The sequence below is a fragment of the Colias philodice genome, chromosome 24, assembly GCF_061535455.1.
Source record: "Colias philodice isolate Cphi_HAF_F1 chromosome 24, ilColPhil1 Martin Lab GWU primary, whole genome shotgun sequence".
In the NCBI taxonomy this organism is placed as follows: Eukaryota; Metazoa; Arthropoda; class Insecta; order Lepidoptera; family Pieridae; genus Colias; species Colias philodice.
Window position 1 is genome coordinate 1,904,548 of NC_143109.1, and position 257,505 is coordinate 2,162,052.

At 31.9% G+C, this 257,505-nt stretch overlaps 2 protein-coding genes and 1 long non-coding RNA gene across 10 annotated transcripts; 2 read left to right on the forward strand and 1 right to left on the reverse strand.

The window, feature by feature from the left end:
* Window positions 1-2,685: 2,685 nt before the first annotated feature.
* On the forward strand, window positions 2,686-71,962 carry cher (filamin A protein cher). 5 transcript variants are annotated; one of them, XM_089710094.1, is made up of 20 exons: window positions 2,686-2,848; window positions 23,312-23,424; window positions 41,961-42,101; window positions 42,578-42,747; window positions 43,013-43,138; window positions 43,593-43,706; window positions 46,439-46,627; window positions 48,331-48,433; window positions 48,875-49,017; window positions 49,661-49,769; window positions 50,865-51,029; window positions 53,448-53,687; window positions 59,422-59,612; window positions 65,526-65,681; window positions 67,079-67,148; window positions 67,586-67,704; window positions 68,237-68,333; window positions 68,788-68,852; window positions 69,848-69,989; window positions 70,494-71,962. In XM_089710094.1, the coding sequence occupies exons 3-20, from the start codon at window positions 41,972-41,974 to the stop codon at window positions 70,676-70,678; spliced, it is 2,514 nt and encodes an 837-aa protein (XP_089566220.1). In that variant the 5' UTR covers window positions 2,686-2,848; window positions 23,312-23,424; window positions 41,961-41,971; the 3' UTR covers window positions 70,679-71,962. The 5 variants fall into 5 exon arrangements, with proteins under 5 accessions (XP_089566220.1, XP_089566219.1, XP_089566218.1 ...); XM_089710093.1 differs by lacking the exon at window positions 2,686-2,848 and adding an exon at window positions 22,247-22,328; XM_089710092.1 differs by lacking the exons at window positions 2,686-2,848; window positions 23,312-23,424 and adding exons at window positions 29,329-29,417; window positions 41,358-41,615.
* Window positions 71,963-73,612: 1,650 nt separating this feature from the next.
* On the reverse strand, window positions 73,613-225,694 carry rn (rotund). 4 transcript variants are annotated; one of them, XM_089710258.1, is made up of 8 exons: window positions 225,484-225,694; window positions 212,869-213,277; window positions 169,820-169,913; window positions 168,438-168,559; window positions 150,336-150,416; window positions 145,918-146,029; window positions 145,364-145,503; window positions 73,613-75,830 (listed from the first exon to the last, which is right to left on the reverse strand). In XM_089710258.1, exons 2-8 carry the CDS (start codon window positions 213,040-213,042, stop codon window positions 74,817-74,819), a joined length of 1,737 nt encoding a protein of 578 aa, XP_089566384.1. In that variant the 5' UTR covers window positions 213,043-213,277; window positions 225,484-225,694; the 3' UTR covers window positions 73,613-74,816. The 4 variants fall into 4 exon arrangements, with proteins under 4 accessions (XP_089566384.1, XP_089566383.1, XP_089566386.1 ...); XM_089710257.1 differs by having other exon boundaries at window positions 169,820-169,916; XM_089710260.1 differs by lacking the exon at window positions 150,336-150,416 and having other exon boundaries at window positions 169,820-169,916.
* On the forward strand, window positions 134,968-136,150 carry LOC149477634 (uncharacterized). The gene is made up of 3 exons (XR_016317548.1): window positions 134,968-135,424; window positions 135,552-135,613; window positions 135,688-136,150. It is a non-coding gene; the product is annotated as an uncharacterized LOC149477634 (long non-coding RNA).
* Window positions 225,695-257,505: the final 31,811 nt, after the last annotated feature.

Genomic DNA, 257,505 nt, shown 5'->3' on the forward strand with positions numbered 1-257,505 from the left:
CTGATCAGTGGCTACTGGCTACACCATAGATTATTAAAAACATCCGTTTAAGAAAGGAAGGAAATAGAATTTGCTCCTCTCCCCCCCCCTGGTTCCTAAAAAATAATATGACATAATTTAAAAGAAATTTTACGTAGAATTAGTTAGGCATTTCTTTTTTGATTTTCGATATTATATACTAATCATAATTTTTAATTACAATAATATGTAGTAACTATTTTGGTTAGGCATTTCATTTCTTGATTTTTTTTAATAATTTGGTACGTAAGTTTTTTAGCTCAGTTTAGTAAGAAATTTTAATAACAATTCTTTTAATTATTTATGGTAGTACAACAGTACAGTATGGTTGTACGACGTACGTATTTACTCAATAATTGTATGTTAAGTAGTAATTCAGCATGGGCGTAGCCACGGTGGGGCTGGGTGGGGCGCTTACCCTGGCTTTGATATGGTAGGTACTAATTGTGAAGGGGAGTGGGCGTGGGCGTGGGATTAGGACTGAACGTGGCATATGGCGTGGGAGTGCGAGTGGGCGCGGGAGTGGGAGCATGAAAATAAAAATGATTTTTTATTGTTGCCCCACCCTGAGCCCATGGTCATAGGTCCCATAGTCACTATTCCACGCGAACGAAGTCGCGGGGACAGCTAGTAGACAAATATAATCAGAAAGCTTTGAACTCCTAAGCTCAACCATATTAAAAGATAGACATCATAGATGTCGGGAGATATTTTTTATATAATATGGAGAACATTTCTTTCATACTTGATTTCTGTGTAGCTTTAACCATTAAGATACACGCATTAAGAACGCACACGCGACGAAAGCTTAAAAATGGAGTTGCTGCTCTGCTCACGAATATGAAAAATAATTGTACCAAGTTTCGTTTAAATCCGTCGAGTAGTTTTTGTTTCTATAACGGTTATACAGACAGACAGACGGACAAACATTTTTGACGTCGATGTCGATCTCTAATCACCTCGTGATAGTTATTTAGGAAATATATTTCATGTGCAGAATTGACCTCTACAGATTTAATATAAGTAGGTATACATATATTTAGATTCCAATTTCCATGTAACGTTAAATTCGACTATACAATAACTAACAGACAATGCAGGTTACTCTCGTTTCCGTAAGTTGAGGCGGCTACATATTCGGTCCTAATAACATGACTTTTTGTGAACGAAACGACAGCGCGGTTTAATTCGATGGCAACACCATCAGAAAAAAGGAAATATTTTTAACTTTGAAAAAATATTATGATTTACACTATTAATACTATTTTAACATTAACACAAAATATAAGACTGTGAGTGTGTAAAAATAAATCCAGCTAGTTTCACATCACACTTATGTTTATAATTAGGTATACGACATGAAAATATATTAATTACCAAGCAATAATCATACAGATAAATACTGAACAAAAGTATTAACAGTCAAAGTATATTTTTACTAACAACATGTAAATGATGAAGGAATAATAATTATCAACGAACTAACCTTTTTGTATTAGAGTCCCGCCTCGTGATCGAATTATTAAAACACGAAGATTTTTAAAAATGTAACCAATGAACACAATCAATATTAGATTAACTGTAATGGTGTCTAGTTTGACTTAAAATAATATACATCTACCCTCACTTTTAAAAATGTAGTATATTCACACGAATTATATAAGCGCACCTTATAGGGAAGGGAAGATTTATTATGGGTTAAAGAGTTAAATAAATAAATAACATAATTATTATATTTAAATTATTAATTTTTAACATTGTGTTCAGTAGTGATAACATGTAAATTGATTTGATTTTTACGAAATCTCATAGATGGCGCTGAATCAAATTTGTCTTTATAGTACTAAGATTCTTTAAACAGTTTCTCTGCCCAAATTACGTAAATGACGTAGTTTTTATAGTGTAAAGCTAGATAATAGCATGGCTTACTCAAAAACAACATTTAAACATGAGTCTTTAGATTGTACGCTGTCGTAGTACACGGAATACGTAAGAAAAGTAAAGGTTCACAGCTCCTCCCCCGGAGGTGATAGCATGATAATATGTTTAAAAAAACCTCACACGACCTGTTAGTAATATTCATGCAAAATTTGAAGTCAATCTATGCAGTACTTTTCGAGATTAGCTCGGACAAACATACAGACAAACAGACAAACAGACAAACAGACAAACAGACAAAAATTCTAAAAACTATATTTTTGGCTTCTATATCGATTATAGATCATGGATTATGTATTCTTTTAAAAAAATATTCAATGTACAGTTTTGACTTTCCTACGATTTTATTATATGTATAGATAAATGATAATATTAGGCTGCTTGATTAGAAATTGCTGTACATGAGCACTGATTTTACGGAAAAAGAAGAAAAGCTTATTAAAAATTTAGCATTCAAATTTCAAATTCATTAACATTGGCTATCAAATTACAGAGGCGTTCCTACTTCATTTTCTTGTTTGTTATACTTTCATTATCATATTTTAGTGAATAGGTAGATTTTGATGGCTTTTCCTAATAAGGCCGTGTAAAGTTATAAAGGATACGCTAACCCCACTAATAAATTCCCACACAAAAGCATGTGAGAACTGACCCTTAACGGTATGACGCGATCAAAAATACATCACACATTTCCGACCGGCACCTAAATTTTACATTACGTGAAACAACTTTAGTCACGTATATCCTCTGGCTCAGTACAGACTCCGTGGACAATAAACTTAAAATTCGAAATTTTAAACTCTCAGTGGAAACAATCAACTATAGCTGGCAACATTTCGCGAGTTCTGTTTCCCGTCATTTAAAATTTCGGCGGTTTTTCAACTTATCGGAAGTAAGTGCAATCTTTTTAAAAAGCCAGCATTCGTGCTAAAATTTGTGTTGTGTGAGTGTTCAAATGTGACTCGGGTAATGTATAATTTATTTTAAATGCACACGGAGATTAATCGGGTTAAGTTTGTTGATTTTCACCAAATGCTTTATTATATTTCTTGGAATCTAGGCGTCAGCCTGACAAATCGTTCGAGTGTGTTTGAGTCGATTATAACGTAGAAATACATTAAATTGGGCTTGGCAGGACAGCTAGATTTTGTAAATATAGTTTTAGGCCCAACCTCAGGCGGGAATGTCAACATAATATGATGTAATCGGGAGCGAAATCTGCTATTTTCGGGATTGGAATCCGTTTTATAAAAGTATGTAAGACTCGTGATTCCTGAACGTAGGTTGACATCTATTTATAATCTGTGACCCTTGTGAAATCGTTGAGTCATGATAAAACATTTCGAAATCACAGATACTGGCAAAAATGATGTAGAAATATAAGTGTTCGTAATTCGATGCCTGGAATAACACGCATATGCCTGGATACATTTTCTGTGTCATTTAGCCAATACAAAGCCTATAAATTGCGTCAAACATGATTACCGACGAATCAACAAATGCTATATTTATGACATAAAGAATGTGGTGATTTCGCCAATATATTTAGTGTAAACAATTTAAACATGATTCCAATTCTAATTGTGTGAAAATTTGAAATAAGATATCATTCAAGTACATTTTCTCGCATTTTCTGTAGCTGTAATATATAATATGGATTAGTGGTCTTCTACGAAGCGTTTGAATTACCGCCAGATTTTATTTTGAAATTCCCGTTAGCATTATTTTAATCGTCAGGAATATAACTGTGGAATTTTATACATTTCAGTTTCACGATGAGCCTCATAAAAGATGATTGAATGATTTTAAATATGTTTAAACACATTTATGTCTACAACATAAAATTAAATGTATCTACTTAAATCATTGTAGAAATTATAAATCTGTTGAATTTTTTGTTGTTACAAATCTAAGAATCGTAAATTACCTACTGATTGTACCTACTTAGGTACTTATATATGTATATTTTGCTGTAAACTTGTAAAGCATAATTAAAATTGTTGAAAATTCATATCAACAAGAATTATTTATTCAGCCTAAAAACTATAGAGTATCTAACTAAGAACGTAAACTAAAAAAAATTTAAGCAAATTTCTACGTAAAACAGTAGGTATATTATATTACCTGTGGTAAATTATCATAAAATGCAATCAGTTCAACGGGAAAAGGATCAAATTACTCTTTAACAAACTGCACTAATGTCCAGCTGTAATAGTGTTGTGCAAAAATAAATCGGTTTATCGTTAGTTGATTCAAGCCATCTGTATTTGAGCATTACGAAAATATTTTGAATTGTTTTATAGAGCAGGCTCCAAGGAGATGTTCGTTTGCATAAATAGCGGACCTAAATCTGACTTCTGATATATATTGTATAGATCCCAGACATCCTATAAAAAGATGTTGCCAACCAGTTTTGTGGTCCCCTTCCCCGCACCCCGGTAAATATGGCATACAAAGAAAAAAATAAACATTTCCAAAACATGCCGCGTGGGGTATCAAATGAAAGAGCTTATTGAGTAGATCACGAATATATAGCATACTATAACATTTCTTACCCTTGCTCTAAGATTTTTTAGAAAATTTACGAAAATGGTCCATTTTTGAGTTAACTTTAAACCACTATAGATTGAAAACTCATGAATATATTTTTTAAATTATTATTTTAAATAATTAACAATAGTCCATTGTTGACGATTCAATAGTTCGTACAGTGAAATATTTGCATGGGGGAGTAGGGGAAGCATTCAAAGATGGCGAGTATATTTTCAAGTTTATGCCAGAAATAAAGGCCTAATACAAAAATATCGGTGTCAGGGCTTAGAATAATTATCTCTGCACTGTCGTTGTGTTTGACAGAATGAAAAATATGGCAGAACATTCTTGAATCAGCCTCTTAACTTCATCAGCCTCTTCTAAACTTGAAAATATACTCGCCATCTTTGAATGCTCCCCCCACTCCCCCATGCAACTATTTCACTGTACGAACTATTGAATCGTAAACAATGGACTATTGTTAATTATTTAAAATAATAATTTAAAAAATATATTCATGAGTTTTCAATCTATAGTGGTTTAACACGTTCGCTGCGGCACAGATATATCTGTACTTTCCATTACTGCGTTACGGGTCGTTTTAAACCTTGTCCTATACCAGAGATTGTGGCGGCACGAGGCATATTAAACCCCACCGCCCGTAGGAGACCAAAATCCTTTTTTTGGCGCCAAATAAGACAAAGTGTGCGGCTTTTGTCGTGATTATTATTAACAATGAGTTCATTAACCTAAATCTACCGCCGCCCGTGGTTAGATTAGTTAGTTTAGATTCTATGGGTAAAATAAAATGTGGGGTCTGATGTACCCCATACCGCACTGAACAATAGCAGTTTTTCATATAATTTAGTGATGGAAAAAGAAATATCGATTTTATTTAATTGTATTTATTTATCAAACTTATGGATGTTTTTTATTAAAACAGGCCAAACCAGAATATTGTTTGCAACCAGTGCATTCTGTGAGAATTTCCTTTACTTTTTTTGTCGGCCTCACGACTTGTTAAGAAGATGCGGAGTTTTTCGTAACATCCTACACATCTCCTCTTCTTTGATCCCTTTAAGAGATGATGTGCCTTGTTTGTTGGCTTGTTGACTTGGGCAAGAGTTAAATTTTGATGAGCCATACACCGATTGCCGGGTGTTTTGGATTTGCCGCTAGTTGATTCAATGAACAAACACACTAATAGTAATCATGATTATCAACCTATTTGAAGAAAGTTACTCAACATGTCACATTCACGTTTCTATTAACGATATTTATTATAACGAGTAGTTTGAAAATTAGGTACCTGTATCCACATTCAAGTCCTTAATTCTTTGTAAAAGCTTCAATAAGTTGTTCCACAAATAGTCTCGAATGCGTTGCACAACACTAACCGCGTGAAGCTAGCTTAGGGTGCGGTACGAGGTGCGCGGTAGTACGAGGTGTTCGCAACCTCGTTCCGCACTGTGTTAGAATTTTTATTTGTTCAGTGCGGCACGAGGTCTAAGAAACCCGGTATTAAGGTCGGTATACCATTGAACTAGGAATCAATAGCACATCTCAGATATATAGATATCACTTTCCTACACTGAACCAGATGGAAGTTATGCCTCCCGCACGACAGAGAAGTTTAAGTTTTTTCCTACCGCTATAACGACGAGACACGGACAGGGTGTTTCAAGCCCTGTTTCGCAGCGAACGTGTTAAAGTTAACTCAAAAATGGACCATTTTCGTAAATTTTCTAAAAAATCTTAGAGAAAGTGTAAGAAATGTTATAGTATGCTATATATTCGTGATCTACTCAATAAGCTCTTTCATTTGATACCCCACGCGGCATGTTTTGGAAATTTTTATTTTTTCTTTGTATGCCATATTTAATTACCGTTGTGGGGAGAGGGGGACCACAAAACTGGTTGGCAACATCTGTCTATAGGATGTCTGGGATCTATACAATATATATCAGAAGTCAGATTTAGGTCCGGTATTTTTGCAAACGAAACTCCACTGAGAGTCCGGTCTATTAAACGATTTATCGATTTTCATTCTTGCTAATATTGTCAGACAAAATATTTCATCGATTGTTTTTACTTGCTATGTGTCTAATTTATCGTATTATAATATTTTTAAAATAACGTTTTAAATTATTTTGCTTTGAATTTATTTTGTGACTGATAATAAAAAGCTTTCAAATAATTTTTAAAAATATGTTGCTGAAACATGAAACGAAAGGTAAATTGAAATGTAAATAAACACAATAAACTTCATAACTAACTTACATAACTCTATTCAAAAATGAAATCCCATCAAAAACATCCTGTAAAAAACCCAAGTCTCGCAGCTCAGTCTTTCTACCGTCAAAAGTTGTGAGATCCATGTAATACCAAGTCGGTTAATCTATTTAGTGTCTACTTGAAGGACCTGTCTTAAGTTATTACATAAGTTATTATCATGCCAATATTAAAAATATTTAACGTTTTAAACAAATAGATCGACTTGGACATCGCTTGATTTGATTATTAGTATGTATCACACTACACAGCACGACGGGCCAGCGACCAACAGGAACGAGAGTTTCAATCGCGTGAGGCGCGAGAGACTAAAGAATCTAATATAATATTGTAATATTCATTTTGTTTTCATGCGATGTCCAAGTCGATCTATTTGTTTAAAACGTTAAATATTTTTAATATTGGCATGATAATAACTTATGTAATAACTTAAGACAGAAGGTCCTTCAAGTAGACACTAAATAGATTAACCGACTTGGTATTACATGGATCTCACAACTTTTGACGGTAGAAAGACTGAGCTGCGAGACTTGGGTTTTTTACAGGATGTTTTTGATGGGATCTCACTTCTTTTTGTAGAGCCTTTCTTTTTGATACCACCACCAACCACCAACTGCATAAATAACTTTGTAATCCCATATATTTATATGGGATTACAAAGTTATTGATGCAGTTGGTGTATTTGGAAAACTGGACGGAAATTACAAAATATTTAAGTTTTCCCATGATTAAGACACTAAACTCTATATGTATTCCAAATATGAAGCTTCTAAGTCTGCTAGAAGTGCCTTGGACTTTTGATGATCGGTGAGTCAGTGAGTGACAAAATTTAGAAACTTTAACAAGTTGTCATTCTTAAACTACTGGTTCAAATTGACTGAAATTTTAAATATTCCGTGTTTATACAATGCCGGATTAGTTACTGAAGATTCAGGTTTCTTGCTTTATCCACAACCGAATTATAGGGGGTCGAAAAAGGCCCGAATTGCTTCGAGAAAAGGATGGTACGGCCGTGCCGCTTTTTTTTTGCTCGACTTGGCGGGGGCACTGCCGTGCCCCCAGATATCCAATTTACTTGAAGGATTTGAAGTTGATTTGAAGTCAATGCGCCAGAAAAAAAAAGAATATTCAAAATCGTTCCAATTTTGAACTACTTTTTCTTCTTGTGACGTGAGCATTTTCGTTGTCAGTATCAATAAGTGCGTTAAAAGTATTTATTTATTAAAAAAAGATACAAGCCTATATACCTAGAAGTACCTAACTATAAAACAATAAAATAACAAACACGAGGACAGAGGCACATGACCAACCGCTCTGTCTGCTGCAAATGGACCGCGAAAATACGCCATGTGCAATTGGTAGGAGCGTTCCAACGACGTGCATATTATTTATGACTATATCTATTATTCTGAAAAGGTCAGGAAATTATAATCAAGCAGCTGGTAGTTGAAATAATGGTGTGATAGAAGTTGCTAGAAGAAATGGGCAGGCAAATAAGTTTTATTCAAAGTTCAATGGATTGCATTCATGCATTTTTAAAATGTGTAAAAGTAAACATGGAAAAAGGCTGTGACAATCGCAACTTCTTGAACCAACGATTTTGATATCATGGGATAACGGAGATGAGAGAAGGTAAGACGATTCGTAACAAGTTTATCGCCCCGGCATCACCCGGTATAAAAATGTAAAAACGAATAACAACTGGCATGAGTTACTTATCACTAAAGAATAATGTAGCTTTCTACTGGTAGAAGAATAAAATTTGAACCATACTGATAGATTTATAAAATTTGAAGGCTAAGAGCCCGTAAATAAAATTAGTCATCATTTTCTTAGTAAGATAATAATCGTTATCCACGTGAATTTCTTGAGCCAACTCTGACTAATTTGAGTGAAAGAAATGACAATGCGTCTTATGTATATTTTAGTTGTATGAAATAGATAAATTAAACTATATTTTAATGCTTACAAAATATAATATAATAATATGTAGGTATGTAATCTATTAGACAAAAATCCACACAGAACAATCGCGCATTTACTAAATGTTATATATGTAATATTATATGTATATGTAATATACATATAATATATGTAATATACATATAATATATGTAATTACATATAATATATGTAACATTCACATTTCACATGAAATTTATTCCACTTATAAAAAGACAAATTAATTTTCACGGACTGACGAAAAAGTAGATAATCCTACTTCAGTAAAAACAAATATATATATTAAGCCAATTTATGTCTTCTAATGAACATAGGCCTTCCCCAAAAAATGCCAAAGTATGCGGTCATTGTATTCTGAATATATTCGTAGTAAGCTAATTAGCTGTTACGTACTCTCACATTGAAATATATGAAACAATTTTAAAACACGCTACATAGTATTACGTGTACGTTGAAAACTGTGGTTGAAGTTCAACAGTTTGAAAGTGACTTCTGTCTCAATTGTTTTGTCAACAACATCAAATAAACCTTTCGATATTGGCTGAAATATTTTCTTAAACGTTTATAGTTTTAGCTGGTTATATTAACACTATTATAACACTATTACACTATTATATACTAACACTATTATAACATTCGCAATGGCACATAAAAAGTGCAGATAAATAAAACAATAGCTACAGTATTTATTGTCTGTGGCTACAAGTAACCAAAGAAAAGTGCTATTTAAATTCAAAATGCATTCATTTAAAGATACTCAGTACTTAAAAGCACCAATAAAATGTACACGTAAGATCTTGCACATCTTGGTCAATGTCCTTACAGTGAAATAATAAAATTAAGAGAGAAGAATAATTTACCACAATTACACAATTCCGACATTTTGGCACGTTCAGTCAGCTAAACAAGTCCACATGATGATTATTGTATTTCTTATTCGATGAGAATTTAATACACATTCGTTGTAAATGCTAAACAAATGTTTTTGTTTTTTACGCTAAGATAAATGACAGTTTTAAACGAGCGACAATGAATCGAGCAATGATGCTTTTTAACATTTTCAAATGTACTTTTAACTGGTTTCATTATGTCAAAACAATTTAATGTTTTCGTGGATTGTTAGTTTCTTGTAGGTAGCCAAATGAGCAGACAAAGTAGGTGACACATATTCGTGCTGTAGGTATACACGTCATCAACAATATTTGAAAGATTATAGTTCGTGAGTGGTATTTAGGAATTAGAGACCCTTCTAAGGCCCTGCGCAGACGGCACACTTTTTGTGCGATCGAGTCTGCGGCGCACAAAAAGTCTGCATGGCGCGCAAAAAGTCGGTCGCGGATTTTTCACAGACTCAACGCACACGACGCACATCTTCGATCATTTTGTCGGCAGAGCTGTAGGGACGTAGACGCTATGGAAATCGTGTAAAGTGTGCGCCGTCTGCGTTAGCGCGCGTTGAAGCAAACGTTCAATTCTTTTCACACACTTTTGTGCGGAGCGGCGCGGTGCGGTCTGCCCGAATTACACGGATTTTTTGTGCGCCGGACTTTTTGCGCGTCGTGTGGGTTACTGCATATAATTTCATAGGTTCTATTTTCACAGACTAAAAAGTGCGTCACGGATAGTCTGTCGTCTGCGCATGGCCTAAGAGTAAACTTCGTTCATTTCTCTTTTCTCTATCATAATTATTATATAGATCATGTTATGTATAGATTTTGAATTTCTATCCTGATAAAGCCGTTTGTCAAGATACGCTCGTGGTAGCAAGACAAAGGTTTCTAGCTTGTTCTTCTGTTTTGTTTTCTTTTCCCGAAACAAATGAATAACGTGATGTAGGCAATCTTTTTAAAATAGAGATAGATAAGTCAATGAAGTAGGATACTGGATAAAGGATACTTACTCTTTGTCGCAAAACCAGTAAAACTGGAAAATGTTTTTTGCTTTACAAAAGCTTAGATAATTTGGATGATAGTTGAAGCCCGAAAGCTTACTAGCTTATAAATATAAGATTTATGAATACGGAGAGAACCGATGAAGAACATTGTTTTCGATACAGACCATAAAAATTGATTGCAAGTCTGACCTCACAAGTAGGTATCTTGTTCAAGCTTAAAATAAACCTTCGTCAAGTCGAATTGAAGTCTTGATAATTTAAACACGTATCATTATTCAGTATCTAAGAATCTAGATATCGTTTATTTTTTATTGAATATAGCTACCTATTATAGTTAACATTCTCTTCAACTTTTGTATATGTGTAGATATTATTTAGCTTATCTATCTGCGGAAATTTATATCAAAAAGAGTATAGAAAACTTTCAGTAACTTTATCAGCAAGTCGTACTGGCCCTTATGCTTTTTATTATCATCCAATCTTCATAATAGAGTTATAACATACCTAACTACTCAAGTTTTTTTTATATAATAGCGGGAGTTTACCCTAATCCCGGGACTTGACCCATATTCTAGTTCTCAGAAGCACGGTGCATGACAGAATATCTACTGAAATCCTTGTCCTACATAGATGCTAATTAATTGAGAAAGCGGACTGAACTCTACATAAATAACTGTTTATAAATACCACAATTAACTGATAATTTATATTTAAGTTACACGTATAGTTAGTTAGTTTCGTCTAACGAAATTTTTATAGGAATTAGGAATTCAAAATTAGTGATCTTAAAGAAAATAATCTCAGGAACGATTGCGTCGAATTGAAGATTTGTATTTCTGTATTTAATCGAGGTAGGCTAAAGTTATATTATTACATCTTGCAACGATTAAAAGGATCAGATCATCGAGGCAGTGTTGTCTAGAGTTCTTTGAATCGAAATTTGTAATTTTGAAGATAGGATACTGGCTGTTTTGAAGATATCATTGTAAGAAAGAAATTTCTTGGCTCTACATGTGGTAGAAAATATGAAATAATTTCGTTGAAGTAACATATGATAATTCAGAATAATACAAACATTTACAAGATCTCGTAAAATCAACGAAACTACTAGCAAAAGTTATCTTCATATCTCGTACATTATGGTGTATTTATAGACCACGCATGCGCGGTAATCTGACACTAGTAAAACATGAATCATTGACGTGAACTGTCAATTTTTGTCTCTAGCAAGTCTAGACTATAATTTTTGTTTCAGTGAGTTTCTTTTATTGAAATGAATGAAATTATTTTACTCAAATGATTTAAGCTATTTCTTAGACGTCGCAAGAGTGGTACATTGTTAGAAAAAGTTAAAGGAATAATGAAGAAAATCTACGTTTTCTAAATTTTAATTTTAAGTGTTCGCCTTGCGTCAGTAATATAATAAATATATGAAAGAAAATGCTTATAAACTCTAAGCAAAAACTTTATAATTTATGTAGGTAAATTTTTTAAGGATTAATATTGAGGGTCATTTTAGAACTACGTGCTTTTTATAAGCTATAATATATGAGAAAGATAAAAGATTTATCTTTCTCATTGGATAATGGCTACTGATCTAGCTTTAAACGTAACATATATTTTAGTGATTACATTACCTAACGAAGTCCATCTAATTGCTAATTAAAATTCAATTTTAACTAAACTGAAAAATGTTCAAATACAATGATTTGTACATTTTTATAGTTTAACTCTGTAACAGTCGAGTCGTTGTCTGAACGCCTGTCTTGACGCTACAGCTTATAAAATGACAAGGCGTGGCCCAATACGTAATGCCTAATCGCAGTAATACGCCTTCTAGTTTGTAGTAAACTTTGTAAAGATCCTGGGTTTATAATTAGTTACATTTCTTCAACACTGCTGATCCAGTGTAGATTTGTGAACTTATATCTCATAGAATAGCTTTGTGCAACAAGAGGTGCACTACCTACTTAGTTCTTTACATTACGTGTAGAACAAGTTGCATAACATCACTATTAGACGCATTAGTGCAGGTCCACACTGCGAGCCTAGCGCGGTTGCGACGGCGGGCGCGAAATATCAAACGTATGAAACGCGCCTTTGCGTCCACATTGAAATGACTATGGCGGAAGCCTAGTGCGACGGTAATGAGCGAGCCAGCGCGCGTAGTTTTCAAACTCTCCTATCCGCGCGTTCTGGCCACACTACGGGCCTAGTCAGCAAGCGACCCAATGCGCGGACGGCGGGGGTATCAAACCAGTTCGGTCTTGTCGCTCGACTTCTTAGTGTGCGTCCACACTGAATGCGCGGTGGCGGCGGCCTAGGCGGGCGCGACGAGCGGGCGCTCGCGGTGGCCACACCGACGCGCGAGCTCAAGTAGCGGTTCGACGTTTTTCGGGTGTTGCAAACTTTGGACGATTTGCTATTTTTAATGGACAGTCCGATTTTGAGATGAGATCATTATAGAAGTTGTACACGAAATAAATAAAACAGAGGAATAACGGGTGAATCTTATATGAAGAATTGAGATTATACCCTACAAAATTACTGTGGTGTATATAAGTGTTTTAGATTGAATCGCACTTATAAATAAAGAAGTTTCACTTCAACAATTAAGTATTTACCGCTATTTTACGAAAAACAATAAAGGATATAATATAAGAAGTCGAGCGACAAGACCGAACTGGTTTGATACCCCCGCCGTCCGCGCATTGGGTCGCTTGCTGACTAGGCCCGTAGTGTGGCCAGAACGCGCGGATAGGAGAGTTTGAAAACTACGCGCGCTGGCTCGCTCATTACCGTCGCACTAGGCTTCCGCCATAGTCATTTCAATGTGGACGCAAAGGCGCGTTTCATACGTTTGATATATCGCGCCCGCCGTCGCAACCGCGCTAGGCTCGCAGTGTGGACTTGCACTTATATTATATCCTTTATTGTTTTTCGTAAAATAGCGGTAAATACTTAATTGTTGAAGTGAAACTTCTTTATTTATAAGTGCGATTCAATCTAAAACACTTATATACACCACAGTAATTTTGTAGGGTATAATCTCAATTCTTCATATAAGATTCACCCGTTATTCCTCTGTTTTATTTATTTCGTGTACAACTTCTATAATGATCTCATCTCAAAATCGGACTGTCCAGTAAAAATAGCAAATCGTCCAAAGTTTGCAACACCCGAAAAACGTCGAACCGCTACTTGAGCTCGCGCATCGGTGTGGCCACCGCGAGCGCCCGCTCGTCGCGCCCGCCTAGGCCGCCGCCACCGCGCATTCAGTGTGGACGCACACTTAGGATTAGAATCTTATTTTACTCAAATTAAAGTGATATTTTTTGTACTGAAACACTTTTTCCATCATACGTTGCAAGTTTTAACTAGCCTCCGTGAATATAAGCCCTAACTCAAATTCGGTTAGTAGGACATGCACCATTAGGTAATACCACCACTTAGCAGAACGAATAAAGCAGTGTCATAAATGATTTGTGCATATGATTTAACGTCACTGTAATACACTTTGTAACAAGCTAAATTATAATAGTAAATATCAACATTGGGATTTAGTGCCAAGTTTGATGTACTATTAATATGTCATGTTCAGGAATCTGTTGATTTAACAGTGAGGATCTTAACTTGGCTGTGGATCGAAATTGGTTCTTGACTGCAAACTTATGAAAATTTTCTTTATAATATATTAATGCCATGTAAAATTAAGCTTGATTTCAAATCAAATTTGATATTGCCAGGGAGGATCAGGAGTATTTTTTGTTGTTGGACATGTTTCTTTTAATTTTTTAATGGTCACAAATCGAGAGTCGAGTGTAGTAATTATGCATAATCATCAGCATGAGCTTATTTAAAAGTCTTCTTCTGTATGGCAATTCATGTTCCTATTGAGGATCCTGTGGGATCCTGCTTATGTTAAGGTCACTTACAGTCATTATCTGTCTGTTATCTCTTATTATGATTTGTTATCCGACACCTATCAACATGTGGTCAATTCATATCTTAATTGATTAATTATATAACGCTCTACTTTGTAATTGATTGGTTTCTATTAAAATTCCCGCATACATTGTATTAACACGTACCAGTCAATTTAACAACGCAAAAATCTCTGGCACTAATTGCTCCGTGTAATTTTGTATGGTGTTAGAGTATTATTTTGACAAACCAGAATATTATGCTTATAGGTATGAAGGCTATAAGAATTTTAAGTTAAAAAGTCTGAAAGCGTTGGTTAATTTTCTCGAGTTTTGGACACCAATAGCTAAGTTTCCGCCTTTTGTTCTATACATTAATTATCTAACAAAATGTTATATGTATAAGTTTTAATTAAAATTAATATCTCAATATTGTGCCTCATTAGAACTGTTGCTTATTGAAGTTCCATTATAATAGGTTTTTAAATACACAAAATGAGATATTTAAATAGATATTACTTACTGCGGTATTGCTGTGGTTTACTTTCATTATTGTATTCTATTAAATACTATTTACGTTACTTAAATTCATAATGTAATAAGTACCTTACCCAAATCGATTTCAATCACAAAGTCTCGTAACAATGCTCGCAAACATATTTTTAACTTACCTACTATGTTTAATGCGATATACACGTGTCCGCTATTATTTTTAACATCTGCACAGATGAAAATCAACATGTTCTTTAAATCGTCTTCAAAACCTCGCATTGATACTCATTAACATATTTATCATTGAAATGATTAAAAATATTCAGTATATTTTCGTAGCATCTTCGTCCTCTGGCGTCGTGGGGCTGAAAATAACATTTTTTACAACAGAATCGGGAGTCGGGACTAACACCATTAATTAGATTTAGTGTGAACGTTTGGATTACGTGTAAGCGATCGCTCGTAAAATACGGATATAGATTGTGACGTCATCAATTATGGCGCGAAAAACTGAATTTATGCTCTTATTGAGCTCTTATTGCACTCAATTTTATAATTTTTACATAGTGATTGAAGCGCTTAGGCTGAAATTTCGGTTGAAAGTGGTTATTATCGATTTTTATATGTGTTAATTGTAAATTAAAATTTATTTTTTTCTATAAACATTGATTGCATGCCTAAAGTTTAATGTAATGGTAAAAAACCATGGTAATCAAAAAATGTATTGATCGGTTGATGACATACCAGGAAGGCATAAACAGTGAGGTGACCTTGTCTAAAATAACTGCAACGATACATTTTACCGAATTTCGTTATTCCACTCGAATATTTCAAACTAGAGTGATGGTTGTTTACATTTCAATGCCTTACATCAAACGCATTACGTATTACAAATATTTACTTGCTGTAATTACCTACATTTTGATTACTTCTAAAAAGGTTTATTACAATTTTTAACTTTAAATTGTTTTACTTAAGTGGTAACACATAGGTAGTTTTTGTTCTGATATTATGTCATATACCTACTTATACATTGTACTTTTATATATATAATACTTTACTGCGAAATACTGTTAAAATTCAACGAGTGTTAATTATAGAGTCACCTAGCTTCTACGCTTACTTCTACGTGATAATATGTATATCATACGTAGAATATTAATATTATTTTATATTGTAGGTATATAGCAGCACAGTTTCCCGCGCACATGAACGGATAAAAAGAAAAAAATTGACGTTAGATTGTCTGTGGTTAAAATATAGAACGTAAAATTTTAAATGTTATTTCTTTCATTTTAATATTACAGAAAAAAATGCACAAAAAGCAAAATAAAATCGCTAGGTTTTCTACTTTAAAATAAATATACCTAAATAGTTTTAGAACTGTTTAATGTTTAAATTTGAAAACGAACAACTGTTGTAGTTAACACTTTAAACACTTTTATGTTAAGACCTGTGGTTATAAGACCTAGAAGTTGTAATATTGTTTTATTCTATACCTATCTGCTTCGTTTATTTTAAGTTATTATGAAATTTAATTCCTCAAAAATTTAACGATTGTTTACCATGGTAGTATAGATAGTTACCTACAGTGTAATATCAACCGGGTTAAAGAATAAACAATTAAATTTATACAATGGTTTTCACATAAAATACATTGCATTTTCAACTGGTAATCAATCTTCTGAAAATACCTATAATAGAGACTATAAATTAATCAACACATTTTTTCCATTAAAAACTTATCAAAGAACCTGAGTGGTCGTTTAAATTCTAAATTTAAATTATTTGAATAGCTGTCGTTCAGAAAACAAATTAGGCGGGAAAACAAAAGAATCACAATGGCTGACATTTCAGCACCTGTCAAACTCTGTCTGCGCGTTAATAGCGGATGTTGATAAATTTGTCTGAAAACTCACTTAACATTTAAAATGTAAATCTTTGTACTGATATTATCTGACATTATTAATTCTATCAAGAATTTTTTATATATCTGGATCTATATTTTAATAGTAGGTAGGTATTCAATGCTCTATCGAAGTAAATTACACAAAATATAAAAATATGAAAAGCATAAAAAAGTACGAGCGCACGCAGAAAAAGTATGCTGTCGTCAAAATATCCAATTTTAAATTTAAGAATATATTCCAGGCCTCTAGTTCAAATATCATATCACGCGGACGGAAAAGTATTTCATCGTGATTTCATCTAATTATTATCATTTGACGTCTACGAAGTGGGAACCAACTGACAGATGACAAGTCGAATAATTTGTCATACCGGCTGCAAAAGTGGTGTCAAATAAAAAAAAAAGTAACGCGTCCCTCTGGAGAAATGTAAAAATTACATTTTAATTTTATTTTATTGGCAACATTAAGAATTTTTTGAAGATGTACAACAAAAAATATTAATGATAGTACAACGTTCTTATGCTTATTACCATTATCATGATTACCTCCCTGTGTGCTTTTCACAGCTCATTTTTGTTAGACTCAGGTGTGACATCACACATTTTTCTTTCACTAAATTTACTGGTAAATGAATTAACATAATTTTAAATGTCATATTCTCGCTAAGATACTATTTTATTTGTGTTATTATAAGTAAAGACGCTAATAAAATAACAGTGCTCTACAATTATTTTTCTAATTTCCAATCCTTATAAAAACCGTTATCGGAACTGTGCCACAGATAAACTACAGTATACCGACACACAGCATCAATATTTCCCAGTTCAGGTACAAGGACGCTCGCTTGTCCTCGACACGGCCCCGGGACTCGGGCAATGAAGGACGTCCCGGCCTGACCTCTAGCGAGGCCTCCGGGGACCTCGTCCTTGAGGTCGAGGCCAAGCCTTGGATTTAGGGCCGTAACCTTGGGTCAAGGTTCGCTTGTGACGTAGGAAATGCTTTCAGGGATATTGTTTTGTTAAGTTTATGGTGTGTGGATATAATATTATTATATTATTGATTTTATGTATTTTACTGACGAACTCTTTTCTGTTCGGTTTGTAGTTAGATTTACTTTTCAGGTAATTTGGTAGATTTTGTACCTCTAATACGTTTTTATGTTGTATTTTTTCGTTGACTTCACCTTTTCTCGATATTAGGTATAAGCGCTGGATGAGATTAAGACAAAAAGTATTTACAACAAAGGTGCTTATTCATAGACCTAATTAATATAACTAATCAAAGGAATTTAATCAAAGAACAATACTAATTATTGCAAGCTGGCCAGTAATTGCCTACGATTGTCAATCATAGCGGGCGGCGTGCCAGGCCACCTGCCTCCACCAATCAGAGTATAAACTCGCTTTTTAACATTCCCTCTTATTTTAATTAAATTATTTCTTGAGCAATGTGACGTCAGATTGATAGGTAGGTATTTTTATGCTGGCAACACTCGATTTATGAGGCTTGATAGACGAGGTGTGATTCGAATTGGTTCAAAGTAATTTAAGCATTTGTCTTATTGGTGAATTAATAAAATAACCAAAGAACTCGATAAATTGGTGAGCTTTTTTAGTTCTAGTGTCAGTGTTAAGCTGGTTAGTCTAGCTGATTATTTTATGGGCATTTTAAATACTTGTTCAAAAAGATATATAGAGTATCTTACGTATGTATGTATGTATATATGAGTTTGAATGAAAAGTAATTTATCAAGATTTACATGAATCTACAATATAAACTAAGTTCGTCATTAGATCTGCGTCTTTAGTTGCGCCAAAATATTTTATTTAGATACCTAGTGCCACAGACATAGAGATCAATTATTTTAATGACCCAATTATTTAAACACTAATTACAATAAATATGTTGATTACAATAAATGTATTTGTACCTGTGAGTAAGAAAAAATAAATAAATGATGAGCAAGTAAAAAATGGGAACTATGCGGGTTTTTCTTTCACTACGCGCGCTACGAAACCGTAGAGTGCCGTAGGCGGGAATAGAGCCTTAGAGAATTTATGAATTTATTTATTAATATTTTATTGTCTCTTTGCATAATTTTATTCGAAACTTACTTTTACGTATGTATTATTATTTTATTGAGTAGAAAAGAAAAGTAGAATTTTTCAAAATACGGTAGGGATTGTGAACAGTAGGTACTTACCTAGTTTTTGGGAACATCTAACTATAAAAATATACCTGGCTAGACAGTACGTACTGTAACTTTTAAGTTTTACTTTTACATAAATATTTTGACACAAAAATAACAATGAAGTTGGTAAGCCACTAGATAAAAGAGGTTATAAGGAAATAAGTTTCTTATTTGTATTAGAACGAGTGTTGCTGCTTTTTTCCCTATTTCGCATATTGGGTGCTTATATCTGGTCAGGAAAAAAGGGTTACCTTCAAAAAATAATCAATATTATACTAGTTCAATAGTTCGTAAGAGTATTATTATCCTTAGTGCATTAGTGTCTTTATATTGTCGGACATGTTGTATTGTATTTATTCTGTTTGTTATGCTTCGTCGTTATTAATTACGATGTAAAATAGAGCGAGAGTGATTTAGTGAGCATATGTATATTGTAATAACGTATGCATTATTACTTTCTATTTGTGTGGTAGATACCAGTCATAGGTACCTAGTTAATTAAATAATGAATTTTAACAATGCTTGCAAATATTAAAATTAGGAATAGAAATAAAAATATAATTATTATAAGAATATAATTTTTTGTATTGTGAATGTTTCAATAAAAAAAAAATCATTTTTTAATTTATAACTTATTTAATTGAACCTGATTCATTTTAAACAATTAAAATTAAATAATTAAAGCAGAGATCGTTATCAGACTTTTTAAATACCTAGTGTATTATTTGTTTAAAATATTCAAAAATGTAATCCCATGTGATTGTAATAGGAATTATCAAAATTTCTACGTACAGAAAAAAGCGGGAATTCGTTTTCAAATAAAAAAAGCGATACCATCCCGTCAAAGCCGTACCATCTGGCAACACACATCGGAAATTACGTTGTTTTTAATTAAACTAGATACCGACTGCGAACCACAAAAACCGAATCGTAAAGTATAGGAAGCATTAAATCAATTATTATACTGTTAAATAATTACAAAAGTTGTTTATTGAAACCTACGCGTTTATCTAGTCATCCTGAGAATATTTGCAAATATTTGCGTGGGTCAGGGTAATCTTTTGATGTATAATGTTTAGCCGTTTATTTATCGTTTTGTACAGTATAAGTGTTGTTTTACAGTTACGAATATAATCTATTGCCAAATTATTAGAGTTATGTAATAAGTACCTCATTGGAATTAGGTTTTTAGACCACACATGATAATAATATGTAAAATATACGTCATCTTCTTTCGTTTTATAGAATTTTGTTTTCAAAGTCTGTGAAATTGCCGGCATCACGTCATATCGTTACGAATTTAATCCACGGATTTTATCTTAATCTTAACCGAACTAAGAGATATTTCGATGCTCGTTTAGTTATATAGTTAGTTATTTAGTTATATAGTACGTTATAAACCTTAATAAGTTTTAGTTTTTCATATGCAAAGTACGATTTACGATTCTTTAGATAGAAATGAATATCGGATGACGAGCGCGAACTAGGAACGTGGTAAAACCATGTAAAACTAAGTATATTTCTGCATGTCATGCACAATGCAATCTAAAAATTCAGAAATGTGTGGGAGAGCATTTCCGATATCTTTCAGTTATTTTAATAGTAGAAGCTGTGGTAGAAGTCTATTTCTTTTTAACATCCTTACATTCTGTTCGCTGCCAACTGTGACAATATAATCCTACATTACAAAGGTCTTATGTCAGCAATCTTCATTCATACAATTTCATAATTAATTGATGTGTTAATTGCTAACAAATGAATGTAGTAATATAATCAATTACTGGGCAAATTGCCACCATGCTGACAATGTGAGATGATGGGAGATTATATATTATTAGTGGTATTAACAATGAAGTATTGGAAGTGATTTTATTATATGTAGCTGGTAAAACTAATTAATGAATGAAACTACTGATCTTTGAATGAAATAGAAAGGGAAAGCTTTGGTGGGAACATAAAATCACTTTTCTTGAACCTAGCTTGATAAAAAGAGATATCAAATCAGAAAATAAATAAAATGCAATTAAGCTTCATTAAAAATTGTATGGTGTATGTATGGATTGAAAAAGAGATACATAGTTATGAATATTAATATGTATATGTACCTAAGTATAGATAAAATTCTATTACAATACAGAACTAATCTGATATTGCGATTCTTTCATGCAGGTTTTACCTCTGTGTAAGACCAAATAGGAGTAAAGTTTATTCGATTGTACATTCTAACTTATTTCAACTCTTAGTAACAGTATTACAATAAGGGATTGTAATACTGTATCTAGTAGAGTAAATAAAGAGAAAAATAGAGTTATTTTTTTACGAGGGGATTAAAAAGTCAAAACTGATTCATGAATGAGGAAACACCTGTACCAACACTTATACGTGGATGCAGTTATTTCACCAACATGGATTATTTGTGGGTAATTTACAATTCATTATCTGCTAATCCCTAGCCAAGTGACTAATCCAGAAACATAAAATATGTAAATTATTACTAGATTTTACTACGAACGTGTGGTATTTGATTACCTACAACTAGGTACTACTATTAACCTTTCTAATCATTAATCAACATAGGTGTTTATGAAATGAAGCGCTTATCATGTTATTATTGCAATTACGTATTATAAACGTGAAAGTTTATTAGGATGGATGGAGGTATGAAGGTTTGTTCCTCTTACATGGGAAAACCATTGAGCGGATTTTGAAAATTCTTTTGATTGTATGGAGAATTTTTTCTCTTATAGAGTCAGTAGTTTTTATGTACTTGACGTTGACCATAAATATACAATTAGTGTAACAGAAAAAAGTAATCCTTTTCGTTTTTAGTTTTCTTAATTTTTTTTAAATACTAGTCTTCAAAAGATGCAGTACTAACACCATCTAGCGGAAATTCGCAGAAACTCTTGATCATAAACAGCGCCATCTATTATCGTGACACGATTGCATCTGAACTTATACTCCAACCGTCTGAAAAGATCCACATAAACGCCTGAAACGATATTCAGAGATATTTATGCTCAGCAACATGAACTTGGTAGTCCGAAAATAGTTCAGTTTGACATATGAACGGTCGCAACATGTAGTTTTTTATTTTTCATGGCTTTCTTTCGCGAATTATCGCTATAAAACTCTTTTTACGTGTTACTATAGATGAAATTCAATATGGATTCAGGGTAAATATGAGGTTTTGAGCTTGCACGACCGTTATGTCTAACTTTTGAGCCCGTACTGTTTTGTTTTGACATTCATAACCTGTATGCGTTTGGTGTTTTGTTGCTAATACGATGAAAGTTATGACAATAAAACATGTTTAAATATTATATGTATCTGCCAATTTGTTAAATGACCACTGGAAATATGAATTAAAGATTGCTTATAAAATAAATAAATCTTATTATTATAAAAGAACAAAACGCTATATACAAAGTTTGTAGAAATTATATTTAGACTCAAAAATAACAAAGAGGAATAAATAGCAAAGTTAGACAAAATAGCGGTAGATGCGTAATTCCGAAAATAAATTTATCTTATTAAATTCGAGCGGATATTATACAAAACTCGACACGTAATATAATGAAGCTAATGAAAATAAAAAGAGTGTAGTAACAAGTGTATTTATGATATCTGAATCGCTGCCATGATAATACTTCGAATGAAAGTGCCATTAATTTTTTTGGATGACGTAAAAGCCTTTCCAGACAGATAAGAATTCTTTTAGCATGATTATTCACTATTTGCTGATATAAATCATGAATTATGTGGAACAAAGAACGTAGTATTTTTATTTGGTGATTTAAACAATGGGACAATTTGTTAAATAATGAATTACAGGCATATAAAGTTTGCTTTTAATTTTGTTACCGTCAATTTATACAGCTGTTTCACACATGTTTGAAAGCTCTAAAGGCAGCTGTAGGTTAAGCTTTGATTTCATGAATGTAAGGGTAATCAATCGAGAGATCGCTCTTAAAAATAAAGATTGTTTTATAACTACTTATAATTATTATGTCTACCAAAAAATATTTAAAGATATGAAATCGTACGTATGTGACAGTTTTATGGGTCTTAGTGGTTTTTTGATTGTTCAATAGAATAAGATCGGTATTAGAATTAAAAGACTATGAAAAGACACCTAATTTCTTTTAAATTATTTCAGAGGAAGCGGAAAGAGACTGGGCGATTCCAGCGACCCCTGTTGGTACATCGACTCGGCCTACGCTTCGTCGTTAAAAGTTTCTCTACGACTACCTACAAGACAGTTTTTAGAAGGTAAGTTCGTCTACTTATTAATTAAAATGACAACGTTCTTAAACTAATACCTATTATATTCAATATATTTGATATAGGAATAAATAACAGCGGTATCAATTAAATATTTTCAGAGCTATATCAGCCACGGTTTCAACAGAGTGATCTTAAAAGATTCGTTATGGGTATGTTTGTATAATGAACCCATGATCAAAGGAATGCTTTGATAAAACCCTGTTGTTGATCCTTGTGGTTAACCGTTTAATTCGTGTTGAATATCATGTAATTGCATTTCCTTTATATGTTTTATTATTATGCATTATTAATTTAATATTTCACGCATGATCCCCCTGTGAAGTTATTTTTATAATCAGCGCCATCTATGAATAGTTTGAAGAATCACTATTATGCACAACATGGCATTAAGTGTTTTGTGATTGACAACATAGATGGCGTGGAATACGTTTCATAGCTTATGAAAAATGAAAGCTTCCTCATACGATTTTTTGTTAGATTTTCATATCATCTCTTGTTTTATTGTAGCTTTTTCGGATGTTTTTTTATGTCATAATCGGCAAAGACGATCGAGGGTCGCCTGCAGATAGTAAACTCTACTACCGTCCATCAATAATAAATAATAATTCATATTCGTAAAAGGTGAATAATTATAATAGGGTTAATTTAGTTTTAGTACTTATTTGTTTTATATTTTGAACTATTTTGGATCCGTATATTGACTATATATAACTACTCTTGCTCTACCTACATAGGTATTTCATCATAAAATTTTTATACTTCATAAATTATATTGAACAATTAGGTATCCTTGAACAAAATGAATTACCCTATAAATATAATTTGAAATTAAACCAATTTAAAAACTTATATTTTGACGCTCAATAATATAAAGTGTATTTTTAGCGAGCTGACGTCATCATCTAAATGTTTTATGAGGACAGGTGTAGGAATTTTGTTATTTATAAATGTCATAATATTCCTATTTTATTTTATTTTCTTGGTATTATAAATGGTTAATATTTGAACTGATGCAAGGATTAAGTTCAAGGCAGCGATTTCATTTTATATATATATATATTTTTTTATAACATTAGATGCTGTTTTTAGTGGAAAAGTACATGAATATTATTGGATCTTCAAACTTTGTTATAGTTATACTAGTTAAAGTTTTATTACTGGGATTTGTAACAGGCAAATAAAACAAAATGTAGATAATAATATTAATAGGAGATTCCTCTAGCCTGGTAACAGAACATAAAATATAAACTACAATGAAGATAATCATTACCTACTTCACACACCTTATGAATATATAAAAATAAAAAAAATAAAATAAAATTATATTTATTTGTCAAAAGAAGGTTATTAAAGTATATACAGATTATGACAGCGGACCCCGCACTAGGCACAGCCTGTCTCGCGGGGTCATAAAACGATTTGGTATACAATAAAAATGGATGTTCATATAGGGTCCAACACGTCCAACATATTATTTTTATTTGAATATACCTATAAATACTACAATTCTTTTTCTGTTGATGATACCCAAATGATACCACATGATACCTACCTAGTCGAAAAACAAATTAAAACAACAACATAACAACTTGTCAGTTGTCACATATTTGTTATTTGCATGACGTTTTGACAAACAGCTGGTGCATATTCAGATCAAATGCACCTACTCTCATTCGTTTAGAATTACTAAATACCTAGGACATTTAGAATATAAATGTAGATTTTAGTTTCCGGTAGGAAAAGAGGTGGCAACAGCAGACTTTAGGATGAATGACCGATGAATTACGATGACATATTTGGGCAGAATTTGTGCTTTTCGTCTCTTTAATTTTCCGTTTATTTTATAAAATATTATTTATTATACTTCTGGCTCAGAAATTGAAATTCCAGAAACCGTGATTCTTGATAATATTAAACTTTTAAAATAAATATCTGTCGAATACATTCCTATTTCATACTAACAGATTCTTTTCATCCACCCGAAGGTACAGGCTGAAGTTAGCAACATAAAATTTAAAATATCAATTTCAACCTTGTCAAATATAAAACAATATAGCAGTTAGCAACGATTGAACTTATATATTATAACACACGTTATAATAATATCGTTTTAATATAAAAGTAACACATGTCCGCGATTCATCCACATCCACAATTAGCAATGAATAAAAAAATGTGATAGGAGCATTCAAATAAAATTCTTAACATAATGTATTTTATTTAGAGAGGGTTGAGCTGAGCATGTATAATGTAAAATAATGTTTAGTGTTGTGTGGGCGACGTTATATTCCTATACGTGAGTCACGGGTCGTTTGCAATAAATATATATTTGTTGATGGATCTTTGGGTGGTATTTATCAAATGACTTTTATAAACTACTAGCTTACCCGCGGCTTCGCCCGCTCTGTCTAAAACCTAATAAATTATAAACTAAAACATCACTCTATTTATAAAACCTCTTAATGAAACCGTATCAAAATCCGTTGCTTAATTTTAAAGATTTAAGCATAATAGGGACAGAGAAAGCGACTTTGTTATATACTATTTATTGATTCAAAACACATTACGATACTTTTTCTTTATTGACTTTGTCGTGACCACATCGATCCGTAGCACAAATCAACAATTATATTATTTAAAAACAAAACAGATTACACTGTGAATTAACCTATATTTAGTAGTTAAGGTTTATCGGTAGAAAGGCTTATGACAAACTTAGCTGACCGTGAAAAATCGATCTTTGAAACGGATGTGAAAAGCATCCGCCCTATGATCCCATCATAGGAGGACATTGATATTTATATTCTGGTTACGTTTGAAATGGGTTTATTACTTTTTAATAATAGATCAAGGTTATCAAGGGCTCGTGTATAAACACAAATTAATGTTTTCGTTATCTATATCACATAGGCGTAATAGTACATAATATTTTTACACGATGGTGTATCAAGGACCAAATGAAAAACATTATGTAGGTACCTATATTCTTATTTCTTTATTTATATTTAGAACTAACTTATGTGACTTATTTTAATAAAGTCGTCATAAACTATTAGGAAACAGCATAAGCTACTAATAGCAGTCCATTAATTTTATGCAAAGGAAAAAGGCTGCAGTGTCTGAAAAAGGCTCAAATGGTCATAAGTATATTTCAAACCGCAAGGTGATTAGAGTGTGCTGGCCGAACAACATTTGCCGTGCAGTGTGCTAGGAAATACATACAACTTTTAAAAGAATAACATACCTTTGAAAACCAAATATATTACGCCTACGACCTTACCTACGACCAATCATCCAGCCGCAATTTAAATTTTACGCGCCATCAACGTGGCACCTGTCAAACGCCTCATAACCAGTAAAAAGTCGATTTTCCGTTTTTATTGCTTCAATAAATTCTCATTGAAGCATATTGTACAAGGTCAAGTACCCCATTTCAGCAGATCGTTGTATTTATATGAAATACAGAGAAAATAGCATGGAAGTAAGTAATTTACGAGTGTAAAGGTTTGAAGGTTTGGGTGTCATCCAGGAATAGTTTAGCACGTTTTAATAGATTATTATGTTAGTTTTAATGAAGATGTATTAATTTCTGTCATTTTATAGAATATGTTTTGTAACGTTATAAATATGAATTTAGCGCAGATTGTGTTCAGGTTTTGCTAAATATTAAAATAGAAGAAGGATATCAAAGAATATTATTTTATTGTATCTGTAGCACAGATGCAAAATAGCATGTGTGTGGAACCTATGTTATGGTTTTAAAGTATTCAAGATTCTGAAATTGTACATAGAAATGGGTAAACACATAAAAATAATGGAAGGATTCTTGAGAGTGATCCATTAACGTTAAAGAAGTAGAATTTAATAGTTTAATGACATCTCAATAAAAATATATTTAGATTCACGAATTTTTTAAAGTTTTTCTTTTTATTTGAAACTGAAAGTTTAAGGATGGGGAAATTGCCGTTTGGAAAATTTCATATTGAGTTGAAATAACTTATGCTTTACCTATTTACTTAAATTTCCTATGGTTTTCCTTTTTATTCAAGATCCTACACACTACAGGCTTCGTAACATAGGCATATAGGGTAATGTCGTAGCTATCATTTCGAATCACACGAAAAATTTATTTTTCTTGTAATAACGATCTAGTTAACATACCCACAAGATACCCAACAGCTGTTCATAGCGCCATGTCACTTGGCATCGCTTCAATATGAAAAAATATTAAAAATTGGTCAAGTACGAGTCGGACTCGACACTAAGGGTTCCGTACTGCGTACACATAAGCTAAAGAGCAGCTGCAAAAAATGGTCACTCATCCAATTTATGACAGCGCGAACCATTACTCTATCTCGAGTTTTTATTATATAAATACATTATATCTGAAAAATTTAACCGTCTATCAAGCACGCTTCATGAAATATAGCCTGTTGACTGACGGACAGACAAGAAGACAGAGAGCGTATTCTGTGTTATTTATAGGGTCCAGTTTATACCCTTTCGATACTGAACTCTAAAAATTACGTCGCAAGTGACTCACAGGCGCCATTTCTATCAATTTCCCCGATCCAAATTGCAAATTGCATATGCAAATAGAATCTTGTATTGCGTCACATTTTATAAAGATTGTTTTAAATAAAATGTAGAAAGTTAAATGTGTGCGATATATTTAAATTTATATTTATGATTTAAGGACATAGTTTATCATGCCTCCACTTCAAGTAAAGTTGATTGCACGAATAAAGAAGTGAAATTGTGTAGGTATTTCAAATTAATTGGATATATTTTACAATAGAGCGTGATATTTTGCAGTACCTACTTTTACGTTTCTTCTCAGATAAATTAAAATTAAATTTTCAATAGTTGTTTTCATCGACTTCAAGAAATGTTGTGGTTAAGATTTTATATTCGGCTACATATGTTTTTTCTCTAAAGAAAATGGAAACTCTAAACTATAATTTTCACATGCTAATATACCTAGAACAAAAAAAACATTCTTTTAGAACCACATGGATATCCACATTTTTACAGGAAAGCGAAATGAAGTAGGATAATGGCCACGTTTTGTATGGTTCAAAAGAGATTTTTATATGCATGAAAATATGCTCTTAAATATGTTCCATTTGAAGCTCGGTAAAATGCCTATATTAAAAAAAAAATCTTGATACTATTAACATTATTTAATAATGTACAGTATAGGTACGTAATTAGCTAATTTACTTTATTAAATCGCGTTTTCGCTACACGTAGAACTGAGAGGTTCTAGGTTCGATTCCCATAATGATTATTTGTGTGAAAAATAGTAAGTATTTCTTCTAAAATACAACAAGATAGTCTTTTAAGTTCACATCCTGGGTTCATTCCTATGTAAGGAAAACCTAAAGGAACGAACCTATACTAGTGGTCCGCCCCAGCTTCGCCCGTGGTACATATTTCGCATTAAAAGGTAGCCTATGTCCTTTCTCGGGTATCAAAATATCTCCATACCAAATTTCATGCCAATTGGTTCAGTAGTTTAGGCGTGATTGAGTAACAGACAGACAGACAGAGTTACTTTCGCATTTATAATATTAGTATGGATTACCCAATTATTCAATTAACACAGTATCCAACATCTCATTTAGAATGTCACTTCTATTATTATAACACAAAATATGCTACATCTAATGAAATACGTTAATTTAATGATAAAACATCAGGAAACACTGACCACTAACTATTTATACAAAAACCTTAAGAAAGGGCAAGCGCGACATAATTCAACGAGCAACACACTTGTCGAAATCCGGAAAATATATTATGGGTATATAATTATAATAAAATATATAAATAAATACTAAGGTGCATGTTACTACGCAGGACGGATTCAACCGTCTAGTTGGTTTTCGCGCGTACCGGAGAGCGGTCCTCTGGAATTCGAATTTTAAAAAAAGAAGAAAAAAAATTGTTTGTGGCCAGTGTAGTGCTAGTGCTCGGTAATTAAATTTGGTGTTTGAAATTCAAAATGGCGGGAGTACGACATTCCATATTCTATCCATAGATAACACTATACATGTAGATAATTAATTGTCATTATATTGCTATTGTATTGGTGAGTAAAACGATGCTACGAAGTGCTACGCGTTAGCTACGGATCGTTCGATATTGGAGCGCTACAGACAATGCCATTGTTTCGTAGGCGAACTTATTTAGCTGTCTAAACTTTTATAACTTGTATGAGAATAAACTTTTAAATACTTAAATGATATTTAAAATGAAAGTGAAGAATAAAACTATTAATTTATTTGAAGAAATAAAACTCACAAGGTTTTAAACTTGGAAAGCGGATGTGTTATAAAACCTTCATGGTTATGAAAGCTTCTATGATTTATGACACCGTTCGCAAATAATATTTTTTTCTAGAATATTCGCGTTCAAAATTTAAATTCAACCTTAAACACAATTAATTAGGAGAGTTTGTTTCCAATACACCAACTTTTTTATAGATTGTATATGCGCAATTGTGCAAATTAATTGCGCGTGAAGAGAAAAATATAAACTAATAAAATCCTTGGTTAATTTTCTTTCATATTTAAGCAAACGTCTGCAGTTTCTTTTGCTTTATATAGTCAGAAATCACCGTAAAATACACATTATTTGCTATAGTTAGAGCAATTATCACGCTAGTCTAACACGGTTTCAATTACATAACGTGTCACGACAACTCCGTCGTGTCGTGTCGTCCCGTTCGACAGTGGACACAGCTAAGCCAGCTCTATTTATTACGGCACCGCATAAGTAGCAAGCAGTTGTGATCATTATGAAATTTATTGATGTTTTTCATTTTAGATGTCCGAGCCAAATTTCTGTGAATATATTTAATATTATGAACACTTCATGAGTTTGTTCGCACGTATTCTGGATATTTGGCTTCTATTACAGATATTCATGTTACATAGAATATGCAGTTTTTATGCAGTGTCTATTACGTATGTAAATGTGCTAAAATTTAAATCGTCGTTTTTAAACATGTACTAAAAATTGCAAATTTGAAGTCCTTGCAGATTTTATACAATGTATGTACATTTTATAATTTAGGTGATCGAATCGTAAGGATTTGCATAGATACTCGACAAAATAGTTTCTTTATCTTGAGTAAAATGACTACAAAAATACATAAAATACGATTTATGAACAAAATGAACATTACATAGAATATAAGTAGTTAAAAACGTAATATTTTCAATAAATTATATTGTATCTATTTTATATTCAAGGACAATATTCGTACATACAAGTAAATCATGTTAAAAGCCACGTGGCATGATATCAAATGCGTATTTAATATTCAGCGCCTAGACCTAAAATTAGACCTAATACACAGAGATATTGGTCTTTTCAATAACTTTTACTTGAAAGTACTGATTTCAAGGCTAATAATTATATAGATGTAACGCTTATGTTGATGGAACTATTAATTTCAATAAGAAGTCATTGAAATTTCAACCAAATGCCATGAATTTTAGAAGAATGTGATACAAAAGAGAGAAACTGAAAAACTTTAAATACGGATTGATAAGACGTACTTGACTTGACAAATGATTCACTAAAGATTTCTACATAATATACCGAAGGTTTATTCAATACTACATGCGATTAATGCAAAATTAAATACAGAATCCCTAAAATCTATATTCTCTCTAGTTAAAAATATCCCCTTAACACGCAACAAATAGTCAAGTCTAGACAATTTCACAATTTCTTTACTTTCAAACAATTTAATATCGTATTAATCAAATATAAACTTCTGTATATCAGTCAGTCCCACGGCAGCTGTAGAACGGATGTATAATTTTGATGTGACATTCTTGGCCGCTTTACTATGACATGTCCCAGATTATTTCTGCGCCTCCATATTTTGGAACTGGAGTGAAATATACTATATATCTGACTTAGACGCAAGCTTACGTTTCTTATGAAGGTCTATTGTATCAACTATGTGTTTTACAATTAGCTGCTCGTCGCGGTTCCACTTTGGAAAAACAATAAAATATAGCATACCTGCTAGGTTTCCGCCCGCGGCTTCACCCGCGCAGTCAAAGAAAAACCCGCGTAGTTCCCGTTCCCGTGGGTCATTTCGGGTAAATCCGGGATTGCGTCATTTTCCCGGGATAAAAAGTAGCCTATGTCCTTTCTCGGGTATCAAAATATATCCATACCAAATTTCATGAAAATTGGTTCAGTAGTTTAGGCGTGATTGAGTAATAGACAGACAGACAGAGTTACTTTCGCATTTATAATATTAGTATGGATTATATTCGAAGCTGAAAATAAGGACAGAACAATATTTCATTTCTAGATAAAATTATTTGATGCTAAATCGTTATATATACAGGGTGTAATCGTTAAGTGTGCACAAGCGATTATTCCGTAACTATTGCAGATATCAAAAAACTTTAAACTGATATCGAAAGTACTTAACCTAATGAGTAAAATGGCCATAATAAATTTTTAAAAATAAAACGAGAAATAACCAAAAATGTTACATTAAACGCTCCCATACAATTTATTTCCCATACATTTTGTATTCATAGTAGATTTTCGAAGTGACGTCCTTATTGTGCAATACAATGAGGAGGTCTATTTACAGTTTCTAAATGAACTTCCCTACAAATTTGCGAAGTAATTAAAGCAGAAAACCAAAAAAACAAAAAAAAAGCTAAAATCTTTCATATTAAATGTATAGGTTGATCCAAAAGTAATGATAATTGGGTATTTCCTGTGCACATAAAAATATAAAATAAATGTTTTATGCTTGCTCATGTAATCACTAAGTTATCACAAAAAAATTATATCTACAGGCCACGTTTCCAAGTATTAACATTAATTTTAATGTGAACAGTGCGAGCCAGAATGTTTCCCGACAAAAGAAGAAACAACGATTCGACATTTAGAGGGTGAATTTCTAAATTTTTAATGAGATCAGGATAATTTTTTGTCACGATTTGTGACCATGGGCGTTACCTGGGTTCACCATGTTTATGCTGAAACCAAGAAACAATCAATGGCCTGGATGCGAGCTTCCAAAGTGACGGTGAAGATTTTCAAAGTGAAAATTAGTGGGATAGATTAAAGCCGTAGTTTTTTGGGACGCTGAAGAAATGTGGAATATTTTAAGAAGGTAGCCACTACTACACAGGGCTCTTACTACACAGACCAAATTAAAAGATTGCGGGTAGGTTAGTAAGAAAAAGAGACATGGCAAACTTCGGTCTTGAATGTTGGTTCACCAAGACAACGCACCAGATCACAAAGCGTCAGTTGCGATGGCTGCCAATCAAAAATCGGCATTGAAAATGCTTGAACACCCACCCTGTTTGTAAGATCTAGCTCCTAGTTAATTATATCTCTTACCTCGGCACAAGAAACACCGTCGATACAAGAAATTTTAAGACGACAGCGAAGTGATGGCCGATTTTGAGGGGTTTTTGTAGATGAAGTCAAAGTTTTTTTTTTCTAAGTTAAGGAAAAAAAATATCGAAGTATATTATCTAGTTAGAAGACTATCTAGAGAAATACATAATTATTTTAACTGTAATGACCTTGTTTAATATTGATTATCATTACTTTTGGATCAACCCATGTACATGGGATATTCATATCTCATACTAAATGTATGGGAGGGTTTAAAGTTAATTTTTTAGATATTTCTCGTATTATTTTTAAAAATTTATTATGGCCATTTTACTCATTAGGTTAAGTACTTTCGATATCAGTTTAAAGTTTTTTGATATCTGTAATAGTTACGGAATAATCGCCTGTGCACACTTAACGATTACACCCTGTATAATCGTTATATTATAAACGATAAATTAGATAGGTACTCGTTGTCATACCTAACAGGAGTTGTTTGTATCTGTTTAGCAATCACACCGAACATTAAAAAGTACTTAGAATGAAATTATGGAATTTTTTTACAATCATAAAGGATGTACTCAATGAACATTTTTATCCTAAGATCTTGGAAACTAAATGACAGCTTTGAAAGTCGTATGCCAAGTGGGTCGGGTAAGGAATGCGAATTTTCAGTTTATCTCTATGAAAATTATTTTAACTTGTGAATTTACTATGGTTATGAGGACATGACGATTGTAGGGTTCTGTATATGATATTTCACGAAGAAATTTATCTGGCTTCATTGTCTGTATAGGGTTTTTATATAAAACTGTTGATTTCCCAGTCAAAAAAGCCTTCTGAATAAATTATCTTGGGTCTAGCTTGAAACTTTTCATAAAGTAGATATGTGTTAACGAACTGTTATACCATTAATTAATTAATAATTACCTATATAGAAAGCAGGATACTACGGAAAAGTGAATCCTGAAAAATATATCGAATAACATTATTATTTCCTCAAATTTAATTCAATGAAAAAACAAAATAATTCACTTAAAGATCTCAATACATACCTATATATCTACGGCCTACGAGACAGTAGTTGAACTTGTTAGTCTGTTATATATTTTATCCAGTACTCCAATATCTATTAAATCTAACAGCCAATAATGTAAACCAAAATACAAATAATAAAAAGCATCAATAATTTAAATAGAGACGTTAATGTGACTATTTAATGGTGGTACTTAAACGCATCTCCATCACCTTGTCACGTACAATTTGGCTCCAGATGTTGCTGGAATCATATTGTTGGCTGCCATGAAGGTTAGAGTACCTTGGTTAATTAGTTTGACGTTTCAATACCTGTGAAATGATTAATTTAATGTCTGTAATATGTAAGTATATCTGTGGTACCTATAACATTTGTTGCGAAGAAGCGAGGAATTCAAAAAGAATTGGATGGTTAGAATCATTCCAATTCAAATTATATTTATTTTCAAGAATATACCAAATTTAAGTGATATCATAAATATGGTACATAATATATTCTGGCAAAAATGTAGTTATAAATATTTATAGGTTTTATTATTAACTAGCTTTCCGCCCGCGGCTTCGCCCGCTTTATCAAAAACGGCATAAATTATATACTAAAACCTTCCTCTTGAATCACTCTATCAATTAAAAAAAAACCGAATCAAAATCCGTTGCGAAGTTTTAAAGATTTAAGCATACAAAGGGACATATAGGGAGTAGGGACAGAGAAAGCGACTTTGTTTTATACTATGTAGTGATATTTTAACGTGTAAAGACAATCTACGCGTTATTTGGGTTAGTAATATTTAAATAGAAAATAATTTAATTTACACTAATCCTAATATATAGGTGGTAAATGAAAAACTATGTTATGACGATTCAAAAGTGCGTCTAGGAGAAATCTAAATAAATAAATGTTTGAATTTTGTTTGAGTTTCTGTTACAGTGTTATAAATTCTTCACCAACTTGGTGTTGAAAATTTGTTTGTTTAATCTATAAAAATAAAATGGAGTATAAATAAAAACGTTGGCCTTAATTATGTTTACAAAACATGAAATATTATTGTAGGACAGTTAAAATAACAAATTTTGTCAACCAAAGAACTCGTTTACTTAAAAATTCATTTATTAAAGAAGATTTGTATTTTCTGGAAAATTTCGAAATACTTTTTGAAAACAAACAGTGTTACATTGAATAACATCTTTTGTAAATAACTCTAATGTGTTTTTGCTTTACTACCCACTCAAAGAAACATTTGTATAACCTTTTAACGAAAAAATATCTAAGCTAAATCAATTGAGAAACGAATCAATCAAATTACGACAAAATTATAAACACGCTTGATCGTATTTTTGTGTTGTTTGTTTAATAAATCGGTAATCGACAGATGTGATATTCTGAATCACATAGGATTGGCCCAGTTTCATAGATTTATAGGTTATTACTCATTGGAATTATATTTGATGTAATAGATATTAATATTAGTTTCATCTACTTGAATTTATTGGGGTTTCCCTATGAAGCAAGATGGATGTTATTTTCACGTTCTGGTTAGCGTAGATTTTCTTATACCTCAAGTTTCATTCTATACTGATAATTTATTGACTAATTCAAAAACTTACTGTAAAATAGTTAAGAGACACGTACAAAATATTGTTTAGAGTCGGCATTTTTCATACGTAAATTTTGCTATTTACCCATTATTTTCAACAATTTCTTGACCAAACACTAAATTCCAAACTGATATCTAAATGTAAAACAAGTCGCGTACAAATTCAACATTTTCTTATTTGTGACACAAGGAGACAGGCCGCTAATTTGTCGAAATAAAATGAAAATATTCGAATTGCTAACAGAATGACTAATTCGTATTGAAGTTTAGCCAACGTACCAAGGAAACCGTGTAAACATTAATATCCTGCGGAAATGTGATCGTTAGTAAGTACTAATTGATTATTTGTGAGATATTATTATTTGTGGCAGATGTTTAGTCCTAGACGTCTAGATATGGTTGTTATAATAACACACAAGGCTTCATTGAATAATACGAATGTTATATAAAACATATTTTCATCTCGAGTTAAACTTCTTTTATTAAGGATTTTTTGAAAGCCTAGGTTATCATTTGCTGTTTTTCTAAGTTTATTATTTTTCTTTGTGTTCTAAAGTTCAGTTACAAGTAAATTATCGTGTCGATCTATGAAACATTCTGTATTTATTTTTCACTTACGTAATTCTATTGTTTAATTAAACTAAACACTAGAGTATTAGACGATAATTACTTATTATGTATACTCGATACAAAGGGTTGTTTAGTATCCTTTATTCGTTGCTTTGTATCGTTAGATCGAAGTGGTCCTTGTTTAAGCATTTAGACATTTTTGCTCAATTATTACTGATTGAAAATATTTTATTGTTACCTTTTAACGAATTAAAATGGATTTATTCATTGTAGAAAATAGATAGAGTATTGTATAATAATTTCTAAGTCACTACATATGCTTTGTGTTTTTGTTGTCTATCTACAGGATTTAAACTAAATAGGCACGTCTACAAGGGCCTATTTGCGACGCTTTATAGCACCTACACCTGTATTAAGAACTAGGCATTTAAATAAATAAATAAATGTTTCAGGACAATTTTCACACACGGCACGATCAAATCCCATACTAAGCTTTCGCTTGTGTTATGGAAACCAGATGGCTGATAAACATACGTATATATAATTTTATGTAACACCCAGACACAGAGCAAACATCTATGTTCATCACACAAATATTTGCCCCGGGTGGGAATCGAACCTACGACCTCTGGCTTGGAAGGCAGGGCCACTACCAACCGGTCAGTCAAATGTTAGAAAGTTACAAATAAAACAGACAAAACTTATAATATTACAGGGATTCATACGTTCATGAATAGATTCCGACCTATATGTTGACGTCAGAATATAATCTCTTAAAATGTCGGTCATGTAAATATCCCAGAAATTAATTTGTTTGTAGGCGTTTGGACATTTTCTGGTTGTAGGTCGGTAACCACGTTTTTCATGTTTCCCTGTGTTGTATTTTACAAAAATATAATAGATTTATGAATACTTAAATATAATATTTTATGTTACTAATGATGATGTTTCTGAAACATTTTTTGGGTACTGTTGGAATTCGTTACACTATTAATTATTATATTATACAACTTTTGTATTATAAGTGTATTCGAGTGAATTAAGGGTTATTTACTTAAGCCTCACTTAAGTATACCTATATAATTTTTGTGAACATACGTTGTAGGCATTCCTAGAGAATAATTAGGCAGAAAATTACGTAGTGGATACGCAAAATGAGTAAATTCCAGAAAAATTAACGATTTAAAATTTCACGTTTGACAGATCCGTGAAGGCATGTCACATGTGCTGACACGATTTTCTCTCACTTACTCTATCACTTTCAAGGTTTTCGAGACATAAATATTCCTTTCCAAATATATAACAAGACACACAGACAGAACTACTTCAATAATTATGCAAGATTACCCGTACTCACATTAAAGACATCACAATTCTTTGAACATTCCAAAAGCTATTTGTTCAATCAAAGAGAATGATTTAAAACCATATTTTTTAATATTTATGTGTCTATTAACATGGATAAGCGTTATCTAGAGCAAATTCATTCATCACTTTGAGGAATTTTTCAGTTTAAAAAGATGTCTACGTTTGATGTATGGCTGGAACATAAAAATTTTGTTTTACAAAGCAAAATGTTGGTATTTAGAGTGAAGTACTGATGGATGTTAGGGATTAAGATGTGTATTTTTGATTCCAGTTGTAGGTATATTTTGAAGTTATCTGAATAGTTTTGACTAGGTGTTAAATATCTTCGTGTTTGTTGACTATTGAAATTTTGATAAGAAAATTATGTGAATAACTCGAATTACGCATGTAAAAAGCTAATATATTTGGGTATTTCGATGCTTTTACTACGCAACGAAACTTATACCAAGGTAAAAATATAATTTACTGCATATAAAAAAAACGTCAACACCTAGCTTCCATAGTAAACAGATAATTTATAATTTCATTATATTTAAATTTTAAACTGACCAAGAAACAAAAATATATTCACGAATACATTAAATCGTAACAAAATGAACAAATGAAAACTCTTGATCCCTTATATTTTGTTACAAATAAATCAATACAAAAATAAAACACTTAACAGAATATTCCCGCATATTCAAAGGGCCATTAGTAAGACTACAATAACAAAAGCGCGAATTCAAAACAAAACCGCAATAACATGTATAAATAAACCCATCACAATTAAAAAATCTTTCACATCTCATATAATATCGTCTTTATAGCCTACTTCAGCTACAACTACAGCTTTGCCCTCCGACTTCGCCTGTATATTTCGAAGATTAGTCGTACTAACGCAGAAAGCTTCGTGGGCTTACCTATACACAAAACTTTGCTGAAGATTATTATGATCAAATGCATTGTTAACGATTATTTACAGGACATACAGACAAATATGCACTCTTATAAAATATACTAGCTGTTCGCCGCAGCTCCGCCCGGGTCGTTTTTTTTGTTATTCAATATTTTAGCAGTTATTAAAACCATCCGAGGACCTTAAGGAACATACAATAAATTAGTCGAATCGGTCCAGCCATGCTTGAGTTATTCCTTTACCATTATTTATTTTTACTTGTATAGATAGATGATATTATTACGGTACATTTAGACCAAACGACCATATAGCTAGAGCTAGAGCAAGAGCATTCTTTCGTGATCTTTTAGTGTAAACGAAAACTCGTATTCAGTGTTGTTCAGTATTAGAACATTGCATAGACTCTTTTCGAACAACGAAAGAATGCTCTACGCATGTTAACACTAAAAGAATTTGACAAACAAAGTGGGGTTAGAATGAGCATTCGCTCGTTTGATGTAAATGGACCGTTATAGGAGCGACTCCAGAAGGAATATTTATTAATGTCAATCATATTTGCCAAATGTATTTCTTAGCAGTCTAATTCAGTAATGGCTATTTTAAAATTGTTTACATACTTGCAAGGTTGAATGTGTACATAGTTTTTGCGTTGTGATTAATTATACATAGTGGGCTTTAGAATAATTAGGTGTTTGGAATATACGTTTTAATGTAAAGATGAGTCATTTGTGTATCAAATATGTTGGGAAATATGCGTAAAATACTTTAAAGTTCGGGAACACCTGCTCCTTGTATGTGATTTATGTTTTAAATGATTTATTTGTATTTTTATTGTCAGTAATAGATACCTACATCTTTCTATGTAGTGCTTAAGATACTAAATGAACCTAGAGCTTCTAGGTTTTGATTTACTTAGTCCTTTTTGACTTTGCATACACATTTTATGTTTTATATTATATACTCTAAAACAGTTTGCTGTACACCACAGAGAAGGTTGGGTACAAAATATGTCACCTAAAAATATTTGCAAGGTCTATATAATAAGGAATACTGTAACACAAAGCAAATTTAAGTGATCCATTGTATGTAAAAATTGATTTTGGTCTACGTCTTACGCCGATTATAAGAAGGCCTGTGTCCTTGAAGTAGTCACTGATACGAGCTGATATAAGTAAATTAACTATCATCGTATTAACAGCATCTAGCTTTCACAATAAACCTGTCAAACGCAGTCTTCGCAATAATGAACCAGTCACATAAAAAACTATAAAATTCCAAAGACAATCCGATGGTCGTTAATTAGATAAATGAATAGATTATATGATAGCGATCGTAAAATAGCAGTATCTCGTTCGAAACGTCACCGTCGTCATATAGCATGGATCTAATTCGAGAGACGGCTGATGCCAAGTATTTTTATGTTTTTTCTAAATATTCAAAGTATAATAAACAAGTGGATTTATATTATACGCGACAATCGGTTGCTGAAATGTTGTGTCAAGCGTCGATTCGCGTTACTCATCGTATAGCTGCTATATTTAATTTTTAGATTATTCAGCTTTTTGTAAGCTACGAATATTTGTAGATAATTTTAAATGAATGTAATTTAAGTAGATACATAATTCGACTTATCTGTACCTATGTTTATTTGTGCTCCTCTTTGTGAATTTCTGAACTGAAAAGAGTTCAAAAAGTGATTTTATCATTTGTACACAATATCATCAGGATAAACAACTATATCAGCCTATTTTCCTATATTTCCAAACCTTTTGTCATATGCAAGAAAAAAAATACGGATTATGTTTTGAAAATATAGAGTCTCATAATATCCACTGCATTTTCTTACGTATTTTCGATAAAAGAAATAAAAAAAACTGAAACACACTTTCCAAAATAAAAAAAAATATCCACAGAATGAAAAAGGTACAAGTTACTTCTAAATCTAAACAGAAAATGAAATACGCTAAATCTATAATCCGCAGATAAAAAAGAGCGTGTGTGCCGAGCAAACGTGTCAGAAATGAAACTTCTTTGGCAAGATTACCAAAATCGTCGCCTTATTCCATGACGTGGCAGTATTGCCATGACACGACCTTGAAATTTTACCCTCATCAACTTAAATTCTAAAGCTCGAAACAATAGTCTATTATTATCCTAAACACAATAACTATAAACATGATTGTTTAAAGCCGTTATATTTTATTTTTCTCAAATCCCACGGTGGGGTTAACATTTAAACTGGTATAACTATTAAATAAATCTGCCAACGCACAAGCTATGTATATTTTAGACAACATTTTAGATAATTTGGTGACGCAAATTGTGTTATGTCTTTAATGACGGGAAATATAAAAGATAGATCGAATATGAATGCTTCAGCTGGTTGAATTGTTTCGTAAACGGTTAATGAATTTGGGTTATGAGTTTCATAATAGATAATATCTTGTTCAATATTTCTGGAAAGACTGCTTTCCGAATTTTTATTTAATAGTTTTATTTTATATAGCAAAGTTTGATTTTTATCATGTAAATAATGTTACAATAATGTAATTCAATGTATTAAATGATTAAATTAGTAATCCCTTTGGTACAATAATCGTTTCAAACTCAAACATTTCTTTATTCAATTAGACTCTTCTAAAAGAACTTTTGAATCGTTATAACAGCTTTAACATTTCCATTTCCATAACAATTAACAACTGATACGGAAAGCAGCATATCTATGGAGAAGAACCGGCATGAAACTCCATTTTAACGAAATTATAGTGCATCTGTCCCTTATCTTGCAAGGAGGCATAGGATTTAACTTTTCATTGTGTTTTGATAGTAGAACAGGGGTAGAGCAGCCTTATTGTAATTATCGGAATACGCAATTGGCATTTGATTATCTAAAAATCTAATCAATTTACAATAGAACAGTTGATATCCTAAAATTTCACTACATTAGAAACGTATAGCAAGGCAAAAACGCTCCAAGATCCGTAACGTAGCACAACTCATTCAACACACACACACACACACACTCAATGACACATACTAATCTTACAAATTTCAAGTGGTGATTTAATTGAAATCAATGGCTTTAATGGGACTGTGGAATTCTCTCGTTGGTATCAACGAAAAGGAATATAACTGGAACGAAGTAGCCACATTGTATTTAGACACACACAAGAAATATTTCTCTGTGTCTGAGATAGATCAAGAAGCAGTGCCTATCGTGTTCTCTGAGTCGCATAAAATTGGGTTCAACAAAGCCGGCCTGGGATATACTCCGATTAATTTCCTCACCATTTACCATATTGACAGTAGAAAAGGTTTGTTATAGTGTATTGTGTTTATTGATTTAAATTTGAAAATAATACACAACTTACCACTATTTATTTAAACTTAAAATCGAGGTTACCTAATTGTTCGATTTATTCTATCTATGTGGAGATGTGATACTTGTTTATACCTAGGTATAAAACTGATCAAATCGATGTTCCTTTTATCAAAATACCTATTATTTATAGATAGAAGGAATATCATTTAGTCCTTTTAAAACTTAGTAAAAAAGGTGTAAATACTCCATCCGTTTTTACTAATATAATCCTATCCCAAGTCCTATAAATTTTAAACTCAGGAATACCTTTGAAATTGAATTAAAATTTCAATTCTAGCGGAAGTCAAGATGCCTAGCGGTAACATCGACCAGCCCACGATAGAGGACAACAGGGATGGCACCGTCAGTATCAAGTACGAGCCGCGGGAGGAGGGGGTCCATGAGCTCTATGTGAAGTACAATGGGGAGCATGTGCAAGGTAATGTACACTTAAAATATTTTACCAATTAACTTATGTAATTTATTGGCTATTTACAGAAGGTATGTATTACGAAGACCAAAGTGGAAAAAATACATAATATGCAGGTTTTAAAATAATATCAGCTGTTTAATTTAGTGAAGAGATGGATATATCGATTTTAGGATGATTATTATGTTTAATTTTAAATGATATTTACTATGGAAATAAAAAGTACATACCATGTAAACGTTGGTTTAAAGTCTGTGCTCCAGACATTATTACGATTTTAAATCTTTTCCTACTTTTACCTACATTGTAGAGAACAATTTAATTTTCTTTTTTGTTGAATGCATTAGCAAAAATTTTTTACGCTCCCAATATTATAATTATGTACAACGTCTCTGTATAAATATGAAGTTCTTCAATTTCTCACTATTTGCTCTGTTTTATGTAACGAAAAAGATCCTAATTTATTATTTATCGATCTTCCCCAGGTTCCCCCTACAAGTTCCACGTGGACTCGATCTCCTCAGGATACGTGACGGCATACGGGCCAGGTCTGATCAGCGGAGTGAGCGGGGAGCCGAGCCAGTTCACCATCAGCACCAAGGGAGCGGGGGCTGGGGGTCTGTCCCTGGCTGTGGAAGGGCCTAGTAAGGCTGAGGTAAATCATTGTGGAAATATAAGATGAAATGATGAATTGCCTTTTGTTGATGATGATTTAATTGACTTGCTATTCAAGGAAAAAGACAATAAAGTTTATATACGTCCAATTGATATAAGACTATTTAATTCGGTGTTGTTTTATTAATTTTTATATTGTGTAATATCAATTGCATAGTATTTGTTCCAAATTGTATAATATTTTGACTAATTTGATGATAAATTTTTTGAAATGCATTATTTAAATTAATTTTATTTCGTTCCAGATCACTTGCCACGACAACAAAGATGGTACAGTGTCTGTGTCGTTCCTCCCGACTGCGCCCGGCGAGTACAAGGTGTCAGTTCGATTCGGGGACAAGCATATCAAGGGATCGCCGTTTATGGCTAAGGTAGGGTTTTCTTTTTTGTATGTTTGTATGTGTGTAGAAAGAATGATAAGATGTGTGGTTGTTTGTGTGTTATATGCAAGTGTTAACGAATGCAAGTAATAAATAGGTAAGAAAGTATCAGTAGGATAATCTTCGTGTACTTTAGCGAAATTCCTTCAAATTATAACATAGGTAGGTACATTTGTTCGTTTTATAAAAATTCGATTGTATGTTTTATTCTATTTGCATCTGACTTATAATTTAACTGGAAGATGAACTTCTACACAGGGCAGCATAAATAGCTTAGACGCTAACTTAGTAGTAAAAATTTATTAAATACTTTATAAGAGTCATATAAGAGTATCATTTGTTTTTACATTCCTGAATTTAAGCAAGAAGAACTGGCTAACACTATATCCAGTGACTAACTTGAATATTATAATATTTATTTTATTTTCATTTTTTTATATTTCAGGTGACAGGCGAAGGTCGTAAGAGGAACCAGATCTCCGTGGGCAGCTGTAGCGAAGTCACTTTGCCTGGAAAGATCACTGACAATGATATTAGGAGCCTTAACGCTTCTATCCAGGTAAGAATGGCCCTTTGAATGTATGGGGCAAATGCATTTGAACACGACCTGTAATAAAAAAAAAGATTGAAATAAGTAAATTAAATTATTATTGAATGAACTCCATGGTGTAGTGGTGAATGTATGATCATTGAATCGTGGTGACCCATGTTCGATTCCCGGTGAGGATTAACGAAAAAGACATGGTCTCATTGTGGTGGGATAAATTGTAATATTTTATTCGAAAATGTAGAAAAAAAATATCTTGTAGAAAATCTCTCACATACTTACTAAGTGGTATGAAATAAGTTATGAAAATGGAAAGAAGGTCTGCGTTGTCTTGGGTCCGATTTCCTGTTTTGATCAACAAAAACATATTATTATAACATGCTTGCATGCATATAAATGTAAAAAAATATTGATTTGTGGAATAATGAAAAATGAAGTAAGTTACAAACACTATCACCACAACTGAAAAAACTATTCATAATAACACTAACATACTTAGAAAAATTTTTAAAGAATAGAAAAAAATCGTCCCAAAATAAATTTGAATCCCGCGTCGTAATCGAATTTTTTATATTCTTAAAAAAATATATCGTGGTTGTCTGGCAGAAATCATTGCATAGTGATAAGGCTTTGTGCTTTTGTTTATTGTAAATTGTTATTTTATGTGTTATGTACCTACATATAACACGCCTTAACTATTAGAGGATGCATGGGGCCACCCAAGAAGGACTTGCACCTGTTAGCAATTGCGACATCGCGCACACCTGCGATTCCAGAGAGTGTTGCGGCAATCATCGCCACCGCGACGCTGTAGCTGCTCCGCCGAGGACGACGAGCACTCTTTGTTCCAACATTGAACGGGAGGGACATAGTTTAAGTTAGGAATAATTTATCATGTAATTTTTTTTACAATAAATTATTAATAAGTAAATTTCGGTTTTTTTTGCGCCTTCGCGGGCCGGTCGATATAATTGGCGCAGTCGGTAGGATAATCCTTGAGAGCCGTCTCTCGGAACGCGAAACTACAAGCATCGAGTATCGCTATTCCATCGGAGGGACGACGACGGGGATCCAGAACCTAAACCATTGGCCACCGCAACGCGAAGGGTATCCGAACATTGATACTGCAAGAAAGGCCGAAATTTAAATCCTGTAAGTACACTAATTCTCTTAGTGACTTGCCATTCCTAGATTTGTAAGTTTTCCTAGATTACCCATTCACGGGAACCGAGGAACTGTAGTGCGTAGGTTTAAATATTAATTCATCGCGAATTAATTTTCGAATTTTACAAAATCAATTGTAAAATTCAAATATAGATTAATAAGTTTAAATATTAATTCATCACGAATTAATTTTCGAATTTTATAAAATCAATTTGTAAAATTCAAATATAGATTAATAAGTTGAAATATTAATTCATCACGAATTAATTTTCGAATTTTATAAAATCAATTGTAAAATTCAAATATAAATCTATATTACGTTGATAAAAGATTAATAAGTTCAAATATTAATTAATTATGAATTGAATTTTGAATTTTACCATTCAATTCATTTTATAATTTAAATTTAAATATATTAAGTAAAGATTATTAAGTATTTTTTTTTTAATCTAACGAAGTTAATAAATTTAATTAGGAATATAGGCAACAGATATTTTAAAATGTCAGATTTGGATACATTTTTTTAATGCACTTAGACTTTTGCCAGAATTTGATAGTAATGTTAAATAAATTACACAAATTTTATGGCAAAGAGCAAATCCTTCAAGTTAATTATAGAGAATATATAGAAATATAGTTATAGTTTTCACGTTCCCGGTTGTCCTTCCTACTACCTTTGAATTATTTAAATTATCCATAGTTCCTAATAAAGATAGTAAAGTCCTAATTCCACCCTATCCTTTTGTGGCAATTCACGACGAGGATTTTATGTACATGGAGGCAGAATGCCCGAAGTCTGGCCTAGGGTATCTATGTGAGGACAAGCTGAACCATCATAGATCCAAAAATGAGTGCCTACATCAAAGCCTGTTACTACGAGTGTTCAAGATAATCAAAAAGAAGAAATAGAACACCAATCGGCGGAGTGTGAAATTTCAGCGATATTAACGAGCCTTGCCCGCCAATAGTCGCTGAACTTCAGGAGGGAGGTGTTATGTACCTACATATAACACGCCTTAACTATTAGAGGATGCATGGGGCCACCCAAGAAGGACTTGCACCTGTTAGCAATTGCGACATCGCGCACACCTGCGATTCCAGAGAGTGTTGCGGCAATCATCGCCACCGCGACGCTGTAGCTGCTCCGCCGAGGACGACGAGCACTCTTTGTTCCAACATTGAACGGGAGGGACATAGTTTAAGTTAGGAATAATTTATCATGTAATTTTTTTTACAATAAATTATTAATAAGTAAATTTCGGTTTTTTTTGCGCCTTCGCGGGCCGGTCGATATAATTTATGTATCTGATTTATTGCACAATGTCAAATAAATAAATAAATTTATAAAGCACTAGAGGTCCGCCCCGGCTTCGCCCATGGTACATATTTCGCAATAAAAGGTAGCCTATGTCCTTTCTCGGGTATCAAAATATCTCCATACCAAATTTCATGCAAATTGGTTCAGTAGCTTAGGCGTGATTGAGTAACAGACAGACAGACAGAGTTACTTTCGCATTTATAATATTAGTATGGATAGTATGGATTTAAATGCTATAAAAAACAATTTATACAATTTCCAGGCACCATCAGGCCTCGAAGAGCCCTGTTTCCTGAAACAGCTGCCATCAGGCAACATTGGCATCAGCTTCACCCCCCGGGAGGCCGGTCAGCACATCGTCTCCGTCAAGAAGATGGGGGTTCACATACAGAACTCGCCCTTCACCATCACTGTCATGGAACAGGAAGTTGGGGATGCTAAGAAAGTCAAGGTAAGAATATGTGATAGGAACTCCCCCCCATCAGTTCCAAGCCTTGTCGTGGCCGGGGGGGCTCAGTAGCTCGGAGTACACTGTGTACTCTGGGTGAAGCTAATTGGACGCGGAGGGGCTGAACGGCCGGTCTGTCGTCTGACGACTCGATTGGCTCGACGGCCAGGGATCCATATAGCTGGCTGGCTGGCTTGAAGGCCGGCTGGCCGGGCTGGCTGGAACCGGCTGGTCACACCGGCTGCCTCGCAGGCTGGCTGAAACCGGCTGCTCCACCGGTTGGCTGGCCGGCTGCCTTGGGCGGCGGCTGGCTGGCTTGCTGTCACCGGCTGGTTGTCCGGCTGGCTGGCTGGCTGGATGGATGGCCGGCTAGCTAGCTAGGGTCCTCTGGGGGGCCAGGTTTGGCTCAGGTGCCGTTGCGGTACGGCGATGGATGGCGGCCAGCGGTCGCGGCCTGGCGATTTGGCTGGGAAAAAATGAGGTTGGAAGGTCGATCGGGGCTCGTTTGGGACTCGTTCCGACTGACTGGCAGGGGGCCGCGCTTTTGCGGCGGCGGATGGCGGCCAGAGGCCGCGCGTGTTGTGTTGACTACCAACAAAGCAGGGGGCGGGATCCCGACACGTCACTTTGGTGACATGCGGTGACTCCTGTAGGTGGGTGTGGGGCGGCGGCTGTCCTGCGACAGCCGTCTGCCAACTCGTAATCCGGTCCGTGGGGCCGGACCGAGGGCCGCCATCTCTGGTGTGAGGTGGGGGCTGCGAGGGAAACCTCTATAAAAGTGCGCCGGAGGGTCCTTCGACGCGTGAAACACGTTTCGTGGGGCCTTTCGGCGCGCGCCCTCCGGCCGGTCGGTGCTGGGGTCGGGGGTTTGGGGAACGCCGATGATGGAACGGGGAACAATCCATCGTCGGCGAGTGGGTGGCGTGAGCTCGTGTTCCAGCTTGCGCCGCCTCGTGGTGGGTAATTTGGTGGAGGGCCTGGAAAGAGGCAATTCGCGGAGGGCCTGGAAACGGGCAACTGCTGGGCGGGACATGCGGAAGATTGCGATAGTGTCCCCGCATCCCGTCTAAAGCAGCGCGTTGGTACACAGTGGGGTTTTAGTCGGTAGGAATCCGACATAACCCACGGCTCCTTCCCCGGGAGCCGTGGGTATCTTAGGTAAGATTTCCCCACTTAAAAAAAAAAAAAAAAAAAAAAAAAAAAAATGTGATAGGAACTGAATGTTTCTCAACATTATGTTTTGGTTTATTTTTGCATCATCACTGCATAGTAGGTATAAAACAAAGTCGCTTTCTCTGTCCCTATGTCCCTATGTATGCTTAAATCCTTAAAACTACGCAACGGATTTTGATGCGGTTTTTTTAATAGATAGAGTGATTCAACAGGAAGGTTTTAGTAAACAATGGTTATACAATATATACATATTTATTATTTATCAAGCAAATACCTATAACCAAATACTCACCTGAAAAAACATAAGACAGACAAGATTTGAAATACATATATTTTTATGAATATTCAGGTATGAAATATACCTGAATATTTTATACCTGAATACAAAAATTTTCATATATTAAACAGTTAGAATTTTTAATAGTCGCAACTCGCATTCTCGACCTTCCACATTGCCATTGTCACTCGCAACAAAAATATATCTATTGTTTATGTAAATATTTTTATATACTAAAATATAAAAAAAATATCAGGTATCTGGCAGTGCCCTAAAGGAGGGTAAGACCCAGGGGGAGAATACGTTCACGGTGGACACCAGGAACGCGGGGTATGGAGGTCTTTCCTTGTCTATTGAAGGTAAATATTGTTTATAATTATAAATAATTTTGGTATAATGTTTGTGTTTGTATTATAAGTGCAGATATGTAGGTACCTACTTAGTTTTGTAATCTAATTTGAATATAAATAGTCACTATTGATACGATCACGTATAAAAATTTGCATCATATATCTATTAATTATAACATTATGAAAAAATTAAAGTTAATAAAATGTTTCTTGGTTAACTACTTTGTTTTAAATAAGTATTTTATCCATAAGTGATATACATAGAATACAGTAAAACAAAGCATTATTGCTATGTATTATAACGATTAAAAGGCGCTTCTAAAAACTAGCCTAATTGGAAAAATGTTTTAGTTTATATGCTTACCCAACTCATAATACATTATAGCTATTCATAACTTTACAAGAAGTTTAATTGAATACAGAATGTTTGATTCATACACACTAACTCAGGTCCCAGCAAAGCTGAGATTCAGTGCGCGGACAGCAAAGATGGCGTGCTGGCTATCAGCTACAAGCCGACTGAACCCGGGTATTACATCGTGAATCTTAAGTTCGCTGACCATCATGTTGAAGGATCACCTTTTACTGTTAAGGTAAATTTTTGCTAAAAATGTCGATGAAACTAATAACTTCTTATAATTTTATTTAAAGCTTGTGAAAGTTTCATTATACTCGGGTTATCCGTTTTGAAGGTAAGCGGTAAGACAAATAGTCTGATAGATTTGTTTTTTTTTATAGTATGAGATTAATTTTTTGTATGTTATGTTGCAAACATTCAATTTTTGTTTGATTAGCTCAAAGTTAAATAAACATCTGAATTAAAAACACAGATTAATAGTTACAACGTAAGTTAAAGTATGACATAATATTATAATTAATTTTCGAGACATCGACACGAACATAACAAATATATCAACCCTAACGCATTTTTAAATAATTATAGTATCTACTTATGTGCCGTGCCTACTGTTGGATATTTTTGAAGTGAAACTTCTTTTCGGGGTTACATTTTTTCGTTACGAGTGACATTATTCCGTTACGCGCTATCTTTTTCTTATCCCTACCACGCGTGATTCGACGTATTTCTGTCAAGTTGCATAAATATAGTAAATTATTTTTTGAAAAATAAGGTCATAAAAAAGTTTCACTTCTTACTTGTGTACACTAATACACGCACACATTTATTAAATTATACATATTATTAGGTATTTATCCAAACATTATTTAATTAAATAGGTGACAGGCGAAGGCAGTAACCGCCAACGCGAAAAGATCCAACGACAACGCGACCCGGCGCCGCTCACTGAAGTCGGCACTAACTGCAAACTTACCTTTAAAATGCCTGGTAAGCAATATAAATAAATAAATATTTCAGGACAATTTTCACACACGGCACGATCTGATCCCATAATAAGCTTTCGCTTGTGTTATGGAAACCAGATGGCTGATAAACATACATATAATTGTAAATAAATACTTAAGATAATTAACACCCAGACACAGAGCAAACATCTATGTTCATCACACAAATATTTGCCCCGGGTGGGGATCGAACCCACGACCTCTGGCTTGGAAGGCAGGGTCACTACCAAAGTACCACCCAAGCCAACCGGTCAGTCAATATATTTGTATATTAAAATAAATAAAAAATAAAAATCATTTATTGATCAATTTGTGGGTTAGGTACAAACATGTAACATTTGGACCCCAAACTAGGACAGCCTGTATTTTGGGGTCCACCTTCCTTAATGACACAATAATAACAGAACTATAGCATAATATTAACTTAAATAATAATAATAATATAATAATAATAATATTATATTAACGTTATCGAAATATCTTGTCTAATATTAATGTTGTTTGCTTTTGAAAATGAATTTTGGTTACTCATTTCATGCACATGTCGTTAATAAGCCTTTTAAACAACATTAAGCTACATAATTTATGCATATGAAATGGTAAAAACGAGAAATTAACATGTTCAATAGGTGTGATACAGAAACTATTCATTTTGTAAAGGTTCTGCCTATGAAATATCCGCACGAGTTTTAAAAAACAACAAACATAGAGATATCGTACAACATATTTTTAAAATTATTCTATTTTCGAATTTAAATTTTAGAAAAGGCCTTGTTTTTATCACTACAACTAATTTAACGATTCTTGATTCTTTGAATTAAAACTACTGCTAAAATCAGCACTATACTATTAATTGGGTAGTTACTAAATAGTTACTGGCTATAAGGTAATTCATGCATAATCATTTATTCAAGCAAATCCATGAGGAATGACGAAAGACGCGGGTTCGAATCCCGCATCGTTACCATTATTTTTATATTATTAAAAAATAATATTTAAAAAGCATTGCAACTAAAACAAAATATATCAAATCTAAAGAATGAAACTAATTAATCGAGCAAATATATTTTTCCTCCAGGAATCACCTCCTTCGACCTGGCAGCAACGGTCACCAGCCCGGGGGGTGTCTCCGAAGACGCGGAGATCCAGGAGGTGGAGGATGGTCTGTACTCCGTGCACTTCGTGCCCAAGGAGCTGGGGGTCCATACGGTCTCTGTGAAGTACAGGGAGATTCATATTCCTGGTGAGTAAATATATAGACAATTTGGTTATGAATGAATGAATAAACACTTAGTAAAAAGTTTGGTTAACCGATTTTGAAACAAAAACAAATACATAATATCTATATGTATCTTGCTTTAAAGAACCTTGCATTTTGTCAATTTGAATAAATTAGTAATTTTATCTCTGACTGAAAAATAAAAAATAAAATCATTTTTGATAAATATTACGTTAGATACTTACAGCTGAACGTAGGGTATAAAGTCAAGGAAATATTTTTTAATTAAAATTAAAAATACCAATTTTTTGCAATTATCTACTATTCGTAGCACACTATTTAGTAGAAATTTAAAATAAAAAAATTGCATTCGTATATTTTTAATTCATTCGCAGTATTCATCACACATTATATAATAAAACTAACTGTAAAAAAACTGTCACTAATTACCTTAAGTCCCAAACATACGAAGAAACTGAAAATCTGCTATCTCCACCGACGTAATGTTTTATATACTTTTGTCCCAGACTTTAACTTTGTACATTTGCACCCAAAATGTTTCCAACTTCAATTTCACCCACATACATTCAGATTCAACACATCACAAATACAAGCACATTAAGACACACACACACACACACATTAAGGCACATCTATAAGATTTGGTAGGAATTTAAAATAGGTTATTCTTCCTTGTATTATATAGTATTATTTATTTTTTTTCTTTCTTTTACAGTAAAATTGTCTACTGGTAAAATTTGTATACTTTTATCCATTATTTAGGTGCGTAAACTTTAATTAACCTACTTTGTATGATATCCGCGAGGGGGGCTGGTGACCTGTACCTCAGACTTCTATTTAGTCTATTTCAGGCACCAGTTTCTCACAACGTTATCCTCTCTTTGTGTAGTATAATTGAGTTTTGTAACCTTTTAATGTTGTGAGAACCAAATAAAGATGATTTTATTTTTATTATTTATTATTTCAGATACTATTTCATTACAAATTATTTACATTTTATTACAATTTATTACATTTGCAAATCTATTAAATAAATAATTATTATCCATAATAATTCGTATTAATTTATATAATTAGTATAAATTAATTCTGTCTGACTCATTGCCTGTTATATTTTAACCGCTGATCAAATATTTTTATATTCAACTTGTAGACTGAATAGGATTTTAATATTACCACTTGTACCTATAGTTTTATAATACAGTGGTATTCCTAAAGAGAAAATAGGGAAGGAATTAAAAAAAAGGAGCATGAGTCTTGCCAAGTCTGGCCAATGTCATGAGCGAAGCAACGGGCAAAAAGCTAGTTGTCAAAACGTAAAATATGTTATAAATAATTGTTCCTCACTTGATATTGTAGGTGCAGATGTGAACTGTCAACTTTTTTAATATAAGTAATTTCTTATAATCGAGGTCGTTGTTATTTAAAATTGCAATTATTAAAGAAATAAAATTGTACATATGTTACTGCTGTATTATGGCTAAATTAAAGAATATCATGAGATATTGTTTTTTTGTATAATTATTCAAACTCTTAAGATATCGTTAGCGCTCAAAAAACTTACCTACAAGTTATGTTACAGTAGTTTTCCGCCTGCGGCATCGCCCGCGTTTTCAATTAATAACCCGCATAGTTCCCATTCCCGTGGGATTTCCGGGATAAAACCTATACTATGTGTTAATCCAAGTTACACTCTATAAGTGTGCTAAATTTCATTGTAATCGGTTCTGTAATATTTGCGTGAAAGAATAACAAACATACATACACATACATCCATCCTCCCAACCTTTCGCATTTATAATTAGGATTCGTAATTAGACACCACCTGTGGACACCACACTGGAATTAGATAAATAAATGATATTTTTAAATACTTTTTAGTTGGTATAAAGTCAACTTTTTGATATAGGTAAATAAACCTACAGGTTTTTCTTGTAATAAAATAATAAATATTTTTAGAATGTTCTCAAAATATTTAAACATTCATTACTAGCACGAACATAGTAGGAAAACTCCCATGACATTTTGTTGTCTTGACAAAAAATAAAGGCAAATAAGCAGACTTTCACGTTTATGTTATTGTTGTGGATTTATATGTACCTATATTTTTATTATAGTAATCAGTAGTTATATGTGCTTATAAAAAAAAACATAAATACTTACCTCAACTAGATAAGCAAATCAACGAAAGCGTATTTTGAAATAAAATAAAAAGAAAGATAGAAAAAAGCGTTGATTTAGCGAGACAGTATGACGCAGAAAATTGGCATCAATAGAATAACACCACAAAAAAGAAGTACATGAATAAAATATACAACCAAAAATAAAGCAATGTTATAATGAATGATGTTGAATTGACTGAATCGATCTTTCTCCGGTTTTTAACAAGACAGATTTAAAATCAATTACTATATATTATAGGATCCCCCTTCCAATTCACCGTTGGGCCTCTCCGGGACTCCGGGGCCCATTTAGTCAAGGCTGGAGGCACCGGCCTCGAGCGGGGTGAAGCCGGGCGCTTCAACGAGTTCAACGTGTGGACCAGGGAGGCTGGGGCCGGACAACTGGCCATCTCACTTGAGGGGCCGAGCAAAGCAGAGATTGACTTTAAGGACAGGAAGGATGGATCCTGCGACGTTTCGTACAAGGTTGATGAGCCTGGTAAGTACTTCTATGCTATGCTTTTTAAATATAATTTTGTTTAAAATTGGTTTAACTATATTTCAAATGATAGCTTGGTGTTCTGCTTAGGTGTTCGATAATTTTACCTGGTATCAGAATTTATTGGACGCTGTGTCAATGAACTTTACATTATTCAGCAGATTGAAAGATGCTGTACCACGGTTGTTTCGATACTTAGACACATAGGTTCTCTCTGTAGAATGATTCGCCAATAAGCGCGTATGACGCAATCCAGTGCACATCACTTGCACGAAATGTGAACAAAAAATCCAACGTATTTAGGACAATTCACACGTGGCCTATAAATATATTTTACCCTTTAAGTCTCTATAAGAACGCGACGAAAAACTGACGAATTATCACAAACATTAGTAAAAACTATATCGTAAATTCAAGTAATCACTGGCTGAAATCGCGACAGCATCGCTAAAAAAGTTAGCGGAAAAAAGAAAAAAAAAAATTAAAAAATCGATCTGTCAAAATGGCCCGCGGTATTTTGCCGCGTTCGTGGTCAAGGCAATGCTATTGGCCGGTCGGTGGAGGGGCGTGGTTAGCATGGAACAAGTCAGTTTATTTATGAAGTGCATATGAGTGTTTATATGTTTTTTACCGCCGAGTTCTGTATGGAACCGCGGGGTGGATGCCATTTGACTTGCTAAGTCCGATGTGGACACGATAAGGCTGCGTGAATTATACGGTTATTTTGCATTTATGTTGACATGATTAATTATTAAAATATACCATTAAATTTTCCGTTTAACTGTCACGGTGGATGGATAGTGCACACGACTGTCGCTTCGACAACAACAACTATTTTACATAGAGCACATTTTATAGCAGGCAACCTAAGTAGGCAACTATATAATTACCTAAATCTTTTGGGTTGTTTAACCTAAGTCTAAGTAATATCATTTTCATTTAAATAAAAATAGGCTAATTTGTAGGTACATATATGGTTGAATGACAAAAGGGTACGTACCATATTACGTTAAATCAGATTCATGCTGTAAACACAGCATCAGATCGATGCTGTAAAAAAAGAGATTGATGATACAAATTTTTTTCATATTATTTACTATTTTCGAGTTCAGAATCACTTTACCATAAGATTCTATATAGTACACTTTTTAAATTTCATAGTATATTTAAACCAGTGACCAATGCGGACAAAAACTAGAGCAAAAATAGGTAGAGATCAGTAAAATTCCACACTATAAATTAAAAATGAACACTAAACAAAAAGTACTAATGTCCCATGTAAACAAAATGTAAACGACTTTTAAATTCCTACTTTAAATAACTCGCAAAAGCTATAAACAATATAACTTGTAGATTATGCAAATTCGATTCAATTATGGCGTCATTTGTTAACGTCATCTGTACGCAATAGCAATTTAATGTTGGCAGATAAACAATTCTCTGGTTAGATCTATTAACATATTTTGTTTCATAATTACCTACTCCAGTAGGGGTAGTACTCTAGTTATGAACTAGATGTGACTTTGTTTGTTTGATTTTTTGATTGATGATTGATGATTGTTTGATTGATTAGAAATTCTATACAATTTTCAATTCTAATCAGAGGTCTTTATACTGTACGTACATAGTAATGTACGATTAAAAAGAGGAGTCTTATACATATTATGTATTGCCAAATAATGTTTTAATCAAAAGTGGTAAATCAAATGTGAATAAAAAGTGGTGGTTTAAAAAAAAGTGGCAAATACAGTTCACCTTAAGCCTGTCTACGAAATTCGTTTGAAAGACAAAGTTATTGTCTTTTGTAATATTGTAAAATATAAAAGAAAAAATGTTCATCAGTAAAGAGAACAAAACAAATATACGAATAGAAAAACGATTTACATTTACTGCGTTGTTGTAGCAACTTTTATAATTAACATTGCCTTACGTAAATTCTATAGAAATACTTTTATTGATCAAGAGACTGTCATAAACTTATTTTTTACAAGTTTATGCAACAATATCCCATAGCCTGATAGAATAAAAAAATCATAATAGACTTCCAGATAAATCGTTTTTATTTTTATGTAGAGTAAGTCAGAACAAATAGTCACAAAAATATTATAGCATATTCACATAAATATGACATTATTACTATAACTATATGACTCGTTTAGAAAGGTTAGCAGGAAAACAGTTTAGAAGGATAGAGACAAAAATGTAAGTTAACGAGAAAATGCTTTAGAATAGGTACAAATCATTTACAACTTATTATATAAATTGGTAGAGCAACATCTCTGGTTAATAAATAAATAAGTAGAGCAACATAATCAAACCTCAATATTGTTAGCTAAATCAATAAAACCAACCAAGCCACGATTGACCAACGCACCGCTCAACTACCTACATAACTTTCATTATTTTACGTCCATTACCGGCAAAAACGTTGCCAAAACGTAGAATTACAAATAGTGCAACAATATCAGTCGTCGAATCGATAAAAAACGGCGCAGACGAAACAAGTTTAACGACCCTTTGTCCCACAAACAAACAACGCAACTTAAGTCATTATTCACTTAGATAACTCGGAAATTTTTCTAATACACTTATGAAGATCCGACATCAGCAAAAAGGCGCGCTTTCTTTGTCGGATGCTCGGCGAATTTTTTCAGAGTCCCCCAACAATGGGCCCGGACAAATTCTGTTTAGAGCCGGAATTCCTTTCCTTTGGTGTTTAAAAGTCATTTTAATTGACTGGCACGGTGTATATGGAAAAAAATAACTGTTTAGGAAGCAGACGACGCGCTATGATGGAATGCTGCATCGGATATTTGGGTAGTAAATATTTACGGGTATAGTAAGATGGTATAAAAAGGAATGAAGTATGTTTAGGGTATTGATGGCGGTTATGCGTGGCTATTAGAATGCGAAAGTTGATTACGTTTATTGTGATGATACGCTTACAATGATCAACGAATGGTACAGCGATTTAGTTTAGATAGATAGGTAGAGATTTGAAATGTAGCTGGGTTATATTTTCATGTTTAACTTGTTGTCTTTATACTTATAATTAATGTAAATTAAACGCTGCAAGATACTATACCAGTGAATTTGTAATTAATATAAAAAATATTTTATTTGTTCACTTGATGTACATACTTTGAATAGGTACATATTGTTTTAAAATATGTTACTAGCGAAATAAACAATATTTTTATAGAGTGACACTCGGAATGATATGTGGTGTCAATCCAAATGTATTCACTCATTTAGAAGTTATGTTCGAATAAATAAACATACATGCATAATGCATAAATAATAACACTGAAAACACAGCTTTTTGTCATTCTCATACGTATATTTAATTTTGAAAATAAAATGGATAATAATAGAAGATAATTTATGACTTCATACAGTGTTAAGAAAAACAAGGAAAATTAACATAGTTAAACATATGTTGGTGAGATATAAACACCTGCGAAATGCTAAAAATATCTCTATTACGTTTTTACTTGCACGGGTCATCAAACCCGCAACCTGTCAGTACTGCTGCATACTGTCTACATCATTATTTTATTTAAAGGTTTATTGATACAAAATATACTAATCTTGGTTTAAACGTCTGTTAAACCCTTAATAACTGCCGTGATTTCGTAATTGTAGAGCTAATTAAACTAACTCTACATACATTTTTCTATTCTTTATAAATTTAAATTTTTAACTCTACATAACCAAAGAGTGTAAAAAATTATTATCGACAGCTCTATTTTCTATTTATATACGATAACTGTCAATTTTATTATACACCTCAAAAGTCGTCTTCTATTCGAATATTAGTTTTTGCTGAGCTCTCACTGTGCAATTTGTATCAGTCTTAGTTTATAAATTCGGTTAGTTAGACTACACGTTGGTAGGGTTGATATTTTAAACTTATATCTTCTATAAGTGAGGAAAATATCACACATTGGTAACATTTCTGCGATACATACTGCACGGAATACCAATAGGTCGGTAATGCAGTCACATATCCATATCTTTTGTGAAGAATCGTGCTATACAACTTATTTGCGTGAATTCTTAACATAATATGTTTGAATAGTAAAAAGAGTTTAAACTGATCAATAACACAACTTATAATCAAGCCAATGCGATAGTTTTTACCTAAATTCTACATAAACTTTGTTCATAATATATTTACTTATAGAGGCTTCTCTGTCTTTAATCTTTATCACTACATAGTATAAAACAAAGTCGCTTTTTCTGTCCCTATGTCTCTATGTATGCTTAAATCTTTAAAACTACGCAACGGAATTTGATGCGGTTTTTTGTAATAGATAGAGTGATTCAAGAGGAAGGTTTTAGTATATAATGTATTAGGTTTTAGACAAAGCGGGCGAAGCCGCGGGCGGAAAGCTAGTATTCCGATAAAATAATTAAAGGAACGAAACGTGCTTTTATCAATTCTTACAAAATTTGAATAAAAGAAGCTAGAGAATCTGCAATGTAAAATTAGTTCTGTATTGGTATGTATAATTAAAAAGGTATAGAATAAGCAAACTAATCCCTATTTAAACAACCGTTTAACCACCAGTTATTCTTACTGTGTTACTCTCCCCACTATTAAAGAAAAAAGCCAAAACGCATTTTTTGCACAATCAGTAAAAACATGTTGAAAAAAGGACACTCGAAATGTAAATCCACAACAACAATATGCCTACCGCGTTGTTTGTTGCAAATAGTGAAGCGTGAATCAGCTATAATTTTATGGGGTTCCGTATCTACTTGAAATAAATATTTGATATTACAAAAAAGTTTTTCTTGTTTTATGCTTTACTCTGTGTGTAGGCGATTACATATATATATTTTTTAATTTTTCTGTATGACAATGATTGAAAGAAATTCGTTGTAAACAATAGCTGCTCTATGATAAATCTGTGTAAGCAATGAGCAATAAAATATAATATTTAGTTACATTTTTTAATTGTCTATTTTTAACCCCTCCTTTAAAGTAGAAATCAAATCTAGCTGTCTTAAATACATTAGAAAGCAGGGGGGATATCTTAGAATACCTGTAGTAGGTATACGAGGGATCTCTAAAAATAACGCAAAATTTAAATTTCTCTGCGAGTCGAAGAAGAATTATTATCCATCGTTAGTGGCTCATTTCGATTGACAGCTTCTCCCCGAAAAACAGTTTTTATATTCTAATGAAGTTTTTGTTGAGCTTTTTTCGCATTTTCAACGGGTTTTTAGATCAATGCAAATAATGTCGGTACTTTAGAGGATTAGTAAATTATGTCGTTTCATTTGTTATTGATGTGCCAACTACCAGGTGTGCGAGGTTTGGGAAATTTATGAAAGAGACTGTTTCCGTGTATTTTGTCTTTGGATAAATTAAGTCTGATTTCTAAATAAAACTAAAGAAAAGCTGGATCTGCATGAAATATAATCAGTACAATGATAGATTATGGATAAAGCTTATTTTTTCTGGGTACCACCGGGATAAAGCTAATGATAAATTATATTTAGTTTCATGTTTTATATCCTGTTTTTATTTTCATACCTACGTCCACTAAAGACTTGAATAAAACCCAGCAAGTTGATAAACGTATGTGTTGCTTTATATTTTGACAGACTATTCCTATTTTAATTTAATTTAGTTTTTATTATAAAAAGATCCATAAAACTTTCCATACAATTAAATATTTCTCCAGAACTATTTTCCATCAAACTTTATATAACACTTCTCCAGGTGAATACCGTATCGGCTTGAAGTTCAACGAGCAGCACATACCAGACTCTCCCTTCAAGGTGTACATCAGCCCAGCGGTGGGAGACGCTCATCTGCTTGAGGTCGCGCAGTTCCCGGACTCCGCTCAAGTGGACAAACCAACACAATTCTATATCAGGCTGAATGGTGCTAAGGGACAGCTTAGTGGAACTGTAAGTAGTTTTATCTTGAGACTATATCTATTTAAATTAGTTTTTTCATCAACTTCAGCCCATATACGTTCCCACTGCTATATAGCAATTAGAGGAACAAGGACGATATCTTTGCTGGGTTACCTATGTTACTATAAATCGTATTTCAAACAAACAATTGAGTTAACAAACTTTGTACTTTTTTAGCCCTTTAAAAATTGATGAAATGTCATGTACCATATATGTATACCATATATATACCTTGAATACAGATCATACATAAGAAGTTTCTAACACATCTTAAGAAAAGCAAATGTTGCAACATAGGTATCACATCTTAGGTCCAAATAAACAGAGCTTTTAAAAAAATCCATTACTATGTTTTTCGATAAAGATGTAGCTGTTTAAAGGTTTAAGCTGTGTTTAAGCTTTTTCAAAATGAATCCTGTAGTTTTCGAATGAAGGATGATAAGATTGATTTTTTCAGAAATCTCAGTAGTCATATATCACTTTTTTATTTGGTTCCATAACTAAAGGAGCTTTTCTAAAAAACTACGTAAGTATAAGTTTCTAATTTCTCCTGGTATTTTATTCTAATTTTATTTACATCACTACATAGTATAAAACAAAGTCGCTTTCTCTGTCCCTATGTCCCTTTGTATGCTATGCCCTATCTTTAAAACTACGCAACGGGTTTTGATGAAGTTTTTATTAATAGAAAGAGTGATTCAAGAGGAAGATTTTAGTATATTATTAATTATAAGGTTTAAGACCTAGCGGGCGAAGCCGCGTGCGGAAAGCTAGTAGTACTCTATAAAAAGACGTTAGGTAAATTAATCGTGTACTAAATATACCACATACGTCAATAACTTTCACGGTGAAAACATTGATGTACTATCTAAATGACAATATATTTTTAACATTGGCTGAAATGAACTTGAAAATGTTATTAATTCAACAAGAACATGAATTTTCAAATTGTTTTATGTAAATTATTATTGATAACTTTTATAAATAATTCTATTTTCAACCATAAATAAATAACGTAATAATGGTTGCTTGAAAAAGTGGTGAACGTTCTTTCTTATAGTTTTTAATTAATGACTACTTTTAACTTAAAGATAAATATAGTATTTCCCGGGGCTTCCATCTTTCATATATGCCTATCCATTTAAATAATATACTACTAATAGTATAATAGCCCCGGGAAGTACTATATTTATCTTTAAGTTAAAAGTAGGCATTAATTAAAAACTATAAGAAAAATTGGTACTTTCTTCATTATTAATTTAGATGTAAAATCATCTACTATATATGCAAATACTTACACGAAAGTCGATTTAAAATTCACACCAATAAATTATTTCCTATACCATCACGCCATCAATCAATATATCGAATTGCCTTAAATTCACAAAGGTTTACCCCAAATATTAAATATGAATCGAACCCCAGACCAATGCCCGATGGACAACTGCCATTGCACAATGGGGTCAGTGATTTATTGTGTGAACATGATATTTTTCCTTATCTTTGCGCTGAGATAAAAATCCCATCTAATATTATAAATGCGAAAGTAACTCTGTCTGTCTGTCTGTCTGTCTGTTACGCTTTCCCGCTTAAACCTCTCAACCGATTTTGATAAAATTTGGCACAGACAATCTTAAGACCCTGAGAAAGAACATAGGCTACCTTTTATTGCGAAATATGTAGGTACCACGGGCGAAGCCGGGGCGGGCTGCTAGTAACATATAAATATGGGTTTTATGGTTATTTTTTGATAGAAATATACTGTTTAGCTTTGCGTTCTTGAAATTATTTAGTTGTAAGAGCATTTTTACTCTCTTTTTTTTTTAATTGAAAAAATGGAATTTTCACGACAAAACGGCTGAATTTATTTTCATGAGTAGAGATAGATTAGCAATTGGGGCTAATATAAGGTAATTATTTCACTCTTGCAGGTGGAAATGTTTTTTTCATAATTTGTTTTAACATTACAATGATAGGTATTTCATTGATTTCTATATTTTTTTTTATTGTATATTTCGTAGAAATTAAACATAAACAACACAAATACAATCTGAATGACAGATTCTTCCGCATTTATTTATGTTTAAGTGTTAAATAATAGATGCCACTAAATAGTGGTATTATATAAAATTGAATTCTGCATATCGACCAACGTCCCCTCAGAGATTGTGTCATTCAAAGAACATAGATATATGTATAATCTTTGTGAAAAGAAATTGTTGGATAATATAACAACATACCGTGACTTCTTTCGCCCTTTACCTGCTTACTTGTAGAAGTTTATCTAAACTAGTACATCTGTAGGTACTTGTTACTAATTTATAAGGATCAGATGTCATCAAAATCTGTTTATTCGTTCTAACGTGATGGAGTGACAAACATGCATCCAACTAGCATCTATTTCATTAGTAGAGTACTTAGTAGGATGATGCTAAGATTAGTTTAAAATATTTATGTAAAAGTTTGTGTAGTGAATTTATGCAATTTGTAAATAATAATCGCTTTGGCAACATTTCAAATATCACAATATTAATACCAGTGTGCCAAAAATTATTTAATTTTAGTAGTTACATTTTCACTATTTCGTTGAATATTAAGAGGTTTTATTCAAATTGAAAATTATTCAAGTAAAAATTATTATGTTTTTAAAACCGACAATATTATTTACGTAAAGAAGGCTTTTATATTGATGAATCATGTTATTATTACACGACCTACATTTGTATGTATTGTTATTTGTTACATCTACATTTTAAAGTTATTTTGGGTATATTGAATAACTAAATTATTTATTGGATTAAAAATCGATGCGATGACACCAATTGATGACCTTTAATTACTTAAGAAAAACAAGACAATACAAATAATATAAAATTATATAACCCATGCGAATCAAAGCAAGGAACAAAAAAATCTCGCCTATACGAAAACTCAATACTTAATATTCCAAAGGCGATATTCCCTAGTTATTTCCCCATCAGTCCACTTCTGGCCAGTTGCCGATGCGGGTATTTGTAAAAAGAAATCGGTCAAGCGCGACTCGGACTCGCGAAAGTAAAGGTTCCGTACAAATAATATAAACTGCCAAATGCCCAATATATGACCGCACCAACCGTTGCTTAGCTTCGATTTTTATTCTTTGTTGATAGAGCAGCAATAGAGGAAAGTCACCAAATATGGAATAGTATCCTAATATGGAATTCCTTCATTTCTCTAAGACTATAAGTATGAATCGCAACATTCGACCATCTTCTGTTTCATTTGGTGTACTAATTATCGCACTAACACCATCGAGTTAGTTGCGTGAACGGTTTACGTGTGGCAGGGGTGTTTTGTTTTGTTGCCATGCAGAAATTTTTTAAGGTAAGTAATAAATTAGTATTTACCGGCTATTATGGTTGTTTACATAAGTGTTATACTATTTAGTATATCGGTATTATGTTTATTTCACCATTTTGTGATCTTTTGTCTTTAAAATATTGTGAATTGAAAAAATATTTAGAAGAGTTTGAACGAGTATAAAAATCCAAATATGGACAGTCGTCGGTGTCTAATTATGGAATACTATAAACTTGCTATTATTTTTTTAAAAACTGTATGTAATGTTTGTTTTTAGACTGTCCAGTTCACAATCAACCTAACGAAAAATCTGGGATGAAGAAAAAACGGCACAATCTATAAAATTCGTCCGGGAAAAGAAAATGGGGTATTTGAAAGCGGCACAGGATTTCCAAGTCCCTAGGACAACTTTATTTCATCATTATATTTCTATTTCTTCTTTCAACGTTATTAACTTTATTAAGAGAAACAAACAAACGAAGAAAAACAAGGATGATAGTGAAGAAGAAAGACTCTGAGGAACTAGACGTTATCCAGTTTGATGAAGGTAGTGGACATGATGAGTTGATGGACCAAGTGCCTCCTGACTTTGCAGATGCAGAATGTAACATACATGCATCAGCAGAGTCAGGAGGTCCTGTTCAAGACTTTTTTCCATGCATGAAAGTGGAGAAAGTTGAATTAAATGCTTGATGTATGGGCTCTGAACACAATATTATGATGTGCTGGTCCAGATGGATCTGGATTTGTGACTTTTGCAAGTAATTACGTAACTTTTTTCATTTATCACAATATGTTATATTCATTTATTTGATCTCAAAGATATTCATTACATTTTTTTATTGTTATGTTGATTTATGCTTATATTCCATATATGGGTACCTATTCCATATTTGGTTACTCATTTGGAATTTTGTTTTTTGTGTAAGATTTTAATTTGATTACTGATATATTTCGTTAAAGGCTGTTAATTACTACTTATAGATGTATGACTGACCAGTAAAAACAATAAACTGATTTAATTTATGTAAAGTTTTATTTTTATATCCCAAAAACAAAATGGTATTCCATATTTGGTTACTTTCCTCTATAAATATATATATTATCTCTGAATATTTCTATCTCTATCTATCACGGTTCAAAAAAGGTGATAGACGGAAGAACATAAAGACAAGCGAAGTCTCAGTGATAGGGTTCCGTTTTATCCCTTGTGTTCGGAACCCCAAAAAAAGGCAATAAAACATGACCACGTGACGGCCGTTACTCACATTTTCATGAGATGCGGTATTAAAATTAATATGGCAACACTTGGTCAGTGTTGTTTATGTGGGATACGAATCATGGACGGATAGGGCAAGGCTGTAGAATTTATTGCCTTTTATCTAGTGTGAAAGAAGTGTTTCTTTTTTTAATTTGTGATTCATTTATTTTCAACTTCGAAATCAATTTATTTAGTCTGAAATGATGTATTGATTGTAAATATAATATTAGAAACTATCAATTTTTGCTGCATTTAAATTTTAACGAGATTATTTTAAATTAATTAAATTAAGAGATTTTTATTATTTTTTAATTAATCAAATGAAACAATTTATATTTTATTTACTTAAATGAAATATAAAAACATTGTTATGTAAGTATATATACTGCAGACTTATTTTTTAATAAGTACTCAACACTTGAATTAAAATAATTTCGTATGATTACCGAAATCCACATATATTTTTAATTCCAACCCAAAAGCGAATATAAAAGAACTTTCATTAAATTTGACCTTTATTTAAACGTATTATTGTAATGAATTATAATAATAATTAGTAGAAGCCATCTTAACTATATTATACTCAAATTTAAGGTCGTTTTCAAGGCGACTGTAACGCATTTAATAATTGAGTGTAGTTAATTAACCTGTCTCTAATTGCTATATTATTTCAACTTTGTTTATTAAACCTTTAGCTTAAGTACATAGGTACTTAATACGGATGAAAAAGATATCCCAAAGGGCTCTGGAAATTTGGGGAATAGAGACCTGCATGTATCTATACCTAATACATATCAGCAATAGAATTATGTGATCAAATCATATAATATTTTATGGATAAGAAATAGATACATTGAATCCATTAACAATGTAAATTGATCACTAAGTTTTTTCTACTTTCTCCCACTCCAAAATCAAACTCAAGCATTTATTTATCTAATTAGACTCCTAAATACACCTTTATCACAGAATAACATAGATAATATTGTTATACTGTGCCTTTATAGTACATAATATTACGTACTAGCTGTGCTCCGCAGTTTTACTCGCATTGCTCCGCTCCTGTTGGTCTCAGCGTGATGATTTGTAGCCTATAGCCGTCCTCGATAAATGGGCTATCTAACACCGAAATAATTTTTCAAATCGCACGAGTAGTTCCTGAGATTAGCGCGTTCAAACAAACAAAATCTTCAGCTTTATAATATTAGTATAGATATTACGTATTACTTGTATACGTAGTATATTATTATTAGTCTGTGGTATTACCTATATAGATACTTTAACATAGTTTTACCATTTCCCAGGTGGTATCCCCAACAGGCAAGACAGACGACTGCTTCATCCAGAACATAGATGGAGACCAGTACTCCATCAGGTTCATGCCACGAGAGAATGGAGTCCACAACATCAATGTTAAGTTCAACGGAGTGCATATACCCGCGTCGCCGCTGAGGATCAAGGTATGTATTCACCATTGAATAAACAACATAACTTAAAACAAACAAAAAAAAAACTACAAAACACAAACAAAAAAAATGGCGAAGGAAAACTCTATGTTTGATACTTTGTCTTAATGTTATAAACAAAAAATAGGATTTTGTTGTTATGGACAGTTTGATCACTTGATGATTGATAATGCTCAAAATGTGCGATTTTCAATATGTTCAGAAGTTGTGAATCCGAGAAATGTGAACATCGATTTCAAAAGTATAATTTCAGCTTAATTCAAGTGTGGAATTTTGTATGAAATTCGCCAATTGGTATGCTAAAAGGGATAAGATTTTTTTCTAATCAGAATGTACTCGAAATATATCAATCTTATATGAATCGCAAAATGTGTTGGTAAGCGCATAACTCGAGAACGGCTGAACCGATTTCGATAATTCTTTTTTTATTATATTCCTTGAAGTACGAGGATGGTTTTTATGTAGAGAAAACGTAAATATGTACCACGGGCGAAGCCGGGGCGGACCGCTAGTTTTTAATAAAAACTATCAGCTTTACATTGCGCTTCAAAACAATGGCCGCTAGATGGCGTTACATCTATTAAACTACGCGAAAATTCATACATTTTATTTAAACCAAGTTACAGTTACATTAAAATTCAAGTATATTATCAAACATTTTAATTTTATTCCAATTAATCCATCTGCTATTCCTACCGACATTAATTAAGTTGAAGCCTAATTAGACTTGCTAGACATTCATTAGCCTAATTAGACTGAATAAGGATTTCAAAAGGTCAGTTATATTTTAAATACACCTTAAACGTCAGTTGCATATTAATTATTATTAGTGACGTCTTTATGCAAAAAGAAAATTAGGTCAAAGTAAAAGTACGTAAATCTTTTCGTCCATTTTATTAAATGCAAACGCGTTGGCATTATGCAAACATTATTATTATCCAATATGAAAACTTTAAAACTATTGTTTAAATAGTTATAAAACTCTTTTTACTTTTAGTATAGCTGTAAGAAAGTAAAGTAAATGATTGATAATTGAGGTATTCTATTCATAAATAACTTGTTGTACCCAGCTATGACTGGCACGTTAAGATCGAAATATGGTGTCCAAATTGGCACTTAATCAATGCAGAACTTTTTGAGCTTTTAAGCATTCGCTATCCAAGTGTACATATTTTACATATAAGACGTACATTTGTAAGTGAAGTCCCGTGTCCCCAAGTGGGGTAAGGGGCAGCATTATCCATGCATGTATGTTTCACTGATCGATTATCTTTAGGGACAAGAAGGCCAGCCTTCTGTGTCCTGCCAGACCGAGACATTTTTTTTCTTCGTCTCCGCTGGGAATCGAACCCAGGACCCCAGGATGTTAATTCTTAATGATTGTTTCCCAGGTCGGTAAGGATGATGCTGATCCAGCTGCTGTGCACGCGCATGGAGCTGGTCTGGGAACTGTTAAGACTGGTGAGATAATAGCTTATTATAAGATAATAATTATCCATACTAATATTATAAATGCGAAAGTAACTCTGTCTGTCTGTCTGTTACGCAATCACGCCTAAACTACTGAACCAATTTGCATGAAATTTGGTATGGAGATATTTTGATACTCGAGAAAGGACATAGGATAGGTTTTATCCTGGAAATCCTACGGAAACGGGTTTTTCTTTGAAATCTCTATTACGATTTTTTTTCGGTTTATTGATATGAATGAGTTTCCAAATATATGGATATTTGGAAACTCATTCATATCAATAAAACAAAGCTTCTAATTATCATGTACTTACCTATACTATCTATCTCTGTACCAAATACCATGCAAACTCAGTTCTTGGTTTTTTTTTCTGTTCGTTTAAAAACAATTGAATTTATAATACGAATAAAAAAAATCTTTTATTTAGGCGCCAAAACGGACCTAATAATCGACACATGTAACGCCGGAGCGGGAATCCTGGCGGTGACAATGGACGGCCCCTCACGAGTGGCCATGGACTGTACTGAGGTGGAGGAGGGGTATAAGGTGAGGGTTTATATCGGGATTATTTGGGTTTTAATTGAGATTTAATAATAATATTTGTTAGAGGATGTTCGCTGGAAGTTTTATAAAACCCTTTTATTGAATTTGTCGTGAATTTGTCGTGATAATTTTACTGAATTAAGTTTTGTTTTTCTTTATGCTGACTTGCACAGGGAATTAAGATAACTTGGTAAGAAAGTTTTTCGTTGCATTATCTCATTATTCTTAGTCATTCTTAATTATATAAAATATATTACTTAGAAAATTTTCAAAACAATGTAAACTATAAGGCGAAAGTAGAGTCACTACTTCCACGCTCCGCTTATGAGGCACATTATTATTGGAAATTGAAACTAATTAGAATTCATTTAGAATTGTAGTTCTAGTTCGCTATTATCTACTTAAAATTTTCTTTCAAATTATTCCTGTAATTGAAATTAGGTGTGCTACTACACAGTTTTGTCTCTAAAAATTCTTTATAAAATCAGTCAGATTTAAATAAGTATATTTCCATTGATTCTAATTATATTTTCAGGTGCGATACACGCCTCTGGCCCCCGGCTTCTACTACATGAGCATTAAGTACAACGGTCACCACATTGTTGGTTCACCCTTCAAGATTGAAGCCGCAGGTTTGTAGATTTTCGTAATAATAAAATAATAATTAATAATTATTTAATTCATTAAAATTTTCAAATTGAAAGATTAATGATTCAGAAAATGATCTTACACTACGCAATGTTTTGTTGACAATAAACGTTTATTTATTTATTGATATGTTCATATAGCTTATACTTAAAATATTTTATAATAATAATAAATATTATAAAGAGGGGTTTGTAATTATGTATGTAGGTTTTCACGCATAAACTACTGGACCGATTTCTAAAGTTCTTTCACCATTGCTGCATCTTCACTGAGCAACATAGGCTAGGTTTTATCCAGGAAATCCCACGGGAACGGGAACTATGTGGGTTTTTCTTTGAAAACGCGGGCGAAGCCGCAGGCGGAAAGCTAGTATTGAATAAACTTTTTCCTTTTACATTCACCATTTATTTGGTCTCTAAACCAAAAATTTCCTTACAGGAGAGAACTTAGCAGAAATCGGAGCGCAAGAAACCAGCTCAGTGACAGTGGAAACTGTACAAAAGGTACTTATTTAATTCACCATATTTACAATTAATACAATTTATTTTAACATTTATAATACCTATACCTATAAATATTCTCACAGTTTATATCTACATACACATAAAATTCTTGTGTCACAATGTTAGTATTCTCCTCCGAAAGGGCTGGACCGATTTTCATGAAATATTGTGCGTTGGTTAGATTTGTGAGTCAGCCAATATCTATTTTTCATACCCATAACTGATAAGAGTAGTGCTGAACAACTAGTTTTAGGCGCGGGTCAAACACAAGCGGCGCGGGCGCGGGCGTGCCATAAGCGCACCTCTTCAATCTGTTTTGCACCACGTCCTTCTTATACATTTTGTATGAAAGAATTTTGGACAGGCGTCGAGACGGCACGCCACGGTTGTGCCAAGGTTGCGCCGCCCCAAAATTATTTCATACAAAATGCCAATAGCGCACCCGATGCACGCCGGCAGCGCGCCCGCGCCGCTTGTATATGTCCCGCGCCTTAGTATTTCGACTGACCGGTTGGCTTGGTTGGTAGTGGCCCTGCCTTCCAAGCCAGAGGTCGTGGGTTCGATTCCCACCCGGGGCAAATATTTGTGTGATGAACATAGATGTTTGCTCTGTGTCTAAGTGTTAATTATCTATATAAGTATTAATTTAAAAATTATATATAATATGTATGTTTATCAGTAATATGGTTTTCATAACACAAGCGAAAGCTTAGTATGGGATCAGATTGTGCCGTGTGTGAAAATTGTCCTGAAGTATTTATTTATTGAAGTGAAACTTCTTTATCGGGGTTAGACAAAAATTTAGTGTAACATTTTTGCGTTACGCCGTACGCGTGACATTTTTGCGTTACGCCATACTCGTGACATTTTTGCGTTACGCCATACTCGTGACATTTTTAAGGTCATAAAGAAGTTTCACTTCTTACGTGTGTACTCTAGTACACGCATACATTTTATTTATTATTTATTTATTTATTAATGTTAAAATGTATAAGGTATCGAAAGCTGCGCAGAAGCAAGGGCCAGTACTTCCCCACTTCAAGTCGGACGCCACGAAGGTCACGAGCAAGGGCATGGGCCTGAAGAAGGCGTATCTGAACAAACACAACCAGTTCACTGTACATGCTGGGGATGCGGGTAAATATTGAAAACTTATAAATTTATAAAGAATAGAAAAAAACTTGTTTAGAATAGAAAAAAAATTGAAAACTTGTTTTTCCATAATTTTCCCAAGTTTTTTTTGGTAAAAGTCCACTTGGTTCCTAGGAGATTGACTCAGTTCTCATGATAACTTTGTATGCTCTCAAAAGAGTTCCCCATTTTTGCAAAATTTTTCATGGAAATCGTAATAATTATATAACTACTCTAAATAGGAATATTTTCTTATTTTTTTGTAACAATTTTCATTCATAGTTTGTTCTTATAAGTCATATGTATTGCCTACTCTTCCTCGATAAATGGAGTAGCCAACACAAAGATAGTCAGATGTCTTTTCTGTTATTCAATACGAACCAGAGATTGGTAATTATTTTAGCGTTTAATAGTTAAAGGCGTTAAAAGTTAGATAGTTTTTTTTAAATTCATGCCTCATTTCATATCTGATGACTATCACATGTTTTATTAATTTTCCTTATTCCCCAGGTAACAACATTCTCTACGTCGGTATCTACGGACCCAAAGGTCCGTGTGACGAGGTCCAACTGAAACACAAAGGTAAAAACAACTACGAGTGTTGGTATGTAGTGCGTGACAGGGGGGAGTACATTGTGATCGTCAAGTGGGGGGAGGAACATATCCCCGGATCGCCTTATAAGGTCGAGGTCTAGATCATCTAGATCATCTAGATCAAAATGTAGATGTAGATTTACTTCGATTTTGTTAGGTTAATTTGTAATGTTTTCTTTCAGCCATGTTTTTGTAATATCGTATTTAGTTCGTCTGGTGTTTCAAAAATTGTTATGGCATTTTTGATTCTATTAGATTATTACTCTTTTTGGTGATAAATATTTCGTGTAATGATTGTATTAATTGGTTAATTTTTATATAAAGTTAAAAATTTAAAATCATTTTGTTCATTGCCAGATATATTATATTGATTTGTAGAAGAATGATTGTCTACTGTTTCGGAATTGTTACTTGTATTTCTCATTTCTTTAGTTTTTTTTAAAGATTATTAAATTCTATTATTAAAAATTTTGGATAAACGAAATTAGTCTTTAAGTGTCTGAAGATTGTATTTTAGAACTTAATCTTAAATTGTTAAAGTTCATTTTTTTAAGGATTTGATTGAATTAAAAGAACCAGGTGTATAAATAATAATAGTTTAAAATCAAGCTGCAGAATTACGCATAGAATTAACATAGTAACGACAAATTGATGCGCGTTTTATTTTTCTTGTTACTAATATAGTGCATTTAATTGCACTATATTTAAATTTTTCTTGCACAAAAGGAAGTAAATCTACATAATATGTTGTTTTACAAGTCAAGTGACTGCTAGTCAAACAAATATATCCTTTACGGATATTCTAGTCATCTTAAAGCTCTTTATTAATTAGGATTTTGGAAGTGCCATACTTATCAGTTTATTCGCTTTTCAATTTAAATTTATTATCAACTTTTTTACTTTTTTTATTATCATCATTATTTATATGATTTTCGTTTAGTATTAGGGCGACTAAATGACAATACATATAAAATAAAAATATTCCTCTATACGTAAGGTGTAAGATGCGATATCTTTACAAAATCTCTGCACGAATTTGTTTCTTTATACATTTTTCTACAACTTTTTCTTAAAAAAGGTGATTCGGAAAAATATTCTTGGATTCGAGCACAGTTTTTGCTTTAAGGCCATTTCAGACGTGATTTTCTTTTTCCGTTTTAATTCTACTAACTCGACCCCAAAAAATCTGTATCTGTTAATGGCCTTATTTCTAAGCTATTGTATCTTATTTAATCTAAGTGTATTGTAATTTGCTTTCTAATTTGAATGGTTTGTGCTGTATGAGTTTTACCTACGTAGGTAGAATGACCCCATATATTGTAAATACCTACTTTAAGTATATGTATTATTTGCGACTGTTAACTAAATAAATAGATAAAGTTCAATTTTTCTTTTATTTTTACCCTTATTCTTATACTTACTTGCTCCTAGTACTTACGATAGAATAGAAACCTCTTCTTTGTGTAGAGCTGCTCTCATAAAAAATACGCCATAAATCAGTATCCTATGAATAAATAATATGTTGCCAAGAAATGGATGGGATTCTACTATTATTTTTAAGCATTGAGTGTTGATTCTGTCTTGTAACTTCTTACTTTTAACTAAACTGTCAAGAAGGCCTGAACTGATTTTGAATATTGAATGAAGAGAATGAAATTCATTTAGTGAAAATTGCTTCTGCAATTTAATAGGTATCGATTTTATGAACTATATCTGTATTCGAGTATCTGTGTACATTACAATAAGTTATATTGTGTAATTATGTAACTTTAATAATAAAGTTTGTGATTAAATAAAATAGAATCGAAATTAATTTCAAATATTAATCAATATCTAGAGATTTCTTGGAGAAATGCTTTTGGATTGTAATGTTTACATTTAAACAATTTGAATAAAAGTATCTACAGACTCCTCTTGTAGTTTTCGACTTTTTATATCGAAAAAAAAACATACATATTTCAATAATAGCTATTATATAAAAAGGGCTTAATGTAAAGGTTGGGGTGTAAATAAAAGTACAGTTTCTTGGCATAATTGTAATTAATTTTTATTTGATTTTAAGTAACAAAAGATTTCGTCCACTTTCTAAAATCTTAAACGGGAACGCTAGACAAAGCGAAATAATCATAAAACGAAATTACTTACAAAAATATGTAATTTAATCATAATAATAAGTTTACACTTAACTAAAAAAATCAATTACAATATCACATTTCTACTTACAATAGATAGATATTGGCGATCTTTAAACCCTTAAACCAATTATAAACGAAAAATTTGGGATAAAACTCTCGGTTTAATGTCATGTCGTTGAATACTATACATAAGAAGTGCAATCACTTATTAATAACAATTCGGAAGAGATAATATTGCCGTAGTTTACAATAAAAACAATGTTTCATTTGTACAAGAACTAAATTAGCATTTGGCTAACTTTGTGACGCGACAGACAGCTTCGGGACAGCGGCACAATCACAAATAACCACAACCTAACAATTCGTAACCTAAAAGATCAATAGCAAACAAATTTAGACAAATTATTCTCAAAAATATTCCTCACCCTTTCATTTCCTATCACATTTTCATTTACCTACTAGAATTGATTCACAATTTCGAAATAAAAAAAATCAACAATGTTCGTATACTTTAAATTATTCTAATTCGACCACGATCATTAGACAATTTTATTACAAGATCAAATAATCAGATTGAATACGTATTGTCTAATATTCTTCGTCGGTATTCATAAAAAATAACGAAAAATACCAACATTAAGTACGATCCACAGTTGAAAATAATCTAGACGTCAATAAATCCCAAACAGAAGTAATTGACGACAAAGTAATTCCTTTAAAGCAATCAGACATCTTAATATATCGTCTAATATAATTGAGCATAAGCATTTTAGACTTAAACAAAATGTAATAAATTTAAGTTTCAAAAAATTGCCTCATATTTACAAAATATATACAAATAGCGATTGATTACAAAGATGTGAAAATCAAAGATTTTGGCAACCCGTCAGTAGTTTATAAAATTATCATACAACGCCATCAGAAAATGTATTCAGCCTTCAGAACCATTGAAACGTGCATTAATATTCATATTGCTTGCTTTAAAATAAAAGAAAATATTTGAGTTAATATCCTTGACCAAGTTAACCTTGAGCACAATATTAATATCACAAAAACAATGTACTTAATTTAATAATGATAAATAATTTTTATGTAACCATCGTAAACATTCGGCATTGTATGCTAACATTGACTTTGAAAGTACACCGTTTGAATTCATCATAAGGGAGCTGAAGGAAGAGCACATTTTCCAAACAAGGTAAATACTTAAAGTGCAAAAGAAGAAAAATAAAGCTAAATAAGATAATAATCGATCTAAGTAGGAACTGAGTGCAAAAGTGTTCACAGAGATCCGTATGGTCCTAAACCAGGCCATAAAAATGCAAAAGAAATATACGCTCCAGTTAGGTATCTATTAGATAAAAATCGTTCTATCGATATTGTTGCTATTTCTTATCAGGAACTCTGAGATTTTGTTAACATTATTTAACATTAAGTCCTCAATATAGAACTTGCAGAAATTTTTAAAACTCTTAAAATGTGCATTAAAATTATTCATTGTACATATAATATGTAAAATAATATTTGTATAACATTCAGTACGTTGAGTCATAACTACAAGACAAAATGTGATTAAAATTCACAGGACATCTAAGACGAGAATAATATTATGCTTGTTAAGCAATTTTATTATGCATTTATATTGTGTACTCTGTTCCTATCATTATGCTTGCTTGTTACATTATTGCTGACTACTCCTCCGTGCTAAAGATTAGTTTTCTTGAAAGCATCAGTGCATCTCCTCCGAGCTCACGAACCATCCTATATTACATCACAATACCAAGTACAACCTTAGAATTGGGGGTAACTGTGCTTTGACGAGAACTAATCATTAAGCTTCAACTTGTTAGATTTCTTGAAATCACATTTCGTACTCAGTAAATTTGTTATCTACTCGTATTCCGGAGTATTTATACACAATATCGATATAAGTCTAAAAATGTGAATTTCGCCTCACTAACGACAAAACATTTCCGTATTTTATACATAATACAACTGTCATGGAGAGCGAGATTCTAAATACTTTTTTAATATTCGTTATTTTATAGTCTAATAATACCATCGAAAGTATTAAATAGGCGTACCTACTAAGAAACGGCAAGATTTACTGCTTGTCTTTGTGAGAGAGGGAGTGAGGAAGAATGTGCTCAGCGGGCAAGAGGGCCGAAGGTTGATGCGCATAATTTCGGATCTGGTGAAGAGATATCAATTGGTTGGGGAAAGAGTTCGGCTGCTGCTTGCCCTGCTGGAAGTGGAGGGGGTCGTACAAGTAGGGTCGCGTGGGCAGGGCGCTGTGGTGCGAGAGCCCATTCAAATGAGGCGCCATGGAGTTGATCGGTGTAAACGCTGAATTCGCGGCCGACGAAACCGGGGGCTGAATGCGATCATCCTGGCTCTCGTGCTGAGCAAACAGTGCTCTCTGTTGTTGCAACTGTTGCTCATGGTGATCATCGCTCTCTCTTTGTTGATGATAACCGCCTTCATCGGACATGTGCGCCGCAGAGTCGGGGCTTACTTTTGGCCAGTAGGGGTGGTCGACGAAAGGAGCCGAAGTGGGCGCAGCCGCTGCCAGGGATCTATTGAGCCCGCTCAGACCCAAAGCAGATATCGGTGGCCGCTTGTCGGCTCGCTCCGCATGCTTGTTCATGTGTTTACTTAAATACGTCTCTTGCGTATAACTTTTCCCGCAGTACTGGCAAATGTGCGTCTTCAAATGCTTCGACTCTTTGTGTTTCGGAATGTGTTCGAGGAGATCTTTCTCGTGCGTAAAGCATTTGTAACACGAGTTGCATTTGAACGGTTTGTCTGTTTGGTGGCAGCGGCTGTGGCTCTGCAAATTGGATAGTTGGGAGAACGCCTTGGTGCAACCGATTTGAGTGCATCGATAGGGTTTGTCACCGGTATGGGTGCGAATGTGCTGCTGCAGATGGGATAGCTGGGTGAACTTTCGCTGGCAGATCTCGCATCTGTACGGTTTGATACCTAGATGTATGCGAGAATGCTGCGCGAGGTAGGAGGAGTTCGCAAACGCTTTCGGACATTGGGTACAACGATAGGGTTTCGCTTCTCGTAGATGTATTTGCGTGTGCAGTTGCAGGTCCGCCTTTGAGCCGAACACCTGGAATGAAGAGAAACAATACGTTAGGTAACGTTTATAGTACAAACACGAGTGATTTGAAATAAAAAAAAAAAATAATGTGTCGCATATATCAGTGTTACATGCAAAGTGACATTTGAATTACATCAATGGTAATACGAAAATATACTATTACATCATGCATACTACCAACGAACAACATAGTCACGTTTACATTAATGTTTAAAATTCATCATTGGATTCATCAGAAAGTGATGTGCCCTTGAACGACATCCGCAGAGAGCCGGAACAAATCGTACTCGTTTTTTGGATCTTTTTATTTATCTAAGAGACTAACGCGGTAATAAACACAGGATGCCACCTTCACGGAGGTTTTCACGCACCTTGATTAAAGTAATAACCTCGATGTTAATTGAGTAAACAATTGATGTTAATACAGTTGTTTGTTTATTTCCTAAAGATGTATTCAAAACTCCATTGAATATATAATTGGTTATCCAGTCATTAAAGTTATAAGTAGGTATCTTTGCGCGTGCCATGTACGTGTTATAACAGAATGCCGGTACGCTTTGCACATTCAAAAGGTTGTTTCGGTACGCCATTGATACTTATTGTGATATTCCAAATTAGTTTCTAAGTTAAAAGTGATGCGTCATCCTATCGAGACGTTATTCGCTGTCCGACAATGAAACTGTGGACCACGTTCCTTTGGGCTACGAAATATATCGCTGACAATAGACGAGTCATTCTCGAATATCTATTATACTCTTTTAAAGCGGCGACGTCAATTTTAACCTTATTGTGATCTCAGATAGAACTTAAATTAGAATGTCAAATCAGATTGCATACCGTCGATAGCAGGCTAACAGCGGCTGTAGCTCGAGCCGCTGCCGATAAAGTTCTAAGTTCTACTGATTTTGAGCCCTGATCTAAGTAAGTTAGAGGTGATAGTCGTAAAGTCGCCGGTGACACTAATGCGTCTGTTTACTGGAGCTATAGGATTCAGTAGCACGTTGCATGACTAGTCAAAGTACGCGAGACACGATCGCGATTGGTCACAGCCTGAACATAATTAAAGTTTGGAGCACTATTTAATGGCATGAGGCTGGAAATTCGAGGTGGTGCCTGACTTTTAATGGGACTTCGTGAAGGATCCATTCGAAAGGAATCTGTGTTAAATTGATGTATTATACCGCTCCTTCCGCTCGATATAAAATTGTTTTGCGTACTAAGAATTTGTTCATGTTGAACAATTTCTTAGACGGCTGCCGCAGTGCGAAATTAAATAAGCAAAAAATATACTAAGACATCAGAACAGCAAAAAACATCGAACAAATTGGACGATTTGTATTAAATAAATTTATGGTGCACATTAAACACTTAATTGAAACGGATTGACAAAAAACACAGAAAAAGCGCGAATAAAACATGTAAAAAATCAAACAAAAACGGCGATAAGTTAAACAGATTATAACACATGATTTGTTGATTTAAAGACAATCTATGAGTCATTTGTTCACATGACGAGATTTTTTTAACTGTACGGTTTATACCGAGTGGTTTTATTAGATTTTGATGACCAAAGAGTGTCTTTAGATCCAAATCACCAACCTCGTGGTCCGAGGATGCCAACAAACCCCATTCGGTGGGATTGGTAGCGCTCCTCGGTATCCCATAACCGGAATCTGAGTCTGATGTGTCAGATATCGTCTTTTTCCTCCCGCGTCTTTCGCCCGGGACCTGATCGATGAAGTAAATTTGGATTTTGTTGCCAATTATCGTGATTTGGGTGAGATGATTCAAGGTCATCACATTTTGAACGATCTAATGATATTTTAAGTGATGGTTATATGAAATTATCTTTCTTATACGTTAACAGTATTAATTTAAATGCTAATGAAAATAGGCTTAATGTAATAGATAATTAAATTCTTGTGCCCTACTGTTCCGGAAATTTAAATTTAATGTTTAATTATATATTGTATAGGCATTTATTTCAAATGCAAAAACACCGATGTAATAAGTATTCAATGTATTCGTCGTTTATTTTAAAGTTATACAAGCGACACATTGTAAAATATGCAGTACTTTGTCACTTTTTCTGAGCGCATTAGCGTGAATTCCCGAACCCCCCAGCACTGCCTTAAGCATGACATGCTTAATCTAAGGGTTGATCCGAGATGAGATTGTGCAAACCCTTGTGGTGGACAGGGGGGTTGGATTAACGGCATTATTAAGCACTAGTCATTCATTATGACAGTTACGCTGACCCCTCGTTGGATAAGATTTCTGTTTTAAGCTTTTTACGTCTGTTGCCGTTTATTTTCTGTCCTTAACGACATGTGTTTTATTGCCCATAATACCTACATATTATGTATAAGAGATTTAGATTTCATTCCTAGTACATACTTTTGACTGATTGCAACTTTTACGTCGATACGTAAAGTGCAAGTCGTAAATTACATTAATACTTAATTCACTTAAATGTTAGTTTCAGGCTTCGAGTGTAGGTGGACTTTCCACAGAAAACTAATTTCCTTAAAACCTTTTTCCGTTACTGTTGTTTTTTGCCAAAATTAATAATCGTCAAGCACTTATCTAAGGGTCGAGGGATGCTCTAATAAGGCGTTTTTGCGGGTACGAATAAATCGCAGGATGTTTACTGTTTGTTTAAAATCTTATGTTTTATGGCTCGGCACTTTTTATGCTACCAATCATTTGTCAGTGTTTGCGAACATCTTTGTTAAAAGATTATATTGTATTGATCTGTTTAGATACTAATTATAATGTGCAAGTTGGGAATAGTGTCTAGTACCTAGTAGTAGACAACTGGCTCCTTTGTTTTTAATTTCAGGGAAGAGAAGTATGTATATAAAATACTAGCTTACCGCCCGCGGCTTCGCCCGCTTTGTCTAAAACCTAATAAATAATGTACTAAAACCTTCCTCTTATAAAAAACCGCATCAAAATCCGTTGCGTAGTTTTAAAGATTTAAGCATACAAAGGGACATAGGGAAATAGGGGCAGAGAAAGCGACTTTGTTTTATACTATGTAGTGATAATGATACTTAGTCATATTGTTTTATCAAAGTGTTAATATTTTGATCATTACATACCCAAAAATATAAAAAAAAATAATGATCTAAAAACGTATCGTGTTGAAAATAATTGATGAATATATATTTAGAAGATAAATAAAAATCAATTAGTCCTCCCTTTGATATGTATAGACAACTTTTAAATTATAAACCGATATTAACCTATATCCAAGTATGACGTACATGCAAATAAATTAATTAAAAGATAACATTTTACAAAAAGATGCGTCACTAGATGTCCTAAAAATATATGTTAAAAATAGATATTGTTGAGAAAGAAATGCAATTAAAGTTTTTATAATCTTACGAAATATGAGTGTTTATTTTAATCCACTCAAATGTGTTGAACACTGTTACACTATACATTGGCTGAATACCATAATATTTGCGATTTGGTAAAACTACAGGATAAAATTGCTTTCAGAACTAAAAACAAAGACAAAAAAACAAAAAAACTATGTAAGTACCTATAGGATATAAACATTTTTCTTTTATAATAATTAAGCTGCCTGTTTTTTAAATACCGTTTCTTATAGTGAAGCGCTAAAAATACATTTTAAATAGTCAAACCTTTTTTTTATAATTATAATCAAAAATAGAAATGTGTAATTTTTGACTAACAGTAATGAAAAAATAATTATTAACATATTTATCATAATCTTTAAAAACCAATTATGTAGAAACAAAACGTTCAAAATTAAAGGAAATAAATAAAATAGAGCTTGTAGTATTTAAATATTTTAATTGAAAAATTAATTGGGACTTATCGCTTGGTAAATAATTTGGAATAAATATTAATGGGAGTTAAAACCGGTTTAAAGGAGGACATTTTTGTTAGTAAAAATTAAGTCTTGACTCACATGTGCTGACAAATTCGTAGGTATACCTATCTTAATATATATATGTATAAATCTCGTGTCACAATGTTTGTCCTCAATGGACTCCTAAACCACTTAACCGATTATAATAAAATTTGCACACCATGTGCAGTTCGATCCAACTTGAGAGATAGGATAGTTTAAACATGTAGGTACCACGGGCGAAGCCGAGGCGGACCGCTAGTGTATAATAGTTTCTCGTGTCACAGTGTTTGTAACCAAACTCTTCGAATCTGCTTGACCGATTTTTGATAATGAAGCTTTTTGTGTACGTTCGGTAGGTTTGAAAATAGTTCAAGAAATATTTTTTACCCCTGCCCTGTGATAAAAGTCCGGACACGATAATTTATATACCTTCAGAAAAAATGAATACGAAAATTAAGTGGATATTCTACCTAATATTAATTAATACTTCTAAAAATAAAAATTAAACCACAAAATTATTAAATTTAAGACAGACAAAACCGGATTTGGAATTAATTACTCATGGCGTTACTTGAGAATTTGAACAATTATTTTTAAGTATAGATTTATTTTTAAATTTTAAATTTGAAGGTTGAAATAGAGGTTGCAGGTTAAGGCCTGTGTACATCCGTTGAGAATTATTGTAATGATGGAAATTATCTAAATTATGTTGGAAACTTGTATGGAATACATCTCATAGAAAAGTGGTAACCAGTATAAATAGACCTGGTTATTGTATGCCAATACTTGAGTGGCGGAGACCAAGCTTTATCTACAACTAGCTGTTCCCCGTGGTTTCTCCCGCATTTCTCCGCTCCTGTTAGTCTTAGCGTGATAATATATTATAGCCTATAGCCTTCCTCAATAAATGGGCTATCTAATACCAAAAGAATTTTTCAAATCGGGCCAGTAGTTCCCGAGATTAGCGCGTTCAAACAAACAAACAAACAAACAAACTCTTCAGCTTTATAATATTAGTATAGATAATGTTAAGTTTTATTATTTACTTCTTTTAATGCTACGAATCATTAGGTTTGTCATGTTATATTTACCAAGTAATTTTAACGAATCTGTTTAAACCTCCAAAAAGTGAAAACATTTTTCTACTGTGAGTCAGAATCTGAGAATCGTCATTAGCTTTCAGCCCGAAGCTTTGCCCGCTTTGTCTAAAACTTAATAAATAACATACTAAAACCAACCTCGAGAATCACTCTATTTATTAAAAAAAATCGCATCAAAATACGTTGCGCAGTTGTAAAGATCTAAGCTTATAATATAGTAGGGACAGACAGACAGCGACAGCGATTTTGTTTTATACTATGTAGTGATAACTGATAAGTATCTAGTTTTAAATATTGAAACTTTATTTTCCGAAGAACAACTCATACTTACAACCTAAGTTGTTATTTATTTTATTTATTTATTTAATTATTTATTGCACACACAAAAGAAATAGAGACACATAAAGTACATATAAGAGGAAAATAATGCGGTGGCCTTATCGCTAGGTAGTGATCTCTTCCAGGCCACCGTAAAAAAAAGCCAATGCTATTCATATGTATAACCAAATTGATTATGTGACAATTAAATATGTAATTAGATACATTCATAGTTTAAATTAACTTTGTAACGTAATTGTAAATAGTTATTTTGTTTGTGTTTTTGTTTTGCTCGAATTTTTTTTCATGACTTCGCCATATTACTTCATAGCCTTGCTAATTGTGGAGGAGATTACAATGTACACGAACTAAGAAATAAGCAGACAATTATGAAACTAATAAAAATAAAAAACTAATTTATTTGTTGCACATAAAATTGTAAATACTTAGGTATAAAAAAATTTACATTGGGCTCTTTTGTTTTCCTTACGAACTAGATCGCACTACATTTTTTATTATTTTGCAGTGATAAAATTGTCAAAAAATAGTATATCTTTTGTATGCGAAAGCGTATATATTTCATTATAATGAAAATTAATGATTACAATATAATTACACAATTAAAGGTGAAAGGTAATTGTCACATGGCTGATTGTCAATAGAATTATTTAAAAAAAATGATAATGTACACATTAAATTTGACCTATAATTAAATTTGTGTATACTGAAGAAATATCCTAGTTGGGAGCTCATATTATAATCATCATGACAAGAAAAAAATTATGTAGGTTTAATTGATTATTATTAGATACCTATAGATCTAATTCCCTGAATGAAATGGATTCTACAAACACAACATTAATATAAACTATAAAGAAACAATTGACCGCCTCCTTGGTACAGTGGTTGACGCGTGAGCGTAGAACCGAGGGGTCCTGGGTTCGATTCCCGGTGGAGACGAAGAAAAAAAAATGTCTCGGTCTGGTAGGACACAGAAGGCTGATCACCTACTTGTCCCTAAAATCGATCATTGAAACAGATGTATGAATAATGCATCTGCCCCTTACCCCACTACGGGGACACGGGACTTCACTTTTATAAAGAAACAATAATAGTTAGATACGATGATGATATAGGTTCATGGATTAGAAACCTGTGTATTTTTAAATATAGAAACAACACAACAATAACAGATTTCAACTTAGGTATTATCAGGATTTTGATTACCCAATAAGCATTATAATAAAAACTAATAACTTAATCTATAACAATTCAAGCGGTTATCGATAATAATTTTAACCTTCCACAGATTTCTATAAACCTTATTATATCATTTATACTAAAGCCATATTTTTTGTATCGACCTCAGATGGCAAAAAATTGTCAATGTCATATCCAATCATGCGTCAAATATTGGTGCAATGGTCGAAAAAACCGTATAATCTAAGTAAGAAGCGAGAAATCAGCGGTTACTAAATCTTTTCTATATCCAATCGATGTTATATTTATGAAATAATTAGCAATGTTTTGATTCGTTCTAATTTGATTGAAATATGGACAATTTCTTGGGGGAACTAATCGTTCACCCTTCTCTATGATGTCGCAGAAATGTTTTGAAATCTTAACTTTATGGGATATCAAATGAATGTTTTGCCCAAACTTGTGTGAAAACATGTAATTATTGACCGATCGAGCTGAAATTTGTGATGCGATAGTCACCATGATATTGGCATCCACTAAGAAAGGATTTTGATAAATTATATCCCAAAGGGGATAAAATAGGGGATAAGGTGTATCTAGTAACGATAATAAAACGTTATAATTTATGTAATAATTAAAAAAAACTGTAGGGAAAGATTTGAGAAATAAATATTCGAAAACCTTGCCTACCTCATCAAAGTTTAATAGTTAATACTACCTACAACAAGTTGAAACATTCTGATCTACAAATGACTACCACATGTTCCTCCGATGTTGTAACCTCTTGATAGTCGATCCATTACCACTCCTAGAATTCAACTAATTAATGTAAAAACTAATTGAAACGTTGCATTAGGATATAGATGCAATATCTCAATTCGACGTATGGCCACAGTATATAGAAATACAGTAAAAAACAACAAAAAATGCACCTACTGGGCAAATAAAAACCATTTTGCTAGCTAAATCTTGATACATTGCAGTATTCAAATTAAAGAATTTTGTTTTGGTCACATGTAAATGAGATAATTATGTGTGTATGCACTTGGATCTGAGTTAAATTCAATCTTCCTTTGCGATAGTTTAATGATGTTATTTGCTGGTTGGTTGATAAAAACTAGATACGAATATATTAGAGGTTTTTACGAAATCTGTTTCTGTTAATTTTTTGTATAAATTTGTAGTTTTTTTTATGTATATGATATGCATTATAAATATTAGTTAAGGATGTGTTTCAGAAGTGGGATCATATGTTATGAAACTATATTGATTACAATTCTGTCTCTACTTAAATTTGTGCTATAACAGGTAAAAACACGCCCATTTATTAATTTAATTGATTTTATGTATGATACGTGAGATCAATTTCTAATCATCACGTAAATTTTAGATCGCATTCATTTTATAGATCTTATAACAATAACATAAATATTAAGTAACTCTTGCCCTTTGTTTCAAACCGGTCTTTTAAAAACTAAAAAACAAAATGCTAGAAATAGCTCTATCACACTATCATACGTTAGGACATAGATTATAAAACATTTAGACACGACAGAATAATATTATACCGACAGTTCGATAATTTAAATTTCGAACGCCACGAGCGGGAAGCACGTGTCAAATGAAAAACGTTATTATAAAGTAACCGTTTTCCGCCACTTTGGCGTAAAGAAGCCAGCGACCAAGACCCACTTCAAAACCTACGAAATCTTGCAATTGTGATTTACAAATTCAGCGCTTAGTCCAAGGAGTTAAGATTCAAATTAACGGCGCCAAGCTGCCTTTTTTTACTTGCAATGATAGTTTTTTCCGCTTTTGTCACCCAAGCGACAGATAAAAAGTTTGAAATCGTGCTCCCGAATAAAAAAACCGTTTAATATTGGCATTGAACACGTAGCGCGGATTTGGGCGTAGAAATTGCTTTTAAAGCATTAATTTTGGTTGCTAGTTGTAATAACATTGGGTGATGCTACGTCTTCGTTTTTTTAACGGGTCACGAAACTCTTATTTTGATTGCTTGAAGAATATTAGTACATTGGTAAGGCTAGACTAGCGGTTGATGTAATCGATTTGGCTATAGACTTGAATAGAGCGCCTACGGTATATTTAATAGACATGATAGGTAGACCAATAATTACATTACGTAGGCGTGATAAGCTTATTTAAGAAAACATAGAAAAGAACAATAAATTTGTAAACTATATAAAAAATCTTTGTAAATATTATAAATTCTTGGAGTAATCGAATGAATGAAAGTTTTTATTGAAAGTTACTCTAATGAAAAATTGTAATAAAATTCAATTTAAAAAACACGCAGAGGAAATTATTAACACTACACAATATTGGATGGATCGCGTCGTCAGTTTGGGTTCCAGGATCCATTAAGATTTCCGCCCGGTGTCCTGAGATGCGCGGGAGCATCTATATTACTTTATCACCAAACAGTATAAGCGTCAAAAATTGAGCAAAAAATTTTACGCTCTAATCCCCAGGCTATAAGGGCTGTTATTGCGCAATGCATTTTTAAAAGAAGTATCCCTGACATTAAAACAATATTGATTTTATAACCAACAGCTTATAGCTCAATTTTGTTTGCTGTACTCCCGATAATTGTGTGGCGAACGTATTAAGCCCTGTGGGTGCAATTTTGACACTTAACAACACATTTATAAGGTCCCAATTTACGTGCAAACGATGCAAATTTCGCAGAATCCGTTCAGGTTGTTTGGTATCACTCATTTTTATAGTGGTTTCGAGATAATGGTATTGATTTACCACTACAGGGGTATCTTTAGAAATCTGTAATACTTTGTACGTAATATTCTGATCCCAGGGCTATGTTGTTTCACGTTCAATGCAAATTTCACTTGAGCACGCATTATGTGAGCTATTTAGTTGGTTGAACAAAATGTCGGCTTATTACTTAACCATATTTTATTTATTTTTTCTTAGCTTAGGAAGCAAACAAAATATTTAAAGATAACAACGGAAGAAAATTATAAATACGTAACCTTAAACTAAATCGGCTGTCTTATCTTTTATTTTATTTAGAGCGATTTCTTTAGACTCAATATTATTATCAATTAAGATAAATCGGTGTTATTTAGAATTCATTGCGAAGATAATACAAATGTAAGCAATTGTAAAAAAATGTCTGTATTTTTTGTAGATAATATGAGTTATTAAGTATGAGATAATGTTTTTTTTGATTTTATTTATAAGCACTACCTATGTATTTTATTCCAATCATTACTTGATATACATGTGTATTTAGTATATTTACATACCTACAGAAAAAAATATATAATGTGTATTGCAGATTTTTTATCTGTGCCGTATCTATTTTTTTAAACTATGACACTTACGACGTAAGAGACAGGTGGTACAAATAAACAGCCGTTTATTCCACACACGTATTAACGACGGTGGACGCTAAACTACTGTTAAATAATTACTGTTACAATTGAAACTTAATAAAAACATTAATGTTTTTATGGCTTTTAAAGTGCATATTTTTATTTTTTACCCTATTTTAAAAAATAATATGTGCATGTGTACTAATAACATAAATTAATAAAATTATTAGTTTAGACCGTGTTTCATGAAATAACTGATAGGTATTATTAAATATGAACTTTTCTTCGATACATGCTAATTATTTTTACGTATTTTATTTACCAATTTATTATTCCGTCAATCTATTCTAATCACTAAAAACTACAAAAATATCTTATTATTAAAGAAGCTGTTTAGAATACTCCACTGTCTCCATTCTTGACCAATCTGTTATTTTAAAAATAAAGATTAAGTCAAATATTTTAATGCATCTTCACCCTGGGAAGACTCTCATGCCACCTGGCCTTAAATTTTCTAGCATAAAATTATAAACGTCTGTCGGTCATTCAATTCATCCCCTATTATACACCCCCTAAACAGATGCAAAGGATCAAAACTAAAGCTAATATAGAAATCAATAAATCAAAACACAATACGTTGCACAACTAAAGGAAATCACCCAAAAAAAGTTTCCGTGGATGCGTAAAAATCTTTCCCACGAGGCCTTAAGGAACTTCGTCAAACGAAAAACAGCTGTATGCCTATGAATTGAGGTCTATTTTCTATCGAGTTTGTGTAAAGTTGAATGGGATACACAATTTTATTATGTGCGGGTGTTGGGAACTTTATTCAAAAGGAATAAGGTTGATTTTTGTTTGTGTTATGTTCGGTTTTCAAGTGTCACCTGCAGGGTCGTGAGACAGGTCATAACATCCCTCTTAGAGCATCCTGTTCAAATTTCAAAGAAATTTCGCGTGATTTTTAAACGATTTTGTGATGTTACGCAATTTAATGTGCGGAAATAGAGTTTTAAAGCCATAGACTGCACAGGAATAAGTCACATGGGATTAATTTTGATTTGAATACTTAAGAGGCGGATATATTTGTTTGTTGTGTGTAATACAGTATTTAAGAATGCACTTTATCATTGAAATTGTATTTCTATTGTAGTGAAAACCTTATAAATTTTCTTTTCAATTACACTTAAGTACATATATGAAAAAGTAGCTAAGTACCTACTTTTCTTCTACATACTTGTAATAGTAAGGTATACATTTATATTTTTTTATTTATTTCATTAATACATATATAATTTTAAAATTTATTTATAATTAATACACCTAAAAATAATTGGTTCATTTATAATGTGCCGAATTCAATCAACTACAACGTTAATTTTAATTATTTGGGTTTTATGAATAATAAATTGGTTTATTATAAAGTTCATATCTAGTGTAATAATATGTAGAATGTTAGAAATTAGAATTAGTAAAAACTCTAACGTTTATTATTCTTTCATAAAAAATTCTCTAAATTAAATCAATGTTATATTCATAGCTCATAAACCTACATACGGTAATGAATCTCATGTTATATCAAAAATCTTGACAAAAAATCACACTGACCTTCTGTTCAACTTTTTACTTGCATTTTTAAGATGGGCTTTTTTTGTAAAAAGTTAGTATTTGAGCAAAGTAAGGCTTCAAACAGGTGTTATATATATGGGTCATATGGTCATCTGGTCAAATGGACCACCAGGAATCGGATGAACAATTTCATGGGAGAGTAGCTTTTGCTGGAAGCCTGAGCTTTACTGAAATGTATCATAAACTGTCCATCTGTTACGGAGATTTTGCATATTTTTAAGCAATTTAAAGGATGCGACATCCTTTTTATTACATGAGGCTGATTCTTTGGCTTCTCATGAGTTTGTGATTCACCTGCAGTTTATAAATTATTATTAACAATTAAGTTTTAATTTTAATACAAGTTATAGTTAAATTATTTTCCCAAATACTTTATTTCAGTATAAGACAATGATCTAATGTAACAGATTCTAATGAAAAAATTATCAATGTGGTAAAAAAAGTAGTATTTTTAAATACATTCCCTAGCTCTAATGTGAAGCTTCACAAGCAAAACGAATTATTCGTACTACCTTAAGTATCTTGTAAAATGATACTAAAACAGCATCAAAAGCTTTTCCAAGCAATCTGAAGTGAAACAGATCACGATAATCCCGTACCCACTATATCATTTAAATTTTCTCGAGATAAACGTCTTGTCCGAGTTTATCTATGCTAATTGAGGGTAGTAATTTATTATTTTGTGCCCTAACCTTAGGTAATGTTATAGTTTTGTATTTAGATTGCGTCTGCTGCTTTAGAATATATAATATGATTTTTGGCGTTCTAACTCGATAAAAGGGCTATCTAACACCGAAAAAATTTTTAAATCGGACAATCGTTCCTGAGATAAGCGCGTTCAAACAAACAAACTCTTCAGCTTTATAATACCTATGTATAAGTAAAGATAATAAGATTCATATTATGTGATGTTCGTCAGATTATTAATTTTATAAATGACTATTGAGCTTTTTAAATTTCATGGAGCTTTATTGTATTTCGCAAATCTAGTGAAGCGTTGAAGTCTTAACAATATTATCTATACTTATACATATATAAAAATGAAACCCGTTTCGCGTTGTCACGGCATCACGTGTGAATGGCTGAACCGATTTCGGTAATTCTTTTTTTATTATATTCCTTGAAGTACGAGGATGGTTCTTATGTAGAGAAAACGTAAATATGTACCACGTTCGAAGCCGAGGCGGACCGCTAGTAGTCTAATAAAAAAAAACAATATTTCCAAATGAATGTTTACGTAACTCGTCCTTTAATCCATTTAGTATTTCCTCTTTAGAACACTATAAAGGTCCATAAGAATTTAATTATTCAACTAAAACTCAAACAGTACCTACGTGTCATCGATTCCACTCCACCCCAAAATCATAATTTATAGTTGAAACTAACCCTTGGCATAATTAATTTCTCCCAAATGGCAAGTGCAGGTTAAAACCAAACCACCTAGTCATGTTTAGGGTACGAATTTATTACTGTGGGGTAACTATTTTTTGTTAGACACCTGAAAACTTTAACGGGATAAAATCGTGATTTTTTTCACATCATTATGATACAGCTACGTTGGAACTTAGGCAACTAAGTAGACTGACCGTGACCATGAAGTGTTTTACATTTTATTTAAAAAAGTTGCAGACCATAACTAATACCTACTATTTAATTATTTATCATATGTACATTTTTTTACGACTGGGTGGCTAAAAATAAAATATATTATTTATCTTCATAACGTTTTTGCATGTAAATAATGGATTGATGGAAAAGACCATTAATTTAAAATGTTGTAATATGTAAAAATGGACAAATGCGTTTATAACACAGATACGAAAAAGTGGAAAAAAATATTTTAACTTACACTAAAAATAGACAATTTTACGATTGCATTATTTTCGACATTTCTATAGCGTCACAAAATGTAACCAATCTTAATATAAACTTTACATCTGTATGTAGAAAAATCAAAATAGACCGTCTATTTTTTCCCATTAGCAAGTGGATAAACAATATTTATAAGTTACGTAACGTTCCAACTGACGTAGAATGGATGCGCTCGCGCCGGTCCCAAATATTACTAGCGATCTTGGCATTGAATGTTACAAGGTCACTCCGGAGCGTGACGTCATCGTGCGTCCGCGCAGCTCAAACGATCATAAAAATTAAAAACTAGAAGCCAGGTTCGTATCTAATACTGATTTAAATCGCTTAAAAATAGTATGAACTTAATAATGAGAAAATGAAAATGAAAACTTTTAAACATCGATTTTAAATAGAAATGCAATTAGTTACCTACCTAGTTACACAGAAGAATTTTAGCTTATTTATAGACTTAGGGCCGATTTTTCAATGCTTGGATAAAACTTATCCGAACAATAAAGTATTACACGATAATATTAAAATGTCACGTAAACTGTAAAATACGTTTAATTAGAATACGTTTTTTTTATACATTATTCGACGAATAAGTCGTTGGTTCGTTTAACCAAGGATTGAAAAATCAGCCCTTAATATAAAATAATGATAGTGAACATCTGCGCATAGATTTCTAGTTGTTATATATTTTAATAATATAAATATTATGGGGATAAATACCTACATATTTTGCACTTTATTACGCTCCGAGTAGATACTAAATAGCAATTTCTATACATAAAAAAATAGTAATTACTATTTAGGCTTTGGCTAGTTTTTTTGCTTTTCACGCTACGTAATTATATTTAAATATATGGTGCATAAATTTTCAATATAATTGGATATGTTAATTTTATATTTCGGTTCAGGAATGTCATTTTTTATAGATACGAGACATTAAAACTAGCTAAAACTAGCTTAAAATAAGCTATGACCTAGGTTTTATACATTTGTTAAACTAGGATATTCAAATTAACACTCAAAAGAGGAATAGCATTAAATAACAATTCATATTGTTTTCTAAAACCCCGGGTACGAATTAACTTAAGAGACGTTATTTTCAATGTAATATTATAAGTACCAAAATAAATAAAATAATGGAATCTAATTCAAACTAAATAAGTACCAGTTTTACTTACTTTGGATAGTAATATTTTTAAGGAAATACTTATATATCACAAGCTATACACTTCGCGGTTTCACCCGCATTGCTCCGCTCCTGTTGGCGTGATGATAGGGTTGCCAACCGTACTATAATATATAGTATTGTACTATATTTCGGGTCTGCGTACTATATACTGTTGAAAACATATATAGTACGCATAAATACTATATTTTCAACACCGACAAATGTTACAAACAAATCCTTCATTAAAAAAAAAATAAGAACGCGCCTTTTAATTATTGTTAAGATAAGTCATATAACCTATTGCGCATATACCAGTGGCGAGAAGAAAGAAACAGAAGTAGTGTATCTATATTTTATACTAATCTATACTATCTATATCTATACTAGTATAATATTATAAAGAGGAAAGGTTTGTAAGTATGTAAGTATGTATGTATGTATGGTTTTTACGCATAAACTACTGGACCGATTTCAAAAATTCTTTCACCATTAGAAAGCTGCATCTTCACTGAGCAACATAGGCTATATTGCATTTAAAAAAAAATTAGAGATCCTTACCAAATTCTTTCCTTAATAAAAATTCTGTCATTGCATGCGCTGCGAAATCTATTGAAGATAGAACAAAACAATGTTCTACGGTATTATAGAATGGATCAATATTTACAAGAGAGTTCGCGATACCATATGTCCATCTTCAGTAGTTATGTTACTACAACAACTTTTTTACGTTTTCAAAGTAAATAGAAGTGCCGTCAGTAAGTAATCAAACCATGTTATCCATACACATATATTAATCCTTATCCCATTAAATGATGTTTTATTATAGACTGTTTCAATACCAGCAAAATACTTTTTAAATTAAAAAAAATTGGATATTCCATTCAAAAGATATAACGAATTTTTAAAAGTGTCAATCTACAGAAAATTAGTAGGTATACTGTTTAATACAATGAGCAGGCGTAGTGCGGGACCGGGTGAAGGTGATTTTCATGTGATTAAAAATTAAACCTATAGTCCGACCTATAGTAGACTTTTCACTGTCACGATATCGCTATCTATGCGGGTGAAACCGCAGGGCATTGCTAGTCATTAATAAAAAATGAACTTTTGATTTATATTAATTAAAAAATTGAATGTGACAAAGCTTGAAACTTTTATTTTAAACAAAAAGCTGTTACACAGTGCAAGAAGTGCAAAAAAATATAGTTTTTATAAAAAAAATATATAATTGTCTATTTTTTTTGTTTTTCCCATAAAATACTATATTTTTTTGAAATGTACTATATTTTTTACACCTTATTTTGGAAAATACTATATTTTGATGATGAAGTGTTGGCAACCCTACGTGATGATAATATATATAGTCTATAGCCTTCCTCGATGAATGGGCTATCTACACAGAAATAATTTTTGAAATCTGACCAGTAGTTCCCAAGATTATCGCGTTCAAACAAAAACCAAAATCTTCAGCTTTATAATATGTATTAGTTTAACTATAGATATGTATACATAATATATATGTGTATAGATATGTCTCCAGCCGAGTCTCAAGTTAACTCGTACGGGTTATACAGTCGACCAAGACGATTAATTTACGACATACCCCAGAAATAACAAACTTAATTACTTAAGTTGTAAATATAAATGAATAATTGTTACGAAGGTGTGACAAACAATGCGACAATGTGACCATAAGATAATATACCATGTGACGTTTCGGTTAGAGATATTTTGTATTGTAAATGATTTACTGCAAGTTGGCAACCCTATTTTATTCATTAGCGTCATCTGCGAAGTTTTGTGTTGAATGACGAAGAGTAATTATTTTAAATAGCCATGTTTCATGTATGGATAAAGATTAAAGACTATAGAGACAATAATTAATAAATCATTATATTTGTATGATTTATTTTTATTTTTTGGCAATTTTATGAACCACATAGGTTAGAGAAGAGCCATTATTATAGATCAACATAATATTTTTAATCAAGAGTACCGTGCTCTTTTTAAAAAGGTTGTAAACTAAAGCTCATCGTAAAATATTACATGGATAGGGCTGTCACTTGTAGTTACTTCTTTTAAACATGGATAGGGCTGTCACTCGTAGTTACTTCTTTTAAAATGCTAGATTATTAACTTGTTCCCGTAATGTATTTAAATTATTAGTAAAATATACACTTGAATAATGTAAGTAGGCATATATTACATAATTTAAACACTTATCTAGATACAAAAACTCGAAAATAAATAAATTGAAGACTAACATGGAAATTATACCTAAATAAGGCAATTAAAATTATTAATAACGTCATTAAAATATTTATGCTAGACAAAATTATTCAAAAAGTTGCAAATCGTTGACCATGACTCTTTCTTGACCGAGACCTCTTAGACGAAAATGGTCTATTTGAATTTTTTCGTCCGTTGCAATAAAGAAATTATGAAATCATTATTTTTAATCAAGGTCTGACTAGGAAATAAATAATTTCGTTTAACAATGACCGAGTACATAATTATTTTGTTCCTAACGTATTTAGAAATTCGATTGTACAGTCCACTTGATACATTTGGATACTAAAATATGATCAAAATATGGAGAGAATCCCTTTTTTTTTCCAATAACTACTCAACCAATAATGTATAAGAAAATACGAAAACTATTACTGAAACTGAACTGAGAAAGACACACAAGCTCTATAACAAATATGGCCAATGCCCCAAAAGACGATACATGCTCAGATTTTATTGAGAAACAACCGAGAAACAACGTGCTTCGCCCGAGGCGTCCGTCAAAATAATTATATCAAGAAAATAAAGATAGTTGTATCGCGTGACTGTACACCGATTAGAGTAATTTCGTTACATCCCAAAATGGTGCATTATTACACTTATAAAAAAATAATAAAACACTATACCTACATTATAAAAATATGTACTTGACGTTTGACTGTCTTATAAGTTATATCTAAGCAGTTGGTAGTTTGGTACCCCTGTAAAGCTGTACAGTGTACACTCACAAAGTTCCGAATATGTTTTGATTCGGTTTTATTACTGCTTTGATAGGTATTATATTATGATTAGATTTCTTTGTATGTATACCAATATTTCCGTTCGATAATACATATCTTTAAATAAGTACTAGTTTCGATTTCTAAAGGTTATGATAATTGCACTACTTCTCACTAATTGCAGACATAATAACAATTTGTTTTTAACTTTGATACAACATTAAATTATTAGCTGTAGGCAAACAATTTTATATGATCACTTCCTAAAATCTACTCCACCCTTATCTCTAATACTTAAAGATCAATTTCAAATATCAGTGATTTTATCAATGCTTAATATTTTGGTTAAAAATTCAAGTATGTCCGTAGTTATGATGACGCAATAACTAACACGCTAGTAATGGTTGGTGTCAATCAAAATTACAGAGTGTATCCATATAATTTCAGTTGGCAATACCATGGCCAAGGGAAAATCTTCCTTATTACTATTAAGGTAAGATGTTCTTGTAAAGTTTAGACTGTATAACAACATTTTGACTGTTTCTACGAAACGGCTAAGTTCATGAAGGGGGAGGTGACTGTAATTACATCGCGTTTCGGCTCGAATTTTCAATATTTAATTCCTTTAAATTTATTCTCATTCCGAAAATAGATAATGATTAGCAATTTTTTTTTTCTAACAGCAATGAATATTCATCACGGCTTTGTGTAATGTCTACTGAAACTGAAATAGGTAATATGTATCTATATTCAACAATTTGACATTGATTAGAAATTTCGAAATAGCACAGCATAAATATATCAACAAAGTCGTAAAAGACCTACCTGATTCTAAAACATATTTCCTGTTGTGACAAATTTATAAAAATGTGGAATAATAAACAAATTAAATCACTAATGACATTTAATATGTATCAAGGAGTCAATGAACTTATAAAAAGTTGTTTAATTAGATTAATATAACTGATACAGATACACAAAAAAATATTCAAATGACAAGTCTGGTGCACGTTGACATTGAACGCTTGTAGCGACAGATTATAAAATCAACAGATAAAAACGATTTGTTTTGAATCAATAGTCGAGGAAATATCTCTCACCACGTGCGTTGACATAATTTAATAGTCTTGTGTAACTGATACACATTGCACTTTTATTACGCATGTTTATTTTACGATAAAAAATTTCAGAATAATTTTTACGTCTTTTAATTTTTAAACTTAACATTATATTATGAAGACATTGGTTTTACACAAATAGCATTATGATATATGTATATTATTTTTATCAATTAATAACTCTTTCGAGTATTACATAACGCTAATAAATCTAAGCTTTCCATTGCTACTCACATGCTGGTAACTAATCAAATCAATAGATAAAAAAACTTGATCTGTTTCGCGCGCAAATCGGTTGCGCTCGGCGTCCGTCGAGAAGCCGAATTGGATTCAAGGCCGCATTCCAATTTCAAACCATTGTCAATGTCACCATTCAGCGCACATGATAGATGTTGCTTTTGGCGCGTAAACGTATTTTTTTTAAAAACGTTTCGTAATAATTCTAATTATAACAATAAACAAAATGGCAGGAGAAATTTCCCACGCAAAATAAAATCGTGCCTCAAAGTAAAGATCGTAATAAATATGGATGATGCATAAAGGCTATATTGTTAACACTATCATCGACATTCGACATATTATTTCTTGTTTCGCGTATTTTTGACACAATTCGAGAAGTCGACCCAAAAATCAGAAATTAATGTTACAAAACAAAGGAAGAATTCAGATTTGTGGTAATACAAAACATCAATTTTGAAGGTTGATTTTCATTTGAATTTCATAAACTCAAGTATTCTTGAGTACAAGGCGAATTTTATAACTTATGAATTATTATATTTTATAAGTACTTATTTCATCTGAGTAGTGTTTCCATAGAAACTGTTATCTCCTAAATGAGTCTTAAGAGCATTGTTACACAGGTTTTATAGGCTTATTATGACTTTCCATGAAAATACAATTATCTGTCAAATAAGAGCTTTTGACAGGTTATATGTTTGTTTAGTAAAGATTTTGAAAGGTATCTGACATCTGTATGTTGTTTCCGATATTTATTATTATAGAGATAACTTAAACTTATCTGTGAAATATCAGGACCATATTTGATGTGAATCATATACCTATTTGCCAGATATGATATCGCAGTCTGTTGTTACGTGATTCAAAAAAGATCCAATGCTAATTTTAATTTGAATGAATAAATGTTATTTACGTTAATAAATAGTCAGAAGATTTTAATAAATGCTTCTAATTAAGATAAGAAGAAGTAAATAAGTCAAGAAGACTCTTCGCTCCATAAGAGACTAAAAATTTCAAGGATAGAAGTTCCTCTTCCATAAAAGCTTCTATGTATATGAGTCGTAAAGTTGATAATGGTTTGCGTATCACCAGTATTGAATTGTTACTAAACAAATAACAAATCCAAATGTAAATCTTAGTTTACGTTAGTAGAATCACGTCTACATAATATCACGAGTTCCCAAAATGATCGATTCGGGAGTTATCGGAGACCCTGCCACCAAGAGGGGGTCATGGCCTAAGATATCTATTATATTTTATATAAGAATATAATAAATGTTGTAGATCGTCATCAAGCAACGTAGGAAGTAAGTATGGGCAAAATGTTGTGATAGGTTGTTGATTTTTGGGCATTATCATATTATACTTGCTAGTTTTTATCTCCTTCTTGAGGCACTGGTTTCCTTATAAGCTTTTCAGTCATAAATAGTTGTAGAGTAAATATTTTTTGTCATTTTTATTCTTTGAATATTTATCGATGAAGATTTTAAATGCACAGAAATGACCAGGGTATTATCTACAAGCCCAATTAACAAAGTTAGATTTAGGGAAATATAAAATTAAGGTGAAGCACGTCAGTGGTTTTAATAAATTCATAAATTTGATGGTAGCAGGAAAACAATAAGCATTAAGTATATTTTAAATTCACATAACCGCATTCATAAATTAAAATTACCTTATAATTAACGATCTTCATACAGATAACCATCGCCCGGAACATAATGTAAGCATCAAAATTCAAGTACTATGAGCGCAGACGTTAGGTATTGTCCTATATAACCTCCAAATGACCTGATGGCTGACCTTGGATGGCAAGGTCCATCCGGAGTCGTTGAGCCTTTCGGTTAGAAAATTGACGAAATCACTTGAACGGTAATTACAAGGGATATTGAGGAGATGGTCCAGGAAATCGGATTGGTAATGATCGAATTTGACATGTTTCTAACTAGCATACAAGACACGGATGTGGTGTCTTTTACAGATATTGATATAGCCCTGAAGTATGCAATTCTGTAGATGTTAACGAAGTTAAAGCTTATAATTAATTATTAGTTCTACAATAAACTGATATTATTAACTTAAGAAAATGCAGAAAATATAAAATTTTAATTTACCAAAATATTAAATTCCGTATAAGTTGATTAGGTTGTTTAAAGTTAATAAACATCGAAAGATGTATCTACTAAACTTGAACCTTCTATTATATTATTATAACACTGATAAAGATGGATGAAATAAAACCGCTAATAAGTCAATTACGAAAGATTACGGCCAGCTAAATGTTTCTCATAAGATATTTATGACCTTATACTTTTGCAGTCAGATTGTCGATTCTTATTAGCCAAATAGGCGATGGAAAGTAGTATATTCGACAACTTCATAATGGCCTTGAATCTGATATATTTTCGATCGACAGTCATCATAACTTAAATTATGCCCAAGAGATTTGTTCAAATCTCGAAAATATATATGAGGAAGCAAAAACGATTACGTAAACAATCTCAGAGTGTACTCGAACACTGAATTATATTTTAACATTGCTCATGAGTACTCTCGAAATAAAGTGGATATTCAAATTGATTCGAATAATATACCTACACCATATAATAATGTCTAGTTAGAAATAAGTGTCGAATAAGGAAGTACTCAGCACGAATACATTAAACAAATTCGTTGCCGAAATAAAGAGTATGATCTGATGATAAAACGCTGTACGCGGAACCACGTTTGCTGCGTGATCTTCACAACGATTATAATAACGAACAATGCTAAGCCGAATATTAAAGATGACGTCAAAGCAGACGAAAACTTCCGAAGCGTTCAAGGATTGTAATGATTAATTTATCTAATTGTAAGTAAGTATCTAACCTTTTCCTCCTGAAGGCTCTGTCCACCGTTTTCCGATAGAGGCGTGGATGGAGCGCTGTATCCCTTCGGTCCCTCGTCGTGCGGCGTCATCTGTCTGTGGACGTCGTTCTCTTGGTCGTTGTGACCTCTCAAGTCTTGGAGACCATTCTTAAATTCAGATAATCTTAAAACGGACGGCTTAATTTCTGGTATATCGTCGGGATGCTCGTATCGCCGCAAGTCTGTGAGGTTCGCGGCGAGATGCCTGTGCGTGTCCAATGGCGGAGGCACGCCTATAGATCTGAGATGCTCTATACTTCTATGGATATGCGAGTAATTGTCAACAGGTATTTCTGCCATTAGCGGCGAGTTGTGGTAGTCCAGGCCCCCGCCGTCCGGCCTGTAATCGATTGTCCTTCCTTCCATCATCTTTTTGGCTTGTATAAATTTCTATCTAAGTACTTAAAAAATTCGGTATCTACGGTTTGGCACTATCTTATAAATATATTCTGTTTCGATATCTTGGTATTCTCGCTTGTCATGGAATAATTCGAGATCTCCCGTTTTACAACTGAAAAGAATTACATCATGTATTTTCTCAAAAAATAAAAAATAAATATTTTATCCGAAATGTTGTGTATTTTTAAATATGCAGAGTACAATTGCGAAGGAAATGTTTTAGGGTGATTGCGATTTAATTTGAAAAGTTGTCGGACGACTCAATCCGGTTGTTTGTCTATTTAAAACTAGATTTAAAGAGTGAAAAAAAAGCTGCGTTTTTTTCTGAAGCAGGTGACGAGCAGTCGCGTAGGTTGTGTCAATGATCTAGCTCCCCTAGCCCACATGCCATATCGAATAAGGCTTTGATAATCACATTGCATGTACAGACGCGTTAACAGGTTGCGATTTATTCTTCAATAATAAATAATAAAATTCAAGTATGATCAATGTGTTTTTATACATCGATTTATTACCTCTCAAACGTCGATTTAGCGAATGATGATCGTAAATTTTTATTTGTGCTTTATAAAACTGTATTGCTGTGCATGAATATTCTACTCGGTATTTATTTTAAATTTCATTAGCGTTTAAAGGATTAACTAATTTAAGTTTAAAAGCTTTTTAATTGCCTTTTTTGTTTACGCTTGTGTTGCAGACTGTACTCGTAATGCCCGCCATACACGCCTGTCAAAGATAATAATTGCGCGCATAGAATACAAGAACAGGTTGTTGTGCGGGTGAATTTTACGATTTAAACGAATCTCAACCTTATCTTCTAAACTATAAAGCTTCAGGTTTTTATTGTGGGCGTTAAATAATATTACAGGTAATTTGGTGATGCTTTGTACTTGGGCCCCACAGATTATATTAGAGTTAGAGATTTATACAGGTTTTAGTAGGAAGTTCTTTAGATATTATTAGCAGTTTATAAGGCGGTAATAAACTCATTAGGAGAGAAACTAATTGTATATTTTTATTTAATAATTGTTCCTGCCATGTTAAATAAAAGTTTTTAAATATTTTTCAAGAAACTATTTTGAATGAAACAAAATAAGTTTCTTAAATTTTATGACTAAATACCTAACTAGTTATTTTTTATTTATAAGTGTTTGTGAATTTTTAAATCGCAAATAAAAAACATTCATGATAAAAATAATAATCTAGATAGTATTATTTAAAATATTTCGCTACAAATTTAAAAATACATATATTTTTAAAATTTTATTATTAAAAATGATTAAGTAAATTTTCAGCATTTTGTGCAGGTACGTAATCTGACTAAACACTAAATAAAATAAATTTAATTAATCAGTAGGAATAATTACTTTTTGTATTTTTTTCGAGTAATTAATTTTTTTTTTCATAATATCTATTGTACTCATGCATATTTAGAATAAAAAACATAAATAACACAAACGAAAATCAACAACATTTCGAATAATCGTGAAAAAAAATAAATTAGAAACGGTTCCCCCATGATTAAGTAGTCGTTATCATTAAATAAATAAACTTTAAAGTACGTGAAATACATTCAGTCGTATTTCCGTATTTGTTGTCTGGCTTTCAAGGTCAGCCTTGACGGGACCTCACCCAAAGTTGCCGACTTATCGAGGGATCAGGGAGGTGTTATGTAAAATCTCCCCAAGCCCCCTCAAGGGGGAACCGAAGCATAATTAATTTAAAAATAAACGTACCTCTCACTTATCGAAAAATCTTTAAAACACCAACTATATCACCATAATAAATCACAGTTTGTTCCTATCTAAAATGTCACTAAATATCACATAATACAGGTAACACTAATGTCACAACACGTAAGGCAACTGTCCGCGGCGTTATCGCCAAAATATATATAAAAATCCACGTGCTCCCGAAAAATAAACATTTAAAAAAGGCCGGCAACAAAAACGAGCGTGCCGACCGACCCTGGAGTAAAATTATGAATGCCGGGCGTCGTTACTAGGATCCAAATTACCAGATTTTTTCGCTCTCAATATTTTTGTGTGTTAGTGTTTTTATTTGGTGTATATGTGGGTAAATCCACACGTGATTCGCGCCGTCCTTCTCTCGCGCACGGATTTGCGCGTGCACCGGCTTGCAGTACGAGCGGATCAACACATGTGCTCCTAGCCGGCGTCTTCGAGCCAACGCTGCCTCGGACGACAACAAATGTTAAATACAAAACGGCCGCTCGAACGCCTTTAGACCGACGCGGCAAAAACGAGACTGAAATTCAGATCTATAGTAGAAAAAGTGAACTACACCGAACGAGGGGTACACTAACACATCAAATGAAAAAAATCACACGGACGCCAACATCGACAGCGGAGCTTAAAAAATCGGAGTGGGGATCCGTCCGCACCGCTCGCTCGCCTAACCGCATCTCGCTCTGGCCGCGTGAGGCCGCGCGCACACAGACGAGCGGTGGTTAAGCGAAAAAAATGTGTACACATTTTTTTATTATTCACGATTTTTATGTGTGTAAGTGGGCTCGGTGCGAGCGCGACGGCAGAGGTCCTGCGGCCTTAACTCCCCGGGCGGGAGGGAGACGGGGCGAGTCGCCACGTGCTCGTCCCTCGGTATTAAATAATAATTAAAATGGCTACAAGACCGGCGATACGAGATACTGTTCGGTAGACGATTTTTTGGCTGAGCTTTTTCCTTTTTTGCGGAGCTTTTTGCGAAATCGTCGAGATCGAGGCGTACGACGATTGAGGGAATTAATGAAAAAATATATTTGCCTGATTGACACATAATTTCGTGAGAAATACGCGCAGAGAGTCGCGCCGAATAAAAAAACCAAGGACGCCGCGCGAAAAAGAAGTTATTGATTAAAACAGGGCTTGTCATTGACCAGACTTAAATAGGGGTTGTTAATATTATGCAGCGGTGATCCGGCAGCATCGATCTTATAAAACACCGTGACATTACAGAAGCAAGTTTAATCATCGAACTTTATCGCTGTTTTGTGACGACTGACGAGTTCTTTATTATGATAAACTTTTATTGGATTTTAAAATATTTGCATTAATTTGAGAAGCATCAAAAGCTATAGCATTACTACGATCACTTTTTAAATTAATGATATCGATATAATGTACCTAATGAACAAAAGCTTATTTTGCGCGAATAGAAAATGCATAAACATAATCTATAAACGGTCAAGCAGATGTCCAAACGGCTATTGAACTCATAGGGGATGTACATGATAATGGGGTGAAGAATAAAAGATTTTATTTGACATTATATTAGATACATGCTATGGACAAATTTGAATAATGCAAGCGTGGCCACCAAATAAAAAAAAATACTAAATAAAACTTTTTTTTTTAATGTGTCGACAATCGTTCAAACAACTAGGTTGTTATTACCCGTAGATACCTGGATATGGCTACTTAAAGTATAATAATTAAATTTATTTTTTATTTACCGTACCGTGTAATAAGTAAAACAGGTACATCAAATTAGATAAATATTAAATATTTTTTAATAAAAATTTAAAAGCTAAACTTCTTTGAACTTAAATATCCTAACTTAAGTATAAACTTTCTGTATTAGTTCACTTATATAACTTTCGCATAGATATACAACAGTTCAAATGTATTGAGATAAAATTACACAAAAATAGATATAATTTAAAAAATATTATTTTTAGTCGTATCTTAGTGTCATTGACATAATATTATGGCGTGTTAAAGATTAGAAGCTGAGTATCCACATAATTAATTTAGGTATTTAAACGAATATTCCTTTAACTAATCTAATATAACAAATATATAAAAGTAAGTCCGTCTATCTGATTGAATACTATCTCGCCAAAAACACCAGATGTATGCCATCGAGATATATGTACTGTATGCATAGAAGGTGAAACTTTTAACATATTTTAAGATAGCCTTTGTGGCTAAAACAAAAGTTTTAGGCCGTGGCCACACAGACAGGCGGCTTACCGCCTAAAGCTTATTCAGTCACCAAGCCAGTAGGCAAGTAATATGAACAATAATTTTGTAACCCATTCACTGCACGCAACGTTTTTAGCTAGCTTATAGCCAGAATGTAAGCAAGCCGCCTGTCAGTGCAGTCATGCCTTATGGATGAAAAAGTACATGGAAAGTCTAAAAGGCTTATTAGACCACCCAATTTTTAGGGACCCTAACCCTAACTAAGAGTGGTGTAATAAGACTTAGGGAGTTAGTGTCCCGATTTAAGGCGATCGGGTTTGCCCGATCTGCCTAGCTCCCTAAGCGCCCTGCAGATTGGGTAATGTAATAACGTTTAGTTGCCGCGCGACTAGTGCTTGGAGTGGCTGCTTTTGTATGTAAGGTGTCACCAAACTTCCCTACTACAGGTTTATAAAACTTAAAAGGGAAGTTCCAAATGTTTGTGATCACACCGCCATGTTAACAAATAAATAAATTGTTTAAATCAATTGTTTATTTAATTGTTTTAAAACTCAACAAGTGTTCAAATTGTTCTGCACCTACTCTAATTAATTCATTAAAACTCCCGGCTCAAGCACGCTTAGTATTTGCATATTTGAAAGCTTTTCACGTAACCGCAAATACTCTTTCACCCAGATCTTTCTCTTCTTTTTTTAATATTTGTTATTGCGTCAACGGTTGCCACTGCTACAGCAACTTTTTGAAGTTTCGATACTGACGGCGGCATAATGTAAAATGCAACAATACGTTTATCTCTCTAGACATTCGCGTATAAACTGAGTTAGGGCCCAATTCGCAGAGAAGTGTAATAAGCGCCACACTAACTAGGGAACACGCCCACCCTAGATGCAGGGCCCTTCATATCGGGTAGTGTAATAAGCCTTTGAGGAACGGCTGTTGCGACGTAAAGTGCAAGCAGAGCCGCAACTGGAAGCTAGTTAATTAGAATATATATCTAACACAAGGAAATTGTAAAACTTTACTTTTTACTTTTTCAATGGTGAATATTACTACTTATTCGGCAAAAATTATTAAGTAATATCTTAATACTTATCAGACAAATTCCCTTATTACATATATTCAAAGCTCAAAGAACTAGTAAAAGAAAGCAAGAATATAAATCGAATAGTCACTTAAATATCCATAAAAAAGTTTTTTTTACATAATTATTAATTAGTAATCAAGTATACTCTGACTTAGATTTACAATGATAATTTAGTCTTAAAAGATAAAATAATAATAAAAAGATTCAGAATACATAATAAAATGCCGGCATTTCTTCAAACAGAACATTGACGATGAGTTATTGAACAATTGCTGTGTTAAAAAATATCATAAAATCGAAAGTCAAACTATTGTTTTAAATTTTTATGGATGAGGTGGTAAAGTTTACTTTTGCTTTTCATAAAATATCAGTCTCTGTAAGCATTTTTTTCCTACCTACCTACTACACCCTCATAAAAGGGGTACTATAATATCATAATAGTAAAGCGGTTTAACATGGGGTCATTTCCAGTCAAACACCATACAATTGAAACCAATTAATTAATTATATAGGAAACTTCTGTTAAAAGTTAATGTTCATACTTATATTATAATATTATGTCTGTTTTCTTCGCGAAATGTCGGGTTATTAAGGGTAAATAGTTATTGCTTGATCGGGGTATCTATGTATAATTGCCTATTATTTCGTCAATGTTGAATTCATAAAAGTAAACTATTAATTTATATTACACTTCTATGCATTTTAGTTATCTACATCTTACTTCGAAAAAATTGCGAGAAGAGTCGACCATGTTAAATAATATATTAACTGACAATAATCGTAAACATATTAAAAATTAACAGATAACCAAGACATTTAAAAATTGAATAATTATCTTTGTCATTTTAAAATACAAAAGGAAAGAAAAGTAGAACTGTTAGGATCGTGTTTGTAGTCCAGGAGGAATCGGCGCATGAGTACCGAAAACTATTCCACCTCAATTTTTTTACGTGATCCTCTTCAAATTGCCCTACTGATGATATAAATGCATGTTGCCATGGGGCAACCCGGTGCCATATTGTTTAAACCGAAATTGTTTAAACAATTGCAAGGAATTGTTATTTTTCAACCGGACAAATTTTTTTTATATTTTTTATCGAAATACCAATAAAAAAGGTCCAATTACTTTTCACGATAAAGTTAATATTTTCAAAGATATGAATTTTTTAAGGTTTGAAAAATCTCAAATTTGGGTACTTTCGACCCATGAAAAATATATTTAAAAAAAAAATAATATATAAGTAATATTTTTTTTTCAATTCTCTATACAATAGTTAATAATATTGTTAATAGAGATTTAAGAAAATTTCATTGTTTATATCTGTTTTTTAATTGTTAACTTCGCGCGCTCACAAGTACGCGCCGCTTACCTTTAAGTATCGCCGTCTCTCTCTTACTCATGCGCTGCATCGGCCTCTGTGTCTTGAATCATTATTTATCATTTATCTTAAAAACTATCAACTTTATCAAGATTTCTAAAGAGAGCAATCTTATTAATAAGTTGACTATCAACTTTATCAAGATTTCTAAAGAGAGCAATCTTATTAATAAGTTGAGAATCGACATGCACTAACTTGTATTTTTATTTTAAATGTTATATATAATCAATAATTTTGTCACAAGAACAAACAAACATCTTGCGGTTTAATACAAAGAGTAACCTTGAGAAAATAAAAAACAAAGAAAAGAATCTTTTTCTTACTTAGACACAATCATACACACACCATGATATATATTTATAAAATTAGTTTTTATTTTATTTTTTTTCAATTTATTTGAATGTTTTTTCTAAACATCCAAGTGCGTACCCAATATAATTTTATTATTTATAAATAATTGTGATTTCAAAAAATGTTCAAATACTATTATATCTTATTATTGTTGAGATAAATGCAAAAATTACTTATGATAATAACAAAAAAGTAATATAAACTGATAAAAAAGTAATTTTAATTACATGTTTCAATTTATGCTTAAATAACTTTAAAAAAATTGATTTCAGAAAAAAAGAAACAAATTGTAGACAATTTAATTATTAATAAGATTGCTCTCTTTAAAAATCTTGATAAAGTTGATAGTTTTTAAGATAAATGATAAATAATGATTCAAGACACAGAGAGGCCGATGCAGCGCATGAGTAAGAGAGAGACGGCGATACTTAAAGGTAAGCGGCGCGTACTTGTGAGCGCGCGAAGTTAACAATTAAAAAACAGATATAAACAATGAAATTTTCTTAAATCTCTATTAACAATATTATTAACTATTGTATAGAGAATTGAAAAAAAAATATTACTTATATATTATTTTTTTTTTAAATATATTTTTCATGGGTCGAAAGTACCCAAATTTGAGATTTTTCAAACCTTAAAAAATTCATATCTTTGAAAATATTAACTTTATCGTGAAAAGTAATTGGACCTTTTTTATTGGTATTTCGATAAAAAATATAAAAAAAATTTGTCCGGTTGAAAAATAACAATTCCTTGCAATTGTTTAAACAATTTCGGTTTAAACAATATGGCACCGGGTTGCCCCATGGCAACATGCATTTATATCATCAGTAGGGCAATTTGAAGAGGATCACGTAAAAAAATTGAGGTGGAATAGTTTTCGGTACTCATGCGCCGATTCCTCCTGGACTATTGGGGAAGTCGGTTAAAAAGTAGACAATTAAACACAAATACACATAAAAGCAAGTAGTTCCTAGTAGGTATAGAAAAAAACTGACAAGTTAACGCAGCTCCTGTAAAAAGTATTGCATGAAAGACGTATAATTTTTTACGTCACAGTTGGTAAAAAACAATACAATAGCATAATAAAAATGAATTCACTTTCGTTAGAACTCATAATTGTGAGGGTTGTCAAAATTCAATTTCATCCGTCCTTGAATGTTATTTAATTGTAAATAGGGTTGACGACAATAAGTTTTTTTTTTAGATTATATTCACCTGTATTGAGTGCGGAAGTGGGAAGTAGATAAGATTATTGTGCTAAGTCTTCAGGTGAATATATTATAATAAAAAAGGTTGTACAACTTTTATTTAAATTTCTATATTGGTTGAATAATTCCTCCTACTAAAAATGTTTGTGAGATTGTTGATTGGAATTTAAAAGCGAGAGCTTTAGAGCTATTTCCATAACTTTAAAGCTTTGTCTATCACTTTTTTTCCATTTTTTAGGGTTCCGTACCTCAAAAGGAAAAAACGGAACCCTTATAGGATCACTTTGTTGTCCGTCTGTCCGTCCGTCCGTCCGTCCGTCCGTCCGTCCGTCCGTCTGTCAAGACCCTTTTTCTCAGGAACGCGTGGAGGTATGAAGCTGAAATTTATATCAATTACTCAGGTCTACTGTCCCTTGAAGCTGTGAAAAAATCAAACTTCTAAGGCAACGCAATCAAAAGATACAGCCGTTTATGCCGCAAATTTTCGACACTTGCAAGGGAATCAAAACCTACAGGGTGCTTCCCGTGAACTCAGAATCTTGAAATTTGGTACGAAGCAACGTCTTATAGCATAGATAAAGGAAAAATTACGAAAACCATAAAAAACCTTGCAGGTTTGTACGGAACCCTCGGTGCGCGAGTCCGACTCGCACTTGGCCGGTTTTTTTGTTGATTTGCTGTATTAACAAAATAATCACGAAGATAAACAAAGCTATAATGTTCTCCATATTAGTAATAAGTCCCTTTGTTTGAAGGACATCTTGGGCCATCAAATGGTTTTCAAATTATTATAAACTATTAATAAGTCTAGAAGACCATTCTAGACGTCTAGTTAGCCGTTTGATCCTAAGTAATTGTGCCAGTTCTATGACCTATACTTAATTTCTCGAAAGATCCATTATATCAATCTCAATTTCTTAGCTCAATTTACTAACCTGTATTTTTGGGACTATATGCGATTTAATCAAGTGAAACATAATATTGCTTTACATTGACGCTTTTCTTCCTGCTCTTTATTAAAATATGGTTAGCACGCGTCGATGTATGGTTTACAAAGTCATAATGTAAACATATGATGAGGAGTGTAATATGTGGTAAAGGTTAGTATCCAATTATGTATTTAAAATGCACTGAAATGGAATTTCGGCTATAGTTCAGTGGTTAGTATCTATAAAGACCAGTTTTAGAGGATTCAATGCCAAATAATTGTATTATAACTTACCTATCAAATTTAATATTATTTTGCACTAGACTTACGGATTCTGATTTAACCGGGATAAAAAATAGCCTCCTGAATAGTATAGCTTTCTGTTAGTAAAAGGACTTCATGATTTTCATATTGGAAAAAAATATGCTAAGCCTGGTTGGTGCGAATCGAACCATATCGTAAAATACATATACGAATATTTGTATGCTTAGACGAAAAATTTTTAAAACTAAACCTACCAAATTGATGTAGCAGATTTAACAATACAGGAAGATTAGTGAAATACTGTAGGTTTATAATTATTTTGACACGTAAGTGTAGTCGTGGTATGAAGCTAGTGATATTTCAAACAATTGTGTTAAACATTTGTTTCCTATCCTAAGGTCAATTTTTTGCTCCAAAATACTTCAAATAAAAGGTAGCGACCAATGCTTTGTGTTTTAAAAAATCAATTGCAAAGAATTATATTGCTTATTTTAACTTTCTCTTTTAACTTTTTGTAAGACAATAAAAACGCTTCTTTTTAGCTCCCGAAAAGTTTTTTTTTTAGAGTTGCGTGGCAATAAAGTAATAAAATATTGAAGATTCCCTTTCAATAAAAATATGTTCCGATTGTATGATTTTCAAGGATATTATTAAAAAAAAATAGGTTTGGTGTATTTGTTAATAGGTTGTTCATAGTAGAAGAAAAATTGACGTATAAAATCTACACTTGAGGGCTATGCTATGAACTACCACACTGCAAAATGTGGTCTGGATCACCTAATCTTTCAATCTGTGAAACTTGAGACCATAAATTATTTTACAGTCTTATAGTTACTACACCATTAAACACATATTATAATAATATGTTCCTCAAACCGCTGAGATTTCGTACCTTCGTACTTAAACTTCAATATTTTCTTGAATTATTATACAGAACCTTCATACAAATTCCTATCATCACACTTGTCTTTATCATTTGGCAGTAAAGGAGTATCGGATATTACAAAACAAACACTGGAATGAAAAAACACCGCACCTGGTTTAATATTTTTTGTTATTTCCTATCGTTCATAGAGTTCCTGTCCAATTTTGGGCGCCATTAAAATGCACCTTCATATTATTGTAAACAAATTTAGTTTTTTTAAACAAAAAATGAGTGTAAAGGATTGGTCTTTTGGGCATATGGTGTGGGTAAAGCTTTATATTTTTTAAGTGACTATGAAATTAATGGTATTTAAGCGACTTTCACAAAAATAGTCGAAATTGTAGAGTGATAATAAACGAATGAAGCTTTCTGTGGCTCCGATTGGCTCTGAATAGCAAATCAAAATAAGTCGTAAATCTTTTTCTTTATCTACATGGAATCTTTATAAATGCTATCATTAGGAAATATGTATAACTGTTATTAGATATATGTAATGAATAATGTCGACTCGTTCTTTAATTGTTTTTCTGATACATTTTATTAGTGCTAAACGTTTATCCATTATTCTTAGATTCCTAGGCTAGATCATTCCTTCTTCTAATTAAAATTTATCTATTCCCTATTCTAAATTGAAATAACGTGGAACGAATACAGCTATTCTTCTAATCTCCGCAAAAATCTTTCCAAGTGGTCATATTCAATTAAGTGTCTCGAAGTCAATTTCGAAATCGTCAGTAAAATCTATAACAGCATCCGTAGTCCATCCATCGCACAGCTTGACGCCAACACCAGCTTTTGTGTCTACAACCGACCCTTATTTTTTCATCATCCCTTAGAAATGTTCAAATTTCTTTACCTGCTCACCCTTACCTGCCACTCAACATATATGCCTGTTGTGATTCAAGGAAATATCAATCTTATCTCTTAGTGCTAGAGTGTCTTTTACCTTGACAGATTGAGCACTTACGTTCTTTAGATTTGACATTGCAACTGCAACATCTTGAATATTACCCCCTAATTCTTAATGGCATATTTTCGCATAATTAGCTAAGCAATTTTTAATTTTATCACTCGCACTTAAGGGTTGTTTTTCTTTATAAATGTTGATTATCTAAAAGTTGGTTTATGGCAAATACGAATGGATTTGCCAAGAGGTTTCCCGTAGATTTGGAATTTATTACGATGATGGTGCACCATGCGACGTTTTAGTACTTTTTAAATAAAATGTAAGATTTATTTTGTCAGTGGACGTAGGGATGTTTGAAAGATGTCCAGACGTTAATTTATGTTTAAACTTAAGGCTTGAGAAAGCTAGGATTTTATATAATGTTGTTCTCGTTTTTTTGTCGTGATATAATTTGCACAAAATTGATGGAGTAAAGTAGGTAATTGTACATACACCTTATAAATTTATAAACGAACTTTAAATACCCCATTATAATATATACTTTTGAAAATTAATTTACAATTATATCAGCACAGAACTTCAGTTTTCTGAAATTATTTATCATGCATTTAGTTATCCCATACATTGAAAAAAATGCTGTATAAAGTTATACCATTGCGTGTATAATAATTTGAACAATACAATGCCAAATCAGTAGCATTTCACAAGGGCTATTAAATAACATAAAGAAATGCGTTTCGTGGGATATTTTTTGTTAAATTCGTCACTTTTTAGGAAATTCTCTGGCACTTGTGAATGTATTGAAATTCTTTTGTTGCATTATAATATTTTTGAGTTAGATTTGTCTGGTAAATTCTATTGTTATTGCGGTTTTCGTAGCTTATATTTTATGGTATTTTAGACGTAGGTAGTCTCAATAATAAATAATAATCTATTTAATTGTATTTATTCGTTTAGAAAGTAAATAAGTAAAATGGAATAAATTTATCGTGTGAAAAAAATATACCTACCTACCGGCCGAATTGATAACCTCCTCCTTTTTTGAAGTCGGTTAAAAAACGTAATTTTCGATCTTATGTAAAGACGAACGTTATATTATAACTACATATTAATAGATAACTAAAATAATAAATAGAAAGAATTAAATTTATTTTTGTCTTCAAAATTCTTAAATAGAATTTGACAATGATTGAATTTTAATTATAGTTTAGAATTTAAAATGTAATGCTCATTGTGAAGACAATGAAACAATTCTGAATAAATTACGTTTTAATATAAATTTGTTTGGGTAATTTATGTTTAAACATGAGTATTCTATATTGTCTATTAGTTCATAATTTGAATGGATTAATACCTAATGGATTTTTAAGTTAATATGTATACCTACTTTAAATTTAGCTTTTCATATTTCTTTCATTATTTATATTTTAACAACTTGATATAAAATAAGACAATCTTCATATAATATTTCGAACTCAATACGTCAATCTTATATATCAAAATGAATCGCAAAATGTGTTGGTAACCGCATAACTCGAGAACGGCTGAACCGATTTCGATAATACTTTTTTTATTATATTCCTTGAAGTACGAGGATGGTTCTTATGTAGAGAAAACGTAAACATGTACCACGGGCGAAGCCGGGGCGGACCGCTAGTCTTCTTCTTATATATAAAAATGAATCGCAAAATGTGTTGGTAAGCGCATAACTCGAGAACGGCTGAACCGATTTCGATAATTCTTTTTTTATTATATTCCTTGAAGTACGAGGATGGTTCTTATGTAGAGAAAACGTAAATATGTACCACGGGCGAAGCCGGGGCGGACCGCTAGTTTGTTATAAAAATTCGTTCATCACGTAAGTACGTAAATTCTATAAAGTATCATATTCCCACATAGCTCATTTTCAAAGCTATCACTCCCACTCCCACCGAATCAATCACATATCGTTCATCATACATGTGTAACAAGATAATCGTACATTCACGCACACACACAAACTTGAAAGTCACGGCCACTGCGTAACTACCGTGTACTATTGTTACTTCCTCTTTTTATTTACCGCCAAAATTTAAGACTAGATTACTAAGGAATTGGAGTTTAACGGATTTAAATCGCGGTCTTGTTTATCAAGGAATTAGAAACCCCACTGTGTTCCGTCAAGCCGCATCAACGACGGGGCCACGGGTATGGTAGAATTCTTCCGTGACCCCGTCAGCTTTAACTTTGGGCCTGAAACGACTATCACAATAGTGTTAGTAGTGTAATCACTAATCAATAAGTCATTTAGATTCGTTAAAGGATGTGTAATTTCTAAATATAGGTACATATTACTAGCTTTCCGCCCACGGCTTCGCCCGCGTTTTCAAAGAAAAACCTGCGTATCTCCCGTTCCCGTGGGATTCCCGGGATGAAACCTAGCCTATGTGTTAATCCAAGTTACCCTCTATAGGTGTGCTAAATTTTATTGAAATCGGTCCAGTAGTTTATGCGTGAAAACCATACATACATACATAATTACAAACCTTTCCTCTTTATAATACTTATTAGTATAGATTTACTATCATATCTACTAGTACCTACTTAGAACAAAGGCAAAACATCGTATTAGTGTAGTAACTAGTAACCTCTAGTTACATACCGCGGTTTATCGTGGTCATGAGCTGTTAGTTAGAAGTAATATTGTAGTTAATAGGTTCATGAATTAATAATTAAAAAAATTGAAAGTTAGGGCTTCTTTAACGAAAAAGTTTAATCTAAAGACACCTTCAAATGGTATTATACTAAATAAATCGCGTTTTAAATCCGTTTTAAATTTCCAGAAGGATACGATTATTTTGGTCATCACTTTATTAAAAAATAAATACTTATTGGGTACTGAGTACCTATACAACTTGTCAAAATCTCGATGGCCTTCGTCTTAGATGTATGGCGGAGTTTTTGTGCACAGTATCTAATTATTATTATTTATCTGTGCTGTTGCTAGGAAACGCGGCGCGGAGGTGTTATTAATTCAACTACATAATATGTTATTAAATAATTGGAATGTTAGTATGTACATCTTTGTGATAAATACTTGATTTCTGGTGTCTTAAGATTAAATTGTTAAGAATTGAAAAACTGTTGTTTTTGGGACTTCGGTTAAATATTGTTTGTCGTTCTTTTATGTGATATGAATTCGTAGTGTGGGTGGAAGATGTGTGTTGGTCTGTCAGTCAAAACCTACGGAATACATTTCGTAGAATTTCATATGTAAATAGATTACTTAATTATTATAATGGCAAAATATGATAAAAACAATATTGAATGAAAACTGGTTATGGAAAATTTAATTTCATATGCATGTTATGTACCTATATTGTATATTCATTTTGATATATATACATTACATATGTATTTTATTTAAATGTATATTTAAGTCCATGCTTAATTATGAATATTCATTTAATTTTTGATTGTTGAGAATCAAGAAGTAGGTAAGTATGCGAAAAATAATTCAGTTTTGTTTTAACTTTTTAGAAGTAATCAATTCATGTATGATAAAACTATGATTTAAAAATTTTAGAGAGATTAACATAATTGTATCAGAAATTTAAAACTAAATCGCCAAATTTTTAATCATCAACCCTTTATCCAATCAAAATAAATAAAAAAGTGTAAACATTATAAAAACACCTTACATATTAGAGCAAGTTTGTAAAAAATACAGCAAAAAGCCCCCTCACAATGCTAGTGAATATTTTTTCACATTTACAAAAATGCTAGAATCTGCGCGCGCGCATAGTCAGGTAGACGAGCCTGGGGATTGCAGGTAGAAAAAATCTTTTGATGTTTAAAAAAAAAGGTTCCTTATACAATCCACCCTCTATACGCCTACGATTTTTGAATGTAGTGGGAATAGATAATTTTGATATTTGAAGAAATTGACAATATGGTAGCAGATGTTTTTGAGAGAAATACTTAATTCAATAAATGGTAGGAAATTTTTGAAGTAAATAAATATTTTGTTGAGATATGTTATTTACAAAAATATGCGTAGGTAACTTAAAGAAGAATTTGTAGAAAAAACAACCTATAATACACATAAATTACATTTTTGAGTTTCAAGGTTTTCGTCTTATATAATTTATGCTTAAAGTGTAAAAAGAAGATAATTTAAATTAATGAATTCTAATCAAATGCGTTTTTACTTTTTATAGACATTTAAAAAGCCTACCTACGACATGATATGTTTACTTGAATACTTTTCTGTGTTCAAAAGTTACTTTTCATTTAAATAGTTGGTTTATTTTAGTTTTTTAACGCTTTGGTTTTACATAAAAATTATAAAAAAGCAAGTATCAAACAAGAAAAGCCATCTATTTTTGCGAGGGTGGGAACAGTATGAAACCTCTGCATCCCTGCGCGCACGCATTAACACACACACGCACACAAGATTTATCTTCCACACAATGTGTTTGTAAGTGTTAAATTGCATTTTGTCTCGAATGCTACGAAACTTTTGGAGATAATATTTGTGTCTTAAATTTATTCTTTAGTTAATATTCTGTTCGTAATATAATCGTTTATTTATATGTTGTGCACTAAATCACGCAAAAATACTGGACTAATTTAGATAAAACTAGAAATAGATATTGAATAATTAAATCAAAATAGGTATATTCTATCTAGTTAAAATCGGATTGAATTTATTATATTTTTCAATTTTAATACATTTTCGGAAACCACTTTTAGGTGCAATACAGGAAAACAAAACTCTTTCTAACCTAATAAAAATACCAAAATGGATATAGTAAATATAACTTTAAAATATGGCGTTAAGCCGAAAACAATAACAATAAAAAATTTATTGTGTGAATTTAGTATATTGTTATTGATAGATTTTAATAAATATCTTCTGAGGTCATAATTATAATCTAAATGTTTTGATCAGAAGTATGATCTAATATCTATAATATGTATTAATATGCAGTGGATCGTCTTCTTTTACGTTTTTAAAATGTTTATTCCACGTATCGTAACTATACAATAATATTACGGCTGTTTTTGTTTTTACCCAGTTAATAATTTTTTACGATATTAATATGAAATGTAGGTATGTATTCAAGTGCACTGAAACGCAGGCGAAGGTGGTCCACTGGGCAATGCTGCTAAATACACAAATGCCGTAAAATAACCTAAAAAAACTATATTAATATTAGCAAAAACGTAAAAAAGAAAAACTTTTATTGACCCTAAATGTTGTCGTTCTATTAAGTCGCCGTGAATAATGTTTAAAATTTAAATAATCAAACGTTCGAGTGTCAAACCATAATAAACCTTAATGTTTGTATTTTCACAAATTAGTTTACCAAAAAACCGGCGTCCGAATGAATAATAGCTCATACTTTATAGCGTGCGAATAAACTACAATGACGTGTAGAAGATTTACATGTCTCGTGTGATACCAATCCTTTACCATAACCTGACCCAATACATTGACAAAAACAAGCGAACAATCACAAAAACGGACGTTTAAAATTCAAACGCGTGCCAAGAAAAAGTTGTTTGCAAAAACTCATTGTAGACTTTTTTGTTGTTTCTTTTTGCTCCCGTTTCGGGAAAAAACGATGAGATGAGACCGATGGTTACAATAAACTCCGTTAGATGTTTTTGCCCTTCCTCGGGAATGTGGTGTCGTGGACTTTTTACGATTGCATAACGTGGGGTCACTGGATCGGGCATATCATAACTTTGATCACCTTGTTGTGAATATTATTCGACTTTTGATTGGTTTACGATGTTGTATATGATGTGTGTTTATTGGTCACTTTCCAGTTTTTGATAACATTATGCTGGACTTTATAACTAGGCTTTTCGATGTTAATAATTAATTATTTCATTCTTGACTATTATAAAATATAGTTCCACTGTTTCATATGTAAATATTATTTTAATGTTTCAATCGAGTTTAAAGTATCTATCATTTATGAGGCATAAGAAACAATTATTTTATTAGCATAATTAAACATTAGCAAAAAATTTATTGAATATTAATATTTAAAATGTCATATCCCCTTTTTTATGACAATATGGTATACGTAATCAATTGAGACTTAAACCAGTCATTAGATTCGAAATTTGAATGTGAATTTTGACAGATGGCTCGCCATCTTTACCAAGATGGCGCTGAGCGGATGCGTAGGCGCAACAGGTGTTGCTATGCGAGTGATTTTTTGAGGTGTTTTTTCCTGTAGGTAATCTGCTATTTGAGATCGATGAGAATTGGGAAGACTATCAAGCAAAGTATCGGATTTTACAAGCATGTTTAAGCTTTGGCAGAATTCAATATGGCCCACATATTTTAGCAGTTATGACAGATTTTTTTAAAAATATATGTGTCATTTGCATTAGTTAGACGGTAGTTTATTCGTACAGTATCGAATATAATTAATTAGCATTTTATTTTTACTCGTAATCAAGAAATGGTTTTTTTTATATAGGTCTATTGAAATGTCAATTTTTAAATAATTTTGAATATGCTACATACATAATAAATACTTGATTATATTTTAAGAATTTAGTTAAATAAATAATATTTTGATAAAAATATTTACCAAATTATGTTTGAATTTAAAATAATATGTAGGTAAAAGTTAATTGTATGGGGGGCAAGTATCTCGCCTCGCGGCGGTGTTGTGAACAACTCCGGCTGAGTGGCCAGACGGCCGGAGTCTAGGGCGACTGAGTGAGGAACCTACGGACTATCCGAGCGTTGTCCAGCAGGACTGCCGGCTGTATCCCCATTCCCCACTGTCATGGGCTTCACCGGTAAATCCAAAATCCTAAAAATTGTATTATTATTTATTTATTTTATATTTATTAGGTATGCATAATTCCCTATCAGTCCCGAATTTTTATGTCAGTAATAAAGTATGAACATACTTATATTATAATTTTAAAATATTGTGCTGGCTTTCACACGTAGATGTTTAATGTTTTTCAAAACAATGGCACGAGAATAATATGACGATATCTTTTAATATTTTTCCAAATATATATAGATCAGTTTCTTAATTAAATGTGAAATGAATGTACAAACTACAAACCACTAATGTCATATGAGCACTGTGTGTGTTTGTATGTATGTGTGCGTTACACCAACATCTGGGTAACACTTGTCTAGTCAACACTTTATTTTACGAAGAAAGTTTAGTGTGGATATAGTTCACTAATGGATGCGAAATTTTGTTAGTTTGTCCGTCCTGTACGCTGCAATGGAGAATTTTGAGCAGAAAATGATAGACCAGTAATTGGAGTGATATTTATGGGTGAGTGGATTCAAAACTATGAAAGTGAAGATAAAACTAGATGGACAAATTCCTCATCTATTAAAATAAATCTATGAACCGATAAAATAAATATTTTAAGGATTTTATTAAATATTATAACTCTTTCTACCCATTACAGTTGCAGGGATCATAGGTAATCAAATATCTCAAAATAATTTCGTATTTGACAAACATTCTTGCAATATAAATCTATCAAATAAGGAAATCATTTCCATAAATTTTACTCGAAAAATAATCCCCTTACTTACCTAAATTGAAATAAACTTTCGGATTTATGTGCAATACTAGCTGTGCCCCGCGGTTTCACCCGCATCGCTCCGCTCCTGTTGGTCTTAGCGTGATGATAATATATCCTTCCTTGATAAATCGGCTATCTAACACCGAAAGAATTTTTCAAATCGGACCAGTTCCTGAGATTAGCGCGTTCAAACAAACTCTTCAGCTTTATAATATTAGTATAGATTGTTAGGTTATATCCAACTTATGATAATGTTAGTTTTGTCCATAAATCGACACAGATATTGACACCAAACGTCGATTTGGGAATATTTCGATTCCTTTTAATTTCAGGAAGTTGAAAAAATCTTCACACTTGTGACTAGTTTGGAACCAATCATGATAGATTACTCTGTTACGACGAAAAAAATAGACGAAAGCATTGAACATTCAAAAAATAATATTTGCCTGATACCTAGGACTAAATATTTAATAAGTACAAGTTATTGGACATTTGCTTTTATCGTCAATGAAGGGTGGCAAAAAAGAGACACAAACATAGTGCCAAATGCCAATTAAAAATTTTGAACTAGGTAAGTCTTAAGTCACCACTTATAAATATTTATTATTTTATTTATTCATAAGCTATGTATAATATACAATAATATTATTATTAGCACATAGGTAATGAGATTTTAGCTTACTGAAGCAACTGTTTTTAGTATCCTAAATTTCATCTCAAGGTCACATTTACCATTTCACGAAATGATCGATCATTTCGTGAAATGGTCGCATTTCATGAAATGGTTGAATCATGAATGTCTATTGGCCACATCATGATGTGGTTTGAGCAGATTCACAACATTCCCCACTTGATTAAGCTAAATTTAACTTATTTCTAATAATACTTAATTCAAATTAAGTTCACAGTAATTACGAAATAACTAACAAACTCACCTTGACGAAATGTAAAAATAATTGCGAAATATTATGTATAAAAATATGTACATAATAATTTTCAAAGAATAATTCGTATAATCCCAGACAAGTACGTTTAATAAATCTAGGATTCATTAAATTACAATATTAATAATTGACGTCATGAATTTTCATTTGTTTTGATATTTTAATATTATCTAAGTTTAAATTTTCTTAATTCAGGTAATGAGAATTAAACTTAAAAAAAATCGCTTGAGATTATCAACATAAATACGACGTAATTAGCGCAAATATAGCAGGAGCTTTTATCAGGAATCTTGAGCTTTCTCAATTATTTTTTTCGTGAAAAATAGGGAATAGAAATTTTAAAATACTATTTTAACTGTGTGTCAAACTGGAATTGTCTTTTAATACTATATTAAAAATTTCAGTTACTCTAATAATATTTGATATGTACATAGTATATTTCTACCTACCTACTCTACCTACCTACATATACGTAAAGTCCAAATTAGTAGATGTGGATAAATTAAAAATTCCTTCAAGAGAAGTAAACTACATTAATCCTTACTCCGCGATATTTTCATGAAACTCTCAGACAGACACGGGCACGTAACTAGTATTTACGTACCACGCTTTCCAACGCAAGGACGAAATATATAATTACGATCACAAATTACATAGCAATAATTTAGGAGAAGTAATTTATTAAATGATGTCATAACTCCGAAAACAAGAAATATAGCTTGTATGATTTAAACGCCTCTCGATTTGTGTTTATGTTTTGAACACTATGATGGCCGCCGTTCACACCGAAGCGAACTGAGAGATTGCGTTCGAAAACTTTGGTGAGCTGCCCCCATTGACGTAACCTGTAGATACGTTTATCTACAGCCTACGTCAATCTCATACATTCGTAGTCTATTCTATTGAACGCTACGCTAACAGAAAGCCACTTGACTAGGGGGGCTGGACGAAAGATGTGATATAGTTACGGTATAAATGATACTTTATTAGAGTAGTATTGTCTATGACAATTAATCTAGATGTTTAAATTTCATGTACGTACCTATTGTTACATGTATTGTTGCTAAACAAACCAAAATGATTGAAATGTTAACTTTATCATTTTCGCAGATTTTATTAACTAATCTATCGACAATCTATGAACAATGATTTGTCACTATATTATTACATTGTATGGACATAAAATAAGTATACAATTTAAATTATGATGATATTGTAATTTATTTTTACCTCGTGTAATACATTTGCAAAGACATTAGATACCTAGAATCCATACTAATATTATAAATGCGAAAGTAACTCTGTCTATCTGTCTGTTACTCAATCACGCCTAAGCTAATGAACCAATTTTCATGAAATTTGGTATGGAGATATTTTGATACCCGAGAAAGGACATAGGCTACTTTTTATCCCCGCAATCCCGGAAATCCCACGGGAACGGGAACTATAACTAACTATAGAACTATACTATACTAACGGGTTTTTCTTTGACTGCGCGGGCGAAGCCGCGGACGGAAACCTAGTGTCATATATATTGTAGTAAATAACTTAAAATTGAATAGAATTCTATAGCCAGTCTTTGCATAATTTGCCTCTGAAGGTTTACTTTTGTAAAAATACGACACTACCACACTACTTTGTTCTGAATATATTTATTACACTTCGGTGTGACAATATATTTGGTTGATGATGACAGACACTTGACGTTATGGAGTGCTATTTAGAATTATTATAGGTACGTAGATCGTGAGTTCGGGCTGGGTTTGCTTTTGGCCAAAACTTGTTGGTAGGGTGACCATATATAAGTTGTTTGGTGGGAAAAGTGGGACAAAAACAAATTTTATAAAATATTGTGCGAGTGGGTGATAGTTCTTCAATGAAAAAAGTTGGTGAAATTCCAACTTTCATAAAATACTAATTTTATTCATATACGAACGCGACGCATATCTAAATTAAATGAGTATACCTTTTGTAAGTTTCTCCGTAAACGAAAGTTTATAATATAAAAGCTACATATAATTTCAATGGGTTATTTATTTTTCTTAGTAACAAATATATTTCATAAATAGAGAGCTATGTAAAGATATTTAAATTTTAGTTTATTACTCAAATTATGAGACCACTTTAGTAATTTCTTGTACATTTAATAATAGAATAAAGTATCCCATCTTTTCCTACATGATATTTACCCTACAAGCTTGGAAGCACATATTATACCGCGTCAATCATTATGATCGGACAGACAAAAACACATGTATACTATTATATATTATGTATGAGTTCAGTTGGAAATGTTTGTCGGTACTTCTATGCGAATTATTAGCAAGTTATACGACAAGCTACTTATCCCGGTTTAACCAGGCAAAAAAGGAACATAATTTTATTTTTATTTTATTTTATTAAGGCTCATTAGCAGCTGTACATCGATTATTTTACATAAAAAATACACAAAAAATATAGGACATGATGGACAACTAATAAAAAATGAGCACTGCATGCACTACAAAAATTAATTACATTAAAAAAATAATAATAATATACACATTAAATACCTACATTTTAACTTAATAAAATACATTTTAAAATAATCACTAGATAAAATTAAAATAACAATATAATACTCAAAATGAAATAAAATTAATTGAAATTTAAACAAATAAAATTAAAAAGTTACTTTAAAATTGACTACATATATAACATTCAAATTAAATTAATATAAAATGCAGAATTAATTCATTTTCCAACATAAATAAACAAAAAAATCATGTATAAAAGAGAGGTACCTAGTATAATAATTAAACACTGACATGGTTGATCGCTTGCAACGTCTGTTTAAATTTTCTAATACATATTATCAAAATGTATATCTATCAATATATTCGAATAGGTTAACTGTTTTTGTAATTTAATCGTTTCGCTTTACAATAAAAGTTTGTATTTACAATAAGGTACATTCAGGTAATTTTCCTACGTCATAAAGATCAAGTTATAGTTACGCAATACGGGAGTTGAACCACGGATAATATAATACTGTAGTACTAGAAGTTGAACAAACAAAAAAAATTGTATCTCTGTTATAATAAAAAAATAGCTGTAGGTCACCTTTGCTAATAACCTAGGCAATTTCTCAAATCTCTATTTTTAAATAACAAAGATGAAAGCAACTTTGAAATTTATTTGATCGTGTATCTGCTTGTTTTTGTTGTTTATTTAAATCCTGTTTGTATGCCTATATATCAATCTTTGCAATGATATAGGTATATAAAATCACGCAGGTATTAAATGTTACGAGTACAAAGTCAAGGTAATCTTGAGATTATTATTAAAAATATGCTAATGCCTAAATATTCTCATATTTTGTATGCTTTTATGATTAATTAAACGATTTGTTGGATGGTTATTACTTATTATAAATGTTACCTAATGCTTAAATTATAAGCTAGAAAAATTGGATAATAAAAATGATATTTTAATTTTAAATACATGGCCACCGTCGTTGTTTAAATTTAAAATGTTGTATTAAAATAATATACCTTTTTTTATCTTTACTTCACATGCATTTAATTAAGTACAATATTTCTGTGCAATATTTCTTACAACAAACGACATTTTCTGTCCAATAACATGTCAACTTAGATCATTACTTAATGATCTAAGCATGTCAACAATCAAAACTAATACAAATGCTCTTACCAATACAAAACAGAAGCCAATCCATACAGCACGTAAAAAAGTGTTTCGTTAAAAAAATGAGTAGAAAAACAGTAAACAAATATAATATTATGGAATTGGTTGAAAAATGAGTCACACGACACGACAAATATAAATTTTGTTCAAACCAGTTAAAGGACAAATAGACACACTGACCCAGTAATTAAAAAAAAACCTGTAAAAACGCGGCAACGCTTTTTTCGCGCTAAAACAAAAAGCGACGACGACGACGATGACGTCAACTTTTTTTTATTGTTACGCAATGAGTACGGATATAAAAGTGAAAAACGGAAAAAGGGAATGGTAGTGTAATTTGTTTTATGTTTTGTTTTGTATAATGAATTGAATTTACCATATAATTTATTTATAAATATTTGTGAATACCGATATAGGTATCAGGAAAAAATTACAACCTACATCTTAGAAAAAAATAGAAAATAAATGATAGTTTTTATTCCTTGAGGCACATTCGAAAAATGAGTGATATTTTTATTTAACTCTAATTATATTTATAACCCTGCTATATCATAATATGTTTTTACTTTTTACCGAAAATAATAAATTGAGGTCAGAGTAACCCTAGCAACTAGCCCAAGGTCATTAATTACGTTGTTTTTAACATTAAATTACTTATTACAATTTATCATTATTTTACGTCAGACTTGCAAAAAGTAAAGAAAAATTAATACGGACTCAATTATTTTTAAAATTTAAGCCGAAGTTAGGATAATAAATCAAACGATGAATATTAATTAGACGGTTTTGAATTAAGACGATTTTAATATTTATTATGGCTGTTTTGTAATTTGATGTACGATACCATAGTTGTTTTTATTTTTTTAAATGCTAACTTTGTTTGTTTCATCATAAAAAAAAAATAAACTGGGATACCAACATGACAATGAATTTGAAAGAACGAACTTTTGCACTTGAACTTGGAGCAACATTTGAATTTGGAATAGGCGATGGAAATGAATGGCTGCCAAATATATTATGTTATTCATGGACGTATAAAAAAAGACGGACGCCGTATTACGAACAAACAACGTGAAGCCACCATAGTAAGCTAGCGATCGTGTAAAGACAATAAACACGCACACACTCTCACCATAGTAAGCTAGTCGGCCGCCATTACGTCGTGAACTACCGACTGATTAACTGCGTCACTGTTTCACAAAAAATATTTAAAATGCCGTCTTGCGTGGTTAAATGGTGTCGCAACAGTACAATTTTAAATAACAAAACACAAGGGATTGCATTCCACAGGGAAGCAAGTTATTTCTTTTATGTTTTAATGACAAAATTATTACGGCAAAATTTATAGAAAAAAATACAGCCGCCATTGTCATCAGGACGGCTGTTGCCATGGCAACATGGCACACACACATGGATGTTTCGCCGCCATAACTAGGCTTCACTCAATGTTTAGGCGATATACCGTCCGTCTTTTTTTATACGTCCATGATGTTATTGTTTTACTTAATATACCTAATTAATAATAAATAGACAAGCGTTTATTATGTCATAAAAAATATTTTTTTATAATGCGAATTGGTGAAAGGTGAATAGACTTTGATCTAGACTGAATAATAAATACTTTAACTTACTAAATAGTAGGTTATAATAGTAAGTAGTTACTAATAGTAGTTACTGCCTAAATACCTATTTGTAATTGTAATTTTCTAAGTACGAAATTTATTGAATAATGCAATTCAGGTGCATTTAAACACCGAACTCCTTCAATTTTATATATTATCTACCTACGTGTTGTAATAATTTTAGATCTCTTTAATTTTCGCGTCTGAATCGATTAGAAATAATTTTTGAATAATAACAAAAATACATATTTTTCTACCAAACCTTCTAAAGTTAGGAATTGTTCATGTATAAGTCTAATGTTAATCAAATCATTAGATCCTTAACCTGGACTTTAGTCTTTAGGTGTATAATGTATTAGTAATTAACTTATAGGTTGTCAACATCATGTTGAACCTACACCAATAAAAATCGGGGAACCCGTCTAACTCAAATAAACAGAAAACTTGCGAAGTGCTAACAAAACAAATGCGGAAAGCGTAAGCCGGAAAAACCTCAAACGCAACCTTATTCATAGCTGAAAAGTCATATATCAATAGACAATACAATCAAAATTGAACCTTAACTCAAATATCTTTAATACACAAATCTGTATGACCATGAAACGTAACAAGGCATTGTGAGATACATCAAACGAAGTCAAAACGTCGTAAGCTATTTACGCAATACAAAAGATTTAATCCACCTAATTTGTATAGAAATAAGGTTGAAAGTAGCGTACGTTGTCCGCTTTATAATCTGTGATGTAACGCGTCCGCTCAAGGTCAGCATAGACCGAAAATCAGGTTTGCTCCCCCTCGCCCCCGCACGTCGGCTGCGCTTACGCAGCGTCATTGGTGTGAGTTGTTATGGCAAGACGCCTTCATCATGAAAATGCCTTATTGAACAGAGTTATTTATTATTCATAGGCATAGTTGCTGTCTGTGACACGAGAGGTAAAAGAGTTCAAATAATAGTTCAAGAAATAGTTTTAAATTTTAATAATATGTCGGTATAAATAAGTTGAATATTTACGAGTCGTTTTGCTTCGTTTCGTTTTTTAGGTGCAGACAGGTCATTGTTTTAAACATTTTTAAAATATAATTAAACATCAATCATATTATCATTAAACGTTTTAATAATCCCGGATAATTATCGCTACAAATTGATTCATGTGTAATACAAGTACCTACTTATTAAACAATTAAATGAAAAAATAATAACGTGTGTGTTACACATTTGAATATTAATTGTATGCTACAACAAAATGACTATTATCGTTATAGGGCTCATGTACACATGATTGTAATTATATTGAATAAAAAAAAATTATAAATCGATAATTACTGCGATAACAAAGTCACTGTCTTCTATAATTCAAGCAATTAGAACCAAATTAAGCAAGTTTCAAGAAATAATACATTTTACACTGTCATGGTTAATGTTAGTCAAATGGTAACTACATTGATTGAAAACTTGACGAAGTATTAATTTCTAGATAATATACTTAGTTGACAAACTTTAACAATGTACCTAGTATAACATATCCGAAAAAAATAACGCTTTAGCAATTGTATGTTAATTATATCTTACTTTGTTAATGTAAAAATTCTCAAATCTCATGATATTTTCACCTGTACAAATTTTTCTCTGTAATTGACATAATTACAGAGAAAAATTTGTATATTGAAGATTTCGACCCACTATCGTACAAAACATACATAATATTTTATATTAAGTCAACACGGGGCTTTTCACGTGAATTTAATTTATTATAGCTGAAATGTAATTCATAACTCAAAATAAGATTCGTTTGCAATTAAATTAAAGTAATAAAATAATCATATTAAATTATTTTATTCATTTACATGGTTTATATAGGAATTTCATCTTTAGACCTTTTTCTTTTGAAATATTCACTCAATAGCAGTGCTTTAATCTAGCCAAGAAATGTAAAGGGCTAGATCGTTTTGATTTATTTCCTCTTTTTAAATTCGTACTGAATGGTTTAGACGAAAATATCTACGTAATATTTTTTGACAATAAAAATTAAAAAAAAAATATCGCTGGTCCCGCCATCGTAACGTACGTATATCTATTCGGAATTCGTCAAAATATTCAAACCCGTCGCGACTACCACATGGCCTGATGCTCATACATCATAGGCCAGTAGAAATCGACACTAAAAAACCCTAAATTCGCAAAGCACGATGTAGATTTGAATTTTTGGTATGTTGTTTGGATCAGTTAGGGTGATGTAAATCCCAATTTGCAACTTCGAAAAAGTTGTGCTCGCTGCGCACCACGTGATAAACTGCGAAAATTTTGGACTTTTTTCACTTTTTGCTCTAAAAGTCATAAACTATGCGTTTCCGACAAGTATGATTCAGTACATAAATTAAGGTTATTAAATTTGCAACAATTTAAGCCTAACCGCAGCTCTCTAAACCTTATAACGACTAAACTGTGGCCATTCGAAGATGGTTCATTTTTCCGGAAATATTGAAATTTTTAGTTTTGCTCCCGTTTGAACCAAAATATTGGCAAAAACCGCTCGTTCTATGAGAAAGTCGTATAATAAAGTTGTAGTGCATTTAATTTTCTTTCATTAGAGCATAGAACAAAGTCTGTGAGACAAATAGTTCACTCACAATATCTGAAAAACAAAAAGAAGGTAGAAATAGATTTTTAAAGAATTGAAACTGAGGGCATATAAAATCATAAAAAGGATAATACTTTTTCATTTGCAGTATAGGTAATTAACAAAATTACAAAGATAATTAAATTTGCAACAATTTAAGCCTAACCGCAGCTCTCTAAACCTTATAACAACTAAGCTGTGGCCTTTCAAAGATAGTCAGTTTTTCCCGAAATTTTCAAATTTTTAGTTTTGCTCCCGTTTGAACCAAAATATTGGCAAAACCGCTTGTTCTATGAGAAGGTCATAAAATAAAGTTGTAGAAAATTTAATTTTGTTAATTACCTATCCTGCAAATGAAAAAGTATTATCCTTTTTATGATTTTATATGCCCTCAGTTTCAATTCTTTAAAAATCTATTTCTACCTTCTTTTTGTTTTTCAGATATTGTGAGTGAACTATTTGTCTCACAGACTTTGTTCTATGCTCTAATGAAAGAAAATTAAATGCACTACAACTTTATTATACGACTTTCTCATAGAACAAGCGGTTTTTGCCAATATTTTGGTTCAAACGGGAGCAAAACTAAAAATTTAAAATTTTCGGGAAAAACTGACTATCTTTGAAAGGCCACAGCTTAGTTGTTATAAGGTTTAGAGAGCTGCGGTTTGGCTTAAATTGTTGCAAATTTAATTAGCTTTGTAATTTTGTTAATCACCTATACTGCAAATGAAAAAGTATTATCCTTTTTATGATTTTATATGCCCTCAGTTTCAATTCTTTAAAAATCTATTTCTACCTTCTTTTTGTTTTTCAGATATTGTGAGTGAACTATTTGTCTCACAGACTTTGTTCTATGCTCTAATGAAAGAAAATTAAATGCACTACAACTTTATTATACGACCTTCTCATAGAACGAGCGGTTTTTGCCAATATTTTGCTTCAAACGGGAGCAAAACTAAAAATTTCAATATTTCGGGAAAAATGAACCATCTTTGAATGGCCACAGTTTAGTCGCTATAAGATTAAGAGAGCTTTAATTAGACTTAAATTGTTGCAAATTTAATAACCTTAATTTATGTACTGAATGATACTTGTCGGAAACGCATAGTTTATGACTTTTAGAGCAAAAAGTGAAAAAAGTCCAAAATTTTCGCAGTTTATTATTTGCGTATAATCTTTTTTCCTACTTTCCCAAATTTTGTAATTTTGTTAATTACCTATCCTGCAAATGAAAAAGTATTATTCTTTTTATGATTTTATATGCTCTCAGTTTGAATTCTTTAAAAATCTATTTCTACCTTCTTTTTGTTTTTCAGATATTGTGTGTGAAATATTTGTCTCACAGACTTTGTTCTATGCTCTTATGAAAGAAAATTAAATGCACTACAACTTTATTATACGAACTTCTCATAGAACGAGCGGTTTTTGCCAATATTTTGCTTCAAACGGGAGCAAAACTAAAAATTTCAATATTTCGGGAAAAATGAACCATCTTCGAATGGCCACAGTTTAGTCGTTATAAGGTTTAGAGAGCTGCGGTTAGGCTTAAATTGTTGCAAATTTAATAACCTTAATTTATGTACTGAATCATACTTGTCGGAAACGCATAGTTTATGACTTTTAGAGCAAAAAGTGAAAAAAGTCCAAAATTTTCGCAGTTTATCACGTGGTGCGCAGCGAGCACAACTTTTTCGAAGTTGCAAATTGGGATTTACATCACCCTAACTGATCCAAACAACATACCAAAAATTCAAATCTACATCGTGCTTTGCGAATTTAATGTTAATTTCCACTGGCCTATCATACAAGCGTGCGTGTGTGGGTGCGTCCGTGTGTGCGTGAGCGCACTGCGCGCGAGTGTGCGTTCCTTCGAACGACTAATAAAATTAATAATAATATGATAAAAATTAAATATTCTCACCAGTTATGTAATAGCCAATAAAATCTTGATTTGATGAGTTTATTTGATTAAATAGGCACTTAAAAATAATTATGGAGTAAATGTTAAATTATATTATACCGAGTGTTGGCCCTAGAATTTAAATTAAATGCGTTAGGTTATTAATAATGTATACCTAAAAACATAGATTTTATTAAGAATTCATAATACATTAGATAATGAATTCCATACATTGTACTAGATTAAATAGCTTATAAATATTTATAAACATAATAACTATTGTTGTATAAATACTGAAATGGTTACTTTGTTCAACCAAATATAATTATCATATTATTCCATATTTGTGTAAAATTTTATAAATTTATCCAAAATCCTACCAAATTGATCCACCCACGATTTTGTTAGCGTACCGCCATCTATTGTAAATACCTTGAATTTGTGCATTTAGTTCCGTGGCTCTCCAGCAGATGTCGATCAATGTCAAGATCATTTAATCGATGAAACACAGATTTATGACCATAATTATTATTACTTACTGCAGCCTTTATCTTACCTGAAACAAAAACCAAATGTTTCAAATTATTTCAACTGATAATAATTTTTATATCTAGGATAGAGACTGTCTTCAAATAATAAGATACCTACTAACATTAAATAAGGTCGATATTCGATTTTAAAACAATAGAAAAATACCCCTTAATTCCTATTAAACTTCCAATATGTATTATCTGTATACAGGTAAATTAGCTTGGAGAAATTTTTGCGTTTGTAGTAGTGTATGGTCAGCAAATAAAAAAAAACAACATTTAATTTTTAGTTTTTATTCAAGTATATAATATTTAAGTATTATTAATATTTTATTAGTTCCAAACATAACAAGCAGTGCCGATTTTTACTTCAGTGAAGACGTGTATGAATTAGGTGTTCTCCGGCCAAAAATGTAAACCACGGTAACGGCAAAAGTGAAACTGTTCGAACGGTTCCGAACACTGCTTTGTGTAGCGCATGTCGCGTGACGGTCGGCTGCCGAGTAGGTATACCTACTCGGCAGCCGCGATACACGCGACATACGATACACAGACCAAAAAGTTTGAGACGATGTAATAAAAGTTTCACTTTAATAACAAACAATAACAACAATAACAAACAATAACAACAATCAACAAATACAAAATTTAACAATTAAACTACGTAATAATTATAATTTTCGAATGAAATGTGTGCTTTATGTTCTAACGGTACCAAGCGACTGACGCCGGACTGCACGAGGCACCTGCGGACAGCGTAAACTGTTCTGGTTTTGTGCGTGTTTCCACTTTCCACTATCAAGTGACGATTTATTTATTTGTTTTGTTTCGTAATTATTATGGTCAAATATTAATTACGAAACAAATTATTATGAACAAGATATTTTATTGTTTCACGGTATTCGCCTTGTCATTGGCTCAAGGACGTAAAATTGAATGATATATTATTTTTTTTTATAATTAGTCAAAACCATTTTCTTTAAAACATAAATCAGAGTATTGCTAGGGATAAGTATAAAATTAAATAGTAATGTTAGGATATCGAAACATTTTTGTATAGGCTAGAACGATATAATGGAAACGCGCTCTAAGATCTGAGTAATATACACACCACTACATATGCAAAAATTTCTCGAGACTAATTTCACTGTAGTAATGTTATAACGAAATAAATTGTCGTAACAAATAAAAGTGTTCATTATAATAAGAATACGATAGACTAATACCTATCTATTAATCATCAAATCAAGAATATAAATATTTAACGGCTACCTTTCACCCCGGAAATAATATCTAGACATTCCCACATTTAAAGCAGGCTAGCTAACGCATTTGCATACGTTGAATCATTAATTTTTTCCTCTCATTTTTTATCTTTCCATTCACCCCACAAAACATGAATGGATTAAACACAAAAAGACGCTATTAAAATAAAAGATTAAGTAGTATCACCAATTTGCATACAGAACTCAACCTGTGAGAAAGGAGTACCACAGGGGACGACGTTGGGACCAACATTTTTTAATATATGCAAAAACGACGAGACAATGCAAAAATTGTTTTTATGTTTATCAGTCACCCATAGAAGCGGTTTTTTCACTATTTGTCTTTTACTTTAACTTCGCACGAAGATTTGCATATCCAGTTTCGTCCACCCTTCCGCTTTGCAATTCTATTTTGCATATTAAAATTTAAGACTGTCTTTTGGAGTATGTGTGTTTACTTTGAGCTTTATTTTAAGGATAGCGGAATTTTTAATTTGATTCATAGATTCTATGGGGTCAGGTTTTTTTCTTTAGTCATTGTGCATGTATTGTGTGTGTCATTAGCGATGCTTTTGCAATCGCGTGAGACGTTTCTTTCGGGTGAATCCAAGTAAGGTGAATAATTAAAGTTGTCTTGAACAAGGAGCTGGTCCCCACAAACAATTCTTTTGTAACTCTAATTGAATTCCGGTTTTGATGCTCGTCATCGTTGATTATTCTTTGTTTGATGAATATTTAGGTAGAGCTTTTTTTCTTTACCGGGTGCTTTATTTTTTATTGCGGAACAAAACATCTGCTTGATCGTAATTAAAAAAATCGTGAGAATCGGGGTGAGGATGTCCGTGTGCATTAATTAGATGCTTTTCACTAGTATCTTCGTGCATCTTTTTAACCGTTAAAAACAGCAATATGATATTCATTGTTTGGTAGTTTTATAAAAACACACAATTAAAGGGAATTATTATCGCTAAATTGTGTTTTGTGTGCATTTCTAAAATTTTACATATTCCTGGGATAGGTATGCAAATTTCTTAGCACTTAGATTTATTCTAATTTATATTTTAATTTATAAGCGTAAATGCTATACTAATTTACGCTGATAAAATCGATATGATGTGTATCGATGTTTGATTGATCATCTTCGAAATATCCACATTGATAAAGATGGCAGATAAGTTTACGAGTTTAAAAGATGTTTATGTACATTTTATGATTTCATTAAGGATACATGCGAAGGTGACAGTACAGGTGACCGAGCTTAAAAACAATTTTATTAGCTTATGCGATGAATTTATAAGCCGATACGGCCTTTTACGACCCTTTAATGTTAAATTTCACATTTGCAGCGAACATGCAATGTTGATGAAGAGAAATAAATTTTTGCCTCTAATTAAGACGCTATTTGAGTGTTTTAATAAACGTTTATCTATTTTTATTTATTGCAGTATCACACAAAACAGACAATTATAGGCGATGATACATAATGTATTATCGTAATGTGCTTCATATATTTTAAGGTTCTTCATCGCTCTTTTTTGAAAACTTTTTCTGCAATTAGTAATCAAATTACTAAATATCTGAAGACTTCTGCTATCCTAATGTATGGATCAGTAGATTAATATGATATATATCTAGAAGATGATAGATACAATTACTGTATTGAATTTGTAAAGCACAGAGCAATAGTTAAAATGATTACCGCCCCAAAATTACTGCTCCAAATATTACTAGAGTTCAATAAAAGATCGATACACGCGAACCTTTATCAGAAAGTACAATATTGTAATTGTGCGATTGCCCTTCTAAATATTATATTTCATCCACGATAGAAAGGGTTTCATAACTTTATTGAACCATTATCGTCGCGTGCGCAGATATTGATCAGGGAGACGATTTGTATGAAATTGAAGTTTTTGTAGTGACCGCGGGTAAAAAGTGCAATTTGCGGTTGGTTGGCTTTTTTATGCATAGCTTGTCTACAAGTGCTATTGACCAAGATGTTGTTAAAGGTATTGGAAGATTTTATGCATTGAGTAAAGTATACTGTTTGATTAGTTTGTACATTTTTAAGACTTAGAAACGAGCCTAAATTAGAGGAACTTTTTTAAATGAAATGTAATTCGTTTTTTATATGTACCATTCAAGGACTTTTGCTAATATTTAGTAGATAGCGGAAATTAAAATTGTACTTCTTCGCCTTTTTTATTCAATTGAATGAATATATTTTTTTTTCATTGTATTTCACTAAATGCATCTATAATTATACATAATACTTGTTGATGACCTGACCATGATTCCTTACCTTAAATCTACAAGTTATCAACTCTATGACCATTCCTCTCTAAAGAAGAAAATCAGAAACTAATACTCTCTTACCTGATCCTAAAACGGTCTATCTAATTGTCTTTAACCCGCAGCTGTCTCGCAAAATCGGCTTTAATAATCCTGCAATTCCTTAACCCTTCGATTGGTTTCAATGGCCCGTTGTACCATTGCCTATTATAAGATTATTGGCTATAGATCTATTGTGGGGGGCGCGAAAAGGCTTAAGTACCTCTTAAACCCTTTTATTATTATGTGTCGAAATGTTTGGACAATAGTGCTTTAGATATTTATCAATGCCACAACATTCTGTTGTTTAATGCTTAATAGTATTGGAGATACAGAGGCAATGACGATTTGGTTTGCAATAACTGATTTTGGATGTGAAAATGTGAATTTAATTCACCAACTTAAACATCCTAGTGACTAGGATGTTTAAGTTGGTGAATTTTTTTTATGTTGCAAAAATTTTAAGTGCAAAAAAATTTAACAATTTAATTGCAATGCAGTTTAAAACCACACACCACTTGTAGTTTTTACCTTGTTTAGATAATGTAGAAAGTATTTTTTCAAGGAAAATAGCATCTAGATTCTTTTTTATTCTAATAAATAGCAAAATAGAATCGTAAATAATACGAAGATAGTCCACTATTTCCACATTTATAATATTGTGGCCATAAAAAATATTTTTACACTATTTTATGGAATAAGTTCTATACTTTGTTTCTAATATTGTCTACTTTTTTAATTTTGTTTACATGATTAATAAAAGTATTTCCTATCTATCTTTTATCTTTACCATTTTTTACCATCTGCCTATCTTTTCCCACATTACGCTAAGTACTACAAAATGTAAATCCGTATCTGCATACATCGTGCCTAGTTTCACCAATGACAAATTGCTTAAATCTATACGTTCGTTCTCACATACCATCTGTGGATGTTTTATTCAATAATTGACGAGCATTAGAATTATTATGTAAAGTAATGCACTCTGATTGTGCATGTTGACATAATACCATCAATCTACTGTTTGATTTATGTGGTAGGGATGGGATGTATCGATAAATGGAGGTGCATTTTATTTATACTGAGTTGGTGTGCGGAAGTTTGTGTTTATAACAGATTTCAGTTATAGAAATTTATTATTGCAGGTTTTGCAATTTCGCTTATACACCTGAAAATTACAAAAAAATGTATTACTACAGCCGTTTTGTTTTACAGCAAAATATTGATGATTAAATATTACGAATTGACAAGGTATTTATAATTAGAAAAATCACATTAACATAAACAATAAACATTTTTAACCTGACAGTCTTGTAATCATAAATATCGCTAGCAATATACACATAATTTTACGTATATAAAATTACTTCTATTATTCCAGAAACAACAAAGTTTAGGTACAAGCAAAAATATTCTACTCCAATTTATCGACAAACCATTTTCATCGACAATCCCTCAAGCCCCAGCGCATCCCTATAACTCTATTATAATGATGGATTAGGTCCACAAAGACGGATTCGCACCGCAACGCCTATTACCGCACAAAAGCCATTGTTACATATTCTGTTTAACCTGCAACCCTTCGGTTATAAGATCTTAAGAAAGGGCTTATACTCGTATGTGAAACGCTTTTAAAGTACGTCACCTACATACTAATTTGGGATGATTAGTTAAATATTGCAGATTTTTTGGTGAATAGAATTTATTGTAATTTTGTGAGATAGTTCGTTAGTTAAAGAACTTCGCATTGTAACAAACTTTATGAGATAGTTCGTTTTATTATTATTTTAATTTAATAATACTAAAGATATAAAAATTGTCTGTAAAGACTCTCAGTTGCGTTCCACAGTCCACTGTACGTATGACGATGAAACAATTCCTTTGAAGATTTTAGGATAAAACACTAACGAAAACAGAGATACAATTTGCTGCCATTTCGTTGTTTATAATTTTGAATAATTCATTATTTATATGATATACGATTAACGATTGATACGATAATAAAACATAGCTTTGAGCTAAATTCCAAAGCACTGTAACAAATAAGCCTCTCAAGTTTATAAGCTTTGTTCATAAACTATAGAATAATATGAGTTTGAAAAGACAAAACAAAAGTGTAATAAAAATAAAATACTCTATAATATAAGAGTCGATTTGCTCTTCACCGCGCGCTCTACAATAATTTTGCTAACAAATATCAACAAAGCTACAATAACAAATAGACATTCCAAAATATAATTTAATATAATTTTCTTCAAATCTTGTCCCGTCTTGCAAACCGCTAAGCCTCTTGGGACTCGAATGTGGTTCCAAACCACACAGTTGTTTTAAGACGTTTTCCTTTGTTTCTTTGAACGAAATTAACTTGCAAATTTATATATTTGAAATGATTTTAACGAAGTTTGAACGGAGTGAAATGGTAGATTTTATAGAAACGCAGATACATTATGATCAATATCTAACAATTAAAATTGTAATGCATAGAGTTAGGACGATGCTCATAAAAAAATTATAACAGCATACAACTCAGTATACATAATTATTTTAATAACTCTACATCTATCTTTTATTTTTAATTTACTTCTTATCGAACTCCAATTTGAATTTATTAACATTATAAATAATACTACACAAGGTAAGTATATAAAATGAAAATAAATAAAAAATAAAAATAAAAATAAAAATAAAAATTAAATCTATATAAAATGTACTAAAAATTTATAATTCACGGTAAATTCGGTAGTCGTGTAAAATGTAGTACGATTCTCGAATTTAGTTTCTATGTTTCTTTAATAAAACATACTACAAAGGCATAAGAATATTACTACCAATCTATACTTATATTATAAAGTTGAAGAGTTTGTATGTTTGTTTGAACGCGCGAAACGCGAAAAATTATTTCGGTGTAAGATAGCCCATTCATCGAGGAAGGCTGGCTATATATGTATTTATGTATATATCATCTCGCTAAGACCAACAGGAGCAGAGCAGTGCGGGTTAAACCGCGGAGCACAGCTAGTTATCAATATATTTTTCACAAATCTAGTATGCAGTTTTAAATATTCCTCTAAGCTTTCGCTTCAAACCGAATATATAGCTTAATTATTATAGCAGAACTTTCAATCTTAAACTACAATAAAACAATACTATTTATAAGTTCGCACGGTTATAACAATTTCACTTATAAAATGCTAAACGGAGTGACGCCCTCATAAAGCATCCATTGTGATACGAGAGATCAAGATAAGCCTGTTTAACGGTCGGTCGTGGATACAGATTATATGAAAATTGTTAATTGCACGCTGTCTAACGCTTGCTTGCGTCGTGTGGCCAGGAAAAAAGCGGATAGGATGTAGGGCTGAGCGAGTAATGGATGGTTAAGGTGATGAATTAATTTTTCTAACATTTACGGCCCTTTTCAAACCTTCGTAATTTTTATATTATTAAAGTTGTCGTGATAAAAATTCTTGACAAGAAAGTTCAATAGTAACACAATACGTCTACCGTTTTAGAAACATGATTCCATGATATTTTCTCGATAGAAAAAAAATACAAAGTTCTCATTGTTATTTTTTTATAATCTCTGGCATCTTCAAAATAACAAACGTAAAGTTACGACTTTTTGGATATTAACTATAAAATATACAACCTATACGTCTACCGATTTAGAATTTTGAAATATGCGATGGTTTTGAAATAAACAAGAAATACTTGAAATTAGCGCGCGACCAGCCAATATAGCGAGAGCCGCCCTGTACCTTCCTACCCCGATCGCTGCACGAGTCATTCCCGCTACGGCCGTCACACGGGGAACTTGTGTCGCTCGCGCAATCGTAAAAAAGGGTGACAACACGATAAGACAAAATGAGACAAATGGGGACAATAAAGAAAATAAGAAGAAGAAACATAAAGGTTGGAGGAAAAAGAATGCTTACAATTGGAACAAATTAATGAAGTAAGTTGGTTTTATTTTAAATTTGATGATAATTGTATTATAGACGATGTTTGATATGTACCCCTGTTTTAAGTACATAACGAATGTGTAAGATTTTTTTCATTTATAGCATAGATAATCTTTTCAGAAATCCGGAATCCAGAAGGAAAATAAACCCACTGATTGTTCACAATGTGAACCCACTCCTTCGTAAGTACCTTTATTCAGTCAAAAATGTATGTTATCAACGTTCTACTGGTTTTATCGCATGATTCCATTTTTAGCAAAAAGCAACAAAGTGCAAAGAAATAAAAAATCATGGTGAACTTAGTGGAAGTATGGCGGACGTGATATGGAACAGGAGCTCATTGGAGTAGTATTATATTTAAAAAAAAATACGAAAAAATTTCAAGAATTACATTTCTTAGTAGGTGGTAGATAAGTATGTTGTATAAAGAATTTGATGTTGATATTTATTTCATTTATACTTACTACACCTGTGCGGGAAATTGCTTAGTACTAAAACAGGTTTATATTCATATTTACATAGTAATGTGAGTTTTAATTTCGAAAAATTTTGTGTAAGTATATTAAATTGAGTTCCTGGGTGATCTGGAAACACAATTGGGCCCGGAAGATGGCGCTGCAGTCACTCCTCCTAATCACATGAACCGATTTGGATGAATATTTGTGTGCACATTTCATTGTTGTGGGATGATTGGTTGATTCGTTTTCACATTAGCTAATATTATGTATTTTTGTTGTTAGAAAGTAAACTTAATTTAATGTTTATAATACATTATACATTATTATTGGTATAAATAAGCCAGTGTTCGTCTCACATTGCTGTACCTGCCTACCTACCCTACCAGGGCCTAACTTTGTTCTGGCTATTTTATTTTGATTATTTGTAATGAATAATTACAATTATAATAGAGTGCAAAAAATAAATACATGCGTCAATATATTTTGTGTTTTTTTTTAAACAATTTTTCTATTTAAAAAAATATCATTCCGACCGCGGCTTTGCCCACTTGGAATTAGGTTATATCGTGAATCCTGTTTTATCCCACAGAAGTGTTCAGTTCGGATAAAAAGTATCCTATGTGTAAATCCAGGCAATTAGCTATATTTTATCAAAATTGGTAATGTAGTCTTGACGTGATTAAGTAACAACTAACAAAAAAATATACAAATTAACATCCAAAGTTTCGCATCAGTTTTACTGTATTAGTGATATCTTCCACTCTTGACTTTGACTGAGAAGAATTAGGGTTTATAACTTCTTTCAGAAATAGTACCTTTCATTTCTGGGCATGATGTAATATCTACGTCAGCATCAACTTCTATCTAAATCAATTCAGTAGTCCGCGTTATTGATTACCATTTCATTTTTTCAGAGTAACAATATTTTTTGTTATTTTAAAGATTATTTATAACCTGTATTATTTTGTAATAAAGTAAACATTACGAAATAATAATAATTATTAATAATGTCTAAGTGTAGTTGTTGGAAAGAAGATTATTTGTTTATAAGCAAGAAAATAAAACCAATAAATCAACAATTGAATAAATGTATAACAATATTATAACTGTATGACGACTCCATACATGTTTGTCCCGAGTCGGCCAGCGGCAGCGCGGCGAGTTTGCAAGAATGACTTCGCGCACACCCGCGTTCGCGATAGCGAGCTATTAGACTCCGCCCGCCAAGCAGTGGATTTTTTTTTGTGTATCGTCTTAAATTTAAAATTGAGAATTCTATATCTTATACTAGGTTGATCCAAAAGTAATGATAATTGGGTATTTCCTGTGCACATAAAAATACAAAATAAATATTTTTTGCTTGCTCATGTACTCACTAAGTTTTCACAAAAAAATCATATCAACAGGCCACGTTTCCAAGTATTTACATTAATTTGAATGTGAACCGTGGGTGCCAGAATGTTTCCCGACAAAAAGAAGAAACAACGATTCGACATTTAGAGGGTGAATTTCCAAATTTTTTATGAGATCAGGATCATTTTTTGTCACGATTTGTGATCATGGACGTTACCCGGGTTCACCATGTTTATGCTGAAACCAAGAAAAAATCAATGGCCTGGATGCGAGCTTTCAAAGTGACGATGAAGAAATTCAAAGTGAAAATTAGTGGGATAGATTAAAGCGGTAGTTTTTTGGGACGCTGAAGGAATAATTATGGTGGGATATTTTAAGAAGGTAGCCACTGTATTGGGCTCTTACTACACAGACCAAATTAAAAGATTGCGGTAGGTTAGTGAGGAAAAGAGACATGGCAAAATGCGGGCTTGAATGCTTTTTTACCCAGACAACGCACCAGATCGCAAAACGTCAGTTGCAATGGCTGCCATTCAAAAATCGGCATTCCATATGCTTGAACACCCACCCTGTTTGTTAGATCTAGCTCCTAGTTAGATCTATCTCTCTCCTCAGCACAAGAAACACCTTCGAGGCAAGAAATTTTAAGACGACAGCGAAGTGATGGCCGCAGTAGAGGGGTTTTTGTGGATGTAGTCAAAGTTTTTTTTTAAGTCTAAGAAAAAAAATATCGAAGTATATTATCTAGTTAGAAGACTATCTAGAGGAATACATAATAATTTTAACTGTAATGACCTTGTTTAATATTGATTATCATTACTTTTGGATCAACCCATGTATACTACACTAATAATGTAAAACTGAAGAGTTTGTTTGTTTGCACGTGCTAATTTCAGGAAGTACAATACTGATTTAAAAATATATTTTACCTGAGTGACGTAAGCTTAATATTTTATACTTTTTGCACCGCTAGTATACGTTTATACACTTTATTGTGATGAAAGTAATATATCGAGCTAGTTAACGACTAGTCTTTTGATTTATTCTTTTATTTCAATAAGAAAGTATATATTTTTATATTTGATGTTGTATATACTGTCTCCCAGTCTGCATGTAACTTTTTACTTACTCTACCACTTTTTTTCTAAATCAAACCGCTAATCTAGTGGCCCTAAGCGTAATTGCAACAAGTGCCATGACAAGTAATTGCGCGTGCGTGCGACTCCCACCTGCCGACACATGTATATTTTTAATTATTATTTTTGTTTATGTCATTTATTCCAAAGTTAATTTCGAGAAGGGTTGTGAGTTAAGATTTATAATGGTTAGAGAATATTGTTTAAAGCAAAATATAATATTTTTAAATGTTTTTTGTCAAATGCCACTTTAGTTTGAGAACATAACATTAATTTGTATTTTTATTCATTAATAGCCTGAATAGTATCTATAACTTGGCAATAGCTATTGTTATCATAAATTCTAAATTGGGTAAACTCAAAACAATACTACATATTACAAATTTTTACGTTGAATGCAAAGAAATTAAATAGATACCTAGTTTAAGTATTTTAGTTAGATATATTACAATAATTACATATTTGCAAAAAGTATAAAAATGTACCTATTGCATGCACACTATATTACTTTATTTGCTACGAATGAAAATCTCAACTACTGAATTGAAGATAAAACTTCCCAATTGACGCCTCAAAAGATTTGTCACAAATTGTGACTCACAATAGAGTGCTTGACAGAACTCAAAACCAGTAACTTTATTACAAGCGGATCCGCGGCTAATAGCTAGCTATATATCACACAGTCCATTTCAGAGATCTCTGTAATGAGGAACATTAAATGACGTCACGAGAAATCCGAAATCATCATCATCAACACCCCTAAACCATCACACAAACTACCATTACATGTATCATTGGAATATACACCCTATTCCGTATAGATTAAGTTTAATTTCTACTAACTTGGGTGTTAATAGTTCATGTAAAGAAAAAGTGACCTTAGTTTAAAGGAGTTAAGTTGATTTTGGATTGTAGTGTCAAATAGTTGAAGTAAGGCTGATAGGTGCCAATTTGTCACGAAATAAAATTCGTCCAGTCATAAAACGGTTTTCGAAATATTCGCTTTTTGTGGTCATTTGCAATTTCTTATGAAAACACGTTTGAAATTTTATTAAAAATACTGTTGTTAGTACAAAAACGTTCTAATAAATCTTAAGTTTAGGTGAGATAGTTTATTGTTGCACCTTTTCATAAAAACTACTTATTTGTACTGATTTGAATCATCTTTTTATTATGGTAGCAATCATATATTGTATACTTACTTTTATTAACATACATAGCTTTATTTAAAGAATCCATAGCTTGCAAGCACAAAAGCAGTGAAGCATAACATATAAAAACTTTACAAATTATCTTTTTTAAAATTAACGTTACACACACAGCCTGTCTTAATCAGGAATCACGTACATATACAATGGTGAAAGAATTTCTCAAACGGTTCAGCAGTACCTGAGATTAGCGCGTTCAAACAAACAAACTCTTCTTTATTTTATTAGTATAGATAATCGTCAGCTTTCATTAAGTGACCTTTCAAAGGGCACCTACAGAAGCGCCGATGGTAATATGAGGAAGAATTCGTGGATCGAACATGATAATTAAAAAACAGTTAGTCTCCTACGGTCACATTTTTGGCGGTCGTCGGCCATTTCTAAAGCTAGATAGGGGTTGGCAACCTTTTGTCACAAAGGATTATTATTTCTGTAAAATATTAGTAAAAGTATGTTTGTATTTTACATTTGAATGTCAAATTCGGTGATCGGATTTTACTGAATTTTAGCACGAAAAATAAACTAAAATTTTAAGGTCGGAATATATGTAAAGAATGATGCTGTAATATTATAAAAAGTGAAATGCGAGCGCTAATGAAGTCTATTTATAAGATAACCTAGTTTGTAAGATCAAAAAGCATTCTTTATGTTGTTTACTTTGGTAAACGTTTGCGTTTAAATAAAAATGAAGAATAAAAATAGAAATAACGAGGTGAAGTCGTCTAACGCATGGCTTCAGTTAATTAAAAAAGAAACAAAAGAAACTCATTAAAGAAACCAACATGACTCAACTAATTAAATTAAAGAATGCAATGTTTTTCAACAGTATCTTTGCAATTTATGCGATAATTGACGCGTTTTAATATGATAACTGTCTACAACTATTTCAAATTCCATTATTAATAATCCAGCACCCAGTTTGCAGACATTTTGCTTGTCAATTTTGACATAATATCCCATAAATAAGCGTGTTTTTTAAATTTTGAAATATAAACAACTTGAAACCAACATTGAAACTTTTCAACATTTTTAAGAGGATATTAATAAAAAAAGTTATAATCAGACGAGAAGTTATTTTCCAAAATTTGTGTGGCGTTAAATGTGCAATTGTGCAATTCCTTGCACCGCTTTCTTAAGTTATATTTTAGTTTGTTACATTTTAGTTATTTCCTCAATAAAATCATACACTCATAGAGGACAAAAACTGTATAATGACACTAAGCATATATTATGCTTTATTCGACATTTCAAGCTACCAAAAGTTGCTCCCCCCTGAATCGGCACCGAAAGCGGGCTAGCGGTTTCGGCGGAATGCGAAAATTTACACAATAGCAATAAGTATCAACCGATCCAGCTTTTTGTCCGTCCGTCCGTCCGACCGGCCCGGTATGCGCTATTTTTGCGATGACATTCTTCCTACCGTTTTGATTAAACCATGGCCTAAATGACTGCTTAGTTTTTCGTGATTGCTCGTTCGGATCTGTTGCTATGGTAGATTTTGGATAAATAAATTATTAAATGTTGATCAGGGCAAGAATGAGCAATTATATTTGGAGGGTAGAGATAATAATACATGAGTAATAGTTTACACGACAAACATTGTTTATCCAAGACACCTTTAATGTTTAGGGATGCAAAATTTGTTCAACTAAACTTTCGCTTCGTTCAAGCTATTTCGGAGGAGTTTGCTTACATACAAACACCGCGTATATTATCTAGGTTTTCATATTATGTAAAATTGCATATTATATTAGTTATTACAGTTTATATGATTATTATGAAATACATATAAGCGGTCGTAATAAGTGTAATAAATAAAGAGTGCGAGAATTTTTATAAGAATGGTGAGAAGTAAGAACTAAGAATGTGTGTTTGCGTCAAACGCCTATAAAGCCGGGTATCCACTTAGGTTCGCCGTGGATTGCGAACAATGTGTGCTCCGCGAACGTGAACGTGTATAGTGTACACACTTAGGCTGCAACATCAGTGCTCCTGTCGGAGCGCTAAATTCCGCGCTCCGACAGACGGTCGGTGCAAACATGCCGCCTCCAGAATTAGTAGGAAGTGCAGCTTATATTTTGATACATTATATTGTGATGGAATACAAACAACCTCCTCAATTTTGGCAAGGTAATATGAATAAGGGAAGAAGAAATAATGAAATAATGCATATATTCATCATTTCATCGGACCACTCCATGTTCGCGAACTTAACAAACACACGCTCGCGTCCACGAACAAACTGCGCTCCCCTTTGAGTTCGCGCAAAAAACCGCTTCCGGAGCGCTCCGCCGTGCTTCGATCGTGCTCCAGTCGCGCTCCGCGATCACGACGTATCCATTATGTTTGGTTTGCGGAGCGGGCGCGTTCGCAAACCACGGCGAACCTAAGTGGATACCCGGCTTTACAGTTATATACGACTGTATAGATTTCTATGAAATTTTACAGGTTATTTTTTACTCGTCTCATATTCCCAAAGTTGCTCAGAAAACCAATATTTTGCAATTGTCTGCATTATAACAAGGAGTTAAATAACAAGCTATTTGGTTATTGCTAATTATCATTTTAATACAATAATTAACCTCGCATTTTATGTGTGTTTGTTTGAATCGCAATACGATGAGTAAAAAAATTAATGGACAATTAAATCAATGCGGGATAAGGTACCGTTAGTATAACAAGTAGATGCAATTATTATCACTACATAGTATAAAACAAAGTCGCTTTCCCTGTCCCTATGTCCCTATGTCCCTATGTCCCTTTGTACGCTTAAATCTTTGAAACTACGCAACGGATTTTGATGCGGTTTTTTTTAATAGATAGAGTGATTCAAGAGAAAGGTTTATATGTATAATAAGATCCATTAAGTAGTGGAGAAGTACTGTTATTTTTGAGGTTTCTAATGTGATGTCGTAAAAAATTACATTTATTCCGCTTACATTGCAAACGCAGGCTGAACCCTACGAGTTTTATCAAAATAATGTACTAAGTATTATACACATTGAAAAGGTCTACAGAAAAGTCCGCGATGGTATATGTCTATCTCTTATGGATAACCCACAATAACTTTTTTTTGTCATTTACTTTTTACGACAAATAATGGCTAATTTTCGAAGCGATTTTAACCAATACAGCATTAATCCTTAAGCAATTAAATACCATGGATACATTGTTCATTTAATATAGATCTATATGGCCCTTTACACCGCATGATTTAAGTGAATATTTTCGAAGATATTACAGATTTAAAAATTGCGGGACGTAGCGTTTGCGGCCGCCCGGCTATGTATTTTATACCCGTGCGAATTGCGATGCCGGAGCGGGCCGCTATATTTTTATACCTATACAACGTTCACAATTTTTCTGTAGTGTATTTAGTATCAGCATTGCACCCGTGCGAAGCCGGGGCGGGTCGCTAGTTACATATAAAACAATATAATGAGAATTACTCAATAAATAGGTAGTCGGCTCTATTGCTGGATCTGTTCTTTAAAGAACAAATAAACCGCTTTTAAATATATAGTCAGAACTGTATTTTCATTTTCAAATCGGTTCACCCAGTCGAAAGTTATGAGTATTGAACCTCCTCCTTTTATTGAAGTCGGTTAAATAGTTTCTCGTTTTATACACTTGGATTTTTCTAGAACAAGTAAATTAGTCACATACAAGGCATTATAAGGCGATTCTGTAAAGGAATAATTACTTATTTAAAGGCAATTATGATATTTTGCATAACTTACTTTATATGTGCGTTTATCATCCGTTTGAGTAAATAGGTATGTATTAAGCGATGTTCAAGTAATAGTATATGGAAAATATCTAAAGCTAAGGGGGAAACTTTAAAATTGTTAAACTGGTACCCCAGTTCAATTACTCAGAATAATTTACTGGCTATAGTATAAAATACCCATAATAATTATTAGTGACGTTCTGTTGAACATTTTTGAAGCTTGCATATAAGCATTTTTTTGCACATTTTCATAAAATTGTAAGCAAATATAGAAATATTATCATGAGGAATCATTATATTTATCATTTTAAACGACGAAGACATGCTACAAACAAATTACAAATTATATTGTGATCTTGTAAAATTTATTTATCTCTTCCTTCGATAAACAATACTTTTTAACACCAAAATTGTAACCAAGCCCTTAAATACAATAACTATATGTAAACACTAGCTGTGCCGCGCGGTTCACCCGCATTACTCCGCTCCTGTTAGTCTTAGCATGATGATATATAGCCTATATTACTCGTGGATAATGTAGCTTTCGAATGGTGAAAGAATTTTTAAAATCGGTCCAGTAGTTTATGAGTCTATTCATTACAATCAAACAAACAAAGTTTTCCTCTTTATAATATTATTAGTGTAGATATATTAAAAAGTATGTATATCTACAGATAATTCGCACAAAAGGAAAGTAATTACGATAAAATCGAATTTCCCGCAAATCGTTTCTGCGAACGGTACCTACACTTGAATTGAATTTTGATGAGTGACAGCCGGCCGGCTCATTATCATTTTGCCATCGACGCCATATTTAAAAAAATTGTGTCATTGAGGCGTATATACAATGCATAGGTACTTCCATAATAATTCATATCTGTTTGTTAGTTACACGGTTTGTTCGTGGGACAGATTTAGAATATTTGATAGAGCATTTTTATAATGAAGTGGGTTGTAGATAATATGTTATTTATGCTTGAATTGGGCAGTTTTGAAGGACCATAATAGTCCTCATGTATAGAAAAAGATTACGTCGAGCTCATTGTTTGAGCTTTATAAGTTGCAGCCTATTAGAACAGAGTTCTGTTGGGTTATGTAAAACTCATTAATTTAAAAGAAAATAAATAGAAATGAATATATACAATTTATATAGACGCAGATCACACTTATAACTTAATAAACTTTATTATGTTATTATTCAGATTTTTTTCGAAGGGAATTTTCCTACGAGCTAGAAAATTGCAAGGAATGGATGACTAAGATATTTGTGTATCGGAAATATTTAGGATGGGGACTGCTATTATAATGATAATATATTATTGTACAAAAACTTTTATATAAAGTTTATTATTTTTTATTATTTTATGCTTTCGTGGTTTAAGTACCTAGCTGATTATAACTATGATAATATTCAACCCTTCTTCTGTAGGTTTTTATTATATTGATTATTGTATGTAAACTCGCCTTTACAACCATGCATTGTTTCGTATCAACCGATTATCAGATCCGAGAGCCAGTTTTAAGAACTTATCGAGGTATTTAGTTTTACAGCGAAGTATATTGATGAAATGCTTGCGAAAATTCATTTTCTTATGCGGAAGTTAATTTTATTTAATTATATGCTGTTTATCTTGCAGTTGTCGTACAGGAGTATAGGATTATTGATATATTTATATATCAAGGTTTATAATGAGATTATTAATTTAAAGTTATTAATTTATTAATCTATTTTTAAATCTAAAGCGTTAACACGTTAACCGCTGTACCCAGGTGATCAATAACATTTATATATTCATTTATATACATAATAGGAAAAAATTTCGACATCAATCCATCGAGATATATGTACTACGTCATCAATCATAAAACTTTGATTATTTATCCCAAAAAACTATAGTAAGTATACAAAAGTTTTCATCATTATAAATCACACAGGCATATCTTGCAAAAGGTAAGAGTATAAGCCGACTTATCATACTTAAGGGTAAGAAATATAAACCTATCAGCATTATTTGAATATTTGTTATGTATTATGTAAAGTCCGTACCTGTGGGCACATCTTGCAGTGATACTTCCTCGCGTGTGCATGCAGCGGCTGCAGCTTCGTGGGGCCCTTGCCCAGCGGCTGGGGCACCACAAGCAGCCCGCTGCCCGTGTTGCCCCCAACTGGGGATGATGATGACGACCCTGGAAGGTGTACGTTTATATGTAACACGTTTTGAATTCACGAGGTATTTTGAATGAATCAACTACAGCCGATTATCACCAGTGTGTGCACTTTTTGGCTATTTGTATGCCAAGCAGTCCTTGTAGATTTTCTAATTTATGCAGTTTTTTATTTAAAATCAATTAAATCTAAATAAGATTTCCTCGCGCGGCTATCTTCACGAACATTCGCGTCACAACTTACATAAACTTTTAACACTACTTTCTATACCCTTTACTTTAAATTTTGAATTATTATTTCGTTACATTTAAACTCACTATACTTTCCTCACTACCAAAAATTATTGGCCTAAAAATACCCCCGTCAGTTCAATCTTCAATAACTTAACTTCTATTAAAAAACTTAAAAAGCCGGTTAAAAAACCGTTAAATTACCTGATCGTCCTGGCCCCAGGCCAGTGCCGTAAAGCATCTGGCTCATGGACTGGTGGTGTCCCAGCCTGTCGTCAGTCTTCTGGTGGACGCTGCCGTCATTCGTCATTTTGGCCTGGAACAGAAAAGAATGGAATAGTTTAATTTTTAAAACAGATAGGAATAGAGATGTTTATTTTTGAAAATAATGTGGAACAAAAATGGCGATGGGTAATGTGTCACACTGTGCAAAAGCTTACGTGTAAAATAAATCTACAATAGCAACAAAAAATAAATAAATAAATATAGAGCGCGAATGTCGAATTAACTACATCTCCCCCATTCTTTGACATTTTATTTATGAACATATTAAAACTAAACAAGGTTTGTAACCAACTCTTACATCGAAATATAGATTAAACAAATCAATATTGTAATATGCAAACTATAATAATTAACTAATAACTATCGCTATGTCACATGATTATTCGTGGAAGGAGCACTTCTAAATACATTCGAGATACCCACAACCTAACTTCAAATAGAGAATTCCAGAAACTCGCTAATACAGTATAAATTAAATTCCATCAAAGGGCAGTACCAAACTAATATTTTGTAACACTCGTAAATTAGTGTGACCACGGTGTCGGCAAATCGTGCGTTATTAATGCAATGGTCGCTAAATTATTGAATTTGGTCACCCTAACTCTCTGGATGATTAATATTAAAAGTTCACTGAAGTTTTGGTATATATCTCAATATGTATATGCTGACTGGTCGATTGTTTTGTAAGTTATTGTAATTTTTATCTTCACAACAAAGATTTCGGTAACATACACATTACTTCAGTAATTTTGAATGAGTTCTTTCATAATAAGTTCAGTAAATAGATGAAACTTTCGAATATCAAGGTTATTTTTACAAAACTTTACATTTAAGGACTTTACCCACTACAGTCTACAACGATTTATTCGAAATCAATACGAATCGAAAAGCAATACGATATGCTCTACTATACCCACTATAGTCTATAGCGTATTAACTATTAAATAACCAACGTCGTATCGATATATACGCTTCAAAATATGTTTGCGAACAATCCGCGAACTTAATCATTTTTTTTCCAATAAATGAAATGTAAATAAACAGGAAAGCTCTAAAAAGGACACTAGATAATACAATAACAAGTACATAATGTAAAACATAGTCGAAGAATGAAATACATAAATCAAAACTATGGAATCGCAAAAAACAAAAATACTAAATCACTATGACCGTAATAGGAACGTGTCAGAATCGAAAAGCAGTACGATATGCTCTACTATACCCACTATAGCGTATTAACTATTAAATAACCAACGTCGTATATATCGGCTTCAAAATATTATGTTTGCGAACAATCCGCGAACATAATCAATTTTTTTTCCAATAAATGAAATTTAAATAAACAGGAAAGCTCTAAAAAGGACACTAGATAATACAATAACAAGTACATAATGTAAAACATAGTCAAAGAATGAAATAGATAAATCAAAACTATGTAATCGCAAAAAACAACAATACTAAATCAAAATGTATACCGCAGTAAACGGGTTAGCCAAATTAATTTATCAAAGATAACGTCCCGAAACAACCCCCGATTCAATTTAACTGATCGAAGGTTTTAGTTCGGGGGAAATGGGTGGAAACTGACCTGCTTCTTAATATTATATATCATCGTTACCTCGTAATTATTGAAATGTATAATTTACTAGCCCGCCCCGACTCCACTTGACTTGACCAAGTATTAAATAAGTGAAAATAAATTTACGTAATATCAATAAGGAATAACGAAGCTTTATTTTAAACTCTTTATCGTAAAATGTTAGTGTAGAAGTGTAAACAAAAAACAGCGAAAATTTGATTTAGAAAATGAAACGACGTGTGACAAATCTTGTTAATGCTATCAAATAAAACAACAAATTTCCGAACAGTAATACTTCACTGAACTGAACAGTATTCCGTCGACGGAATCTTCATAAAATTTCAGGAAAACGAAACTCCTAAAACATTTTCTTTAAACTGTGTCGTAAAAGGAATATATCGCGTCAACGTCCGAGCAGCGTAGAATCTTTTTAAAACAGCGCCATCTATCGTGCTTAATAGCAAATTTTGACATAAACTGTTGTTTTTCCGACCCACTTTCAGCGTTTTAGGGTTAACCGAGATCCGGATTTTTATTTTACGAAGTAAACAACCGGTTTTCTTGTAAAAATTTTGTTTTAGATACACATAAGCTGTAATATATTGAGCTATTAAAAGTTTTGAAGACGTTCTACTATCGTTAAGAATTACTACTTACTACTTAGGTAACTACTTCGGCGCACGGTTTCTCTCGTGCGGTACCGCAGTTTATAGTATTTAGCTAACATTATATAATTTACATGCAAAATTTACTGCTTGCTTCAAGTATTATTAAATTTAGACACACAAACTCTAAAAGAAATGATAAAAAGCAGCATTTTTTATAAGACCTATAATACTTAGACAAAGACGCGCGTTACTAAAGAGATAAAATGATATAAAATGCATACAAAGTCAAGTGGAAGTGCTAGGGCGGTTCCTGCGACGGACAGATTGCAAATGATCCGCTTTGTCCCAACATTGGCCCCGGGGACATTCATAAATTATAACTTTCCATACTTAAGATTCACGTACTAATGGCCCATGCCCCATATTTGAGATGTAAGTGAAATAGAGATATCTGTTTGTTATGTAAGTCAAATTTACTTAGATAGAGTTAACATAGGTAAATTATACGAGTGGGAAAATAATAAAAATACGGATTATTTAATAATGTACATTATCATAACAGACAACATTACCTTTTTTGTCTTACTTTTCATGTACCTACGAGTAGAAATCACTTCATATATTTTTAGTACATTCTTAATATGACTCCTGTCATGACGCATTTGTAATCTGACGGTAAGTGACACATATAACTTATATTCAAAATACATACAAATTTAGAAAATAAAGAGGTAGAGACTGTTGTACTTGCTTTTGCTGGTTGTAAAAATATATATTATTGAATTGTGTAATAGAAAAACGTCTATAGCGGAACAATTAAAAATGACACAATAAGACCTTCAATTAATTATCCTTAAAAGATAAGCAATAAGACGAGGAATGTAAAAATTTACGAAGACAGTATTTTCCTAGTATAAAGTTTTTTTTTCATAAAGTACTACAATAGAATGATATTCCTAATCTAGTTAAAACAACACATCTACACAAAGCAACAAATACACATATTATTAAAAAGCATAAAATGAAACAAGAATGCAGTGCTAAAACAAAATATGTAACAAAATCATAGCTACGAAACTATCAATGACTACGCTTTCCTAATTTAAAGCCGCGTTATCATTAGACCACTTTTAAATGCATGTGACATAAGAATATAAAACCAAATATCCGGCATTTTACTTTCTAATAAATTAAACTCTTGTCTGGAAGAAATTGCTATTTAGCAATAAGGCCGTTTGTAATAATGTATCCTAGGTTAAGTCTCAATTTGTTATTTACCTAGAGCAATCAAACATAAATAAGTAATCGTGTACATAATATACCTACTTCCTAACCACAAAATCATATAACTATATACCCTACAGAGCCTGCCAAAGAAAATAATATAATCTTAAAAAAAATATACCGGTAAAACTTAACCCTCTGACAGTCTGGTTATAACTGCAAATATTTATATTTAAAGCAATATGAATGAAAAATAAATATGAAAACGCCAGTTACAGCTCTTTACTGTCACTAATTACGCAATTAGTTAATTGAAACCGTTTAGTACATGCTCAAACATTACTATGTTATAAGTGCATGTAATTACCACATTGTGTACGTTCATTCATAAAATTATAAACGCTGACTGCAAGTGCACGATGCAATATATTTATTATTTATTTTAGAATATTTATCCGTCTAGTTTTTGAAATTTCATAATAATAGTTATCTACTGTTAGCTAGTTTTGAATGAGTTATACGTAGAAAGATTATTAAAATATGTACGTGGCTTAAAACTACATTTACTTAATAGCTATTTTATCCACAACCCAATGGCTGTAATCAGAACTAAAAACTTTGAATTACTGGATATAGATCGAAAGAATTCTATTTTTAAATATTATAATTTTAATTTACTATGACTTTTCCAGCAATACTATGTGTATGTACTATGTTTACTTATTTACTATCAGTACTAATCAGTATTCATAGCAATATTGTAAAAATATTTTACCAATTTCAAATAATAGAGCTAAGTTATAACCAATGCGCGTATACTTTTTTGTATTATTTATAGACTAAGGTGTAAAAAAACTATTCCTTATTTACTAATATTTATTCCCTAAGTCGCTAAGTGGTCCAATGAATACGTGACTACATCTCACCTCGTAACCCTGCTTGATGGTCATGGCGCCCCGTGGTCGTGACCACGCGGCGTAATCCAAACCATCCTTTTGCTGACAGTGCTGTCGGTAAATATATGTATACGTTATTATATACATTATATACTACTAAGTTATGTATTACAGAACGTATATGTAGTTATGTATGACTTAGCTTATTATGTATGATTAGTTTATGATATGAAAAGCCTCAACTATGATGAAATTATTGATAAATAATTTTGCAAACTATCCTTTTGCTGACAGTGCTGTCGGTAAATATATGTACACGTTATTATATACAGATACTACTAAGATACGTATATACTACTAACTTAGTATTTCCTTGTGTTTGATAATATAGTAAATCACGTTTAAAATCTGTTAAAGGTTTTAATTTCTATTACTACTAACATATTTATGACGTGATGTGTGTAAGTTATGAGTTATGACAAAACGTATATAATATTCATATGACTTAACATATATGATTAATTTGTATATGATAGGAATGTAGTGATACTTATAGCTACATACGTTGTAGAGGTATATCTTCTACTAGATTTCCGCCCGCGGCTTTGCCCGCGTTTTCAAAGGAAAACCCGCATAGTTCCCCTTCCCGTGGGATTTCCGGGATAAAACCTATCCTATGTGTTAATCCAAGTTACCCTCTATATGTGTGCTAAATTTCATTGTAATCGGTTCAGTATTTTTTACGTGAAAGAGTAACAAACATCCATACATCCATACATCCTTACAAACTTTCGCCTTTATAATATATATATTATATTACTTATTAGATATTAGATATTAGATAAAAAAATTAATGTGAGCTTAAATTTTCTTCAAGCCCAAGCTATGTTTCTACTATTATGAAAAACTTGATGCATAACCTATTTGTTCTATAAACATAAACAAAATCAAACCTTACTAAGGACGATAAAACAACAAAAATTGCTCTCGAATTCAAACGTATTCTTTTTTGCGCCCATTTTAACATAGATGGCGCTATAATCAAATTTCCAGTTTTATTATTATTATAATTTATAATACATAGAGCTTTACAATTTTAAGTATTTGTGTATATTCAAAGAACATTAAAGCTGAGTACGCTTTCAAAAGCTGCAATAAGCTTTTATGAAGATTTCTTAGCTCGTTCTAGTTTAAAATATGAATGGATATGAAAATATTTAATATGCTTTTTATATGAAAAAGGGGTAAAGATCAGGCGATCAAATTCTTTATTTTTGAAAGATGATTTGTGAGGTTTATATGAAGATTTGAATGTTATGAGTATTTTATTTCGTAAATTAAATTAAAACTAGTTTTGTATGTAGTTACAGGTTTTTCTTTATTTATGTACTTAAGATATTTACAAATTATTAAAGTCCCAGCTCTTGCGTCTCATCTCTAAAACGGCTGGAGAAATTTTGACAAATTTTAACTGTTTCTCTCAGCTGATATCATAAGTCCCATTTCCCGTTGTCTTTGATTCGATTCATCATATTATATTTTTATAATTTTATGACAGTAAAATAGTAGCAGAGTAATTCGGTTTGCATTTTAGACAACTCTACATTTTTCTCCAGAATCGAAGCCAGCGTAATAACACACGCTCTAACCACAGCTTTAACAGGAAAGAATTTGTTTAAGTAATAAGTAAAGGACCAGTAGAATGAGACCTCTAGAGGCTATATGAACACGTATACGAAATAGAGGTCTTGATAAAATTGCTTCTCTATATATCCTATTTTATAAAAAAAATGTATAACTACAATGCTAGGAAACTGGCAGTCCCTTATTGAATTAATAAGTAATAATAAAAAACATCAACTCCATACTAGAATTTATTACGGTATAAACATTAAAAAAGACGATGAGAAATTAAAAAGTTTTACGTTTACCCTTATATTTGCCGTAGAACCAATTAACCTAAAATGTATAATTTCGAAAAATTTCAAGAGATTAGCTATTACAAACAAACAGAACTTATCTTTATTTCATAATCATCGATCTACAATAGGACAAACAGACAAAGCAATAATTTCATATTATTGAAGACTCTAATGCCTTCTACGACGTAGTTATGTCATATATTTATATATACGTAAGAAAAACGATTTTTATATCCGTGACCTCGCTAACATATAACATGTTAGTCCTAAACTCGGACGTCCCTGTCTGGATACGTGTGTGTGAGCGGGACGGATGATTCACGTGTGTAGGTGTGCTGCGATCGAAAGGTATGGAGTAGCTTGTTATATTCTATAATATTTTTGGAAAAATATGTTTAAAGTGGCATTGGATGTAAAATTAATAATCGTAATCGTAAAAGTGATTTATGGTATCAAATTAAGGATTTAAAAACAAGGGATAAGTCTTAAATATTATGTTTTTTATTAATAAACCCTAGATAAGTCGATAAAACAGTTTTCGGGAACTCCCATACATGCAAATATTTTTCAAACATTGAGAATTTATAGTGGATAAAAAAGTCACATTAATACATACCCACATGGATCATAAACTTTATTTTTGCCAAGACACTTAGAACATATCATTAAAAACACATACTTTTAATTTACCTAATCTTGTTTTCCATATTTAAATTATACTATATCAAAGTTTGTATTGATATTCAATAACATATTCTACTAATCATCCATCTATGAACTATTAAAACAATACATAAATTGTGTTACGAATGGTTTTAATAACCCCTTATTTAAGTATAATAATTTATTTTAATCATCAATTATATATTCCTGAATAAGTTTACGTAATGCATTGTCTTTTATGTAAAGTACTAGTTCATTTAAAATAATTTATTTAAATGGTGGTTTTAGGAAAATATACAACGATAATAAAGTCGAATAGTGTATATAAATCTTTAACCTGAAAATATATCACTCTGATCTAACTTCAATGGATAAAAACTAGAGCACATTGGTTGATTATTTAATAAATTACTGTAATTGTAAATTGTAATTGAAAAATTATTTATGTTTATCAACCTTAAATATTTTTTTGCTCAACAATAACAATTTAATACAATTTTATTATGCAATGAGACCAATCTTTAACCATATTTTAACTCCGTAATAAAAAACAATTCCTATAAAAAAAAAAAAATAGCATAACAACACCGTCTCCAATCCACTGCTGTGCCCAAGAAAAACCCACGACACTAGAATTTTTCTTACACGCGCATGTGTGCGTGACCACGTATGTGTGTGTGCTGTGCATGTGTGTCGGATAGTAAAATATTATTCTGTGGAGTCTAGAAATAACATTGTATGGATAATCAATAATGGAGAATTTTTATGCTCAAACCTGAACTTTGAGGCAGGTTCGGGTTAGTATGGAGGAAAATATTTATTATTATGAATTATTCTGGGTAAATGTAATGTTTCTGTTTAATAGTGAATGGGTTAGTGAGCTTACGTTTTGGTAGTAGATTCGAATCTTTGTATACTTAAGACAACGAATAAATTGTCTGATGCTGACAAAAGTATCAAATTAGGCATTTATTGTAAGTTCATTTATTATAAAACTTGCATGCACATATTACAAAAAATAGCAATCATATTTTAGTTTGAAAACTTAACAGTGTATGACGTGTTTTAAAAATATATAATTATGTAAAATTTTGTGAGGATGTTAGTCTGGGTTAGTATATGTACGCTACTTTGACCACGCAATCGAATCCACGGGCTAATATAAATCTTATAAAACCATATAACTCATAAATTATTATAACTAAATAATAGCACATGTCACACCCACAGCACCAAAACAGCATCGCTTTTGGCGCATCCGTCACCGTCATACGCAGGGTGACACCCTTGAAGACAATCATTAACAATTGAGGGGTTTGAACCGTTTGATAAATGGCATGAAATTGCTTAAAATAAGAAAATTAGAAATAAATACAATATAAATATCTACCTCTTTTTATATTTTTTACATAAATAAAATTCTAGTGTCTAATTACCATTCTCCTCCGAAACAGCTGGACCGATTCTCATGAAATTTTGTGTGCCTATTAGGTTCGGCCTATAAGAATCGGCTAATATCTATTTTTCATACCCCTAATTGATAAGAAGGCATAACAACGTATGCTATCACAGCTACTATTAATAGTATATTTCATTTATATTATAAGATAAACCTATCTATAATCCAGATTACATAATTTAGCTTTTTACCAAAACTTAATCCCGATCAGATCAGCCGTTTTAGCGTGAAAGAGGAACACACTTCATAATTGTAGGAAGTAGAATTACAGTAAGATTACCAGTAGATTAGTTCTAGGCTTAGAACTATTTTGTATATTTAAAGAACAATAATAAATACATTGTTCAAAGAGCATTTTCATTCACATTGTAGTTAAAAGTAAGATTTGCAGAATAAACTAGGAAATATTGATAAATGGTTGCAAAGACCCACGAGTGTCTGGAAGCAGAGATCCGTCACTGTCACGGGCATGGTATCAGTGTGATTTTAGTGACATTTTTAACGATAGCTTACGAAATAGGGGCTTTTTAGGGGTCCGATGTGATGGTTTCATATGTGAATAAGAGAATGCTATTAAATGGAGATGTGATTGTTTGGAACTCGAAATCTTCATTAGCAATTTTGTATTTTTTATTTTATTTTAAACGGACTGTATTTTATTTTTAAAACTATATTTTATTCTTATAAGCCTTAACTTCACATAAAGATAATTGAAAAAATATTTTGTTACAAAAGAACGCATACAAATATTGAATTGTAACAATTAATTATTCTAAAAAATTATAGGTTCTAGTATCTAGGCTTCGCTAAGTTTTAACCAATACATTCATCATTTATTTTATTAAGATATCGTAACTTGAGAATTCCGTATCTTAGAACAATCATATTATATAATTCAATAATAGGTACCTACCGAAAAAATCTCAACAAACTCTTAACAAATTCGTCGTTTTATAGTTTTTAGATGATTGCGATAAAATAGATTATTAAAATGAATAAGCAGTAAAACATATTTGCTTCTTGTGCTAAATCCATGAGTGTTTTAAAACAATCGATTTTTATAAATTAAAATTCGAACGTGTGGGGTTTGGGGAATCCAGGGGCATTACTACTTGGATTATTGTGTCGACCGGGATAAGATTTGGGCATTGGTGTAAATGATTGATGTAAACTTTAAATTCTAAGGATTTCACAGCTGGCTGATATGTTCTGGTTTGCTTTAACGTTCTGGTTACCTATTTGTGGGTTAAATGAAAAATAATGAAAATGTACGTCAAAAGTTTTTAGATTATTAGAGATATTATCAGTAGTTAAGACAAATACAAATACTTATTAGTTATATTTTGGAATTTTGGATAGATATATAAATAGGCGTAGTTTTGAAGTGGTTTATTTATATTCAGTTATTTATTTGTCACCTCAATTATTTATATTTGAATAGCAACTATAGGTTTATTTATTTAAATACACTTTTTATCAGCTCCTCACTAAGTAACTCTACTTAAAAATTAAGATCTTCTTTATGAAGCTTTTGTAACAGTTAAAAACATGTGTACACAAATAAACAAACCGAAAAGAAAATAAGACGTTATCATATCAATTAGCCATTGGCTTGGATGCTGGATGAAATTAGCGAGATGAGTTGCTCCCTCGCAAGATGGATGGTTGTAAGGGGCCGGCTCTCTGCGCCGAATTTCATTTTCTACAATATTTTAGTTCGTGTAAGTATGCCGTATGGTTAAGAATTATTTTAAACAGATGAGTTAAACGTTATTATATTCAATTGTTTTTGTGTCTAGAGATGGTTAGGATAGACAGAGAGTGATAAAGGCTACTTATTACGTGGTGTAGCATCTCATTGTTATGGGAATTGCCTTTGACTGACCATACCGCATGCAAAAAGCGAGTATATTTTTATAGAACATAGTTGGGTTTACTTATATGTACAGTACTACTAACTCAAGTAAAGCGTCTTCACTGCAAAAGTGACATACATAATATTATAATGCAAGTTTTTACAAAATTCATCAGAACTGGTTAATCGTGTTAGCGCTAACCAACTAAATAAGTAATAGTTTTAACGAGGATAACTAATGCTAGAATTATTATAATCGAAATTAAGATCTTAATAGATTCGTCTCAAAGAGCCGTTGCGGTGCAAATATTAGCTATTTCTAAGCAATTGGTCAATGCATTGTATCTCACGCGTCACTTAATTACCTCTATACTGTAGTTTTTTCTGTTTCGTCCGTCCTTTTATTTGGAATATATTCTTGTTAGTAGAAATAAATATAATTCACGTGTATGTTTGTAATATATGAGTAGGTTTTGACTAGTTCATTAAATCAGGTATTTTTTTATTATTTTGTCAGTTTATTTTATTTATCTTTATAACCATATTATTATTTAAATAGGGTAAATACTAATTATTGTATTTTATGCAATGTGGATTATATGTTATATTCCTAACTTTATAACGAGAATTTTTAATTTATTAAAAAAATGTTTGTCAATATTTTTTAATTTTTTTAACTTAAAGCTCTACACGCGATTTTTTGCGTTATAAAAAAGTCCCTACATTACAGTTTTTGACTGTTCGAGAGGATGACAAGGGATAAAGAAGTAAATCTTCTTAATACATATTGTACATACCAAAAAACACCGTGATGACAAACAGACAAAAAAAATCGCATAAAAAACATAAAAGATGTAGCGGTAAGGTAGCTCTATAGAAATAATGTCTTTGGAAGTGGCGCCTTGCTATATAGATGGATTTAAAAGTGTTGATACTTGTATTATCATTTTGTGTAATATTTATGTGTATAAAATATCAATTATTTTTGAAGGTATCTTAACTTCAATACCTTTGTTAAAATGATTACCTTTCGACATTTCAATTATTATACACTAAACATTCACCCAGGCGTTACTTGGATTTAACCGAAAAGAGTATAAATAATTATATGCTTATCCATTTACATAAATCGTTAAAACAATTTCGCGGTTGAGTAACAAACGTCCAAACAATGCTGTAAGGAATTCGATTGTTTCTGTCAGGAATTAGGATATGTAAGATAAAGATATACATGTATTACTAATTGAAAAGGAAGTTGGTAATAAAACATTTTTCACTTTTGTTTGTAACACTTGTAGATATTTAAATATTTAAATTCAGTTTTAACACGCAAAAGGCGCGTCCATCCGACGTTGAAAAATTCCACTAGGATACATACATCACATGAAATGGTGAATTTCACAAACGGTAAACGGTAAATAATATTTATATGCACAATTGCGAGATAATTGTCGAATTAAAATTGAGAAAATTCTAATGGATTTTTTTGCAACCGGTAATTGGATATGGTTTGGATCAAATTATAAATGAATATTGTAAAATGTAAAGTTAATATCAATAATATGTATTATTTTTAATTATCATTACACATACATCTTTTCACAATTATATTTCGATTTTCAAAGTAATAAGCATTGCTTTAAAGCTCTTATTAAGTAACTAAAAATTTGCCTACAAGTTTAAATTAGGACATAACAGTTTATCACCTCCAAAAATAAGCTAAGCGTGATAAGTATCAAGATTATTTGTAATTTAGTACTATATAACCCTTCACAACCCAACTATAAGACGTTAAATGAAGTTATGTCCCCAATAATAAACCGTTAGACTGCATCATTGTCATATACATCATAATATTGTATTCTTCTATTATTTATTGGTTGATACTTTTTAATTTTTTGCAACGCGAAGACATAATTTAGAGGCAAAGTTATAAAAACCAACCCTTGCTATGTCCGTTCGTCCGTGAATTTTATACGTTTCAAATGGACGAGTAATGTTTTTAATTTATACGAGTAGTTAAAGAGTATTGATGTGAAATTGTTTTTCTTTCAGAACAATAATACTGCATCGATTTAGAAGAAATTTGCCATTGGGGTTGATAGTGGCCTTGAATAACATATTGGTCACTTTTTCCATACCAAAAAAGCAAGAAAATGCTAGCTTATTTTAGCTTCTAGCTTATTTTATCATATTATTAATATTGTAGCAGTATCCATGCCACTTGCAATTTTATAAAAGTATTGTTTATTCCTTCATATTGCAGCGTAATATGGAATCAAAAATACAATATTCATATTAACAATATTGAACGCATTCAAAAAAGATTTTTGTGGCATCTTGCGTATAGTTGCAACGTAGCCAAAAAAATTCGTAGTTACTCAGAACGTCTTGATTATTTTAAAATACGAACACTTTATCAGAGGAGGAAGGTTTTGGATCAGGTCTTTTTACATAAATTGGTGAATGGTTCAATCGATTGTGTGTCATTGGTATCTCAGCTTAATTTTAAAGTTCCAGTCAGATTGCCTAGACATTCTAATAATATGCCGTTCCATACAAAATTCCACAAAAGTAATCTAGGCCATTATTCAGGCATTTCTCGCCTTACCAAAGAATATAATAATATAGTTTCTGGCAATAACAAGACAATTGACATTTTCTCAAACACTGTACATAAATTTAAAAAGGAATTGCTCTCGATTGAACCTTTACCAAAACCCAGTTGATCAAATGTAGTTTTATTTTAACATTAATTGATTATTTTGCCGTCAAAATTGGATTTATGTATTATGTATATGTATACTTTTTACCCAATCTGCAGCTAGCTGCAGACTGTGTGTCTTTGATTTAATGTTATATTAATTGTTAGTGGTGGTTGCCTATAATTGTGACAGCACTATGTCTACGATTGTTATTACTTTAATGCTTTTATCTATGTATCAGTGTATGTCATGTTGGTGATCCTTAATGAAATAAATAAATAAATAAATATTGGTAAAACAATGCCAATTTTTACGACCTTCGCTAGTCTGACTGCAGCCAGACGTTACAAGTAAATTTTTACTCTTAACGTCGATTCTTTTGAATACCAATAATAAGTTTTCTTCTATACGAATCCTCAACTCCAAAGGTATAATAAAATAGTTTTTCGTTTTATTGTACTAGAAGTTTCTACGCATCCACTGGGTGATATAAGCTGAAGTAACTTTATGAGAAGTTGCTACGGGCAGTGGGTTCGATTTTATTGAATTGAGGTGAACAGTAAATTCGTATCGTAATAATATGTAGGTACATTGTACACCTATATGTTAAGAATAAAACTGAGATATTGAGCGTTCTTATAAATAATTATGGATGATAAGAGTCAAATCTTATGTACTTAAGATTAAAATAGAGTCGATTTTGGTTTATTTCATTATCTTATTTCATCTTTAATCCGTATAGCATTTGTTTACAATAAATATCTAGAATATTAAGGAGAAGTTTATTGCATTTTATCCAATTATCACATCAACTACATAGGTCACGAATTTTAAACCAATTAAAACCGCGAAAAATGTCGAGTTCAAACCAATAACCGAAAAATAGAACAAAACGCATTATCGTTTACAATAAACAAGGAAATTAGAACTAGGGTGTCCGCGATTAATCCGCCAAATTAGACTTGTCCCGGGCAAAATCGATTAGGGGCCGAAACTTAGGGCAATTCGCAACGAGTCCGCATCACAGCCAAGATAAACATGCCTGGCTTTTTTTTCCTCACAGCAAAGACATTAACCAAGGATTGTGGGTGACCACACGTTTGGTTTTCTTGGGACTAAGTTAAATGGTTATATTTTTTCTGTTCTGTATCATATATTGCTCTTTTCGTGTTTTTTTATAATAAATAATATGATAAAGTTATACTCAAAGGAACAGTATTTTTTTCTTTTTAACTTAAATTGCATGTTGATAGCAAAAAGATATATGAGTGGTTAAAATTCTTATATAAATACATATGTAAAATATATGAAAAAAATATCTGATTAATGAGAAAAGCTTTCCTGAAAATATAATTACGTAAGGTAATGTAATTCATGTACCTTAATAACAATGAAATAGCATTAGTTATTTATCATACAATAGAATAACAATCATTAGAGTATAAATAATATCGAAAATTACACGTTTGAAACATTTTATTATTTACTATAATTGTTTATGGTAAAGTAAATTATACTTTAATTATAGTTGTACTTGAAGTATGTAATTTCCTTAATTTGTACTTAAATTACTTATTTCAACTCACGGTACAAACGTGTTTATGAATTAAGAAATTATGTGACATACTTAAATGATACAATAACATCAGGTGCTATTTTTGAAATATAATAAATGTTGGTTATTTATAGTTATATTTATTAAGAAACTATAAATTTAAAATTTGTTTGATATAAGAATGAAGAGACTAATATCAATTTATTGAATGTAGATTGTAGGTATTAAGTACTGTTGAATGTTAAAACTTAAAACCTTATCAATATTTAAGGGACATGATTTTATTATTTTTCAACCATATTTTCAACGACGTTTCAATAATTTTTTTGACATAATTAGGTATTGTACCTATGTATAACAATTCAATCTAGTTTTTCTCATATGAATAATCAATCTAGTTTCTCATATGAATTAGTCCCAAAACATCCAAAATCATGTACACCCAATTCCCGATGTCATTAGACCGCACGAAGAGGGCGTCATTACTGCGATGAGTAGAGCGTCCATTAATCTTCCCGGACCGGTCTCCGGGCTGTCAAAATTGTGGACACCGTAGATATGTGATCGGCCATTGTTGTGTTCGTTTGTTTTCGACAAACGGGTAATATAGTGATTAGATTAATGTTGCTGTTTGTGTCAATGGGTTTAAGGTTGCGATGGAGTATAGGTATGGCTGCACAGATATAGGTATATCTGGGTAAATCTTTACTCAAAGGTACTGTTTTTCATCACACAATTACACACAATGTGTAAATATCGTTTGTTATTTAAGTCATCTTTTAACAGTTTTAAATCGTGTTTTATATCGTGTCAACAGCCGCTCTATTCCCATTTCTTAGTTTATAATACCTAGTTAAATCAAATATAGAAAAAGATGAATTTGATGTTAAAATAGAAAAAAAAATATTAAAACTAATGAATGCTATTTTTCAAACTTTTGCACTCCACATTCATTAATCATTTTCGTCTTGTTTTATAGTATTTTACAAAGGGTTAACTATATGTGTTAAAATGGTTAAATTACATACCTAGGTACCTATAGATAATAATTTTTATATTATCACAAAATAAGAGCACTGGAGATTTTCGGACTTGCTATAAGTTCCTCAGGGAAATGCGCTTTTAGTACATCAATTTAAAATAAGATAAATATGGATATCTTGAAAAATTTCCTAGTCAAATGCATTTCTTAAATTGTATTCAATACTATTTTGATTGTATGATAGTATTGTATTCAATACTATTTACATTGATATTCAAAAATATTTAATTTTACAACAAGCTAAAATAACCAAAAAAATCCGTTTTAAGTAAACACATGTTTCTGAAAGTCCATGCATATGAATAAACTTGATAAAAACTTGTTATTTAAACATCAAAACTTAATTTATTACCTTCCTACTATACACACGTTATATATGTACACATCCTCAGCGTTACAGTTGCATATAAATGTATTGCTAATTCAAAATTATTAAAACGTGCAAAACGCTTCAGGCAAAAAGCATAACCAGTGATCCCACACTATTCAATCCATTATTTCTTACCCCACAAACCGTTTAAATACATAATAATTAAATACGCAAAGGAAATATCCCCGAGCGTGTTCTGAATAAAAGTTCCAGCATTCATAATTAATATTCAATAATAGATAGCTGCCAAATCAAGCGTTAATCCAACAACCTTTGAAACACACTATACATCGAAGAATTACAACTCATTTTATAAGTTGTCTTCTAACAAAATCGTCAATGTATACAACGCACTTCGATGAACCCGCCAAAAAGGGATAGGGTAAAAGAAACAAAGGTGGCCTCTTTCACGATTATAAACGATTAAGCAATATGTCTTATTCAAATATGTTCACGTGAAAAATCGATTTTGACAGACGGTAATTAAGACGATACCGATTTGTTGGACGGTTGCATCGCATTATGCGATTTTTAATCGATTCAAGACGGTTGACTGATTGGCAATGAATTCTGTGAGAATTGTAATTCCTACAGTGATTAGACATGATTCGAACGATCATTTATTAGAATAATCGAATTAATATCCGTATGAGGGCTTAATGTAGTTTCATTTCTCATGTGAGAAGATAATTATGCATTGTGCATGTTAAAATGTGATTAATGTAACGAAACAAATGGTTATGTCTATTTGATATTAAATTTTTTTGTCAAAATTGATTGTGTAACCTATAAAATTTCACGATAACTTTATTAAATTTTCATTTTTGTCTGGCTCACTGCCTGGTTTATTGAAAATTGTGTGAACATTTTCCTAATTTTGTTATAATACTTCGAAAATATTTTAACAATTATAATAAGGTGACCAAAACAGGGTGAGTCCGATTTCAGAGCTATGTCTTATTACACTTGAATCTGTTTTACTGATCGATTTTCTTAGCCACTTTCCTTGACTAAATTTTTCACATGGGATTGAATCTTCTAAGACTGCACCATATTATATTTATAGGAAACACAGTCCCCAAATGCTCTACATAAGAAAGACATTCTACCTTAGTTCTACAAAATATTGTAATGCTAACAGGCCTTTTTTAAGGGGGGAAAATTTTCCAAAGATACCCACGGCCCCCGGGTAAGAAGCCGTGGGTTATGTAGGATTCTTACCGACTAAAACCCCACTGTGTTCCGTCGAGTCGTAATGCTAACAGGCCTGTGCCTGTGTTAGCTTCTTTTTGACAAAGAATTGAGTTCAGCAACTTGTCACGTATAAAAATTTATAAAAAAATACCAACCGCACGTTGCATTCGCGAACATAATATTATCATGAACTCACAAAAGCTTATAAAACAGACAGTCACTGCACTAAATTGAAACATTTGACAAAGATCAATTCGAGGCATGTACCCTATTCCCTGGATGGTATTTTTTATGCTCATCATAACGTAGTTAGCAAGAACAATATGTGCAAGCAATTTTTTACTCGTAAGTCAGTTTGATTGTTTGATATATCAATGTGGTATTGTGTTGGTTTGTGTGAAACACTTGCCTTTTGTTGATCGGTTCGCGGGCTTGTTCGTTTTATTTATTGCATTTTAGTTGGGGTACAGTTAACATAAGAATTGGGGTAAGTTCGATATTGCTGTGAAATTTCGTTTTTTGCAAGTTGTTGTGTTTGACTGTTCAGTATTTGAGTGTGATTAAGACGTTATATTATGTTATCTATATATATAAAACTCAAAGGTGACTGATATAGTGATCTATCAACGCACAGCCCAAACCACTGGACATATCGGGCTGAAATTTGGCATGCAGGTAGATGTTAGGACGTAGGCATCCGCTAAGAAAGGATTTCCCGAAATTCTTGCGGGAACGGGGAAAAACGGGGATGCACGTACAAAGTCGTGGGCGGAAGCTAGTTAGTTATATATGTAGTAGCTTATGTCGACGTTATTATGGATTACATTTAGAAGAAATTAATTATGTTTATAATTATAGCCCATTGTTATAATACTAGCTGTCCGCCCCAAGTATTATTTTAAACAAATATTAAAATATGTACAGTTTTGACTTTCCTACGATTTTACAATATGCACCTTTAAATCAGCTTGATAGAAATAAGTAAGAAATTGCAGTTATTGGACAATCTATTTGCGAAATTAACCGGAACACTTATAAAGACAAAAAATTCATAAATCACGTTTCCTATTGGTAATTTCATATGCAAAAAGATATATTGACATGAAAATATAACACCGGGTATAAAAAGCGAATTATTAATTATATTATTAATGATGCTTTTGAAACAATAGGTTAATGAATAAATCGCGTTTTATGTGTATTGTAATATCTAATTTCTAATTATATAGGAAATATAAATAACATGTTTTTTTATGTGTAAGTACTTCATATGGTTTTTACTAGGATGTGCTGGTAACATTGCGAGTGGAATAGCATTTTATAATTATTCTAATTAAGTTTTATGAAGCGTTCAAAATGTTTTATTTGTTTCGTAGGAGTTAAGTAAACAATGTAACACATACGAGAGTATTATACAGGTAACCATAGCTTCGCCCTCGTGGTCAAAGAAAGTTAACAGTATCGGAATTTATAGAATTTGGAGTGGTTTATTTATGTTTTATCGCGATAAAAAACTTATGTCACTCTCTATCCTTCTAACTATATCCAGACTGAAGACTGTAGGCAAAACTATGCTCTATCCGTTGTGACGTCAAAAAAAGATAAACAAACACACGTTTGCAATATAATTGTAACAATAGGTAAAGATCTACCTACCTTACCTACCATATCCACTAATATTATAAACAAAAATAAAGTTTGTACGAATCTATGGATGTTTGTAACTCTTTCACGTGAAGTCAGCTGTTCGCATCCCTATAAAAATTGGCATACATAAAGAATATAGTCTAACCTAGCACGTAGGATACTTTCTATGCTAGTACCACGCGATTAACGCCACGGGATCGAGATAGTATAAAATACTCTCTTCCTACACAGCGTGAAGTCTTTTACTTTCACAGTATCGCGTGAACTAGCCATATACTGCGTGTTTCAATATTATTCCTTATTAATGACAATTGAATATTAAAAATATCTCTGACATTAATATTGAAAATACACTTTTACTAAACGACCGTGCATTATTCATTTGGTTAAAATTTGTTAGTTGACGTAATCAATTCGTTTTAATAAAACAAAAGCTTGCCTTATTTGATATAAACGAGTAGTAAATCATTATTTTTTAATGAATTGTCAGTAAGCACGATCTAACGTATTTATTTGTTTCTTGAGATACTTTATATGAGAAAATGTTCTTATTCGGCTTCAATTGTTTCAGGACATACATTATTTTCAATTAATAATATAATTAACTAGCTGCTCCGTGCGGTTTCACCCCCGTGGCTCCACTCCTGTTGGTCGTAGCGTGATGATATATAGCCTATAGACTTCCTCCGTATATGAGCTATCTAACACCGAAATAATTTTTCAAATCGGAGCAGTAGTTTCCGAGATTAGCGCGTTCAAACAAACTATTTAGCTTTATAATATTAGTATAGATTACTCAAAGATTGGTACGCAGAATAGCTCGTAGCATTGGTAAATTATTAGGAATATACCAAAACGATATAATAATAGATATTTTGTTAAAAGAGATACAAAAATGATAATAATATTTATCCCGTTACATGTCCCTTTATAAAAATAACAAAATAAAAAATCGGTTATATTTGCTTTGAATATTATCAATCCCTATCCGTACACAGATTCAAAATATTCCTACATTTCTCAAAATTTGAATAAAGAATCACAAATTAATGACGTCATTAGCAGACCCCAAATTCCCATCCAATTATGCAAATCGTATGCACTCGAAATATCGAAAATTAATCAAAGTCCTAATATGAGATAGTTTCGTCTTATCCCACTTACGATTTATACAAAGCACATTTCAAAACTAGACTCTAATTCAATGTATAAAGGTCGAAATTCGTTTGTGTTTATATGTGAAGGGTTGTCAAAAATTAGCATGCACATAGCGAAACTTAAATCTGTGGCAACCCTAGAGCATCTTCAAAAGGGTTGTATTATGTACTAATGATGCGTTTAGAATCGATAAACGAGGCATCCATTTAGTATTTGCAATTTTATTCAAATATGTGTGGAACTGTAGCGGCACAAATATGGATTAATTATTTTCTTCACGTAGTTAGATTTGGTTCACATACGAAAATATATTAAAATTGTAAAGAAGAGACCTTAGTAATACTAGCGTAAGCTACTTTTAAGTATTCTGTGGTAATACCGTATTTATTTATGCCTGTGGTTTGGGAAAAAGGACTTACTTATATAATAATAATTTTTGAATTAACGATATCCTACCTACTTATTGCGCAATTCAATAATTATTATATCTATAAACGTACACAAAATAATCAGACTTTTTTGAGTTTGCTGCAATTCGCGATTTAAATTTAAAACAAAAACTTTATTATATTATTAACTAGCGACCCGCCCCGGCTTCGCACGGGTGCAATGGTGATACTAAATACACTACAGAAAAACTGTGAACGTTGTACATATATAAAAATTAAAAACATAGCGGCCAGCTCCGGCTTCCCACGGGTATAAAATAGATAGCCAGGCGGCCGGCCGGCCGGTACCGCCGCAAACGCTACGTGAACGTCCCGCAATTTTTAAATCTGTAATATCTTCGAAAATATTCACTTAAATCATACGGTGTAAAGGGCCATATAGATCTATATTAAATGAACAATGTATTCAAGGTATTTAATTGGTTAAGGATTAATGCTGTATTGGTGAAAATCACATCGAAAATTAGCCATTATTTGTCGTAAAAAGTAAATGACAAAAAAAAGTTATTGTGGGTTATCCATAAGAGATAGACATATACCATCGCGGACTTTTCTGTAGACCTTTTCAATGTGTATAATACTTAGTACATTATTTTGATAAAATTCGTAGGGTTCAGCCTGCGTTTGCAATGTGAGCGGAAAAAATGTAACTTTTTTACGACATCACATTAGAAACCTCAAAAATAACAGTACTTCTCCACTATTTAATGGATGTTATTATACATATAAACCTTCCTCTTGAATCACTCTATCTATTAAAAAAAACCGCATCAAAATCCGTTGCGTAGTTTCAAAGATTTAAGCGTACAAAGGGACATAGGGACATAGGGACATAGGGACAGGGAAAGCGACTTTGTTTTATACTATGTAGTGATTTATTATCTACATTATTTTTCATTCCTAGGTATTTACAATAAATTAGCACATTAAACTATTGTTCTATCTCCGAATTAATATAAGAAAAAATAAAATGTTAAAATAATACCAATCTTTATTTTTCTTATGATTAATTTTATTATACTTACATTTATTCATTGATTTAAGAGTCTGAAGAAACACGTGTCATAATGAATATTAATTTATAACATTTATATCTACTTGGTTATTTATGACGCTTTTTAAATATAAATCTCTAATTTAGACATAAGAATATGTTATTTAAATAATCTTTTAGCTGTTTAAAGAGGAACATGTTTCTTTTGAATAAATTACATCAATCTAGAAGTTTTATGCCTTTATATGTAGTTATAACTAATAACACATTTTTTTGGATGTTTGTTTATCTGTACCTCCTAAACTACTGGACCATTCTATCAGTGAAATGCATGCCCCAAAGGGAAATATTACCGAAAATTAATACAAATACTATTAACATTTTAAGTTATTAAGTGAAACCTGTGCATAATCGCCACATTAAACTTCGACTTGTTAAACAATATGTAAATGAATTATAATTGCTGCTATTAAGCACAGCCAAGTTACTTAAGTAAGTGTTAACCTCAGATTAAGTTACGTGCTTGGTACTTGGTTAAACTGGTTCACTGATTTTTATCTATATCTATCCATAACCATAATTATTAAAAAAAAATCATATGCATCTGTTTAATAACGAATTTTTCGTTATCTGTATCAAAAATGGTATCTTTTTGTGTTTTTTTTATCACTATAACTGCAAAATGTCTGAACAAATTTAAATGTATGGAATATCGTTATCAAAAAAAAAAATGGCTTTGTACGTAATTGTATGTTACTCTTGGTGAAGGTTTTTTTTATTATGTTACCTAAAGAAAAATTGAGGTAGGAATAACGCTATTTTTAAATGTGTGCCAATTTCAAACGATGGTGATTTACCTACGAAATAAATAGATTTTTCAATTTATCTGCTCATGCTTATAACATCACCACTGCTAAAACGGTGAAGAAAAACATCGTGAGGAAACCGACATTACAATTATTCAAAGTTCGACGACATGTCATATCTGCCAACTCACTCTTGGCCACCGTGGTGGATTATGGCCTGTACATGGCCTGTACTCTCATAGGAGGCCCAAGTCCTAGCAGTATATGGGCTGATGATGATGATGACTAAATAGATCTTAAACGTAATACTTACATCAACACCACCGTTGTTCCATGGTGGCAGGGCGTAGTGGGAGGGGTCGTGGCCCCCTCCCATGTGTTCAGCCATCACCGACATCCAGTGCACCAGGCCCTGGGCACCACCACCCTGGGTACCTGGTGGTAGACCTTGGGTTTTAGTCACGAAAAACGAAACAGGAAAGGAATTCGAAACATGACTTTTTCTGGTACTTTAACCGGTCATTTAAAGGCAGGAGAAAAAACAATTATTTCAAGAATTCTTAAAAAATCAAATTTTTCGTGAATTTTTACTAAGAAAAAGAGACGGAAAAAGTTAAATTAACAGTTCCTTTACTTAGTAACTTTAATTTAAAAAGAAGAAGAATTTATGTGTGATGCACATCTTAATAAAATGATCACCAAATCATGTTATAATTCTAATATTAATAATAGGTACAAAGAAATTAGTTTTGAATTAAAAATAACAATTGAATCAACTGCAACGGTTCAAACCAATATTGAGACATACGAGCTTTTTAAAAACTTGGACGAATAAATGCAAGTTTCAATAAGTAAAACCGCGGGCAAATATAGAGTATAGTGTATATCTACAGTAAAAACTAAGATAAAGTAATATACTCTATTATTTTTTCATAAACCTTGAAACAAACATACTTTAATACGAAAAAGACACGTACGTTTAAACTTGTATCGCTCGCGGCTGTCTGTCTGCTGCGAATTCTCAAAGCTTTCTTTTGTGATATTATTTTATCGATAATATTAGCTTTCTCTAGTAAGTTTATCTTTAACTAGCCGCTCCGCGCGGTTTCACCCCCGTGGCTCCTCTCCTGTTGGTCGCAGCGTGATGGTATATAGCCTAGCTAGCTAGCCTTCCTCGATAAATGAGCTAATCTAACACCGAAAGAATTTTTCAAATCGGACCAGTAGTTCCCGAGATTAGCGCGTTCAAACAAACAAACAAACAAACAAACTCTTCAGCTTTATAATATTAGTATAGATTAAAAGGTTCAGAAAGTAAGATTACTTATAATCGAAGAGCTTGGAGATATATGGTAGGGACTACTGAAAAGTTATATATATATATATTTGCAGTACGTTAAGTAGAGGAAAAAAAAATATTATTTTATATAATATCTATACTATAATATTATAAGTGCCCTGCTCTACATGTCTTAATGTAGAAGAATTCAAAATTTTGTTAAAATAATACGGTTTTTATTAAAGTGAAACTTCAAGGCACGTTGAGAGTAAAATTTCAAGGTAGCGTCATGGCAATACCGTCACGTCATGGAATAAGGCGACGATTTCGGTATCTTGGAATCTCCAAAGAAGTTTCACTTCTGACACGATCTTTTTAATATTTATAAATTTTATAAATAAACAGATAATACCCACCAGAGGGCACCGAGGTCTGCTGCGCGGCCTGCTCCTGCCCCCCTCCGCCCGTCACCCCCCCGCCGCTCCACACGAACGCTGACGATGCCCCCGCCTTCTGGAACAAGAGGAAGTCTTAAATCTGTTAAGCCTTTGCATAAAACAATTATAATATCCTTTTGATAGCTTCGAACTAAATACGAAAAAGCTAGTATAGTATAAGTACAAAAAATGGTGTCTGTAGTAGTTTGTAATACAGATCGTCAGTCGCTCAGTCGATAAGATATTAAAAATCGTGAATATCTAATCGACTGACTTACTTAAACATTGGCGTGTTTAAGAAATTGCGTGTGTTTATGGTTTTAAGTTTTAACAGAATTTATAATTTACGTACCTACTAAACGATAAAGCTTGATTGAATGAATGGAATTTAAGTTTCATGGAATTTATTGCAAAAATGTATATTTGACTATTTGTACAACATTTCGTTGATTGAAATACGATTTATAATCTGTCAAAAACAAATAGCTGTTGCGCATGATTCGGCAACGCCATCTAGAGGCAAAAGTAGTTAAATTAATATGAAAAAAAAAAATAACTGAATCGCGTTTCAATTTAAAACTACATCAGTTTTAACCTGCAGCTTTGCTTTAACAATATCAAGTACATATTATTATAATTAATTTCAGGACATAATCGATTCATCGCATAATCTTTTTTCAGTTAATTCTGTTCCATACATTTTACACAAGAATTATATGTAGATAACCTCCATGTATTAAATAATTGGCATATTTGTATTTTATTTATATCTAAAGGTTACATACAAACATACATTAAAGCTAATATGTGATATAATATATGATATAGGTATCATGTAGTTAGATATTAGTTACATGTTATGTAAAATTAAATTGTAATATTGACATGATTTTAAAAGAGCAACTATGGAGTTTCATGCCGGTTCTTCTCCATAGATACTGCTTTTCGAATCGGTGGTAATTGTTAAAAATATGTATTGACGATATGTAATGACGATTTAAGCACTTTCGAATGTGTTTCTACAAGAAGTCTTAATGGAATAAATAAATGTTTGAGTTTAATAAAAGCTCGTCATAGTATTATCATTCATGTTTCATTTGTTGGTTACTAATCTCTTGCTTCAATTAACCGACAGCCTTATTAGATATATTATTGAACAAAATCTTATAAGAATTTGTGTACACTTATCGGACCAAGATTTTCCTCAATACCACTTAATGTAGAGCTCTCTTACGTATCGATGCAACGTAGGTCATAGAGATCAAGTTATTCTGGTTGTATTTCATTACATTGCTTGAAACATTTGGTGAATTGATATTTGATACGTCAAATTATGAAAAAACTAGCGGTCCGCCCCGGCTTCGCCCGTGGTACCTACATGTTTAAACTATCCTATCTCTCAAGTTGGATCGAACTACACATGGTGTGCGAATTTTATTATAATCGGTTTAGTGTTTTAGGAGTCCATTGAGGATAAACATTGTGACACGAGATTTATATATATATATATATATATTATATTAAGATATCTAATAATCTTTATACTAGAATTTAATCTGTCCGTTTAAAGAGTCGGTTACAAACAACCATATCGTTAACACGACATACAAGTGAAGCTATTAACTAATTTTAATTTTATCAATTAAATAAAAGCATGTAAAAAGAGCTTTCGCTTTTGACATTTTGATCTTCAACATAACAAATGAATAACTTAATAATAGACATGAATCTCATTTCATAAATCTGAATCGAATAAAATTAAAAATATAAAAGCCGTTTCCATGTTTTACTCTTCTGCTGTCATAAGAACACTCAACTTATAATCTAATAGGAATCCAGACTGTTTCATTCAGCTTCAAACACGCAACTTAAAAATTACTTCGAAATATTTAGGTATCCATAGAGTAAGTGAGCAATTTAATCTATATCAGCTGATATAATGTTCAAAACACATGCGCAGGAAATATAATCTATAGCCTTAGCCTATACTGTAGCTTTTAAATTTATAGCATTTACTAGTGGGCCGCCCCGGCTTCGCCCTTGGTACGTGGTTTAAACTATCCTATCTCTCAAGTTGGATCGAACTGCACATGGTGTGCGAATTTTATTATAATCGGTTAAGTGGTTTAGGAGTCCATTGAGGACAAACATTGTGACACGAGATTTATATATATTAAGATTATGCAAGTGTTTTTTCTACTAAGAAAACACACTCATTTTTATAAAAAAAAAAACTTAATTAAGGTCTCTCAAAAGCAGGTAAGTAATCTTTATTAAGTGATATTTTTATGAAACAACTGGTCGAATTGAGATCTCTTAGACCTTCTTTATTCATAGAGATCTTTGTTTAATATTTAAAATTACCTCATCAGGAGAATCAGCAGTCCTATCACCATTATTCTCATCATCAGATACTTCATAATTAAAGCCATTTGAGAACAACATGTTCCTTGAATAAAGCGAATAACAATCACTGACATTCCGTCTTCTCTTCCCCAGAGTAGCCAGGAAACTCTTATATAATTGTGTTGGAAGAAGAAACGGCGATCTGGCATTCTGGAAACCATCCTTGAAACAAAGGTTCTGGCGAAACGGATTGAAATCAAACTCTGGCAGAAACTCCTTCTTTATAAAATCAGCGACTGGATTCAGAGACAGAGTGTTCTCTGTGTAATCTAAAGCTTTACTCTCATCTGGAGTGTTTTCAAGGTCACTGATTTCTGAATTCCCATCGCTATAATTAGCATCTGCTGTTTCTTTGTCATCTCCGTTAAATTCTTCAAATTCGCGCTTCATTGGATAGTTAGGTTTCTTTACATAAATATTTGATAAGGTCACAGACATTATTGGCACTAACACTTAATCTAATATATCTAGTCTATATTTAAAAACAAAAATAGATATTTCTTCGTTAAAGTTTTAGGTATTTTTAGGAACTATCGTTGGATTAGGAGGTGGCTGGACCGTAACTGGAAATAAAATAGAGTTTTATTGATTCACGTGTCTTTTAGTTTATCTTCACCCGCTTCGATGATATAAAAAAATCAAGTTACAATTTGTCTTCAACTCGGTGTTCAACAAGTTACATTATAGTTTTAATTGCATCGTTTTTCAATGTATCTAGTTTATTCGTGTTCAGGAAATAAACCTTGGAACTTTTTATATTTCTTACGAAATAGTTCAGACTATATAGTTTGGGTGGCATTGCCAAAAACTGATAAGTTACCTAGACGAACTACGAAAGTTTTTCAAATTGTGCAATTTTTTATGGCTTAAACATTCCTGACTTTGGTATAGGTAATTACATATACATAGTGTATTATATTTTTTTATCGCTTGTTTGCAGTACCTACATTTTTTACCCGACTACGGCAAAGCAAAAGGAGGGTTATGATTTTGACAGGCTATGTATGTATGTATGTATGTATGTATGTATGTATGTATGTATATATGTATGTATGTATGTATGTATGTTCATCTGTTCCCTCGTAACTTCTAAACTACTTATCAGAATTCGACAAATGACATATCATTAGAAGCGTCTTAATTGTCCGCTGGTTATAGGCTATATGGGGTTTCACAAAATCTAATGTGGCGCCCTCTAGTGGACAAAATATACAGAGTAAAAAAATAAAGTTAAGATAAATATGCCGTGTTTGGTATCATTTGAAAGCTTTTTACTTGCACATTTTGAATATATATATATTACTAGCATTTGCTTGTGACTTTACCTGTATTCATGGGCTGATTGCATATAATTCACATCTTTTCGTTCATAGCTTCTTTATTAGTTCATCAATTTAACTTTTGTTTTATACTTTTTCAGCGTCGTTTTTTGTCGTAGTTGGGTTTTAGTTGTTTTACTTTTTATCTTGTGTTATATCTAGGTTCTGATATTAGTAGATTATTGTATAATCTTCGTATAATTACAACAAATCGAACAACAAGAAATATAACCTTTCTTTCCAACATTACTCGTATTGCTTCCTTTATAAAGAAATACTAGCACAAAGTGCAATTCAAAGAAACTTTATGAGTACTTGGATCAATACTTTTTTATCAATGTAAACAAGAAGCCACCTTGAAATAATGGAGAGTAAGTAAAGGGTTAGATAATTGGACCTTTAGACCTCCCACGACCATTAGGAACAGAGGGTCAGAATATAATTATGATTTGATCCTTGGATGTATATTAGAATTATATTATGTATTTACCCTATTATATATTAGGTTCCTGTAAATTTTTGACCAAATTTATTATATAATCATGATTAGTTTTGTATAAAAATGAGATGTTAATTAAAAATCTAGAAATAGAAACTTTTTAAGAAAATAAAAAAATCAATACAAGCCTAAATTAGTTTATGCCAAATCAAGTTACAGAACATCCCTGTTTTCATTACTCTCCTCTTATTAAATTAATGACAATTTGTTTTTATAAAACAGCACTGTAATGAATAGAAACTTCAAAGGAGCTTTTCACTCAAAACCAAATGATTTACGTTAACGAAATGCTTTGTTAAGCCACTTTAATTAAACTTGTAATTCAGGAGCCCTTGTCTCCAAATCTTAAGAATAAATTGCATTACTTAAATATTTTAAAATTGCCAAGCGAAACCTTTGGTTAACGATAAATTTTGGTGGAAAAATAAATTCTAGCTTTATATTCACTAAATTATGGAACCTCGTAATTGTTTTACGATAATATCTATAACATCTAGTTTAATTATATTTTAAGGTCAAATTGAATTACTTTTAGTAGCTACAACTTTACCAATTTAATTATAATACCCATGTACTATGTATCTACCCAAAATGTATCTAGATACGAATTTTTAAATATCTCATCCATAATGTAAACAAGATAGCCTTTTACAACATTTTGGCCACCTACATTATATTTTACATCAACTTTCTAACGATAACGAGCCTTCAAAAGATGCTAAAATATATAAATAACCTATAATTTTACGAGTCCAACATCAACCTTGTCTAGAGTCGACGCTAACTAACTTAATTCCGCTACCTTGCTTGCTCTTCCACGAGAATTAGATTTATTGGTCCACGAGAGCGGCGGACACTCTTAAAGCTATTTGCTAGAGAATATTATTTTACAAGTTATAAAGTGAAGTTTACATTTTTATGAAGTGTTCATTTAAAACAAGGAGATTCATTAAATTATTTTAAACTAGATTTCCACCCGAGACTTCTTTCACGTTGTCGAAAAAAAACCCGCATAGTTCCCGTTCGTGTGGGATTTGCGGGATAAAAGTATTACCTGTCTTATTCTGGGTATTCAGCTACCTACAAAAAAAATAATTGTAATCGGTTCCGTAGTATTTACGTGAAAGAATAACAAACATCCATCCATCCATCCTCACTAACTTTCGCATTAATAATATCAGTAGGAATAGCCATTCTCAGCGGTTAGTCGCTATGTTACTCATTTTTAAAATTTAACAGTTATTATCCAACAATCAAAAAATTATGAAAATGTAATCAGCCGTTCTTGAGCTTTAACTGGTGACATGACACGGCTTCCTTATAAATACATATAGATCGATAGCTATAATATTTAACTTTTGTGATAAAGCTCCAAAATTTGACACTGAAGCAATTTTAAGACACTTCAATTCAAGTGTTTGAAAATTGTCTGAACTTCAGACTACGGTTTATACAATTTAAAATTACCAAGTCAAGTATGATTTTACTGCTACTTGAGACGTAGTGAACTGTAAACATAAAAAATATCATTTTATAATGTTTTGTTACAGTTTTTTTTAATATAAAACGTGAAAGTCATGTATCATATTTACATATTGGATAACTTATATTATAATATGTATGCACTAATAAGTTTAGGACTTAGGTCAACAAGCTTTTAAGAGAAAGGGAACAAAATATGATATTTTACTATAAAATTAGCAATAAAATTTTTCATATGAAACTCTACATCCATGATTAGGATTAAAATATAACCAACGCCATATATGTCCATTATATTATAATGTATGCCTGAACGGTATAAAAAATACACTGCATTATGTACTACAAATTAATCTCAACTATAGTTACATTTGTCTTTGCCTGAAACCTTTTTTTTTTCAATAACATAGAGCTGTGCTGCTATCTTATAGAATACAGCGGGATATATAGAACAAGTTATAAATAAGCCTATATAGCGATAGTTATTTATAATGTAAGAGCCTAACCTCGAAGCCATTTAAACCAAAACCAGTGTAATCTCGGGAGACGGCCACTGAAAACCTCGCATACATCTCAAACTTTCCTACTAAGTGCTATTTTGTAGGTAAACCTTTGATCTTGCTTCTATATGTATATGTATATTAGAAACAGGTTAAGGTTATACAAGTCTTGAATAAAATTAAAATTATTCTTATCTGATACTTCTACAAGACTAATACTGTAAAAAAGGAAAAATATAATACCTTATAGTTTCTACTAGCGTTATGAAACAACTCTACTTACGTATGAAGATAAATATGAGTTAGATACGCTTGATTTTTTAGACAAAAACCACCAGAATCAAATATGCATTACTCTACATTATTTTTTTTTCAAAAAAGTGGAAGTGTAAATAAATATTAAATCTCAACTTGAACATATTTTATGTCCCATGCAATGTCCCTAAAATAATCGTGACCCACACTGAAGCTGATCGATTTTATCTATTAATACAATTTTTTGACCTTTCTATCAAACCTTCGAATTTTAAAAATAAAAACAGTTTTCTCCACCCTATTTTATAATATTAACTAGCGGCCCGCCCCGGCTTCGCCCGTGGTACATATGAAAAATAGATGTTGGCCGATTCTCAGACTTACCCGATATGCACAGAAAATTTCATGAGAATCGGTCCACCCGTTTCGGAGGAGTATGCAGACTAACATTGTGACACGAGAATTTTATATAATATTAATATATTTCATATAATTAGGATACTTAACGAGTACTCAAGACAATTTATATACTCCAGCCTCATTCGAATGTAGTTCTAGGTCAAACAACTAAACGCGAACAAAACAAGCACTCCATTAAAATAAAGTCACGCAATTCGCTTTGTTTTAGAAGAAATAATTCAAATGTTTAAAAACATAAAATGTCGATATAACCCAGTTCTAACAGAATCTTTTAAAAGCTTACATAGGAGAACCTTGGAGCTTAATATCTTTAGATTATGTGTGTTATGAAAATAGAAATATTGTATTCTTGTGTTTTACGAGATAATTCACACATTCAGAAATTCTTTTCACGGTGATTAAATAGAATAATAGGTATACCCCATAAATAGAGTATATATTTTATTATTTATATGTAAGACACTTTTAAAGTAGCTCGAATTCAAGCATAAGATTTTCGACGTTTGTCTTTAGATATTTCTAACGTTTTGATCGCAGTCCAAGGCCTTAACGATTAGGCTACCATTGCTCCTACATATTATTTAATGGTATAGCAATTGCAACAGCTATTCTCAAATTCAAATTCAAATTCAAATTATATTTATTTGCAAGAATGTAGTTACAAATTATAGATGTTTTTAATTACAATATTATGTGGCTAATACATTCTACCCATTGATTGGGTGTGCAAATATTGAAAAGAAAGTTGATTAGTCTAATTATTTAAATGTACACACAATTCAATTTTCACAATTACGCGAATGCACTACGATTAACACGATTATATCACACACTTATCACACACAATTCAGTTTACACTACTTAAAAGTCATAAATTCTTCAATGTCATAAAATTGTTTCACCATCAACCAGTTCGTCAGTTTATTTTTGAAAAAATTTACTGGTAGTTCCTTGAAATTGTCCGGTATTTTATTATATATTTTAATAGCCATAAATATTACACTGTTTTTAGCTTTGTTAATTCTACACGTTGGGAAATGTAATTTGTTTTGGTATCTTGTCAACATATGCGAATTTGCTTCTCCTTTCTTCTTAAAGTATTCCGGGTGATATTTTACAAATAAACATACTTCTCTTATGTACATGCAAGTTAAAGTAAGGATCCGTAATTTACTAAACAGAGGTCTACAACTGTCTCTTTGGTTCAAACCGCACAGAGCTCTGATACATTTTTTTTGTGAGACAAATACCTTCCGCACATCACAAGATTGTCCCCAAAGAATGATTCCATACGAAAGTACAGAGGAAACGTAGGCATGATAAGCATTTATTGCTGCATTCATAGAAACAGTATCTCTTAAACGCCGTAATACGTAAACGAAACGATTAATTCTGTCACAAACGTAATCAATATGTTTGTTCCATTTTAGACCTTCATCCAACAAAACACCCAAGAATTTATGATGATCTACTTGTTCTATTACTTGGTTATCACACTTTATATTTAGGTTTATTTTGGAGCAATTCTTTGTATAAAATTGAATTATTTTTGTTTTTAATAAGTTAATTTTAAGATTGTTGTCTTCTAACCATTTTACAATATTTTTAACTGCTTCATTTATATCTCTCTCGTACGTTTCCTTTTCAGTACATTTAACAATTAGGGTAGTGTCGTCTGCGAATAAAACTGATTTGTGTTTCACTGATTTCGGTAGGTCATTAATATACAAGAGAAATAAAAACGGGCCGAGCACACTTCCTTGTGGTACACCTGATCTATTAGTTTTTTTTACTGATCTATATACGTTTCTTGATTGATTTACTATTTGTTGTATTTCCACAAACTGATTTCTATCCTTTAAATAACTAGCAATCCATTCTTTGGCAATTCCTCTTATACCATATTTATCTAACTTAAGCAAGAGTAATTCATGGTCTACAAAATCAAATGCCTTGCTCATATCTAGAAATATAGCGCTTACGGGTTTTTTTTCGATGAAGGCTTGAATTATTTCTTTCACCATATCAAAGCATGCTAATGAAGTGGAACTATTTTTCCTAAATCCAAACTGTTCTTTACATAAGATCTTGTTTCTATCAATATAATTTACTTTATTCTTATTTTTCTCTCTCTCCTATATTTTTCTCTCTCTCCTATATCTAATTTTCCAAAGTAAACCTAGAGAACCTAACAACTAATCGTATTTTCAGCTGTCTCCGTCGCGCGGACATCATCAAAGTGTTCGACGGGAGAGACACAGAGTCACCAACAATAGCGATGCTGTGTAATGAGCTTACAGGTACAGATAGCATTAGTAGTAATATACCAGTGTTTGATTTTCGAGCTCCTAGATTTAGACCCTAACGTTGTGTGGGATAATATGTTGTGATTTTGAGTTTGAGGTTAGGATAATCAATATTTGCAGTATTTGTTTAGGTCGTGGATAGAGCATTTAATAAAATTCTGAATTAATTTAAAATTGATTTAGCAACAGAGTATTTAAAAATACGCTTTGTAAGTTTCTTAAATAATTGTGTATTGAACAATAAATTGATCTCAAAGATAAACGCTAAATTCGAATAAAATGTGAACATCGACAACTTCACTTTTTCACTTAGCAAAATAGTATTTGTATACTTATTTTTTCAATAAATAAATACTTTTGTGCAATTTTGTATATTTTACTTAATGTTATTGATTAGAATAAATATCAATTTGTTTCAAGCGTTATAAAAGCTTGTTCATGAAAAAATTAAGTTCATAGTTATACCGTAATTTCCAAAGCTTTTTATCTATGTAATAATAAAGAGCTGTATCTCTTATCAATTGATAAGCATCTAGTCACTCTTAAAAATATAAGTATCTATATTTTGGAAACATTTCGGTAGTAGATCGACTTTTCGTTAGTTGACTAACGAAAAGTCGATCTTTTTTCAAAATCACATAACACAATTAGAGAAAATGAAACTTAAATAAAAGAGCCAATTGATTTGACATAATATCGTTGTATTTGCAGATGATATTGTTAAATGATAACTTACTGCATTTTTTATCATTTTTTGCCATATTTAGAGTAAATTAAATTGGACCTAATTACCTTGCTACTAGGTCATAAAATAGGTTAGACTCATCCTCATGAAACAAACATTTTTATATTTTAGGGATATACCTGATTCCAATTTAAAACCTAGCCAGGTCATGATAAAATAAAAATAAATTAGTATCGACTGTTAGAACTGGAGTAGGTCATCTAAAAATATTTAGATACCTTTTATATTTGGAGAATTGGGGACAGTTAAATATAAGGGTTGGTTTATTTATGTATGTTTGTCGAGTTAAGTAGTAATGTTCTAGTAATTAGTGTTTAAAACTTATGAAATATCAGATGATTAAGTTTATTTTTAAGGATTAATGTAGTACCTAGATTAATAATTATGTACTAACAAAACATATAAATACATTTTTACACGTATAAAAATTATTTTTCTATGGATATAAATATCCCGTAATTACTATTTCCATTGTGCTAACTTTTCATAATATAATAAAGGTATTAGAAATATTTATTATTTACCTACCTATGAACTCCTTATTTTTATGGTAACTAATGTACAAAATATTAAATTATCAATATAATTATATGTAGAGTAAATAAAAATGTCTATAGTAAAATTATCCAATTACGTATAAAACTCAGGACTTAATTGATTAGGTTGAAAATAAATATAAATATAATAAAAACCAATAAATAATAATAGTATTATAACTGTGCAGAATTTAAAGTTAAAGTAATTTGTAAAAAGTAATTTGTCTATTTAGCTATATCTTTGATCTTATAAGTTTCAGCCGTCAATCTTATTCCTAAGGCCGTGTCTACACAGTTGAAACTAATTTCAATAGTCCATTTGGACTAATTAGAACATTGCTTATTACATATTATTTTTTTAGTTAAAATTTATACAAGTACTAGTAAGAAATAATCAATAAATTATTAGAAGAAATAGTGATGTTACATGATTATCGATAATTATATTTTGTTGTCATAGTAAATTAAATATACGAATAGGTACCTATAATTGATTATTTTTTTTATCTATATAATCTATACCTATATTGCAAATTTTATTTCTAAATCAATTACGATTCTTAATAGTAATAATTATGCTATAAATTTCATAACACTCAACACATTTAGAATATATTTTAATAATCTTTAATATATTTTAATCGTCATCGTAATCTTATTTTGAAATTTGAAGTGATAAAAAGTGAAATTTGATCTTATATTAGAAACATTTTACTAGATTATTACTGCCAGAATGTATTGTAACATCAATATTTAAATTCTTATTTATATTCCCAATTACTTTTCTAATTGGAAACATTAAATCATATTAGAATTGTCTTCTTAGCAACCAAAACAGGAATGTTTCAAATTAGTGCTAACACAGCCTTATCGGCAATCTACAAAGACAACAGACGCACACCACCGCACACTCATTAATGCACACATTTACATCACTAATGCGCACGTGTCTTATGCCATTAACGCTAACGATGCAATCAAAACATTCAATTATCAATCCAATTATTTCCATTAAATTATTATCGATATAATCGCGGACATCACTTATTTGGCGCGTAAATCTGTCACCGAGGCGTTTTTTAAACGCTTTTTGTCACTTCGAATTTGGAACGCGCACCGCGAAACGAGTGAAGAATGTTTTTGAATTTCGAACGGCATAACCGATCGATTAGTTGACTATTTTAATTTAATTTTTTGTCAGCCATCTCGGCTATTGTTTTGATTTTAAAAGATTGAATTTTTAAGAACGAGATGTCTTTACCGCGAGGTATTCGCTATGAAACTCTTCCCGAGAGGTTGCTGCAAGGAAAAGCATTTCCACAACACATGGATGGTTTTCTTCGGCTCGCGTGTGTGTGTGGCCGCGTCATACGTGCACGTCTGTGAAGACGGCGGGACATGTGTATGCACCTCGTGCACTTGTGTGCGTATTTTATGACTCTGAGTGCATCCCTTTCGAACTGCATGCAATTTATATATGTGTGTGTTTTACTTTTTTTTCTAAACGGCGCGGTTCGGTGTATGCGAGCGAAAATTTTCGTGTAGTAGTGTTCCGTTTTTTGTGGGTACCAACGTATTTGTGACTTTATCGTGACGCTGTAAGGGCGTTTTTTGTGCGTTCATTTTAAATGTATTTTTCAGTTTTATATCGGCGATATGAGAATCGCGGATGGAAAAGAAAATGTAAGGCGAGTAAAAAAAATGCATGCATCGTACGTTTTCAGGTAGACACATTTTTCTTTAACCCATTTATAGTCGTTTTGTGTGTGTGTGTGAGCTTGCATCTAGGAGGCGGGGGGTGGAAAGGGTTGAGGGGGGGAGGGGGACATATAAAAATGATAACGCATCGCAAGACGGCTGCTTTTATGGTTTTTCTTTATTTTTAAAGGTTTTTTATTAAATCGGAGAGGAACGTTCGTTGGGAAATAATTTGATGTACGTCTTTATTCTCTCGTGTTTGTCTCGAGTTTTTATGTTTTCGTAGTTTTACAGCTATTTTACAATTTTCATTCGTATCATTATTCAAAAATTATTTCACATTCTGTATATTCTGAAAGATAATACCTAAATATAACTAGAACGTTTTTAATGTCGTTGAAATCTATTTCGACACATCTAAAGGGACACAAGTAAATCAAGAGGTCGCCCTGGCTTCGCTTCATTGAATTCAACTAACTTACTAACTGCAATCACTTTACTTACATATTACACTTAGCTCAGTTACAACTTTTGTTTAAAAAATAAGTTGCTTAGTTCAAACTTAATCAAATAAAGTTATTATTGATATTTATAGACTTTCTTAATGTCCAATTTCTACATGAAGGAAATGAAAGGTGGTTCATTTTATTATGAATAGGCGATCGTTATATTTTTGTAGTGTAATCAGATTCTACGTAGCTTAAAACGTAGGCAAAACCGGGTGTCGTAACTAGTTATAGATATTTTTTAGTGCTCGATGACGTCATATTTTGTTAGTGCTAAATTGACATATTGCCTGCATATCAAGCTAGAATTTTGCCAAGAAGTTGTTCGACCTAGAATATAAAACTGTGAATAATATAACAAAGTAGGTGTTAGAGCAAGCGAGGCGGGATGAAAAAATTGTATAGATATCTCTGTAATATACACTCATTTTATTGGTGTTTTTTTATTATTAAAAAAATGTGTTCTATGAAATTCCTTTTTTAAATGTTAAAGGTAGCCTATGAAATGCCCATTCATGAATATTTTAACGTTAAATACACATTTCTCATTAAAGTAAGCGTTCAAAATGTCTTATAAAAATCGATTGATAATAGTATTGAACTTACTTAAGTTTTTCAATTGGATGCGTAATGCATATAGAGCAATTCACATACGTTCTTGACCGATTTCAGATATGTTCGATGAAAAATCTTAGACCTTAAATACAAATAACATTTGCGATATCAGCTTTCATCAGAATAACTAAACAATAATCATCAATGTTGAATTGTCTGTGCATTCCGGCTAATGTTCGAAATTATAGATTAAAATTATATAACTGTAGGTATACAATTACCTACCTAATACAAATAAATATCTAGAAACTAAATTATCCTAAACTCTACATTTACGTCTTAATCCAGTGCTTTTAATTTGATAATTATAATAATAGATCGTTTTAATAGCATTACTATTTATAACATATGGTAAATTTTAAAATATGTAATGACGTTTCAAAAGTGCTTCTATAAGAAGTCTAATTGAATAAATAAATGTTTGAGTTTGAGTTTGAAACATAATTCATATTATACAAAACACTTCATAATAAAAGACCAACTGCTTGATCTCTACTACGTAAGAGCTTTCATATTTCAGAGAGGTCTTCTTAATTGGTTAAAAGAACCTTTTGGAATTAACAACTTATTTCACAGTCTTCCTTGCTTATTTCCAATGTATGAATAAACTTGTATTGGTGATGATGATGATGATGATATTTTAAGATAATATTGTAACATTTAATTAATTTAATGTAATTTTATAAATTGTTGTGTTACTAAATCTGTAATACCACAATGGTATTCATAGTATTAGGTGCCTACAATCCATAGGTTCAGGATTCGATTCCCGGCAGACTTAAAAAAGACGCTAAAAATTGACAGTGTCACGTTGTATTTTATTATAGGCATATCGTTTAAAAATATCTTGGTCTGGCGCAGAAAACTAAATCTTTTTGCTAAGAAAATCAATATAAAAGACATATAACCCGTCCCATACCCCACAACGAGATTTGTTTCACCTTAACAATACATTTGTCCCAAACCCTACAAAGGGACTTGCTTAAAATTCTTTAGTTTTCCAAGAAAAGCTTCCTTTCGTATAGACCATATACGGTGTTTATAACTCCTCGGAGACGAAGTCGTTAAAAGAAGCCCCATACCCCAGAGCTCGGGGCTTATTACTTTACAAGTATTTTTCTTAAAACCTATCGAACCCGTAACCTCTCTGCTATTTATAGGCTCACCACTGCACCACAGAAACTAAATGAATGAAAATAACGTATATCAAAGAGATGTTATTCCTGAACGTTAGTTACTTTTAAAATATCTTTTGAATATAAAATTTCAGAACGAAACTGAAGAAAAACTTCACATATATGGAGGTAAGATATAAAAATACGGTAAAAAATATATAAAGGCAACAAAAATATATTATTCTCAAGACGAGCTCGCACACAGGTGGGTTTGCGTGTGTGTGTTTGTGCATGTGTGGCCGATCACAGGGAGTGGAATGGAGTCGACTTTTTGTGCAATTTTTTGACATGATATTTTAATACCAAAATGAAATCAAATGATTGCCAGTTAGTTCTTGATAATATTATGACTATTATAATAAGGATGTGTTAAATCTAAAAGTATTATAAATTACATTAATCGATCGTTAAATTAAATATTTTAAGTGGGGATTGATTAAATTGAACAAAACGTCTCTATATCTCTCTCATTAAATTGAACTCAAGGCCCGCGATAGAAGCTATGCAATAGCTTAAAAAAAGACGTGTGGCACTCGAGGACTGCCGCGTTAAAGCTATTGCATAGCATGCTTTCAAGCCACACCTCCGTGCCCGTCGGAGTGGGGAGCGTGAGGTTTTTTCGTTACGGAATTTCTGGATTCGGTCCCCGCGCTTAAGGCCCACGATAGAATCTATGCAATAGCTTAAAAACAATATGTAGAGCATAATATTTTTAAACGAACTTGATATTATCGACTCTACAGTTTTCAAATGCGCTATTCCTAGAGCGAATAGACTAGGTTTCTCTGTGTGCACCTTCTCGTATGAAGTATTGACGTAGATGTTAGAAATGAGTACTAAACTAGATGTGCCTAAGATGATAATAAAATATTAATTTAGAAAATTCATAGAATAATAAGTTGAACCTGGTTTTGTCCCATTAAGCATTTTCTGGTATTGATAGCTTATAGCTTAATCTAGTTTGTTAGATATCTATTTATTAAATTAGGCTTCATTCGACCAGCCTTTCTAGAACGACTCTACATGTACACGTCACACAGAATAATATCGCAAAAAAGATTACATATATGATGTTACAATCGAAATTAAAATTAAAGTGATGCAATTTTGATAAAATATCTTGTCGATTTTTTTATAAAACCTCATTGAATCTATTTATTTAATATAATATTGTGTATAATTTAAGCAAATACGTCCTTTGGACATTGCCGCAGTCAGCAAAATAAACGTTGAATATTAAGCGTTGATAATAATTTTATAGATTATGTTTGTATGTTTGTTTATCTATAGCACCTTATCTTGTAATTGAGAATACATTTTGACATAAAGGCTAAAGTATCAGTTACAGAAATAAAGGTTAATTTGACTTGTTTGTTTTAAGTGTTTTTTATTATGTTTTTATTGTTGTATTAATATCTTCATAACAATCACTAAAGTTCATTTATTTATACTTTTAACTAAAACTAAAATGTATCTGTTTCTTTCTTTCTACAGATTAGATGGATCATCCATCATGTGATTTAAGCAGACTGATAGGGGTCAGAGGATGACACAGCATCTTCCGGAAAATCAGAAATCGAATCAAACACGGAAGAATCCACATGCAAGCTTCCTTGCAATACATAAAATAAATTTCAGCTGCATATAGAAAATTAAATAATAACGGTTTGAAAAATTAAACCTACTGAAAAAAATCAAAAGCATTTTTTTCTCTATCAGTCAATAATAATTGTTCTCGTCTGAAAATATACTGGAATTTCTTTTTGTTCAATGTGATGGTAATTAAAGTATTGATTGAATTAAGTTGTTATTTTATTTATTTAATAAATATCCTTCCATAAAACTTTGTTTCCACAATTCTGACGAATAAAAATTTCATTTCATTAAAATGTGTTTGTTGCTATTGATTTACAGAATTATGTCTGTATAAACAATTATAGGCTCATATTTATTAACTAGATTATTTAATGAAAAACCCAAATTCACGTCATCTTACGTTAATAGTATTATCTTGTTTATCTATAAGCTATGTTAACACACACACACACACAAGATCTCGTGTACATACATCGCACAGCTCATATCGTACTTACGGCCTTTTGCTTTGGAATAGATAGTATAGTGCAGGCCAAGAAAATTTACAAGAAAAGCTAGTTGTAAAATAGCATGTATTGTATAGGTAAATGTGAAATATCTGATGACTTTAATCATCATCTTAGCTTTAATAAGTGATTATAACTATTATAGTGCAAAAGTATTAAAATGACGTAGTATCAAAAATGCGTGTGATATGTACGTTTATCGTGTTCAAATTTTATTATAATTTTTGGAGAAAGAGTTTTGTGAAATTGAAAAAAAAAAAGATAAAATAAGAAATTAAATCGCCAGTGAGTGAATTTACATTTAAGAAGTGGAACTAAATAATAAGGATACAGAATAAAATGATGATAACTAAAAATACATCAAATCAAACTTATCACATAAGTAGTATGTCTCATATTTATAATATTTATTTAATAAAAGTAGATCATAAACATTCATTTTAAATTATTTTAAGTTATTATGTAATGTTCCCATATTGTTGGCCGTGCTTGTAATAATACCTCGTACGGTCAGAAAATATATAAAATATTCTATGAATTTATTTCAAAGGATTTCAAACATAGCTGAAAATATCGTACCAATCATGTCTCGTATTTGGAATTTTTTGTATACCGTACCTTCTTTTTACGGTTAATATTATAATTTTATCGTTTTAAAAAATAGAAAAAATTAAAAGTACTCGATGAAGGTTGAAGTTCTAATTTTAATATGTTGCGTAAATATTAAAACTAGATTAATCATTTAAAACGACAGTTTGAGTTCTTATAATAATAATAAAACAGACAATTCATAAGATACATTATTAAATTCTAGCTCTCCGCCCGCGGCTTCGCCCGTGCAGTCAAAGAAAAACCCGCATAGTTCCCGTTCCCGTGGTATTTCCGGGATAAAACCTATCCTATCTCCCGGGGTAAAAAGTAGCCTATGTCCTTTCTCGGGTATCAAAATATATCTATACCAAATTTCATGCAAATTGGTTCAGTAGTTAAGGCGTGATTGAGTAACAGACAGACAGAGTTAATTTCGCATTTATAATATTAGTATGGATAATCGTCACTCCTTGACGTTGGTTATGTAGGTTACTAGTGGTTTTACGATGTATTTACATCAAACGAGCGAATGCTCATCCTACCCTCACTATGTCAAATTCTTTTAGTGTAAACAGACGTAGAGAATTCTTTCGTTGTTCTTAGTGTATTTGAAAATATTCAATGCAATGTTCTAATATCTACTGAACAACACTGAATTCGAGTTTTCGTTTACACTAAAAATTACGAAAGAATGCTCTTGCTCTTGCTCTAGGCTAGGCTCTATGTTTGTTTAATCGAAATGCACCGTTACGGAGATTTTTTTTAAATTTGAATGTAAACCAAACTTACAGAGGCGTTATAGTTATATTATTTGGCTTTAAAATTATATTATGGTATATTATATCTATTATTTGATTCTTTTTTAATCATCTTAAAATATTATTATTTTTATGCCCTCACTTTTTTGCTGTCGGTACCCGCCATCTTCGTAGCTATAACTTATAGTTTCGGATAATGCATTAGAGAACTTCTTTATGGAATAGAAAATTCTCATATCTATGTATGGAAGGTATTTTACGTGTATCGTTCATTATACTTCCTCTAGAGTCAAGAAAATTGTACAGAATATGGTTGTTCTTTAATATTGCGTTAGGGCGAAGTTGGGTTAAGCGAGGTAAGGTTCGAATCCCGCTGAGGCCATTTTTTGTTTCATGAATATTTTTAGAATATGCTCCAAATTGTCAAATTACTAGGTAATAAAATATTAAACACATAACGTATAATTTTACCTAGGCAAAAGGTAAAATTATAGGTAATGTGTTTAATATTTTAATAATCTAATGATTCCCTTTCAATTGTCAACGTGAATTACACGGAGATTGCTTTATTTTGCAACCAATATATTTATTACTAGCTGTGCTCCGCGGTTTTACCCGCAGTGGTCCATTCTTGTTGGTCTTAGCGTGAGGATATAATATAGCCTAATATATATTATATATCTATATCCTTCCTCGATAATTGGGCTATCTAACACCGAAATAATTTTTCAAATCGGACCAGTAGTTCCTGAGATTAACTTTTCAACTTTATAATATTATAATATGGTATAGATGTGTACACGGAAAGCCGAAAACTAAAGGTAGTGTTATTAATTTACATGTTTGTAGAATTATTATGTATGCAGCAATATTTTAATTCGATTTATAAAATGAATTCGGGGTTGATAGACAGACAAACACACAATCGTCTGACTGATACTAATAAAGCATTTTTATTTATATTTATGCATAAATACACTAGCTTGTTATTCATAATAGTTGTAGAAAAAATAAACAAATTGGCATTTCGCGTGATTGTTATATATAAATCATATTACTAAACAAGTAAATATTTTTATTTCAAGCAATATATAGTTCAGTATAAGTAATACTTTGATCATAGGTTGGATATTATATATTATTTATTCGTAAACGCACTTAACAACGTGACGTTTATTTAGATATTGAAAATAAATGTAAATATTGTTTTATTTAGACTAGTTACTCAAAAATCTTCATAAATTTATTTGAAAAATACAAATGTAATTCAATACAATAACTTCAAAATACAGAAGCTTACAGCGATCATAAAAATTGTGCCCACTTATGATATAATTCCGCCTCCTTGGTACAGTGGTTGACGCGTGAGCGTAGAACCAAGGGGTCCTGGGTTCGATTCCCGGTGGAGACGGAGAAAAAAAATGTCTCGGTCTGGTAGGACACAGAAGGCTGATCACCTACTTGTCTCTAAAGAAAATCGATCAGTGAAACAGATGTATGCATAATGCATCTGCCCCTTACCCCACTACGGGGACACGGGACTTCACTTTTTTTATGATATAATAAATGCACAATTAGCAAATCAAATACAGTATTTCCTCTTTAACATAATACATAGTTTAAAAAAAAACTAGTAGCTAGCCAGTAGCCATAGTATCTAAAAATATACATTTTGTTTTATCATTGTTTTGCCCTTAAATACTTCCTAAATCCTACTGTAAATTTTGTTATTTCAAAGATACTATACCATATCTTAATTTTAGCCTTTGTATTTTACTTAAATAGTTTTAATGGAGTCAAATCGTTTATCTTCCTTCCATTAATTTAAATACAACAGTAAAATAATAACATAAAATACATCACACACATCCGCTAAAAAAACTAAAACCGAATTTGATACTCCCAAAGGATCCTGAATCATAATCAAATTTAATAAAACACCCACGGAAATAAAATACAAGATTTTAATATAAAATCCATCAGACGCGATCGGGGCTTAATCTCACCGGATTCTTAGAAACAATCCATTAGGCTCCATTCAATTTGTCTGACAAAAAATTTGCTCAATAATAACAACCACCGAATTACGCCGAACGATCATCATTAGCGCTTATAAGTTCCGAAAACAATCATATAGATGAAAAAACGAGTTAAAAAATATGTGAGCGAGATAGAAAAAAAGTTACACTCAAAATTGTGAACGGAAGCTGCGTTCGCCAGAACGAATCTTGGTATCATTAGTTTTTGGGTTCGTTAGAATGAAAACTCTATGGGATAGACTTGGTTCTATGGTGTCTATTAGTTGTTTTTAGTAGTTTATCGATGTATTAAGGTGACTTGGGCTGTGATAGTATTATTATAGAAATGTTATGTTTAATGCTAACTACCATGTAGTGTGTATTCTGATATTGTAATTGCCAAAGATATTGGAATAAAAAAAGTTTGTAGCGTGATATGGTGAAATGTACTTGAAACAATTTAAGTTTGTTGTTTACATCAAGCATAGCTTAAATTTATTCTGAAAGCAAAGAGGGGCTTTTAAATGTAGTTAATACGGAACCCTTTATATGTAGAGTGGGCTCATGCTTCACCATTTTTATTTAATCTCGGCTGCGTTTTATTTGTTTTATTTACGAAATGACCGCGTTATGGTCTATGATATTATAATCAAGTTTAGTAGAAACATGTTTAATGAACTTTGTATTATGAACTAGATCTGTGCCACGACCGTAAAAACGAATTTAACAAAACCTAGTCTAGGCGAAGTAGGAATTATTATTCCTTATATAGGTATTGTATGTTGTTGTTATAGCTGTTTATTAGTGAAGATATTTTCAAAATCGGTTTAGTAATTTTCGAGTATGTCCATTATCTGCAACTTACACGCCATCAAAGTTTTCTTCTATAATATAATATTAGTAAATGCAAATGAAAATTAAGGCTTTACTGTTTAATCGGAATTAACACTTAAGTATCTTAACTTACTACCTAAGTAACATTCAAGTGCTAACTTTAATAGGTATATAAAGCCCTAAAATTTTCAACGGTAGAGCACGCGAATAAAAACAAATAATTTTAACCTACAAAGCATAACATTGTATTTGTTACTTTCTCATGGTTAACTGCTCGATCGTTTGTTTAACTGTCCGTGCATCATCGAGTCAATGTTGATGAATTTATGACGTAGAGTTAGGAATGTATAGACATGACAATTTTATTTTTTGAATTTTTTTTTGGGATAGTTGTTTGCAGTTTCAATACTGGATTTTATAGGACCCATTTGATACTAATAGCTGAAATATAAATAGCGATCAGTGCATTGTTTAATTGTCTTCTTACGCTAGATTTGTTCAATCAATACTATTGAAAATTTATATGAAATGAACATTGTGTTATTTCTTAGGATATTAATTATGTATTTACCTAATTGAACATTTTGTTGCCCGCAAATAATTCTTTTGAATCTGGCTTTAAATGTGATTATTGGTTGTCTTGTTCACTATAAATTGGTTACAAACAATTTTAGTTTGCATTGTTTAAAAGACATTATAGGTACACATATTAGGCAGCGCCAATTCCCTGATAGATACTAATCATCAATACCTATAGACTGTAGACAGCTTCGTACAACAAACAAATCCACAAAATTAAATCCACCATTTAAACTGCAACATAACCCGTCAGCATTCCACTGCACAATGGTCTATATCGAAAAGTGAACCCTCTACAAATAAACCTTTAGTGGGAGGCGCAGTACCATAAAACAGACGTGGTCTGAATGACCCTTTACAGCCTGGTTGTAACTCTTGTTCATTATTCGAGATTTATTCTCGCAAAAATGATACGAAATGATAAATGGGTTAAGACAAAGTGTTTTATGGATGACGCATAGCTAAAAACATTCAAATTTTGTTACAGCAGCCATTTTTCTACAGATCTCTGAATCGCGAATGGTTTATCTTCACTATAGAATCCAAGTGAAAATAAATCCAAAATCTCGAAAATCATTCAGTCCGCTCAGCTGTTTTTGACTGGTGTCAAATCACAATTTACTATAATAAAAAAAATGCTCATTCTAGCCCCAGTATATGTCAATTATTTTAGTGTAAACAGGCGTAGCATTCTTTCGTTGTTCTTAGTGCATTCGAAAAGATTCTATGCAATGTTAGATCACGAAAGAATGCTCTTGCTCTAACTCTAGCTCTATGTTCGTTTGATGTAAATGCACGGTGCATCTCGAGTTATAAGTAATGTAATTACACGAATATATTTTGATACAGATTATTTCTATTGGAGAACGTTTGAAAAAAAATCATTTATTGAACCAAAATACATTACACAAAAAAAAGAGGACCCCAGACTCCTAATATAGCTTTCGCTGTGTTTCAGGAGCCTGTGCCTTCCCGATACACTATAATATACAACGTTCAATAGCAATACAAAAAAAAAATCTATTTAAAACAATGTAAAATGAAAGCATATTATTTCTCATTTTACAACACACAGACAAATGTAATATAGTAATCTAAAATTGCATGTCGACAATATTGAGAATAATAATTAATTAATAGATCGTGAATTTAGTAACATTTATTAAATTCTTCCCTTCATTTATCGTCGAGCGCCACCTAGCCTAAGTCTGGATGAACTACCTAGGTTCTTTAGAGCACCAAAACATTCTGATATTTAACAAAACATAGTACTAGTTCCTCTAAATTCCAACAATAAGGATAAAAATGTACCGTTATATTTTTACTTCCGATGACACTTCTATTTAAGAAGCAGTTTTTATATATTATTTTTGATTAGAATTTAAGTATATCGATATCGGGAATCGTAATATTATATTTAATTAAAATAAATCAGAATGAATGTTATCTTACAAAATGTAATCTACTATTATTATCATATTTGCATGTATAAAAATAACTTATGAAGTAATACAAAGGAAGTAATTATTTTTATCTCTTTTCCTATTTTCGAACAATAATACCAAATGGAATAATAATAATAATAATAATTTAATTAAGGATGTAATAAGTTTCAAGTACGTATTACTCATTTTATATTTGAAATATGAATATAAATGTTAAATTTATACATTACTTAACTATATCATCATTTAATCAAAGCATCTAATTAAAACACATTAACACTCAACTGCCGACGAATGATTTCTAAATCATGTCCACTTAGCAACGTTTAGCATTGTTGACTGACACGCTATGCATGATCGCAACGGAGTCATCAACAGGTGTTCAACACACGTCATTGCACGTCAAACAATCATTTAAAACAGCAATACCAACCTCCGTCACATCTCCCGAGATCAACACAATAACAACGTAACAGAATCACCGTTCCACAAACAAAAACACATGTTCCCTCCAAAACTGGACACACAAAAACATAACCTAGACTCAACAACACAATACAAATTATTTCTCTATCAAATTTTAATACACAGCCCCGGTCTTGTCGTGAAACAACCGGGTTCACAGGCAAATTAAGTCGATACGTAATTAAAACTGGCACGACGCACACATAGAAAGGATCGACATAAAAATGTTGGAGTGGAAAAAAAAAGTATAGGTTTAAAATTTACCCGGTATAAATTCGTGTTTTTTTCCTCCACCTACTTATGTATAGCGACATGCGCAGTAAAGGGTTGAGGTATAACCCGGCTGGATGGAAAGGAGAATGTTACGATGCTTTCGTTTCTGAGGTGTGGCTTTTTAATTTGGTGGTGTTATATCTTGAAGATAGTACGTTTTTATACAGCTATTTTGCGATGCGCTCCTGAAGAGTCAATACGTGATCAAACGAAAGAATTATAGTGTAATAAGCTATAATTATTTTCAGATTTACATGCCTAAATGTATGGAAAATGGTGATTTCAGTGTCGTGCTCAAAATAGATTGTTAATGGTAATGAAATCTATTAACGATAGTTTAGAAAAACCGAAGAGACGAGATTTGCATATCTTTTCAATCATGAAATGCTTATTTTATTTGATTGAAAATTATTATATTTTATATTGCTCCTTTAAATGATTTTTCTTCATATTATAGGTAGTTATTAACAAAGACTGACTAAACATTGTTCAAGCCATTATCACCAGATATGTCATTTGCATACGGGCGAGATTATTTCCATTTCATTGTTTTCTTAAATACATATTTAAATTACTAAATATATCATATTAAACCTTTCTACAACAATTATAACTGTAAAAAGTTATAGCAAGAACCATCTATTTGGGAAAATTGTATGAAAATCCATTCAATATACTTTTCAAATTTAGTTGTTAATATGCTATATTGCTTTGAGTAGAGTTCTAGTTATATTGGGTAGGGAGAGCCTTAAGTTATTTCTACGCAATATAGCGTTAAGAATAAATAAGTACACACAACTAACGATAATTGCTAATAAGGCTCTACCAATAAATAAATACAATGATTTATTAAAGTGAAACTTTTATTACATCGTCTCAAACTTTTTGGTCTGTGTAGCGCATGTCGCGTGTATCGCGGCTGCCGAGTAGGTATACCTACTCGGCAGCCGACCGTCAGGCGACATGCGCTACACAAAGCAGTGTTCGGAACCGTTCGAACAGTTTCACTTTTACCGTGGTTTCATAAAACCACACAACACTTTTTTGCATTTTTTTAAATTGTTGACAATACATATTTTACAGCAAGAATTTAACAAGAATTTAACTTAGTAAGTATAACTTATAAATAATAAACTGCCAGTTACATACCTTGGCGGCCAGTAAAATAATTATAAAGAAAATTTTAACCACTTTATAATTGTCTTTACAGCAATTTCATTCATCGAATTTTATATAAAAACTTTTTTGTGAAACCTCTTTTCAAGGCTACCGCCACCTAGCGGATTGTCCTGCAAACTGTTTTTCATACGTTTTTTCAGCAAACCAGCTGTGTCCGGAGAAAAAACGGCGAGAGGGCGCGAAAATAGCTTATTGAGTTTTCGTCTGCAAAAAATGGCCACCGCTTTACTTGGCAATTTGTTATGGCGTAATTCCTTTGTAATTCTTTGTTACGAGGCTAAAGTATTTTGAAATTATTAGCCAAAATGTCGCAGTGGACTGTTAGTTACTTTAATTGTTTTGTATTGAATCCGCGTTTTACTTTTGTAGTTCGCCGTCACGTAAAATTTGTACGGGCTGTGAAAAACGACGCTCGAGCTAAGAAGTTCTGCTGATTTTGAACGTGTTGGTTTTTACTTTTCATGTGTTATCTTCTTAATATATATAAATCTCGTGTCACAATGTTTGTCCTCAATGGACTCCTAACCGTTTATAATAAAATTCGCACACCATGTGTAGTTCGATTCAACTTGAGAGATAGGATAGTTTAAACATGTAGGGACCACGGGCGAAGCCGGGGCGGACCGCTAGTTATATTATATATTACAAAATATATTATTTACTGTACTTTAAAATTTGAATTTGGGTATTTATTTTTGCTTTGTCAATTTTCAATTTATAAACATAGGGTTGTTACAATTCAACTTTTTACACTATCCAATGTTTTTACAAAAGTTGCAAACACGAATGATATTAAATTATTGAGGGTATGATATCTAGACCGAATTATTCGCACGCATCAATTTATTAATTTATTGTGCAAGTCCTTTTGTTAACAATGTTGCGAACTAAACATACATATTTTTAGCCAAAATTTAGCGGTTGCTGGTAATTAAATGAAAATAGTTAACATAATGAAGGCAATAAAATAGTGATATCCTTTATTAATTCAGGCGTGTTGTTTTTAATTAACGTTTGATTGAATTGATGCATTGTGTTGAGTGTGTTTAACGCCCAAAATGATAAATTATTTTGGATGACTTTCGATTTAGAAAAAGATGGGATTGTAGGAGGAGAATATAATATGCTCTATAGTGGAAGTTAAATTTGGTTTAATTTGGGGCTAGTCAAATAGGAAATTAAAGTAAAGTTTATATGGGGTATAGGAAGGCTTTCTGTTATCCTTTTGTAATGCTTTTGACATAGTTCAGTTATGCTTCCAAGAATTTTAAATAAACATTATGCTTTCAATGTTATACGAAAAACTTTTTATTTTTTTAATCTATTTATGAATACGGTTCAAACATAGTGTTTCATATTTATCAATCAAGTTGACCTATTTTGAAGTGTGGAGTTCCTCAAGGATCTGCACTTAGCCCTTATTTATACGTTTTACGTTTAATTATAATTGTACAATAAATAATAACTTTTCATTGGAACAAATGAATGATCATTTTAATAATTTAACATGCATAAATTACTATCATCTTTAAATAGTCTATTATAATAGTTCTAATTAATGCTCCCATTAATGGCGTGACTGTTTGCATAATATAATTAAAGATCATTGTTTTAATTCTAATTTAAATAAGTTTTTATACCGCTTTTGTTGTTAAAAACCTAGGCTTTTACAACATGTATGTATAATTCAAACTCAAACATTTATTCATTTTACTAGACTTCCTAACTAGGAAGTCTAGTAGTAGAAGGAACTCCTTCAGTCTTTGAACCGTTGAAATACATAGTTTAAAATTAACTATCGCCTTGGACAACAGTTTCTACAGCTAAGAGAAGGAAAAAGATGTAGTTTATATGCGACCTGATATATTTTGCAACTCTCTTCTCTGTATTCACATTTTAGATTTAAAATGTGTTTAGATTATGTTAAAGATTTTTTTTTTGGAATTGTTCCTGTGTATTCTACAAAACCTGTTTTGTTTGTCAGGAACAATGGTCTTGTCAATGGTCGTCAATGGTCGTATTTTTTCAGAAATCGAATCCGGGTCATAAACCTAAGTATACCTAACAAAAACCACTAAACCCAAGATCCTAATACGAGTAAATCTCTCAAGATAATCTCTTCTCTCTACTCTAAAACAGGTGGAAAATTTTAAGCCTTGTTGAAATCGAACCCAGATCCCACTAAACCACTAAACCCAAGGTCCTAATGCGTAAATCTCTCAAGATGGGCGGCACATGTAGACAAAAAAGGTGATTTTTCATGATTCGTGTCACCCTCGCTTGAATGCCTCTGCTTCTAACGATGACTGAAACGTTTTGTTTCGTAAATTGGTGGATTTGAACGTTTTTTAAGGACTTATAAGAGAATGTTTAATTGTTTAAGTTTGAGGTGTTGGTAGTGGTTAATTGGTTTCATTGTTTTTTATGTAGGGATTAATGCATAGTCATTAATTTAGTATTTCTATTAAATCTTTAAAGGTACATACTCTACAGAGTTCACACCTCTATTCTGATTTGCTGCCCACTTATGTAGATAATTTGTTTATAATAAGATTTTGCGATGTGTTAAAGATAATATATATTCCATAGGTATGATTATGGTCTGTACATTTACTATTATAACAAAAAAAGGTCGTTTCAGTATGTTTAACACTTTGAGGAAGAAAGTAAAGAAACGTTGTTTAACACACACTACCCAAAATAAACTGCATGTATCGAATTAGTATCTTAACTATTGAATAATTTAGAGTACGCTTCTTGAAACTATTGTATTTTCACTGATCGTTGATAAATGTACAAAGATTGAATTAAATTTGTCCGTCTTAAGTGGGTCAAATCGGAGTCGGTTACATACAACCATACAGATGAAGTTAATAGACTTAGGGCCGATTTTTCAATGCTTGGATAAAACTTATCCGTCCAATAAAGTATTACACGATAATATTAAAATGTCACGTAAACTGTCAAATACGGGCAATTAGATAACGTTTTTAAAATGGTAGTTTTATAGATTATTCGACGAATAAGTTTTATCCAAGCATTGAAAAATCGGCCCTTAAAAATGTTCTGGAATCGAATGCAACGCGGCAATCGCTGGAATTCATTGGAAAAATCCAGCTAAGCATAATAAATGGTAATATAAACGTTCGTTTTATTCAATATCGTATTAAAGATAAAAAGCAATTTCAAATGCAGCACGCGTTAACCGCATTTATTAAGTTTATACACTATGATATTTATTAGACGCGAGCTTTTGATTTTATCTCGCTCATTTTGTTATAATTAACCGACTTTGAAAATGGAGGTTTAATTCTTATGTTTCTGTTGTGTTCGTGAAAGTCATAGATGCGTTAATATAGTTTTTTTTGCAAGAACATTTAACTGTCATTACCATAATAATGGTAAAAATACCGAGTAGACAAGCAATGATAACAATTGTGTAATAAAATTTAATAAATAATAACCATATTTTGTTGGAATTCCTTCAAAAACAATCCTTATTTGGTATGTAGAGCTAGACTAAACTTGTGTTTTTTTCAACATTTCCTCCCAAAATTCAATAAGATTTATACTTTTTAGTTAATTCGATGCTGTTTTAATTTGTATCCGTTTTGTATTTTCTCGTTATAAGGGATATTCCTGTCTTCAAGCCAATTGATACATTTCCTACATGCAATTTAATATGTTTCTTTTGCTACCCTTTTATGAATGAATGAATGAATGAATGAATACTCTTTCATTCATTCATTCATTCATACCCTTTTATGCCTATTTAGTTTTAATTAACCTTCCGTTTTTACCTCTAGTTACAGAGTATATGGCATTTATTAAATAGCTCTTTTTACTGAACGTTTTCCAACAATTTCCCTCACTTTAAGCGACAATTTATAATATTCATACCATTCCTTACTACGTTTGTCCAATTATGAAATATTAATCATATAAATATTAAGATTTAGCTCATGTATAGTCAATGTTCGAATACCAGAACGAATTATAATCATTAGTATTTAAAAGGGAAAATATTAATTTTAATATTTCACGCCGTAATGCTTATATGGCGGATCAACATTGTTTTTATCATCCAAATCGGTCGAAACGACATTTCTTTTAGCTTTTAACTACGTATTGAGGTTAATATTGTAATGATAGATTATAATATGAGATAAAAGTGAAGGTTCTATAGCAGTATCGAGATCCTAAGCTTTTAAGGATTTTATCTTTTTTAATCTTTCGAGTATTTAAATACAGATTATTTTGTATATACGTATATATATACAGGTTCCTGGGGGTTTGCAACATTGCAACATGTAATGCTTGATTTTAATCATTTTAACGCATAACCTGAACGTGGTAGCGTATAAGCATTATACAGATACAACCAGTAGGGAAACTTCATATAGAACGTTCGAAATGGTCACGCACACAAGCAAGCGTGTTTGCCAGAATCGTAAGAGAATTATCACAATTGACAGATATAAAAATACCCTTACGATTCTCGTTAAAATGCTTGCTTGTGTACGTGAGCGATTTCGAACGTTCTGTATGAAGTTTCCCTTCTGTTTGTATCTGTATACTAGCTGTGCTCCGCGGTTTCACCCGCATTGCTCCGCTCTTGTTGGTCTTAACATAAAGAAATATAGCCTATTCTTCCTCGATAAATGAGCTATCTAACACCGAAAGAATTTTTCAAATCGGACCAAAAGTTCTTGAGATTAGCGCGTTCAAACAAACAAACTCTTAAGCTTTATAATATTAGTATAGATTGTGCTATAACTCTGCTCAAAATTCCATACAGATTCGCTTACATCCAGAGATCTTTTGCGTAAAGGGTGACAATCCTTTCATCCTGTCAAACTATTATGTGCTAATATTATATTTTACGTACGTAATACATATACCATAGGAAGTATATGCCCTGATTAGCAATATCCAATTACAGCTTTACATAACACTGCAGTAACTAATACTTATGTAATCTCAAAACGTACCATAAACGGCCCTTATTTAAAGCACAGGTCGGCATTTCCGTTTGTCTGTAAATAGTGATATATATTCAGTGATAAAACCTTATTATGTAAGTAAAGAAATCTAATTTTAATATGTGTCTGATTACAGAACCGTTGAAGTCATTTTATTTATGTTTATACTGGTGTCAACCTTTATCCATATACATAATAATGAAAAGTAGGGTAAGTAGGAAAATTGTGTTTTCATTAGAGAGGATAATTTAAAATACTAGCTGACCCGACAGGTGTTGTCCAATCTTCCTGAAAATTGTCAAACCCGTTATGTTTTCCCAATTTCCGAAACCAAAGGAAACAGGGATTCATTTTAATATATAGATAACACACGTAATACTTTATTATTATTTTTATACCTTAGAATTACTCCTTGGTCTTCAGATTCAGTTAGGGCAAAATCTATAAAAAACATTATATGCTATATGAAATGTTATTCCTATTTACCTCCTTAGTCCTTGTGATGCACAAACAATATCTTAACAAATACTTTTTTCACTTGTAGAAGAGTTATAACAAATTTACATCACATTTACATTTAAAAATAAATATCAACAACCAATAAAAATTCTAACCAAATACATGTAACATGTCCCAATTTTCTTTATTTTTACAATTTCCCGTTAAAACCGCGTCTTTCCTCCCCTAACATCTCAGAGGATAATTAATTTAAGAGACAATCCCTGTTCGTGGCGAAGGCATCATTAATATATTTATTCTAAGACCTGCCACCGCCCTGTCTGTGTATTCATCACTCTATGGTAAGTAGAGCAGTAGTTAACTCTATTATGAAATTGGCAGAAAACTGCAGGGAAATTTAGGTAAGTACCTACTAGTGAAGGAATGAAATAAATGGTATTTTTTTAACATTTTATGTATTTGAAATTAGTCACGTTCTTAGTTATTTTAAAATTACCTGTTAATTACTATAATAATTAATTAATATTACAAATAATTACATTATAAATATAGATGTATTAAGTATAGGTACTAAAAGTAAAAGAATTTGCAATACAGGTCTAGTAGATGTAGAGTTAAATCGTAAAAAAAAACATACAAACAAATCTCTCTCTATTCATCATCTTAGTTTACATTTTGTAACATTCTTATTTAAGGAACTTATTTGAACTGTCGTTAATTCTTAATACGTATTTTTCCAAAGGGAATGTCTTTATCAATAAATCTTATAGACAATTAGTTATTTCAAATCCACACTCCCCTATTTGAGACGTCGCATCAAAACGTTTTGGATAACGTGGAACGTGGGTTTAAGGAAAAACCACGTTAGTGACAATATTTTTATTTCATAGATAATAATATTATATTGGAAAGGATTTGTATTTATTAGGTAGTTCGTATGTTTTAGGAAAGGCTTGATTATTATTAATTGTAAAGGACTTTTTGGATGTTACGGTGCATTTACGAGCGAATACACATTCTAACCCCACTATGTCAAACACTTTTAGTGTTAACTGCCGTAGAGCATTATTTCGTTGTTCTTAGTGCGTTCGAAAAGATTATCAATGTCCGAATATTAAAAAATACTGAATACGAGTTTTCGTTTACACTAAAAATCACGAAAGAATGCTCTTGCTCTAGCTCTAAGTTCGTTTTCCGTAAATGCACCGTAACGGTGCATTTCTTTTCAAGTCAACATCTAGGATGTATAAATTTCCTATACCTACATATATTGTATTTTGAATTAATATCCCGTTTTACTATACATATTGGTTATTTTTGTTTTATGATTTGTTTAATAAAAAAACACATGAAGTGTCTTCTTAAATTCAATTTCACTCTAATTTCTAGCATGATTTATAACGCTTCAAAGAATAATTTCAATACATTGAAATTTATCCGATAATTGAAATATATCTTACAAAAAGGTGTGACGAACTTACCAGACAATATTTTAATAGAAAACGTTGAATTCCGAATCTATTACACTTTTATAATAGAAACTAAGTTTTTGCACACTTGTCTCGCAAAAAATTCAAGATTTTTACACAGTGGAATGAATTAAGATAACTGTTGGCAAGGCTGACTTAACAATTCTTTATTTTTGTGTAATTTCTCAGTAATATACGAATATAATATTTAAATATTATAATAGATAATTATTGGTAAATGAATAATGATGCCCGTGATTTCGATATTATTCCATCACCTAAAAATGTACCTGAGCTTTGAAAGCGGCAGTTACTATTTTCATATATTTTTCTTATAAATAGCCGTTCGCCCCGACTTCGACCGTGGTACCTACGCGTTTGCGTTTTCTCTCCATAAGAACCATCCTCGTACTTCAACAAATATTATAAACAATAAGTAACGAAATCGGTTCAGTTGTTCTCGAGATTTGCGCTTACCAACAAATTTAGCGTTTCATTTTTATATTATAGAAGAATATACTATATAATAAATATTTGATACAATAATGAATAAACCTAACGTAAAACGTCCAAATAATACTAAAAAGTGCTCACGCAGCAAACAACATTTCGATATATCTCCCTTGCGGTGACGGTTGATTAATGACGTCACCAGATCGTTATCCCGATCATTTCCTGATGCTCCCGCAGGATGACAGTGTTGGGAAAACACTGATCTATTTTATGAGTCTTATAGGTTACTAGAACCACGCGGTTTTACTTGCATTTGGCTATTTGTCTTAGCGTTGACGGTTCATTTACATCAAACGAACATGAGCTAGAGCTAGTACAAGACTTTTTATGATCTCTACATAAAAACCATCCTCGTACTTCAAGGAATATAATAAAAAAAGAATTATCGAAATCGGTCCACCCGTTCTCGAGTTATGCGCTTACCTACACATTTTGCGATTCATTTTTATATAGGTACTAGCGGTCCGCCCCGGCTTCGCCCGTGGCACATATTTACGTTTTCTCTACATAAAAACCATCCTCGTACTTCAAGGAATATAATAAAAAAATAATTATCGAAATCGGTTCAGCCGTTCTCGAGTTATGCGCTTACCAACACATTTTGCGATTCATTTTTATATATAAGATAAGACTAGCGGTCCGTCCCGGCTTCGCCCGTGGTACATATGAAAAATAGATATTGGCCGATTCTCAGACTTACCCGATATGCACAGAAAATTTCATGAGAATCGGTCCACCCGTTTCGGAGGAGTATGCAGACTAACATTGTGACACGAGAATTTTATATATAAGATTAATGTAAACGAAAACTCGTAATCAGTGTTGTTCAGAATAAGGACATTGCATATAATCTATTCGAACGCACTAAGAACAACGAAATAATGCTCTACGCCTGTTCACACTTTAAGAATAGAATAGAATAAAATACATTTATTAAGAATTTGGCATAGTGGGGTTAGAATGAGCATTCGCTGCAGGTACGTAGCTACATAACTACGAAAAGAGGAAGATTCAATATAAAAAATAATCATCACATAAATTCTAAAACACACAAACAATCCTAAACTACCTGCACATCCCATTCTTAACTTCTAATGACCACAAAAGCTAATCAACTTTTGATGCGGTTGAATTCCGGTAGCGGTTTGATCTCCCGATCGAGTCTGTGGCTTCCGACTGCAATTTGTCTGGTTATATAGTTATGGATGCTTTAAAGAATAAATAATATAAAGTATAATTATACTAGAACTATACGAAAAACATGATTTTTAGTCTATTTGCTCTTTTATTTATTTAACACTTTAATACAGTTGTATAATGAACCTCTACCTGTAAAAAAAACGAAAGAGTACTAATATCTGCCTTATCACTTATGAGATATCTCTTCCAGGCAACCAGGGTAAAAGGTAACGATCAAAATAGATCACTATTGATCTGAGAACAGATAGAATAAATACAATAACACAAAAAAGACATACATTTTAATGTAATTTTGATATAACCAATATTGGAGGATACACAACACATGTAAAACCAAATTCCTCTTTTTACGCTATCGTCTCAAATACACCTTCATGATGTTACTGCGTAAGTTTATTCTAAAAAAAGGCTATTTGACATACTTTAACATAAGTCCTACATATTTTCGTCAATCTAAATGTCTCGATTATAAATCTATTACAATATTCCGATTACCCACAGATTCCAAGCACAGCAGAACAGATGAATGACAAATTTTTAATCTACCCAAGCCCGTGCCAAAAAAAACACCAACCTGCGTTGGATTGTTCGCACGGCTGCACACGATTCACCACGGCCGGCATCGTCTTAGTTTTTCATCTTATATTATTTCCTATCAGGGCTGTCGAATCATATTGTTGGTCAAATTCTTATTAGTTTTGGTTCAATGTACAGTGCACAGTGAACACCATAATATGTATTATGCATAATTATTTGTAATAGCAGTTCGTCCGTGGCTTCGTATTTGTACATATTAGATACTAGCGGTCCGCCCGGCTTCGCCCGTGGTACATATTTCACAATAGAAGGTAGCCTAGGTTCTTCCTCAGGGTCTAAAGATTATCTGTGCCAAATTTCATCAAAATCGGTCCAGTAGTTTATGCGTAAAAACCATACATACATACATAATTACAAACCTTTCCTCTTTATAATATTAGTATAGATATTATGGCCTTTCAGGGATCACGTACCTATAGTTCCTGGTTTTAGCGCGTTTAAGGAATCACACAAACTTGTCAGCTCTATATTAAAAACTTCATGGGTTATAAGCATGTTATAAGGCTGAGGGATTCATTTGAACGGGTTAATTTTAGGAACTACTCAAATAAAAACTTACAAAATAAAGGAAAATACTCTTTATGAGACCAGAGGAAGTTGCGTGGTTTATCTAATGCAGTTTAATAATATCTTTTGTTATTTATTTATTTATTTATTTATTCTTCACTGTATAGTAAGGAAATACAAAATGAAGACGACACAAAATAATAAAGATACAATCGGCATACAGTGGGCGGCCTTATGGCTATAAGCCATTTCTTCCAGGCAACCGTCGGGTAGAGGATGTAATAGTATATCATAAGAGAAATTGTTCACATCACGTAAACGATTCGATTTTCACAATTTAAATCAATTCATCAAACGTTTCTTTAAAATATTCGTATTTGTGTTGCTGATGTGATGTTATCAAATTCCTGAGACATTCCTACAAAATGATTAACAATGTTTCATTAATATTTAATATTGATAGAATTCAAATAATTTATTTGCATGAATAGTTTTGTTCACATGCATATTGTAGTCACGATATTCTGTTACAATAATTACTTTATTTACTTTAAAAATTAATTTATCTCTTTTAGAAACCAGTTATCTAAAAGTAGCTGTGCCCCGCGGTCTGCTCCTGTTGGTCTTAGCGTGATGATAATATGTATAAGAATATATATTCTCTTCCTCAATAAATGGGCTATGTAACACAGAAATATTTTTTCAAATAGGACCAGTAGTTCCTAAGATTAGCGTGTTCAAACAAACAAAAAAACTTCAGTTTTATTATTATATTAGTATAGATACAAATTTCATTTATAAATAAGACTAAAAACTAACTCTACTTTTAACTAGACTGTTTTAAACATTTATTTTTATCTTTATTGCTCCTAGAACGATACTAATATTGTAACACACATTGATAACATTCCAAATTCTTTATTAGGAATACGTGATAACATCTTAATAATATATAGAGCAATAATTGAGAAATGTATATATTCTGTCAAAATACAGTCTTGGTTATTGAATATTGATTCAATGTTACAATTATTAACAACTAGCGGTCCGCCCCGGCTTCGCCCGTGGTACATATTTCGCAATAAAAGGTAGCCTATGTCCTTTCTCGGGTATCAAAATATCTCCATACCAAATTTCATGCAAATTGGTTCAGTAGTTTAGGCGTGATTGAGTAACAGACAGACAGACAGAGTTACTTTCGCATTTATAATATTAGTATGGATTTACTACTATACTTTCAACTGAAACCTACCTGGTACAAATTATCTTCAAAGGAAATATATTTCAAAATTTTATTGTTCTGTTTTAGAGGAAAATCTGAATACAACCAATTCTAACGTTACAATTTTCAATATTAATATTACTTACTATATGTAGCAAGTATACGATACTTATTAAATGACAATTTTAATATTTATTTTCATCACCATACAGCTCTCGATTACCAGATATACATACATAATAATAATAGTTTAAAAAAACTAAAAAACACGCTTTTAGTTCGGTTTTCTATAAAACGCGTGTTTTTTATTTTTTTTAACTATTATTTATTTTATCAAATTAGTGTATTGTCATCGGTCCTTAATAAATCTACAAAATTTGAACGAAATCTGGCCGTTTTAAATGGGTCAAAATCGCGCCCAAAGAAGTCGGTTACAAACTTACAAACATACAGGTGAAGCTAATATAAAGCGTGTAAAATAAACACCCAAGCTACGATACAAGTTTCGTAGACCCACAGCCCTGTGGTACTGACCACAAAAAAGAGCACGATTGCACTACGTGAATAATCATCTCGTTAACTGTTGATTTTAACTTGCGGTGAACGACACTCCATTCATCTGCTGGTGAATGGGTCCCATTGAACAGGGAAATGAACAGGTTTCATGAAAAAAAGAACAAAATTGTATATTTTCCACGCCACATTCATTGGTACCGTTAGTGTTGTAATCGTTTTACTAGTATATTGGGCTAGTAGTTCAGTTCTGACTGTGCCAAGTTGACTCGGGATGGAAACTAAACAAGATAGCGTATGACTCTGAAATAAACTATAAACAAATAAATAAATAATTTCTTAATAAAACAAAGATTTAGAGACCGTAGCTGAACTAGGAGAATCCTGTATTTCAGCTTACAGCACTATCTCCCCTAAGTTACAAGAAATTAGGTTTCTTGAGTGCTACCATGTTTCAAAATTGTTTTATGTATACAAATAAAAGTTTTTATTATCGCTATAATTAAAGAACTTCCCATATCAGTTAAGTAGACGTTAGTTCATATTTCTAATTGGGCAGTAAAAGAATTTCTGAAGAGATTCATTCTATAGCAGTTAGCACAAACACTTCTAAAGGGCACAGGGCTTATGCCCTGCGAGATACTTTGACATCTGCCACATACTAGGCAAGCGGTCAGCACCTCAACCTATAATATTTAGATATACTAACTAGAGCTCGTGACTTCATTCTTGAGGTATCAGGGTAAAAGCACCATGTGTAATATTCCAGACTATTATCTATTCCTAAAATCCATACAAATGCTGTTTTTGCGTGAAAAATTCTTCAAGAAGATTCAATTTATGATATCAATAACATAGGACTAGCGAACGACTACTAATTATGAACTATAAGTTTTCATAGTATTTTGTATCTAGTGTTTGATTTTACGCGAGTATTATACATTCAGAAATTAAAGATTTTAACGGATTTTAAACGATTATAAATACAAGTTTTCAAATTGAAATATAACATTTTTGTATTACAATTTTAAGTAGCAGTAGCTATTACAAACAAAGAACATCTATCTATTACAAATGGAACGAGTTTAGTAAGAAATACTTTCGATTGTTAAGAATAATGAATAATACTAAATTTGGGTTACATGATTACGCAATATTGACTTTATCATTTTAAATGCTTCACTAAATGTTCGTTATATTTTCGATCAATTTACTAATGAAATTGTTACGAATGTTTTTAGCATTTACTTTCAAAAGATGCAACAAGAAGATGTTTGAGTCTTCGTATGCGATGTAGAAAAAATAAAGATGAGATAAGTATTGATTTGAAATTCCTTGAATTATTGTACCTACGCCAATTAATTAAACTTTGTTTATCCATCGTATTATAATTTATTATCAGGAATTCGTATCCAATCAAGGATACAACTATTTCTTTATCCCATATTATTTTATTTAATCTACATTTTTCATTTTCTTTTTCTTTTTAAACATCAAAAGGATATGCAATTAAGCACACAATTGAAGCTGTAAATATAAACTGTTGGTTTGCCTTAACCGAAGTCGCTCCATTAGTGTAACGGTATGAACGTGCAAATATGTGGCGGGGGTTCAGGTTCGATTCCGTTGAGATGCGAAGGATATTTTGATGCAATTAATGAGGATGATTATGTACATGTATATATTTTAAATTATAAGGAAGGATTTGATGTCCTGTAAGTTGGTATGGTTATGGTAACAAAATAAACTGAGATTCACGTGTGTGTTCAGTGGTGAATGTGAAATTTCCCTGATTTTATATCTCAAATATTCAATTTTCACATTTATTAGCTATTTTACACTATTATCTCCCCAATAGAGGGCCCAAAGATGCACCCTGGACAACCCCTCCATAAAAAGAAATTAAATAACAAGCATTTATTTTAACAATACCTATTACCTGCTGTTAGAGCATTGCTATAAATAAAATCTAATAGCTAGTCTATGGTTAAAGCATAGCAGACTATTAAACCAGGCCCTTCAAAGGATGTCAGTAATGTCCCATCAACCCTATAAAAGGCTATGCTAAATACTTCGATTCGTTCACACGTGATTTTTCTTGCATAGCTTCTTTAACTAATGGCTCTGGATAACTATTTTTTACAGTTATATGTTTTTGTGCTGTAAAAAATTATGGAGAGGAATTAAAATAGCGTTCGTTTGTTTTTGGTCTTATTGCGCAATTATTGGATTGAGGAGGTACTTACTGAAGTTACTGTTTAGAGGTTGAACAAATAAAACATATAATCATAGGAATATCTTAAGTTTATATTATTATGATGATAAATTTTAAAATTTAACAAACTTTAACAAGATAATTTGGCATTTATAATATATTGTGTTTAAGGATAATCAATAACATGTTAATGAAATACGTTTAAAAGAAAAATGTCAACCATCAAGCCCTTGCATTTTAAGGGCTTCTACTTTGTAAGTTGCAATGCTTACCTACATACAAGTGTTTAACATGCCTTGCTACTCCTTTATTAGAACTTCTAATGAGATGAGAAAACTATCGGTTACTAATTAATCTGATAACAATTAATTACTCGAGCTGTCATGTTGGCTCCGTTCTTCTAAAATAGATGCAAAACTATTACGTTTAATGGTTAATTTTAGAAATCGCAATAAGCTGGTCATGAAGGTATCGTTTTCTTTAAAAATAATAGTCCAGTCACTCTGGACCTTCGAAAGTACAATATTTCATATCCAGCTGAAATTGGTATCTAAAATTATTCAAAGCGATTAAATATAAAATGCAGAAATTTTCTAATTCTGGTCCAGTATGGACCGGACCATTAGTCTTTAGTAGGGTAAGGTTGCTCAAGTCGTACCACGGCGTTAGTCGTACCCCACCAATATCTCGTCTGATACCATTGAATTGGGCCATCTAGTGTTGTTAACGTGAACTATTTAGTCGCGCGAGCAAGCGTAAACAAGTGGTCAGGCGGTCGGCTTCGTGCAGCGAAAATAATTCAAAAATTAAGTTTTTTATCACTTTTCATGTAAAATTAACGACTCATTCATAAGCTTTTTACGGCAGGAATGTTATCTTTATATTTTGTCTTTGTTTACAACGATTTTTAATGCTTATCTGTCAATTGTTTGGGCATACTCAAACAGGAGAAAATTTTTAGGTTGTGTTAGTAATTTTATTTTTCAACCTCAAAGATAAGTATGCTTAAGTCGTACCTGTTAAAAATTCTTTAGTCGTACTTCTATTTAGGTCTAAGATTTTGTTATTCACTAAAATAATTACCAAATAATATGCTTAAGTTAATCTCAGACTGAATTATTTGTAATTTTAACTTACTTAAAATTGATCTCTTATTATTAAGAATTTTTCTATATAGTTTATTATATCTTCACTAAAGTAAAAAGTTCTAAGTAAAGTTCTAAGTACGACTTAGGCTGTATGTGGTACGAATTAGGCAACTAGGCGCCTTAATCGTACCGAAGGTATGTTTTTGAAAAACGTTAAAATATATATTTTAATATTAACATTGTAAGTTTCTGTGATTTTTTAATAATAGACAACTAAATAAAGATTCAGTAAATGTGGATTATTTTGTATTATTTCAATTGTCGTGAATATTATAGCATAATTTCCTTAGGGGGTACGACTTGAGCAACCTTACCCTATAGAAAACTAAAATATGACAAGCATCTTTTCGTATTCTTGTATCTCAGATTACTAAAGTCAACCATATTATTAACTAGAACAAATATTAAAGACTAGCTTTTTCAAAGAAAAATTCGCCCGCGTTTTCAAAGAAAAACCCGTTCCCGTAGGATTTCCGGGATAAAACCTATCCTATGTCCTTTCTCGGGTATCAAAATATCTCTATACCAAATTTCATGCAAATTGGTTCAGTAGTTAAGGCGTGATTGAGTAACAGATAGACACACTGTTACTTTTTTTTTACTTTCGCATTTATAATATTACTAGCAGTCCGCCCCGGCTTCGCCCGTGGTACATATTTACGTTTTCTTTACGTAAGAACCATCCTCGTACTTCAAGGAATATAATAAAAAAAGAATTATCGAAATCGGTTCAGCCGTTCTCGAGTTATGCGCTTACCAACACATTTTGCGATTCATTTTTATATTATAGAAGAATAAGTATGGATATAGATGGAATCACCATCAAGGCTTCTCTACATATAAAATAAATGAAAGTCTTCGCAGTCCCATTGCAATAAATTAAAATCCTATCAAGGTAACCTTCAGTTGACTATCCTCAGCAACATTCCTGCAGATTCATTCAACTGCCACTAATGATAATATTAGTTCATCTGTCATGGACGCGTGCTGTTTGATATGCACGACCATTTGGATCTGATATCAATAATCATTTGTGAAGGAACTGTAGTGCAGGTTATATTTCCTAGCAATTCAAACCAGAGCTCAAGCCTTGTATTATTTGTTGTTTCTTCAAGTCTTAATGCCTTGTGGTATATATTTGCTTGCAATTCTAGACAACGTTTAAACAATTCATCATAAACATGCGAAATATTGTCTCCAATTTGACATTGATTATGTATTAATCATTAATGTATGTATGTTTAAGTGAAACGAAACAGATCGCTCGCAATTCGAGACAGAGTTTAGGCATTGTTTTAGCTGTGTCTTGGGTCATAGCTCTGTGAACTGTGGTCTCCAATTTGTCATAGATTCAGAGCTCTTTTAATGCATGTGTTGAAGTGAAATTAAATTTCAAGTGATTTTTCGATGATCATCAAGTTTACTTAATAAATGAAGTAAGAAAAAACTTATTATGTTGCTTGCAATAAACACCTTATTGCTTCATGCATGGGATCTGATGTGTGTGTAAACAATACTCACTGTATTGATTGAAATGGTTATTTATGCTAAAACTGTACCGTTAGACAATATATCACTAATAAATATAGTTCGTTATACGTGACTGCTGCTACACGTTTATTGAATAATGACATGCATTTCTACATCAACATAATTAGCATGGAACGGTTAATTTTGTTTACGGATTGATACAGATGTTTGCCTTTAGCCAGCTACTCATATCCCTGCAGCAGGGGCAATATTGAAATTGGACCATTTATTGGCTCCTTAATTGTGTCGGCATAAGCCAGTTACTCACTTACCTGCCGCAGGGGCAATATTGAATCAATCTCGGTTGCACGGCGGTCGGACAAATTTCAGCTTCTCTCTATAAATTGCCCCTGCTTGCCTCACAATTATAAGGAGCGAATTAAGGGTGCAATTCCAATATTTCCCCTGCTTTAGGTAGGTGAGTTGCTGGTTTTAGATAGTTAATAGGTAAAGAAACACAAACTCTTGAAAATCTTTAAAAAAAATAAAACCCAAATTATATAGATATATTTATAATATTATAGATATTTAAAACAAACCAATTGAACTTAGGTATATCTTATTGCGCTCCCGGGCCTCGGAGGGTCGCCAAGACGCGGCAGTCGCCACGCAGACGGCGGGGGTATAAGGCCTGGCTGTTAACCCCCGTCGTTAAGGGTGATAGACGGCCACCGTTGGGTTTTGGTGGGTATGGCTTCGCAGCGAGTCCCACATACCCCCTTGGACAGTAAAACTGCCGAGGGGGATGCGTAAAAGCATTTCCCAACGTTAAAAAAAAAAAAAAAAAAAAAAAAGGTATATCTTATTATCTCAAACTTAAAGTAACTGCCCTGAGAATTAAAAAATCATCTTTAAAAAATCCTGATCCTATTCAACGATATTTTTCTTTCCTATTATTATTGAAGGAACTTCTACAATTTCCTGGCAAAGCATAGAACAAAAAAACATGGCGCCCGAGTATATTAACGTAATTGTATTCTATTTCCGATAACATCCTATTTTTTTCTTGCACTCCACTTGAAGTGAATTTATGGACTGTGGTATTTTTTTAACCACATCACAGAGTCGAACTGGTATATTACGCCAAGTTGAGAGCACGTAGACATAAATATATCGAAGTAGGTATTTAATTTTCTGTTTGTGTCACGATCTACAGATACCTACTAGGATTATAAAGTAATAAAATAATAAGTAATTTTATTTATAATTAATGTTTAATGATATTATAGTTTTGAAGGTATCTATCTATTTTTCGAAATAATTTACCTGTTTCGATACCTCCAAAGTTTGAGATGACAGCTTTTGATCAATTTATTGCATAGGTGTGCATATATCAGTAACTTGTAGTAGATACAGATACTAAAAATCACTATAAGTAAGTGATATTATCTAGATTAATTTCTCCCTTGATTAAGAGATTGACCCAATAGTAACCACTGTTATTTTAATAATGGTAGTAGATATCCTATGGTAGTTTTCCAACTACCATAGGATACTTACGGATATTGACCGCCTCCTTGGTATAGTGGTTGACGCATTAGCGTAGCACCGAGGGGTCCTGGGTTCGATTCCCGGTGGAGACGAAGAAAAAAAAAGGTCTCGGTCTGGTAGGACACAGAAGGCTAATCACCTACTTGTCCCTAAAGAAAATCGATCAGTGAAACAGATGCATAATGCATCTGCCCCTTACCCCACTAGGGGACATGTGACTTCACTTACCTATATGATACGGTACTTCCAGTATGCATATAGCATCGGACAATTTATAACATTTTAAATTTAATCGATATACCTATTTTACATCCAGCAAAGAACTCTGAAAAGCTTTAGAGAAAGAAAGAAAAAGTTGTTTAAGGAATAAAATTTGTTATCTATTATATAGGTAGGTACCTACTCCTTGATTCTTCTGACACTATAATCACAATAAAATAATCAAATGTTCCTCTCCATCAATGCAGGAGTCTTACCTTAATAGGTGGCGCGTAATCCACCGCCATCATGCAGTCACTATTAACCCCAGCTTCAGTCTTTATCATGGGCGGCCCGTGGTACAGTTGCCCCATTTGGTGGTGGTGCATACCACCCTCGCCACGACTGTACCACGTGGTGTACATCCCGTAGTTATCGCAACAGTCACTCATAAATGCATCTTAATAAACCAGTTAGTTCGTTAAAGTCCTCAGTTCGACTGAACGCCTGTCCGTAACCGCACTTTCATTGTTGTCGAACTAGTTCGTTTAATCCCGTTCGTTTATTAACTGGTTTGGATTTATGTAACTAGGTATATAAAGCACCGAATTTATATTGCACTGAGTACATTATTTGTTATTTTATTTTATTTGACGCGGTATTTTTATGTCTCACACGATACAGCATCTGGAACAAAAAATAAAATTAAATAAGTATGTATATTGTGTTGTAGAAATGTAAGTATAAATACTAAACGGACTAGTGTAAGTAATAAAGTTTAAATAAACTGTTTTAATTGAGGTAGAGGTTGGATTTTTGGGAAAAGAACAACATATAAAAATGTACATGCGTTAAAAAATATTGCTTTTGAGTTCGTGTAAATCTCTGCCTATGTAGAATTGTAGAGTAAGTAAGTACATGTTTTTCTTTAAATTTGAATGTCATACTTTCATCAGATTTAGATAGTTCGTAAAAAAATATAAATTATGATTTTTAATTTGCTCTTACACACAGATCCAATCTCATTTCAAACTAAAACTTCACCTCAAAAACAAACTCCCACAAAGCTATCAACAAAACAAATTCCTATTCAAATCAGTCGAGCCGTGAATGATAATTACACGATCATTCACAACGTTATCAATGCAGGCAAAACATAGAATTTAAAACACCATGCCATACGTCTAGGGTTCAATGCAGGCAAAACATAGAATTTAAAACACCATGCCATACGTCTAGGGTTCAACGACCGGCAGGCCACGCCCCCGCCCCACCCGCTGGCCACGCCCATTCGTACAATCACTAATTAAATTAGTTTTATCCTTTATATATGTTTAAATGATTTTATTGGTAATAAAAACATGGGAGAACCTTTTGGCTAGTACCTAATTTGTGCTTTTGAGAACCATGGTTGGTAATTATTTTTGAATCTGAAGAAACTATTTGATCGAGAAAGGGAGGTTGAACGTCAGTTTAATTTATAAATAAGGCCTTAATATAATTTATTTAATGTGTACATTAAATCTTAAGCCTTAATTTATTTTAGTGCATGTTTGTTCGTCTTTCACTTACTAGTAGATAATGGATTGCCCGATGGTCAAAACTTTCGGTAAAAATTATTGCCGATTTTAATAGGTTTCACAACATCTAAATTTAACCTAACAATTAAAATGATAATTAATATACCTAGTTCATACATATTATTATTACCTATCTTTATGTCAGAAAATGCTTTGTAAATATGTACATTAATGGCTCTACCTATCGTTAATTTAAATTTTGAAGACTGTATGATTAAAAAAATATTTTTATTACTATTCCTTGACCCGGCTTCGTCCAGGTTGACATTTTTGAAAGATGTAAGTATGTAGATGTCTTACTAAGAGTAAAAGAATGCTTAAAATCGATCGAGTCGTTTTTACGTTTAATTATTCAGATAAAAAATATCCAGATAGTTTACAAACATAAAAATAAATATTAAAAAAAACGTTTAATAAAAACAGAAATTTAATTGAAACATATCAAAAATGTCTTCAGCATAAAACCTCAATCTTTTTTTTCTTTTGAACACACTGATTTCAAATAAAAAGTACCTATATTAAATGCTCCACTGTCCGATGATAATTTATTATTTTTCATCAACTAATTATGTATTTTTCTAATAATTATTGTTTCATCGTTCAGAATGTTGCTTTCAATAAGAATCATGAGTGAGACCAATTAAAAATATTGTTATTAATATTATTAAATTTCTAGAAAGAAGATTCAACATCCATATAAATAAACTAGCGGTCCGCCCCGGCTTCGCCCGTGGTACATATAATTTCGCAATAAAAGGTAGCCTATGTTCTTTCTCAGGGTCAAAAGATTGTCTGTGCCAAATTTCATCAAAATCGGGAGGTTTAGGCGGGAAAGCGTAACAGACAGACAGATAGAGTTACTTTCGCATTTATAATATTAGTAGGGATATTTCTTCTTAAAACATATCTTTAATAGGTATTATTATGGAATGTCATTATGTAATCGGTTCAGTAGTATTTGCGTGAAAGAGTAACAAACATCCATCCACCCATCCTCACAAACTATCGCATTTATAATACACTAGCGACCCGCCCCGGCTTCGCACGGGTGCAATGCTGATACTAAATACACTACAGAAAAATTGTGAACGTTGTATAGGTAGGTATAAAAATATAGCGGCCCGCTCCGGCCTCCGGCATCGCACGGGTATAAAATACATAGCCGGGCGGCCGCAAACGCTACGTCCTGCAATTTTTAAATCTGTAATATCTTCGAAAATATTCACTTAAATCATACGGTGTAAAGGGCCATATAGATCTATATTAAATGAACAATGTATCCATGGTATTTAATTGGTTAAGGATTAATGCTGTATTGGTTAAAATCGCTTCGAAAATTAGCCATTTTTTGTCGTAAAAAGTAAATGACAAAAAAAAGTTATTGTGGGTTATCCATAAGAGATAGACATATACCATCGCGGACTTTTCTGTAGACCTTTTCAATGTGTATAATACTTAGTACATTATTTTGATAAAACTCGTAGGGTTCAGCCTGCGTTTGCAATGTAAGCGGAATAAATGTAATTTTTTACGACATCACATTAGAAACCTCAAAAATAACAGTACTTCTCCACTACTTAATGGATCTTATTATACATATAAACCTTCCTCTTGAATCACTCTATCTATTAAAAAAAACCGCATCAAAATCCGTTGCGTAGTTTCAAAGATTTAAGCGTACAAAGGGACATAGGGACATAGGGACATAGGGACAGGGAAAGCGACTTTGTTTTATACTATGTAGTGATGAAGCTTTCCGCTCGCGGCTTCGCGCCCTTTGTCTTAAACATAATAAACCACATAGGTACTAAATCCTTCATCGAGAATCACTCTATCTATTAAAAAACCGCATCAGAATCCGTTGCGTAGTTTTAAAGATTTAACATACCAAGGGACATAAGGACAGAGAAAGCGACTTTGTTATAAACTATGTAGTGAGTAGGATATATAGGTAACTAGCTACGCCCCGCGGTTTCACCCGCGTGTCTCCGCTTCTGTTGGTCTTAGCGTGATGATAATATGTAGCCTATAGCCTTCCTCGATAAATGGGCTATCTAACACCGAAATAATTTTTCAACTCGGACCAATAGTTCTTGAGATTAGCGCGTTCAAACAAACGAACAAACTCTTCAGCTTTATAATATTAGTATAGACAGGTATCTATACCTCTATTTATACCTATAGTACCTATCTATAATGTTATCGGTTCATTTACACACTAAATGTGTCTGATCGCGTGCGCTTTGACGCGGACCGAGTTACCGTTTACAATAACTTGTTTTATTAAATGTTTTTAGACCACGTTAGCTTTAATTACCTTCAAGAATGTGATGGTTGTTGCCCGCGGCGTTGCTTGCAACTTTGCGTGTGCTATCTATCTTTAATACTTATATTTTCCGTTTGTTTATGGCATTAAATGTCATTAAATAATATAAATAAAATGATAAAAAAGAATGTATTTTATTTCAAAGTCCTAAAATTGCCTAAAAGCATGAAATAAAATAATATAGAGACGGAAGAGTGAGCCTAGTTATGTTTAATACAAGATGCAAAGACGCTACTTATAATTTACTAGCTGCGCCGCGCGGTTTTACCCGCAGTACTCCGCTCCTGCTGTTCTTAGCGTGATAATAAATAGCATTCCTCGATAAATGAGCTATCTAACACCGAAATAATTTTTCAAATCGGACCAGTATTTCCTGAGATTAGCGTGTTCAAACAAACAAACTCTTCAGATTTATAATATTAGTATAGATAGGTATATTATTTAGTAGGTAGGTATTCTTAAAAAGGAACACTCTGGTTCCCACCTATGTTTATCTTATTGCTTACCTACAGAAATGTTAATTATTAAATAAACCGTATCTATAATGCGTTTAAAACTTTTAATACCAATAAAAAAAACCAACAATTAAATATATCGAAATGGTCGATTGTAATTTGCATGGCGGTTACATTCTTAAATACAATTCTATTTATAAGGTATATTTTTTCAATTATCACGCAAGTAAACCAATTAGCCACTTTAAGTAACCGTTAAAGCGTCAAGTTAAGCATTAACTTAAACGATGTAATGCGGTTTTAGTCTTCGATGTAAATTAAATTAATTAAACAGTATGTTCGAAACTGCTGGACTGGTTTTGATGGAATTTTGTTTATTGGTAGTTTAGGATTGACTGATAACTGTAATTATTGAAAAAAGGCTCTTCTTCTCGAGAGATCACTGCATACCTATAGTGATATGGCTGGAAATAGTGTTTCTATTCTACATCATGTTTTAATATTGTTTTCTTCTTTGTTATTAAGGTATTTATAGAGGTACTAGCGGTCCGCCCCGGCTTCGCCCGTGGTACATATGAAAATTAGATGTTGGCCGATTCTCAGACTTACCCGATATGCACAGAAAATTTCATGAGAATCGGTCCACCCGTTTCGGAGGAGTATGCAGACTAACATTGTGACACGAGAATTTTATATATAAGATATTAAGGTATCTATACCTATATATCGTACAAATAATTAGGAATATGTAATTGCAAAAATACGGAAAAAGCTCCTAATAAAATCTATTATAAATTGCTTTATTTGGTCTTCAATCCTTTGAACAAGATAGGCAGCTTTCTTGCAGACAAACCAGAAAGAATATACTTACCTTATCATATAGGTACATAATATATAAATACTAATATAAATATAAATTACTGTGGTCCCATACCTATATCATTAAATGGGGTCTCAAAATTTTTTATTCTACTTGACTATTAAATAAATAAAATATATTTCAGGACAATTTTCACACAGGACACGATATGATCCCATACTAAGCTTTCGCTTGTGTTATGGAAACCAGATGGCTGATAAACATACATATATAATTTTAAATAAATACTTATATAGATAATTAACACCCAGACACAGAGCAAACATCTATGTTCATAACACAAATATTTGCCCCGGGTGGGACTGGGAATTGAACCCACGACCTCTGGCTTGAAGGGCAGGGCCACTACCAACCAAGCCAACCGGCTATTTTATCTTCACCCGAAACATAACATAGAGTCCTTCTTTAACTAACTTCAGTTACTAACTTAACAATGATATTTTAGGTTAAAAGGCATAGGCACGTCAAAATTTATCTCTTTGTCGCTCACGATAGTTGAAATATGCCATCTTACTTTGACGTCTAAGCATTTTTGAAGATCGTATTATGTGTTGGTAACTTATCTACACATTTTCACTTGTAATAACTTTAACTTAAGCCACTGCACTACTTAGCCTCCCGGATTACACACACGACAAAAAACATAAACAACAAATCGTATTAAATCAATTATCAAACATTTAATACATATATTTATTAGTACCTATATATGACAGGTATGTGTATATTAGTAATATATATGAAATACATATAAATTAAATGGTATGTAGGAGCGCACGTGCGTTGTATATTATGTATTGAATTTTAAACAGTTATTTTAACTTAGTTGCGAAGTTGTAATTCTATAACTTTATATTGCAGAATATCTGTATTTTTAATAAACTACACGAGCTCAGTTGACATTTATGTATTTATTTTTATAAATAAATGTTCTTTAAAACAGTAATATAAAATAACAGTTAATCTAGTTCTAAATGGTGTTAATATAATAAATACTGTGGATGGAATTTATATTTAACTTGTTTATGTAAAAATGCTTAACAATTTGGTATGGAATGGTAACATATGGTGGTAGTTTATGGAATAGTAGTGAGTAGTGACTGCAATCTACACCATTTATTGTCAAGAATCTATTGCTTCTTTTTAAATAAAATATAATTTATTATTTCCTAACATTCGTAGTACACAGCTTTCCATCATAGCGATGATACCTACATGTTACTTTGCTGGTTCCGTATGTATTCCGTGTGTATGTTTTGTCATAATTTTAACTATGAAAAATAAATATTTTCAAGAAAATTTTTCACACACGGCACGATCTGATCCCATACAGCCCATACTAAGCTTTCGCTTGTGTTATGGAAACCAGATGGCTGATAAACATACATATTATAGATATTATATAATTTTTAAATAAATACTTATAAAGACATTCAACACCCAGACACAGAGCAAACATCTATGTTCATCACACAAATATTTGCACCGGGTGGGAATCGAACCCACAACCTCTGGCTTGGAAAGCAGGGATACTATACATACCAAGCCAACCGGATTTATTTAACTAAAAATAAAATAAAATGCTATCATTAACTAAAGCGAAATTGCATAGTGTTAACTATCTTTTAATAATAAATGATGAATTATTATACAATAAAATGAATATTAAAATCGTCTCGGTATATAAATCCCGCCAAATATAGTCAATAACGAATTACATGTTGTATTTATCATAAAATACTTATTTATTTGATTGATTAACTCCTTCATACATAAAGCGATTTGTAAAGTATAGTTTACACTGTAAATGCAAATAATATCAGTGGAAATGCAGCTTTATAGCTCTACTTCTTTTGATGAAATCAAGCTTTATTATGAACTATAACACGCGATCATTTGGTTTTTAATGCGTACTATCCATACTAATATTATTAATGCGAAAGTAACTCTGTCTGTCTGTCTGTTACTCAATCACGCCTAAACTACTGAACCAATTTGCATGAAATTTGGTATGGAGATATTTTGATACCCGAGAAAGGACATAGGCTACCTTTTATTGCGAAGTAATATGTTGTACCACAGGCGAAGCCGGGGCGGACCTCTAGTATCTAATAATTTAATGCAAATATTTTTTTAAAGCTCTTCGTTTGAGGGATTTTCAATTTTCTCAACGGAACCCTAAAAGTTACTTTAAAATGTATCCTACATGTTGTTTGTTAAAACCTCTTTATTATGTATAAAAAAAATATGTTTTTCCTCTTAAGATAAAAAAAAAGGATTCTTATCATCATTTTTATTTTGTTCCCTGCAATGTACACGAACCCAGTATAAAAAGATTTAGGCCATAATCCACGCTGGCCAAGTGTGGGCATACCTTTGATCTGACATTTAGGTACCTACTATTAACTACCACGCTGGCCAAGCGTGGGTTGGCAGATGTATGACCAAACTTATTTTACTTCACTATGTTTTCTTTTTTTGTAGCAATGTGGATAAAAGATAAATTGCAAAAACAATTTAATTGCACGCACGTCTAGAATCACGTAGTTTTTGATTGATAACAACTCCATTTCTGTTCTTTACATGCAAGTTTATTATCATACTAGCGGTCCGCCCCGGCTTCGCCCGTGGTACATGTTTACGTTTTCTCTACATAAGAACCATCCTCGTACTTCAAGGAATATAATAAAAAAAGAATTATCGAAATCGGTTCAGCCGTTCTCGAGTTATGCGCTTACCAACACATTTTGCGATTCATTTTTATATATAAGAAGATATAATATGAGAATGTTTTAAATATATTTTATTCGAATCATGGTTTTACCGTTGTTTTATGTTTGTAACCATTGTAGTAAGATTCTGAATTATAGCGGTTAAACTTAATTCAAAGCTAGCAAGGACTGTCAGGTTATAAGTTTTCTAATATCATATTTTTTCTAATCATTACCTAGTACCTAGACACTTTAATAGCTCATACGAAACTGTTAGGTACCTACCTATGTTTGAAAAATAATATTTATAAAATTATAATTTCCGATACCTATTTACATTTAGATTTTTTTTAAACATTTATATCTTTTTTAACCGGCGTCGCCAAAAACAACGGAGATAATTCGTAGCGTATTTTTTTATATTTGTTACTCTTAGCAATCGAACACTGGCTAAGAGCGAGTCGAATACACGCGAGGGTTCCGTGACTTAGGTATCTATTATTTACATCATTAATAATAAAAATGAATAATATTTCCTTATATTATATATGCATATGCATGCATACAGCATAAATGTAATATATTGTGTAGATATTGCACAATATAGTTATAAATTGTGTAAAAATAAAGGCAGAATAAAGAATTAGCTGTACCTTGTTATATGACTAATGTATATTGTATTTTTATCCTAATCAATACAAATAACACTTCGAATAAATAAATAAATTTGTGAGTGTCTAAATAAAAGTTACGATATACCTACGTTTAATTGTAATACCTATGTCCGTATGATCCGATTAATATACGAAAAATCTATAAAAAATTTTGCAATCTAGGTAGGTATATTTTAAGGAGTAGCTTAAACTTTTACATACCTTTTTTAAGAGCTTAAATTGGGTATAGCTAAGATGTTTTAATACCTAATGTATTTGATCCTTAAAATCATCAAACAAAGATTTAAATAATATGTACCTATACCAATGATTTAGTTATATTTACAGTGCGATAGTTATTTTCACAAACACTCGTAGTTTTTGCGTGACGAACAAAACGACTAAGTCACGGATCCGATCATGCACAAATCCATAAAGGGTAATACACATGATGAATGTCAAGAATTCATTCATTTATCATTTAATTAATGAATACGAGAATATACAGTTAGATACATTTCAGTTTTCAGATTGAATAAAAATCCTAATTAATATTATAAATGCGAAAGTTTGTGAAGATGTTTGTGTATGTACCTACTCTTTCAAATACTACTGAACCGATTACAATAAAATTTAGCACATAGACGGTAACTTGGATTAACACATAGGATAGTTTTTATCCCGGAAATCCCACGGAAACGGGAACCATGCGGGTTTTTTCTTGAAAACACGGACGAATCCGCGGGCGAAAAGTTAGTTCATACATAAGATACTTAATCTAATTTAAAATTGAATTGAAAGTAAAAGAAGGACTAAGTTAATATAAGAATGTGATTATGTATTTTAAATGAAATCAGTTTTATAAGAAAATAAATGAAATAAAATTAAAATAAGTAGATATTTATGCATGTCTCTACCTTTTGCCAGCACGCTTCTTAAAGACATCTCTTTGAATAAATAAAAAAATAATTTTGGTGTTTGTTACAGTCTTACATTTAGACAGAGAAGTATCGTTAAAAGTTACCTATTTTACTTATATAGAACACAATACTATACATAGTATTCGTAAATACATATAGTTAGTATTTTTATCGTATAAGATGACCAAGGCCTATTGCATGGGGTTTACTACAATGCGTTGAATGTTCCGTCACACTATATACAATACTAGCTGCCCCACGCAGTTTCACACCCGTGGCTCCACTCCTGTTGGTCGTGGCGTGATGATATATACCCTATAGCCTTCCTCGATAAATGAGCTATATAACACCGAAAGAATTTTTCAAATCGGACCAGTAGTTCTCGAGATTAGCGCGTTCAAACAAACAAACAAACTCTTCAGCTTTATAATATTAGTATAGACTTAAATATTATAATATGTTGTTCAGTCTACCATCGGTCATATCCACAACCAAAAGCTTTCATCCACTTATTTCAATCCCTTGGTATTACCTAGAGAAAAACCTCAACCTTGAATAGATTTTTTTGTTAGTACCGGAATGATGGGGAACTCTCTAATTTTATTTTTAAGCTATTGCATAGCTTCTATCGCAGGCCTTGAGCGCGGGGACCGAATCCAGAAATTTAGTAACGAAAAACCTCACGCTCCCCACTCCGACGGACGCGGATGTGTGGCTTGAAGGCCATAGCATGCAATAGCTTTACCGCGGCAGTCCCCGAGTGCCACACGTCTTTTTATTATGTTTTAAACAATTTTTTTTCTAACTATGGTAATTAATGTAACTTTACTGTTCTTTCTTGGCCTAATTTGACCGGGTTAGTATTCTTGCGTTATTATTTTCACTTCAAATTTCATCCAAATCAATGCACCGGTTTAGCCGTAAAAGCTCAGACAAACAGATTTTCGCACTATAGTAGGTAAAAGAAAAGATTACATATGTAATCCACCAAAAATGTAAATAAAATGATTTTTCGTTGTATATGATTTAAATACGTTTTTTGTAATAAATAAATATAAATATTTCAGGACAATTTTCACACACGGCACGATCTGACACCATACTAAGCTTTCGCTTGTGTTATGGAAACCAGATGGCTGATAAACATACATATTATATAATTTTAAATAAATACATTAAATATAGATAATAATTACCACCGAGACACAGAGCAAACATCTATGTTCATCACGCAAATATTTGCCCCGGGTGGGAATCGAACCCACGACCTCTGGCTTGGAAGGCAGGGCCACTACCAACCAAGCCAACCGGTCAGTCGAAAAATAAATTCAATAAGTCATGTAAAAAATATTGAATCGAGTTAAATAACAAATTAATAATTAATTATACTTACCGTAATCATATCGTAACTAATTTTAAAAACGTTTAGTTTTTTACACAATTTTAAATACTCCAGTTACGATGTTAATCAAGTTATTAGTTTAATTATTTGTCATTTTGTTTATAATTTTTTGTTAGGTTTTAATTTACAGCTATGTTATCTGGGCCTTTTCATTGAATAGAGTAACTTCTAAAGATCAATTTACCGAGAGATCAGAATAAAATAAAATTATTGTTATTGTTCACACTTAGATACGTCTATCGACTCTACCCGTAGGTAGTAAAATTTTTACCTACTCACAATTTATTGAATGATATCAGCTCATTTATGAAGAACGTTAATTTTTCAGAACATAATAATTCATAGACGAAATTATGGCAATTAATACGTACCTACTTAAACAATTTATTTTTCCAAACACACTTCCAAATAAATAAAACAATGAATGCTGCGTCGGGCTTTTCAACATTAATACCGCGATACGATCACAGTTATTATACTAATATGAAAGAAAATTAATGAATCGTTAATAAAAATAAAATAAAATATAAAAAAATGAAATCTTTATCATGCATATAGATAATATAATAAAATACTAACAAACTTTATATTATCAACCCGCACTTGGCGTGGTGGATTACGGCCTAAGCCCTCTAAGGAAGACTCTATCGACTATACCTGCAGAGGCAATACAGTAGGCATGTACTATGTAGGTATGATATTTTTTTTTTTATAAATTATTAATTTTTAATGATTATTAATTTAAATATTATGTTTTGTAGTCGAATATTTAAAATAGTAAAAATCAGTGCTTATTTACAGCACTTGCCTTTAAAACGGATAAAGCTAGGAATAATGAATAATATTGGACATGATAAAGTTCTGCTTGATTTTTTTTTACATTTTTAGAAAGAAAACTTTTCATGCATCTCGTTAGTAAATTAAAATATACCCAGGTACGAGTAGCACTTGCTCCGGCGCATTTCGTACCGACGTAGGTAGGTCTGTATCTACCTATAGGTAGGTACTATAATTAATATTATAAAGCTGAACAGTTTATTTGTTTGTTTGTTTAAACGCGCTTATCTCAGGAACTAATGGTCCGATTTGAAAATTTTTTTCAGTATTAGATAACCCATTTATCGAGGAAGGCTATTATTAGGCTATATAATATCATCACACTAAGACCAACAGGAGCGGAGCAACGTGTTGAAACCGCGGGGCGCAGCTAGTAAGACATTATTATTTTTTAAATCTTTATTTATTATTAATTAAATATTTTTTAACCTTTCTATCACAAAGGTAAAAACTTTTTATGTTGTCTGTGTCAAGATATATATCCTTTGTAGAGCTTTTGTCTACTTTGGTGGAAACTTTGCTGTTTGTCTCTCAGTTTAAACTTTGTTCTTACAAAACCTATGCTTGCTTGATTTTTAAAATCCTTAAATAGGTACTGGTAGGTAATGACACTTTTAATATGATAGGTACAGTTTAAAAAGTGATTTAATAAATCTCCATGATGTTGTAAATAAAATTGATTCTATACTCTACTTTTTTTCAAGAGTTCTTGTTTTTTCAAGTCAACTCTGTACTCTAGATACATGTACTGACTCTACTCTACTCTACACGTATTTATTTTAAGCTTTAGCAATGCACTTAGAAAATGGATACGTATCTATACCTACTAGTTTATATGTAAGTATGCTTTACAATTTAAAGGTACCAACTATATAATTTTCTAACGATTCATTTTATTGTCGTATTAAATAAAACAGAGGCTTTAATGTACTAATAGTTAATTCGTAGATAATTGTTGTATTGTTTTAAATATTTGCTATAAAGGCATAATAAAGTTTATTTAACTCTAGGTAGAGCCTCCAGCTCAATTACAAAAAGCATTTTCTTATATTTAATCGATGTATTCAATAGGTATGTACCAAGCCAACCTATTCGATAGCCAGCAAAAAATCCGCATATCGATATTTACCTCCACAAAAACACATCACTATCACTGCACCACTAATAACACAGTCGACAAAACACCAGTCAAAAAACCGCTAAACACTAAAAGATTAACACTATCGTGTTATCATTGATATCAGATAAAAACCGACGAAAAAAACCGGTATTTGAATTTTTTATCGCGTTTTTTCCGCCGTGCGACGCGACAACCCCGCACAAGGGTCCACTGATTACTAAAAACCATGACTCGAAATATCGTGGGCGGCATGCATTCGTGAGAGATGGATATAGGCTTTTGTGCATGTAAGAAAGAGATGGAAGGCCGCCATGTGGGCGTGGTAGTGTGGGTGTGGTCTGTATATGACATATAGTATATATTATGTTATATAGTTTGTATGTGAGCGGCTTTTTGCGTAGAGTGCATTGTCTTATGTTTTTTTATTCGCAAATGGTTAGGCTAAGATTTTATTGATAGAATTATACATTTAAAAAACAATGAATTATGGTATTTATTTTATTATCTTCTGTAATTAGTTATTATACGTTATTATATCCAGTTATATGATTTGAATATAGTTAAAAACATATTTTATAAACTATTAACATTGAACTCTACCTATTAATAAAACGTCAAAAACATCGACACAAACAACAACACTAACAAAATCCTTAAACGTAATTGAACTTTTTTTATCATTAAAATGTTCAAACCGCATCAATTTATATTCATCCGTTATCATTCACTGAGCTGCCAATTATTTTATTAAATAACTCAGTAACGCGAATAGATTTTTCATTTTTCTCTTAATTCATACAAGCAAATTATTATAATTCGTCTGTGCATTAGTTTATTGTAGCTTACAAACTTTAATATACCTACAGTATAATTGATTACGTTATATATCTAATATTTTCTTTATTGAAATTATTATTTACCTACCTAGAATAATTTCATTTTTTTACAAACTACTACTAAAATAGCAGTAGGTAACTTCAATGGCCTTGGACTTCAAATCCATAAGTCGAGACCAGGCGAGCGTGCAGAATACAAATTGATTTATCAGCTCATCACCACTGCTTGAACGGTGAAGGAAAACAACGTGAGGAAACCGATATATATCGAAGAATCAAAAGTTAGACGACAATCCGCCAACCCACACTTGGCCAGCGTGTTCTATGGTCTGGCAGGCCCCATGTCCCAGCAGTGGGAACATGGGCTGATGATGATGATGATTTTTTTTATTGTCAAAAATAGTATCTATTTAAAACGACGGAAGGTTCTCAATATTCGTAACGTCTGTTTATTTTATTTTATTAAATCTTATTATTCTTTCTGACCTGCCTTCTTGGTTCAATGGTCATGCAAATTGTCCTAGTAGCGTACAAATAAGGGATTTTGAGGTTATAGGTAAATAATAATAACAATACTTATTCCTTATTAAGTATTTCGCGTCTTTTTTGAATGAAAATTTAATTAAATGATTGAAATGAATGACATGCAAACTACGTGATGGTAACTAATTGACGTGTCTTTCTATTTTCTATCCTGCTAATTAAACTGACATGCAGCATGATCGATGCAGTTATGTGGCCCAGTGGTGAGAACCTTAAACTTCAAATCGATAAGTCGGGGGTTCGATTCCAGGCGAGCACGCAATAAATTCATAAGCACCACTAGCAGGAAATAAATTGATTATAAAATTTATCTACGCATTTTTCTAAAACTGCTTGAATGGCGAAGAAAAACATCCTGAGTAAACCGACGTATTTAAGAATCAAAAAGTTACGACAATCCGCCAACCCGCACCTGGCCAGCGTGGTGGATTATGGCCTTTACCCTCATAGGAGGCCCGTGTCCCAGCAATAGGATAGTATATGAGCTGATGATGATGGTAGCGTGATTATTGAGATCGTTTGCTATCATGTAGGTAAAAGATGGTCTTGTGTTTCGTGCTCTATACTCAAGCTAGACGCGTATGAAAATATGCATGATTTTTTGTCACTTATGCAACATGGCAATTCACATAACTTTTTAACATTATCGACAAAGACGACGTTCGACGTTCATAAACGTTGTAATAATATATTTTGTCCACGTCGATATATTTTAGTGAAGATTACAGCAGCTACAATAAAAAACCATATTAGGTAAATATATCCTATAGACAGTGTTCAAAACCCAATGCAATTCCTCCTTCCTAAAAGCTAGGTATACTAATTTTATAATTAACTAGCGGTCCGCCCCGGCTTTGCCCGTGGTACATATTTATGTTTTCTCTACATAAGAACCATCCTGGTACTTCAAGGAATATAATAAAAAAAGAATTATCGAAATCGGTCCACCCGTTCTCGAGTTATGCGCTTACCAACACATTTTGCGATTCATTTTTATATATAAGAAGATTAGTAAGTATATGTTGGAAATTTATGTGGTGCTTGTGAATTGAAACCACCTCATTACTAATTCTAGCATATCAGCAGGATCGTCATCAGCCCATTTCTTTTGCAAGACATCGAACTGTTTGACCAACTGTTCGACTGTCGACCAATGACTTCTATCTATTAATATTACACACGAAAGCTTATTGACGAATACTCAATAGAATTAATTGCAGTTAGTAGTTGGAACCACTGAACTCTGCTTCATACGTTCAGGGGGAAAATGTATGCAGGTCAGTGTTATGGCTTACTTCTTCTCTATCGAATCAGCACTGCACATGTCCTTGTTTAATGTTTATAGAGTCATTTCTATATTCAAAGAGTATGCTCTATTTTGTAGATTGCTCTATTTTTTTAGAGTGTGCTTTCCACTAAAAGAATTTGCTCTAGGTATATTTGACCTTTGCACTCTATAAGTAGAATTTGCTCTCCGTATTTTGTTCTCCCTAGCTTACTCTACCTTAGAGCTTGTTGCTCAGAGTCTTCTCCTCACATCTACTAAAAAGTTATAAGTTCAATTTCTAGAAAAGTAACTAAATCCTTTCCTTATATTTTGACGTCATAATTTAAAACGGCTGTAGATTTTTTAGGATTTTCAGTTTCTAATAAAATACAAATAAGGGCAGAATCACCCAATGTAAGAAAATGTTACGAAAATATGTATTGCAAAAATATAAAGCTCTTTTACACGTTCCTGAAAATCTGATTGAAAGTGATTTTCAGTTTTAAAATGAATTGAAACTATTTTTTTTTAGAATCATGATAGAACTCTATAAGATTCAGTCAAGAGTAATATTAAAATTCAATTTAATATTGTTTTATTAAGGATATGCTCCTGTTATTACTATATGATTACCGCACTTAAAATAGGATGGTCAAAATTGGTCATTTCACCATAAATGCCCTTACTTGCATTCCACATTTTTTTTGCTCATATAACCGCATGATTCGTAATAAAACATAATATAACAGGCAAAGGCTCCAAGGTGGCAGCCCCGCCAGCAGTCTAAGACTACTACTTGTCTGAATCAAACGATTTATGAAACGAATCAGTGCATATGCACTGTGGACGCCCTCTGCCCCGCATAGCGGCCACAGGACATTAAGTCAAAACAGGCAAATCTACGTCATGGTAATGGGAAATCATCTATATATGTATCATTGAGATACGTGAAGGAAAAACTCGAATGCGTATATAAATATAACTTAATAGTTATTAAATTAATTTACTACCCAAATAATATATCCTTAACTACAGATATTTTGTAAACGTATTGAAGTTAGTAATAATAGTTACTGCATTATAATTTAAGTATGTTATTTCCGTAACATTACAATGAAATATACTAGCGTTAGTACACAGCTTCGCTCGAGTGATGAAAATATAAAAGGCTTATAAATATGTACCGTACGTAGGTAAATTAGATAAATCAACCTCAAGTGCCTGATTGTAATATCAAAATAATAGTTTTTTGTTGCTTATAAATGGTATCAATAAAAAAAATATTGTAATATATTGTGCCGTGTGCGTATGTTTGTTTGTTTGTTTTGACTGTGCGTATGTTTGTTTGTATGTTTTGTTTTGACTCGCTGGCTCATATCCGAAACAGCGAGATCAATTCTTACAGTCGAGCAGATTGCTATCTTATAAACAGTAATTGATAATAATGCATGAGGTTACTTTGTAGAGATGGCTTGACAGTCATTTGTTCACATAAGGTAGCTTGGTAGAGATAAGCCATAGGGCTGTGATTTGTACACTAGATTTAAATTGCTTCTTTATGTGTAACTAGATTTCGCGGCTTCGCCCGCGTTTTCAAGGAAAACCCGCATAGTTCCCGTTCCCTTGGGAATTCCGGGATAAAACCATTCCTATGTGTTAATCCAATTTACCCTCTTTCGCATTTATAATATTAGTAGGATAGGATAACTAATACTATTTTTTCGTGTATTTGTTTTTGTGTAATTATAATAAATTAATAATAATTTCATAAAATACATAGAGACATGATAATCCTCCTATCACGCTCTAATCTACTAAGCTATGGCAAAGTGCAGATTGGACTACGTCGTAATAATATGTCGTCAAAGCTTTTAGTTTGGTCGCACATTACCTTTTCCTTGCAACGTTTTCCTTACAATAAAGCTCAATTATTATGGGTAATGTGCAGAAGCATTGTAAAATTAATGTTATTTTAGTATAAGTTACCTACTGTATAGAAGAAATATAACTTTATGGAACTTTAAGTTATTAACATATTTTATTTTACATAAATTTATGAAACTAGTTGTACAACGCTTTAAAAATAAATCTATACTATCTATTCTAATATTATAAAGCTGAAGAGTTTGTTTGTTTGTTTGAACGTGCTAATCTCAGGAACCACTGGTCCGATTTGAAAAATTCTTTCGGTGTTAAATAGCCCATTTATCGAGGAAGGCTATAATATATCATCTCGCTAAGACCAATAGGAACAGAGCAATGCGCGTAGCACAGCTAGTGTAATAAAAAGCTACTTTTTTCACCTTGTAACTTATTGAAATAAATCTTGATAATTTAAAATTTATGTTGTTACATTTACATCTATCAGGCTTCGAACCCGACAAAAAACATCCACCACTGAACCGTAATGTCTATTCATATATGAAAACTTATTGCTGCGCTTCCGCACGCTCCATTGATTCGATTAGCGAGGTAAAGCGTCGTTACGCGCGGTTACGTTTTGGATGTCACTAAGACTCTTTATGGCATTTTGTAACGGATTCCATTAAAATTCACCCTTTAGTAAGTGTTAATAAGAAAGCATTTTTATTGGTGTTGGCAGAATGTTTTATTTCAAAAGTTTTTATAAGTACAAGTATGGATATCTTGCTATACTACTTGCTCTACTATGTTGTACGATTTGTGAGAATTTATGGGTTTTATGCAAATACGTCTCATCAAATAGATTTTTGCGCCATGCTTTAATCAGAAGGAGCGGAAGCATTGTCTCGTAGCCTCACTGCCTCGCAGCCTAGGGACCTCGTGCCTCACAGCCGAAAAAAAATTTGAAAAAGTATGCCATCAAAAACATCCTGTAAAAAGGCCAAATCTCGCGGCTAAAATTTTTTTACCGGAAAAAGTTGTGAGATCTACAGGATGTCCCGTAAGAAGTGGACCAACGGGTTATGGGGAGTAGAGAGACATAATAACTAACAAAAATACTAAAATTTATTGTCCTAGACCATAAAGTTTTTGACGTATGCTTTATTTTCAAAATTTAATAAAAATTTCATCCACATAAGCTTTTACCATTTCTGTTTTTTATTTTATTGTTCAAGGTAGTTAAGAACACATGAGTCTTCCTAATTAAAATTATACGTAAGCATAATAAACAACAACAAGAAAATTAGACCAAAAAATAGGTAAAAATTTTACGTTTTAAAGTTTACGGACTGAAGTTTAAACAAAGCTGGTGTAAATAATGTATGGTCTAGGACAATAATTTTTAGTATTTTTGTTAGATAATAAGTCTCTCTATACCCCCCATAACCTGTTGGTCCACTACTTACGGGACACCCTGTATATTATACCAAGTTAACCGATTAACTTATTTTTTCCCTATTTAAGGAAGGTCTTAAGTTATTCCGTAAATTATTATCATATCAATATTAAAAGTCTTTAACGTTTTAAATAAACAGATTGACTTACAATACATACAACGATACAATATTCTTGTACATAATATGTTGAATGACATAATGATAAAATTAATCATTCCTATATTAATTTAATCATAACTATATATTTTATAATACTGTTAACTATTTGGTATTACGTGACTACCACATAGACCGTATATTACTTTGTAGTTGTTACATTCAACTTCAGATAATTAAGTCAAAATAAATGCTATCAAATCTATAAACATTTTTCCATAGAATTATGTTGCTAGGAAGGAACGGTGTTAGCATATAGGTAACTGTGGCATATAACCATTTCAAGACACGTGCTGTCGGTCTTTTCTTATTAATTCTAATTGAAAAATATACGATATTGTCTTAATTCTGAATAATATCATAATATATCTCTTAACCTTTTTATTTCAATAGTGTTTATATCCCTCTGTTAGCGTTAGCTATTCAACATTCAAAAAAATATTATTAATTATATTAAGCATTCTGTGCTTCTGTGAAAATATGATCATCTATACAAGTTCTATCATATTCATCATCATCAGCCCATAATATACGTCCCCACTGATGGGCCTCCCTTTAGGGATCAGGCTCCACCGTGCTGGCCAAGTGCGGGTTGGCGGATGTGACATGTCGTCGAACTTTTGATTATTCGACATGTCAGTTTCCATACGACCTTTTCCTTCACCGTTCAAGCAGTGGTGATGTTATAACATACGCAGATAAATGGAAAAATCTATTTATTTCCTTTCCTGGACTCGAACCCCGAACTATACGAATTGGAAGTCCGAGGTCACACCACTGAACCACCTCTGCATCTATCACATTGTTCTCTTGTATGTAATTCTCCAGACCAAGTACAGATCACACATCTAATATTTTTTTAATTCAGACATACTGGTTTCTCCCCGGTTTTTCTTCATCATCTTTATTTTATTATTTCAAAATAACATTTTAAATTTATAACTTTTATAAAATGTTCTACAATTATTATCAGTTGCTTTGAAAATGTTTTAAAGCAGTGGCTTTATAAAATAGGTAATATTCATAGATAAATGTTTATCTTCCTACTCTCCACTAGACTAATCGATTTTGTTTATAGGCAGGGAGTCAATTAATATTTTGTGTTCTACTTACAACTCTTGGCTAATATTTTGTGTTCTACTTACAACTCTAGGCTCTTACAACTATAATCCAAGGATTTAATCACAAAAGTAATGCTTACATAATATCTTATATATAAAATTCTCGTGTCACAATGTTAGTCTGCATACTCCTCCGAAACGGGTGGACCGATTCTCATGAAATTTTCTGTGCATATCGGGTAAGTCTGAGAATCGGCCAACATCTATTTTTCATATGTACCACGGGCGAAGCCGGGGCGGGCCGCTAGTAATAATATAGGTACCATAACAGAATTAGTAAGAAGATAAACATAAAAAACTAACCAAAACAAAACGTTTTAAAACTGTTGACAACTTTTTGTTATCTTGAATCGAATATGGCCGTATGTATTCCCTGAACTCCTAAAACCATGTTTGTCCTAAGCATCGCCTCCAAATACTATCACAATATTACATCAACTCATTAAATTTTATTTATTAATTAGGTTTAGGAGACGAAAATGGCGGTTACAAAAACCGTTTATTAATAAGCAATCAGAGCCCTCGCTCGTGAAATTCTTGAACGCTTGCATTTTATGCTAAATTTGAAATTTCAAATATCGAACTCTTCGAGTTCCAATTTTCAAATTTGAACTTGGAACGTCCAGTTCGGATGACGCGCAAAAACTGACCGCGCAATGCCGCCCGTCATCTGCCCGGAATAGCGAAATGTGTGGAGTCTAATTCAATTGAAATATTATTTGTAATTAATTATTTACTATATTTCTAGTTTTGTGTTTTTAGTTTTTAGTTTTGTGTTCTTTGGAAAACAGTTTTCGAAGAGTTTTATTTTTTTATGTATCTATTGAAAACCAACTTTATCATCTGAAATGTTGTTTATGTGAATGGAGTAACATGTTCATTTTAAATTATCTTTAAATTTTTGAAATGGATGTACGCTCTTTATTTATTTTATCAACATTGCCCGAGTAGATTGTTTTGGTTTATAGCTTGACATAATTATTAAGATTTATATTTTATAAGGATAATTCAGCACAATTGCTCTACCGTAAGTCCGTAACTAGGAGTAACAAATCAATACTTATACAGCAGTCATAAAACAACAAAGCAACTCCATTCCCACCGCTGTTCTTAAGAAATATGCCGCCTAGCCAGACTATGCGCAAAAAGGGCGTCCTCACAAAACATTTCATCACATACGTTCCAACGACCGAGACAACAACAGCACCGACCATTTTACTTAGACCTCTCAATCCTTCACCTGTACTAACAACCAATATGACATTTCAGATTTGCTTATAATCTCAGGGGTCAACTTATACTGGTTATTGTTTAAGAAAGGATTATAGAAAGAGCTTCGTCCTTCTTTACTGCTAATGAGCGAAAGGGATGACATGATGTGGTCAGGATTTAGTTAAGCGCAATTTCTCGTGATTGACACAAAGTTTAACTATTTTAGTTAGGTACATTCTAATATAATTATAAGTGATCTTATTAGCTTATAATCGCTTTTCTATAGCACATTAAACTTACAAAATATAGCTGTTGATAAATCGACTTGCATTGAAATAATCTCTTGCATCTATTAAAATATAAAATACTACATTTCTACCCACGGCTTCGCCCGCGTTTTCAAAGAAAAACCCCTAGGGTAAAAGTGGGATAGATGCCCCACTTTTTGAAATAGCCTCATAATTTTAAAAACATGAATATTATACGAACACTTTGTATGAATATAGCTAGGTTAATTATCTGTTTTGAATTACTATATATATTTTTTATCCTATCATTTATAGATAATGTGTAATAAATATTTTTGTAGAACACCTTTTTTGAGGATAGATGCCTACCTAGTTGGATAGTTGCCCCACCATGAAAATACTAAGGAGGATAGATGCCTGCAGAGTGGGATAGATGCCTTACATACTCTATAAACGCGAAATCTAATAAAATTTATATGATAAACCAGCAAATGTCATGTTCACATAGTTGTTCTGTTGTCCAAGAATATACTTGCGCTCGCCCTCCTTCATTTCGTTTGTATTTTCGTGGTGTGGTTCTCCTACAATCAGTATAAGGGCAGATCATTAATAAGTAAGTAAACATAACAAAAAAAGCAAATTAAACGAGTAAAATCGGTTAACATAGAGAAAACCTCTGACGCAATCAGGTAAAAATATAAACAGTACCTGTGATTATCGATAATAACATGTACATATGTATTGAGGGATAGATGCCCTTAGAGGCCCCTAAGGGCATCTATCCCTCGAAAAAAAAGGGGCAACTATACTCTTTGATAAGGATAGCTGCCCCAGTATTTTTTTTTATTAAATAAAAACAAAAGAGCCACTATTTTTACTTAGATTTGTACTTAATGAACCAGTGTATAGACATAATAAGAAATATAGTGAAATTTATTAATACTTATAAAGTTATGCAAAGGCAAATATCAACCTTTTTAAATTTTAACGTGTTCGTGAAGTTCGCCGCCGATATTATAACACGCACTAGCGAAACACGTCTTCACCAAACAACAGCTCATGCGTACACGAGGTTCGGGGTGATATGAGCTCCTATTTAAATCATTAATTCGTAGTCAGGACTCTGGGAAGTGAGGTATTTTGAAAATGGGGCATCTATCCTAGTGCGGCATCTATCCCACTTTTACCCTATAGTTCCCATTCCTGTGAGAACTCCGGGATAAAAAGTAGCGTAGGTATAGGTCTTCAGCTAACTACATACTAAATTCCATTGTAATCGGTTTAGTAACAAACATCTATCCATATCATCCATCCAACCTTCCTCACAATTCACAAACATTCGCATTTATAATATCAGTAGGACTAGCTGTGTCCCGCGGATTAACCCTATTGCTCCCCTTTTATTGGTCTTAGTGTGAAGATACATTTCTCTAAATTAGGGCATGTGTGTCCTTGATAAATGCACTGTCTAGAAGTGAAATAATTTTTCAAATCAGACCAGTTGCAGTGGTTCCTGAGATTTGTGCCTTCAACCAAACAAACAAACTCTTCAGCTTTATTATATTAGTAGATATAGATATAAATTATAATTTTTGCTCATGCAAAATACGTTGCTGAATATAATAAAAATATGACCAAATACTATATTCTATGAAGGAAATATAGACAAATATTTATTTAATGATTTTGAAAAAACTACTAAATTAATTATAGTGCGATTTGCATAATAATATTCTTTTAAGATGGGATGCATACCATTAGTATAAGGCAACCGATCATCAATTATGATAACTAAAAGTACTTGTACCTTCTGGTAAAGATAATGATCTTCTTTTATTCTTTCGCCGACTCTAAAGAAATGTATTTGTATTAACATAATATATCTATTACTAACTACATATTTGTTAGTTTACTTTTTATTTATCGAACTTTAATGACAACACCTTTCAAGTTTACGCACATTTTTGTAATTAATGTGTCGTGGAACAACAAAATATTGTCTTTAGTTATTTACTTCTTTAATTCTATTTGCATTTCTATGAATAATGGTGGTTCAAAGTCATCCGACGTCCAGCTGAAAGTGCAGAGTTTCTCGCTACAAAAAATCGTAAAAAAAAGAATGAAAAATTATCTGAGCATTAATCTTATCATCACTGTTCAGGTCGGTACAGGAAACTAATTTAATAGTTCAAAAATTCGACATCTTTTGACCATATACCCTTGCTTGGCCGGTATATTATACCCTAAAAGCATAGCAAGTCTGTTTGATGTGACTCTACAATGTCAGTAATAGGATGATGAGAAATAATTTCTTTTTTTTAGATTGAAACCAAATCTGTTTTGAATTTTATACGTTAAAAATAATAATATTAAAATTGCTTACATTATTGTGATTTACTTAAATTGATTCTTTCTTATTAAAATTAATACGTACTTAGTACTTTAATTAGGAACTAGTAATAGAAATTACAATTCATTCTCTTTGGATCTCATACAAGATCGATAACATAGTAGAGTTTTATTATGGTAGAGCCAATACCTTAATGTATAATTAAGTAGAGCTTTTTAATGGTAGAGTCCATTCATTTACCTCATTCCAGTACATTCCCCTACGACGATTAAAAACGCATTCCCATAAAAACTTAACTCTATTTCATCTACAATAGTAGTATGGATTCCCGGGTACTGCCTCACTCTATGCTGCCTCACTGTATGGTACGGTGAGGACGTGACTTGATTGAAAACCCCGACTAAAAAAAAAAAAAAAAAAAAAAAAAGTTTGGACTCTTTTCCCACTAAAGCGGCCACGCTGAGTCGATAGCACTCACTCCCGAAGCGATAGGATGCACGGTTCCAAAGATAGCTGAGGTGTGCAGATCGATTAACTCTTATCAAATATCAATTAGATAAGAGTTAATCGATGGGTCATTAATGGGACGCTAATGACCCACCGGTTGTTTGCCTTTTCCTATTATCTATCGGCGTTCATATCTATTACTCATTGTGCACCTCGCTTATCACTGCTTTTGTATTAAACTTCTTTGTTACGACCTACCTCGCTATTCTAACCAAACGATGTATTATTATATTCAAGAAAAAATACGTCTAAAATCCTATATTTATATATTATCCTACTATATTATTATAATTGTTGCTTTTTTAAAAAGCGATTCGCTTCTGGCACTCGCCGGCCGCTGCCGCGGCACGCTCGCTTTGCTCGCTCGGCTCGTGCGTTGTTTATCAAAGTCTAACCTAACCTAACCTAATTGTTGCTTTTTTTAAAAAGCGATTCGCTTCTGGCGTTGTTTATCAAAGTCTAACCTAACCTAATTGTTTTTCCGGGTAATCTGATGTATCGAACTTTGTTACGGCAGGACAAGGATTGTAAAAGAGTTGATTGAAAATAAAACATATTATTTCCATATATTATTTCTTTATTTACACCCGCATTACACTACAATACAATTTAACAAGTGTCATATCATTTCTTGGTGAGTCATACGAAAAATTTGTAAGGAAATCTTCCAATCTCAGGCCTCGGAACTTGTAGTACAAATATACCACGCAATACTCTCCACAAAACGTGGAATAGATATCCTGAATTCTAGCAGTATTATAGTCCCACATGCGACAATTTCTTCTTAAAAATTCCGCTATTACTATAATCGGTTTACGTCCGAAGGAATCAAAATATTCTCCAACTCTTTCGTGGTTGATATGAATAGCTACCCAATGAGAACCTGGCTGTGAGTCAGGGTCGAGATTGCATATAATAAATGCAGGTATGTGTATATGCATTGGCAGGCGATTCGAGGGGTACACGCTATACTGGAGGCTGGGGTGTATTCTATGAAGACTCATTTGCAGGTCTAATGTATTCATTTTTACATGTTTGACCTCATCCAATTTCTATCAATCATCAACCTAAACTAACATCATGTTATATTGTCATCCCAATATATGAAATATTTTTATATGTATTTATTTAGAAATGCAGGCCGGCCAATATATGCAATATTTTTATATGTATATTTATTGTTTGTAAGGAAATAAAAAATAGTAAATTGCATACAATTTGTTTTATTTAATTTTATAATGTTTCCCTTAGTTACATATACACAAAATGCATTAAGCATACATTAAGCAATATTCACTACAAACTGAAGTCCAAAGATAATGATTCCCAAATTATTCTCAATATAATTATAAGTACATAAGTGATTGCTTAACTATGTTCGTTGTTTTTGTTTGTGTTTGTTGTGTCATGTCTTGTGTATTAGTTGTTAGCTAAGTATGTTAATGTATTCATTTTTCGGAAATCCTTATAGATAAGATAATGATTCCAAAGTCGTGCTAGCCCCTTCCCAAATCTATCATATAAATATCCCTGCACGCATCCTTAGTATATTGTGTTTCGAATTCAACCACAGGTCAACGCGTAGAAATTTATTACAAATAACAAAATGGAGGTAAGTTATTATTATTATTAATATTATTTTTAATTATTACTTCAGTAAAATCTTTATTTATTTTTATCTTGTTAAACATATTTTTAATTATATATGTTATGTTTCAGGCTTCTTACAACCTCAAAGATGTGGAAAAATGTTTCAAGCCCTATAATTATTATGATTTATCGGATGAAGATGAGGTTTCTAACTTAACAATAAATAAAAATAAGAGGACCAGTCGTTTAGATGACTTTTTTCTTCAAGAGCCTGTATACAACATAACAAAGGAGATATCGGAGGAAGATAGTGCAAAACACTACAGCTTTAAAAATTAGGTTTCTTCATGTGGTAGCTTAGTAATTAAATAGGAAGTTTGTAAGGAAATAAAAAATAGTAAATTGTATACAATTTGTTTTATTTAATTTTATAATGTTTCCTTTAGTTACATATACACAAAATGCATTAAGCATAACACATAAATCTAAAACATAACACACATTATAACCTTAACTACTATAGTCTACAGTAACATTTCTTAAAAACTACAATTATTTTACATTAGTTACAATCAAACAATACATTTTAAATATGTAATAAACTATTATATAACATTATAGCAATATCATAATTTTACATGCGGTACAAATTTTGTATATACACACAGAAATAATAGTAAAAAGTCACTTAGCGTAATTTATAATGTCCCCAAGCCAATGTATCAATGTTGTTGTTCATAATACATCGATTGGTATCATTATATGATAAAGATGTTTTATTTATTTTTTGTGTAAAAATAGTGTGTTTGATTGACTTAAATCGAAGCATACTTCTTGAGAACTTTAAATTATTCCATTTCTTTCATAAAACATATAATATATATTTTTTTATTGCAAATTTTTAAGCATTAACCTATCATTTAGTGTGTATTTTTATTTTTTTTAACTCTGTTGTAAGAACTAGAAATTCGACGCCATATACGCATAAAATTTCATCAAAGTAAGGTTATTTTAACTTAGATTTTCTTTGAATTTTTCAATAAAAGTACTTAAATTGCCTCGAACATATTTTAGGATGTCTCAGTGTCTTTACTGTTGTATATTTTATAAGAAAACTTCTTCTAATTAATTTTATGTAAAATACAAAGACACGAACGTCCCGCATGGAAAAAATTGAAACACGCCTCAGGTTATTGGCTATTAAACAAACTGGACAATGAATATCAATAAATTGTCTCGAACGCATTTTAGATATTGAATGAATCTTTAATTTGAGATATCATCACACATTGTTACTAATTTAGTTTTGTTAAACGAGCTTCTAAAGAATTACAGAAACAAGCCAAAATCACTCTAAAATCGATAGGGACTCTTAAGGGTCTCAGATATATCTAAAATACAAAATCCTAAATAAATCGGCTTATCATAAATTAATTTTGTTTTCCGTAATTGTATTGCGACTAATTAATGTTCTGAAAATATTGATAAACTATGGAATTCTGGTTTTGCAATCCAATCCTGAGCACCTAAAACTTTACCACGATTATCCCAGTGAGTTAGTAGTTTAACGTTTACTCTTTTTCAATATTTTCCATAGTCATATCGAAGACAGAATTGTTCATTAATTTAAAAAAGTCTTTTTCAAAGTTTGATGTAGCTAACGTTCTCAAACTAGTATTTAAGTCTATGTATTTCTTTAACCAAGAACTCTGTTTAAATTTTAAAATTCTATGTACTTTAATTAATCCAATTCCCATTTCAATTCATTGTTTTAAATTCCTGTAGTGAATGATGTATTTATTTTTATTATTTAAATTAGGAACTAATTTAGTTTCTTCAGTATTACCCACACATATGTTTTCAGGACATAACGAAAAGTCAGAATGCAAATTATGAAGTTCATCAGGATATTCCAAATCAACTTCTAAAACAGAACCGAAATCAGAGTTATCCGACACATTATAATCTGTATTATAATCTATCCATTCGAAACCACCAACAGGAAGAGATTGAGTTAGGATAGTTCCTTTTTAGTTCTGTAAACTGATCATCATTAAGATTTTTAGCTAGTTGATCTAAACTACACGATAAAAATTTCAATGAATCTATGAATCTTAAACTTACTGATTGATTATTTATTGTTAGCAAAAATGTATTTTTATTTATTTATTTTTTTATTTTTTCACCTTCAAGAAAATTTCAAAAGTTCTATGTCAGTAATTGATATTTTTGGTTTATCGCATTCAAATGTAAATATTAATATAAAATACATTTTTTAACTAATTGTATTAGGTGTAGTTTGGGCAAGTGTATAATTCATATTTAATTTTAAAATCAAAGTCAATTAATTTTTCGAGAATGATGTAAATATTTTAGAATGTTTTATTGGATTAATTTTCAATCCAGTATTCGGTTAGCGAGCTTATTACAATATTAAGTACTATTTATTCTTTTGATTTATCTTTCCACCTTCCAAACAATATGAGATAAAAAATGTCAAATGATTTTTTTTCTTAATAATAGTTTTTATTTTTTCATCAGACGTTTAAATTCAAGTTAAGCTTCATAAAATATGATCATATTATATTACAAAATAAAAACCTATGCATTAATATTTACTTACCTTTTTTTACGAATATTTGATATCCTCATACTTTTTTTTCTTTGCTTTTGATATTCTTATTATGTCTATTTATTTTTTCGACGGCGATAAAATTTTAAAAACTCGATCCCAAAATAAGACCACCCGCTTGATTTTGCAAATAAGCAAAAATGTTTTTCATTATTTTTTTTTTTTTTTTAGGATGGGTGCCACTGATTCGCAGGTTCGCCAGTCCTGGCGAACCTGTGAATGTGCCAGCATCCTAAAAAAAAAATAATGAAAAACATTTTTGCTTATTTGCAAAAATCGAGCGGATGGTCTTATTTTGGGGTCGAGTTTTTAAAATTTTATCGTCGTCGAAAAAATAAATAGACATAATAAGAATATCAAAAGCAAAGAAAAAAAAGTATGAGGATATCAAATATTCGTAAAAAAGGTAAGTAAATATTAATGCATAGGTTTTTATTTTGTAATATAATATGATCATATTTTATGAAGCTTAACTTGAATTTAAACGTCTGATGAAAAAATAAAAACTATTATTAAGAAAAAAAATCATTTGACATTTTTTATCTCATATTGTTTGGAAGGTGGAAAGATAAATCAAAAGAATAAATAGTACTTAATATTGTAATAAGCTCGCTAACCGAATACTGGATTGAAAATTAATCCAATAAAACATTCTAAAATATTTACATCATTCTCGAAAAATTAATTGACTTTGATTTTAAAATTAAATATGAATTATACACTTGCCCAAACTACACCTAATACAATTAGTTAAAAAATGTATTTTATATTAATATTTACATTTGAATGCGATAAACCAAAAATATCAATTACTGACATAGAACTTTTGAAATTTTCTTGAAGGTGAAAAAATAAAAAAATAAATAAATAAAAATACATTTTTGCTAACAATAAATAATCAATCAGTAAGTTTAAGATTCATAGATTCATTGAAATTTTTATCGTGTAGTTTAGATCAACTAGCTAAAAATCTTAATGATGATCAGTTTACAGAACTAAAAAGGAACTATCCTAACTCAATCTCTTCCTGTTGGTGGTTTCGAATGGATAGATTATAATACAGATTATAATGTGTCGGATAACTCTGATTTCGGTTCTGTTTTAGAAGTTGATTTGGAATATCCTGATGAACTTCATAATTTGCATTCTGACTTTTCGTTATGTCCTGAAAACATATGTGTGGGTAATACTGAAGAAACTAAATTAGTTCCTAATTTAAATAATAAAAATAAATACATCATTCACTACAGGAATTTAAAACAATGAATTGAAATGGGAATTGGATTAATTAAAGTACATAGAATTTTAAAATTTAAACAGAGTTCTTGGTTAAAGAAATACATAGACTTAAATACTAGTTTGAGAACGTTAGCTACATCAAACTTTGAAAAAGACTTTTTTAAATTAATGAACAATTCTGTCTTCGATATGACTATGGAAAATATTGAAAAAGAGTAAACGTTAAACTACTAACTCACTGGGATAATCGTGGTAAAGTTTTAGGTGCTCAGGATTGGATTGCAAAACCAGAATTCCATAGTTTATCAATATTTTCAGAACATTAATTAGTCGCAATACAATTACGGAAAACAAAATTAATTTATGATAAGCCGATTTATTTAGGATTTTGTATTTTAGATATATCTGAGACCCTTAAGAGTCCCTATCGATTTTAGAGTGATTTTGGCTTGTTTCTGTAATTCTTTAGAAGCTCGTTTAACAAAACTAAATTAGTAACAATGTGTGATGATATCTCAAATTAAAGATTCATTCAATATCTAAAATGCGTTCGAGACAATTTATTGATATTCATTGTCCAGTTTGTTTAATAGCCAATAACCTGAGGCGTGTTTCAATTTTTTCCATGCGGGACGTTCGTGTCTTTGTATTTTACATAAAATTAATTAGAAGAAGTTTTCTTATAAAATATACAACAGTAAAGACACTGAGACATCCTAAAATATGTTCGAGGCAATTTAAGTACTTTTATTGAAAAATTCAAAGAAAATCTAAGTTAAAATAACCTTACTTTGATGAAATTTTATGCGTATATGGCGTCGAATTTCTAGTTCTTACAACAGAGTTAAAAAAAATAAAGATACACACTAAATGATAGGTTAATGCTTAAAAATTTGCAATAAAAAAATATATATTATATGTTTTATGAAAGAAATGGAATAATTTAAAGTTCTCAAGAAGTATGCTTCGATTTAAGTCAATCAAACACACTATTTTTACACAAAAAATAAATAAAACATCTTTATCATATAATGATACCAATCGATGTATTATGAACAACAACATTGATACATTGGCTTGGGGACATTATAAATTACGCTAAGTGACTTTTTACTATTATTTCTGTGTGTATATACAAAATTTGTACCGCATGTAAAATTATGATATTGCTATAATGTTATATAATAGTTTATTACATATTTAAAATGTATTGTTTGATTGTAACTAATGTAAAATAATTGTAGTTTTTAAGAAATGTTACTGTAGACTATAGTAGTTAAGGTTATAATGTGTGTTATGTTTTAGATTTATGTGTTATGCTTAATGCATTTTGTGTATATGTAACTAAAGGAAACATTATAAAATTAAATAAAACAAATTGTATACAATTTACTATTTTTTATTTCCTTACAAACTTCCTATTTAATTACTAAGCTACCACATGAAGAAACCTAATTTTTAAAGCTGTAGTGTTTTGCACTATCTTCCTCCGATATCTCCTTTGTTATGTTGTATACAATATCTTTTATTTGAAGATCTATGTTAGAATCGTTTTTTGTATAATATTTAATGCGAATATCAGCATTTTTCCAATGTTGCGACACCGGGATTTCTTTCAACTTTTTTAAACTATATAAATCAATTTTCACTAGTAGATCAGCATCCTTTCCGTCATCTTTGTCTGTTGAAATATATGAAATGCATCCCTCCTTCACTGAACGTCCAACAATTGAAGATAGTTTCGCCTTTTTCTTTTTCCGCTCAGGCTCTCGAAGAAAAAAGTCATCTAAACGACTGGTCCTCTTATTTTTATTTATTGTTAAGTTAGAAACCTCATCTTCATCCGATAAATCATAATAATTATAGGGCTTGAAACATTTTTCCACATCTTTGAGGTTGTAAGAAGCCTGAAACATAACATATATAATTAAAAATATGTTTAACAAGATAAAAATAAATAAAGATTTTACTGAAGTAATAATTAAAAATAATATTAATAATAATAATAACTTACCTCATTTATACTAGTAGATAAACTAATTACTAAGCTACCACATGAAGAAACCTAATTTTTAAAGCTGTAGTGTTTTGCACTATCTTCCTCCGATATCTCCTTTGTTATGTTGTATACAATATCTTTTATTTGAAGATCTATGTTAGAATCGTTTTTTGTATAATATTTAATGCGAATATCAGCATTTTTCCAATGTTGCGACACCGGGATTTCTTTCAACTTTTTTAAACTATATAAATCAATTTTCACTAGTAGATCAGCATCCTTTCCGTCATCTTTGTCTGTTGAAATATATGAAATGCATCCCTCCTTCACTGAACGTCCAACAATTGAAGATAGTTTCGCCTTTTTCTTTTTCCGCTCAGGCTCTCGAAGAAAAAAGTCATCTAAACGACTGGTCCTCTTATTTTTATTTATTGTTAAGTTAGAAACCTCATCTTCATCCGATAAATCATAATAATTATAGGGCTTGAAACATTTTTCCACATCTTTGAGGTTGTAAGAAGCCTGAAACATAACATATATAATTAAAAATATGTTTAACAAGATAAAAATAAATAAAGATTTTACTGAAGTAATAATTAAAAATAATATTAATAATAATAATAACTTACCTCATTTATACTAGTAGATAAACTAATTACTAAGCTACCACATGAAGAAACCTAATTTTTAAAGCTGTAGTGTTTTGCACTATCTTCCTCCGATATCTCCTTTGTTATGTTGTATACAGGCTCTTGAAGAAAAAAGTCATCTAAACGACTGGTCCTCTTATTTTTATTTATTGTTAAGTTAGAAACCTCATCTTCATCCGATAAATCATAATAATTATAGGGCTTGAAACATTTTTCCACATCTTTGAGGTTGTAAGAAGCCTGAAACATAACATATATAATTAAAAATATGTTTAACAAGATAAAAATAAATAAAGATTTTACTGAAGTAATAATTAAAAATAATATTAATAATAATAATAACTTACCTCCATTTTGTTATTTGTAATAAATTTCTACGCGTTGACCTGTGGTTGAATTCGAAACACAATATACTAAGGATGCGTGCAGGGATATTTATATGATAGATTTGGGAAGGGGCTAGCACGACTTTGGAATCATTATCTTATCTATAAGGATTTCCGAAAAATGAATACATTAACATACTTAGCTAACAACTAATACACAAGACATGACACAACAAACACAAACAAAAACAACGAACATAGTTAAGCAATCACTTATGTACTTATAATTATATTGAGAATAATTTGGGAATCATTATCTTTGGACTTCAGTTTGTAGTGAATATTGCTTAATGTATGCTTAATGCATTTTGTGTATATGTAACTAAGGGAAACATTATAAAATTAAATAAAACAAATTGTATGCAATTTACTATTTTTTATTTCCTTACAAACAATAAATATACATATAAAAATATTGCATATATTGGCCGGCCTGCATTTCTAAATAAATACATATAAAAATATTTCATATATTGGGATGACAATATAACATGATGTTAGTTTAGGTTGATGATTGATAGAAATTGGATGAGGTCAAACATGTAAAAATGAATACATTAGACCTGCAAATGAGTCTTCATAGAATACACCCCAGCCTCCAGTATAGCGTGTACCCCTCGAATCGCCTGCCAATGCATATACACATACCTGCATTTATTATATGCAATCTCGACCCTGACTCACAGCCAGGTTCTCATTGGGTAGCTATTCATATCAACCACGAAAGAGTTGGAGAATATTTTGATTCCTTCGGACGTAAACCGATTATAGTAATAGCGGAATTTTTAAGAAGAAATTGTCGCATGTGGGACTATAATACTGCTAGAATTCAGGATATCTATTCCACGTTTTGTGGAGAGTATTGCGTGGTATATTTGTACTACAAGTTCCGAGGCCTGAGATTGGAAGATTTCCTTACAAATTTTTCGTATGACTCACCAAGAAATGATATGACACTTGTTAAATTGTATTGTAGTGTAATGCGGGTGTAAATAAAGAAATAATATATGGAAATAATATGTTTTATTTTCAATCAACTCTTTTACAATCCTTGTCCTGCCGTAACAAAGTTCGATACATCAGATTACCCGGAAAAACAATTAGGTTAGGTTAGACTTTGATAAACAACGCCAGAAGCGAATCGCTTTTTAAAAAAAGCAACAATTAGGTTAGGTTAGGTTAGACTTTGATAAACAACGCACGAGCCGAGCGAGCAAAGCGAGCGTGCCGCGGCAGCGGCCGGCGAGTGCCAGAAGCGAATCGCTTTTTAAAAAAGCAACAATTATAATAATATAGTAGGATAATATATAAATATAGGATTTTAGACGTATTTTTTCTTGAATATAATAATACATCGTTTGGTTAGAATAGCGAGGTAGGTCGTAACAAAGAAGTTTAATACAAAAGCAGTGATAAGCGAGGTGCACAATGAGTAATAGATATGAACGCCGATAGATAATAGGAAAAGGCAAACAACCGGTGGGTCATTAGCGTCCCATTAATGACCCATCGATTAACTCTTATCTAATTGATATTTGATAAGAGTTAATCGATCTGCACACCTCAGCTATCTTTGGAACCGTGCATCCTATCGCTTCGGGAGTGAGTGCTATCGACTCAGCGTGGCCGCTTTAGTGGGAAAAGAGTCCAAACTTTTTTTTTTTTTTTTTTTTTTTTTTAGTCGGGGTTTTCAATCAAGTCACGTCCTCACCGTACCATACAGTGAGGCAGCATAGAGTGAGGCAGTACCCGGGAATCCATACTACTTACAATTTACATGCAAATTAATTAAAAAGTGCCATACATTTTGTACATTCTTTCACTCGTAGGTGCTAAAGTTTAGACCTACGTAGCTGCCGCAGGGGCGATATTGGTACAATCTTGGTTGGACGGCGGTTGGAGCAATTTCAGTTGTTCTCTAAATTGCCCCTGCTTGCCTATACGCATCACAATTAAGGAGCGAATTAAGGGATCAATTCCAATATTGCCCCTGCTGCAGGTATGTGAGTAGCCGGTCTAACCACTTCTTCCACAATTCCCAAACATAAATAATCTCATAATTTCACACATCATTTTCACGCGAGTATAAGGGCTCTATTCTCAAATCGTACGTTAATTAAGAAATATAGTTTTCATGCAAGATTTACCGCTATCATTAACGTTTTTCAATATAAACAGTTTGAGCTGTTACCCGCCGTTCCCACACATATACAATAGGGAAAAACTATAGTTTCACACGGCACCTAACTTTCGCTATGTACAATTAGGTCTTTTATATAACTATAGCATTGTAATTGTGTTTCGATTAACAGGCGGTACGATTGATGTGTGAGTTTGTACGTCTGTTACTCGGGAATCGATTGTGATGATAATTTTCGAATTATGTCTAGTTATGGCTTGGACTTGGATCATAAAATGTAATGAATAAATCGCATAACACAGATATTTTAATATACGAAAAACTGTATTAAAAAATAAGATAGATTAAATAATACTTATTAATGAATTTAAATTATCCGTGTAACTCTGAATATTTCAGAAAATTGATTTATTGTGACTAGACTTAAGTCTAGCAGTATCTTTTTCTTTTCAAAATTTCACGCAGTAGTTTCACGCAATCAGAATTGGCCATTTTTTGCGAAAGAGTAAATATTCATCCATCTCATATAAACTTTAACAGCAGTAATATTATATAAGTAACATAATTAAATCTACGTACATCCTGCTCTACATTACATAGATTCAATTAGCAATAATGCAAATTAATATTTAAATATATCTAATTCTTGTATGCACATTACTTCCCTTAGCCATAATATTATTCATACACTGCGTGATACTAAAACGACTTATCTAAGTCACGTAGTCTGGCTTGGATACAATGATAGTAATTGGTAAAGGTGCTGCTACATTGTAGTGTAACGGTGCATTGACATCGAACGAACATAGAGCTAGAGCTAGAGCATTATTTCGTGATCTTTGAGTGTAAACGAAAACTCGTATTCAGTATTGTTCAGTATTAGAAAATTGCATAGAATATTTTCAAACGCACTATGAATAAAGAAAGAATGTTCTACGCCTGTTTACACTAAGGGCCGATTTTTCAATGCTTGGATAAAACTTATCGTCGAATAATGTATAAAACTACCATTTTAAAAACGTATTCTAATTGCACGTATTTGACAGTTTACGTGACATTTTAATATTATCGTGTAATACTTTATTGGACGGATAAGTTTTAACCAAGCATTGAAAAATCGGCCCTAAAATAATTTGACATAGTTGGGTTAGAATTAGCATTCGCTCGTTTGATGTAAATGCACCGCAACATTGTAACGAACAAATGTTGCGATCTACTGCGATATTGTTTCTATTTATACAACAAATTAAGAATCATTTTTAAAAGCTTATTAGCATCTTAACTTTAAAGTTTGTTGATAAGTATTGAGTTATTGATGGAACTTGATACAAGTAGAGGCAGTACTTGCTTTGAAGAATGTTAATTACCCTAATCATCATTATCATCGGCTCATTATGTTCCCGCTGCAAATACATAGGACACCTATGCGAGTTCAGAACAAAAAGCACCACCGTAATATTATAAGGTAAGCTTAAATAATGTACTAAAACAGTGTGATTCGTATTAAGTCTTACTCAAGTGTACGCTCAGTGTAGATAAAACTTTGCTACTACTTACTCTACTATTAACTCTACACACAAACGAGGCCTAACTAACTAACAACCTAACCTAACTAACAATTCATTTAGTAAGTCACTAGTCGTATTCTGTTTTCTTAATCGTTATGTTACCTTCAGGCTTTATTCAATACTAGCTTTCCGCCCGCGGCTTCGCCCGCTTTGTCTAAAACCTAATAAATTATATACTAAAACCTTCCTCTTGAATCACTCTATCTATTAAAAAAAACGCAAAGTAGTGTAGTTTTAAAGATTTAAGCATGCATAGGGACATAGGGACAGAGAAAGCGACTTTGTTTTATACTATGTAGTGATAACGATAAATAACTATTAACTCGAAAGACAACAGTTAGTCACAATGTGGTGAACACCTTAAGATATTTGCTATTTAAATAAGTTCATTTAAGGGAATATGTGTTAGGTTTCCGCCACGATTACCCAACCGGTGGACTATGTCATGTATGCGTAGGGATTGAGATGTTGTTACGTGTGTATATCACTAAATATATAAAAAATTTTGTGTGGTTTTATGAAACCACGGTAAAAGTGAAACTGTTCGAACGGTTCCGAACACTGCTTTGTGTAGCGCATGTCGCGTGACGGTCGGCTGCCGAGTAGGTATACCTACTCGGCAGCCGCGATACACGCGACATGCGCTACACAGACCAAAAAGTTTGAGACGATGTAATAAAAGTTTCACTTTAAAAAGTTGGTAAACACGTAAATATAATATGGTTGTTTTTCAGTGACAAATAATTTATGTTATGCCTTTTTGCCTAGAGCTAATTAAGGGAGGAAAACATGGAAAATAAATAAAGACAGTTCATGAAGCAGTATCTTTATTTGCAAGTTCACAATAATAACGAAATAAGCTGTGTGATTATTAACGTCATAGATATTATGTTCCCTCTACACTCTACAGGACCCGGGCGTCCTTTGAGAATGATCGCAGGCTAAGTGTAGTTTGGCAAACCGCATAAGTCGTCGAACTTTTCGATTCTGTATATTATGCTTTCCTCACGAAGTTATTTCACCGTTTCCAGCAGTGGTGATGTGGTGTGCTGTTTGAGGCGATTTAAATTTAGCTCCTGTGTTCCTGCCCATTCAAGGAAGCCTGTCAAAATAAATGAACGAATTAAAAAATTATTAATACCTTCTTGTTATTTGAACGACCATTTAACATTCACTCTGATAAAACTGTAGAATTTCTAATGTTATTAGGCTACCGCGTGAGCATAAAACAGTGGGATTCGCGGTTCGATTCCCGGTGGAGACGAAGAAAAAAATGTCTTGGTCTGGCAGAACACTAAGAAAATCGATCAGTGAAATAGATATATGCATAATGCATCTGGCCCTTACCCCACTAGGGGACACGGGACTTCTCTTTTAGCTTTTAAAACATAACTACCAAATGCAATAACATAACTATCAGCGCAAGCGCAACATTGTATTTAAAGCAGATTTATAATCCATAATTCATATTACACAAAGATAAATAATCATAACCATTATAAAAATGATCTAGAAAACCGTTGAAGTTGTATTATAGTATTAGAACTAGTTAGACGTTGGTTGCGCGTGCGCAGGTCGAACACATCTGACCTTTACTGGCACCTGTTTTTTGCGCGATAAACGGAATCGAACTGCATAACTCTAGTACGAAATGTCAACGTTTCCGCTTATACTAGAGCGCCCTATAAGCCAGGATAGTAAAGGAGTGGAGTTGATTTTAGGTTTTTTTTAGTTGAAAATTTGGGTGAGTATATTATTAGTCATAATTTTGTTTGATTTAACGCAAGTAAGTAGATATGTAGAAATTAAACACTTTTAATGGATTTTAATCAGGATTCGTTTAGTATACTGTTTATCCCGACGATTCGAGCATTTCGCAGTGATGATGGTCTATGGAATGTGGTGAATTTTTAAAATTCGTTTATAACATTTCAATTTCTAAGTGCAACTTGTAAATATGAGATAATTCGTGCACCATCTTATTCTTTTAGAATATCCGTCCTTGATTATGTTGTCGCATCTCAGAAATAGTTTCGAATTTTTTAATCATATTATTGAATTTAAAACCAAACATTTTTGGCTCTATATTGCATTACGCTATAAAATGAAAATAATAGAGCTTCTCCTATATTTTAAAAATACTTTAATTTTTTTTTCAACAGTTAATTCCATTCCTTTCTCTGTTCTGCTATCACGGTTCACATAATATACAACAATTATAACACTCGTTATGAGAGACTTAACTTTAATATTTATTATTAAATACACTTTTCGCCCCACAGTTACTTTACTTGACTAGCTTTTGCACACAGGTTTCCTCGTGCTTTGATTGTAAATAGAAATATAATTTATGCTCTTAATTCTTAAATATAATAGATAAATATCTCTATATTAACATTAAATATGAATAGTATATATTATTTGGTATTGCTGACTTATAAGTAAAAAAAACTATGTTAATTAGCGTTTCATAGATTTACCTAAGGAACCCTAAAACCTTCAATGTACAGACAGACAGAGATCATTCAGAAAAGTGATGTGTAATTATGACGTCATGTTTTTTACGTTTCAGCGCTAAGAAATATAGACTAGCATAGATTAGGTTAATTGTAGATGTTGCTGATAATCGATATTAATTTTGATGTTTAACTTTTTTCTCGTCATGATTCTTGATCATCTTTTTGTATCGGAAACAATTATTATCTACATAAATAGTCAAGAAATGTATTATTATTATTTCGAAATAAAAGTGGCTAGTGTATATTATCTGCTGTTAAGGCTTCATTAAAAATTGTGGTTTTCAAAATTAGAAGAGAAGATTTCTATTTAGTAAAAGTTAAAAGATTTTGGCTCTTTCACAGGCCGATTTCATTACAAAGTTTTCTGTCACCGCTTGTAGTGGTCTAATGGTGCATTTACATCTAACGAGCGAATGCTCATTCTAACCCATCTATATCAAATTATTTACGTGTAAACAGGTGTAGAGCTTTATTTCGTTGTTCTTAGTGCGTTCGAAAGGATTCTATACAATGTTCTTATACTGAACAACACTGAATACGAGTTTTCGTTTACACTAATAGATCACTAAATATTGCTCTTGCTTTAGCTCTAGCTCTATGTTTTGTTTGGTCTAAATGCACCATTACAAAAACTTTAATACAAATGTTTAAAAACCATTTAATTCTACATATAATTTAATGCAGGTTTATTTTTTAAACTTCTAAAGAAAATTTTCTGTCAGAATTAGGAAAATTCATTCTTATGTAGTTTTTATTTTTTACAAAAGTAATTGACAGTTCTGTATAATTAATCTATGCGGTCTATATGTGTAAATCTTAGACAATAGATAGAAACGTAGGTAATGTGAAAATCTGCTTTCTATGGTATCTAATTATAGTCTATGCCTATTTATTGAGCACTTAAGGCTCTTGTCTTATTGGTTGCGAACATGCGAGTAGATAGTCCTGGGTTCGATTCCCGATCGAACTTTGCAGGAGATATTGGTGTTATAATGTACAAGCATGATGATGATCAAAAATAATGATTTCATATACCTACATATTATGCTTTGTCAATTTTTTTGTGGTTAGTATTGTATTGCCATTTGCGAACGTATTTTGGTCTTTAATTTCTTTCAGAGTATTTTGAAGTTATTATCACTTATCTCGTTCCCCGGAGATAAATCTATCATACTAATAAAATCGGTCCAGAATCTCAGAAAATATCTTGTGTATTTAATAATAATCTTATCTTGTAATATTCGGATAATAGACTATGTAGACTAATCTATCTATGTGTTAAATGTCATCCTGATAGGATCAGCCGTTGTTGCGAGAAAGAGTACATATATGCACTAAACGTCACGAACATTAAAATATAATAAGTAAATTTAAATACTTACACAATATTAGTCGGGTTTAATTTATAATAATATGTTGAAAATAAGATGTATTACAAGGAAATATTGATGAGATATATTTAATTTTTAAATAAATAAATATAATATTTATGAAGGTTTTGTACATTGAACAGAACTGAAGTGACCTTAGTTTACATAGGTACTAAGAGTAAATAATCAAAATATACTAACTTATATATCTAGTAATTATTTATAATATGTGCTTTGGTTCTTTAGAAACTAATTTTTAACGATTATTAAATGATTTTAGATAACAGATTACTTTACTCGTTACTGATTGTATAGATTTTTTATCAAATTAAACAGAAAACGTTACGGTTTTATGGATAGAATATGTACCACAAAAACTACTACACATGTTTTAAACTGCAATTAATCTTCGCTAAAGAAAACATAATTTTCCAAGAATGTAGTCTAAAAAGTCAATTTCCTAATTTACAAAGCATTTCTATACGAATAGCCATTTAATTCTATTTTTATTAAAAAATTAGCGGTCCGCCCCGGCGTCGCCCGTGGTACATATTTCGCAATAAAAGGTAGCCATTGTTCTTTCTTAGGGTCTAAAGATGGTCTGTGCCTAATTTCATCAAAATCGGTTCAGTAGTTTATGCGTGAAAACCATACATACATAATTACAAACCTTTCCTCTTTATAATATTAGTATAGATAGAAAAGCAGAATTTTAACCCAATTACTAAATGCAGTATCTAGTTATATTAGTTCTTATTTTTATTAAAAAAAGTACAATTTTAACCCAGTTACTAAGTACCTAGTTACCTACAATTACGAATTTAACTTACATTATTATTTCTATGTTTTCTTGTATTTTATTTTACGCAAGACTAAAGATAATCAGAAACGCGATTTAATAATTTAAAACAATATTAAACACGACGTTTACGGTCGATTGTAGTCACGGCATTTTGTCTTTAGTTTTTAACAGTATACATTGATTTCATAAGAATATTGTGGCTTGTGCGGTTGTGCCATATTATATTATAGTACATATATACCTAATACTAGCTGCGCTCCGCAGTTTCACCCGCGTGGCTTCGCTTCTGTTGGTCTTAGCGTGGTGATATAATATAGCATAATATTACCTATAGCCTTTCTCGATGAATGGGCTTTCGAACACCGAAATAATTTTTCAAATCGGACCGTACTTCCTGAGATAAGCGCGTTCAAACAAACAAACAAACTCTTCAGCTTTATAATATTAAGTATAGATATAAGAATATTAACAACTAGCTTTCCGCCAGTGGCTTCGCCCGCATAGTTCCCGTTTCCGTGGTATTTCCGGGATAAAATCTATCCTTTGTCCCTCCTCAGGTCTCAAGCTTAACTGTACCAAATTTGAAGTAAATCCATGAAGTAAATAAGTAGGTAGGTGAAGCTAAATGGGTGTTAAAAATTTGAGAAGTTTGGAGAAAACTGACATGAAAATGATTAACGTTAAGATCTTTTTTAGTCACATGACTTAAATGTGACATATTTTTTAACTCTACTCATAGAAACTGCATCTCATAATTTCAGTTGCATACAAAGTTATAGACGATACCTAATACTAGTTTCTACTAGCAACTCTTCGCGGTAAAATACCAACAATTAATACATAATTAAAGCCCTTCCATAAAAACATTATTTCCACCAGAGCGTATCGACGATAGATAATTAAAAATATAAAAAATACCATCCTCTACGGTCCATTTATTTTTTCACAAGGCGTTCTACGTAATTATGAAGTTCAATAACTTTTTGCTAGCTTATTTTCTAGTGTATGTGCCATAAATATTAATATAAGCTTGTTAGATATGTTCCAGTATGAATGTATGATGAAAATTCCAAGAAAATCTAACAATTCGTTTGCAATTCACCATAAGAGTCGCAAAACAGCACTATTTATCATGTGAGATTTATAATTGTTTGTACATAATATTATACTCGTATTATTCGAGTCTACATTAGATATACTAATCAGGTAAACATTAAGCGCGTCACACACGGTGAAGATACTATAATTTTTATGACCCGAAATTTTGTGGGTCATTTGTAACAGGATGGCGGTTCTACAGGGGTCTTAGTACGCAATGACAAAAAGAAAAATGATGGTCAGAACGCTGATACCGGATACCTTAAGATACTGTAATACAAAATATTACTTATAGTATCTTCACCGTGTGTGACGCGCATTAGGTACCTATAGAACAGTAAAGCAAACATGTAATTTTAGATTAAAAAGTTTTATTTGGATCGACTGCCGTGATTTTTTTTTTTGTTTGAGATTCTTCGATCGATTTGAATCTTATATCAGTTAGATACTGACGAGATAGAGATAAGATAAGATAATATTATGTAACCTAAATTATCTTACTATCATAATCAGAATCAGCTAATTGTAAAATGTCTCTAAACCTATAATGAAAAATGGGATCACTTATAGAATCATCATGGGATAAAAACTGTCGCCATGAAAAGTTTTAGTCAATTTGGTCAAGTAATTTTTGTGAAACATTCGCATGCTGGCCTTATATCGATGTAACACCTCTAAAACGATAGATTATCACGTCTACATTGTAAGTCAATGGTCTAAATAGACAGACAGATGAGGCAGGGGGCTATGTTGATGTTTATCAAACCTATATTCTTATATATAAAATTCTCGTGTCACAATGTTAGTCTGCATACTCCTCCGAAACGGGTGGACCGATTCTCATGAAATTTTCTGTGCATATCGAGTAAGTCTGAGAATCGGCCAACATCTATTTTTCATATGTAAGTACCACGGGCGAAGCCGGGGCGGACCGCTAGTTATATCATAAAAATGTCTAGATTATAATATATGTATCTACTAAGGAAAAAATACTAATTACTTAAACTTTTTTACATTCTAGGCATGAAATGGACCGTCATTCATTTTAGAGGCAGCGTAAAAATGTTGTGTTGTTCTTTTATAAATAATCTAAAATATAACTAACATGAAAGGGTTATAAAAAGTGAACACTGACATTCTTAACACTTGAAAGAACACAAGGCAATTAGACAAAGATCTATCTGTCTTAAAAATACGTCTCAATTTAATAATTCCTATAGCAAAGTTCTCTTTGTATTGTATTTGACATTCTGTACGCTTATAAAGAGAACAACCTATATTATAGTATTGTGTGGTATTATTTTATCTTTACTTTAATAATTCGACCGCCTCCTTGGTACAGTGGTTGACGCGTGGATCCTGAGCTCGATTCCCGGTGAAGACGAAGAAAAAAAATGTCTCGGTCTGGCAGGACACAGAATTCTGATCACCTACTTGTCCCTAAAGAAAATCGATAAGTGAAACAGATGTATAATGCATCTGCCCCTTACCCCACTAGGGGACATGGGACTTCACTTTTTAATAATCCGAGCTGTAACTCAGGATTTTGATATTCATAGAGGCAAAAGTATACGTAGGTATACGGTGTTCCTCTGTATGCGTTTAGTAGCTAATTAAGCCTGAATGGTTAATTAGATTTATATGACATTAATATGTATAATATTACTAGTGGTCCGCCCCGGCTTCGCCCGTGGTACCTACATGTTTAAACTATCCTATCTCTCAAGTTGGATCGAACTGCACAGTGCAAATGTTGTGCGAATTTTATTATAATCGGTTAAGTGGTTTAGGAGTCCATTGAGGACAAACATTGTGACACGAGATTTATATATATATTAAGATGTAGATAGAGCGTTAAAGAATGAGAATGTGAGACTGAGCTTTTCGAAACTCTATAAGTACCAATATCAAGCGGTCGATACATAAAGTAGTAATTTGTTTATTAATTACCCATTTGGAATGACACTAAAAAAAACTTCACTTCATTCACACTACAAAAAAGTACGTACACTTAACAATAAACATACTTCGTTTACCTAATTACAATCTTGTTATTGACATGAAGTATATAAATTACATAGATTCTTATCTTTAGGACACCACTTATTGTTACTTAAGTTTTTTCATTAAAATGAAGCCAATTTTTTTTAAACTGTAAGCTCGTTTAAATAACTAAGACGCCGCTAAAACAAAATATGACTTGCCAAATTATAACTGGTAAAATACAATTATATGTAGGTATACAGTATAGTGACTTTGTGACCCGCTTAATTTTTGTAGGAAGTTTCTTTTTCATCAAAAAAAACCACTTATTCCGGGAGATACTGACAGAAATTATTGGATCATTTGTACCAGTATGGCGGTATGGCAAAAAACAAAAATAACAAAAATAATAGGTAGTCCTAATCAAATTAACAACGTCGAAAATCCGCAAATAGACCACCATAATCCATCCTTACCATACTAAATACAACGTAA

Bases quoted from the DNA above. Each gene is read 5' to 3' on its own strand.
- cher (XM_089710092.1), top strand. From the start codon at position 41,378: ATGGCTTTAATGGGACTGTGGAATTCTCTCGTTGGTATCAACGAAAAG. The intron at 59,613-65,525 runs GTAAGTAGTTTT...ACCATTTCCCAG, and splicing joins AGGGACAGCTTAGTGGAACT to GTGGTATCCCCAACAGGCAA. The intron at 65,682-67,078 runs GTATGTATTCAC...ATTGTTTCCCAG, and splicing joins CGTCGCCGCTGAGGATCAAG to GTCGGTAAGGATGATGCTGA.
- rn (XM_089710257.1), bottom strand. From the start codon at position 213,042: ATGAGTGACTGTTGCGATAACTACGGGATGTACACCACGTGGTACAGT. The intron at 168,560-169,819 runs GTGGGTATTATC...GTCTACCACCAG, and splicing joins GCAGACCTCGGTGCCCTCTG to GTACCCAGGGTGGTGGTGCC. The intron at 150,417-168,437 runs GTAAGTATTACG...ATTTACCGACAG, and splicing joins GGAACAACGGTGGTGTTGAT to CACTGTCAGCAAAAGGATGG.